The 282,075-nt window shown below is 44.4% G+C and overlaps 4 protein-coding genes and 1 pseudogene across 7 annotated transcripts in view; 1 reads left to right on the top strand and 4 right to left on the bottom strand.

The window, feature by feature from the left end:
* Nup153 (nucleoporin 153) overlaps positions 1 to 13,055 on the top strand; it is a 55,668-nt gene extending 42,613 nt beyond the window's left edge. For both annotated transcript variants that reach the window (XM_021642821.2, XM_060372475.1), the window contains 7 exons: positions 1 to 426; positions 4,490 to 4,681; positions 6,311 to 7,189; positions 9,001 to 9,351; positions 9,998 to 10,270; positions 11,501 to 11,669; positions 11,941 to 13,055. The exon at positions 1 to 426 is cut by the window's left edge and continues 177 nt beyond it. In XM_021642821.2, the coding sequence (XP_021498496.1) occupies positions 1 to 426; positions 4,490 to 4,681; positions 6,311 to 7,189; positions 9,001 to 9,351; positions 9,998 to 10,270; positions 11,501 to 11,669; positions 11,941 to 12,022 (2,372 nt within the window). In that variant the 3' untranslated portion in view covers positions 12,023 to 13,055. The remainder of the gene's footprint in view (positions 427 to 4,489; positions 4,682 to 6,310; positions 7,190 to 9,000; positions 9,352 to 9,997; positions 10,271 to 11,500; positions 11,670 to 11,940) is intronic.
* A 1,271-nt stretch (positions 13,056 to 14,326) lies between these two features.
* Positions 14,327 to 23,166, bottom strand: Fam8a1 (family with sequence similarity 8 member A1). 2 transcript variants are annotated; one of them, XM_021642822.2, is made up of 5 exons: positions 22,425 to 23,154; positions 21,222 to 21,342; positions 18,921 to 19,044; positions 17,803 to 17,942; positions 14,327 to 16,513 (listed from the first exon to the last, which is right to left on the bottom strand). In XM_021642822.2, exons 1-5 carry the CDS (start codon positions 23,035 to 23,037, stop codon positions 16,369 to 16,371), a joined length of 1,143 nt encoding a protein of 380 aa, XP_021498497.1. In that variant the 5' UTR covers positions 23,038 to 23,154; the 3' UTR covers positions 14,327 to 16,368. The 2 variants fall into 2 exon arrangements, with proteins under 2 accessions (XP_021498497.1, XP_060228460.1); XM_060372477.1 differs by lacking the exon at positions 17,803 to 17,942 and having other exon boundaries at positions 16,430 to 16,513; positions 22,425 to 23,166.
* A 20,683-nt stretch (positions 23,167 to 43,849) lies between these two features.
* Cap2 (cyclase associated actin cytoskeleton regulatory protein 2) lies at positions 43,850 to 181,001 on the bottom strand. 2 transcript variants are annotated; one of them, XM_021642820.2, is made up of 13 exons: positions 180,831 to 181,001; positions 162,589 to 162,710; positions 158,588 to 158,688; positions 126,710 to 126,787; positions 85,834 to 85,977; positions 85,440 to 85,525; positions 80,521 to 80,626; positions 58,615 to 58,804; positions 56,407 to 56,579; positions 55,022 to 55,145; positions 54,846 to 54,928; positions 48,638 to 48,778; positions 43,850 to 45,248 (listed from the first exon to the last, which is right to left on the bottom strand). In XM_021642820.2, exons 2-13 carry the CDS (start codon positions 162,707 to 162,709, stop codon positions 45,165 to 45,167), a joined length of 1,431 nt encoding a protein of 476 aa, XP_021498495.1. In that variant the 5' UTR covers position 162,710; positions 180,831 to 181,001; the 3' UTR covers positions 43,850 to 45,164. The 2 variants fall into 2 exon arrangements, with proteins under 2 accessions (XP_021498495.1, XP_060229096.1); XM_060373113.1 differs by lacking the exons at positions 158,588 to 158,688; positions 162,589 to 162,710; positions 180,831 to 181,001 and adding an exon at positions 144,090 to 144,245.
* Positions 181,002 to 231,791: 50,790 nt separating this feature from the next.
* On the bottom strand, positions 231,792 to 232,033 carry LOC110551930 (small ribosomal subunit protein eS28-like; annotated as a pseudogene).
* A 23,054-nt stretch (positions 232,034 to 255,087) lies between these two features.
* Positions 255,088 to 267,154, bottom strand: Rbm24 (RNA binding motif protein 24). The gene is made up of 4 exons (XM_021642829.2): positions 266,164 to 267,154; positions 264,964 to 265,087; positions 263,542 to 263,596; positions 255,088 to 256,821 (listed from the first exon to the last, which is right to left on the bottom strand). The coding sequence occupies exons 1-4, from the start codon at positions 266,329 to 266,331 to the stop codon at positions 256,455 to 256,457; spliced, it is 714 nt and encodes a 237-aa protein (XP_021498504.1). The 5' UTR covers positions 266,332 to 267,154; the 3' UTR covers positions 255,088 to 256,454.
* Positions 267,155 to 282,075: the final 14,921 nt, after the last annotated feature.

Here is a 282,075-nt window from a genome sequence, read left to right as displayed (position 1 = left end):
ATAAGTGTATAGCTTGTCAAGGAGCAAAACTGTCACCGAAAGAAACTGCTAAACAAACTGTAACTGGGTCACCAAGTAAAAGTGACAAACCAGCTTCTACATCAGGGACAGGCTTTGGAGATATATTTAAACCAGCAGTAGGAACTTGGGATTGTGATACCTGTTTAGTGCAAAATAAGCCTGAAGCAGTAAAATGTGTAGCCTGTGAAACACCCAAACCAGGCACTGGCGTGAAGCGGGTCCTTACAGTGCCGGCGACTTCAGGAAGTCCTGCGACTGCTTCCTCTTCCACCATTGTGAACACGGGTACACTAGGATTTGGAGAGAAATTCAAAAGGCCTGTGGGATCTTGGGAGTGTCCAGTATGCTGTGTTTGTAATAAGGCAGAGGACAGCAGATGTGTCTCCTGTACGTCTGAGAAACCAGGTATGTTTTACTGCCTTGTGGACTAGTTTTTCCTATTACTTTAGTAGAATATTTAACTTTGGAAATGGCTAAGACTACTCCTGGTGTTATAAACGGTACCTGATGAGCATTTCTTCTTCCATCTTCATTTTTTACAAACTGCCTTGTGGACTAAGACTACCTGTTCACTTAGAATGCTTTGTGAACTGGTTCATTCTATACCTGCATTTTCTTTGTAATATTATTGGAAATAATTTCTCTTTGTGATAATTAGTGTAGTTACCAAATGACACTGAAAGCTCTCAGAATGAGATAGTCTCAGACCTTCATGTCTTCTTTTGTCTGTGTAGAAATGAGGATGGTCAGTGGTCATTTATAAAGGTTCTTTAAGAGGTAGGCATCCTGATTTATGCTAGTATCCATTTCTGAGTATTATTGGTGTCACCTGTAGCCCTGTGCTATTTACCAGATTGTTAGTGATTGTAATTTGTTGAGAAAAATGGAATGTGGTTTGAGGTTATATTTCTTGAAAATTTAAAGAATTACAGCAGATGTTTAAATTCGTTTTGGAAGTGTGTGGTAATACGGATAGCAAATAACACATTATCTTAAGAGTTAAGAGTTCTTTTTGTTATGTTAGTTTGGTATGTAGATTGTTTCTGTAAGTAGATTGTTTCTTGTATGTAGATTGCTCTGTTACTGGCTGGATCTCTTTCCTGAGACTCTTAAATCATGCCCCCACCCCTATTTCTAATTCATTCTGGCATAAAAAATGGACTATCAGAATCCTTATTCCAAAATATTTGACTCTTCCCATCTGGCATTGTCTCCTTGCCTCAGAAAAAGCATGGAGGAAGCCAGAATTCTGAGTTGACAGATGGGTAATGAAATTTTGAATGAGGAAATTATTCAGGAGCAAAGAAGTCTTTATGAATTGATATGAAAACAATACCAGCTTTGGTTTGGGCACAATGCCCTGTCAACAGAAGGATGATTTGGTTAAATTTTAATTTTTTCTTAATAGTTTTTAGGTAGGGTCTAACTATTTAAGCCTTGCTTGCCTGGAAATAAAATGTATAAAATCAAACGTGTCCTGGAAGCAGAAGTCACCTGCCTTTGCCTCCAGCACTTGTTTAATTTTTGGAAAAAAAAACTTTTTTCCCTCTATGTGTATCTGTCTTTCTGTATGGGTATATGTGTGCTAGCCTGCATAAGCCTGAAGATGGTATTGTATTTCCTGCAATTGGAGTTAGAGGTGATTCCAGGAACTAAATTCCAATCCTCTGCAAGAGCAACAAATGCTCTTAATTGCTGAGCCATGTTTCTGAGCCCAAATTTTATTTTTCAAGTCTATTTATATATTTTATGTATGAGTGTTTTGCCTGTGTGTGTGTGTATATGTATGTGTGTTTGTGTCTGTTTGTCTGTTATATGTGTTTGGTGCCCATGGAGCTCAGATGATGTTAGACAAGGGTCTAACTAGAATGATTGTGAAAAGTCTGAGCAACAGATTTTGGAAGGACAGCCTAGGAGATTTTTGTGAGTGTAATATACATGACAAGGTGGAATTGAATATGGAGATTTAGAACAGTGTGTGGTTAATGACAGATTAATTGCAGATTACTCAAGTTGGCATTCAGATGTTTAGGCCTTTGGATACATTGTAGGGATTACAGCCCCGTAGTACTGGGATACAGATTTAGGGAATTATAGGACATAGTTTTGATATTTGAAGCCATGGGAATAGATGTGAGTTTAGTGAATTGAGTAGCAGAGCTCCAAACTGAACTCTGCTGTCTTAAGGGTCTGGACCAAATCAGATACTGATCTTGGATTAACCAGACAGGAAAAACAACTGTGGCTGAATAACCTCTGCAGGTGACTAGAATAAGATGATGACCAAGGGTTTCTTTCAGTGAGGGTACTGTTTCAGACAAAAGATCATCAGGCTGGGAAGAATACTGCAGAATAGTTTCTTCTGGACGTGACAGGCATGTTGCACTCATGAAACCCTTATTGATATGGCTGCCTGCATAGGACCTGCACAGGACCACACACATCAATCAACATTTCCAGCACAGATGGGCAAAAGGCTTTACAAGGTTCCAGTCCTGCCTACTAATGGCTGCTTAGGGAGGGAGACTTAGTTTTCTTCAGGTATGAACCCCCTGATGGGTTGGTCGCTCCTGTCCAAGTGGTTATTCTACAAATATATACATATGGGTAATACTTATTTTACATACATCTATATAACAATTATGGAAGGCTACATGATTTTTGAGAGGTGGGTGAAGGTCTTGGGGGAGGAGTTGGAGTGGAAGAAGAGGTGGATATGATGAAAACACATCGTACAAAAATTCTCAAAAAGGAAAATGAGAAGTCTCAAGAAAAGCAGAAGGATCAGACAGATTGAATGGACTTAGAAAATACCTAAAGAGACTGCGGGCCTCTAGACTAATGTATAAAGAGCAGGGAAGTGTGGGTTGCAGGTAGAAGTGAGGAAATGGTTACACTGGTGCTTACAACCATCAGCGAAGGTGAAATCTTGTCAAATGAGTAGTGTACCAACAATAGACATTAGACAGCAGTTTTGTTGGCAGAATAGAACAGAACATATGTTAAAATGCAGAGACTTGTTCCCACAGCTATGGGAGGAGTGGAGCCAGTGTTGGCTGTTTAGAAATTTGAGAACCCAAGAATAAATGGCTGTATTTGCTCCCTGCTTCATACATCATACCTTGCTGATTCATCCTTCCTGGCTTTGCCTCTCCACAAACATGCTGGCTTTGCCTAAAGATTGAGCCATTACCTTGATGTCTTCTTGTGCCTTCCTGTTGTTTCTTTCTCCTTTGCACACTTAAGATCTATCTACCACTTGCTGGTGTGCTTGCATCAGCTTATATTTTTCTCTTTTAGACCAGGAACATACACACATTTTAATAATCTTTGTGTACTATAACTTAGTTACTTTAGTAAATGTCTGCTAAAAAGAATCTAGCAGGAATGTGTAAAATAGGTATGGGGCCGAATTATAAAGTAGATTATGTCTACAGAAGAATAATTTTCAAAGCCAGAGGTATATACTTTGAAGTTGACAATGTATATGGGTATTTTCTGTATTACCTGAAATTTACATCTTGTATTTTAGAATTCTGTAATAGTTGAAGAATTAAGGACAATTTGAGACAGAATGTGGCCTTGGCTGGCCTGAAACTTGTTATATAGGCCAGACTGGCCTTAAACTCACAGAAGTCTACTCTGTCTCCTACAGTGCTCAGATTAAAGGCCATGTGCCTCCCAAACCCAGCAACAGTTTATTCTTATAATCCCTAATTTTTCACATTTTAATTTTAATGTGGCTACTGGAAATCAAACTCAGTTTTTTGTTCTTGCAAGGTATTTACTTGACTGAATGAGCCACCACCCCACCCCCAGCCAGAGCCCCTAATTTTTTAGAATGATACCCTACCTTTTTTCTTTTTAATGTGTATATGTGTGTGGGGTGTGTTTATATATCTGGGGTATGAGTGTTTGTGGAAGCTAGATATTAAAAGGACTATTAACTCTACCTTATATTTTGATAAAGGGTCTCAGTAAAATCCAGAGCTTTCCAATGTGGTTATTTTGCTTGCTTAATAGCTTGCTCTAAGGAGCCCTTGCCTCCCTTTACCTTCCAAGGCTCGAATTGCAGGTGGCCTGCGTCCACCCAGTATTTTTTGTCACCCAGAATTTTGTGAGTTCTCAGAGATCTGAAATGTGGTCCCCCTGTTATTACTCAAGCACTTGAACCACTGAGACATCATCCCAACTCCAAATTAAACAAAACAAACAAACACACGCATGCAAGCACACACATACAAACTGGGAATAGTTCAAACTTGGAACTTAAGGTCACTACTGAGCAAGGTTAGAGAAAGATGTTTATTTGCAATGTTAAATAAAATCTGAGTAGTCTAAGGCTCAGTTTCTGGTAGTGTTTGTGTTTTAATAGGAAAGGTTAATGAATTTCAAAATGTTCAGTCAGTGGTGTCAATAAGATGGTAATAGAAATTAAAATTTTCATCAGTTTCCCCATTGCTTTTAGGTTTGATATCTGCTTCAAGCAGCAGTCCTGTCCCTGTCTCTCTGTCTTCTGGAGGCTGTCTAGGATTGGACAAATTCAAAAAACCTGAGGGAAGCTGGGACTGTGAAGTGTGCCTAGTGCAAAATAAAGCAGACTCTACCAAATGCATAGCATGTGAAAGTCCAAAGCCAGGCACAAAGTCTGAGTTTAAAGGTAAGATGAAGAACCCTCTAATGTCTAGTTAAAGTGAAATGTGTGTGGGCAGTTTTCCTCTAAGTATTTATATAAAACGAGACATAGTTGTTGGGGGTTTTTAGCAGTCATTTGTGAATGGCAAAATCAGATTAGGCATCTCAGGATCAAGATGCCACCCATGTATCTGGATAAGGTACTTTGTGTTACTCAGTTTCCTGCTTTGAGTATGAACTTGACTCTTACATAACTGAGAACCTACACCTTAGGATCTTATTTTCTAATTTACTTCAGTCTTTAATGGCTTTCTAACTTTGCAAATCAAAAGTCAAACATGGAGGGGCATAGGAGAAGAAGAAGGAAGGAGAGAGGGATAGGGAGGGGATGGGGGAGTGGGCTACAGCTGGGATACAAAGTGAATAAACTATAATTAATAAAAAAAATAAAAAAAAAGTCAAACATGGTTTTGGCACATCACACCTACTTTATGTCAGTGTACATGACTGACAGGTTTCTATGTTAGTCTAGTCTACATGATTGACATGCTTGATGGTTTATCTGAGGATGAAAGTCTTATTGAAAAACTTGGTTATTGTGTGCTTTTATTTGTGGGGTAGTATTGTGTGTCTGTCCGTCTTGCCATCATCTGATAGTCCTTGTTTTAAGCCAGCCAAATACTTTATACTCAATTTTTTATTAATAGAAAAGCACCAAGGACTTTGGTCTTAATCGCCATAATGATGATGTTTATCTTTATTAATAATTGCTTCATTTCATGCCTGTTTTTGTTTTGTTTTGTTTTTGAGACAGGATTTCTCTGTGTAACATGCCTTGGCTGTCCTGGAACTTGCTCTGTAGACCAGGCTGGCCTCAAACTCAAAAAGAACTGATGCTCTGCCTCCCAGATGCTGGGATTAAAGGCTTGTGCCACTGTGCCTGGACATTTCATATGTTTTTAATGCTAAGTATTTTTAAATGCTTCTGTCAACAGTCAAAATAGTTAAAATAAATTACGGTCAAGGGTCATAAAGAAAAATTATTTCCTGTCTCTGTTAGCTTTTTTTTTTTTTTCCTCAGTTTTTGTCTCCACGAAGGTAAGAGTCATGGTTAATACATGTTATACACCTTCCAAAGGTGCTTTATGCCTGTCCGAAGCAAATACACAGCCAAAGTATTCTGCTTTCCTTTTTTTCTTGTCAGGAATGTTGTGTATCACCTACATTTTCTGTTCTGTTTTTATCATGAGTTATTTTTGGCATTTTTTTTTCTTTCAGATTCTTTGTTTATAGCTGCCTGGATATTATAGTTTTTGTACGTCTAAATTTAAAGACAATTTACAGCTCTAAAATTACAGTCAGAGGATATGTGATTTAGAATTTTGGGGGATATTGATAGACTGTTCCAGCAGCTTTGATGCTGATTCAGATCTCTGTCTACAGGATAGGGAAGTACCTACTGCTTCCTGAGGATACTGGTATCCTCACTGATACATGTTCTGTTGCCTTTTTCAACCTTCCAGTTTGTTGGGTGGAAGTGGCATATAGGCCTTTTCAGAGTTGTCCTATGATGCTGTGCCTTTCAGGGGTTATATTTGTTAAGAGGATAATCACATTAATTTGATGTCTTTTTATATATTTTCTATTTTTGAAGGTTTTGGTACATCTTCATCTTTAAATCCAGCATCCTCAGCCTTCAAATTTGGTATTCCATCATCCTCTTCTGGGCTTTCTCAAACGTTTACAAGCACTGGAAATTTTAAATTTGGAGATCAAGGAGGATTCAAATTAGGCACTTCATCTGACTCTGGGTCTACAAATTCCATGAATACAAACTTTAAATTTTCTAAACCCGCTGGAGATTTTAAATTTGGAATGTTGCCTGATTCTAAACCTGAAGAAATTAAAACTGACAGCAAGAATGATAATTTCCAGTTTGGAGTTTCTTCTGGCTTAAGCAACCCAGCTTCTTCAGCTCCATTTCAGTTTGGGGTATCTACTCTTGGGCAGCAAGAAAAGAAAGAGGAGCTGCCTAAATCTTCATCTGCAGGCTTTAGCTTTGGTGCAGGTGTTAGTAACCCCCCCAGTGCTGCTAGTGACACCACAGTGACCTCAGAGAACAAGAGCGGCTTCAACTTTGGAACCATAGACACTAAAAGTGTCTCAGTGACTCCTTTCACATACAAGACAACAGAAGCAAAGAAAGAAGATGCTTCTGCTACGAAGGGTGGGTTCACATTTGGTAAAGTGGAGTCTGCTTCTTTGCCATCCGCCTCAATGTTTGCTTTGGGAAGGACAGAGGAGAAACAGCAAGAACCTGTTACTTCTACTTCCCTGGTATTTGGGAAAAAAGCTGACAATGAGGAGCCCAAGTGTCAACCAGTATTTTCCTTTGGAAATTCAGAGCAGACCAAAGATGAGAGTTCTTCTAAGCCGACATTCAGTTTCAGTGTGACAAAACCATCTGTGAAGGAGTCTGATCAGCTAGCCAAGGCCACTTTTGCATTTGGAAATCAAACTAATACTACAACTGGTAAATATTAAAAGACTTTTTTTCCAAGTTGTATTTGATGCCTTGATAAATGCACTTAGTGGCTGCCAGAAAATAATGAAGAAAAGGTTTCAGAAATCTTGAGGAAAGAACTCAGGCTTTTCAGTTTTAATTGAAGTAAAATTGCCATGATTCTAATGGGATACCTACAGATCTAATATTGAGAAATATGGCTGTAATAAAAAGTACACAATGGGCAACATATTTCTGTCATTTGGACATTTTATAATTAGAATTGATGCATGTCAGAGAATATTTTTGATAAATTTTTATTTACAAATAGTTATGGATAGTGAGTCATGAAATGTTTAAGGAAAATAGGCAATTTTGAAAATGAAAAAGGAGGTAGCGAAAAACAACCCCATTTAAAAATTAAGTTTGCTGAAATAAAGAAAGCTCTTTGGTCAGTGGTGTAGTAGGAAGAGCATTGTCTAGATAGTCTGATTTTTGTAATGGGGGTTTCCCAGAACAGCTTTAGGATGGACAGTTGTATCTGTAAGTGCCTTTGAAATTGAATTATCTCAGAAATCTGAGAATGGCAAAGGGAAATATTAGAAAAAATGACCAGAAGGTATTTTGTATATGAAGTAAGACACTTGAGACTTGTAGAGACTCGGGAATTATGCATATTGCTCGTGGAAGAGGACACAAGTTTGGGTCCCAACACATTTCAGGTGGTTCACAAGTGCCTATAGCTCCAGCTCTGGGGGTATTTGATGCCTACACACATTCATTTAAAATTGGATGAAAAAGACACTCGTTTAAAAATGGAAATGACTGAGCTGGACATTAATTCATTGATAGAGTATTCTCCAAAGGCTTGTGCAAAGCCCTGGATTAGATCCCTAGCACCAAACAGTGCCCTATCAATGAAATAACCTTGAATCATTGTGTAACTAATCAAATTTGATCAGACATAAGAACAAAATGTAGCTGTTTTCAGAAATGCAAAGATTGTAAATTAGACACTTTTCCATTAACACCTTTGAGTAATAATTTGGAAACCCTCAATAAAAACTCAACCCCAAAATGGGAAATTCACACAAGCAGAAGCAGTTCTCTATATTCAATATTTACTTGGTAAATGTGAAAACAACTTACAAAAAATTAGAATTAAAATTACCTATTATTATAAATGGGAAAAAATGAGATACTGTAACCAGAGTAGATCATGAATCTTACCATCACCTGTAGCAAGGAGTTGCCCTGTCCCATCTAGTGTACAACGTTGAATACTGGGAAAGTAGAAAAGAAAGTTTCGGTCAGATTTTAGATTTATGATAACCATACAAAATCAAAGGCTTTTCTCTGGGTTGACAGAATGCCAGTGACTCTAAATAAATAAGTATAAGAACATAGAAGATATACTTATTCCTGGGGGAAAGTATTTCTTTTGTTCCCTTCATTTCAGTTCTTAGTTTTTCTGGATCTTGTCAAGCTAAGCTGCTTCTGAAGTTTGTTTAGGGGAAAGTGAATGCACAAGGAATTTGGGAAGAAAGGCAGCCTGCAAAAGTTCAGTCAGTGTGGTAGGGAGGTTGATTTGTTGATTTGTTCATGTGGATAAATTGAAGTCACGATGCTGCTGCTGTAATGTGATATAAACTACAGTCAGACACAGAACCGCACCCAGCTTCTACTATCTGAATTTGGAGGTGAGGCAGTGTGTGTTTCACATTAAATTTAAATACATAGTCATAGGACTATTATATTTGTATTATATTTGTATTCTAGGAAAATGTTATTAGAAGATTTGTTCTTAAAGATTTGTTTGTTTCTCAATTACTGTTTTGCAGATCCAGCAAAGCCAGTTTTTAGCTTCTTGAACAGCAGTTCCTCTGGTTCAAGTGCACCAGCTACTTCATCCAGTGGCAGCATATTTGGTAGTTCCACCTCTTCCTCTAACCCGCCTGTGGCAGCTTTTGTGTTTGGACAGGCCAGCAATCCCGTCAGTAGCTCTGCCTTCAGTAACTCTGCCGAGCCCAGTACATCTCAGTCTTTGCTATTTCCTCAAGATAGCAAGCCAGCCACCACACCCAGCACTGCCTCAGCCGCCCCTCCGTTTGTATTCGGACCAGGAGCTAGTAGTAACAGTACTGCATCCTCTGGGTTCACTTTTGGAGCTACAACCACAACCAGCTCTTCAGGTACTTTAGTATTAGGAGGGAAAAATAGGTTTTGTAGTTGGGTTGGTTTTGCTCAAAGTGTGCCAGTTGTAGCACATTCTAGTAGGGTGTACCCTTGTTCAAGTGGCTTGAGTGTCTCTAAGTCATGTAAGTGCACCTTCATATTCAACCTTATGTTCAGGTTGAGTATATTTAACTCTTAAGAATAGTGTTTTCTAATTTAGGAAGAATAGATAATTTTTCCAAGTTGCCTTTTTGAAATGTCAAGTTTTTAAGCAGCCAAATAATGATGGTGGATGTATTGCATGTGAGTTGTCATACAGTGACACATAGAAAATCTTATGAGATGCGCCATTTTAGAAAAAACGGTTGAGCCTAAGCTATTGAGTTTCAGGTCAGCCTGAGCAACAGTGTAAGACCCTGTCTAGGCACACCTCTCTTCCTAGTTAAAGATTATTGGTTGCATAGGTGGAGAGTTGAGCTAATTGAAGTTTTCGTTAAAGTAGTGTGTGTTTTTAGTAAATAGTGTCACTGTTGTAATCTGATCGTGATTGAAGCAAGAGTCTGAAAAGTGGCTTGGAATTTGTGGATTTATAGAAGCTTCTTAAGGGATATCACACTTATATAAGCCTTGATGTTACTGATTTAAGTATTTCTTGTTTTCCAGGATCCTCCTTTGTATTTGGCACTGGACATTCAGCACCATCTGCCAGTCCAGCATTTGGTGCTAGCCAGACCCCAACATTTGGACAAAGTCAAGGTGCCAGCCAGCCTAACCCTCCAAGCTTTGGCTCTATATCGTCTTCAACAGCATTATTTTCTGCTGGTTCTCAGCCTGCACCACCGCCTGCATTTGGGACAGTGTCAAGCAGCAGCCAACCTCCAGTGTTTGGACAGCAGCCTAGTCAGTCTGCATTTGGCTCTGCAACAGCTAATTCTAGTAAGTTTGCATGGCACTTGATAGCTATACTTAAGAGTCTGGTGTCCTAATAGTATTTTTCTTTGAACTTTGAAACCGTGTGTGTGTCCTGTATTTTTGTTCTATACTTAACACAATTAATGAAGTGGTGTTTACATTTACCTATGAACATTGCAGAGTTTCAGTCACATTCTGATGGTGGCATTAGAATATATTTAAAGTGTTTCTTACTCTGACATACGTATCGGTTGTGTTCAATCCCATTTCCCACTAGGCTGCAGTGGAGCTGATTTTTTGATTGAGCTTCCTCAAATTAGGCATTCCTTATGCTGAATTGTCTCACAGCGCTTGGATAATGATACTAGCCTTCTTTCTATACATTATCAAAAGTTCTTGGTGACTTTTTTAGTGCAACTGATTGTACTGTATTTTAAAGCATGAAAGAGTAGAAACCTGCATGTGTATATAGACAGCTGGAGGCGGACATATTGATCACAGTACTCTTTCTTTAATAGTGACTACAGTTCTGTCCATTGGACTCTGATGTTTACTCATACCTCTAGAAATCTATACAAGTAGGCTGTTGCTGTATGCAGTCTTGCTGCTCTGGTTCTTAAATTTTACGTGTAATGCTGTTACATGTGGTTTTGCTGCAGAGTTGAGTCACTGAATGCCTATCCATTTGCTCTTGGCTGTTTGAGTTAGTTTTGGCTGTTAGGAAATGCTGTTTTGCACGTTAGTGAGTTGGGAATATTGATCTTTGGGGGAGTACATGCTTTTTCTCCTGATCATGTGCTCTGGTGTGGAGTCACTGAATGGAAAGGTATAGCTCATATTTTACAAGGTGTTTATTACAATTTTACTCTGTGGTACACCAGTTCACAGGCTGCCACTGTTGGATGACACTACTATGTGTTTCCTTTTTTTTTTTTTTTTTTTTAAGTCTTTGATAAGTATTTTGTCCCTTAGTTTTGAATATTGGTTTGTAAGGTTCATCTTCTGGTGTTTGTACTTAGCTATGTGTGCTTCAAAATTTCTCGTTTTATGGCAACCCTGACTGGCCTGAAGCTGGCTCTGTAGTTGTAGACTGGCCTTGAACTCAGAGATTCTCCTCTCTGCATCCTGAGTGCTGGGACTAGAGGTGTGTGCCACTATGCCTGGCTAAGATGTTAATTTTTCATGTTTAATAAGTCAAAGTCAGTCCTAAACATTTTGTGTTATTAATGGGATATTTCTGCTTAATTTGTATAGGTTCGGGTTTCCAATTTGGCAGCAGCACTACAAATTTCAACTTCACAAACACTAATCCGGCAGGAGTGTTCACATTTGGTGCGAGTCCCAGCACGCCTGCAGCCTCAGCCCAGCCTTCAGGTTCAGGTGGCTTTCCATTCAGCCAGTGTCCAGTGTCCTTTACAGTGGGGTAAGAGATTTCATTTCATTGAATTTACATTGGTAAATGTGTGTCTGTCTCTAAAAGTCAATCAGGATGCAGTAAATAATTTTAGTAATAGTATTATATATATCCGTTTATAGTATTGTAAATGGGGGGTATTATATTTCACTCTGAGACAAGGGCAGCAAGTTACAACAGCATTTTCCTTACCCTCCTCCCCATTTTGTTGCAAGTCATTTAAATTGGTATGAGTCCTCTGTCCTGGGCATAGTGTCACGTAATGTTTTATTTTTCACAGGTCAAATGGGAAAAATATGTTCTCTTCTGGAACTTCAGTTTCTGGTCGCAAGATAAAGACTGCTGTTAGACGCAGGAAATAAAGGTCACAAAGGTGTTACACCCAACAGTTTTATCAACAGCCTGGTGCCCTGCTTTTAGATACTGGATTGTACTATATGCTGGGCTTATCTGAAGTCAGATCTGCCTAAAGACTTCTTTAATTTTGGAATTGTCCTTTTTCTTTATGGAAGCCCCATACCCATATCCCTTTCTTTTGAAAATAGCTAGACTGGTGATTGACTGATTCTTCAGCAGAAACATTTCATGACCCAGCACATTATTCACTGATTGGCACAGTCCGGCTGTACCCAGGAATAGAGCCTGCACGATGAATGGCTTTGTGTAGAACCTGTCTGCACCGCTATGTGCGTTGATAAAGCGGTAATGGAGCTCATTGAAACTGTAATTATATGTGGGGACTCCTGTATAGATTAGAATCCTGTATAGATTAGAGGATGCTGAAATGAATGATTTCCATGCAGAGTTTGTGGTGGTGTATGTGTGAAGTTGGATGTATTGTGCACAGAAAAATTCTGATAGAGAAAGCCTGATTAAAGAATAGTCCATACTAAGGACTTGTTAGATCTAGTTCATTCTCCATTTAATAAGTATATGCTATTTCTATATTTTCATTCTATCAACTGTCTTGCCTTTTTCATTATTTTATTATGAAACTTCTGTAAATACAATTTTGTTTCTGTACTTTTTTGGCATAACATAAATCTGTGAACTTGAAATTTTAATTTTGTGTTAGACATATTTTTGTTTGTTTAGTCTTGTCTCAGATTTTATTATGTAAATCCCATTATTCAAAGTTGCCTAAATCCATTTGGAAATCTTTAAAAAAAATTGGGGATTCTTAAAGTTGAATTTATTGGCTTTTCTGATCCAGTTTTGTTTGGACCAAAAACCAGTATTGTACAAAGTATTAAGCATATATTTTTATATTTACTGAAATGGACTGTGGTGACTTTGGATAATAAGGAAAAGTTTAATATTAAAGCCATGTTTATTACAGTATAATTAACATGTTAAACCATGGGATAAATGCCATCAATAAAACTTTATGAAGCACGTTTTGTTAACAGTTTTCATAGTGAAGGCCCACAGTATTAATGGGAAGGGTGGTTGATTAGAAGTCCCAAAGAGTATATATACCAGGCAAGGCCCCAGAGTTGTGAGAGTTTAGCAGTATATACAGAAGAGTCCCTGCTTTCTGCCTGCTGCTGTCTTTACTTAATTTGCATGTATAGCATCCCTGTAAAAGCTGAAACACAACCCTTTGTACTTCCAGCTTCCCTGCTAGGTTTCTAGACAATATTTATTCTTGGAGATAGGTGGCCCAGGCATTCCAGCAGCTTATAAAACTGTATGGGGCCTCTTACCGTGATACTTGTGTGACTAGACTTTTTGCTCACTTAAGGTCCAGGAAAGTACTCCTGAACCAGCATTTCAGACTTGCCACACTTCGGGTTGATTAAATTTACATTGAGAATTTCTAATGCTTTGTCCTCATGAAAAGGTGTTTTTCTACTAAAGTATCTTAGGCAATCATCATGTAGGTAGTTTTTTGTTTCTAATTCTCTATTTAATATGTGCCTGAAACTTAGCCTGTTGGAGTCTGGTGAATGGTGTAAGAGTATGCTGGAAACCTGACTTGCCCACTACTTTGCTGGCCAGTCCTTGTTCATCAGTCCAAATAATTGGGGCTTATTATTCTCTAAAATGTATAGGAAATAATTTTAATACTTTGTGTGTTTAAAAACAGGTTACTAATAGGCAATCTTTTGGTTGTCCAGTCAGTGTACAAGTACTGAGACTTACTTCAGGGGGCGCATGTGGCTTCCCAGTTGCTGCAGCTTCATCTCTGGGCCTGTCCCTCCTTAGACGGAGCAGAAGAAACTTGGATTGGCGGGGCTTGAGAGTGATTATTGGAAAAAATATATGTACACACACACGTTTTAGGACATATCCCCAGAGGTTGACAAACAGGCTTTGAATAGCACTCAAAAGTAGTGCCTAAAAGTAATTTAATGCTAGAGATGTTATAAGTGCTAGGTTGTTTGTAGTGTCTACACTATCAGGCCTTAAGGAAAAAAGACTTATGTTAGTCTTTTGTTAGAAACTTGAAATTCAATTGAAATCATTGGCCAAGAAGCTACACCGAAAAGTGGTTTGCTTCCTAAAGAGATAGGGTTTTATACTATAGTCTAGGCTGGCATTAAATTGGGTTTTACAGTTAACACTGCCCTTATCTAGTCTTTTGGTAGCGATAGATAGAGCAGTGTTTTGCATATGCTAGGCAAGTGTTACAATCCAGCCCTAAGAAGATAGAACACAGATAACACAGTTCACACAAGTATTTATTATAGAGACAAAATTACAAACTGGTGACATACAAATATTAAAAATAGAATGTTGAGATATTTATAGGTGGATATTGTTTACTCTGTGAACTACAAGAGAATCTACACATACCAGCCGAAATGAGGAACTTCACCAAAGCACTAGTAAAGACTTTGGTTATGCAGATGGAGGATGTCAACTTTTAGGAATACTGAATACTGTTAGCCTAGGCTCCTCAAAGTTTAATGCCCCATCTTCCCAAATAGCAAATGCTTAGAGAAGTTGGGCAATGCTTTAGAATACTGTCAAGTGACATGTGTTAATGTGTGAGTTGTTTGGACTGAATGGTAACGCAGCAACAAGATTCCCATTCCAGTCCTAAGGTTCCAGCTTAGGGCAATGCTCATTAGGGCATGTTTAATTTTGCCCTTTCAGGATACAGCTTCAACATGAGAATTGCACTTTGACTCAGGAAATCAGTATTTCTGTAAATAAATACGAAAGTGGCTCCATTCCACAACCCTATGAGAGAAAATTCCCTTTTTACGTCAAAGTGCTGAACAGATTGATACTTTTATCTTACACCCTGTATGGCACAACTGGATAGCAAATTTGACTTCTTGCTTTATTATACTGTATAAAATAGTCCAGAGCTGCGTGGGTGAAGCACATTTCAACTTGAATCATCAGTGGCAAAAGCAGTGCCCACACCAAATTCACGATTTGTAGTGTAAGTTTGAAGAGCCATAAAATCTTGCCAGAGCCACAAGCAAGTGCTCTATGTACTGCTCTTAACAAGTAACAGGCTTTCTGTGAAGTGGATTTAATTTAAATAAAATTATTTTGAAAAAACATGGTTTATGAACTCATAACTAGTGTCTGCAGACATTAAATGCATTTTCACAGCCCACTTAAAGCTGATACTATTTAAAAGATTTAATGTTAATTTTAGTGTTATATAACACTTTGGTACAGCACACAGACATTAAACTTAGTAAGTACAATGACCATACCTCCCCATCCCCAATTTCATCTCTAACAGGCCCAGAATGAGCCTAAAGATAGATATTCTGTGTCTGGAGATGATACTCTGCCTTGCTTTAGTGAGAATAACTCATCGTTATTCACAAAATACTAAGGACTCTTTAACACCTTGATGCTTTGACAGTTATGGAACTGTATAGAATATAGAAGTGCCTTAGGAGTTTGCTGTACATAAATAGAATCTATGGGTACATTCAGAACACTGGAGAGCACACACTGGGAATGTTTGATGGATAGTTCCCTCACATATTTATAGTTGGTGAATTCTAAGCTGAATTTACACTGAAACCTCACATCCCTACCCCCACCCCCCAAGAAGGTAATCACTAACTTACCTTTTTAAAATATCAATGATATGACTCAATACATTTTCATCATCATCATGAAAGTCTTGCCTCCAAATACATAAGCAGTAAACTGTTAAATTCCACCACTACTGCAGTGAACTTAGAACATCCTGGAAGCACGGGGTGAAGGGTCTGCTAGGCCTTCATCACTACAGCCCTTTTCTCCCAACACCTGCCATGGAGTAAGTGGGTTGTTGAGTTGATGCTCCTTTTCAATGGCCACAATAAACAACTTCCCTAAGAGCTGTAGGAGTTCTGTAGGTGTTTATAAAACACAATTGGACATTTTCCAATTTCCAAGCACTCTAGGATAAGCCAAATTAAAATTTTAAAGTTTTAATTTGAAGAATTTAAAGCTGAAAATGCTTCCAGTAAATTTTGGTTATCTTAAATGTTGAAGTATGTATTTGTCTATTTTGATTATGAAACCGTTTGCTTTGTTATCCCACAAATATTTAACACTTGAATTTAATTTTTCCTTCTGGAAATGTTCCTTGACAGTCAACACTTTCAGAACAGTCCCCTGCATCACACCAGAGTGACTGGTTAAAATTTTAAATCAATTAATGTAACCCAGAGATACTGATGGCCTTGATACATAATTTAGTCTTGTCATTATTCCAAAGAGTGGAATTCAGGGCTCTGGGGCATCATCTGACCCCATTTCTTTTTACCACAATGGTTCCTGCTACAATGTCATAGGCTGTTCGATTATGCTGAAAAAACAGCAGTGTGATGAAGGCAGGGAAAAAAGAAGCAATAGAAAAATTCTTGATCAAAGCTCGTATGGTGGACCTAAAGGAAGCAAGCAGAAGCAGCACATCAGGTTGTATCAGTCATTGCTGGCTAGGTATCTTGTTGACGTCTTTAACATTCAAAATTCTTCCCTGACACGATTTCAAGCAATATCTTCAAATTACCTTCTATAGAAAGCTACATAGAAGACTAGAGCTTTGATGTGCATGGTAGTTAGTAAACATATAAACCTCATTGGCTTTCTAGAATCTTCTGAACTGAGCATGCTTACTGCAGTCCTACTTTTTATCTTATCAGACACATAATCTGTTCTTTGATCCACTTTTCCTGTATGGCTCCAGTAATTAAAAGAAGTCCTAAAAAGCTTTCAACAGTAGTTCAAAATAGAGAATTATCCTAGTGACTAACAACCTTTCTTCTTTTCTAGTTACTGGTTATGCTTACAACTGTGAATGAGATCAAAATTCTGGAGAAATGCTCAATAGACTAACCATTATTGACTCAAAGTTAAAACACAAAGTTGTAAGGCAACCTGTGTGTGTCCAGCCTGCCCGGAGCTTGGCCTCGTTTGTATTTCCCCTGAATTATTTCTGTAACCTTCACAAGCTAAGCTGTTTGAGGTAGTGGATCACTTCCTTCACCACTGCAGCCTCACAGGAGCTGCATGCCAAAGGCGAGTCAGTGCACCACATTAGGATTGTGGGATTTTACACATCGGCTTAGGACCAGGTAGTCCAGAGCCAGAGAATAAAGCTAGGCACAGAGCACTGACAATAAATACCCAAATATCTTCCCATCATTATAACATTTCATAAAATCATTTCCAAAATGTATGCTGAAGAGAAACATGCTCATAAATGTCCATGTAATAGTAAACGCTAACTGATATAATTATAGCGTTTACTATGAAGAAAAAAAATATTTTACAATACTGTATCGAACCTGTAATTTTGGGCATATTGAATACAATCTTGTGCCACTTCATGAAGGACTCATTCCTCAGAATGTATCACAAACTTAACACAGCATGAAGTCAGCACACCATGTCCCAGAATCTTAATCACTCACTGCTGAATATGCCATGAACAGTTGAATGACACCATTATACAGGAGAAGATGACTTAACTACATTTTATTTTTAAATAATTTTATTTAATATGCATTGGTGGCATTACACACAGTTGTGAGCTCCCATGTGGTTGTTGGGACTTGAACCCGGGTCCTCTGGAAGGGCATCCAGGGCACCACCACTGGGCCATCTCTCCAGTCCGACTTAACTATATTCTTTTTGCAAATACGTAGTAGATTAAGCTAAACAAAGTACTTACGTTGTGATGCTAACATTTGAGGAAGGAATCACTAAAACCCGACTTGGAGCAATGAGTACCGATGTATCACATGTCACAACTCGAAGCCCTAGCAAGAACTTTCCTGGGGTAGCTCCCCCAGCTCCCCAAATGCAAATTATCTAAGGAAAGAAGGATAATTTGAAAATAATTTACAATTGTAAAGGGGTTTTGAAAAAGTTTTCCTAACTAATCACTTCATGTTTATAAAAGTGGCCTATTAGAGGGCCAGGTGTCGTGGCACATAAAGGCAGGTGGATCTTGGAGTTCAATGTTAGCCTGGTATGCACAGTGAGGTTCAAGTCAGACAGGACTACCAAAAAGGAAAGTAAATAAAATTACACCAGTTGTGCCAAATGAATAGAACACTAGAAATTAGCTATTTAAGCTGACTGATAGCACATGCCTGCCGACCCAGAACTGCAGAGGCTGGGGAAAGTCGACTGGCAAGTTTGAGACCAAGCCAGACTGCACAATGAGGCCCTCTCAACAAACAAAAAGAAAAAAACATTAAACAAAGGCTGGACCTGGTGGCTCAAGGCCTGTCATCGTAACCACTGGTAAGCTGAGATGCAAGAAATGCAGCTGCCATGATCTGCCCTCAGATCGCACTGAGACTATAAGGAAAGGAGGCACTTACCCAGCAAGTGCGGGGCTCTGGGCTTGGTCTAGTGCCCACTTCTCTTCAGTTAACCACTTACTGCATTTTTACAGCCTCTTAATACATTGAATACCAAAAATTATCTACTGTATATTTTTTTCTGGCCCATTATATTTTTTGGGGGAAGTTTTCTCTGGGAAAAATACTTTATTTCTATAACCAATCTAAGTATAATTTTGGACCAAAATCTGCTTATGTGATTTTATTTCTATAACTGAAACACATAACAAGGCATGTGTTAAAAATGTCTCCTTTCCAAAATTTATTATTTAAGGCTTTTTTTTAACTTAAAAATTTTAATTTTAAAAATTGTGATAAAAACAGATGTGAAGAGATACTTGAAAAATTACATATGTAAATTTTCATTATTTCTTTTTACCTAGTAGATAATCTAAAATTATACCATTAACACAGTTATTTGTTCTAGTTAGCAGCTTACCTCATAGAAACAAACTAACAACCTGTATATAAGTGCCACAATCATCATTTTTTGCAGGTCTTCCATAGATGTATCTTCATCGATTTCTTCTATTATGTAATGCATGGCAAACTTAGAGATGTCCCTGCAAAAAAAGGAGGATTTGGAGTTAACTGTTATGTTCTCACCGTCTAAGAACACAAAATACCCATTACTTTACTCAACAAATAGCAGTAAGTAAACGAAATCAAAAGCATGGTTATGACTGTGGGATGTTTGTAACAGTGGTAGAACATTTTAGAGCAAGTAAGATGCCAGCCCTGATGACATGATGGTGAGTAGTTTTGTCAACTTAAAACAAGCCAGGGTCATCTGGGAAAAGAAAACCTCAATTGAGAAAATGCTTCTTCCATCAGAGTGGCCTGTAGGCAAGTTTGTGTGGTATTTTCTTGATTAGTGATTGATGTGGGAAGAACCCAAGCATGCTGTGTGGGTGGTGCTACCCCTGGGCTGGTAGTACTGTGTACTATAAAGAAAGTAGGCTTAGCAAGCCATGAAGAGCAAGCCGGTAAACAGCACTCCTGCATGGCTTCTTCATTTCCTGCCTCCATGTTCCTGCTCTGACTTCCCTCAGTGATGGACTACAAGCTGTAAAATTAAATAAATCCTTTCCTTATAAAGTTGGTTTTAAGCGTGGATTTATCACTGCAACAGAAGGCAGACTAGGACAGCAAGGGGATGCTAAATGTCTCAAGCTTTTACCGAGATTCTAACCTAGCAAGAAAAACAGAACAATAAACTGGGATGCCAACCAGAGCACCATGGGGAACAGATCAGTTAAACTGACTCTTGTGTAGCATTCTCAGAACTGACATTTTCTACAATACAAAGAATGAAGAGAATCCAGCTAGACTAAGAGGAAAGTAGCTCCTGGTAGGAGGAAAAGGCCTTGGTGCAAGTGATAGGGCTCAATCTCACCATGTAAATGTAAGACGGGTTAAGAATGTGGACGTCTGTGAAACCATGTGACAAAATTCAGACAAAATTTTTATCTTGTCAATAGAAACTACAGCACCCAGCATCGTGTTAGGCTGGAGAGGTCAAGTTCTATTCTCCAAATAAATAAATATAAAAGAAAAAAAGAGGCTGTTGAGGCTGGGACTGGACAAGGTGGGTGAGGGCTCTGAGGTTTAAAACAGTTTGTACCTTGTCTTTACTACCTTTTTTCAATTCTTACCTTCCCCATTAACCCAAAATAGTGTCTAATGGTGGTACTAGGTTAACAAGCTCAAGCTTGTTAGTCAAGCTCATAGAAAACACTTAGCAGTTGATAACAGCCATTATTCTAATACTCTGAGTTTCTCAAATAAATGCCACACTCTACACTGGCTTGGAATTTACTCAACTCTAAGCAACCCCACTGAAATGCCACTAATTGAGTACTAAGTCTACCTACCACATGTTCTTTGTGCTTTAAAAAAAATGTGTGTACAAACATATGCCATGTATGTGCAGAAGAGGAGGCTGAATCCCTGGAGCTACAGGCAATACTGAGCTGCCTGACCTGGGAACAACTGAACTTGGAACTTCTAGACAAGCAGTGAGTGCTCTCACCCATAAACATCTTAGTCATCCCCTCCGTGCTTTCATGGTAGAGACATCATAGGACAATAAGAAGGAAACTAATAAATTCCTGGTCCAAGAGAATGGTTAAAAAAGACAAGTAGGTATGGAGGCTTTTTTTTTTTTTTTTTTTTGAGATACGATCCAACTGGCTCTGGCCGGCATTGAACTCACAGAGAAATCTGCCTCCTGAGTGCTAGAATTGAGGGTATGTGCCACCAAAGCCTCACCCCTTATAGGTTTCATCCTTTGTTTCTTTCCTAAAATCAACAAGGGGCTTGTGGGAGCTCAGTGAATAAAGTGCTTGTACAATATCAGAACCTGAGTGGATCCCCAGAACCCATCTAAAAGCAAGGACATGCATATCTATGTAGCTTTGGGGGTTGGGGGAGAGACAGGTGCATCCTGGGGACTTGATGGCCAGCCAGCCTAGCTGAAATGGCAAGCTCCAGGTTAAGTGAGACCCTACCTCAAAAAAATACAGTAAAGAGTAGAAGACACCCAAGGTGGACCTCCTGGCTTTCACAGGTACCCACATAAACACTCATGAAAAACAAGGAAACAAACTGTTGAAGATTTCCTGGAGAAATCTTGGCCCTGGGCACCCACCACATAGTCACTGGCATGAACAGAATTTACAAAACAATCTCTATGTAGCAGCTCCAGACTTTTCCTTTCCTGTGACCATTCTTAACTTACTTTATCCCACTGAGATGCATGACGCTCAAGACAATGGTTGCTTTTATAAAGAAGAGAATAAAGAAATCCACCATCTCTGCCATAAATCTGTGAGCCAAGGATGGAATGACATACTCTCTGCCTGTGAATTGGGGAGGAAAGTGAAAATGAGTCACTTACAAAGCTTAAGAACACAAGCTAGATTATAAAGGGACAAAGTCAAGGTCCAACTTAATCTTTAAGAAATCATAGCCTTGCAGTCGCCAATGGCAATGATTCCATCAAAAGAACATGTTACTAAAATATCTAATAATGAGCTGGACATGGTGAGCCATGCCAGCAATCTCAGCATTCCGGCCCCGGAGGCAGGAGAGTGGCTGCAAGTTTTGCTATGGAGCAAGATTCTAGTTGCTACACAGGATCAATTATTAGATGATAATTCAGTATCAACAAGCTTGGGCCCAGTCAACACTCTATTTGTATTCACGTCGACTGCCCTTCAGATCCACTGTCCTTACACAGTTTAAGTCCAGGTGATTTCTAGTACTCTAGCCTCGATTCTCCAACAGTGGGCTTGTCACCTAACTTAGTCTCTCCAGAGCATGGAGATCACTGAGAGGACGGTATAGGTCTCTACACATACACAAGAAGGACCAGTGAGTGCCACGAATAACGGAACCTACTGGTAGTGCCAGAGGCCTAAGGGAAGAACAAGCGGCATTTTAAGGGAACCTACCGGTAGCTCCAGGTCTAACAGAAGAACTGGTACTGCCTTACTGTACATTTTTGGAATTTAAGGCCTGGGCAAACCATAGCTGATGTGTGTGCCAACTCTCAATGGCAGCTGCAGTCCCGGTTACATATCTCAAGAGTGAGCATACCTGCCCAGTGACCACTCCTTCAAGAGACCCCTCTGGCTAGGGCAGGCCTGTAAGATCCTGTAGGCTGACACATTAGTCCTATTGCGAGTTCGAAGCTAGCCTGGCTATATACTGAGTTAAGGCTAGCCTGAACCACAGGGTGAGATCCTTCCAAAAGAATTATAAAAGAAAGGACCGTGAGTCACCGGTAACCCTAACCCATGCAACGACGTGACGCGGAGGCGGAGGGATCGGGAGGTTTAGGTCAAGGGCTGTACGAATCTCGGTCTAAACTTCAAAATGAAGTCAACCCTCTTCTTCACTCCGTCTAGATACTACCCACCCACCCCATCCCCGTTCTTACCTGCCTGTCGCCCATTGTCGCTCGTGGTCCGTGCAGGGGCTGCAGAGCCCACCCTGGTCACAGGGGCCGCCCGACCCGACGCCTGCACGTGCGGGGCCCGCGGCGTCAGGCCCGCGACGGTGGTCGGGGTGGCGCCGCCCGTGACGGCCCCCGGCCCGGGCCCCGCGGCGCTCAGGAAGTAGAAGGGGTTGTAGTAAGCCAGCTGCGGCGGTGGCGGCGGCGGAGGCGGGGGCGGCGGCGGGGCCGCGGGCTGCGGGGCGGCTGGCGGCGGGCCGCAGTAAGCCGGGAGGGCGGCCAGGCCGCTGTGCCAGGTGAGGTAGCCGCAGTAGGACTGCCAGAGCCATTCGTGCACCTGCCGCGAGTACTCGCGCGCGCTCAGCCTCCCCGGCCCGTCCGACGCCTCGCAGCCCCCCGGCTCCGGCGGCCCTACGCCCGCCTCCCGGCGCTTCCGGAGCTCGCGCGGCGGCTCCGGCTCGGAGACGGTCGCGAGGGCCGGGGTCCGGGGGGCGGCGGCGGCGGGAGAGCCGGGCCCGGAAGAGATCGGCTCGTGGTCCCCGCCGCCGCCTTCCTGCCTGGGCGGGCGGCTCCGGGCCTCCTCAGGCCCCTCTGCCATCGTCGCCTCCGAGGCACCCTCCGCGCTGCCTGTCACTGCGCCAGCGCCCTCCCTCGGCAACCCCTCCCCAAACGCTCTGTCGCCACCACAGTAGCGGAGGGCGTCAACAATCCGCCGCCGCCGGAAGCGGAAACCCCGCCCCTCCGGCGCGTAGGTTCGGGGAACCCGGCGAGCAGTGGTGCTGACTGCCGTTTGTTGGTTCCCGGATGTGCAACGCCCCTGTCTCTTCTGCTCTGTTTTAATCACAAACTGCGACACATTCGTTAACAACACATCGCAACATAAAATGGCAACATGGGTGACACTGCACAGCGCTCCTGGATACTGTTGGCACATCCAATTAGGCTACATCTGTGAGACATTCAGCATCACTCATTCTTATTGAAAATTCCAATACACTCCATCACCAAGGCCGTTACGGAGGATCCTGCGTAGTTAGGACATGGTTGTTCCTTGTAAAACTGAATCCTTATTACCATTTATTTCCAAGAGGGCCTAGACCTCCAAACACAGTGCCTTATTTCTTGTTTAGCACCGTAGTCCATGTATGGTCTTCTCATCTGTATACAGCCTGTCACACACTTTTATCTTATTTAGTTAGTTATATTACAGTTTACTCACTTTGTATCCCAGCTGTAGCCCCCTCCCTCACGTACTTATATCTTAATAGACTTTGATATGTTACATTTATAAGCCCGTTAGGAGGAGTAGTGTGATTTTGTATCCCCAGGGCCATACAAGGACTCTACAAGACTCAAATATTGTGAGAATACTTAATGATGATTGCGTTGGCTAATTTTATGTTAACTCGATACAGGCTAGCATCATCTGACAGGAGAGAACCCCAACTGAGAATTTCCTCCATAAGACTGGGCAAGCCTGGAGAGCAAGCCTGGAGAGCATTTTCTTAATTTGTGATTGATGCAGGAGGGCACAGTCCATTGTGGGTGGTGCCATCCCCAGACTGGTGTCCTGAGTTCTATAAGAAGGAAGACTAAGCAAGCAAGCCATGGGATGTGCATCAGATCCTGCCTCCAGGTTTTTGCCCTTCTGAGTTTCTGTTCTGACTTTCCTCAGTGATGGACTACAATGTGGAATTAAAAGCCAAAGCAACCCTTTCCTCCCCATCTTGCTTTTGGTCATGGTGTTTCATCACAGCAATAGTGACCCTGGCTAGGATAATGATGCCCAGAGTCAATCCTGTCTTCACTCTGGGAGACAGAAAACACAGAACTCTTGCTCTTAAGAAACTAATAATGTCCTTGAAGGGAAAGTCTCCCATCAAACACTTGAAAACCTATTCAAGACCATCAATAGGAGCAGGAAACACAGCTCAATGTCACCAGCTGTGCAGCCTGAGGCACTCCCTTCAGAGCCTCAGAGACCTTTCCTCTCAGATTCTTTCTCTCTCCCTCTCCCTCTCCTCCCCCCTCCCCTCTCCCTCTCCCCTCCCTCTCTCCCTCTCCCCTCCCTCTCTCCCTCTCCCCTCCCTCTCTCCCTCTTCCCTCCCTCTCTCCCTCTCCCCTCCCTTTCCCTCTCTCTCTCCTTCTCCCCCTCCCTCTCCCTCTCCCCTCCCTCTCTCATTTGTATGTTTGTTTGTTTTTTGAGACAAATGTGGTTTCTCTTTGTAGCCCTGACTGTCCTGGAACTCACTCTGTAGAGCAGACTGGCCTCAAACTCACACACAGAGAGATCTGCCTGTCTCTGTCTGGGATTAAAGGCATGTGCCACCACAACCTGGCTACTATAGTCCAGATTCTTAAACTGTGCTGCAAAAAAAAAAAAAAAAAAAAAAAAAAAAGAGTTAGAGTCAAAGTTAGTGTATTTATAGAAGTGAGGGCAGGCAATGGAACAACGTACCTAAAAGAGTAGTCCGCTCCAGCTGTGTGAATGACTTGGGGAATTTGCCATTACCTTGCTAAAGCATGTGATCTATCAAGTTGAGAGAAGAATGTGTGGCTGTTGAGGGGGCCTCAGAGTTGGCACACAACACACCCAGACAAATTCTCAGCACAAAGGAGATTTTTTGTTACTCCAGACAGGACAAGCAAGGTAGAGAGTAGGGGCTGTCCCTGGATCAGGCAAAGATAGCAGAAGGTGTCTCTGCAGGAGTGGCCTTTTTAATAAGAAAAGTGGAAATCTGTGTCAGAATGAGTTGGTAAATCCTGATTGGACATGTTAGCCTGTGTAGCCAAATAATGAATTTTGATTGCTGGACCTTGGTATTTTGGTAGCTGGATCTTGGTGTTTTAGTCAGGCATAAAGAAGTGGCCAAATAAGAAAATGGACCTTGGTGGCTATTTTTAGGAATATAATTTAACAATTTAATAAGGGAGAGGGAAGGAGAGAGAGCATGACCTGCAGGCGCCATGTTTGCAATACTTGGACCTTTTGGAGAGCCCTTTAGTTACATTCATTTCCTTGTGGAAAGAGGTTTTATATATAAGCTAAAATTTAACATGTTGTATGACAGTACTAGCAGGCTTACATACAAGAAAGAAACACAATTAAGACAAAATCATGGATCATTCCAGGTCTGTACCCTAGCTACTCAAGAGCATGAGGTAGAAAGCCTTACAAACTCAAGGCCAGCCTAGACAACTTGCAGAGACTTAAACACACACACACACACACACACACACACACACACACAAAAGAAAGGAAGGAAGAAAAAAAGAAAAGATAAAAAAAGAGAAAAGTTAGGAACATAGCTCAGAAGTTTTACCTTCAGTATAGTGTGCTAGCTAATAATATTAACTTTATTGAGGGAATATAATTTTCTGTGTACACTTTCTGTACAAGGAAGTCCCCAGCCATTTAGGTCAAAACTCTTCCCTCTGTCACCAGAGTAGTTCATGTAGGGAGGTGCAGGGTCTTCCTTTCATATGGCTTACCTCTGACAACTTGGGCTCAAAATCAATTCAGAGGAAAGATTTTGTTGTTGTTGTTTTGATCCCAGGGATCAAATTCAGTACCTCAGATATACTAGGCAAATTACTTTTTAAAATGTTCTAATTGTGTTTATTTATTGTAATAATAATTATTGTGTATATATGACACACGAGTGCAGAAGCGCACACGCTATGACACATACACAGAGGCCAGAGAACAGCCTCATGAAGTCTGTTTTCTCTTTCTGTCTTTACATGGGTTCCAGGGATCAAACTGAGGTCACCAGACAAGTGCCTTTACCTACTGAGCCATCTCTGCCAGCCTGCTACACAAATTCTTTATGACTGAGCTATATCTTCAGTTCCTAAGGCTTCTTAGTATTTAAATAAGCCATCAGTATGAGTTAGAGTGGGGAAGCACTAATAGCAGGATCGAATAAAAGAAAAAACTGTCTGGAATGAGGGTGAAATATTGTGTTTATTGGGCATGTGGACTTTGTTTTGAATAGCTATGTTCCCATAATATGTGGCACAGTAAAGACATTAAGAAAATAATATAAGGCAACAAAAAAATAAAAAAGTCCCCCGAAATGAAGCCACACAACTGGAGAAAAATTAGAAACAAAGGAAAAAGTTTGTTTCAGAAAAGCAGAAGTTACAAAGCAAATATATAGTCCCTGAAGAGACTGAATTAAAATCAAATACAAAAATACCTTAAGCCGATAGAAATGCAGAAGGGCCGGAGAGATGGCTCTTCCATTAGGAGAGTTTGCTGCTCAGGCTTGAAGTAGGAGTTTGGTTCCAGCACCCATATTATAAGCTGAGTGTTGTCTCATGCACAGCTGTAACCCAGCACTGGGGGGGGGGGGGGATGGATTTGCTGGTTTCCAGGCTAGCCCCCAAAACAGAAGTTCCAAATTCATAGCGAGATCCTGCCTCAAAGGAATAAGGCAGGGAATGATAGAGGAGGACATATGATACCATCCATGTGTGTGCACAAGCAGTCGCACACATGCATGCATGCATACATACATACACACACACACAACATAAATAAAAGAAAAAAGTATAAATACATGAAAGAAATGAAATCAAGGGTAGGTAGACTATCTCTCATGAAGACTGAGGCAATGAGTCAGAAACCAAAATAGAGGATAGAATAAATACAACAAGAGTATAATTTACTGATTACATATTGCATTTATGTAGTATATGGCATTCCTGAGAACACTGAGAATGAATAAATATTATGTGTGCTAATAAAAGGCTTAGAGTTCCACTTAAAAAGATGGCTAGAGGCGAGAGAGAGAGCGAGAGCGAGCAAGTAAATAATTTTGAGAGAAAGAAAACAGTATTACTATGTGACTTAAACATTAACATGTTACATAAGAAATGCAGCTGGCTGGTGGTAGAGCACACCTTTAGTTCCAGCACTTGGAAGACAGAGGCAGACGGATCTCTGTGAATTTGAGGCCAGCCTGGTCTACAAAGGGAGTTTCAGGACAGCCAGGGCTACACAGATACACTTTGTCTCAAAAAAACCAAAACAACAACAAACCAAAACAACAACAAAAACAGAAAGAAAGAAAGAAAGAAAGAAAGAAAGGAAGGAAGGAAGGAAGGAAGGAAGGAAGCTAGGTGCTGGGGGCTGGAGAAATGGCTCGGTAGTTAACAACACAGCAGACAGCTGGGAGTGGTGGTGCACACCTGTAATCCCAGCACTCAGGGAGACAGAGACAGGTGATCTGTGAGTTTCAGGCCAGCCTGGTCTACAAAGCAAGTCAGGACATCCAAAGCACTACAGAGAAACTGTATCCTGAAAAAAGAACAACAAAAAAATCCCCAAACCAAACCAAACCAAACAAACAAAGGAGGGGGAGGAGGAGGAGAAGTCACTGACGGAAGACCCAGGTTCAATTCCTAGCACCACATGGCGACTCACAAGTGTCTGTAACTCCAGTTCCGGTGGATCTGATGCCCTCTACTGTCTTCCTTGTGCACTGCACACACATAAAGTAAAATAATATTTTACCTGCACATATGTCGGTGCACCACATGAGTGCCTGGTGCTGATGGAGGTCAGAATTGGGTATCACATGGCCTGCAACTGAAGTTAGGATGGGTACCTGTAGTGCTCTTTTTAAAAATTTCCCTTTATTTGGGGTGTTGAGGCCTCTACCTCTCTTCCACCAACCCCCAACCTTAAGTACTAGAGAGTAGGTTAGTGAATAGAGGGGTCCAGGCCCCTTTACCTCTCCTGGCTAGTTAGGGTCAAGGGGGTTCTTTTAGGGCTCTATACCAATCTCCGTCAACCCCAGACGCAGCCAGCAGGCGCCTCCACGCTGCTGCACCCCGAAGCCTTTCTCTCCTTCTGTCTGCTCCAAACTGCCACACGGTCTCTGGTCTCTGGTCTCTGGTCTCTGGTCTCTGGTCTCTCCAAACTTCTCCGCACCACACGCCAACACTGAACGCCACACTGAACGTCACACCTTTTCGTTCTCGGCCTCATATTTATACTCTCAGAGTCCTAGACCACGCCCCTCTCCGCGCTGCACTTGGAAGGCCGTTATCAGCTGGGAAAAGGCACGCTCCGCGCTAGTTAACAGGTGTGGACAAACTACAGCCCAACAAAAAGCCCACGCTTGGGATTAGAACAAAAGCACATTTCCATAACATACAAAGAAACCAGAACTTCCATGACAAGTACCATGTGGGCGCTGACAATTGAAGGCCAGTCCTCTGCAAGAGCATCAAGTATTCCAAACTGCAGACCCATTGTCCACTTTTTACTATCACGAGTTCTTTCTGAAGAATTGATTACAGCGTGAGACTCAGTAACCCAGGTGACCGGTGGACAGTGTTAGAAGGGTAACTGGTAAGCATTGGTTAGTTACTTGTAGAACTGAGACTACATGGGTGCCTGTATCAGTCAGGGCCAACCACTAGCCCAGGGCCACATAGTGACATGAACAGCGACTGGTAAGGAATTCTAATAGGGCTGAAGTAAAGGGAAGTTGGCTAGTGAAAGCAAAGAGAAAAGCAGCGATTGCTGTACAGCGATTGCTGTACGGCGAGGAGAAAGCTCAGAGAGGAAGACTCAGAATGAACCAGCTGTCTCAGCCCTGCTGTTCAGATGCTCAAGGCCCCATCGTGGACGGTGATGTTATGAAAGGGGCAAAATGGAGTAACGGCTTGTTTCCTTGGTGTTCAGTCATTTGATTTTTCTTTTCAAGTTTCTTTCAATATTATTTGCAATAGGGTCTTGCTATGTAGCTTAGTCTTCTAATTCCTTGCGAACCCTTGCCTCAGCCTCTAGAATGCTGCCATTACAGGCATGCCGTACCACAACTGGGAAAATAGCTAATTATTTTTCTCCACCTCTAAATCCATGCTTTGATAGGACTTAAAAGAGCCTTCTAGGTGGGTGTTGGTAGAGCACACCTTTAATCCCAGCACTTGGGAGGCAGAGACAGGCAGATCACTGTGAGTTCGAGGCCAGTCTCGGTTACAGAGTGAGTTCCAGAAGAGCCAGGGCTACACAGAGAAACCCTGTTTCAAAAAACAATAACAACAACAAAAACATTCTAGACAGTTGGATAGCCAAACACCTGTTCTTTGATTATGAGACTTCCTAGTTTTAGTGGTACAATCTAATTTTTAATTTCTAATTCTATTTGAGTAATTCTTATCAGTGACATTTAATAAATAAAACACCCAGTGCACTGAAAAATATTTAATTTAAAAATAATTTGATTTCTGTACTAACTTGTGGAAAAATATGTAACGAGGTCTTTTGTCTGTGTATCTAAACTTGGGGATTTTCTTCCCCCGGGGCTTGCTAAGCAGTATTAAAAACTTTTCCATTGCTTTAATATTTTAAATCAAATGATAAATACTAATAATTTTTATTATATATTTCTTGATTATGGGAATTTGGGGTGGTTTATATTTGTGTCCTCATTCATATCAGGCTTTCTGTTAATGCTGAAAAAATGTGTCACACTCAAACTGTCCAGCTGCTTGTGTAAAAGAAACAGACAGGACTTCAGGCAGCCAGCAGAGGGAGGAATTTCCAAACTTAATCTCTGCCTTCAAGCCTGACTTCAAAAGCCAAGAACCTCGAACAGGATTGACTCAATTCTCTGTTTTGTTTTGTTTTTTCTCTCCTTTCTTCTCTCCTCTTCTCTCTTCCCTCACTCTCTTTTGCTTGAGATAGGTTCTCATGTAGCCCAGGCAGGCCTTGAACTTGTATTCAAGGATGACCTTTAACTTCTGTTCCTCCTGCCTTCGTCTCCTGAGCAATGGGATTTGGTAGTGTGCACCACTATGTCCAATTTATGCAGTTCAAACCTAGCCCTTGTCTCTATTTTATTCTGACAGAATCCAAGGCTTGCTTCTTGGTTCCAGGTTGTGTCCATATACATTGCCCATGAAATTTGGCACAAGGGAAGACTATAATAGAAGAAGACTAGATTTTACTTTGAAATGTAAGAGTGGGGTAAAGGAAAATCAAAGTTTTACATACTAAGCATTGCATCATAGTCAGATGTTCAGGAGCAGGATACATGAAGAAAATGATTATTACATAAAGGAGGGAAGAAGAAGAAGAAGAAGAAGAAGAAGAAGAAGAAGAAGAAGAAGAAGAAGAAGGGAAGGGAGGCCTTGGGAGTTCTGCTGACATGGTAGAAAGTATTAGATTATGCAAAAAAGAAAAAAAATCAAGAGGGCTGGGCATGACTTAGACCTAGTCAGCAACAGAAAAACTGAAAGCTTTGATGGGTACCGGGTGTAGTTCAGCCAAAGAGTACTTGCCTCACACGCAAAAGACACTGGGTTCCACCCCCAACTTGATGGGGGTAGGGTGAGGGAGCCATTATGAAGGGAAAAAAAAATGGTTGGTTCAAATGGCAGTGAAGAACACTGGTCTGTACCTGTTCTTTCCGTCATCCACAGGAAAAAGCACAAAGTGCTTGATCTCAGAAGGCAGGCCAGTCTGCGCCTAACTCAAAGCTTTCCTTGGGACTTAACCCTTGGCAGTGGCCCCACCGCGCTTAAATTCCTTTCCAGTCTCCCTCTGAAGTGGAGTGCGCTAGCCGGAAGGCCATGCTCCCCTGCCTGCTTATCAATGTTCTGTTTCTTTATCTATATTTGCTGTGCTGAGGCTGAGACGGGTCCTAGGGCTTCAAGCATGAGAGGCAAATGCTTTGCCACTGAACTACATCTCCCTTCAGAAATTTGTGTTTTCATCTTAACTTACGTGTGTGTGTGTGTGTGTGTGTGTGTGTGTGTGTGTGAACACGGGTGTTGGCGTCTGTGATCAGAAGGGGCATCAGATTCCCGGAAGCTGGACTTAGAGTCAGTGATAAGATGCTGAAGTGAATTCTGAGAGCCAACCACACCCTCAAGAGTAGCAAGCTCCCCTCGGCCTCCCTCCAGGCCTGCAGGTTTTCTCTCTTACAAGAGGTCTGTCCATGGTCACAAACGGAAGCAGCATGGCCTAGAGCAGCGGTTCTCAACCCGCGGGTGGTGACCCCTTTGCAGCCGAATGGCCCTTTCACAGGGGTCGCCTAAAACCATCAGAAAACGCAGATAATTTACATTACAGTCCATCACAGTAGTAACGTTACGGTTTTGAAGCAGTAATGAAAATACGTTTTTGGCTGGGGGGGGTGTCACTACAACATGAAGGACTGTATTAAAGGGTTGCAGCCTTAGGAAGGTTGAGAACTGCTGCTCTAGGGGGTCAGGGGTTGTGCCCATCAAACTGACCCCTCCATGCCACCCACCAGTCCGCGTTCTGTTCTTGGCCTGCCTTGCTCTAAAAGAATGAAAACAAAACAAAATGCAAACAACTCAACCCCACACAATTCTTTTGGTCTCTCTCCAGGCTCTGTTGGCAACTTGTACAGTGTGGTCTAAGCTTAATGCACTGGCTGACTCTACTGTAACTAAATGTAAGAGCCATCTTCCTTTTCCATTCATTAGGTTATCCCCTGGATCAGCTTTTAAGCCATTACGGTTTTGTGTACCAGACTGGAAAGCTAAGGCTGGAAGCACCCAGTGTTGGTGAGATTTGGAGAAAAGGGTTCATTCATTTTGAAGAAGCTACGTTGTACGACTTTTTAAATGGATAACTTGCCAAGACTGAGCAAAATTCAAAACAACCAAACCCCACCCACCAGTCATTCTCCTTTTAGGAATCTGTGTAACAGAAACATTAGCAAACCAAGCATATTCCTACAGGGTTATTTATACAAGCAAAGCAAGGAAACTCCATGAGGTTTTCATCACAAATCCAGAGTAGCAGGCACCCAATAACCGGCTCTCTGAAAGGAACATAGTAGAACACATAAAAGCTATCACTGTCAACTAAGAAGGGGGGGGGAATTTATAAGTGTAGGACATTAAGATTAAGCAAGATTATATATTGTATATATAAAAATATGTTTGTTGTTTTGAGACAGAGTCTCATAGAACTCAAGTTGGCCTTGAACTTGCTATGTAGTAGACTCTGGACCTTGAACTCTGGATCCTTTTGCTTTCACCTTCCATGTGCCAGGATTATAGGTGTGTGCTACCCTGTCCAGGAGATATATTAATTGACAACAGATGTTTGCTTACTTTTAAAATGTGTCTCATAAGATATTGGAGAAATAGCTTATTTACTAGCTGACACTTCTTAGTGAACGTGAAAAAAAAAGCCATACTTTCTCTTTCTTGTTTGGTTACCTCTAATCTGTTTTTATTTTGAAGCTTGATACGTACAGGGAATGGTAGCTAACGACTTTAATCCCAACATTTGGGAAGCACAGCAGGTGGACCAGAGGCCAAACTAGTTTACCCAGGAAGTGACAGGCCAGCGAGAGCTACCCAGTGAGACCATGTCTAAATGCCTGTTTATTGTAACAGACTCGAAGCCCACAGGAAGGATGCTCTTCTCTGTCTCCCACAGGATCAGCCCAAGGAAAATAGGTCCTTTCACACTTTTCAGTAATTTTTCAACCATAAAATAACATTTGGTTTAACTTTTGCTTCACTGAAAGAAAAAAATACTGCCATGCTGGGGACAGAGTCCTGGTCTTCATTCGTGCTAGGCACATACTGATTCACCCCTTCAGGCCTAATTTTTTTTTTCTTTATTCACTTGTCGTATAAGCCTTAATCCAGTTTGGTTCATTTCCCTTTTTTGGGCTTTTGGGCTACTTATTCTATATTCTCCTGTAGAAGGAGTTTTCATTGTTACGTAATTGGGATTGCAGTAGGGTTTTCATCTTTGGAGAATTACTTAAAAGATGAATTAAACTCCTACACTGTGCTCTGGAAATATAGCTCAGTGGTTAAGGGTACGTGTTGCTCTTGCAGAGGATTAGAGTTCAGTTCCGAGCACCCTTGTTAGGTGGCTCATGACCACCTGTAACTCAAGCTACAAAGAGAGTATAGTGCCCTCTCCTGGTTCCCACAGGCACTTACACATATGTGCGCACACACATAACAATTTTTAAAAGGCTACGTTGTTAAGATTATTTTGGCTAGCCTTTTCTTGCCTGCTCTGCTGTCCTGCAGGAAGAGCCCACGGCCTGTGTGCTATTTGCAAACTCTGCATTTTTACTTCACTTCAGGTGTAGAGTTAAGGCTTTATAAGACGCTAAAAAGATCGTGACTGGGCACATCTGTGAGGAATTTTTTTCTTAACTAAATTATCTGAAGTAGGGAGACCGGTTGGGGGTTGGTTTGGTGTGCTGTGGATGCGGATGCTGATTTCTGTGCCCTGAGATCTGGTTACAGTCCAGACACGGGCACTGTCATTTCTGTGAAGAGTCTCCTTTATTAATGTTGTGTAAACATTGCTCCTCAGTTCTCTCCGATTAGTTAATAAGGAACCTGAGAGCCAATACTGGGCAGAAGAAAAAGAAAGGCTGGATTTTCGTTTCAGTGAGGAATCTCAGGTAGGAGGGGAAGAAAGAAGAGAGAGGGAGAGAAAGGATGTGGCCATGAGGAGCTCATGAGGAGGACTGACTGGATGGAACAGAAGCAGTCCTGGCCAGACCAACGCGGCAAGTAACTTGGTGTTATGTGGCTGGGAAATAGCCAGACTAGCACAGAGGGTTGGAATAGTGAACGAACATCTTCCCGGCTCCAGTGCTTTAAAGCTTTCTGAATAAATCTCACACGTCTCTGCGTCATTATTTGGGAGAGAGATTGGGTGACTAGAAAAGACCCCCAAATTGCAGCATAGCTTTACAGAGACCCACGTCTAATCCCGGTCTTGGAGCTGGGAAGATCAACCTTAATCGGGACCCCACCTTCTGCTGGCAGCCTGTATAAAGGATATGGAAGAAGAAAATGTGCTCTCTCTTTGCCTGCCCATTCTGGCTCTCACTAGCAGTCCATTCCTACACTGGCATTAGAGACTACCTCTTTGGGATTCCATTGTATAGCGAAGGCCAGCTTAGCCATCCAGCCCCATGGACTGAACAACTACTGGATTCTTGGACTATCCACTGGTAATCAGTCATTGTTGGACTAGCTGAACCTTCTTGTGCTTCTCTAGAGAACACTACCTAATACATCCGTGCTCTAGACTTTCAGTCCTTCTTTCAAACCAATCTTCTTAATTACGTCAATTAGATTTAATATATAAAGTATATAAAATAGAAAATATATTTAATATTTTTTGCCTATTATCTGACAAAGACACATATAAGAGTACACTACTTTTATATTTTAAAGAATGCCATTTTTTTTTGCATTTTTAAACACTGTTGTTTAATATATTTTCATGGAAAAAAAGAATTCAGCACCATGGTAGTTATAAGTCTAAGATGCTCTCTAACCCTGGAGGCTAGAAACACATGCTGTCTGTGATCCCCTCTTCTTCCTTGAGTTTGAGAGGAATGTGTCCATCGGATGGGCACTTCCATGATCAGGTTATATCATATGGCTAGGTGAAGGGATTTACATGGATTACTAAGGTCTGAAATCAATCTACTTTACATCAATCAAAAGATGAATTATCCAGGGTGACCCTGGCCAGACGAGGGGAAACCTCTAAGAGAGAATTTAATGCATTTGCCATAAATTTTGTTTTGCTGTATGTTTCTGATTTTGTGACTCTTGCCTTCTTATTATTTGCATTCATTACCTTTTTAATCATTTTTTTGATTGTTTGTCTGTTTGTTTAATCTTGAGGCAGGGTCTCTCTATTATATAGGTCTGGCTATCCTGAAACTCACTACATAAGTCAGGCTGGCCTGAAACTCATACAGATCCACCTGCCTCTGACTACTGCGTGGTAGGAATAAAGGCGTTCATCACCACACAGGCGTTTTCTCTTCATGTACTCTTTTAACATTGAGGCACTTTGTTTCAATTTTTGTTTTTTTCTGAGAGAAGCTCTGATATAGCTCAAGTTGGCCTTCAAATCACCCTGTCACTGTGGTAGCTCTGAACTCCTAATCTTCCTGTCTCCATTTCTGGAGTCCTAAGATTATGTTTATGGGCCACTCATGCCCAGTTGATATGTTGTTTTACCCGAGGCACTTCAAAACAATGTATATGTATTTGTTGACTTGAGGTTTTTTTTTGTGGTATAATTTATTTGTACTTACTGTTATATCATGTTTTATTTTTTATTTTGTTCCATGATTTATACATATTTTCTATACTTTGATATATATTTTTTAATTAAAATTTTGCAATAAAACAATACACTTAAATTAATCAGGCCCATAGACTATACAAATCAGTGAACTTTTATATAGTTAAAGGAACCATTAAAAATGGATGGTATGGAGCCTCACATTGTATTTTTTTTTTTTTTTTTTTTTTTTTTTTAGTGATGCCTCAATGCTCCCATATCTTTTTTTGGCTATTTTTGAGATTACAATATAATTCCAACATCTCTCCTTTCCTTATCCACTCCTCAAAACCTCCCATATATATCCCCCCACACTCTGCTTAAACTCTGCGGCCTTTTCCCTCATTGACGGTTATTGCATGCCTATATGTATATACATAGATATTTCTAAACATAAGCGGTTCGGTCTGTATAATGTTGCTTTTAAGTATATTTTGAGGACTGATCATTTGGTACTGGACAACTAATTGGTGTGATCTTCCCTGGGGAAGACCACCTCTCCATTTCCCAGCTTTTCTCAGTTGCCTACAGTTTTGTGTGTGTGCGTGTGCATGTGTGTGATGTGTGAGGTTGAGACCTTGTGGGATTTTCCTCATTCTTGGTCTCAGGAAGCATTAGAGAAGGGATGGAATGATTTTAAGAGCCAGAGGATCAGGGAGTTTGCTGTGAAACTGTGTCTCTTGGTAACATCAGAAGCTTCTCCTATAAACACTCAGTATAGTCTCACCAACATGACTACACACTGGATTTCATACTTTCTCTACTGAATGTAATTTCTATGTACTTATCCACCACCAAACCCAAAGAATCTATGAAAGAGTTAAAGCTGGAGAAACAGGGCTGAAGAGATGGCTCAGAGGTTAAGAGCACTGTCTGCTCTTCCAGAGGTCCTGAGTTCAATTCCCAGCAACCACATGGTGGCTCACAACCATCTATAATGGGATCTGATGCCCTCTTCGTGTGTGCAGGTGTATATGCAGACAGAACACCCATCTACATTAAATAAATAAATAAATAAATAAATTTAAAGAACGCTGGAGAAACAATTGGCTTTACATCCTCTTTCACAAAGATATATATTTTTGCTTTATCTTGTCTGGTGTTTTAGAAAGTATACATTTAAAATATTTTTAGAATTTAGAATTTAAAATGTCTTAAATATTTTTTTGTGTGTAACTGTTATGTGGTGTGTGTATGTGCAAGTGTAAATGTGTGTTCTCATGGATATGGGCACAATGAGTGTCATAAATTCTGGCTGGTCTAAGAAGCCATCTTACCCTAGGGAACGCTTGTCTTTGTCTCCCGAATACTGGGATTCCAGGCATGCCACCTCGGTTTTTGTTGTTGTTGTTTATTTTTTTAATATTTAAAACAATTTTTGTCTTAATATTCTTTAGAAATCCTTTTCAGATATTTCAAGAATTAGAAAAATTTAAAATTCTACCAAAGACCATGGATTTCAGATATGGGCATTACATGTAGTTGTTTTGTTTTTGTTTTTACAATTTATTCATTATATATCCCGATTGAAGCCCTCTCCCTCAACTCCTCCCAATCCCACCCTCTCTCCCTCTTCCCCCCTATCTTCTTCCCCCAATCCACTGAAAGGGGGAGTGCTCCTCTACTGCCATCTGCCCCTAGCTTATCAAGTCTCATCAGGACTACCTGGATCCTCTTACTCTGTGGCCTGGCAAGACCACCCCTCCAGGGGTAATTGATCAAAAAGCAATCAGCTGAGTTCATGACAGAAGCAGACCCTGTTCCCCTTACTTGGGAACCCACGTGGAGACTGAGCTGCCAATTGGCTACCTCTGAGCAGGGGGTCTAGTTTTTCTATGGCTGTTGGGATTTGAACTCTGGGCCTCACATTTGCATGGCAAACCCTTTATCCATTGAGCCATCTCCCTATCTACTAAAAAGTATTTTAAAGAACATGTGTACGGCTGTGACAGCAGGCACAAGACAGGCACAAGTTGGAGCCGGATGAAAATCGCAGCGGGGAGAAGGGGAAGTGTGTACAAGCTCCATCCTTAACCAAGAAGCTAAGCGCAGTTGATAAATCTGCTGGGAAAGGGAGAGTCACTTCTCGCCAATAGAAACCGAGGAGCAGTTGTCCAACAAAAAATGGACTCCATGTTGTTTTGTTTTGTTTTTTGGGCTTGGTATTTTTTGTCCTTTTAAGCTTTGTTTTTTTTTTTTTGCTTGTTTGTTTTGGGTTTTTTTTTTTTTTGAGAGAGAGAACATGAAGTTGGGTGGGTAAAGAGGTGGGAGATCTGGGAGGATTTAGAAAAGAAGAAAAACTATGCTCAAAATATATTGTATAAATTTTTAAAGCCAATTTAAGAGAGACAGACAGAGACAGAGAGACAGATAGATACAGAATATGAGCCAAAATGTATATGTACGAGGCCAAAGAACAGCAGCCTTGTATTTAGTGCACATCAAATAACTCTTTGCTGTAGACACTCAGTACTTTTGGCTCTTACAAGCTTTCTGTCCTTTTTTTTCCCCACAATAATTTCTCAGCCCTGTCGGAGAATGTGTGGGACAATGTCTCTCCAGACAGTATAGGATATCAAATAAAAAGTTCGGTGGCAGGTATGGGTTACTTCCTTTTTGATTTGTTGGTCAGTGGGGTCCCACTTACCCCCAAACGTTACAAGCTGTAGCAATTGTTCTTGGCCATCGTCAGAACTTTATGAGAAGACCATATTTCTGAAGATACCACGTAACTGAGTCGCAGAACATGAAGAGGTCAAGCTTCGTCCTCACTGACTAGCTTTCACCCTGCTAGCAGGCTTTATTTACGTTACCACCGGAGAGCGTTCAGCAATCTCAATCATCTGCAAACCCTTTGAGCTACTACAGTGATTGGCCTGACAAGATACGCTGTAGTAGGAGTTTTGGTGTCTTTAAAAACTCAGTTACCATATGGAAACATGGTCTTGCTTTAATCCCAGGTGTGGGATATGGGGCAGATTCAGATGGTCCACAGCAGCAAACTATTTGCCTCGTGCAGGCTTTGAGAGGGGCTCTTTGCCAGATGCGGCTAGTTTAATTCTGAGGACTCTGGAGAGGGAATTAATGTCCAGAGGGGGTGTGCTCAGAGAAGGAAAAAGGCTGCTGGTGCCCCCCACAGTTGCCCCTGGTTGCTGCTGGTGCAGTTTGATGACCAGAAGAAGTTTCTGCTCCCCCAGGGATTACAGGCCTGTGCTGCCAGATCCAGCCTTCCCTGCACCCTCTTTTTAATGTGAGGTCCTCATACTTGCATAGTAAGCACTCTCTTCATTGGGCCCTTTCCCCAGCACTGATTTACAGGGTTACATCTTTCTTTAAAGGCGCTATAGGCATTGGTTAGATGGTCACAGCTCTGCCAGTTCCCATGTGAAAACGAGATCCTGTGACACCCCCCCCATGGCAACTTCTGTCAGATGAATGCAAGAGTGTGCTTACTTTCTTAAATGATCAGTGAGCTATGGGCCTATTTCTTTGTCGCTGGCAAGCTATTGGAATTATCGCTATCTCATAGGTCACAGACTCCTTTTTGGGGACAACAGACACACACAGTTGTGAACTGTAGAGGTGGTTAATTAGAGAGAGTAGCTATCTAGCCAGTTGGTGGAAGCAGCATGCAGAATGTAGGCTGTGTTGCTGGCGTAATTATTTTAGACGCTAACAAGTGAGAGAGCATTTTTTGATAACTCTGTGAACCAGATTTTTGTTGTTGTTTTTGTTGTTAACAACAGGGCCTCATTGCTTTTTACATTCACTGGATGTACTTTCACCGCCTTCTGTCTTCATCCTTCTCATTCTGGTGCATGGCTGCAACTGAACTCAAAGAAAAACTGACCCTGCCCTGGAGAATCCAGTCAGGTGTTTGGCTCGCTCAGGATTTCACATATGGTTTTCTGTAGGTATCTATGGTAGCTTCCTTCTGATTGAATTTGTCAAGTAAATATTAACTTTTGCCATTAGGAATGGTGCCAGTTCATAACAGCGTAGGGATGCCTGGGGATTCACTCAGAGTTTCGGTGTATCCTAGACCAGGAAGAACACACACTTATACCTCCTTCAAAAACTATAGTGCAGGGAGCTCCCTGCCTCCCTCTCTGTCTCCCTTCTTCCCCACCTCCGATCTATCTATCTATCTATCTATCTATCTATCTATCTATCTATCTATCTATCTGTGTGTTTGTGACTGTACAATAGGCCTATGTGTAAGTCAGAGGACAGCTTTCAGGAATTGACTGATTCTTTCCATGTTCCCCTGTGGGTTCCAGGGATTAAACTCAGGTCCTTAGCTCTGTACAAGTGCTCTCACCCTCTGAATCATCCAGCCTGCCCTTTCTCTGATAAATATCTGATTGTAGCCCAGGCTGGCTCAACCTCATTTTCCTACCTCAACCTCTTAGGGCTGAGGTCTTTTCTCTGAAGTATTCTGACACAGCTCTTATAAATAGTTCTCACCTTGCCTCCTTGTAGTGATGCCATGGAGGGAGGTCTTTAAATGTCCATAAAAGAAGACTGATTTATTGAAACTTGGTTGTAGAAATCAGTCATGTTCCTGGCCCTAATAGCTTGTGTCCACCTGACTCTGGCATTGTGTTAGAACTTTGAAACTTGATCAAAACTCAGGAAGCAGAACAGCTGCAGGCACTGCAGGCCCCTACACAGTGGGGACATGTGTTGTTAGTGTCAGCTCTGCCAGGGGAAGCACTTTGTTCATTGTGTGTGGACCTGACTGGGCCCCATTGGAACAACGAACAAGAAAGGACCATCAGTCTTTGCAAACCAATCTTGAACTTCCTAATCAACTCTACACAATTGTTTTATTCACAAAAAGACTTCCCCGGCAGGTTTCTTGATTTTCCCATAAAACTTGTCTATTCGTAAGGTTACTGTTAAAAATATTTTAACCAGACAGGAAGTTTAGTTGCCAATACGAACTACTGATCTCAGGGAATTGCCATCTGGCTTCGTATATTTATTCATTTACTTGTTTATAGAGAAGGCCTCATGCAACCCAGGCTGGCTGCAAACTTGCTAAGTAGCCAAGGATGTCTTTGAACTTCTGATCTTCCTGCCCTTTTCTCCTAAGCTCAGCCACCATATCTGTTTAATGTAGTTTGAACCCAGGGCTTCATGCGTGGGAGCCAAGCACTCTATCAATACTGAGCTGCTCAGCATCAGCTGATTCTTTAATTAAAGATTTTTTTCCTGTGATGTTGGCAAATGGAATTTAAAAATTGGCACTATGATTTAGTAAGGAGAGTATCTTTCATATGGTTCTTTGTGTCATAATGAGGCATCATTTTTAAAATGATCACTGATGGTCCTAAAATGTTTTTTATTTGTTGTTGTTTTGAGACATGATCTTATGTAGCCCTGGCTGACCTTGAACTCACTTTGGAATTGACCATGACCTTGAAAGCCTGAACCTCCCACCTCAACCTTCCCGGCTCTGGGATTCCAGACATATGTCACCATATCCTCCTTCTAAAATGCAAAGTATTAAAAGAAAGAAAGTGGACTTAGACCCCCAAACATCTAAAGTTGCAGCTTAAGGCAAAAAACCTTATCTTTGACTATGAAACCAGACTTTGTGCTGGAGGGAAACCTGAACGCAGATTCTTCTCGGCAAACATTACCCTTTGTGTGTTGTATATTCTGTGCCAAGTTACTAAAACAAACAGAGGAACAAAAGCCATCTGGGGCAATCTAGGTGAACATCAGTAGGTGATTCAAGCTGCCTTCTCTTCTACATGCAGAGCAGACAGAAATACTGAAATTTGCTCAAGAAGACTAACCTTATAAAACCAGTGTGTCCCCATTGCAGGGACAAAGCCTTCAGAACGGCTGTCAAAACTGCATGTGTAGCTACAGTGGGACAGACAGTACCACCGTTTTTAAAACAAGTGTTTTGTATTGAGCATGCGTAATGAGATTCATTTCTGAAATATTTAGCTCATGAAATAACTCCTAAGGAGTTGTTGTCAGAGACAAGGATTCTAGGCCCGCAGAGCTATTGGCTGACATTTTTAGTTATATGCCACAAAGAAATCCTGAAAACACAAGCCTAAAACTGAAACCTGAGTCAGCCATGATGGCTCACAAGGCTGTGGTGGGAGAATCGCTGTGACTTCAAGGCCAGCATGAGCTACTTGCAAGCTCCCTATCTCAAGCACTGTACTGAAAAAAAAAAAAAAAAAGACTGCAGTGTTTATGCCCCTATCTTCACTTCCTGTCTGTGTGTCCTATCACGGGAAATGGATAATTACAAATCTTATGATGGGAAGTATGTTGTGGCTTAAGTGTGCAATGTCCCCCCCCACAGATTCATATGTTTGAGCAGTTGTGGGCCGGATGTTGCGTTTGTGGGTTTATGGAACTCTTTTAGGATGCGGGTCAGCGGCTTTGAGGTGGGATTGCCAGGCCTCCCTGTGTCCAGCTACCTCATGGTCCCGCTACCATGCCTTCCCCACTGAGACAGACCGTATCCCCTAAAACTCTAAGCCAAAAACAATTCCATCCTTTCTGAAATTGCCTCTTATTAGGTATTTAAATAGAGCAACAGGTGATGTGTACAGGGCCTTAACCTGTACAGGCAGCTGAGGAAAACTGTAGGAAAACTGTGGCTTTGGCCACACCGTTGGGAGGAACAGATAGAAGTGGTTTATGGACATCAAGAATCAGGAACTGGAGAGATGTGGGGAGAGGTGTAGGCTTAAATTTTTCAAAACCTCAACTTCATTTAAGGTTCTTAAACGCCTCTGCCTCCCTTCCAACCTTATGTTTACAGAGATGGCTTCAGGCGCAGGTAGGTCTGGGAGTCATCTATGCAAGCAGTGACCTGAAGGGAGACAAACAGACATGGAGGAACTAAAGAGGTAGGGATGGGAGGAGGCAGAGATACTGCTCACACAAAGGGAGCTCAACCAGGGAAGGGCAGTGTTTTGAACTTTACCAATGGGTGGAAAGAAGCCACTGGGTGTGGTGTCTGTCAACACTTCAGAGAGATTTGTGACCAGGCAAAGCACAGTTAGAGCAAAGTGCTGCAGCCTCCCTTCTCCCTGTGCAAGGGCCTGATACCCCCTGATGCCAGCTTCCGCCCCTTTTAAAGTGACAGCATTCCCGACACCCAGTCATGCTTTCTAAGATGGTGATGTAAACATTTCTAGTGAGCGAAGGGACAGAGGAACTGCATGGTATATATCCCCTATCATTTCCACAGGCATGTGGCTTAGAACCAACTCACCTCAAGATGTCTCGACGTAAAGACGAAGACTTTCAGAAGCAATTTAGCTGGGCTGGGTGCAGTATTATCCAGGAAAGTAGTGACAGCAAAAACTACCTTTGGGATTTCCATTTTCATCCTGAAACACTAAGGTGACATGGAAGGACCTTGGTGCTTGACTTCCTGCCATTTATTTTCTTTCCTTCTTATTTTTTAATTTTTAAAAACTGTGTTATGTAAGGCCATTATAATGCAAATATGTAATATATTCTGATGGCGGCTTTCCTTTTGACCTTTAAACTTTTAACCGTGTGTGTATGTGTGTGACTGGGTGTGCGAGTGCCCTAGCGGCGTGCAGGTGCCCACCAGGATGTCAGATCCCTCCAACCGGAGTTAGAGACGGTTGTGAGCTGCCAGGAGGCCAGTGGGAATTGAACGTGGGCCCTCTACAAGGACAGCCAAGCTCTTAACTGCTGAGCCATAATTCTAGTCCCATTTTGACTTTTTTTTTAAAAGATCAATTAAAAAAAACAAACATTGTACATTTGTGTGTTCAAGTGTGTGTGTGTGCGCGTGCGTGTGCGCGTGCGTGTGTGTGTGTGTGTGTGTGTGCGCGTGTGTGCGTATGTGTGTGTGTGTGTGTGTGTGTGTGTGCGTGTGTGTGCGTGTGTGTGTGTGTGTGTGCGTGTGTGTGTGTGCGCGTGCGTGTGCGTGTGCGTGTGCGTGTGTGTGTGTGTGTGCGCGTGTGTGTGTGTGTGTGTGTGTGTGTGCGTGTGCGTGTGCGTGTGTGTGTGTGTGTGTGTGTGTGCGCGTGTGTTGGCATGCATATTTCTGATGTACACATAGAGTTCAGGGGACAGCTTGTGTAGGTCATTTCTCTCCTTCCACCATGTGGTTCCCTGATGATCAAACTTAAGGCTGTCACACTTGGTTGTGAGCACCTCAAGCGGCTGAGCCATCTCTCACTTCGTATCTCTGCTAACCCCAAACAAACAAACAAACAAACAAAGCAAAAAAACAAACAACCCCCCCAAACCAAACCAGAACTCATTTCAGTACTGAAACAATTACTTTTTTACTTAGTATTACTTTACTTTTCAAAAATTATATTTACTTAAGCCACAACATGATTCATAAGGACGGAACGTTTATAGCAAAATCTTGATATACAAACATCACCGACCTGAATACCGTATGGATATCGAAGCTATTCAGAAACTGAAAATGATACTCAGACAGGCCCTCACACGCACAGCCTAGCTCCCACGGGCTCCAAAAGCATCGCGCTCCATTTCGTTAAGCGTGACCTAAAAAGCTGCAGGGTTCTCAGCCGTGTGCAGAGGGGAGACACAGAGAGCATTTGTTCACCTGAAAAAAAGCGTGTACTATCAAAACCGGAAGACCGGAGCAGAGCCAGACAACGCGTGCTGCGGGCAGCAATGGGGCGGCTCTCGGAGTCCCTCTTTGAGGCTGGTTAGCTGGTTCGCGCCAGCGAGCCAGGCCGACGGAAAAGGAGCTCACCTCTAATGAGCGTTAGCGACCTGAGCAGGGTGGTCGATAGCGTGAGCGACTTCAAAACCAGAAAGCAAAGGTTGAGCTGTTGGAGCAGAACCGTGAACTATTACATAGCAAAAAACCCAAAACCCAAAACCCAAAAAACAAGGACTGAGTCCCCTCCTGCCCTTTGTCTTAGGAATAGGCAGACAAATAAGAGTTTTCAAGTGATTCAGCAGAAAAATATTTAAGATGGATGGTTAGAACACTTTTTGTTTTTCAGTAACTTTGAAGGATATTTTGTTTTCTCCAGGACCTAGAAACTGAGTTTGGTCCTTAGAATTTTCCTCTTGGTGCATATGTGTGTGTTTGTAAAAGCATAATTGAAGTATAAGTTCATGTTGACAAGGTATCCATGCTGATAATGGTGAACATGTAAAAATTAAAAAGAAGAGTCGTATTTTTCAGGGCACAAGACTATTTCATCACATTAAATTTGGCTAAAAGGTGAAAACATACATAGATGTTCTAAGGCTTCGTTTTTCAACCAGCAATTGAACCTAAGTGAAGAAAGGAGCAGGGGCCTTTATTTACCAGTTACAGAGTTCATGATATGATGGGAACAGGATTCTTTTTTTTTTTTTTTTTTAATTCTGATGTGCTCACTAGTTATCATGTGGAACTAAAATCACACACAAATCATGATCAAATGTTAAATATTTCAAAGTGCCCACAAAAGCGTGCCAGAAAAGACACCATTTCCACAGCACAGAACTGCAGGATGCTGACACAGGACGGGTGTGTGCTGAAATCTACTAGCTGCTTGCTTCTCTTTGCTAGAGCAGACTCCGGGAAGGGTATCTCCTGGAGATTAGGCCATAATTTCTGCGGGTACGGTGACCAGCTTGGATCCATCCCATATTGTCTTGAATTGCTCAGGAACGGGGAATTCTCTCTGGAAGAAGTTGAGGACAGAGTTATTGATGTCAAAGTTTCCCTTTGCACACAGGTAGAAGGCTGATGGGCGTGGCGTGATGGGCAAAAGAAACTTCATCACATCCCACTCCGTATCACAGAGAGGATCCAGTCACAGGAGGACCCATGTGGTCTGTGACTAGATACTGGGGTCGTCCTCATGGCTGGTGCTTATGAAGAACCAGGCTGGCAAGACAAGTCTCACGGACTCAGGCTAGCTTTGCACACACTATGTGCTTGACTGAGGCTGACCGATCCTCCTGCCTCAGCCTCCTGAGTTTTGAGATCACAGGTGTGTGGTTAATGTAGAACCCAGGGCCTCATTCATGGTAGGCAAACGCTACACCTGAGCTATACCCCGAGCCTCAGGTTAGAGGCTTATGAGACAAACCAGGCAATCTCCAAAGACCGCACAAGGTCAGTGCTGCCGAGAGGCGGAGAGGCCGAGAGGCCGTCTGCAGGGAGCAGAGGCTGGGGACATTCAGCAGCTGCCTTGGAATGGCAGAACAGCCAGCGTGTAAGCCCAGACAGTCTCTCTTAGCCACAGATCTCCATCAAACCAGATCACGCCCTGACTCAGCCTATATTATCAACACTCGGATTCTGATTCGGCAAGGCGGGGGAAGAGAATGAGAAGCTCTACTCATCTCAGGGGACATCAGTGCGTGAATGGGGCCCAGACTTGTCTACTCTTTGAGACACTGAGAAAATGTTGTTAAGATAGGAGAACATGTGCACATTCATTCATGTGAAAACACACACACACAAATGCATGAACACATGTACACACACACACACACACACACACACACACACACACACAATGGCTTCCGGAGCCTCACTAGACTCCTTGAGAAGTAACTTACTTACTTACTTTGCTGTAATAAGGGAAGAGTTCCAGAACGAAACCTTCAATCCAAAAAACCAAATTATCTTTGACACAGGGGCTTATGCTATGGAGCCCAGGCTAGTCTTGAACTCATGATATTCCTACCCCAGACTCCAAAGTACTAAGACAACAAATATGTGCCATGGTCTCTCGCCTGTGATGGCAATACCTTGAGTAATCTAGTGCACCTGTGTACCTGGTGTCACTTCGGGTGCTCTTCTCCAAGAGTAAACAAAGCTCTGTGTTTGTTCTCAAGCAGAACACTATAGACCTGGAGTTGCGGATGGGACCCCAGCCCTGCCGAATGCTAGGAGCATACATCTCTGAGCTCCATGCCCAGACGTGAAGGAGCCCCTTTGGTAGTGAGGGGTTCCAGCACCCAGGAAACCGATACATCCATGCCTCTTCTCCGGGAGGTTGGCTCCTATCAGGACCACATGCCCACTGCCCACTCTCACACCCTAACAAAGGCAAGGCCTGTACAGCTCCCTCCCGCCTCCTGATGTAATACGAAAAACAGCCCAAGCAGGTGAGACTACTTTTTAATGCAAAAACTCAGGCTTTGATTATATTTCATTCTCTAAGTTCACTTACTGGTCCTCAACCTTCCTAACGCTGTCACCCTTTGATTCAGTCCCTCATGTTGTGATGGCCCTCCTCCCCAAACATAAAACTATTTTTGTTGCTACTTCGTAACTGTGATTTTGCCACTGTTATGAACAGTAATGTAAGTATCTGATGTGCAGGATAACTGATATGGAAACCCCATGAAAGGGCTGTTTGATCCCCCACCCCCATAAAGGGGTCTGGACCCACAGGTTGAGAATCGATGCTTCTATGCCCGTGGGTGTCAATCAGGGCTCCATAGCAGAATCCACCTGAACATCTTTAACAATTCAGATGCCTGGTAGCAGCTCAGAGACATGCCCAGAGGAGTCTGAAGTGCTCATCCAAACCCTGTGGCTTGTCTTACCTGACCAGTTCCCACACAGCTGAACACTCTGCTTAAACAGCTACACAGAGCAGGGATGAACCGACACAGGCCATACTACTCCACTGCCTGTCTGTATCGGCTGAGAACCTGAGAGGGAATACTTGCCTAGTTTAGGGTTAGAGTCTCCACACCCCAAGTGTGGATCAGTGACCCATTGTTTGCAGGGTACTATGCTTTAAACTCAAATGAGGAATTCCATAGGCTGCAGCATGTGATACTGGGGGTAGACAGAGCTGAAGATAGTACTGATGAATATGGATAATCTCTGCTTAAGGAAATCAACCCGTCTGGTGATTGCTGATTGCAACCTCTAGATAGCTGGTAACTGACCCTCCTGGCTGGTGTGGCCCCTCTCCTCTCCTGAAAGCATGCTGGCTGAATCTCTTGTTTGCTGCCTTCTCCTGCCCCACAAAGTTAGTCTTAGAATTCTCCTCCTGTTTTTCTTCCTACTTCCACGTAATAGCAACCGGCAGATCTGCTGGACTTCAGAATCCAAAAAAAAAAAAAAAAAAACAAACCAAGATTTATTCAGTCTTACTCAACTTTCACATGCGAGGACATTTACGTGGTTCTTCTAGAAGCTGCTTCAGTGGGGAGAAGATGTAGAGAAAGAAAATTCTGGCTGAATTGCTTGGGCTGGTGTTTCTAAATAGGGGGATTCAATGGACTGATGGTATGAGAACTGACTTGGGAGCCTGCTAAGAGTCAAGATTCTGGGACGGGGGAGATGATTCAGTAAGTGCTTGTCTGTTTAAGCAGGAGGGCCTGAGTTTGAATCTTGCAATCTCATACATAATCATGCCTGCCGTCTCAGCACTTCTGTTATGAGACGGAAGGAGGAGACAGGATAACCCCCAGAAGCTCAGAATGTGCTTAGACAGTGGTGAACAAGACACCCTGTCTCAAAAAAGGTGGAGGAAGGCAAGGACTGGTACCTGAGGTTCTTCTCTGACCCCCACATGCGTCATGGCAGGTCTGTGCTCCTCCACAGCATACACAGAGAATTCAGATTCCAGGCCCCATTGTGAGGCTTCTGAATCCAACCCTGCTTTTGCCCAGGGTTTGGAGCCTGCCTTTCTGTGAGCTTCCCAGTAGATCCTTATGCTAAGAGGAACATTATAACATTTTTGGCTTCACTGCATGGAAACACGTAGGTCTACTGACTACTCCTGCTCCTTTTCTCTTAACCCCCAAAGCAGCTCTCCTCATTGATTTATCTCCATCAGAGAAAAGGAAAACTTTAAGCCCTACACAACAGGAACTCAGATGCAAAGAGCCGCCTCATCCAAGCAAATATTAGGCAAGAGTTTCCAGACACAACCACAGGGCCTGACGGGAGAGGGACCACGTGGAAGGTGTTCCCCTGTCCCTCACCTGCCTGTGAAGTTGTCTGCAAACGACGCTGGTTAGACGGTAGCGCTCTCTGAGAATGCTGATGTGAACCTGCTCCAGACCTTTTCTGGACAGGCTTTTGGAAGGTACTTACATAATCGTCACCCTGAGGGACCAGGACATTCATCTCAGATGACTTGGCACTCACGATCTCACAGTCCAGCGCATCCTCGCTGAGGTACAGGTGGCATCCTTCTGTCTTATTAATGGAAATTGTTGGCACTCTCCCCATGACCTGAAGTAAGGGGAAAAATGGGGCCGAAGCAATGAAGTAAAAATGATCAAGTACCTAAGCAGTTACTCTCTGGAATTCCTCCCGAGTTTAGCTTTAGGACTCATGGGGCAGTGTGCTGTCTGCCTGCCTGCCTGTCTGCCTTCCTGTCTGTCCGTCTCTGTATCTGTGTGTGTGTGTGTCTATGTGTGTGTCTGCGTGCGGGCTAGGTGTCATTTGGGGTTAGAATGAAAGGGCTATACAAAGGGGAATCTTAAACGCTCAGGGTCTCTTTCTTGCAATGAAATTAAGGGATTAATTTGGAGGCAGCAGCTAAAATGTTCAGAAAAGGCTCACAACTCCATTAGTGAATCTGAACTGCCTATCTGATTTCACGATAAGAGAAACAGGATTCATTTGCTTAAAATTTAAGTTTTAACAGTTATCTCTGAGGCTGGGGCAAAAACAAATATCCATACAGATGCTAGACAGTAAGATTAATTTTGAGCGGGAGCCAAGTAGATTGTTCCCAAACTTTAGAATAAGTAAGAAACTCTCCAATTCTTCTCACGTAAGTCATCTGCTGGGTAAGAATCCGAGGGCTGAAGGTGAAGTTCAAATGAGAGAGGTGTCTAGGTATTTCACAATGAACTGGTTTCGGGAGCTCAGCCTGGCATAATCGGGGCCCTGTGCAGGAGGAGGCCGTGCTTTGTACTGTTTACAAATATCTAAGTCCAGTAAAAATTCAGATCAGTTTTAAATTTCCCCTCTAACAATCAGTTTTCAGACCTTCCCCCAATGTCCACAGGGGTATACCATTCTCCCAAAGACCTTAATACAACTCTAGAACTTTCCTTCTTGTGATGGTAATTAAAGCAATAAAGACATCTCTCCTTTCAACTTGAAGAAAAGGCTAGTTTGCAAACCAAAGGAACAAATTCTGTCAGTGGTACAGGTGCCCTAAAGAATTCCTTGGGGGGCATCTAGCCTGGTCACCGTGCTTCTCTTGCTCCTCCTCTGGCTCCACAGAAACTGGATACTGAGTTGGAATTGAACCCCAGACCAAAAGAAAGGTCAAGCTGGGTAGTTTAAGGTCAGGTAAGTACAGGCAGGGCTCTGCCTGAAATAAAATAGTATAAATTCATGAGAGAGAGAGAGAGACAGAGACAGAGACTCAGAGAGAGAGACAGAGAGACACAGAGAAAGACAGAGAAAGAGAGACAGAGAGAATGAATCTTTTTGTGTGTGTTTTAAAATGTGCCAGTGCTCATGTTTTTATGACTTCTAGATTTGCTTATATTAGAATGATGATAAGCATTTACACACAAGCCTGAATACCCCGGATACCACCAGTCAAGCAAAGGAAAGCTATGAACTGCCAGTGACTCCTGGAGGATTGGCTTATGAATATTATTTCTCCCAGATAATTTAAAAAATTTCCACAGACTACGGTTGCCTGTCTTCCTCAGTTTGTATGTTTTCCTAGAACATTTTGCCAACAATAGGATTACCAGGCCAAATTATACAAACTTTAGCTTTTTTCTTTTTTCTTTTTTTTAAATAACATTATTGTAGTAAAATGCAACTCATCTGTGCTATGTGCACAAATGGATGCTATTTCAAAAACGTACAGAGTTGTGCAATCAGGACTACAAGCCAATTGTAGAGCAGTTCTGCCATTCTAAAAATATCACTAATGGCCACTTACAGTTTGTCCCCATCTCAGCCCCAGGCAGGTAACTGATTTCCGCTTCAGCTGTGTCCAGGCCCTTTCAGACAATTTACTAGGCACTTTAACTAAGTAATGGCACTCTCCAAAAATTCACTAAGGGTTCTGGCAAGTGTTTCTCTTGTCTCTGAATTGTTCCTTCCGCCTCCCTACACAGGCAACCAATGGTTCACTGTTCCAGAGGGGACTGTTCACAGTGCGGGGTCACATCCTTAAAAATGCTACATGATATTTCAGGCATGGAAACATACAAAGAATAAGAGATACATATACTTCCCGCAACAACTTTATCAGTGTTACATTCTGCCTTGTTCCCTTTTGGTGTCTTTCTTTCTTTCTTTCTTTCTTTCTTTCTTTCTTTCTTTCTTTCTTTCTTTCTTTCTTTCTTTCCTTCCTTCCTTCCTTTCTTCTTTCTTTCTGTCTCTCTCTCTCTCTTTCTTTCTCTCCTCCCTCCCTTCTTTCCTTTTGACAGGGTCTTATGTAGCATAGCCTGGTCTTGAACACACCATGGAACCGAGAATGGCTTTGAATTGCTGATCCTTCTTCTGTCTCTACCTCCCAAGTGCTGTGGTCACAGGTGGACCCTGTCAGACCTGGTTTTGCTGTGTTGGTTTGTTTTTGAGGCAGGCTCTCACTCTGTAGCCCTGGCTAGCCTGGAACTCTGTAGCCCTGGCTAGCCTGGAACTTGCTATACAGATTGAGCTGGCCTCTAACTGTAAAGAGTCCCCCCAGGTGCTGGGATTATAGGGGTGCAGCGTACACTCAACTTCTGTCTTTTCTCTCCAAGAACTAAAATCTCACAGAATCACTGAAGTCCCCTGGACACTGTCTTCCACCTCACTTTCCCTCACTTCCTCCTCATTCCTTCCCCCTGTATATAATTACTCTTCTGTTTTTTTTTTAATTGTTTTCGTGTGCTTTTTTTTGTTTTGTTTTTGCTTACAATCTTTCTATTGGGTTAAGTGCCCAGGAAGGGACCTTGATAGGTCATGTATGAATTGGTTTACACACTATATTTTTTAATGAATGGATATATCACATAGCACCAACCGCCCTGTAACTTACTCTTTTTGTTCAAGGCTTTTTTTTTTTTTTTTTTTTTTTTACCTGTTTTTGAAATTCACTTTTTTTTTTTTTATGCCGCTAAGTATATATACTTTGTTCATTTTAGCTGCTGAATAGTGTTCAACTAGACAGAAACATTTGCTGTTTGGTGGACACTTAAATATTTTTGGTTTCTCTTGCTAGTACCATGACCCTACAACACCTGCTTTCCACGTTTCATCAGTCTGTGACTAGAGCCTGACTGTATGGACATGAACACACAATGGCTCAGCCTACGGACCTGTCATTAGAACATGCCGATTCGTCCTGCAGTGAGTGTACCAGGTTCTTGCGGGACCCCAGCGTGCCACTTCCATGACAGCTCATTCGTCAGACATTTTAGCATGCAGCTCCTTTACACGTTAGATGTCATGCATGCAGCACTCCGCAGAGCAAGAGCATTCCAAATGCAAAAGAGGTTGAGTATGAAAACGAATCTGTGACAGTATTCATTCACGCCGCCCCTCCTGTTACACTAGCGCATCTTCATATGTGTGCCAACCGCTTCACTTTTTATGTCGCTGAATTGTCAATAGTCTCCGCTTATTTTTCTATTAGATCACAAGTTTTGAGTCTTACTTTTTGGTCTGTGTTATCATCTTTACATGATCCATATGCAAATTCTCTTTGATTATCTACATTTCAAATATCTTTCCTCAATCTACAGCTAGCCTTTCAGCTTTGCATATCATATCTTCTATTGAATATAGATTAAGAAAATTGTGGGGCTGGAGAGACGGTTCAGCAGTTAAGAGCACTGGCTGCTTTTCCAAAGGTCCTGAGTTCAACTCCCAGCAACCACATGGTGGCTCACAACCATCTATGATGGGATCTGATGCCCTCTTCTGGTGTGCACTGTATATGCAGACAGAACACTCACACATAAACAAATAAAAAAGAAAAGAAAATTGTGGGGGTTGTGTTATTGGTGATTACACCTAGGACCTCACCCATGTTATGTAAACACTTCACCACTGAACTCAATCCCCAGCCCAGAATAAGTGGAGATTCAGTGGTTGTTTTATTTTTAATGATTTCCTTATGTGTATGGGTGTTTTGTCTGCATGCATCTCTGTGTGCCATGTGTGTGCAGTACTTGTGGAGGCCAGAAGAGGGCCACAGATCCTGAGATTGGAGTCACAGATGGTTGTGACTTGCTATGCTGGTGCTGAGAACCACACGTGGGTCCTCTGGAAGAGCAGCCATTGCCCTAAACTCCTGAGCCATCTCTCCAGCTCCTCAGTATTGTTTTCCTGTGTAAATAACCAAGTATTCTAAAAACCATTTTGCTGTACACACCTGTCTACTTCATGGCTTGCTAGTCTGTTTTTCTTTTTTAAATTAAAAAAAAATAATCTCCATCCATGTGACACCTTAGGATGACTCAATTCACCTTGTTCATCTGCTTTCGAATTATTTTATCTAGCCTTTTAAAAATTATTTTATTTTTGAATTATGTGTATCACGTGTGTCTGCATGTGGGCTTGTGCATGTGAGTGCAGTCCCTGTGGAGTTCAGAAGAGTATGTCAAGTGTCCTGGGGCTGGAGTTACAGGCAGTTGTGAGCAGCTTAGTTTGGTGCCTAGGAGGAACCAAATTCAGGTCCTGTACCGGAGCAGCCGTCGATCTTAACCACTAAGCCATTCCTCCAGCCCTACTTTTTTTGTTCAGTTAGCTTCCAAATGAATTTCATGTTTTTCTTTTTCTTTAATTAAAAAGTCCTGTTGAAATATCTGAGCTTTGCTCACTTACCTAATAAACAAAGAGAGAGAGATGATACTGGTGTCTTCTTGGTCAATTAATTTACAACTATTCTGGGTTCTTTATACATTCCTTCCGTTTCTTTTGTTGATTTATTACTTGGCTCCCTTCAGCTGTGTTGCTATTCTGAATCTTATTTTATGTTACATTTCCTAATGCTTATTTGTGGTGTCAAGAGTTCCCCCCCCCCGTTGATAGTATACCTAACTGTCTTGCTGTGTAGTTTATTGAGTCTCTTGGCTTTATATAAAACAATCATTTCATTGCCATATAAAGACATTTTAATCTCCTCCTGTTCACTTTTATCACTCTTGGTTATTTTTCTTATCTTATTGAGGAGCTAGGTCCTTTTAATGCATTGCTGAATAGAAATAAGGATAGGAAGAAAGCTCTTGCTTTTGATGTCAGTAGCAATTCTTCTAAATGAAATATGGCCATTGCTGTACGATTTCAAGAGAGAGCTTTTATTTGATTGCAGCATATTGTGTAACCTCCCCTTTCCCTGGGCTTATCAGACATGCATGCAGAACTGGCATTCCTATCCAGGCTTCAGGATGCCCAATCAGGGCTGTTTCCATACAGCCTGCATAAACAAACCAACTCCTTCAATGACAAGGCAAATACACAAATGTAATATATACAATTAAATGAGGTCTAATTAAACGTGTGAATGGAGAGAAACCCAGGAGAGAGAAAGATTTACATAACTGAAATCTAATTTTGTCAATCATCATAAGGAAACACCAGATTGTAAAGGGTAATTATCAGTATGCAAATAGTACAATCAATGAGAAAAGTTGGATTTGGCCCAAAGTGAGAAAAGTCCTTTAGATTTTTGTGTTGTAAATGCCTATATTTAACAAAATTAAAACTACTAAAGGAGCACAGATTTTCTCTTGTTTCTGAAAATTCATTTCCAATCTTCTGTGGATTGTTTTTCTGAGTCTATACATTCTCCCCCTTCCTTTGGGCCTTTCCCCCGCAAGGGGGAATTCTCTTTAGCATGGTGATATTATCCTAGGATAGTCTCTCAATATTCTTTATTCATATGGTAGCTGATTCATCCAGTCTTGTGCTCAGCAACATTTACTGGTATCTACGGTATTCAGGCACTATATGTGTTTAGAACAGTAAAGACTGCCTAGCTGGCATTGCTTTCTTTTCTTTCTTTCTTTTTTTTTTAGTGCTGGATAAAACCCAGGGTCTTATGTGTGCCTGCATGTGGGCCATTTAGCCACATCCCCAGCTCATTAGCCATTCTCGAGATGGAAAGGGTAAGACAGCGTTTGCAGTACAAAATGGGAGTTAAAAACAAAGACCAACTAAGGGTGGCTGAGAACAAAGACAAGGCTTCTGCAGAGAGGTGATGATGAAGCTGTGTTTAGAGAGAACAGGAATCAGATGTTCTCTGGGTGGACATGAGAAAGGAGTCCCCTCTTTTGACCCTTGCAGGAAGGTGAGTGGTCCATGCAAAGCCATGGCTGTGGAGGCTGCTCACCTGGATCTGAATGTCCTTGGAGTTGATCACTTCCACAATGCCTACCACATTATCAAACACCAGCCCAAACTTCTTGCAATTATCTAAAAGGGGAAAACAAGACTCTAGTCAACACACATGGTGTGTTTCTGTAACACAGCTTATCACAGCAGACACCCGGCCTTAGTTTCGCCTACCAACAGTGATGGAGTTTACTTTTCCCTTTATCTGAAGAGTTGATTTGTCACATTTGAAAATGTAAGCCACTTGTTTCAGCTCGGTCTCTGAGATGACAAGGTCATTCCTATCCTCTTGGTATTCCTAAGGGTAAAACAGACATGGATATTAAACATAAACAGAAAGAGAGGCTGACTCCATGGAGTGCTGACCTTGCTAGAGGCTTCAACAGAACTGTGGCTTTCAGCGGGCTTTCTTACAGGACACTCGCCATATGGAGACACCTCCAGGTCTGAGCTGTCGATTGTAATCATGGGAGTAGTTGAACCACTGCTTCCAAGTGGGCATCAATTCGCTAAGAGTTGGATGCGAGCAACCCTGCTGGGGGGGGGGCAGGGCTGGAGCAGGGGTACAGTTGCTGTGTAGGCTCGGGTGCCGACAGCCCTCTTGATGCTGCATCAGACCCTGCTTTGTCCATCAAGAGATGGAGCTGCTGGGGTCTGAACAGTGGTCCAAGCTCCATTGTCCTTTCAGGCACTGGCAACCTTTCCAGGGACTTTGTTACTTAATGTTTTAGAAAGCTCTCTGAGCCAGCAGGGGACTCCAGCTATCATCCATGTTCAAAGCATCTCTGGCCTGCTCATACAGGTACCCCTGAGAATGGTGGGTGGCAGCTGTGGTTTATTGCTATGAACGAAGCAATCAGCCCATCACCTCAAGGCACAGACTCCCAGGACCACATATCAACGGCTGCACCTCTGCCTGCTTAAAAGTTTGGAAATCAGCAGCCATATTCATAGAAAGACAGCACAGTGACAGTGAGGAGGAATAGGAGTCACTGTCTAACAGGTTGAGGTCTTCAAGATAAACAATATTCTGTGGGACACTGACAACACGACAGTGTCAACACATCCAGCATTACCGGGATGTGCACTTAAAGATGGTTAATGGTAAATGTTATGTGCATTTTTACCATCCTTAAAAAATAGTCTTAAGTGGGAGTGGTGAAAAACACCTTTAATTCCAGCACTGGCAGGCAGAGACAGGCTGATCTCTGAGCTGAGGCTGGCCTGGTCTACAGAGGGAGTTCCAAGACAGTCAGGGCTACACAGAGAAACCCTATCTTAGAAAACCAAACCAAACAAACCAAAACAACCCAAAAATCGTTCTAGAAAGTAGAAGGAAAGAATGCATAGGAGCTACTAAAAAAAAAAAAAAAAAAAAAAAAAAAAAAAAAAAAGAAGTCTGCAAGCCTGGAGAAGTACCTGGTTTCTCTTTCCAGGCAGTGTTTCTGCACGTTGGCATTTCACCCGGGAATCCCCGAGTCTCCGGGAAGTGGCTTTAGGCGTTTAGAAGTTGGTTTTAGCTAAGGGAATCAGAGTAAACGTTAGAGGACCTCACTCACCACTCTCCACTTCTTCCCCTCCAGCTCGAACACTGGAGTGTGTTTCTGAGGAGAATTCGTTTTTGCAGAGGTGGGGCTTGGGGTGTGGCTTTTGGTTGGAGACTGAATTTGTCCTTGAGCCCTCAGGCTGGGATTCTTATATGTCTTCTGGTCGTCTGTGACATGCCGGAGCCCTAGGAAGGTGTCACACATAGTTTGAACTGTCAGTTTGCCCTGAGCTAGAATCACCTAGAAAAAGAATCTCAGTAAGAGAGTTCTCTGGATCACGTTGGCCTGTGGGCACGTCTGTGGGGGACTGTCTTGATCGCCTTGATTGGTGAGAGGACAGTTTGAACATGGGCAGCACTATCTCCTGGTTTTGCATGCATGTTAGACAATATAGTCGATGGAAGAGCAGGGAAGAGCAGCTGGATACTGTGCATGCATGTTCTCTCTCTGCTCTTGACTGTGTGACCAGTTGCTTCAAGTTCCTGCCTTGACTTCCCCACAGTGATGGATTATAACCTGCAATTGTAAGCCAAATAAACCCCCTCTTCCTTAAAGTCACTGCTGTCGGGATATTTTATCCCAACAGCAGAAAAGAACCTAACACAGAGGGTGGCACAGGGTAGGTACATTTCCTCCTACCTAGCGAAAGGGGAGACACCCATTGTCTAAAGCACACAGGAGCTTTCGGTATCGCTGTTTTCACAACACTCCTTTGCTCAAGGTCTATATGTAGAGACTGCATCCTGTGTGAAGTTTAGATTGAAAGAAAAGTTGTACATATATATTTAAAATTGAGCATTGTGGTTTGGATGAAAATGTCCCTAGAGGCCCACGGAAAACTTAATCTTCAGGCTATAATGCTCTTTTTGGGGTGAGGGTGGGGTGGTTGTGGAACCTTTAGATTTGATTGAAAACTTATGAGTGAATCCTTGATGGAAGAAACGGGTCTTGAGATGTCATAGCCTGGCCCCACTTCCTGTCTGCTCTATACTTCCTGTTTTATTAAGAGGAGGTGAAGGGTCAGCTCAGATGGATTTGGAATCACCTGGGAGACACAACTCTAGGCATGTCTGTGAGGTAATTTGCAGAGATGTTTAACAGAGCAGAAAAGACTCGCCCTGAGTATGGGTGGCCCTACGCAATGGGCTGGGGTCCCAGAATGACTTAAAAGGGGAATGCGCACTGAGTACCAGTATTCATGCCCTCTGCATCCTGACCCACTGTGATGGCAGCAAGCGGTCCTGTGTTCCTGCTCATGTGCCTTTCCTTATCGATCCTGACCATATCCTCTCAAACTGTGGGCCCAAGCAGGGCTTGCGTCGCTTTTGTGAGGAATTTTATCACAGTAACGAGAAAATTGATGAACACAGAGGAGAACCCTGTCTTTAAAGAGACAACCTCCCCATCCCAGCAAAAAGCAAACAAAAAGCCTTACAATCCCTCAAGCCATCTAACCCCGAAAGACTCCTAGGTTTACTCACAGCTACATAAATTTCCAGGTATGGTTTAAAACATTATGCTACCCCAGGAAGTATTTTCCAGAATATGGAATCACCTCTAGAGTTAGAAGTCAGTTCCTTTACTTTGCAAGTGAGTTTCAGAGGGATAAATTAGAAAGTTTGAATTCTCAGCTTCCAGCCCCTCATAGAGCGACCTCTGTGCCCTCAATCCTATTAGTTGTGCAAAGCAACAACAACAACAAACCGACAATACACCTTTTGGCAACCTGCCTATATTGCCCAGCATGCATGTCCTGGTGATGCTGACGCATTTTAAGCATTTACATTAAAGCCATCATCTGTCTGCTATATGAAGGCAAAGGTAGTTCCACGACAGACCTTCCGAGAGCCAACACTCTGTGGCAGCTGGGGATGTAGTGTTTATTTTTATTCTGTTTGATGTCGATGACTTCGTTTTGGAGAAGGGTTGGGGAGCACTGGGGCTGAGGGGGTGCCACTCCTTGGTCAGCTGAAACGCAGCGTCTCTCGGTTCCCACTGGCCCATAGTGCAGCCAAGTGGAGGGCAGGTTCCTGGAGCTGAAGAGCACCCAGGCTCCCACGGCCCAGAGGCAGTTCCTCCCCCCCACCCCCACCCCCTCCCCCTCCCTCGTTTTAAGGATGGCGGCAGAGGGATGTGCATCCTTTTCACCAGGGCCCTGGAGAATCCGTGTGCCTGGAACCCCAGGGTCAGGGAGCTGGCTTCAAGGATTTGTTTTCTTACCTTTTGTGATGGCTTCTCCCTGATTAAGCTGGGCGAATAAGGCTGATCGAGAAGGAGAGGACGCCTCAGTTTTACCCTCATTCTCAAAAAGTGGAGGTGGCCCAGGGGGAGGTGGCGGCGGAGGTGGTGGAGGGAGACCAGGCCCAGAGGAGAGGATAGAAAACACAGATGCCGCGGATGCTACAGGACCCTGTGGGAGACAGAAGGTGGGAGCTTTGCTCAGACTGAAGGTCTGGCTGGGATTCTGTCAGGGGTACAAGACTCTCTAGTCGGGTCCCAGAGGCACAGCCACAAATTGGGAATCTATGTGGCGGCCCGGGATTGGGGTGGGATCTTCTTGGGAACATAGTCTGTTGGGTGGGCCTTCCCACTGCAAAGTCATCAGAAAACACCCACAGGACCATATTTATGTCCAAGGCTTGGATAAGAATGAAACTGGGCCCTGACTAATTAGAATCATGAGAAAAAGTGGTTCAATGGATAAGAAAATTTACTTTTTTGTGGGCATTGGAAACTATAACCGCTAAGAGAGACAGAGACTGGGTGGGCTTTTGAAACCCCAAAGCCCACCCCCAGTGACACACCTGCTAATCCTTCCCAAACAGTTTACCCACTGGGAACCAGACATTTAGACATGTGAGCCTATGGGGGCCTTTCTCATTCAAACAACCACATTTGATATATTTTTACTTATTTATGTGATGTCTGTTGGGTGTATGTGATGGGTGCCTGCTGATGTAAGTTTCCTTGAATCCGGAGTTATAGCCAATTGTGACATGAGTGCTAGGAACAGAACACAGGTCCTCTGGAAGAGCAGCCAGTGCTCTTAAGCACTGAGCCATCTCTTCTTCATAGAATATTATAAACACTGACACACACCCATGAAAAGGAATTAGAAGCCAATTAAATTTTAAAGAGGCAGAGCCAGGGATAGTGGGACATGCCAGGAATTCCATCGCTGAGTGTTTGAGGAAGGAGAATAACCAGTTTCAGACAACCCTGGGCTTATCCTATAGAGATAGGTTTTGGGCCACATGTCTCAAACTATGCCGTAATAGAAAACTAAGAAACAGGAGAGACAGAGCAGTTTGTGTGTTTTCAAATAGCAAATACAAAAGCTGAAACGTTATGTAAGTACTAAATGATCATGAATACAGCATAATCTTATTTTCATAAACAACTTGGTATTATGAGATGTCAGAGTCAGGGAGTTTCACTCTTCAGTTGTCTTTTAAAACAGCTCTTTTCGAGCACTTACATAATGTCTATTCAGCACAGAGTCACTGTGAATAGAAACGATTCCTCTCTCATTCGGAAGGTGTGTCTTTGAGCCCCAGCAGGCGGAAGCCTCCTCTCCTGGAGCCATGATTCAAAGCACTTTTTTTTTTTTTTTCCTAAGGAGGGGCAGCCTGGCTCCTGTCAGGGTTCTGGGGTCAAGCAGAAAATGATTTCACAGTTCTTGAGACCAACCAATTTCTCTCCCCAGGTTCCCAAATGGTTTCTGTCATGTTACTGAGGTGAAATTTGAGGGACTTCTCCAACTCATAGAGGACAGAACAGTATAATCTTGGCACATCAAGCCAGACCCCAGGCCTTGGTGAGAGCCATGAGATACTACTCTTTCTCATAACCGTGTCATTATTCACGCAGCCACTAGAGGGGCAGTCCCCTCCTTCAGCATCTGAAACTCTTCGGCTTTGCAGAGCCCCTGTTTTGTGAGAAAGGGAGCCTGCCCTGGCTTCCACATCTTAGAAACATCTTAGAAATACCGCTCCCTTCATTCTCAGAATCCAGGAGCTGGAAGGCGACACAGCGACGGACAAGCCGCATCCCATCTTCTGGGGACTTTGACACGTTCAGATGGTTGGCCTGGCGACAGCAGACAGTGTTTACAGAGATACATGTGGAAAATAAAACCTCCCAAATCCGGGCTGCCTTGATCATGCCCTTCCCAGGTGTGGCCACATTTCTACAGCATTCGCTGGGTACCAGGTTCTGGTTTCCAAGGTTACTTTGTGATTAGCATTCAGCGGCTTTACTGAACAGCGGACTGAAAACCAAACCGATTAGGCCTTCCCTGAATTGAATCTCTTTGGGTTGCACCCAAAGCCTGGGAGGAAAGGAATTTATCTTTGCTTGCCTTCTTTTTCTGCACCCTGTCACAGACCACAGCCTCAGTGCTTTCCACACACTCTTGTGACCTGGCACCTGGTGGGCAGCAGCCAGCAAGAGTGATCCTGCCTGAAAGCCAGTGAGGAAGGCAGGCACTGGGGTGGGGTGGGGTTGAGGAAGGGCTCTCAGGGGCCAAATGTTTTTGTTGATTTAGTACTTACTGACTACTCACTCAGGACTCAGCTCTATGCCTCAGATTTATCAGAACCCTTGAAAATACCCACGGCTCTGTTAAAATTTCCCAAGTCCAGGCCGTATGGCGGAAATACTAACTTGGGAACGGAAGTGGGGTGGGACGCACGCTCCCGTGTGTTTGGGTGAACGGAAGTGGGGTGGGACGCTCGCTCCCGTGTGTCTGTGTGCATTTTGCCCTGACCCTACCTTCCTCGGCGATTGCAGCGCGGGGATGAGCTTGGGAGCGAGCTTCCTGTCCTATGGGCTGAGATGAACCCGTGACTAAGACAATGTCATTTGGGCTGTACTGAAATCCTTCTGACAGAAAAGGAAGCCAGGAACCCAGAAAGGCTGTTCAAATTCCACAAGAAACCAGCAGGCAAGGCCAGAGGCATAGCTCTAGCATGTGTTGTAAATTTAGCCTTCTTTACAGAAATCCTTTGTCTATATTCAGACTTTTATTTTTCAGAGACAGGGTCTCATGTAGCCCATGTTGGCCTGGAACTCTTGATCTGTCTGCCCCCCACCTTTCATGATGTAGGATTATATGTGTTTACCCGGTATCCAGCTACATCAACAACAAAATCTCTCTCTCTCTCTCTCTCTCTCTCTCTCTCTCTCTCTCTCTACCTACCTACCTATTTACTATTTATGCATGTACTTGTCTTGCCATAATGCCTGCGTGGAGGTCAGAGTTTACAGGGATCAAGTCTTCTTTTCTGGGAATGGAACGCAGGTGATGAGGCTTGGCATCAGTTTGAGCCCTCTGACCCTAGGTCCACATGAAAGTGGGATGGGGCGGAGAGGTGCCCCAGTCTTTTGTAGGTCTGAGGTTGGGGCTCTGTGCCCCAGAACCCAAAGAGGTAATCTGTGGCGGGTGAGTACTGCTCTGGTGTCTTGGGGCACACAGTTCTGCCTGTAAGGTGTAGTTGGTACAAAGCAGGCCTCTGGGCTGGTGGAGCGTGTGCCCACCTGCTAGTCTGTGGGAGCTGAGTTTCCAATCACTCTGTTGGGGAGAGGAATTTCGGGGGTGGAAATATGACCAAAGTACATTGTAAGCACATATGAAATTCTCAAAGAATTAATACAAGTGTTATATTAAAAAGGTAAAGTCACTGGTCAAAGGAAAGACTAGAGGCATGGATTGCCTTGTTAAACAGCGTTTTTCCTGGTTCTCCCCTTGTGCTGGGAGGAGCATAAAATCCTTGACTTAGATTTTTTTTTTTTTTTTTTTGAGACAGGGTCTTGCTATGTGGGTCGGGCTGGCCCCACACTCCAGTCCTCCCACGACAAGAATCATTAGTGTCGCGCGCGTGCCTGGCTTGGTTTAGTTTTAATCTCCCCTGCTCCACACTGGCCTCTCACACCTGCACCGGGTTGCTTTCTTATGAACGATCTTCATGTCGTGGGGAGATTAGACCTCTTGGTTTGGGTACTGGCACCTCAGCCATGCTTTAGTAGTCTGTTGTAGAATCTGGCCTCTTGCCCAGTTACTTCTGTAGTCACTGACAGAGGAAGGACACGCTTGTACCCAGACCCTGGTTCCCGATGGAGTGTTTGACTTGTTCTATGATGGGATCTTAAAGTCCTAGGGACCAGAGATTGGAAGGCAGTGGTCTTCAGCATGCTACCTTTGGAAGGCAGACATAACAGGTAGCTGATATACCAGAGTGATCAGGCCAGATGGGAACAATATTACCAGGGCTGGGTGCCTCAGGTGCCTTGGACAACAATGGGAACGGAGGCTGTAGGTAATGTGGGGGAACAAGTTTGGAGGAGAGGGCACAGGAGCGGGGCAGGTTTTATATTCTTCAGAATTTGAGTTGGGTTTGTGCAGAGACATAGGAGAGCTCGCCAAGAGGCGGTCTGCCTGTCTCTAAAGGTGTGAGTCCTGCCTCGGGAACCTGAGGGGATGTCACTGAAGAGGGTCCCCTTCTCTGCTGGGTACCAATGAGGTCTTGGGAGGCTCATTAGCATGTGGACTTCTCCATTCCTTGAGTGGAGGCTTTGAGACCAGACCCGGGTAAAGCGCCTATAGGATGCTTTGAGGTGTGGTCTACTTGTGGATTACCTCAGTAGTTTGGATCTTTCCCACAGGTTCTTCTTCCTGCCCCCCCCCCACCGGGGAGGGGAGGTCATGTGACCGGGATGAGGTCACCTAGCCAAGAAAGTGATGCTGAGAACTGAAGGTAGGATCTCAATTAGGAGCTCTGAGGGAGACAGGCTTAACTTTGCCCCCCCCCCGTCTCTCCCCACCTCCCAGTCTCTTTCTGTGTGCTTGGGTGTGTGCAGGTGTGGCTTTGTTCTTCAGGAATCATCTACCTCATTTAGGCCAAGGAACAATGTTCAGATGTCAGTTCTGATCTTCCCCCAAGAGGGTCAAACTCAGGTCATCCGGGTTGGTGGCAGGTGCCTTTACTCACTGAGCTGCAGTGCCAGCCCTACCCACGCCATGCTTTCAACAAACACAAACCAGGGGCAGGTGGATCTCTGTGAGTTTGAGGCCAGCCTTGTCTACAAAGTGAGTTCAAGACTGCCAAGGTTACATGGAGAAACCCTGTCTCAAAAAACCAAACCAAACCAAACCAAACCAAAAACAGCAACACACACACATACACACCAACCAACCAACCAAACAACCAACCAAAAAATCAAAATCAAACCAAACCACCACTACTAACAACGCCCCCAAAACAAACAAACAAACAAACAAACAAACAAACCCATGGGCCCTCGGGAGTGAGGCTCAGATCTTGAGGCTCGCAAGGCAAGTGTTTTACCAGCTGAACTACTGGCCCAGCTCAAAGAAAGCTTTTCTTAATACTTTTTTTTTTTTAAATACGCTTGACTCAAACGATTACTAACGTTTCATAACCACAGCATAGAGTCAGACATCTTAGTGCTCAGAACCCGGGGAGGGGAGGTCATGTGACCGGGATGAGGTCACCTAGCCAAGAAAGTGATGCTGAGAACTGAAGGTAGGATCTCAATTAGGAGCTCTGAGGGAGACAGGCTTAACCTTGCCAAGGCTGCAGCGACTCCTCACCCCACCGCCGCAAACACTTAAACCTTCTTTCTGAGGCTGCAGAGATGAGCATCTGGAGTGTCTTAGAGTCTTCAGGCTGGGCACGATTAAAGAAGAGCGTCTATAAAAGTCATGTAACAATAGCTTTCCACTTAACAAAAAAAAAAAAAAGAGAAGCAGAACATTTATGATTTCCAATGGCTGTGTTCCCAGTGCAAAAGTTCACTTATGTTGCAAGAACATGACACAGAAATCCCAAATGAGGCTTTTAAGGCCTATTAAGATTAATTCCGAGAGCAGATGTTTGATTATGGACTTTTTTTTTTTTTTTCTGGCACAAAGACTTTTAAAAGAAAGTTAATGTTCTACAAATCGCTCTAAATTAATGTCACTGTCCTGGAAACAGCTGTCTCTCCCATTTTTAAAGCCATGAACTGCAGGCACAAACCCCAGGAAACATTCCAAGGAGCACACGGGCGTTTGTGAGTTTGGGGTTCTCTACAGTTATGTACAGTACATGGTGCTCACCACAGCTGTGCAGTATTGTATCTCAAGGCTTGGTCTCATCGACAGCTAACTCTCAGAGCAGTTTCTGAGACGGAGTCCTGCCTTGAATTTACCATGTAGCCCAGGCTGGTCTCAGTACCCCCAGTGACCCCCTTGCCTCAGCCTCCCGAGGGCTGTGATTGCAGGCACGAGCCATCACGCCAGTCCCCTAGAATTGAGATTTTATTAGAAAGGGAAATTACTTAGAACTTTAAGTAGAATTTTGCTAAGGCTCTCTGGTGGTGGTTCTATATAATTAACATGAATTTTCGTTCCTCCCAAGACTTCTTAATTTAACCACTTCTTTCAGATGTAGTCTAAACTCACATCTAAATACACCATAAAAATTATTCTGCTTATCTATCTTTTTGAGTTTGTAGCAAGAAGGGACAAAAGGGCTAGTTTGTGTGGGGCCAGAAAGCCAGACCTAGGCTTACAGTGGCTTTGAGCTGGACCACTATTGGGGTTTTTTTGCAAGTCCCTTTATTCTGAAAAAAAAAAAAAAAGGAGGGAATTTAAGCAAAGAAGAAATATATAGACAGCAATAACCTCTGGCTTTGAGAATAGGTCAAGCAACCAACATCTTGGTTGGTATTTTTACCGTCATTTAAAAAGCAGGGACTGAGAACATAAAATTATCATATGATCCTTTCTTGGAACAGGTGGATTATGTTGCTTACAGCAGGGCCTTTGCCGAGACATCTCTTCTATAAAACTAGCTCAGTGACAGTAATATTTTGAGCCACCTGTCCTTAAAGTATTTGTGGAGATGCTAGATGAGGCCACAGGAATGGAGCAGCTGACGCGCAGCAGTGTTTATGGGTCTTGTTTCTTCCCTCTTTCACGGACACACATTTGGTTCTCTTGTTTCTGGGCTGAATCTCTCTGGCTGTCCTTGGTTGAACCACCTAGGCCCACCCCTAACTATCTTCAGGGAGCAGTGACAGCCCATGTGTGGGCTTGGTCATACCTTTAGATGTTTAAAAGTTCCCAGGCCATTTCACTCACGTTTGTCACCATAAGAACCCATGGTGTTTTAAAGCTAACATTCTGTATAAAATGCCATTGGTTAGCTTTTCTGAAGACAAAGAATCACAAACGGCCTGGTATAATTAATACAGGAAACATAAGGGCGATAAACCTCTCATTTCCATAACAGGAAAACTGGCTAAAGAAAGAATAAAAGTCTTTAATCTCTCTTTCTCTCACTCTCTCTCTCATTGGGTCCATGTAGATCAGGCTGGACTCCAACTCACTATGTAGCTAAGGAAGATTTGACTTTGGATCCTCCTGTTCCTGCCTCCTAAGACCTAGAATAACAGGCATGTGCCCGTATGCCTAGTTTCTGCAGTGTTGGGAATTGAACACAGGGCTTCAAGTAAAGATCTCCACCATCCCAGCCTTTAAAATGCCTTCCGATCACAAATTCATGATTTAGGGTTTGATTCATTTTATTCGATTGAAACAGGACTCACGTAGTCTAGGTTGCCCTGAAATCCACTCTACACTGAGACACCTCCATCCTCAGCCTTTCTGATGTTGGGTTTACAACAGTTCTTTCACTTTCATCCATCCTAAGACAGGCTCTTGGCTTGTGGCTGGTGGGCCATGAAGCTTGCTATGTGGAACTGGCTGTCAGTGACCCTTCTGCCTCCGTCTCCCAAGCGCTGGGATTACAGGTGTGTGCCACTGTGCTTGGCTATGCGGTTTTTACTTCCTCACTTTGATCAAGGGCAGTGAACTCAACACAGCTTCAGACATAAAGAACTTCCTTCAGGAGGTGCCGATTTCACATTCGTGCTCATGTCACAGTTCCATTACAATCATAACAAAGAAAGAGGACTGTGGGGCTGGGCAGATGGCCCAGTGGGTAAGCCTGCTTGCTCTGCAGGCATGAGGACCCAAGTTTGAATTTCCGGTACCCACACAAAAGGCTGGTTGTCGCTGTGTGTGCCTGTAGCCCCAGCTCTGGGGGAGTGGAGACATGCTAGCCAGCCTAGCTGAGATGGTGAGCCTGGTCCAGTGAGTGACAAAGACCCCTATCTCAAGGCAATGAGGAAGAGGGTAGTCAAAGCAGGACACTGGAAGCCCCATTTTGGCCTCAACAGGTTTGCACGAAGGTACACATTTCCACCCACACTCAGGGGCATATGCCACATACCATGCCGCACCAAAAATCACACACACACAGATAAATAAGGAAATATAAAACTGAAGGGTGCCTGCACAGCCGCAGAGGATGACCATCCTAGTGACACAAATGCGAGCTGGCGTGGACTTAGGACTTCAGGCTGAATTCTTTTTGCCATTTCTTTGGGTTTTGAGACCTCTGCCAAAGAAAATAAAGTTCCCGGGAGCCATTCCAAGAAAGCAGAATTGTTAATAATGCCACCGGGAAGTGCTACATGGTATTTTAAGAGTTTGTTTATTAATAACTTTTGGAAAAGTCAGTTTAGAGACTGTTTTCTAGTTTATTAATGGATATTGAACACAATGGAAATTTCAGATTTCCACAAGTCCTAATGCTCATGTGCAATCCTATAAAAAGGTGGCGCACAGCTATGAGACGACATGGGGCCCGTCTGGATTAGTTCTTTTCGGGGTCAAGGCTCCAAACAGCCTTATGAAAAGATGCAAAAAGGGAGGTCACTAAGAGCCCAAATCTCAGGGCGAGGCTGTGGCTTGGTGGGAAGCATTGCTTGCTCATGGTTTTGATCCCCAGCAGGCACAAACTGGCATTGCCACGTGCCAGTAATTCTAGCATTTGAGAGTTGGAGGCAGGAGGATCAGAAGTTCAAGGTCATCCTTGGCTACAAAGGGAGTATGAATCCAGCCCAGGCTACATGAGACCATGTCTCAAAAACTAAACAGAACAATAAGGACAACGAAAACCCCGAGCCCCGAATATCAATGTTTCACCCTAATTTCTCATGACTTTGTTCTTCCCTGTCTCAGGATGGCTATCTTCCTGTGAATTTTGTGTGTTGCTTGCTCCTTTTGTGACATGGACAAATCAGAGCATTGGTGATTGATGAAAAATAAAACAGAATAAGTGAAACCAGGTCACCTCAGGGATGGAGTGACAGCTTTATGTTGGAAAACAGCCTGATAAGAGAAACATTCAGTCAGTGCCAGGAAAGCTAGATTTGTGCTTGCTGTCTTTATTTGCATATTTAGATGAGACCTTCCAAAAATGTCGGAGGTGATTCCTGTTAAAAGTGGACCGGGCCATCCCAACCGAGACGAGACAATATATAATAATACACGAGGGCACAGTCCAATCCACTTGTGTGATCTAGGATTTTGAGAGAAGACGGCTTGGTGAGGGGCCGTTGCTAAGGGTCTGACCTTGCTTTGCAACTGATACGTAGACCAAATCTGGAATCTCCAAGTTGTCTTTTCTTCTGCACTGCCAGCATCAGCAACATGAAAGCACAATTTCTCATAAAAAAGGAAAAATAAAATTTGCATGGGAAAACTTCCCGGAGTTAAAGATAGCCGAGCATACCCATCAAAGGGAGCATGCTGATGGAGAGCCAGCGGCTACGTAAATGCAAGAGTGAGGCGTGCTTTGACTCAGCTGGACCATGACCAGACTAAAGTTGGCCCGTTGAGCCTAACTCTGTCACTGAATTCAAGATTATTTTTCAATTAGTATCTTAAAGAAATGATCATGCTGCCTTGAAAGATCAGCCCTTTGTAAAAAGCAGACAAATGCAAGTTAAGAGCTGTTAGAGAGATCATTTATATCGTATTTGTATTTTTACCTGAAAAAAAATTTAAATGAAAACGCCTGGAAGTGTCATGTTTTGAGCTTAAGAGTTGAGGTATGGTCACGGAGGGTAACCTGTGCCAATGCAGGGTAACCCTTGCTAACACAGAATCATGGGTGCTTCAAATCTAGCTCCAAATTTCACGGGGAAAAGGTCACCTGATGCTTGGGTTTCCTGTGGTCCCCTTCCTGTCTCCCTCCCCATCTTTCCGTCTCTCTCTTTTTTCCCTCCCTCCCTCCCTCCCTCCCTCCCTCCCTCCCTCCCTCCCTCCCTCCCTTCTTTGCAGTACTGAGGCTGGAACCCAAGGCTTCAAGAATGCCAGGTAGGCGCTCTGCCATGGAGCCTATCCCCAGGGACTGTAATGTGCCTTGTTGGCATGACATTGTGGTAGACTGGGCCTAGGGGCCACCCCTCTGCAGAGTTTTCATATTTACATGATGACCTGTATCGTTCATCTAGTTGTCTTTCTTTAAGAAAATCCATTTTCGCTTAATGTAATACCAGACTCAGTTTCCTGAGTTTATGTTATCTGAAGAGGCTTCAGATGGCGAGGGGAAGGACAGGGGAGCGTTACTGACTGGTGTGAAAATGTGCTGTGCGCTCCTGTCACCACCACAGTGTAGGAATAAAAACACATATTCACACGGCTCATCAGCACTGGACACAGCCTGCCGTCGGTGATGTAAGACCGCGTAGTTTTCGTTGTGAGGAAACCTGATGTCAAAGGAATGCCCCTGACTAGGTCAGAGTTGGGGGCCACCATCTATTTCTCAGGCCCTGGGGCAACCACTGCCGGGGATACTGGGTCACCTCTTCTCAGGGAGCTCAGAGCCTTGGAGCAGAGGAGACACGTCTGTGCTCCCAGCCAGGCCTCTACCTCTCCACCCCAGCTCTCCAGGCCTTAGTTTAGAAGGCTTCTACTAACTGAGCGACTCTTAAAGACCCTGCAAGGTTTAACTCTAATATGTTTATAGGATTTATGGAACGGAGTGTGTGTGTGTGTGTGTGTGTGTGTGTGCTGGAGGAGGTCAGAGGTCAATTTCCAGGCCCTATTCTTTAGGAGTCATCCACTTTAGTGTTTTGAGATGGTGTCTCTCCCTGGGACCTGGGGCTTCCATTATGCTAGGTGGCTCAGTGAGCCTCAGGGATCTGTTCCCATCTCCCGAGAGCTGTCGGAACAAGTACAAGCTGCCACACGCGGCTTCTCACGTGGGTGCAAGCCTTCGTTCCTGGAACACTTTTAGGAAGATGTATGTCATACCACAATCATTTGCTGGTGAACCTGGGTTTGCTCAACTCCAGAACTTTGGAGTTCCTTTCTTAGTCCTCTTAGTGCCGCCAGCCAAGGAAGGTGGCACAGGACCTGAGGTGCGAGTAGGTGCCTCGTCAACATTTTCTGATGTCAATAGATGACTTATAAACTCGAGATTATGGAGGAGGAAGTGCAGATCTTCTGCAGGGAGACAGGGTGCTCTAAGCTGGGGCAGGGCATGGTGGTACGAGGAGGTCTGGTGAGTTTCTAAAGAAAGGATTGTTTTAACTAGACTGTCTTAGTCCCATCTCCTGTTGCTGTGGTAAAACACCTGGAAAAAGTAATTTAAGCGGGGGGTGGGAGGGGAGATTTTGCTCGAAAATACCGGGTTGTAGCCCGTTACAAGCTAGTGGGAAATTGAAGCAACCACTAACATCATAGCCACAGTCAAGATGTACACATTTATGTCCAGTTCCCTTTCTTCTTTCCTGCAAAGTTCAGGATTCCTTACCCAGGGAACCATGGCACCTGCGTGCAGTGTTTCTGCCTCAATTAACATAAGAGGATCTGCTACCAACATGCCCATGGGGCAACTAGGTCTAGATAACCCCTCACTGAGACTCTTCTAGATTTCCTGGACACTGTATCAAGTTGGCAGTGAAAACTGAGAATCTCACGGCTGAAAGATGAGAAGGATCGTGACACAGGGAACCAGGAAAAGGAGATTCTAGGAGTAGGGGACATGAACATTGGCATGATAATAAACAAACGGAACTGTTGTTAATGGTCTCATAAGAACATGTTGAATCACACCAGTACAGTCTTTCCAAAGTTCACTGCCTGACGCTGTATATTTAACAAACGGCTAGTCAGAAAGGTGCCTGTTAGAATGCCCTTCAATGCTGGGGTGCACCTCAGCCATAAAGTATCTGCTTAGCATCTGGCCCTGAGTTGGATCCTCAGAACTCACCCACTAAGTGTCCTCCATATCTATTTGTGAACACACACAGAAAATAACTGTTGATGTTCGTACTCTGCTTCTCAGAGCGGGCAGGGAATTATTTGAAGCAATATTATCTCTTTTGGAGGCTCTGTGCATTTTATCCACTAGAAAGGCTGAAACTTATTTTTATAAAAGGCTGATTTTCTATGCGATAGCATCCTGGAAAGGATGAGTTGAAGGCTTTATCTGCCATGCTCCTGTTTCCTATCCATGTGGTCCTCTTCCTTGCAAGCTCTCCCATTTTGATGTCCTCTCTCCTGCTATGCCCGAGGAGAAGCCTTTATCAGAGCCCAGACAGATAGGGTTTCCCATTCTTGGACTTCCAGTCTTCAAAACTGTGAGCTAAAGAACACTTTTTGCTTATAAAGTACCCAGCTTGGGGTGTTTTGTTATAGCAAAAGAAAATGAACAAATAAGCACATTCATCTCTATTGTGGAGAACACTTTTGCTTGGCTACTTCCTTAAACCATAACCTTCTGATGGCCTGGTGGTTTGTGAAAGAATGACTGTCAAGACATCCTCAATTACACTGAAGTTATCAACAGTATAAATTAGGGAAACTATTTATTTATTTTTGACACATAACAAAACAAATAAATCATTTGTGGGCTGGAAAGACAGCTTGGCAATTAGAAGCATAAACTGCTCTTCCACATGACCCAGCACCTACATGGCAGCTCACAGCTGTCTGTAGCTCCAGTTTTAGGAGATATGACCCCCTCACACAGACATACATGTTGGCAAAACAGCAATACACATAAAGTGAAAATAAATTTGTTTTTGAGACAGGGTCTTGCTATGTTGCTCAGGCTGTCCTCACACTTGTAGCAATCCCCTTGCCTCAGCCTCCTGAGTGCCAGGATTACGGGTATGTGCTACCATGCCCACCTCAACTTATGGAATCCTAACTGAACATGTCTTACTAACATGGTCCCAGGATGATGGCTTAGGTCAGTTAGGAATGAGAGTTATCTTCTGACCCCTCAGACTTAGAGGCTCTGAGTTCTTGGTTGTGAAAATTTTCTAGCAAATAGAATAATCTTGACTATTAAATCAGACAGTTTTAAAAGTTACTACTATTTTGATTTACGGAGGGAGACAAATGCTCTAAAATATTTATACATTCTTATCAACAAACACTAAAACTCAAAAGGTATTTATGAGATAATAGAAAGTTATAAACACAGAACTCAAAGCTCCATAGTTTTGTTAATTCTACATGAACTTGAAGCTATGTGACTGCTATGGACACCACACACACACACACACACACACACACACACACACGCCCACACACCCGGTCTACTGAGACACAACATGGGTTAAAATAAAGTTATGCTAATATACACTGATCTTAAAACTTCCAGGCAGACCCTGAATCTCTCAGCACTAATCTGTCAATTTAGACAACTGGTTTGCAGATAATCAAGAGATCATTATGTGAAAACTTGACTCCTTAGTTCTATAAAGTCCCCCCCTTCCTGAAGCTCCTCCCTGAAGGTCACTAGTAACAAGTGGTGTATTACACTACCAATTCCAGATGTGTTACTTACATTAGCATCCCTATGATAAAGAACCTGGCTGACAGAATTTAAGGGAGGAAAGCTTTATTTGGTCTCTCGGTCTAAAGGGATCACAGTCCATCACAGCAGGAAGGGATGGTAGTGGGATTGGTTTGAAACTCTGGTGCCGAGAACTAGCTCACATGTAGGTGAATCAGGAAGTAGAGGAAGGAAGATAGGTTCTCCTCTCCTCCTTTTTATTCAGTTCTGAGACTCCTGCCCACTGGGTAGAAGTATTTACATCCAGGCAGGGTTAAGGCCCCCTCACTTCATCCTCTCTGTTAGAGATCTGACAGACACACCAAAGGTGTGCCTCACTGATGCCCTAGCCATTTCTTTCTTTAATCTACTTAACAACTGGAAGTCACACTGTATGGATCATACTAGCCGGAACCTTTCAGTCGTATCAGAAATTAACCATCATCCTGGATGCCGGCAGCCTTTTCAAGGTCTCTCCCAGGCCACTACATTCACACCAGTGGCCAGCTCATCCTTCTTATGGCTTTAAGAGCTCACCTTGGTCTTTTCATTGTCTCCTTGATAGATCCTTTAAGTAGTGGGATCCTCAAGGCTTTATCCCTGTCACTCTTTTTCTATTCCTTCTCCCCTTTAATTGATGATTCTAGGCAGGTGATTTATAGCATGTGTGTCAGGCTTTCCCTTCTTTCAGTGATGCCTCCGGGCCCCTCAAGCACAACAGAGCATCAGGTGTTTTCTTCCTTTGCTAGCAGCTGCCCCTAGGATGATGTCCTGTTTCTGTTGCTTTCCCTAGAAATCCAGACTGGAAATTTTGTGTTTAGATTTGGGTCATCTACCTTCCCTCTCAGACCATCATCACCTTTGTGATCCCATTCATCCATCCTCCAATCCATCTCTTCTTTAGATCACACAGAAATCATTAGCCTCCTAACCAGTACTGGGGCCTCGGGCTCCTTCCTTCCTCAAAGCACTTTTCACAGCTTGTAACTTTCTGCTTAGCAACCTACAGTGAAAGTAACAATCCTTGACACTGCCTTTGACCCAACCCTCTTAGCATAGCTACAAAGTTGCCTTCACCAGCTCCGCAAAACTACTAGCGTTTACACCCTGCCTGGAAAAGCTGTGTGCTCATTCTGAATGTGCACAAACTGAACTCTTTGCTCAGAATTGCCCTTTTCTTTTCTTTTTGTTTCTCTCTCTCTCTCTCTCCCCTCCCTCCCTCCCTCCCTCCCTCCCTCCCTCCCTCCCTCCCTCCCTCCCTCCCTTCCTTCCTTCCTTCCTTCCTTCCTTCCTTCCTTTCCTACCTTCCTTCTCTCTCTCTCTCTCTCTCTCTCTCTCTCTCTCTCTCTCTCTCTCTCTCTCTCTAGCCCTGGCTATCCTGGAACTCCATCTGTAGACCAAGCTGGCCTCGAACTCACAGAGATTCACCTGCCTCTGATTCCTGAGTGCTGATTAAAACCGTGCACCAACTCTTATTCTCCATCCTTCAAAACCCGAAGTGCCGGTCCCCCAGTAGCCTTTCCTGCCCACCCACAGTCTAGTTAGCTTACTTTCCAGCACAGCCTTGCACTGTCGCACTGTTTTGTATATCACCATGATCTTGGGGTGGAGACGGAGGTCAGGTGGTAGGGTGCTTGCCCAGCAGTTACAAGCTCAGCTGAAGCCTGGCATACACTGGGTGAAGTGCTACAATCCCAGCACTTGAGAGATGGAGGCGGGAGGACCAGGAGCTCAAGGTGTCTTACTGGATTTGCACCAACCTACAAGTGAAAAATTGTTGTTGGAGGCCAGGGATGCCGCTCAGTGGTGGTGTGCTTGGCTCTCATGTGCTGGGCCTTGAGCTCTATGCCCAGCACAAAAAACAAAACAACCAACCCAATACCAAAACAAAACCCAACCCAAAACTTCAGAAACATTTGAGATAGGCATATCGGCACATGCTTAAAAACCTCAGGACTCAGGAGGCAGGGGCAGGAGGATTGCCCTAATTTCCAGCCCAGCCTGGTCTACACAATGAGTTCAAAGTCAACCACGGATACTTAGCAAGACTGTATCAAAAAACCAAGCCAAAACAATAACAACAACAAATGAGTCAATAAATGGCTAATAACTAAAGGCACCTGCCCACCTGAGTTTAATCTAGAGTCCCGCATGGTGGCAGGAGAGAACCAGCTCCTGATAGATGCCCTCTGACCTCCACATGGAAGCTATCACATGCATGTGCATGCCCACACACATTAAATAAAAACAGCTGAAAACTCAAACGACGGCACCAACAAAATCTTAAGCTGAGGGCCAGGGAACCGCCTGGAGTTGGCTACTCCAGAACCCCAAAGAGAGCCAGAGGAGTAGCAAGAGCAGTTAAATACATTAGATGCAGCTGTGGCAGATGTACTGGCTGGAGCTACTCTTGGGGACGAGCATCTGTCGAGGATGGCAGTGAGCTTGGCATCCCAGACAAATGGCACATGGTCTGGGGCCCAGCCACTCCCTGTGATCAGTAAACCCAGGAGCTCTAAGTGGAACTGGGGTGGAGAAGGTTGGGACCAGTTCTGTAAATAGCAAGAGGGACCAGAAGACCCGAAGCTTACACGACAATATATGTTTAACACCATGCTGTGGAGTTATTTATAGTAAGCTGGGATGCCCTCTGGCAGATTTTAATTGGCTCACAAGTGAAAGGCTAGTCTTTCACTTTGTTAATGGACATTTGGCTTTACAGTAAAAAACAGGCTGAAAGGAAAGTCCCCGCTTGGGTGAAAGAAACAGTGCTAAAGTGGCTTGCCTTGGGGAAGAAAACTTCCATCTTTATTATTTCAACCCACGACTCTCGTTTTCCTGATTGTTCATGGGAGGTTCTGATGGATGACAATTAACATGCAAAGAATATGTTTAAAACTCACACAGCTGACATCACAAACCAGATCATGGGCTAGTGAGATGACTCCACAAGTCACGGGGCTTGGGAACGGTACAAGTTAATGACTTGAGTTTGATAACCCATGTGGAAGTGGAAGGAGAGAACTAACTCCACACAGCTGTCCTCTGGGCTCGACCGAATGTTCCTGGTAAATCCACCCCTAAAACACACACACACACACAGAGAGAGAGAGAGAGAGAGAGAGAGAGAGATGGACTGAATGTCCCTGGTAAATCTACCCCAACACACACACACACACACACACACACACACACACAGAATTGTATCATACCTAAGTGCTGTGGCATGTGCCTGAAATCCCAGAAATCAAGAGTTCAAGGCTAGCCTTGGCCAGTACAGGCTACACGAGACACTGTATCAAACAAAACAACAAACAAACACCCCCCAAAAGCATAAGATTGAGTAAAGCCATCGTGTAAGTCTTTATATAATCCATCCATGCAACCTTACTCCACTTTACAGATAACTGCAGACTGTTTCTAACGTGAGAGAAACTTAGAACTGCACAAAAGAGCAGAGGTGTGTCCATAAGGCTGGCACCAAGGTGTTAATAAGCTCCACCTGTGATTGATCTTGTTCATGGAATTCCTGGGCCGATCTGAACAATGCACAGAACAAGCTCTGCTCTCTGTGTAATTACAGGTGTGAGGGCCGGGCTTCGGCTTCCCAGCTGCAGGCATCTGGTTTGAAGGACCTGCTCAGCATTCTCACAAATCTGCCCAACTGCCGGGCTGGCACACGTGTGCCTCTACCAGGCTTCTGCCAAAAGATCAATTTAGTCAACAAAGTGTCACTGAACCTTATCCTGGAAGAAACAACATAAATCAACATGAAAAATATTCTGGAGGAAGGAAACCAACGAAAAACTCAAGTAGTTTTTGGTTTGGACTGCTGCTAGGTCACGTGTTGCAGAGAAGCCCAGAGAAATAACAAGATTCCATTGACCAAAGTAAGTGTAATGAGAGCCACAGACAGATGACCCCGCAGCTGCTTCCTCTGAAGCCCCAAACGCTTCTGCCCCTCCCCAGCACACTGTGCACACGCTCCCCGACTCCCCGATCGCTGTCCCGAACAATCCCTGCCCTCAGAGTTCCACATTTGTCAGTGACAAGGGGACAGGTGGAGCAGCAGCTGCCTGGCACAGCTGCACCCTGAAGGCCAAGGTTAGGAGGGGCGGCCGGGAAATTCAGTGCCGAGTGCTGTCTTTGAGGCTAAGCACAATGCACCATGGGAGTTGCCTGGCGTCTTTACTAGTGTACTAAAAGACCCAGAATGGAAAAAAAAAACCATCAAAATCCAACTTGAAAATGGAAAAAAAACAATTACCGAGGGCCCTTGAGGTGGGGCCCAGCCACACTTGGTGCAGTCTGCACAGCGTTACAGTGCTGTCTGAGAAGACGAAACGGGCTGGTGAGGCGCCTCCGTGGGCAAAGGCACTTGCTGTGCAAATCTGATGACTCGGGCTGAGTCTCTGGACTCCTGGTGGCAGAGGAGAACTGACCCCCCAGAGCTGTCCTCTGACCTCCGCACACGACCCCCCTCCACAAAATAAAATGGAAACAAAAAGTAAAAGCCTGAGTCCTGTAGGGCTTCACACCAACACCCCTCCTTCTCCCAGTCTTTCCAATCTTTGTCTTCTCATAAACATAGAATTTTTTTTTGCATACTTGTGATCAGTAGATAAATAAGTGAAGGGACCGTGTTTATTTTTTGTTCCCAAGGGTCATTTGATCAGATAATTATAATAGCTCCCCCTCTCCGCAAGAACTGGGATCCTGGCTTTCCCATTAACATTCATTTTGCTAGTATGTCACCAGAACAGCAATTGAGAAATTAGTTTGACTTGTACAATAGGTTGTACTTGAGATCTTAGATAGTTTTTAGTAACTTAAAATAAAAATTGAATTTTCAAGTTCAAAAGTATAACTTTCGAATTGTAATATACTTGTAAAAAGCTCTTTATTTTACGTGCGTGAGAGCTTTGTTCTCATAGATGTCTGAGTCAGAAGAGGGCTCCAGATCTTTCCGAAGCTGCAGTTATGAGTTGTGAGTTGCGAACAGTTGAGAGCCGCCATGTGGGTGCTGGGAACGGAACCTGGTTGTCTACAAGAACAACAAATGCTCCTCTCTAATATGCTTTTGAATGGTTTCCCTCTCAAACTGTAGACAAGGAGGAGAAACATCAAGAAAAACCATGGGTCTATGCATAAGTCTGGATACTTATCAAAAGACCGTACATGTGGGATTCTGAAGAAACATCTTCTTACAGGAACTACTTCACGTTTTCAGTATCTGGTCACAACTATCATTTCATAAACATCCCGCTGAAGAAGTAGCAGAGGGCTGGGTGCTAGAGAGCCTGCAGAGCATGCCTGTACATTTACTGTTTCAAATAGAATTTTCCCATGACTCAACCCATGTGCTCAGTAAACAATAGCTGTTATTAGTATGACAATCTGTGAGGCCCAGTTTGCTCCACGGATCGCTTACATTTTCTGTAAATATCTAACACGTGTTTTATAACGTCGCTTTTTAGAATGTGTGACGTGGTGTATTTGTAGATTGTGAAACTGATTTTGTGAGTTTCAGCAAGAACCTTATCAAAAATGGCAAAGAAAAATCTATCTGAATACATCGTATATTGTAAGAAAAAGATAGCTGTGAAACTTGTTTTGGTTGTATGCTTGTAGTGTGTGTCTATAAAGTATATTTCTTCTTGAGTTGCAATGGAAATTTGGAAAGTTGCTGGCACAAAACACATTCCCTCCACCCCTCGAAATGCAGGAATGAGCCCAGGCCTCATACATGCTAAGGAGGTGCTCTTCCACTGAGCTACATCTCCAGTTTCTAGAAGGGTGTATTTTTAATGAACACTATATAAAGTGAGCATTCACTATAGAACAAAGAAAAATAAACATTTTTGTATGATTAATAATCAGATGTTCTCTTTCATATTCATAGAAATAATCGCTTAGCTTTATATGTGGTATTAAGGGTATTCAAACAATTTAAAAGAGGTTTTCTGTCCATGTTTTTAAGAGGCTCATTTGAGAGTTGGCATCTGTTGACATTGTTTTCTACAAGTGGTCTGCCGTTCCTCTTCTATTTGTCTGCCAGAAAACAATAATGGATCCGAGGTCTCCTAACCGTTGTCTTGCTACTCTCTAACGGTGGCTTATCCCCATGGCCAAGATGAGACAATCCCCCTTTATGACACAGTCTTTCATCCGAAACAGATGAGGAATTCTAATCAGTCCACAAAGCATTCACCCCAGCCACACAGACTCCTCCTCCTTAAAAAGCCTTTGGAAATGCATGAAATCTTTTGTCCATATCGTTATGTTGTATGGTGGGAGAGGCAAAGCAGGAACCCAGGGGAATAGCAGTCTGGAGGGGCTGCTGCTAACCTGACCCTGAGTGTCCCTGTTGGGGGACCCTCAGAGGAGCCCCACACTCCTCTGAAAACTTGAACATCACAGTCACCTCAGTCCTGAACCTGCTGCCCTCAGCACTCACTCAGGGCTTCGTATTGGAGCACAGGTGTCGGTGGGACTTGAACTTTTGGATGGAATTCACAATTGCGTCACTTCATTTTCCCTTGCTTGGATGGCTGACTATTCAAGGGTAGTGCTCGTTTCTAATGGCAGGGACTTTCCATCAAAAGCAAGCACAGAGACGTCAGGAGGTAAGGAAGTCCCAAGAGTCCCGGATGCATCCTCTACACATGTGACAGCGTCTGCTGAGCGCGCTCTCTGTCGGGGGCTGGACTCAGAGAACTTTTTCTGAGCAGGTGAGAACAGAGAAACCACACTGGGCTTACTTAAGAAGCCAGATAAGCACAGAGGAGAGCCACGGCCCTGGAGGCAGAACTGGTGAAGAGAGACATGTTTTTCAAAGGTGGGATGTCTGAGCTGAAGCTTGGGGAAGAGGCAGGCTGCCGACCTCTGGGAAACTAGGATTAGAAGCACAACATCCATTTAGGATGTTGCAGCTGAGGCAAAGCAGAATCAGGACACCAGGTTCAGAAACAGCAGTTTCTTCTGGCTTTTATCTAAGCCAGTGGTTCTCAGCCTTCCTAATGCTGCAACCCCTGAAAACAGTTCCTCAGTCAGGCGTGGTGGCACACACCTTCAATCCCAGCGCTCAGGGAGGATCACTTAAGTTCAAAGCCAGCCTGGTCTACAAAATGAGTCTAGGACAGCCAAGGCTACATAGAGAAACCCTGTCTCAAAAAACCAAAAAATGCAAACTAACCAACCGAACCAAACCAACCAAGCAAAGCAAACCCACAAAAAACAGTTCCTCATGTTGTGGTGACGCCCCAACCATAAAATTATTTTTGTTGCTACTTCATAACTGTAATTTTTGCTACTGTTATGAATTATAATGTAAATATCTGATATGCAGATGGTCTTTGAAAGAGTCCTTTGACCTCCCAAGGGGTCACAATCCACAGGTTGAGAACTGCTGGTTAAGCATTGCTGTGCTCAGGATACTCCAGGCAGCCAGTGATTGCTTTGATGTTCAGTGAGTCGGGGAGGAGGCTAGAGAGGAGGCCGGGGCCACTGTAGTTTCCCATATGGAAGTTAAAGTGGGCACACACATAAGCTTTGGCTACCCCACTGGTAAGGCACATCCAAAGTTTAGGGTTGGGCGTGGGGTGTGGCCTAGCTGGTGCAATGCTTCTCTAGCATGCACGAGACCCTGAGCTTCGTTCCCAGCACCGCGTGAACTGAGTGTGCTGGCGAACACCTGCCATCCAAACACTTAGGAGGTAGAGGCAGGTAAAAGTTCAAGGTCACCCAAGGTCATGCAGGCTAATCCGGAAGATAGGAGGCATTGCCTCAACCCTCCCCTGACCGAAAGCAAACATGCCAAACTTAAACAAGATTCAAACCTAAACAAGTTCAATAAACTTTGCTACATCGAAAGAAATACTCAGAACTTTTCGTCGCTATTTCATTTATAACTATACCCAAAAGCTCACATTTCCTTTAATTCCCACCTCTTAAGGGCATGGTGATGCTTGTAAACCTCTGTGCTTGAGCTGAGCCCTTTGAGGTAAGCCGAGGGCTGCGCTCTCCACGTGATCGCTACCCAGGCTAACCTTCCACTGTGTTGGCTTCCCATTCATTTTCTTATTAGCATACATCAATTGTATAAAATGACAGGTTGCACAAGGCACTTCCCCAAGTATAGATGTTTATCATGTAGTTTGAAAACAGGAGAGATTTGCATTTCTGGATCTAGCTTATTTTCCTTAACACGGTGGTCTACAGTTCCATCTATTTTTCCTTCAAATGACACGATCATGTTCTTTATGGCTGAACACTAAATAACTCCCTTTGCCTCCTGTCACAGTGCTGTTTCCATAAAGTTTTTGTCCTATCTTGAGGTACAGTCTAAAGCTTAAGATTATTAGGGGTCGTGGGATACACGTTTTCACAAGTGTTTGGTCAGAGGGGGCCTGGGACTTACTGTTTTGCTCCAAGCAAGGCCCGTGGTGTGGTGCTCCTTGATGTAGGCTTGAAGCTCGCTCCAGATGTTGAGATAGGACTTCACCCAATCCACGTGAAGCGGGTCACTTCAGTACAAGAGAGAGTGGGCGAGAGCAGGGTTAGGATCGAAAACCCAGTTTTACACGTGTCCATCTGGTAGGCGGAGCTCCAGAGGAGCCCAGAGCGAGTGTCCTCTAGCCAGAGGGAGGCAGGAGGATGGCCAGTGCTCTGAGCTGCGGGTGTGGACAGAGAGACAGAGACGGGGCCCCGGGTGTGCAGAGCTGACACAGGAGGTGGCTGCGGGGAGCAGACCGTTGCTTCTGACCCCCTTCTTGAATAAAAAAAAAAAGAACAACATGTTTCTAGGGGAGAGAACAGCATGAAAAAGAAAAAAAGAAAAAAACATGGAACAAAAGCATTTGGCTTGTTTTCTAGTAATTCAGCGGTTATTTGGTTTTAGAAGTCTGATTGGAGACTTCTACCCACTAGAATTGGCAAATGCTTGGTTGCATTTCTTTCCTAAAAACATATTATTCTTATTAATTCTTTTAGAATTACATATTTTAATCACATTCGCCCCCTTTGTTGCATTTCTTTGGGCAATTTCTGCCCCCATAATCTTCTTTGCACCCATTTTGAAGGAAGAAGTAGTGGTCAGAAAATGAGAAAACACTGAGTTTTGAGTTGGCAGAAATGCAATGATATTCCACTAATGTCAATAACTGAAGAGAACCCCAAAAGGAAACCTCTGTTATTAAGCCTCTTGACAACAGGGACTTTTCTCCACATAGACTGCTGTCCTTGCAGTGTTCTGAGTGCCACCCCCATGCCTAGAGTCCACAGCAGGAAGCCATGCCACCAGGGAGAGTGAGCAGGGAGATGACCATGGTTTGGATGGGAAATGATCCTCACAGAGTCATATGTTTGGGAACTTGTTGTTTTGGAAGGTCGTGTAGCCTTTAAGAGGTGGAGTGTCACAGGAAGTCGGTCACTGTAGAGTGGGCCTTCCAGCCTCATTTCCTGTCCCATCTCTGCTTCTTGCCCCGCCCAGATGTGAGCGCTCTTCACTGCTTCAGCTGCCAAGCCCAGCCTATGGCTGTGCCCTGCCAGCCATGGTGGTTTGTATTTCCTGAATCATGAGATAAAATGGACCTCTCCTGTCTCAGATTGGTTCTGTCAGACATCTACGTTTTCAGTGAGGAAGTGAGTCATGTAGGGATTGAATTCCTGACCACCCTGTTTTCTTCTACAGCTTCAGATTTGCTGGCTCTATGACCGGAATCTATGAGGCTCTGCCTCACTTTCATAATTAAAATCCCCTAAGTGAGTAGCTTCCTAGATCTACCTCATTAATGTCTTGTTCTAGAGGCTCTTAGGAGGTGCCCACAGACACAGGAGACTGTGTACAATGGTATCAGAGGGTGAGGCTCCCTTCAATATGATTCAGCATGTATGTCTACATACATGCTCTACCTATGCAGATATGTCTCATCTGTGTGTGCATTTACGCAACACACAGGCATGACAACACGCCAGAGATAATCCCATCATACATTTGACATATGTACTGCTAAAAATGCTAGCAACTAACAAGGGCCAAATCTGCACAAGGCCAAGGTGGTTTTCCTTTTTAACCATCCAGGTATTATTTTGACTTGGAGAAAGTTCCAAGAAAAACAAACAAACAAACAAACAAACAAAAAAGTAGGAAGAAATAATTGCATGAAAATTCCTAACAACCAACGAAGACCAAATCTATATGCTTAAATGTGTTTCTCTCCTAAGCATTGCAGTATCGTTTTGACTTAAGAAAGTTCTAGAAAAAGATTACAGGCAGGGATAGCTGCATGGTGCCTTTTACCTGAAGCTAGACTCTAGAACATTAGTTGAGCCACATCCAAACACATAGAAGTTGTGACCCTCCCTCTGTTTTCATTGGCGTTGGAAGCTGCAAAGCCACACCCTGGCAAAGCCAAAGCAACCGATCCGCTCTGTTCCTACAGACAAAGGAGCCAACAGCCAGCCAAGCTAGTTACCAGGGAGGCACAGAGGCCCACGGCCCTTCCTACCACAGGGCAGCCCTTCCATCAGCAGTTTCCCCTGCAGGTTTGCCACACGGGCAACACCTAGAAGGCCCTGTGGGGCACTTGGGAGACCCCCCCACAGATGGATGTTGGGGTGTGAGGCTCCTTACACTCACCAGTTCACCAGTGTAAGACATTCAGGGGGACTGGCACCCAGGTGAACCAACATGCACCTCTGGTGACATTTCCCTGGCTTTATTATATCTTTTTCAGGCATGCTGCCGATGAAGTGCTCGATGATGCTGCCTGACCTTTCATATTTAACACTAATAGCTGAGATCAAGGGGCAAAGCCTGAGTGGGCCAGTTGGCATGGTCTTGTAATTACAAACTGCAAAGGAGGTTGAGGCTGGAGGATCACACCATGAAGGCCCACTCAGATGACAGAAAAGTGCAAGGCAAGCCTGGACAACTTGGGGAGACTCTCAAAATGAAAAAAAGTGAAAAGAGGACTGTGGCTGCAGTTCAGTGGGGATGTTTGTCTAGCAGATGGGAAGCCCTGAGTTCAATTCCCAGTTCTGTAACAAACAACGTTGAAGGGGGAAAAGACTGCACTTGTTTTGCACAGAAGCAAGACTGTGGGAAACCCCAAACTCTCTGGTGCTGGTAGTACCTCAGGAGGCTATCCAGGCAGCGAGCAGATACTGAGGGTTGGAGAAGCTTATGAGAAACCAGGAGCAACAACAAGTGAGTACAGGTTTCTTTGGGGGAGGAGATGAAAACATTGTAAAATTAGTTGTTGGAATGAATAAGTGAAATGATTCCTTGTATTACAATTCTCCATACCTCACATATATGGTATAAATATTCATATATGTTGACTAAATATTGGTTTAAAAAAGAGCTTGGTGTGGTAGCATATGCTTGCATTCCCAGCACCCAGTGGGTTGATGCAGGAGGATCCTGAGTTGGAAGCTAGCCACTGGGCTCCACAGTAAGATCTTGTCTCAAAACAACTAACCAACCCCTGCCTCTCTCAAAAAAAAAAGGAAGAAAGAAAGAAAAGAAAAAAGAAAAAAGAAAAAGAAAAGAAAAAAATAAAAAGAAAAAAAAACCTTCAAGAAAACTAGAACACAACTTTCCCTCCCCCCAAAAAAATCCCATGTTAACAAAAAAAAAAAAAAAAAAAAGCAATGCAAATTTTGAACCATCCCATCTTAGGCAATAGGTTAGTCTGTGGTGGGTATTTGCATATGCTATGCATTCTTCCGCATTCTGTGGGAAGGGTCTGCCTTAGCTGAGACAGTCTAGAGAAGCCAGGCCCTCTGATTTCCTTCCACCTGAGCAGTGTGGAATAAGGATGAGATGGCACTAGGAGACCCCACGCTAGCTGACCAGTGGCCGCTTCTGCTGGTCCCACTTAAGAGTTCAGATGGGGAGCTACTGGAGTCCAGAGCCAGGCAGCGAAGGTAGCTGCTCTTATTTCAGTCTTTTCTTCTATTAGCAGGGCTGGCCACATCACGCTTAGCCAGCTATGACCTCACTGGAGGGTGAACACTCTTGTGACAATCTGTGTAAGTAGGTTAAGAGGCATTTTCCTAGCTATCTCCTCAGCCCGGCCTACCTCCATTTGATGGCATTTTCTCTTCTGTCCCCAGATCAGTCTCTCTATGATCCATTATTTGGGCTGGAGGATACCAGATCTTTCTATGCTGGTTCTCCAGACAAAACCCCTTGGCTCACCTGTCCTTTCCACAGCTGTTGACAGTTGTTCAGACAACAGCTGTCTGTCTGCCAGGTCCTATTTCAGCTCAGTTTCTGGTTTTGTGCCCAGTTGGCCTAGTTCACGGTCTCACCAATCTTCGTTTTGGGCTCCTCCATTCCTCCTCTCTAGTCACTCACTATCTCTGCTTGGATCACTGGAAATTTTCGCTGGGTTTGGTGGCACAGGCCTACAATTCCAGCACGTGGGAGGTGGAGACGGGAGAATAGCCACGAGCTTGAGGTCAGACCAAGATACATTAAGAGACTGTCTCCAAATCATGAAAGAAGGAAAAAGGTCAATGATGGAGGCTCAGTCTTTAAGTACAGAAATTCCTAACGTACTGACATGTGGTCACGTGAGGACAGGCAATTCATTGAAAGAAAATGGAGGCAGCTTTCTTTATAAAACACATGCCACCCAGGAATCCGATCCCCCTCTCCGTGTGGCTTTTCCCTACAAAAGTGGGATTTTAAAATTTTACTTAAGAAACGAAAAGCTTCTATTCATGCCTGTGCAATGCATGTGAGGTGTCTGCGGAGGGCAGGTGAGGGTGTTGGCTCCCCCAGAGTTGAAGTTGTGGACCGCATGAAGCAATCGAAGTCTGGCCCTCTGGAAGAGCAGAAACTGCTTCTAATTGCTGCGAAGTCTCTCCAGTTATTCTGTTTTCTCATGACATTTGTTCATGCATTTTGCGTGTGCATATGTGTTGACATGCATTCCAGGGTGTGCATGTGGGAGTCTTTGGACACCCATGGGCGTCGACTCTGTCCTCTACCAGGAGCTGCAGGAGTTGTAATCAGGTCATCGGGGTATGGTGGCAGGAGGCTTGCTGAGCCATCCCAACGGCCTATGTATTGTTTGAAGACATGATCTCATGTGGCTCAGGCAGACCTCACATTTGCCATGTTGCAAAGATGGCCTTGGATTTCTGACTGTTCTCTTTCCCCTGGGTCACAGGTTCGAAGCTCAAATGTGGGATCTTAGTCTCAAGGTTAGTCAGTGTACCAATGAAGAGACCAGGACAGGGATCTGGGGTTAAACCTAAGCTTGAGGAGCAGAGATCTGACAAATGATCAACTGAAAAACACAGCCAGTAAAAGACGGTACATACCTGTGTTTGTAGTCCTTCAGGACCCTGTTAGTGTAAAAGGTGGCAGCATCATTCATCTCCTTGACATAAGGACCAGGTTTGGGGGACTGAGAAAGCAGGACCATCACCCAAGCATAGAAGAAAAAAAACACAGGATAAGAAAGAAAACACCTTGAAGAAGCAGGAGAAAAGCAGCAGAACAACGGGTGAGAGCCGGAGGCAATGTGGGGTCTGTGGAGGCTGGAGAAATGCTTTTCCATCTCAGAGAGCACTGGGCTCACACAGGGTAAGAGAAAGCCGATGTGCCCAGCCTGCAGGAGCCTTCCTACGGTGCCCAGGCTACGGACGAGCCTGAAGGTGAAAGTCCCTGAAAAGGTGTGTGTGCGCGCACGTGTGGCAGTCCGTCCTTACTCACCACAGCTATCCACCCGAGGGCGGGTATGCTCTCACTGACCGCCGAGAGGTGGTTGAACATGTCGCTCCCCCGGTTTCTCTCTCGGAAAGTCTGTATCTCCTGAATCTTCTCCGACATGGGTTTCAGGAGGACAGCCACCTCATTCTGCGGGCAAACGTTGGACTGGTTACTATGGACAGACAGAACACTGTGCACACTAGCCTGAGGGAACCGCCCGGGGCTCGCTGTGACTTGGGGATTCGAAAGGAACATGTGACTATCCTGAAGAGGATGATGTTGATCCAGACAGCCTTCTTTCGGTATCTCTGCGTGCTACTGTTGTGGGCTCAACCAACTCTGGATTGAAAACACCACAATAAGCAGCTTGGCTGGCAGAAAGGCAGGTGTTAAAACAAGAACAGCAGCAGCAACAGCAGCCAAGCTGGACAAGGTGGCTCATCCTTGTCACCCCAGCACTTGGGAGGCTGAGGCAGGGGTTGAAATCACAGTGAAGCCAGACAAGGTGTGGTAGCTCACACTTCTTATCTTAGCATTTAGGAGACCGAGGCAGGAGGATCTGAGACCAGCCTGGGCTAGAGTGTGAAATCCTGTTCCTCCCACCACCCAAAAAGAGACAATTATGATTCATTGATTTATCATCTCTTATGTCCTCAGCCTGATGGCTTTCTATGCGGTCCTTAGTCCATGCATGGTCACATTCTCTCCTCATTAATTCACCACATGACTCCTGTAGTTACATTAAAATGATCTTCACAACTGTGTGAGCAGAGTCACAAGGTACAGGTGGAGAGCACTCCCTGCGGACAGGTGGAGAGCCTCCCTGCGGCTGCTTTGAAGCCCTCACCTGCTGAGCGTTGACACCTGTTGGACCTCCAGGTGTTGAGGAGCCAGGTACAAAGTTGGAGCCTCTGTGTGTGTGTGTGTGTGTGTGTGTGTGTGTGAGAGAGAGAGAGAGTGAGAGAGAGAGAGAGAGAGAGAGAGAGAGAGAGAGGGGAATAGCAAAGGCCCTGCCTGGCAGGAGCAGTTGAAATGCTTTCAGCAGAATTTTACTCAATCTTATTCACAGGAGGGAAAATGGAAAAGCGCCTTACAACTCTTTCAATTTTTTTTTTTTTTAGAGCGATGGTTTTCAATCTTGTCTACATGCCGGAACCCTCTCCCATCTCCCTGAGGCCTCATACTCATTTACTTGGTCTTGGGAAGGCCTGGGCAGGAGGGGGAAGACTGGGAAATCTCCCTAGGTGGTCACTGTTGCAGTGGTGGGTCACACACCAAAGGAGCAACAAAACACTGGGGACAAAATTAGGCTCGGTCACAGCAGCAACTGTGACCCTCTTGACTGTAACCCTCTTGCCATGTCTCCTCCCAAGCCAAGTGCTATAGAGAGAGGCTTTGGAGTTAGAACGACCTTGGTTCAAATCTGCTCTCTGCCTATTAGCATCCATGGGGTTCTGAGAAAAATCACTTCAGCTGATTTTTGGTTTCATGTGGCACAAATGGAAGACAACCCCCTCCAGCCTCTGGATATAGGGGATGCTATATTTTAAACCTCTGGCCCTGGGGGGGGGGTACACAATAATTGCAAGTGATGGTTCTGAGAGCCATGCCACAGCTCACGTCAGAGTTGTATTAGTTATGTTTCTTGCTGCTGTGACTAAATAGTTGACAACTTAAGGGAGAAAGGTTCCCTGGAGCTTCCTCCGTGGAGCAGAATAGCCTCCACCGCGCAGAAATTCTCCTGCCTCTCGCTCCTGATGACTGTCATTGCAGGCGTGTGCCACCACACAAGGTTTGGAATTTTAATCTTTAGAAAGCAAATATTTCTCTCTCCATAGACCTTTTCTCGGTCCAGATTCAATTACCAGATCAAAAGGGCGATGCTGGCTCTCTCCAAGGCCAGCAGTTCCGTTGTGGCAAAGCCACACAGTGGCCCCTGCTTGCCTCTCAGCACTTGGCTAAACCATAACATGTTTGATGAAATGACATCTCTGAGAAAGACCAGACTGTCTCAACTGCTGGTGGAATCTGTTCTCTTGCCCCAAGAAGAGAAAGAACCAGAAACTGTGTATTTACAACACTGGAGAGATTTATTATGACCAACTTCGTTTATCTCTAACATCCCGAGAACAAACTCTGAAGTCTGAGAAGATGCAGAATTCTGGAAGACATTTTATATTGGTTATCTGATGAGACCATCATAAATATCAAGAAAGTTGCCTTTTGCCTTAATTTGGCAACTGTGTGAAGAATTTTCATCAGTTAAAAACGTCAAGAGAAGAAAGAACAACTCTTGCTTCTACCAATGCTAACAAACATTTCGGCCTTCATTCTGTGCCAATAGGTTTGCGTGTGCTGTGAAGTGGCTTATCTCCTCCAGCTCATCCTGAACTTCCGCAGCTGGACTACGGAACACAAGAGAGAACAGTGTGATTTTCGTCAAAGCTCAGTGTGCGGATGTCAGCAGAAAGGCGCTGTGGCACGACCTTAGACATCCTTCTACCTGCTTAGGTATTAGGCATCTGTGAGGCATACTCAGAAAATATGGGCAGAGTTGTGTTATGTCAGCTAAGCTTAGGAAAGTGCTTCCCACTAGAGAAAGGCATGCGTGCGTGTGTGTGTGTGTGTGTGTGTGTGTGTGTGTGTGTATAGAAATTGAACCCAGAGCCTTGGACAAACTAAACAAGTAGCCTACCAACTGAGATGAATTCCCCAGCAAAGAAAAGATAATTTAAGAGGTTTCTGTATTATTATTATACTATTATTATTATTGATTATTATAAATTATTGATTATTTTTATACTATTATTATTTGTGTAGGGGGTATTTATGCATGTATATGTATGTTGGAGTATGTGTCTGTAAATGCGTGTGCAGGTGCATGAGCGTGTGCATGTGTGGAGGCCTGGAGCTGACTGCTTCCTTGATTGCTCCCCACTTGATTTCTTGAGGCAGGATCTCTCACTGAACTCAGAGCTCACCAGTTCTGGGAAGCACAGTGCAGCCTTGTCCTAGAGTCCCTGGTCTTGGCTGGCTTCGTGACTGCTGAGAGCACAAGCAGCCATTAAGCTTGCCCAGACTTTGGGTTCTGGGGACTCAAACTCTGGTCTTCATCCTTGCCCGGTCAGTGCGCGGGCCCTTTACCCACTGAGTGATCTTCTGAGTCCCGCGTCCTGGTTTTCTGTGCACTTGTTTTCTTAGAGTGCAGTGGCGGTGGTCCTGAACACACAGCTGGAGGGATGCCTCAGTCCGTAAAGTGCTGCAGAAGTTGGAGGTGAGTGGGAGTGGATCTGCAGCACCCACATTTTTAAAAAGCTGTGTGCGGCTGTACCCGCCTGCAGTTGCAGTTCTGGGTGGCGGTGGTGGTGACAAGAGGATGGAAATGAGAGGGCATGGGGGGGCGGTGACATTGCCTAGCCATTCTCGGCCATCAGTGAGCGCCACGTCTAATGAGAGATCTTGCCTCAAAAAAACAAATAACCAAAGAAGACAGTTTTCATACTCATGCGCCCACACACCTACACACACACATGCTCACATTCACACACAGCCGCTACTGTATTGTGTAAATTCTCTCCAAAATAAAACAACCCAAACCCGCGTTTCCTTCAGGTTTCTATTTTCTAAGACAATTTCCTGAAAGGAAATAAAAATTTCAAGCTGTGAAGACAAGCCCCCAAATCTCTTCTATTTCAGGTATCCCTGGAGCAGACAGAGACACACATGGTCCTACGGAAAGGGCAGAGGTGAGCGAGCGAGGTCATGTTTTCAGCAAACGTCTCCAAGGCTGTGCTAGCCGCGTGATGCTAGTCGGGCAGTGCTTGGGAGAGTATCTCAGGGCTGTGTCTTCACGGCCCTTGCAAGGACTCTGAACCTGAAGAACCCAGGGCTGCTATCAGCTCCATCTCCACTTAGCGGCAGAAGCAACTAGATTGTTTTGCAGAGAGTAAAATGGAAGAGTTTTATCAGCAAGCTTGGGAGAAACTTTACCCAATAAGGCAAACCAGATTCTCTCTCAGGCAGTTCTGTAAGAGAGGCAACAATCTGGACTTTGACCTTAAAGATGGGCACACAATAGCAATGGAACTGACTGGTTATTTCTAGAATCAAGGGTTCTTTTTCAAAAAGTTAAAATTGGAGTTTTGCTTACTAATTTTGTGTGCACCAGGGAACTTCAAAAGAGCGTTTTGGGAGTCCATTCTCTCCTTCCACCACATGTGTTCTGGAGATCAGACTCAGATCCTCAGTCTTGGTGTAGGGTGTTTTCCTCCTGAGCCATCTCACCCACCTTTGGAACACAGGCTTCTTTCCAAAACATTTATTTATCTTTTTAGTGTATGCATGTGTAGCTGTGTGAGGTTATGGGCCCCACATACATGCAGGACTCTACAGGACGAAGAGGGCATTGAGCCCTCCTCCCCCGGTACTGGAGTTACAGACAGTTATGGGCCACCGTGTGGGTGCTGGAATTGAATCCATGTCCTCTGGAAGAACAGCCAGTGCTCTTAACCCCTAAGCTATCTCTCCAGACCTTGGAATACGGGGTGCTTGTATAGTTTTGTGTCAAGTAGGAAATAGCTAAGTGATTTTGTTAAAAAATTCCTTTTCTGATTATGAAATGAATATTTGCTTATTGGAGTGACTGGAAATACAGACAGGAAACACAAGCAAATACAGAACATTCTAATTCCACCATTAATGTATACAGTTCTCAAGAACAAAGAAATTTTTTTTTTTAAAGATTGTAGGTGCCAGAGGATCAGGGAGTTTGCTGTGAGACTGTGTCTTCTTGCAACATCAGAACCTACACCCGTAAAGTCTCACCGACATGACCAAACATTGCACAAACATAAGCTGAAAAAGGATGACACCAGTGAACATGCCACACAGACAGGGAAAAGTTCATGAGGCCTCAACTCTAGACGAAGAACTACAGGCAACTGAAGGAAGCTGGGAAAGCAAGAGGTGGCCCTCCCTTGAGAAGAGCTCTTCTTCTTCCACACATAGAAGTAACCGTAGATGGACTGGACAGGTTATAGTTAAGAGTAGATGCATATATGCATGCAAATATGCATGCAAGAACACGGAGTGAAAAGAGAGCCTGCGAGTTCGAGGGATCGGGGAGTAGTATACGGGAGGGTTTGGAGGGAAACAGAAAAGGGGGAAATGTAACTACAGTCTCAAAAATATTAAAAAAGGAGTAAGAAGAATGATGTTAAGAGTTGAATTCAAGCCATCCAGTCAAACCCACAAGCACACCAACAAATAAAACCCCATCAAAACACTGTTAGTAATCAGCATTGGGCAACCTTCTGTTGCTATGACAGAATGCCTGAGGGAAAACAGCTTAAAAGGAAGAAAGATTTGTTTGGGTCAGAATTTCAGGGGTTTAAGTCCACAGCGAACTGGCTGCACTGCGACAAGTCAGAACTCCACTGGGGAGGCTGGGTAGGAAGCCAGAACAAAGGAACACCTCAGGGTGACAGGAATCATTAATCCTGAAAATCCAAAGAGAAGGACCCGGTCCACAACTTCGAGCCAAATCTGAAGCAAGCTTTAATTAACTACTGTCCAGGATGATGGGGCTGTGCCCAGGTTCATTTTTGGGTTCTCAGAAAATGGAGACAAGTCACATTTTGCAGAAGTATAAGGCGACCGTTTTCCCAGTCAGGTGCAATCAGGGGCAAATGTGCTTCCTGACATGTTTCCTGCCTGCATACTTCCACCTACACATGATTAAGCACACGCGACACAGCCGGGTCAAACAGGCTTGTTTAGGGGAGTGCAAACATAAACAATATTTCAGCATTTCAGGAGATACCTACCCTTGGGCAAGAGGGACTACAGGTTAACTTGGGTCCTTACAGCAGTATGGTGAGTGGGGAGAGAGGCAGGACCCCGATACTCCCATCATGCCCTCGGTGACCTACTTCCTGCACCTATGCCCCACTTCACACGTTTCCATCACCTCCTTCACCTCCTTCACCTCCCTCACGTGCCCCCAGCCAGGGATCAAGCGATTAACATATGAATCTTTTGGGAGTTATTCTAGGACGGATTGTAACGCAGGTACTGTGCAAACTGCATCATTTTAGAAACGATGGTTTCAGACAAGGGTGGCACCATTATGGCTCAAAAAACCCAACAACTAAAAAAATCGGAACAATAAACTTTGGACTCTTCTCTTCTTGAGAGGAGGTCTCACTCTGAGTTTCAGACTGGCGTAGAAATTACTTTGTAGCCCAGGCTAGCCTCCAATTTGTACTTCTCTTACTCTACTTTCCCAAGCATTGGGATTATAGATGTGAGCTACCACGCCTAGCTCATCATTTGGACTCTGTATATGTGTGCACTGTAATAGAGGTTTTGGTTTCTTTGTATGTTATAAAAAATGCTTTTGTTCTAATCCCAAGTGTGGAATTTTAGTTGGGCTACAGCTTGACCACACCTGTTAACTGTCATGTGTGGGGCATGATCTTTGCCAGCTGCTAATGGCCTTCCACGTGCAGCACGGAGAGGGCTGTGGTCTAGGGCTCCGAGTATGAGAGTGAAAAAGAGAGGGGGTTGGTGTTTGCTGTGGCGTGGAGCAGTTTGGAAAGACCAGAGACCAAAGACGGTGTGGCGGTTTGGAGCAGACAGACAGACGGAGCGAAAGGCTTCGGGGTGCTGCAGCGTGGAGGCGCCTGCTGGCTGCGTCTGGGGTTGACGGAGATTGATGTAGACCTCTGAAAGAACCCCTTGACCCTAACTAGCCAGGAGAGGTAAAGGGGTGTGGGCCCTGTCTCCCCACTAACCTACTCTCTCCTACTTAAGGTTGGGGGGTTGGTGGAAGGGAGGTAGAGGCCTCAACACCCCAAATAAAGTAGGGTTTAAAATGCACCAACGGTGGCTTCCCGCTGCAATGCATGTGTGTGGATGTGGGCACACCTGTGCGTGCTGTGAGACCCGAAGCTATGTGTGGTTTCACTCCCCTGAACAAGTTTGTCCGACCCAGCTGCACCTGCGCCGGATGTGATTGCTAGCGTGTGCGTGGGAGGTACGTGGGCAGGAAATGCGTGAGCATGCGCGCTTGCCCCTGATTAGCGGTAGGTGAATAGTGGTGTTGTGCATAGGCAGAAAATAGTCGGGGTATAAGCTTGCCCCTGAATGGACCTGATGGGAAATACGGAGGCCTCGTGGGGTTGTGTTTTTAAGCCTGGCAAGGCGTGACTGGTCACCATGTTCTGGGAACCCAGAGATGGACCTGGCCAGAGATCTATCCTTCTGGCCTATATTTAATTAAAGCTTGCTTTAAATCTGGCTTAAGATGGTGCTAGTGGTCTCATTCTCAACCGGTGGGATTAACAGGGTGTGTTTGTGTGTGTGTGTGTGTGTGTGTGTGTGTGTGTGTGTGTGCGTGCGCGTGTGCGCGCGCGTGCGTGCGCATGTGCACATGCCTGTGGCTCCAGAGGTAAATCTTGTGTGTCGTTCTTTAAGAGCCATCCACTTTTGTTTTTGAGACAGGATCTCCCATAGGCTGGCGCTTGCTGAGCAGATGAATCTGGTTGGCTGGCCAGTCCCAGCACTGGAATCACAAGCAGGGGCTAACGATGCCCGGCTTTTTCACAAAGGCTCAGGGGATCGATCAAGCTCAGGTCCTCATGCTCATGTGGCAAGCCCTTTATCCACTGAGATACCTCCCCACACCCGCGGACGCTTTAGCGATGGGATCCTACTGCATTTAAGCCTCTAGAAAACTGATACCAAGCACTATTTCTTAGCAATCCACAATACCAGATATCAACCGTCAGTGCTTTGGATTTTACTAATATGTATTTCTTAGTTTTCGAGTACCACAGCTGTATGTGATGTCACAGTTGTTGTCATTATGTCGAACAATAGCACATTTCTTGGAGTTTTAGAAGTAGAGGTTGCATGAACACATGTTGTGGTGTCACCAAACTGTCTTGGGAACCCTGAAGGGGACTGGAAGTGGGGTTCAGGTCGTGGAGCTCAGTTAGCATTGGTAACGCCCTGGGTTTGGTCCCCGGCGCCGCACAAACAGGTGTGGTACACATTTCACAACCCTAGCACCAGGGAGGCAGAGGCAGAACCACAGGTTCAAGGTTATCTTCAGCTACGTGGTTGGAGGCCAAGCCCGGGCTACTTGAGCCCTTACCTCCAAAACAGCAAAACCAAACCAGACCGCTGAAGGATCCCAAAGACTTACATTCTTTAGGAACAAACTTGGAGAGAACTCCCTGCCAGGCCAGCTCCTGCCAGAGGCCTAGAGGCTCTGTAGGGTCTGTCCACCCTTCAGACTCCTCCGCTTTCACTTTTCCTCCTTGCTTTGGATGCTAGCCTGAGCCCGAGCCCGAGCCCGAGCCTGAACGTACTCTGAGGGTCTTCACTCTTTCTGGTCGCTTCCTCCCTCCCACATGGCAGCCCCCCACGCTGATTAACTCAAATGGCATGCCCTTTTCCTGCTCGTTCTCGTCTCTGGTCTCCGTCTGCTGGCAGCTGCTGAACATCAGTCTTACTGCCCTGGGGCTTTTCTTTTCATTTCTATTGAGATTGCCCTTCAGCTTCTCTTTGGAAAACAGAAAGCTAAAGACTTAAATTTGGCGACTTAGTCTACCAGGAGGGTGAGGTGCTATACACAGTTGCATCGTCCTGATGCCTGTTTTTAAGAAGATGTAATAATTAGATTTTTTAATGTGTGTGCCTGCCTACATGGGTTTATGTGCGTGCATCACGTGTGGGCAGCCAGAGGGTGTTGGCATTCTGGAGTTACAGGGAGCTGTGAGCAAACCTGTTATAGCTGTCGAGACCTGAACCAGGGTCCTTGGCAAGAGCAGTGAGCACTCTTCGGATGAGCCACCTCTCCAGCCCCCACAGAGAAGCTCCTGACGCCCACACTCTTGCACCTTATTGCTCCACAGAGAGCTCTGATGGCCCATTATATTCATAAGCCTATTTTATTTCACTAAGAGCTTTTGCTTTCGTTTGTAAATCAGCTTTCTCAGCCACTGAAAATAAAAAAAGCATAGAAAATTATGATGATAGGGTCACATGATGTTGTCCCTTGCTGGCTTTTGATGGAACAGAGAGGACAGGAGCCAGCGACAAAGCGCTATTCAGATGTAAGACCTTGGGGGCTGGGATTGAACTTAGTCAACTTGTTCCATTTTTCTTACACTTTATTGAACTTCCATTTGCAAATTGGGAATGTTCAATGTAAAATATTTTCTGTGAAAATGTTCTGCAGTTTCTCAGCCAGCCTTCTGAAGGTTGGTGGTTCATTCCTGCCATCTCAGAGCTTAGAAGACAGAGGCAGGAAGATCAGAAGTTAAAGACTAGCCTTAACTACACAGTCAATTCAAGGCCAGCCTGAGCTATACAGTGAGTTCAAAGCCAGTCTAGGTACATAAAGACCCTGACTCAAACAAACAAACAAAAACAACCAATGAAACAACAGCAACAAAAAAATCGAAGCACACACCAGAGCCCAGTTCTATTGACGTGATACATAATTTTCTCTCAGCGTTCAATGCCAGGCTCTTACAGATAGGGAGATGGATGACAGACACTGCCAAGTTCAATGGCTATGTAAAGAGTAAGCATGCTAACCCACAGTGGTCTGAGTCCTCACCCTATCTCCTGAGCCAATGAGCAACTGAGGTCAATCACCTCCCCCCCCACCAGAGCCTCTATGCTGACCACTTCTTCAGATTAAGATGAATAGCAAAAGCTATTGCTTGTAGTTCCATCAGTATGCATATCGTCCATATCAGCAGAATCTTAGGCCTGTCCGATCATGGGCCGCTCTAGCAGGAATGGCTACTACAGTGGGTACATAAAGGCAACTGGAGTCCCAGTAGAGAAAACAGATCTTTTTCATTCCTGCACACGATATACATGGAATCTGGTGCCGCTCCTACATCTGGGCTTGACAAAAACGGGCTCATGACAGGAACGTGTGTGTGTGTGTGTGTGTGTGTGTGTGTGTGTGTGTGAACAGAACATCTGGGATCCAAGAAGGAAGCAGGGAGTCTTTACGGAGCAACGGCAAACAGGGATTGAGGTTCAGTGTCCAGAGAACACGGAAGAAGGAAATGAAGTTGAAAAATGAAAACTTAACCTGGTTATGTACCATCAACCTGAAAGAACAGGCGGGAGGCCAAAAGGACTCTCAGCCTCAATTTCATTATTCTTCCCACTTCCTGGATGGGCGGAGCTGAGAGAACGCCAGCTGCCATGCTCTCTGGGACCTGCCCTCTGGCTGTGGACAGGGATGGGTTTTATAATCACCCACACTTGTACTTGAGGTTGCGCACACTGTAGCTGAGAGGCCTGAGGGCTTTCCACAGGACTCTGCCAACCACCTCTGGGCTTGCACACTGAAGAAAAGTGCTAGCATGTTCGGTTCACCAACTTTATACAGCCAAAGGCCGTCATGGTAAATCACAAAAGAGTTCGTCAAATTAGGAGAAATACAAAGACTTCGAGCAGGCACCTAGATTGCTATTTTGTCAACATGGCAGTGAGTGCTGGCTGCATGCCACACGTCACAGCGCTGGCTTGCCCGCCAGCTGCCTCTAATTTCGAATGATACATTTTGGCTTCAACTAACCAAAGTGCCATCTGCAAGATTCTCCTGTGTCTCCTAGGAGCCATTTTTGTCTCCCCTGGATTAAGCAGCTGTGATGAAAGCATGGACAAGTGTCTTCTCAGAGACTCACACAAAATGTAGCCAACATCACATCAAGCTGTAATACCTCAAGCAATGTAGGACATTTCAACAACGGCATTAGGACTTTTAACCCCCGCCCCCCAAAGGCTACATCAGCCATCATCTGACCTAGCTATCAATCTTCAGTGCCAACTATCTTTCACCAGAAATCCACTTCCACTTCGCAGGTTAGCACAGGCAGCACACAGTTGCACGGTTTTTCTGAGGGTGGAACACCAGCTATAACACAAACACAGACAGGGCATCCTGATCCGTTGAGGAAGAAGGCTGCCAGGTGATGAGGCTCTCTCTCTCGAGGCTCACTTCCTCTCAGATGAAGATGCTAAAGCTTACTCCTTTGCTTCGCTTGGTGGTTTCTTAATCATCTTTGCCCATGGAATTGAATTCCTTCCCCTGTTCTGCTCTGGCATTCTAAGGACCGTGTTTCTGTGGTATATATCTACAGGAGGCCTGTGGGTGGCTGGAGGAGCCACAGAGAGCTGCTGGTTGCTCACCCTGATTTTGCTCATCCGCCCCCTCTCTGTGTATTTTCTGTCATTACCATGGTGATGACTTCAAGGGCATTTAATGGTGTTTAAGAAGCCTCCCCCTTTCCTTCTAGAGTGGTTGTAGGGTTATTTTCTTTGAATTGTTATCTTTTCACCACACACAAGCAAAAATAGTTTCAGTAATTTTGACTTAAGAACATTAATTGGAATTTATTTTAAAAATCCATCCATTCCAATACCTGCATATTTTTTCATCTGGCATGTGGGATACATTTTTGTAGTTTCAGATGAAATTATGGCCGTCAAAGTGGTTGCACATATACCTTTTTCAAATGTTTGTTTTGACTGACATCTAGCTCATTCTTTGGAGACTGTTTTTCAAGAGCTGTCACTGTCTGGGAGAGGGTGTAGCCTTTTTCTTGTGTTATGATTCTGTCCTCTTCTCCTATCTCTGCTGTCTTTATTTGGGAAGACCTTGCTAGGCCCACTTCTAACCATCCCCATCAATGGCAGTGTCTTTTGCATTCCTCTGCTGTGTTCTTTGTTCTTGCTTTTTCCCTTTATTGCCTGTCTGTGGTGTGTGTGCGTGTGTGTGTGTGTGTGTGTGTGTGTAAGGATTGATTATGAAGAAGCAAGGGCACAGAACTGCAGCATTCTTTGTACCTATAGAGCAAACTGACAGCCATTGGCTGTAGAATTAGTTTTCAGGTCTGGAGCTGAGATGCTGTAAAGGCCCAATTGTGTTTATCAACTTGATGAGATCTAGACTCACTTGAGAGACAAGCCTCTGGGGACATCTGTGAGGATCATCGTTATTAGGTTAGTCGGGGTACAGAGACCTGCCTGCTATGGGTGGTCCCATTCCCTAGGAAAGGATCGCCAACTGGGAGTGAAAAAGAGAAAGTGAGCCAAGCATGAGCATTCATTGCTCTCTGCTTCATCTCTGTGGATGCAATGGTGAACAGCGGCTTCAAACCCCATTGCTATGACTTCCTTGCCACAACAAACTGTAACCACCAACTGTGAGCCAGAATAAAGTTTTCATCTCCTAGGTTGTTTTTGCCAGGGTATTTTTGTTGTTGTTCATAGAGGCTTTATTCTTTTTTTTTTTTTTTTTGTTTTTACCTTTTCATTAATTCTTTGTGAGTTTCCCATCATGAACCCCAGTCCTGCTCATCTCCCATCTCCTCATATCTGCCTTTGCCAGTGCAACCTCCTCCCCAAAATACACACACACACACACACACACACACACACACACACACACAAGCAAACAAACAGATAAAACAACGAAACAAAATCAAAGCATAGGAAACATGTCATCCCGGAAGCTGTAGTGTGTCACAGCGTGTCTCACAGTGGTTTGAGATCTCCGGCTCCTGTGACACCATCAGTATATCGAGTCCTCACCGGACCTCCTCCCGGTTATCTGCTGTTGCCCTGCATCTTGGAGATCCTGCAGCTTTGGATCAGTGGGACTGGCCCTTTCCCATGTCCCTGTCAGCTGTAGATGATAAAGATTTTGGGGTGGGTCAGCTCAGGGCCTGGGCCTGGGCCTGGGCGGGAGCTGAGCTGTTCAAGCAGCCTCTCTGCCTTATCTGCACCACCAGGGTGAGCTCTGCAGCACTGCTCCAGCTAGGGCACCCAAGGCCACCATCAGCAGCAGGCAGGGTCGGCTCTCATGCTCTAATGCCTTTGGGGCTGGCTCACCCACAGCCATGCCTCCAGAGCTAGTTGTGCTGTATTGCACAGATGAAGGGCCCGCTCTCCCAAGTGCTCCACCCAGTGAGGGGCTGGTCCAGCTCTCCCGCTCACACCCTCGGGGCTGGCTCACTTGTGCCTCGGCCATCAGGGCCAACTCTACTGTGTTGCCTAGGCAAGGTGCAGGGCCTGCTCTCCCGAGTGCTACAGCCAGCAAGGGGGCGGGGCTACATCTCCAGCTTTCATGTCCTCAGGGTGAACTCTCCCAGCTACTGCAGGTTGTGGGGGTGGGCATCACCCAGGCACCCATGCCACCTCACAACAGACAAGTTGTAGGGCCATCTCTCTTGATCTTGCCCTCTGGGCTAGCCCACCCTTGCCACCTCGACCTAGGCTAGCCCTACCATGGTGCCCAGATGAGTGCTGCAGCTGGTGAGGGGCAGGCACAGCCCACCTGCTCTCATGACCCTGGGGTCAGCTCTCCTCACTGCCTCAGGTAGAGAGGGGCAAGGGGGCAGAGGTCATGCCCCTGCTGCCTACTGCCAGGATAGTTTACCACAGCAAAAGAAAAGTAAGAAAGACATGTCTCCTTGGAAATAGCCAAGAAGACCTGGCTAATTAAAATCCTGTGCTTTTCTTGATTTAAGTTTATTTTATTCCATAGCTCACGACTCCAAATCTCTCTCTTCCCTCTCTCTCTCTCTCTCTCTCTCTCATGTGTGTGTGCGCGCGCATGTGTTTGAATATACATAGAGGCCCTATATTGACATTCATTTTCCTGTGTTGGATTCTGCCCTGTGTTTTGACACACAGCCCATCACTGAAACTGGAGCCCACGGATTCAGCTAGACTGGCTGGCCAGTGAGCTCCAGAGAGCCGCCTGCCTCTATCTCCCTGGTGTTGGGATTATAGCCGTTAACCAGCACTCCTAGCATTAGATTGGTGGGAGCCCAGACTCAGGTCCTCATGCTTATACAACAGGCGTTTGATCCCCTGAGCCATCTCCCAGCCCACTGTTTAACGTTTTTATTAGCATATGCTAATTATGCCTGATAGGTTTCACTTGGACATCATATATACATATATATTTATGTATATATGTGTCGTACTTTGATCACCTTCTTCCACCACTACCATTTCTCTTCCTGCTGCTCTGCTTTATCTTACCAAGTAATGGGCTCTGTTTTAATTGGCTTTACCTGTCACCTTGACGTAGTTTAGAGTCACCTGAGAAGGCATGTCAATGAGGGGCTGCCTGGGTCAGGTTGGTCTGTGGGCATGTGTATGAGGGGTCATCTTTATTGTCAGTTGATGTAGTGTCCCCAGCCCACCATAGGGGGCGCCATTCCCTGGAAGGTAGTCTTGGACTGCACAAGAAGTCTAGCTAAGCATGGGCCTGAGAGTAGGCTAGTAAGTGGCGCTTTGTCCTGGCTTCTGTGTCAAGACTCTGCCATGATATCCCTCAGTGATGAATTATAACCTGGAAGTGTGAGCCAAACCATTCCCTCCCCTAAGCTGCTGTTGGTCAGTGTTATCTATCTATCTATCTAGCTATTTTTTTATCACAGCAACAGAATGAAACTAGGATGGAGTCTTGGCTCCTTGGGGCAGATTGCTTGGTTTTGCCCACCCACAGGCCTCTAAAGAGAGTTAGCTTGTCATTCTTTACTGCTTGCCTCTTCGCTTACCCAGGACATACATGAGGCCCAGGCTCAGTCAAACTGATGCACACAATTCGCCATTAGAGCGGGAGACAGACAAAGAGCCATGGTCACAATAACTCAATTATACATGGCATGTTGGGTGCTAAAAGCCATGGAGGGCAGCACAGTGATAAGGTTCAGAAATTTACATGGGATGGGGGTCGAGGGTGAGTGTAGCTCAGTCGGCAGAGTGCTTGCTTCCCTAGCACGCATGAAGCTCCTGGGGTCCACCCTCAGCACTGCAAACACTGGGCGCTGGGCGTAATGGTGCTGAAATTCCAGCACTTGGAGAGTGGAGGCAGGAGGATCAGAAGTTCAACATAATTCTCAGTTATATAATGAATTAGAAGGCAGCTTGACCTTCATGAAAGGAGAGGAGAGGTGAGGAGAGGACAGAAGGGAATGGGGCCAAGGGGAGAAGAAAGAGAGAGGGAAATGGAGAGGGAAGGAAAAAGAGGAAGGGAGGGAGAGAGAGAGAGGAAGAAAGGAGGGAGAAGGAGATCGGGCGGGGGAAGAGTCAGTTATTTAAAATAGGATGGATTTCACATTTCATTGAGAAAGTGACAGCTGAACAACTCAGGTGAAAGCCTGTGGGAAGAGCTTCTGGTCAGAGGAAGGAGCTAAGGCTGGTAATTGTCTCCTCTGCTCCAGGTAGAGAAGGCTACTAGTGTGGCTGGCATGGAACAAGTCGGGAAACCAGGAGCAGGAAAGTGTGAGGTTCCAGATGACAAGGCAGGCAGTCAAAGCAGAGCTGTGGACTGTTGAAAGGAGTCTGACTTTTCATCACTAACAAAAGGGAATCGCCACAGAGTTCTCAGGGGACTGACATGGATGGCTTTCCTTCTCCAGAATCATTTACATGCTGTCTCGAAACTAGATCATGGGGGTGAGGGTAGCGGGGAAGATCATCTCAGAGATGACTGCAATTCTTTCGGCCAGAGTTAGCGAGGTGGAGAAGTGAGAAGCAGGGGCTGGAGAAAACGGGCAGTGGAGAGTGACTCCTTTCTCTGACTGAGCAATGAGAAGGGTGCTGTCACTGTTGACCAGGAAGGGGAATGGCAAGAAGATGAAGCTTTAGCAGAAGGATGAGATCAGATTTAGACACACCGTTCTGCCCATAACCAGAATCATATTTGACAGATATCCGGATACCGTGTGGGCCAGCGAAGTTGAGATGCAAAGTTCATCATGGCAAAAGAGCAATACATAGTAAATAAAGAAATAATTTAACATGTTAGATGTTAAACACGGAAGCCCAGCTCACTAACGTCATTTGCAACGAACATCAATATTCCCAGTGTCCGGTCCATCCCATCTTACTCCACTCAGTTTTCTTCTAATCTTTGCTACTATTATCTTATTATGTTTTTTTTTATGTTTGAAAATACATCATTACCACCTTCCCCTCCCAACCTCACATGCCCATTAAAAAAACAAAACAAAACAAAACAAAACAAAACTGAGTCCACTTAGTGTCGTCTGTATGGGTGTGGGACCATCTACAGGATCCTGGACAGTCTCCCAGGAGCCACAGCCCCTGGGAAAACTGACTCTTTCTCTCCCAGCAACCGTCAGTTGCCAATAGCTCCTTAGCCTGGGGTGGGCCTTCATGAGCGTCAGCCAGTGCTGGCTTTTTGGTGACTTGATGCTGCGCTAGTTCCGTGTGTTCCTCGCGGAGCTTTGAGTCCATGTGTGCAACTGAGCTGGCCCAGTTTCCTTCCTCTGGCTCTCACAGCCCCTGCCGCCCCCTCTTCCGTGGTGATCCCTGCACCCTGTGGGGGAAGGGATGTGGTAGAGACGTCCTATTTAGAGCTGGATACTCACTCTGCAGTCTCTTACGCTCTGCATGCTGACTGCGTGAAGAAGCTTCTCTGCTGAGGGCCTCTGCTTGGGCACATCTTGAGCAATTCAGCACACGCAAGGCATAGACTGTTAGGTGTTGCTTCCTCCATCCAATAGCATCCCAGTGTTTTTCCGTCCAGTGCAGCAACCTATCAGTCATTCTGGTGTGCACTGCAGCTCAGTTCCACTTTAGTCTAAAGTGGCTAAATTGTAAGTGGCTCTGTGTTCCTGTGCTCCGTGTAATTCAGTTCTAATCCAGGATCCTGCAGCGCATAAACTTCCTGTTCCTCACGTGCAAGAATGATAGTCGTGGGCACCATGCATCATGGGTAGGCTCTGTGACACTTCTCTCCAGGGTCTGAATTGTGCTCAGTCACCCCCTCTGGCCAGCAGCAAAAGTTTGTGAGATAGATAGCCTGATTTTATGGGTACAGTGTGTGGCTGGCGGTAAATTTATTTTTATTAAATCCCCAGGTCAGTTATTCATTATCTCCTGAAACTAGCCGGCCGGCACAGAGATTAAATCTTTGAACTTGGCTTTAGCTGCACTGCGTTTTAACTACTTGAGGCCATCGACGGAGGCGCAGTATTTAAGATGGTTGGCTTGTTGAGCTAGCCATGTTACATGAGCAGCAGCGCTCGGGACACAGCTCACGGTCTTATAGTAAACACAGCGTCCTGGAGAAGACAACAGAGTGGACGGATGAATGAACAGAAACCAGTACTGAAGTGATGAATAAAAACGAAGTCCTGGAAAGCCAGATAGGACCTAGGGAGCAGAAATAAACCAAACCCATTGTAGAAAACCCATTTCCCTTTCCCGAGACTGGCAGAGGCAAGAATGCTAGCAGCTCCAGCACAAGACGCTTTTCCAGGCAGTTGGAGACAGAGCTTTCTGAAAACTCTATCTAGCATATGGTCAGCTTCATGGAGTCTGGCATGTCGCCTCTATCCGATCTGCACTGTCGATCGGATAGATTGTCGGGATAGATCACACAAAGCAGGATAAGTCAGACTCGGAAGGATACAGACCATTTCGATGTCCTTTTTTAAATGGCTTTACTCATAATTAGTAAACCCTTTTGTCATCAATGAGCCTTACCCATGGCCAGTGGAAAGCATCTGAGAGCAGGAGGGGGCTCACAGGAGCAAGACGAGTGGGTAAGAGACAGGCACTGCACTTATATCACAACAATGGGTGCTGGGAGGGTGGGGGCCCCAGTCACCGCACTCGCTGTGTCCCTGGCCTGGCCCAGACCTGGTTCTCAGAACAAGCTTTCTTGTGCCAGTATGTCGTCAATCTTAGTGACTTTTGTCATCACTGTGGTCAAATACCCGAGAAGAAATAAGGTAACAGAGGAAGAAGCAATTTTGTATCCATTTTGAGGAAATGCAGCTCATTATGGGAGGGGAAGGCATAGCTGCAAGAGGTCAAGGAAGCTGGTTAACTGGTCCACGGTCAGGCAGCAGAGAGAGGACTGGCCAAGAGGAGTGCAGCCTCAAGGCCTACCCCTCTGTTAACTCGCTTACCCCAGCAAGGCTCTTCAAGTTCCAAAAAATACCAAAACAGCACCACTAACTGTTCAAACACATGTGCCTGTGGCGAACAATTCCATATTCAAAGCACCACTGTCGCCAAGGCTGGCTGGGAAACGCGGGTGGCATCAGTAACCAGTGTTCTAGGTGAGAAGAAGCTCTGTGGATCACTGTCAGGCTCTGGGCACATTCTGTGACTGAACATCTTCAGACTTTGGTCTCTCCATCTGCCTGCGCAGTATGACATTACTCCCTAGCATGACGCCACAGACAAACTTCCAGGCGGTAAGAGAGTCTTGAGATCTCTATGTTTAAAAGCTCCTCATAAACATTTGCATAAGATGCTGTCAGGACCGGGTGTTGTGGGGGGGGGGGGAAGGAAGGCACACAAAAAAACCCTCCCCAGAACTGAGAATCTAGTGCTATTTCTATTTGCTCTTCGGCTCTCTTGATGGGTAGAGAGAAAAACTGGACAATACCATCTGAGTTTTGCATTTTGGATTCACTTCAGGGGCAGCTCATACTCTACTAATAAAGATCAATTTCTAAAGACAGAAGGGGGAAATGACATCTTTGGTTGGGGGACAGTTTGTGGTCAAAGAAACAAGGAACAGGGATCCTAAGATAATGGCGTCATGTAATCAGTGGCTACCGTCTGCAATCAAAATAGCTCCAGGGGTCGCAGGTGGGCACTAGCCACCCTTGAAGCTGTTTTCTCAGTGGGGTTCTGATGCCAGGCAGTGTTTTTTGCTCAGTCTCCAGGTGCTTTACTTGCGTGGACTCAGTCCCACGCCAACACTGCCCCCAGAATCCACACCACAGCACAACACGTGTGCTCGGCCCATCTGTATTCCACTTGGACTTTCAATTTGTAAGCCACCCAGGGAACATGTCAGGTAGGGATGAAACGGGAGGTGTTTACAAACTGGCAGTGAAACATGATACTTATCCTGTCAGTTGAAACGAGCCCAGCAGATGTAGTTTTTTTGTTAAAATTAAAATTGTGAGGTGTATCGAGTTACTCTGGCCAATGCCGCCAGCTGTACAGTACGCATCAACAAAGAGGCAGCCTGTGGTCCTTTGAGCCAGGCTGTGGCTTCTAACAATTCAGTTCAGGAGCACTTGCTTCAAGGCGTTGCCTGAGAAGAAGCCCCACCCAAGTCGAACACAGAACCAGACCCGTCAGGCTTGGGAAACTGAGGCAGAAGTTATTGGTGTCTTTCTTTCCCTGGTCACAAGCATCTTCACTATCAGAGAAGAACTCCAGGGGGAATAAATAAAGTGAGTCAATCAGCCCTGTAGTGAGAATGACCCCGAAACTCATGATCCTCCTGCCTCCCAAGTGCTGGCATGTACCACTTCTCCTGACCTATTATTATTGTTTTAATTTTATTTTAACCTGCAACAGAAGTTCTTATCTCAGACCATTGGACCACGATCCCAATACACAGTCCGGGCACATATCCTCTTTCCCTCAATGTTCTCTACGGTTTCTCTCTGGATCTGCACAGCTCCAAATAGGAGGGATGGAGGTTAGAATCCAGGGGCTTCTTTCCTGAGCGACCACCTCTGTTCTTCTGTTTTTTTGGATGCTCTTGTGTTTGATCATGACTATGAGCCTTTTCCATATTACTGATCAAGGCATTGACAGTTCCTGAAAATACTATTGCTAACATGTCAGATACAGAAATCTCTCAGAGGCTTTTCTGGTGAAACTCCCTGAGGGCTCTGTGGTCCAGGGGCTGGAGCTGGCACTGGAATACACTATGTCAGAGGGTCTTGAGTTCCATGGTGGTATGAACATCCCTTCTTTCATATGTGTTTTTTGTACGTGTTTTTGGCTCTCTTGCACAGGGCCTGAGCCCAGTTCTCTCTGGCCGTGAGCCAAACTCTGTCCACCTGTATCACCTGTCATTACGTTGTCTGCACTCTGTAGAAAACATGTCTCTCCCTGCAATGTGGGAATGTTCATCAGCAACATTCCTTCTGCATTCACTTGTGTGTGATGCATTTTGGGGAATATGTTCCTGAGGCCGTCTGTCAATACAGGAAAGGAAGCAATGATGAGACAAAGAAAGGAACTAAAATTAGCGATGGATGGTACTTGTCCTGGACCGGTAAGAATGATTTTTATTAGTGGTAACACTTTCCTGGGTCATCAGCTACAAGATCCCTGAAAGACAGGAACAGCAATCCACAACTCACACACCATGACAGGCTACATAAACGGTAAACCTGTCCCACAAATAAAATGCTGTCATTTGACAGTGCGAATCCTTAAAGGAAGACATACAAGTGGCCTAGAGTTACCCACCTGAATAAACAGCTCAGGTCAACAGCTTCTAGACAGGAATAAATGACTGTCACTATAAACAGACTGTCGCTATGGAGGGATACATGCTAACATGAGCATGGGGATTCTAGAGCAACTGGCACAAATCAGGGCATCTACAGACAGACAGAATCTTCCCCGAGGAAGCTAGTACTGTGGGTTGAATTACTCCCCTGCCCCCAGGCATCCCAGGACCTTGGAAACAGAGCACTGATGTCATCAGTTGGGAGGTGCACATGCTGGAGGTGAGTGGGCCACAGATCCTAGTAGCTGTGGCAATGGCTTCGATATATGCCTCCTGTAATTCCCACCGAAATGTAATTACATCATAACAGTGTCAAGGGAGGATCCCGTAAAAGATGCTAAGGCATGTGGATCCCGCCCTTATGAATGAATTAATGTTGTCGGTCTAGGATCAGATTCCTCACGGATGGACAAGTTTGGCCCCTGGTGTCTCTCCCTTGTCTAAGTGATGGCTTCTCCTGTGTCATACCTATCCAGAAGGCCTCCACTGACGTCCTAGACATCCCAGTGTTGAGAAATGTATAGATAAAGCTATGCTCACTATATGTATGCATTCTCAGGTATTTTGCTATAGCGGCACAAACGGAGAGAGAAAAATGTTAGGCCTCTGACAGGGGGAGACTTGAAGCCAGGTGGTGATGGCCCACACCTTTAATCCCAGCATTCAGAAGGCAGAGACAGGCGGATCTCTGTGAGTTTGAGACCAGCCTGGGCTACAGAGTGAGTTCCAGGACAGCTAGGGCTACCCAGAGAAACCCTGTCTTGAAAAACCATAAAAAGGTGTGTGTGTGTGTTTTCTTTCAACACAGAAAAATGCACATATCAGGAAACTTCTGTGTAAACTTGAAGGCAGAGACCAGGGACAGATGTGTTCATAAGCCAAGGAGCATCACACTTCCAGCAAACAATCAGAAGCCCAGGAGATGGCCCGAGAGCAGGGTCTTCCTGGCCCCATTTGGGACCTCTAGATCACGGAACTGTGTGAGGAGAGATTTTCCGACATGTGTGGGACCCTCTGCTCATGGTCCCTGCTGTAGCAGTGTTATAGAATCAGTATTTTAGGACATGGAGGGAGAAACCCCAGCCTCTTTCTTTTTCCTTCTGGAACAGGGTCTTTATTTATATCCCAGGCTGCCCTGGAACTCACAATTCTGCCGCAGTTTCCCAACTCCTGGAATCACAGGTGTTTAACATTGTTCCTTGTTCCTACTCCAAGCTTTGAAAGACATGGGCACCACCAGTGCCAGTAAAGAATTGTGATAAGTACAAACTCAGAGCCAGAGAGGCTGGAAAGTGAGCTGTAGTATGAACTGAAGCCGAACCTCGGCTTGGACAGCAGGAGAGTGAGAGGAACGCTTTCAACTGTCCTTTACCTGAAAACAACCACAAGCAGGGCAGCAGCGCCACAAGCCTGCAATCCCAGCACTTGGCAGGCAGAGGCAGGTGGATCTCTGTGAGTCTGAGGCCAGCCTGGTGTACAGGACAGCCATGGCTACACACAGACAAAGCCCATCTCAGAAAACCAAAGCAAACAAAGCAAAGCCATCAACGGGAAAGTTGTGTTTAATGATGTTAGGATAACACTTTAACTAGACTTCTTTCCTAAGATGGTGGAGCAAAAGACTGTTGGGCAAAACTCCCAACTGAGTTGACAGACAGCACATGGTCTTGTGGCTGGCCACTGTGTGTGTCTGAAGACCACGTGAGGCAGAAGATGGTAAGACTGAAGCAGTGGGCCAGCTAAAACGTCCAGACTGGCCGCCACAGCCAGGTGCCCAGTTTGCCATTGTAGTAGATAAGTCTCCTGGGTGTGAGAGGTGGCTCTGTTGGTAAAAGTGCCCTCCTGACAATCTGAGTGTGACCCCTGGCTTCCACAAGTTATATGACCTCCGCAGTGAGCGTGTGCCCATACGCAGACCCACTCACGTGCACACACAGACACACACAGGCACAGACACACTCAAACACATATACATATACTCACACACATACATTCATACACACACCACACACACTCTCACACACACATATATACTCACACACATACGCACTCACACAGGCACACACACACACATATACACACAACACATACACACAGACACACTCACACAATACACAGACACACACATATATACACACACACATATATACACACAGACACACACATATACTCACATTCATACATATATACACACATACATACAGACAAACACACTCACATATAGGCGCACACACAGACACACACATCACATATACACACACTTATACACATAATTTTAAAATTAAAAAAGTAAAGTACCTTTGTGAAACAAATAAATTAGATCAACATGATGTAAAGGGTGAGGCTGATAAATTAAGAGAGCCCCAGAGGATCTTGGGTAATGAGCATGAATAGCAAAAGAGGAATGAGAATCCTTCCTTTTGTTTTCCAGGAGGGACCCAATTTCGTTAGTTAAAATAAATTTAAGCAATTTTTTTTTTTCCTGAAACACATCAATTGTGAACATGTGAACAAGAGGCTACTTGAGTTATCTTTGGCCTAACTGAAAAGGAAATGAGAATTAGCAGCTACTACGGGACCCACGGAACTGAAAAGAGAAAGCAAACAACAGTGAGAATACAGAGAGGCCAATGTGGACTATGGACAAACAAGGCCTCAAAGGGTCAATGTGGGGCGGGTGGGACAGCTCCGTGGGTAAAAGCGCTTGTCTGCGGGGCCTGCGGCCCTGAGTTCGATCCCTGGATTCCCAGGATGGGAGGAGAGAGCCGAGCCCCGAAAGTTGTTCTTGTCTCACACACGCCCGCAAGTAAATAACCTAGAAGTCAGTACGGACGCCCAACTGAATACAAAAAAGAAAGGAAATCCACTGACTAAAGAAAAAAAAAGCCAACAATCTGGTGTTTGAAAGAAATGAATTCGTAGCACATCGTTTTGGTAGATGGGTTGGGAAAGGTCTGTGATTTCACTCACTTCTGTGATAGCAGAGCAAAAATGCTCCAGCTTCTTCAGCCTGCAGCGTGTGCTGGTGAATTCAGCCCGTCTTGCAAGGCCAGGCTTAGGAGGCCCCTGCCCTGTGACCTCTTCTCCAGCTCCCCTGGCTCCTACGCCCCTTGGATCCCGACCAGCTCAGCATTTATGACAGAGCACTCAGCACAATGCATGTGGTTTGCTGGGATCTCCAAGCAAGCATGGGTTTTATATACATACATACATACATACATGTATATGCCTGTGAAAAGAAAACTGTCTCTGACTAGGAGGAGAGAGGTGGGTGTTCCGCCATCATGCTGTCACACAGCAAAGAGTATGCATTCACAGGATTTAGGCTGCCTGGAGAGGCTGGCATGCTAGGCCTGCTGCAAACGGCAAACTGCAAGGCGCTGCCAACGCCCCTGTCTGCAGTCTGGAAGCTTCCCACAGGCTATGGGAATCTGCCGTCGGATTAAGGATTAGTTGTGTTTTCTGCTTGTTTGCTTTGTTTTGTGAGAGCTGCTGAAAGAGCTGGGGACAGATGAGGAGAGAGAGAGTGAGTGAGCTTTGAGGCCCAGAGCAGACAAAGGCCACTCCACAGTGTTTGCCAATGGGAGGGGGAGGGTTTTCTTCTCTTGTGCTTTATTTCAGCATTAAAATAAGCAAGTTTGGGCCTTCATCGCCTTCAAATCAAGTGACAAAAGAAGCAGCGATTTCTCCCTTTTCTTCCCCTGCTCCACAGTCCTTGTTCTGTCCCATCTCCCTTCCCCATACTTTTTTCTTTTCTCTCTGACTTCTTTTTTTCATTCTTTGCTCTCTTCCTACTTTATTTTCTCCTTCCTTTCAGAAGGAGGGTAAATTGGAATAAAGGGAAGGCTTGGGATTCTAAAGGGCTCCAGGCCAGAGTGCCATCAGGACACAGGGTCTTAGTAGAGGAATGGAGGAGAAAGGAGTCAAGGGTTCTGGCGAATGCGAATGAAAGCGGCAGGGAGCTTGCGGTTTCATGACTAGAAAGAATGAGGGAAGGTGAGATCAGAGACTGGCTGAGGGATGGGTGTGGTTCCAGACCAAGAGCATCTGAGGTTTACGTGGGACACCGGAGGTTAAAGTGCAGAAGCCTCTCTGCTGGGACACAGCCAGTGGACACTATCAGAAAGCTAGTGACTAGCCTTGTGGAAATGGATGAGACAGGTCACGGAGAGAGCAGGTTTGTTAGTGCCTTCTCTGAGGGTAGAGAAAGAAATCTTGCAGGACTGCGTACTGTGAGGGTAAGAGGAAGACAAAGAAAGAAATTGGTTTGTGTTATTATATAAGGGAGGGAAAAAATAAAGTTGGTGGCTCGGGAGAGAAATTCTTCAAGGAGGCTGCTTCCTGACGTAGGTGTCATGTGACCAGAGGCCCCAGGCTCCTGTCCCCAAGTCTTCCCGCCAGGGTACACATTACCTCTCAACAGTTAGCCCAGGAAAGTCTTTTCTCCCTTACGTTGCTTTTGTTGAGTATTTTATCAGAGCAACGAGAAAAGCAAATGATACGCTGGGCCCCGCTGCAGGCACTGAACACAGGGCAGGCATCCACTGCTCAGAAACACAGAACCACCACATTCTAGCATCATAGAGAGCCCTCCCTGATGCTTCAGGGATTCTGCCCCTGATTACTCACTGTAGGTAACAATGGTTAAACTGACTGAATGCCAGAAAAAAAAAAATAGGTAACCAAGAGTCAGCGTTGAAAATGCAGCTAAGTTTAGGATAACCTGACCCAAAACAACATTAAAAAATAAATGAAGGCAATGAAAGTGGCTGGCTGACGTGCTACAGGACTGTGGGAAGGCCTTTCAGCACTGCTTTCTTAATAATTAACTCCTACGCTTGGCTTTTCTCTGCCTTGAAGGCAGATGGACAGAGACACACAGGGAGGCAAAGAAGAGCAGAACGGTTCTGAGATGCACAGGACGGTCTCAAGCCTCCCTCCGTCCGTCGAGTCTTCCTATATAACCACAGGAATATAACCAGTGCTGGCAAGCCTACCATTGCTCCGGCTTGGCTCTTCTCCTGTTTAAGCCTTGAGGAAAAAAAAAAAAAAAATCTAGGAAGTCCTGAGCCCAGAGAACCTCCCCCAGAGCCCTCCCAAGAGAGACCTTTCAGTATTGGGATTCTGTGGTGGCTGCTGTTGATCTCTGTTTTTGGCTAGAGACAGAAAATAAGGATAAGCAGCCAGCCACCAAGTTACACATGTATGGTGCTCATTATTGGGAGGCTGAGGCAGGAGGATCGTTTGGGCTCAGGAGTTTGAGATTCTCCTGGACAACATAGCCAGCCCCTCCCTCTCAAAAACAAAACACAGGAGTTCCAACTTTTGCAGAAAAAGAATTTTAAAGGTATTGATTATTATGGAGCATTTGCAGAAAGCCCTTTGGGATTCTGAAGAGCAATATTAAATTATTATTTTAGTGTGTGTGTGTGTAAATCCAGAGTTCAGAGGAAGACTTCGGCTCCCTCAGAACTGAAATTACAGATATTTGTGGGACACTTGGCTTATTACCTGGGTGCTGGGATTTGAGCTCTGATCCCTACAATCATGTAGCAAGCAGCCTCACACCCAGACTCCTCTTTTTCACCCTAAATTGTCACTTGTGTGTTTCAGATGGGAAACTTAACGATACACAGATTTCTTCTTTTCTTGTTTTAATTTGCACCGTCTGGGCTTTGTTCAGTGTGCTCTAAGGGCTGAATCAACGGGGGGATGCACAGCTCCCTCTTGACTCGCTCACAAGCCTGACCAGAAGGAACGGATCAGGAAGGGTCACAGCAGCTACAGAGAGGGGAGCCCTGGAGGTCACTGACACGCGGCATGTCAGAAGAACCCTGGCTGTGGAAGCGCTTCGCCTTGCACACCAGCAGGCACCCCAAAGTGTGTGGAAGGAGGGGCCAAGAAGAGCCTCCCAACATCACATCTTATGCCAGCCTCAAGCGTCTGCCCCGTTTGTGACAGTGTCTCTTTGCTATTCTCTGACTAGCTGGCCCACAGGTTTCCAGGGCTTCTGTCTCCACTTTCCGTCTTTCACGGGAGCACCAGGGTTACAGATGTTTGCTGCCATGTCCGGCTTGAGGTAGGTTCTTAGGGTTCAACCTCAGATCCTCGACCTTGTATGGCAAGCGGTTTACCCCTGAAGCCACCTCCCCAGCCCACGACTCTCCACGAGGCGATATGCAGCTACGGTTTATTAGGACCCCCAATAACCGGCGTGATTGGTCTATTTATCACCGTCTAGGACTTGGGGCCACCTTTCCTATTTTAAGTCATTGTAAAGGGTCTGATCGTATCTCAGCTTTTACGATGTGGAGTTGGGCTGCTCTGTGCTTTATTTCCAGCTGGTAAAATGAAGTTTCAAATTATAGCCCTCTCCCTGTGGGAGAAGATAATCCAATTTATGACTTTCCAAGGAGAATCCTGTCCACATTCAACTCTAGGATACTCAGCCAAAGAAAATGATGGGACCCCCGTCGTTCGACTCGTTTAAATCCAATTTGTGCGATGTGCTGGCCATCATTCCATATAGAGAGCCCATCTGCACAGAGACGGGGTAAATGCTGAAATTCTGGGATGCCCCTTCCGTAGTTCAAACTGCAGCATCACCCGCTCCAGAGGCCAGACACTGGACACTTGCAGCAATTTCACGGCCACAAGAAAGCACCATTTTTCACAATTTACATGAAGACGTCGAACAGGGAAGGAACCCTTTAATTGGCACTTTTTCCCCCCTGTAGCATTTAAATATCGGGCCAGCTGGATCCCCACAGCCCCTGTGGATTTAATCAGCTCTTCCCAGAACCTATATTCCATAGTCACCCAGGGCCTGAGCTTCATCTGTCACCCGAATCTGCTTGGGATCGTTTGTCATCGTTAGCGCTCTGTGTCTAGAAAGGAATCGTCCCTCGGCACCCTCAGAGGCCCCGCTTCACTTTAAAAGGGGAACGGCATTTTAGAGTTTAAGTGCCTTCCGAACAACACAGGCCTCTCATTCTCCCTTGCCTAAATTCCTGTGAGCAGCAGTCTTCTAAGGCTCGGGTTCTATGAGCACTACAACTACAGTTCCCCAGGACCCCAACTTGTACTTCAGTCCTTACCAAATACACCTCCAAACACCAGTTTTACTTTTAGGGTGTGTGTGTGTGTGTGTGCAACAGACAACCAGATGATATTAAATTAAAATGTCACTTTGCTCCGCTCCCCTGCCTGAGCCACTGGGGTTCATTAACCCAGGTTTTATTCTTTTAACCAATCAAATGTGGCCAGGAACCTGAGTCATCTCTGTATTAAACACTGGCATCAAATAAAACATTGCTAAGACGAGACACTGTGTCATAAGAACAAAAAAAGACACATTAGCTTGAAAGGTGCTTGAAGCTCTTAGCGCATCTTGTTGAGGAGATAGAAAATGTGCACAGAAGAGTTGACAGTGAGATAGTCCCCAGATGACACGTGAGCGAGTTGCTAGTGGAAGTTCAAGGTTACCATAAAAGAGCATCAAAAGGTAGGTAAGGAGACGACTTATTCCACACAATGGTTATAGCTCACGAGGACCTGAGTTTAGATTCCCAGCACCTTCACAGAGGCCATGTGTGGTGACACACATCTGTAGCCCTGGAACTGCAGGTGGGGGATACGGCGGGATCCCTGAAGCCCACTGGCCAGCCAGTTTCGCAGAGTCAGGGAGCTCCGGGTGAAGGGAGAAACCCTGTCTCAAAAACTAAGGTGGAGGGCCAGGGAGATGGTTCCATGGATAAAGTGAGAGTCCTATGAGCACGAATACCTGAGTTGAGATTGCCACCACCCACGTGAGGGTTGCGTGGGTGCGGCAGGGTGTCTGCCATCCCAGTCCGCAGAGGGTGGAGAGGGGGAACCCTCAGGGACAGCTGGTTAGCTGGACCAGCTGGATTCGAAGGTTCAGGTTCAGCAAGAGACCGTCTCAGAAAGCAGAGACATGGAAGCGGACATCTGATGTCCAACTCTGGCCTTTGGGGACCTCATGTGTGTTCACACACACATACTCCCTTATACATGTTAACACATACACACAAAGGTGCACTTCACACACACACATAGAAAAAATGATAAGGTGCCGAGCAACTGCAGAAGAGAGCTTACGGTAACCTCTGGCTTTCACACACATGTATGAGTACGCATGCGTGCTACAAGCACACACACACAGAACACTAACCTGTCCCTTAGTGTGTGAGGGGTGTGGTGGTGAGGATGGTGGGAGTTAAGGGATAATGACAGTAACATCAAGATAACTGCAAAGCACAGGGATTTGCTAAAAATAATCTGTTATGCCGTATTCCTTTGGTATGCCTATGTGTGCACACGTATGTGAACACGCATTGTGAGTTTTCAGAGGACAGTTTGCTGTGTCAGTTCTCTCCTTCCACCACTAAGGTTCCCAGGATCAAACTCAGGTCACTAGACTCAGCAGCCCGAAACACAGGAATGCACGAACCATGAAAAATCCCATTACCAACATCCTTTTCTCAATAATCACACCAATGAATTAATAAGTGATATACAAGTGCCAAATGCTCTGGCTACCACAGAGTAGGCATCAAATAGCCCTCCCTTCCTTCCTTCCTTCCTTCCTTCCTTCCTTCCTTCCTTCCTTCCTTCCTTCCTTCCTTCCTTCCTTCTTCCCTCCCTTCCTCTCTCCCTCCCCTCCCCTCCCCTCCCCTCCCTCCCTCCCTCCCTCCCTCCCTCCCTCCCTCCCTCCCTCCCTCCCTCCTTCCTTCCTTCCTTCCTTCCTTCCTTCCTTTGGTTTAGAGAAGAAATTCACTGGGCTGAAAGCTGAAGGGAGCTGGAGCCTGCACAACACCTCACAGAGACAGAGAGGAACTTGGTATAGATGCATCTGCCTCAGAAGTGATTCCAGATATGGAGACTCGACTCCCACAGCCGTTAATCCACAAAACCTGGCATTTTCCTCCCCTCTATTGTTTACAAAAGGGCATAATATCAAAGCTGGGGGCCTTTCTCTAGGCGTTTGCCACCAGAAACTAAATATTAAGCTATGCTGGGGAGGGGGGAAGGAGGGGGCAGAGACATGGAGAATAGAAAGGGAAAGAATTAATTATTAGGCTCTCGCTCTCTCTCTTTTCTCTCACTCTCTCAAAATTCTCTCTCATCTGGCTTGACAAGTTCTCTATCTCTCCCAAACGAGTGGATTCAAGAATCCTCTCGCATCCAAGTCAGGAAATAAGTTAAAAAAACGTGGAAAAGGAATTTTGGTCTGCATCCTCCTGGCACTGCCGGCTCGCTCCTGTTCAGAATGTGTGTATGTGTGTGTGTGTGTGTGTGTGTGTGTGTGTGTGTGTGTGTGTGTGAAACCCCCTGGAAGGCACGGCGCATCTCAATGAGCTGCGTGCGCAGCAGTTTGCCTCATTCTGGAGACAAGTACATGAAGTTTCTTCAGGATTATTTGTAATTTTAGTCCCCAGAGAAGCTGCATTTTCAATTGAGAGCCGAGGATACAATTTAAAATCATGGTATGGCGAAACTCCGGCGGGTTCTTCCCTGGTTGGTGTACATAAACACTGATATCAAATGGTGGCTTGGTCATGTGCTCCTTCCCCCAGACATACAAATATAGAACATGACCATAAAAAGTAACGGACGGTGCCCTGGCTGGCTAATTTATGACAGCAGAGCCAGATCGGAATGCCAGCTGGAATTCCCTTCTCCTCGCTGGCAAGGTTCACGCATACACAGCTTTGTTAGAAGATAGGAGCTCTGTCCAGAAAAGACCACTTCAGTTACAGCTTGCTGAGGCAAGAGCCAAGAAGCAGATCTGAAGAAAAGGCCTCAGCAGGCTCTTCCAGGGCAGTTAAGATGTGGTGAATGAGTCAGCAACTTCTTTTTAAATTTGATTTTTGATTCAGGTCTTAAGAGAGAGATATTGTAACCCTTCCAGCTTTTTATATCAGATTTTCGATGGCCTGCAAGAGGCTATTTGGCTTTTCAGTGAAGAATGATAAATAGCCCATAATTATTTTATAAAGAATTCAAAGTGATCTTGACATGAAACAAGAAAAGGATAATGAAAAGTGCCTTAGTCAAATAAATACAGTCTTATCCTTTATGTAGCATTTATCATCAACACTGTCTGAAATTCTATCACACTTAGGATGAGATAGTTGATAAAACAAAGAACAGCATCTTTCTCTATGAACCTTCACCCCTCAGATAATCTCCCAGATCCCCAGTGTGTGATAATCACCTCCCTTCCTTTCAGGTCTTACACAAAGAGAGATGAGCTAATGTGTCTTATCAGATTAAAAACAACAACAAAAAAGCCACCCTGAGTGACAGTTCAGCAGGACAGGATCTTAACAAATCCTTTTTTTCCCCCCACCACAGCCCCGTGCTTCCAAATAGCCAGAAAGCTACCAGTGTGAGTCAGAGCTCATGGTTAACCACCGCTTTATGTTGCTAAAGCAAACAGTCTCGGCAGAAGACTGTCAGCACTGCTCTCACTCCTTTCAGGATCGGCCTCCTCCCTGCATCCCGATAAGCCAATGATTAGCTTTCCTGTTGGGATTCAGTCCTGCCTGCTTAGCTTCAGGCTGTCAACTCCAGCAGACCCTGATAATATCACACAACTGACGCCTCTCTTTCCTCCCTGGTGTTTTATTCTTCATTAACCACATCTATATCCAAGGCAGGCGGCAGCCTTCAATCGCTAGCCAGGGTTGTTAAGGTCATTTTTGTGCTGTGTGTAACAGCACTCATATGAGAGGCAGAGGCTTCCTGTTGCCTCTCTGCTCTGTCTACAACATGAAATGCTGCCCATGAGGCTGCTGGTTACAAAAACCAACCCAGCTAAGCCAGGCATAGTGGTGCATGTCTATAATCCCAGCACTTGGGAGGCCAAGGCAGACAGCTTGCCATGACTTAGAGGCCAAGCTGGTATATATAGTGAGGACCAGGGCAGCCAAGGATACACAGCAAGATTCTGCTTCAAACTAAACTCAAACCAAATAATAACCAGCCTCTCTGTCAGAAAGGCACAGGCTTTGGCCTGCTGTGTGTCTATTTTATTGAGCTTAAGCTCGCATGTTTCTTGAGAAAGTAAAAGCATGCATTACTGCCCTTGGGTGCCTCTGAGGTGGTCATGATGGGAGCCAAGTCATTCAGCAGTAACAGTGAGAGCAGAAACGGGTACATATTTATGAAATGAGCATCTTATGCCGGTTTGAAAAGGAGCCACTGGTGAGGTATTATTTTATAATATTCTGAGGTGCTGCTCCTCACGGTGGCCCATCCAGATCACCGGGAAAGATGACTATGAGACGAAAATGCAATTGAGCGTGATAGCGCAGATAAAACGCGAATGTGTTTTACTTTTTAAAAAATTTCCCTTCCAGTCCTTTATCTATTTAAAGACACATTAAAATGTGGGCTCACTGGTTAAGTGCCTGCTATGCAAATACGAGCACAAGATTTCAGGTCTCCAGCACTGGTGAAACAGTCATGTGAGGTGTTGTGTCCCTGTAATCCCAGGGTTGAGGAGGCAGAGACAGAGGGATTGCTAAGGGCTCGCTGGTCAGCTTGCCTGGTCACTGAGCTACAGGATCAGTGAGAAACTGTCTCAAAGCAAAACAAAACAACAACAACAACAAAAAAAAACACAACAAGAGATTTAGGAAGACATTGGATGCCAATTTCTGGCCTCCATGCCTCCCTCCACCTCAATCCATTGAAAAAAGAAATCCTACTTTTATTCATTGCATGGTGTCCTCTGTTCCAGGGGCCCTGGCGTTCTCTGCTACAAGGGCCCTGACAGCATAACGTGGAGAAGCTAATTATGGCTAAGTCCTTCGAGGAGACTGAGCAGCTAGGCATGACGTTTTCTGGGCATGGGCTTAAGGAACACTTTGGAGTTTGGCTTTGTTCAGTCAGTTGCTTTCTCCTTACAGTTTTCCAGACCTGCCATGAACACCAAGTAATTTACCCCAGACACGCTCTGAGATCAAAGCCACATGACTTCTTTGGCATTATGAAATATTGGGCAGTAATGTGACTCTGTTACATTACAATGTGGCCGTGGTGAACCACAGGGCAACAGGGATGAACTCGCTACCCGTGAAAGAAGCTGGAAGCTACTTGTACAGACCAAGCTCTGATCATATGAAAATGCAATGAACACACTCCTCCACTGGGTTTTTAAAGTTGTGTTGGTTAATTTCCACCCTCAACTGGATTTGGAGTCACCTAGGAGACACAGTGTTGGGTGTGTATGTGAGGAGGGGAGATCCAGATTGAACATGGGCTGCCCTGTCCCATGGCACGGGGCCCAGGTTGAAGAAGAAGGATCTGAGCACCAGCATTCATCTCCCTGTTTCTTGACTGCAGACTGACTGTGACCTGCTGCCTCACGCTTCCAATGACGTGTCCTTCCATCATGACAGAGCGCACTCCCAGACTGGGAGCCAAAGGAAACCCTTCAATCAGTCTTTAAGTTGCTTTTGTTAGGTGCTTTGTTACAGGCATGAGCAAAGCAACTAAGAGCAATGGCTTTTTTTTTTTTTTTTCTTTCTCTGGATGGCTGGGGAAATGGAGTTTTTGCCTAGAAAACTCATGTGAGTCTGGAAGAAACAATACGCATGTTCTGAGAGAGACTTCTCTGCAGTCATGTCAAGTGACCGACTCTGGTAGTCTTAGATGCTGCAAAGCTGTCAATTCTTTCTTCTGTGCACAGGAATGGGTCACATTCTCGCTTTCTTTGCTCTGCAAATGGCCATGAGACTAAATGAAGGTGATGTAGGCTGCTTCCAGGCCCCGCCCATTAAAATGCTCTTGGAAATAATCCTGATTGTCTTTCCTAACTCAGTGTTGAGGATCTAACAATGGGGAGAAGACGCCTACTCCCTGAATGACCAAAGGATGAACCATGACACATGCCAGAGAAGACCTTCTCTGGAGAAGGAACATCTCCTCTCCTCCAGTGAGCTTTTGAGATTTGGGGACGTATTGGACAATACAGACTAATCATGCTTTTTCTCATCTAATCCTCATCACTGTAGGGGTTATTATTTATATTTCAAAGATGAGGAGAAAAATTACTTAGAAGCTTTAGTTTGCCATACCCGAGGTGGGCTACTTGACAAGTTGGTTTAGTGCCACAGTGGAAACATCTGGTGGATTTAGCCTGGTCAATTCTCCAGTAGCTACTTAGAAAGAGACAGAAGACTCTTAAAGTCTTTTACAGGACAGTTTGTTATTCTTGAGTGGAGCTAATGTGTACGAGACCTCAGATTCAAGTCAGGGTGGGCCATGCCCAAAGGCTCTGCTCTTGAATACTCTTACAGATAACGATTTGGGTACCATTTGGGACACTCAGCCCTAGAATGTGCAGGCAGGAGAATTAAGAGTTCAAAGCAAATTCTGACTACCTAGCTAATTCAGAATTAGTTTGGCCTATATGAAACTGTATCAAGAGAATACACACCCAAGTATAAACACTCATACACACACATTCATTTCCTTCATTGAAAGATAAGAGCATAAAAATTATACCTCATTATGAGATAAAATACATTTCAACACATGTAGACATTGAGATATATTATGATGCTTCAATGAAGGCAAACACATCTACCTCTGCATACATTTCTTGTTTGTGATTAAGATCTTTTTTAAAACCCAGGCATATTTACATTTTTTTGGAAGTCTGTATCGCTCATGAACCCAGATAATTAACTGAAGTCCTGAGGCTACTGCCTGCAAGGCTTTCTTGCTTGGTTTAAAACTGGCGAATATTAACAAATTTGAAGAGTGCTCCAGGCATTGGCAAATCTTTATGAAAGGCGCGCTGAGCAGAGGCGGCGCTGAAGGGTGCACATTGATGAGGTGGAACCAGCAGGACGCTCTGACCCTCCTCTCTGTTCTCATTTTTCAGTCTGTGTATGCAATGGAAGGAAGACTCAACCCTGAACTCCTGCTGTCTGCAGAGGAAGGTGCCATTCCATCTTACAGTGAGAGGCCAGTGAACGAGGATGCAGCTCAGGGCTAGAGTGCTTGCCTAACATGTGAAGCCCTGCTTCAATCCTCAGCTTTGGTGACGAGTTCAAGTTCAGAGAGACAAAAAGAGAAGAGGTAGAAGAAGGACTCTCCTCCGCTTCTTCCCTCTTCCCCAGCCCTCTTTCTTTGACAGAGCCTCACTCTGTAGACCTTGGCTGGCCTGGAACTCCCTATGTACATCAGGCTGGCCTCAAACTCACAGAGATCCACTGGCCTCTGCCTCCTGAGTACTGGGATTAAAGGCATGCCTGCCATTCCTGGCCTGGGGGAACCTTCTTGGTAGAGTAAAATCTAAAAGGTAGAACTACTGTTTGGTCCTCATGAAAAGCTTGGTCCCCAGCATGGCAATATTGGGAAGTGCCATAGATGTTTGGGTGTTGGGGCTTAATGAGAGGGTCTTAGAGGGACTCCCTTTCTCTCAGCTTTCCTGGTTTCAGGATATGGGGGGCTTGCTCAGTACATACTCCCACTCACTATCCTCGTTTCAGGCCTAGACAAATGAGGCCATCCGATCTTGGACAAGAAGCTCCCAAATCATGGTTCAGAGTAAACATCTCTTCATTTTGTGAGTCAAGTGCATGATACAGTATTCCCTACAGAGATGCTGGGCATTCCCTACAGAGATGCTGGGCATTCCCTACAGAGATGCTGGGCATTCCCTACAGAGATGCTGGGCATTCCATGAGCATGGATCAACCTTTGTGAAGCTGGACATTTTAGTTTCCCTCCTGTTTATCCATGCACATCAATATCCACCCCTTCCCCCACACACAGCATTATTAGCAGGCGTTCACAGCCCATGAATACAAGAACTGCTGGGAGAAATGTGGAAAGCATGCAGAACAGTGGGTGTAAGGCACTCTCACACAGCGGCTGTGGGCTCTGCATTCGAGTCCTTTCCATCCACTCCTGCAGATTAATCAAGGCTGGGCGGTGGGGCCTGGGTGGGAGACAGCTTCTCTTCCCTGGCTGCAGGAGTCATTGAACGGTATCATCTTCAGGGGGCGGCAGCCTTCTAGTCCTCTTAGGGCACCAGCGCAATGGTCAACTAAAGGCTGCATTGTTAGTGCGGGCTGAGACTTTGTGGTCGCTCATGCTCCTGGTCATTAAACATCACATTTCTTATCTACTCCAGGTGAAAAGAGATGTTGCAAGGCCCCAAGCAACACATTGCTCCTTCCAGTTTAACTATTTGCTACAGTTTGGTTTTGACACAAAACTATAAATGTTTGTGCAGTGTATCTTATGTCCAGTGTGTGTATAAAGGACTGTGGGTGGTGGTATGGTTTGAGTAAGGTTTGAGTGTGGCTTCAAGAGTTCACCTGCCGGGAGTTTCACACTCAGTGTAAGAGTCATGGGAACCCAGAAGAGGTGAGAGGTAGTGAGAACTAATTGACTCCCCCGGGGAAGCTGCAATCAGAGGGGGAGTAGGCAGTTCTCAGGGGATCCCCCCTTAATTCTTAATGGATTGTCTACAGGGCTGGAAAAGCACTTGCATGGGGATCTGAATTTTATTCCCTTGGAAGAAGAAGCCAGTGGTACTTTTCCTCCCAGCACTGGGGAGTTAGACACAGGCGGACCCTTGGGACTCATTGCCCAGCCAGGCTAGCCTACTTGGTGAGTTCTAGGCCAGTCAGGCCCTGTCTCATAAAACAGACAAATGAAAAACCAAAATGTGGACAGCACCCAAGATTGACCTCTGGCCTCTAAATGTACACATACATGAATGTGCATGTGTGTGCACACACATATGCACACACAGTCACAGTGTGTAAAGGAGAAAGCAGGGCTTCTCTTGGTCTCTGGCACATTGACTAACATTGTTACTTCCCTTTCAAGCATGCTGTCACCATGATGTCATGTGCCATAATGTGCCATTAGCAGTGCTATACTGTTTGTGATTCCAGCTTCCACACCTGTGAGCTAAAGAAACCTTGTCTCTTTAAAAAGCTCCTTTTGCGGGGGTTTCATTATAGTATCAGAAGGCAAAATAACACAGCAGGCAAGCGATCAGAGCTGTGTCTGGGTCCTGCAGCCTGCCCACTCAGGTTTGTGAAAAAAAAAAAAAAAATTACAGAAATAACGTCATTTCCCCAGGCATATCCACCTGCTATAAAAGTGAGTGAAGAGTTCAGTGTTCCAAGGTGGGGGCTTCTTGAAGATTTTTCCTGCAAAAGTCCCTTTCATCAGTTTGAAAGGATACTTTTTCATGAACTTTCCCAAATTTCTAGATTATGACACTGTACAGGCCAGACCATTTTTTTGTTTGTTTGTTTGTTGTTCAAAGATTTGTTTTACAAATTATAACAAGGGAAACTGTTGGCATAATGTTCTTTTGAAATGTATACACCTTACCCTTGCTGATTTCTCCCCCCACCCCACTCTCTGGTTTCAATCCGGATATTGCATTGTGATACTTATTCTAAGCATCACCTGTCTCAACTTTGTGTAAACATCCAAAATAAAACAACCAGCCACAAGGTTGAGCAATAGAGAAGGAGTAGGCGGGAGAGGGGAGGAGCCAGAGGACAGGAAAAGAGTGGGAGGCAAAAGGGGGTGGGTAGAGTTGGGAGAGCAGGGCTGGAGAACAGATCTTGGAATGTGGAGCATGAACCAGACCTAAGATTTCACAAAAGCAAGTATAATGTGTAAAATCTAAATGTTAGAAAACTATGAGGGCTTGGAGGTTTAAGAGGGAGTAATTATTACCCAGCATTGTGTTCTAGGTTAATTAAATAAACCCAGTCTCTGTGTGGTGATTTGGTTATATAGCTGTTTAGGATTAACAGCAAGCTTTGCCAGAAGATATATCAATAGTAAATATTAATCCATACTTACAACAGGAAACAAACAAACACATAAAAGGGTGAGGTGCTTTATAAGTGCCCTGCAGTGAGTTTTATGTCATGGATAGATAAAGACAGGTGCTTTTGAATTTTAAGGGGGGTCATTCACAGTTGATTCAGTGGGTCAGGCTGGATTTTAAAAACAAAACAACAGTAACAAAGATCAGAGTCAACAGGATGAGCTAGAAGATCATCACTGTGTACACAGTAAGAATAACTGTTGTTCTGTGAAGGTAGATAGCTATGTTTTCAGTCTTTGCTTTGTGCAATGGTCGCCTTTTTTAGCAGGATCAAAACACCCTCCTGGAAAGCTTCTCCTGCCCTAAAATACATTCCCTGTTCATGTCCCAAACTCAAGCTGAAAAATTCATTTCTGGCCCCGGGGCGAGGGCACAGTAGGTGAAGAGCTCGCTGTGCAAACAGAAGGACCCATGTTTGAACTCTGGAACCCGTGTTTAAAAATTAATAAAAACAAAATAAAATGAGCTATGTGTGGTGATAGTGGCAGGCAGAGACAGTCGGATCCCCGAGGGTCACTGGCCAGCCAGCCTGACTGAATTGGTGAGCCCTAAAGCTAGTGAGAGACGCTATCTTAAAAAATCAAGATAGATGGCTCACGAGGAATGGCACTTCCTCGTGTGTGCTCATACACACATACACAGCTTGTCACAGTCGTCACCCAGGCTGCGTATGAAACACACCTCTGCTCTTCTAAGTCCGTAAGACTTTGGAGATGTTTGTTACTGCAGCCTGATGCAGCCTACTGCGACAACAGCATGTTAAGAATAAAGACTAAGAGTTGAATATTTCACTCCCAGCCTACTTTTTTTTTGGGGGGGGGGAGCAGGGAAGGGTTAAGTTCTGACAGCAAGGACTTGCTGCTCAAAATATAGAGATAGACCATGAGCTCTGGACCACTGGGGAGCTGTCACAGCCCTACCCACGACCCTAATGAACTGGACAATATAGTCCCCTGTTAGTTCTCAGCCAAGGGCTAACAGAAGTGCCTATTAACTTATTAAAGCAGATCTTGGCTGGCTCTCCCAGCATCCCTCAGTACCGGTGGCTCCTCCCAGCTCTCCTAGCATCCCTCAGTACCTGTGGTTCCTCCCAGCTCTCCCAGCATCCCTCAGGACCTGTGGCTTCTCCCAGTAAATCTCATCCTGTCCCCTACCCTAACTCTGTCCCTCCTAGGATTTGGGCTTCAGTTTCCCTTTCCCCAACCTGATCCATAAATAATCCAGCCATTTTGGCTACACAAGGCTGTTGGCCTCTTGGTCCCAGCGGCCTCTCTTGGTAGGTGGCTTTTCTCTTGCTGCCCCTCCACCACTCTCCTCTCAATGCTGGCTATATTCAGTCTGGGCTCTTCCCTCTGCTTGTATTCTCCTATGCACCTACAATAAAAACCTCCATACTTTAGGGATAGGCCTGTCCTCTTCCTTTTACTTCATTTCCTCATTCACCAACAAGTTCTCTGCGTGATTAGTGGCATCTGGAAGTGACATGCTAAAGGCCCTGAAATGAATTTGAGCTTGAAGGGGTGACTGAGCCCCACATGGCAGTTCAGCCTGGGCCAGCAGGCTCCCTGTTAATTTGGGATGCTTTGGAGCTTGGGGTCAGTCCAGGCTTATTGACCTGAGAACTCTGTAAATGAGGCCCAGTTGTAACCTAACAACCCTCATTTTCACCAAAGCTTTGAGAAGCTCTGCTGGGCATCAGCAAGAGCAGAAATTACAGCAGTATTCTCTCCCTCCTGGAACAAGGAAATCACAGCACAGGGGGACAAAGGGGCCATGGATCCTGTGAGAAGGCGCCGATTTCACGGCGGTAATGCTCTCTGTGGTACCTCTTGCAGAACGCATGCATACTGGGAATGCCTGGCTCCATGTTTTCCCTGCCCTGAGGATGACTTTCTGAGTCTGCTTTTCTGTCAGATGCCGTTCTGGAATAGTGCTTTAGGTTAAGAGGAAAGGAAGTAGAAGAAAGAGGGGTCAGACCGAGAGGTGGGCACCAAAACAAACAAACAAACAAACAAACAAACAACCAGCGTTCTGTTTTCCCTATCACTGCTGTTGGGCCTGGCTGCTCCAGGAGTTTGAGAACGAACACTCATGGGACCTATCTGCGCACACCTCTCTTGGAATCATCTTTCTGCTTACCAACCATCTACCTGTTTACCAAGAATGCAGCAGAGTGAGAAGGGGAGGCTGTTGACACTTCATCCAAAACACCAAGCCAGTATCCTTGATTTTGGATCATCTTGGAAGGGCAAAGTCCCAACACACCAGTTCACATGGACCTATCCTTTGCTTCCTCTTATTCTTGTGTTAGAGATGGAACCCAGGGCTCCACTCATACTAAATAGATGCTCTGAGCTAAACCCAGGCCCCATGCATTTGCTCATTAGTTTTAGCCATCATATGTTTATAGAGTGAGGTGTGTGTGTGTGGGGGGGGGTGTTTTCCACTTTACCAATGGAAAAGATCTTTGTTCCAGGCTTAGCACATCCATGGAATGGAGCATCAGGGAGAAAAGCCAGTTCTTCCTCCACCTCAGACCCAAGGGAAACCACTTTCCCCACTTCAGTCAAAGAAGGCAGACTAAGGTAGGAGTCCAGAGGGCATCGGGCTGTCATTTCCTGGTTCCATTTTTCTCTTTTGCAAAGCTGGGGTTGAGAAAGCCAAGAAGGGAAGACTGGAGCATGGCACAGTTTCCACGCGTTCAGACTTACCCAGGTTTTATAGTTTCTTCTTTTACACAGAAGGAAGAGGCATGCCCATCAAGGGGGACCTTATAGCAGATTTGCAAGTTATAATCACCTGTGGAGTCCTAATATTCAAAGTCAAGGCCATTCCTCAGGCTAATTAAGCAGGAACTCCTTGGGGTGGGACCCAGGCATCGGTACTTGGTTCCTCCTTGGAATCACCTAGGTGACACACCCCTGGGTGTGTCTGTGAGGGTGCCGCTGGAGAGATTTAATTGAGGAGAGAGGACTCTGAATGCAGGAGACACTATCCCATGGGCCGGGATCCCAGACAGAATAAAGGGGGGACAAAAGAGAAGGCTAACCGAGCATCTGTATTTGCTTCTCTTCCTTTCCCACTGGGATACAAGTGGCCATCCGCCCCATGCTCCTTCCACCACGCCTTTCCTGCCACGATGGCCTGTGCCTTCAGCCCCGCGCCCTCACCAAGAAGCTATTTGTAATTGATATCAGTCTGATAACAAAGCAATGCAGCGTCGGAACAAAAAATTAGTGCAAACATTTTTTTCATCATAAAAACAGAAAAAGACAAGATGCAGATGACATATGTAAATTGACCTTAAAAGTGATAGTGTCCATCGTCAGTGTATGTAATTGGCCATAATCACAATATATCAGTAATAAAAAGATATGTTATAGGAGCTTTTGTCATTCAAGCAGGTAACACACACACACACACACACTGTTCACTGTATTACATTTGTTGCCAAGGGTATAAAGATGAAAGAAATGCCATACTGTGATCTAGATTAGAGGCAGCATTTGCCACATGTCTGGATGCTTCTAGAAGGAAAAGATTCTCCCGTCTTCATATTTGCTGTCTCACTGCCCGCTCCTTAGGGAGCCCTGTTTCTTAGGATTCTCTCTTACCTCCTGGGGTTGTTGGTACTGAGAGGCCATGAGGAGGAAAGCACGCTGGGCCTGGAAAGCGCCGTGTACCATCTCTGCCTGTGAACAGAGAAGAAGGCAACAGTTTCAATGTTTGGGCTCTAAACAAGGTATCAAACACATCGCTCTTCCTTCTATTCCCCCTCAGTAATGAGCATAACCATGGAGTATGCGAACATATGTTCACATAAAACTTGTAAACCTGACATTATCCATAATAGCCAAAATGTGGAAACAACCAAATATCTATCACCTGATAAATGGAGTTTTTTTTTTTTTAAACTACTTAGCCACGAGATGGTGCATTGTGCAGCTTTTGAAACAAAGTGCTGTCACAGGCTATGACATAGTCAAGGCTTCAAAACATTATGCTGAGTGACCGGAGCCAGTCACAAAAGAGCATGCCTGTGTGAGCACGCCTGTGTGACCTCATTTATAAGAAATGTCCAGAATAGGCAGATCTATAGAGATAGAAAGTAGAATAAAGGGTGGCAGGGCTGAAAGGAGGGGGGGGATTGCTGACAGTCCACAGAGGGTTTCTTCTGGGGTTGGTGGAAATGTTCTGCAGTTAGGGCTGGGGGATGGCTCAGCGGCTGAAGTATGGCTCAGCGGCTGAAGTGCTTGCTGTGCAAGCAGGAGGACCCGATTCAAGTCCGAAGAACTGGTGTGATAAAAGCTGGGCATGGTGGTGCGCATTTGAAATCCCAGAGTGGGGAGGCACAGACAGGCAGATCTCCGAGGCGCACCAGCCAGCCTTCTCTCCTTGGTGAGCTTCAGGCCAGTGAGAAATCTCCTCTCAAAAAAACAGGGTGGATGGCTCCTGAGAAACCATACTTGAAACTGACTCTGGCTTCCACGGGCACCTGCACCCACATAAATACCCAACCACATGCATTCGAATAATTTTGTGGACCCCCTCCCTACATAGACTGACACGCACACACACACACACACACACACACACACACACACACACACACGGACAATCAGAGTTGGTGTGCTTCACATCTTACTGACGCTATCAAGACCCACAAGCTCCTTCCTGCTCCCTAAAAGTGTGAATATTAGGATATATGAATTGTTATCTCAAGCTGTGTAAAAGGCTTGACTCATGGGTAAGCATGGGAATGCACACTGTTTAATCCCAGCATTTAGAGGGCAGAGACAGGTGGATCTCTGTGAGTTTGAGGGTAGCTTGGTCTACACAGCCCGTAAGTTCCAGGGTGAGATGCTGCCTCAGGAAAAAAAAAAAAAGTTTAACTATTAAAATTTTCAAACACGTCTCTCCTTGGTTTCTTTTCTGAGTGTGCCCCAGATCTGTTTCACACGTGTTAGTGGAAGAGACCCATTCTTAAGCCGTCCACAGAAGCCAGTAGTTGAGAGTGTTCATGAAGATGAACTTGGAAAAGAGTTTTCAGTGCCACTGGGACCTGGAAAGAGGGGGTTCCCACCTGGGCTCACCCCACAACCACCAACAGAAAGGACTTGTACAGGTGGGAATATCCTGGAACACATAGTCTTTTTTCCCTCAGCCTCTATTCATAATTAAATAGTTCTAATTAAGCACATCATGTCTATATCACCCATAATTAACCTTAGTTATCTATTTAGCCTATTATTTCTGTTTTAAGGAGAGCCACATCACTGTTGTAGTAGGTCAAAACAAGTAATGTGTGATGTGTGTGTGTGTGTGTGTGTGTGTGTGTGTGCATGTGTGCATGTATGTGGGTGTGAAGGCTCAAGGTCAGTGGTAGGGGTCTTACACCTTTATTTTTTGAGACAGGATCTCTCACTGAACCTGATGTGCATCAATTCCGGTAGGTGTCTGGCCAATCATCTGCAAGGATTTGTGGTTCAGCATCCACCCTGCGCCCGGCCCTCAACAAGGCCAGGACTGCATGCAGCCTGAACTCCGTGTTGTAGAGATCCAAACCCAGATCCTCATGTTTGCAGGGTAGGCACTTTACCGCTGCACCTTCTCCCTAGCCTTAGACCATTTTTTTCTTAAATGCTGGATGCTTCAAGGACTGAAGTTTTATAAAAACACCAGAAACCTTCTCCACCTGGGCTGTTCCCAGCCCTCAGGCCCATTTTCTGAGAGCATTGCTTTGGGTCTGAGCCGAGCTGGGTGATTTTCTTCCCTGAAGGAAGCGCGCTTACTCTGGACATACTTCACCCTTGGGGGTAACAGCTTAGCTGAGCCATGTTTGCATGTTGAACTTCCTAGACTGTAATTCTTAGGATAGATTTGCTCCTTTTTCTTTTCCAGAAGCTTTCCTATAGCATGCCCCACGTCTTCTCTTCTGTTTGTGAGCGTCTGTATCCTGGGACTCTGACAGCAGTCCTCAGGGGATAAGACTTGAGTGTCTCCGTAGCTTCTGGATCCTCTCTATTATTTCCTGACCTGGGATCCAAGTTCACTGGGATCACATGAGTCGTTTTGGTTTTTTTGTGTTGACAATAGATAGAATTTCAGCACCGCATATACTACTGTTTCTAACACACGCGCTGTTTCTGCATGCATTGCCTTTTATTTCTTGATTTCTTTAACTCCCTCAGCTGTGCCTTTCATTTCCTTCTCACGGTTTCACCATTGAGGTTTTAAAAGTTCTCAACAATGTTTTTGATATCCCGGTCCGTGTCTTAGAGCATGTTTTGATCAGGTCGCCACGGGACATTTGTTTCTGTGAGTTCATGTTCTCCAAGGGTGCTAGAGTTTGGATCTGGACTGTCTCCCTATGGCCAGTGTGTGAAGGACTGACTCCCTAGCTTTTAAGGGGCGGGGCTCAACGGGAGCACGTAGCTTCCTGGTGTCCTTGAAGGGGATTCTGGCCCCTCAGTCTCTTAAAGCTCTGACTCTACCGGGCACTCTTGCCATCACCAGCTATCTTGTCTTGGGACTAAGGGCAAGGAAGTCAAATAAGACTTCTAAAACCATACGCCAGATGAAACCTTTCTCCTGTTTAATTTGACGTGTTAGGTATTTCATGACGGCAACGGAAATCAACACAGAGCATAAGCCTGTGTCCTTCTGCTTTGCATGCTGTCTTTCGTTCTGACACTGTCTACAGCTACCATGCTGGTTCACGTGATCATGCTCATTTTTTAAATTTTTCCTGGTCTACTCTGATCCTTAACTTTTTCTCATAAAACATGGATGATTCCCTTAGTCTCACGCAGCCATATTGGTGATTTGCGAGTTTTCCTTTCTAAGCAGCAGTTCCAAAGCAAAATGCTTTAATCCCTACCTCTTCTTGTAGGACCTACTGTGTTATGGCTTAGAAGTAAACACCTCTCACAGGAGCATGTGTTTGAATAAGTGATGCCCAGCTGGTGGTGCTGTTTTGTGAGGTTGAGATTAGCCAGAAAAAAAGTGGGTCTTTGCAGGGCGGGCCTTGGACCTGCTGCAGCTCAGCTTCCTGGTCTGCAGAGATGTGAGCAAGCAGCCTCTTACTCCTGCTGCCTCAGCCATGACTGGCTCCTGATTGCAGTGGGCTGCATCCAAAAGCCGCTGGCCAAAACGAACCCTTCTTCCTTAAATTGCTTCTTTGCCAGATAGTTGGTCACAGCCATGAGGAAAACAATGCAGACATGATGGCAAGGAGCCACCGGAAAGAGATGTTCAGTTGATGGTGTCCAGTTGTTGGGGGTTTGGGGTGCTGCTCGACCTGGGCTTTGGTCGGCAGACTGAGACTCACCCCATCTACTTGGGACGTACGCCATTCGGATGGAGTAGCTTTAGGTAATGTCTCCAGAGCAGAACCTAGACACGAGCTTACACATCCACAGAACAGAGCAAACTGTGGGGTCCTCCTGTTTCATATGATCTACCCCGATTTCATTTCCTCCAAGCCAAGTCTTTACTGGATGGGAAGAGTTGGGAAACAAACTGTTCATCTCTCAGTGGCTGACACTTTTAGATTATGGACTCTGGTTATTACAGAGGAATGTTTTCATCGAGAGGGTCTCATACTGCAGCAACGTGGTTTGGAACTTACTGTAGCCCAGGCTAGCCTTAAACTTGCAGCAACCTTCTCTTCCCAAGGGCTGGGATGACAGGTGTGTATCTTCATGGCTGACCTTGGATTTTATTTTTTAGGGTAATTTTGTGTTCACAGAGAAATTGAATACAGAGTAGAGTTCCTAGCTACTCCCTACCCCTAAATATGCATTGTCTTTGCTACTTGAGAGTTCTCTCCCATTTGCAAGATTTCCCCCACCCCATTCCTTCTGGTTTTCTGCTCATTTGTGCAATAGAAAATACTTTGCATGAAGGAAACCTCCCTGAAAAGAGTGATTCAGTTTTATGTAGTCTTGAATTAATACCAATATCAATATTCTTTTTGTTTACTAATTTCCTCTCTAACCTGCTCCTCTTAGCTTCCTGTGTGTTCAGGGCAGTTTCTATCTCTGCTGAATCGAATCTGACTTCTTGTTATGAAAGGTGGGAATCAATTCCATACATTTTCAGAACCACATTGCTAGAATAGCAATGGGAAGATTAGGTTAATTTCATTCCAATGTCGATACTAGGCTCTTTTCTAAGCTGGAAGGGTAAAGATGTTAACCAGACTGGTGAGTCTGTCATTCTAGCCACTATTTTGACTTCTGATAATTTTTACAAAACACCTTCAGTTTTTTTCTTTCACCACTACTCTCACCTTAAGGATTTCCTTCCACTAAGAAAACATTTGAATTTAAACCAATATTGGCAGGCCACTTACTTAAAAACCCACAAATTCGACCAATCATTAACATAACAGACCAAGACTTGTGAATGTTCAATGGGAGCATATTTTCTTAAAGCCATTTTGAAGTTCACCACTGTCCCTTCTCTTTGTCCTGGTCATCTCATTGCTGAGACTAAGTAATTTAAAAATCCCATCCGTCAGATCTCTCTCAGCAAAGAGTAGAATATTAAAATTTCACCAGCCTTGGAGCTGTTATGACTCATGAATACGAAGCTTTGAGTTGAACTGCTTTTCCATCAAAACATGTTTCAGTGCTCCAAAAAGGCTTCTGTTGTCTAATGACCATATAACTCAAAAGGACTACCACATGCAACTTTCCATGGCTCGGATAGAAACAAAATACCTGTGCTTCTCTCGGCAACAGTAACACAGAGGTGCCATCCCCATCTATGACAAGCAATATACTGACTTCCAGTTGCCATGGAAACAGTGATTCAGGATGGTCCAACTTCGACAGTTGAAATGGCAGCTCAGAGATGGCTTTAACTACACACACACACACACACACACACACACACACTGTTTTTTTTTAGTCATCCCACAATGAATACCATCATTAGCCTTTTCTACTTTCCCTAGTAACAACGTCGAGCCTGATGCTAATGAAGCACTTTGCTGGCAGCTCTGACTAAGGAAGATGGGCAATTTCATTAATTAGTCCCTTCCTGCAAATGGCCCTTTATTCCACAAAGGGGCTGAGGTGGGGGTGCATCTCTGTTTCAGATCCTTCTTTTGACACATGTAGAAAACACCTTCCTGGGGATCCGAGGTCCTTCTCTCAGCTCCCTGGAACCCTGGGCATAGTTAGCAAGCTCAAATGCACATCCATTTGGAGCTCCACCCATCTACATGTATTTACAAATTTGAGATGTTCTGACCCATTTGCTTCTTCCTTCTGGAAATTTCTGTGAGTTCCCTCCACCAGATAGCAATCGATTTAGGGGTGATTTTTCTGAACCTGCTGAGTCTGGTAACTGGAAGGGAAAGCATTTGGCTCATGCAGGCTTTAGACACATTGTGAAAGAAAAAGCCAGATGTAGGGACTTTGGGGAGGGACAAACGACCAAGAGTTTAAGAGTTTTTGCTGACTCTGCCTGTTATGTTTGTGTAGGGTGTGGGGAGCCCTTGACAGGCCTTTAAAGGAAACAGGCTCTGTGATCTTTGGGCAGGGGAAACAAGTGTATCTATTTGTCTGTGAGTACATGTGTACAGAGAGGGTATGGGCCATTCCGGTGAAGCCAAGCTGGAAACCTTATTTGAACTCTATAATCACGAGCACCTTGGCAGCTGGGTTCTCAAGATAGGCTAGCAGACCCTGGGTTGTAGGGAGGAGTACGGAAAAATGAATTCCTGGTCAGTTGAAAGCAAGCCTTGAGAACAGGCAAGCAAACACCAGCTAAACATGACTTATTTTCATCTAATCCTCTTGGGAGAGAGCTGGCGCCCTGGGGAAGCCCAGCTGATCTCCCAGTACTCATCAGAGCTTTGCAGAATTTCTCTGGAAAAGCCCCAGGCTGCAGAGTCCCATATACATAGCCAAAGAAACAGACACAACTCAGGGAAAGGGTGGGGCATGACTTGGAAGATGGAAAAGTGTTCAGCCAGGCTACTCTGCTGAAGGCATTTCAAGATGCTTGTTTGCCAGGACCAGAAAGTGAAGGGGAAAGGAGTCTCTGACTTCCTTCACAAGGACAAGGTCCAAGGTTTGTGATCCGGTCCTGGGCAGGGCACTGACAGTGCAATCCACATTGGCCTCCCTAACTCATCTGCCCATGTTTTGATTGCATAATTAGAAATACTGCAGCTCACGGCTATTTATTCTTCAGTCCCTGCTATTCTACCCCGAGGAAGTCCCTTGAGTTTTAGCCAGTGATGAGGTAAAGAGGAGTCTGACAGATGGATGACGAATAAGAAGAACGTTGGATGGGAGGCAAGGACCCATTTCACCTGTTTCACGATTTTGTTTAAAGCAAGCCTTGCAGTCATGAGCATGAACTCCAGCCCACAAAGCCCCAGGATGGAAGAAATTCAGGCTGACAAGTTACCAACCTCAGGAAAGACTTAAGAAAGCATCTTTGTCTCTAGTGAGCATGCAAGTCAGTCCAGAGGAGTGTGGGGGGTTGGTTAATCTCACCTTAGTGCTCAGGTTCGCTCACGAGTTCCTGAACCAAACCTGCAAGTTGCCTCAGGAGCCATTCTCTTCCAGTCAGAGTACCACACAGGAAAACTGCTGGCTTAAGTAGTATCTGAACTATTTTTTTCTTGCACATCTATCTTATTCTCATCAGTAGCTGAGTTGGCAAAATAACTCAGAGGGCACCCACTTTGGAACCATGTACTTAGCCCATCTAAGGGGGTTCATTTCACTCAACTCTTGAGGAAGGATGAAGATGCTTGCCCAGAGTCAATAGATGATAAGCAACAAAGTGAGACAAGACTCCTTTCCTCCGTCTCTTCCTTCCTTTTTAAAGACAAGGTCTCACTGTGTAGATCAGGCTGTCCTCAGACTCACAGAGATCCACCTGCCTCTGTCTCCTGAGTACGAGGATTAAAGGTGTGCACTATCTCACCTGGCTAAATATTTTTTTCTTTTTTCCTTTTCAACGTTTTTATTTGTGTGTTTGTTTGTGAGTAGGTGTGTGTGGTGTGTGTGTGTGTGTGTGTGTGACATACTTGCACGGTATGGTGTATATGTACATTGTGTGTATGCATGTATAACCAATCATGTGAGTGTGGGGACCCTTTGTGTGTGTGTGTGTGTGTGTGTGTGTGTGTGTGTGTGTATCCAGGAGGTAGAGAAAGACTCGGGTGTCTTTATTTATCTATGTGTTCTTCATTCACTTGGGTGAGGCCTTTCACTGAATCTAAAATTCATTATCTGACCAGGCTGGCTTGCCAGCAAGCTTCTGGAATCTGCTTGTCTCTGTCTATCAATGCAGGGGTTATAGACAAACACAGCCATGCCTGGTGTTTTACGTGGGTCTTGTGGCTTTGAATGCAGGTCCCCATGAGTGCATGGGAAACACTGTTACCCATGGAGCCATCTTCCCAGCCCTGGTGTGAGAATTTCTAATTTCAGATTCCTTCCTAGTTTCCAAGGGAGGGGCCTGACGTATAGAAAATGGGCAGGTTTGGCAAACATGAATGGGATCAATGCAGGTCCTGGATATAATTTTGTCAGGCCAACATAGGATTTGCAAATAACCAACAAGACCGACTGAAGGTTTTTCAGGACTTTCTGTCATGGAAGAGGATGAGTGGATATAAGCTAAGCCAGTTTGGGGGAAGTCTCACCTCTCATAGTATTTGCAAGAGAACTACATGGCCAATTTGCTTCTGTGCTGAGGGCAAGGCAGCCTCATAATGGGAGAGCATAATTGACCAGTGAAAGCAAAAACAAGAGCCCCAGGTAAAAATGAGCCAATGGTGCTTGGGGGCGTAAGCAAAGAGCCAAGGAGGAAACCCTGCATGCTCTCTCCTAATCACAAATCTTGGAAGTTTTGGTTGTTTTGTGTGGATATGCTTCCGTTATCATCCCAAGTGTGGGATATGGGAACGCTTTGTCCACAGCTGACAGCAGCCTCGTGAGAGGGTGTGTGATGGAAACTGCCTCATGCTGGGGGTGTGGTTCTTGCCAGCTGAAAAACATCCTGGGACAGCCCTGAGAAGGTATAAAAAGGAGCCCACAGACAGTGCAAGGTCCCTTTGTATCGCCATGCTTTGCTTCCCATCACTATGCTGTGCTCTGAGGCGCTTTTAAAGAGAAATTCTCAGAGATCGGTTTGAGTAGGCCACTTTTGCTGGATTGTGCTGCTGCTCCTTGCTGGTTGCTGCTGTTGTCAGTTGTTTGACACCACAACGACAAAGAGCAGAATCTCATCTAAAGAGGCCCACAGTCCCCGTCCCTATTAACCTTTCTCTCCCACCTAAGGTTGGTGGGTTGGAAGGGAGGTAGAGGCGTTTAGGTAGAATCCTAAATAAAGGTTTTTGAAAAATCAAAACCTATAATATACCAAAGACCAAAGGTTCTTGTTTCTTTTAAAGAGTTTGGATAGAGCCCAGAATGTTTTCTGGCCTCCAAAGCCTTGCATTGTCACAAGTTCATCCATACTAGGGCCATAACTCCTGTCAAATACTCTCTGTCATAGTCCAAAGAATCTTTTTACAGAGAGTTTGGGATAAGAAATACGCTCATACGCTCTAAACCTGCCTTTTACAACTTTTTCATTTCTTAGAGAAAAAAACCCCAAGACCTAGGGAGCCTAGGGCAGCTCCTAATGCTGCTGGCAAGTGTCAGATCAGAGTCAAATCTTTGGTACTAGTAGCTTCGTGTGGACACTCCTGCACTGCTTCCTCAGAAGTCCCCAAAGAGCCAAGAATTCATTCTTTCCCCCACCCCTGTCTTCTTCAGTGAGACATGAGGACTGCCATGTGGCAGATGATCCACAGTTACTTTCTGCTTGACAGAAACTCATCCTAATGTGGTTTAGACTAGTTCATAGAAACTTCCACCTGGAAGCAAATTTAACGGTGAAGGCTCAAAGAGCAATAGGGGGAGATCACGCCGATCCTCAAAATCCGGCCAGAAAATCGACTCCACCATTGTCTTTGATACTGATGCTGACAGTATGAATAATGGTAAGTTAAGAAGCATGTCCTGTCTGGCCCTCGAATAGAGACATTCTTCAGGATGCCCAGAGTACTTCACATCCCCCGACGGTGCTGTCCTGGCTGCTTCCCTCAACCTTCAACCAGAGTCTCACTACCCTCTTTTAATTTCCAGCTCTATCCCACTTATCACTAGACACTCAACAGTTACTTAAGAACTACCTGGTGGGCAGATGGACACAGGAATGGGTTGGCGTGGGCAGGATGTGAATTGAGGGTAAACTATTCAGCCAATGGTGCTGACTTACAAGAAGTTGATGGAAAAACTAGCCGGCCTCTCTATCCTTCCAACTACTGTGACTGAGAATTAAAGTGTCTGCCTCTTCCTCCTCCTCCTCCTTAATTTGGGGGGTGGGGCGGTAAAAGGGCCTCACGTAGCCCAGGATGGTTTCTAACTCATCAGTGGAGGATGGTGTTGGCCGCCTGAGCCTCTTGCTTCCACCTCCTAATGGCTGGGATTGTAGACAGGCTGGGATGCATACCAATTTGAGCCACACACCCCTCTTCTTTTTAAAAACTAGACAGACGGAGCTTGCTCGATTTTGTTTTCAGATAACGCTATGAAGTAGTATCCATCCTCGTTTTATCTTCTCAGCAACAGAACATCTCCTCGTGATGTGTGGAAGGGGGACGGTGGCGGGGGGGGGGGTTTACTGTGAGCAAGGTGGGGAATGTGACAAACGTGGCACTGCGCCTATGCGGGTGGGGGGGGGAGGGTGTGCCTGCGACGTGGGAGGTTCATTTAGCCACAGTGATAAGCGCGGTTTCCCACGTGGGTTGTTGAAAACAGCCCCGTCCTCAAGCGATGTGCTTGCCTTTACGACAGAAGGTTTTGATTCTCTTTGCCTGTATTTGTCATGCTTATCTGGAGGCGGTTGGAGGGGCTTGCAGAGAGTGGGAGGAGGTTAAGGCAACTCCCCTAAGAACCCCTCTACAAAAGAAAAAAGAAAGAAAGAAAGAAAGAGAGAAAGAGAGAGAAAGAGAGAAAGAGAGAAAGAAAGAAAGAAAACAGAATGTCTCATCGTTGTGACTTTTAGTTCTCATGGACTCTTGCCTAGTTCGCTTGATAAGTCATCTCTCTTGTCCCACCGCTAGCAGGAGAAGGCTCAAGGAAGCCAGCGTCACCACCCACAGTGGAACCTACATATCTGCCACTGCTGAAAGTTGTGCTTAGGGAAAAGTCAGAAGCTAAGACTTAAGACATCAGATCAGGTTCGGGTGGCTGAAATTTCCGTAGTGAGAGGCCTGATCACTTCTACCAGCATCTTCAACTCATAACCTGATGCTTGGGCCTTGTGCTTGGCATGTGCCATTTGTCCCTGCATGGTCAGAAGAGACGATAGCCTGGTTCTGTCATTTAAAAATGATCTATTTATTGTGTTTTAAATTATGTGTATACGTGTGTGTGTGTGTGTGTGTGTGTGTGTGTGTGTGTGTGCATGTCTGTGTGTGGGTATGTGTGCATGAGTGAAGGTAGCTATGGAGGGCAGAAGCAGGTGTGGGATCTCCTGTAGCTTGAGGCATTGTGAGCCTCCTGGCATGGGTGCAGGGGTACAAGCTCAAATCTCTGCAAGAGCCATATTGGCTTTTACCCTCTTAATTGATTATGCAATGAGCGTTTTGTTTGGTTAGTTTTGAGAGAAGGGCTTACCATGTAATCCTGGCTGGCCTCAGACTCACTATGTAGACCAGGGTGGCCTCAAATTCATAGAGATGTGCCTGTTTGTACCTCAGATGTTGGGATTAAAGGCATACATCACCACGTCCAGAAAAACGAATGTTTTTTGTTTTTTCTTTTTAAGATTTTGAAAAACATCCATATGAAACCAATAACCCATGACATTACTCATGCAAACTATCATTAGGTGCTCGGATTGATTATAAATGGTTTCTTTTCTTCCTGTATTAGTTGTCATGTTTTCCCATATCAGATTGTTGAAAAAGTTACTGGGAAAAGATGTAACTGAATATGATAGACTTATTGTCTAATTCCATAATTAAAAATGTTCTCTGTGGCTAGGCGTTGTGGTGTACACCTTTAATCCCAGCAGACAGGAGTCAGAAGCAGGTGGAACAATGTGAGTTTGAGGCCAGCCTGGTCTGCAATAATGATTTCTGGGACAGTCAGGACCGCATAGAGAGACCCTGTCTCAAAACAAAACAAAACACCCCAAATGAACAAACAAACAACCCCCCCCAACCAAAACAAAAGTTCTTTGAGGGGCTGGAGAGATGGCTCATCAGTCAAGAGCACTGGCTTTCTTTCAGAGGACCGGGATTCAATTTCCAGCACCTACATGATGACTCACAAATGTCTGTACCTCCAGTTCCAGGGAATCTCGTGCCCTCTTCTAGCCTCTGTGGGCACTGCATGCATGTGGTGTACTGATAGTACAGGCATTAAAAGCACTCATACATATAAAAGTGATTATATATATATTTACATATATATTATATGTAATATATATATATATGTATGTATTTTTTCTTTAAATACCTGCTATGTTTCTAAAAACCAGGTCAGGTCTAAACCAGGAGAAATTGAAGAACCAACCTGCCTCCATCTTAGGCTCAAAAGCCATCTCATAGTAAAGACAAATTAGGTTCTTCTCTCTTCATAAACCTCTGTTTTTCAGAGATTGGGCTATGCCCTATCTGTAACGTAAACTACAAATGGTTCTTATTGCCTGTTCCAGGAATGGCAACCAAGTCTTTGTTTCAAAGACTTAATAACCATCTGACAACCCTACCTTAAAAAAAAAAAAAAGGCTGTATGGGTACCTTGTTATGACTACCTGTTGTTATAACCACCTTGCAGTCATGTCTTTGTTTCATGGTTGTTGTGACTAACTTGGTATGTTTATGTTCTGTTCCTGCAACCCTGTCTATTTTGCCTGCAAAATCCCCCATTTGGAAACCTCCTACCCCTTAAATAACCTTGATGATCCTGAAAGGCAAAGAGGTTGAACATCAGAAGAAGAAGAAAACAGGAAACAACCTAGGAACCTGCCACAGAGGGCCTCTGAAAGGCTCTGCCCTGCAGACTATGAAAGCAGACACTGAGACTTATGGCCAACTGTTGGGCAGAGTGCATGGAATCTTATGTAAGAAGTGGGAAATAGTAAGAGCTGGAGAGGATGGGAACCCCACAAGGAGAGCAACAGAACCAGAAAATTTGAACACAGGGAACTTCCCAGAGACTCATACTCCAACCAAGGACTATTCATGGAGATAACCTAGAACCCCTGCACAGATGTAGCACATGGACAGTTCAGTGTCCAAGTGGGTTACATAGTAATGGGAAGAGGGACTGCCTCTGACATAATCTGATTGGCCTGCTCTTTGATCACTTCCCCCTGAGGGGGGAGCAGCCTTACCAGGCCACAGAAGATGACAATGCAGCCACTCCTAATGAGATTTGATAGACTAAGATCAGAAGGAAGGAGAAGAGGACCTCCCCTATCAGTGGACTTGGGGAGGGGCATGCGTGAAGAAGGGAAAGGGAGGAGGGGATTGGGAGGGGAGGAGGGAGGGGCTTGTGGGGGGATACAAAATGAATAAAGTGTAATTAATAGTAAAAAAATAAAAAAATAAAAAAAGAAAGAAATACAACTAAACCAAAGCAAAGCAAAACAAAACAAAACAAAAAACCTTGATGATATAGGTCAGTGGTCTTGCTCCTGCCATCTTTGAGACTAACAAAACGAGATGCAAAAACAAAAACAAAAACAAACAAAAAAACCAACCAACCATGTATGTGAGTAATAAGCAATAAAATGTTTGCTGCATAAGCACACAGCAAGCATCCAGTCTGGACAGGAAAGAGCTGTTGCTATAATCAAAGGTGGGTGAAAGGTAAGCTCTTCTAATGCATTTGCAATGGTTTACCTTCATTGTAACTGACTAGATTTGGAATCACATGGGGTGTGCCTGCAAAGGTGTTTCTAGAGAGTTTTAACTGAGCAAGAAAGGCCCATTTAGAATATGGATGGCACCATTCCTTAGGCTGGGGTCTTGGGTTCATGGAAAGGAGAAAGCATGGGGATGTAGTTCAGTGACAAAGCACTTTCCAGTATGTACAAGTTCTGTATTTAATCCCCAACACCACAAGAAGAATACAGAAACAGACAAAAATAAACCAAGAGAAAGCAAATCAAACACTATCTTTTACCTGTTTCCTTCTCCGCTTTCTGACTGGGAATGCAATGTGGCCACCATGATTGACTGTATCCCCTCAAACTGTGAGTCAAAATAAACCCTTTCTTAAGTTGCTTTTGTCAGGTTTTGTCACATGAGTGAATCAGTTATGAACACAATATTCTTTCTGGGTAAAAGAGTTCCTTCTGCCCACACCCCACTGCTACCAGGAAGCATCGAGTGTGGTACCCAGTCATCGCTAACCATCATCTTTCTAAATAATTCTCTTTTTTCTTTCTTTGTTTCTTCCTTTCAGTTTTTCAAGACAGGGTTCCTCCATTCAAGTCCTGGTTGTCCTGGAACTCATTCTGTAGACCAGGCTGGCCTCGAACTCAGAGATCTGCCTGCCTCTGCCTCCCGAGTGCTGGAATTAAAGGCATGTGCCACAACCGCCTGGGGTCTAAATAATTTTCTAACTCTTCAGAACAACAGAGCTTCCCCAAGGCCTGCATCTCAGCATGGCTGCCTTTCTGAACTATCCCGTGCATGCCTGAGAAAACGGAGCTGAAATTTGCAGCGTGACTGGGGAGTTGAAGTGCTAATGTCACACTCCACTTACTTAAAAAAAAAAATATTTTGGCTAGGAGCCATTAAATCATAAAGCTGAGTTAATTTAAAGTCCCGGCCTGCTCAAATACAACTGAGTCACAGTCACTTGCAGGCTCTGCCTGTGCCAAACCATATATCAAAAAGGCAATTACTTTCTATTAGGTAATTGTTATAAATTAATATCTTTACTGCCTTTACAGGGAGCTGAGTTTCTTTCCTCCTGTTCTGTTCCCGGGGGGGGGGGGGAGGAGGGGAGAAGCTAAGGCACACCTACTGAGCAGGGCTAAGTAGTTTTGCTGTCGAGAAAGGAAAGCTGAGTAGGTAGAGCAAGAGTGTCAGTGTTAGACTACTAGGGACATGTTATTGAGAAAAAAAAGTCCTTCAGGCACTGATAATAAATGAGGGTTATTCTTTATTAATGGGACTGTTGCCTTGGCAACTTCCAGCTCACAGGAGTATTTATATCAGCCCAGCGAATGGTTCTGACACCAAGGAACGGCTCTCGTGTGCTGCCCTTTTCTGTACTCATCTCTGGAATCTTCTCTTACGTATCTCAGCTGGACTTCTGGTCTCAGCTAGGGTGACCTCAACATCCTGGCAACACCACTCCAAATGCATCTTCTCCAACCCCAAAGGGGCAATTTAAACAAACTTCTTGGTACATGGAACAGATCAAAGGTAGCTCTGATAAATGGCTTTTCTTTTGCAAAGAGGAGTGATTTACACTCTTTGTTTTTAATTTTCCTGAATACTCAGGAGAATTTGGCAACATGTTTTTAAACATCCAGCATCATGATATATTAGTTTGCATTCAAATCACGCACTGTTTCCATAAAACTTTTATTTCATTATCACCAAACAGCCTAGTGCATTTAAGTCATGTGAGAGCATGGGTTAAAACGACAAGGAGTGGAGGCAGGGAGACTCCAGCAACCGTGGTCCTTGACATTGGCTTATTATTTCCAGTGACAGGAGTCACCCTGGAGGGGAGAGGGGTACAACTATAAAGTAATCTTTGTGAAAGGGTACCCACTGCAATTTGGTCAAATGTTACAGATGCAGAGGGCCACAGGGAAGCTGGCAAGGGACTGGGGGTGTGTAATTTAAGAGGGCCCCTTTCCCTCAGGTCACATTGTAGGCCTGGTTTATAGGTCTCAACCTGCATTTTTTTTATACACATTCATGTGCCTATTCCCAACTGTGTCTGTTCAAATCACTTGTGGTGTAACCATGCAACAAAATATTATGCAGTCATAACAAATGATAGTATAGGCAGATTTTTATGTGCTGACATAGAAAGAGGTCCGGAACATATGGCCTATGCGAAATAAGCAGAGTATGAAAACATTATATACAGTAAAGTCTGCAACTGCAACAGACACCAGTAAAGAAAGAGTTAAAATCAGTGAGTGTCTCTCAGGACCCGGGGACAGCAAAGGGAAGAAAACACCATTGTGTGTTTCAGCCTGCTTGCTTTTCTGACAGGCAGGAATATTGTTACCAGTCTGTTTTCTAAACAGAACCGTGCTCCCAAATTAACTTCACTTTCAGACCCAATTGTTGGGTAGTTTGGCCCCTCTCCAAATTCTCTCACTTGTTTTCCTAATACTTAAGGAATCAAAATATGTTACCAACATCTTTAGACCAATCCTTTTGACTTGGGAAGCTATCAATGGTTTCATGGTCGATGGCTTTTAGAGCCGTACAAGTGAAGGATGCTTGGTTGCTTAAAAACCGCAAAGAAAAGTCAGAGGCGATTAAACACTCATTCTAGAATGTACTATGGCTCTAAGCATTATCCTTTCACTTGGTGTTATTTAAACCATATTCTCTGTCTCTTTCTGTGTGTGCACACCAGAGGCCATCCTCAGGTGTCATTTCTCAGGCTCTGTCCAGCTTGCCTTTTGAGACAAATCTCTTACCGCAACCCAGGACTCTGATTAGACTATGCTGGCCGGCCAGCAAGCCCCAGGGACCTGCCTGCCTCCACTTCCCCTGCTCTAGGATTACACGAGCCTGTCACTACACTCAAGCTTTTACAAGTGTGGTGGGGATCAGACTCTTGCTGGCAAGACGTGCATTTTACCAACTGAACCATTTCCCTAGCCCTCCTTAAACCATATTCTTACCCAGCATTTCATGCATGTCCCTAAGTAGCAAGTAAGTTGTGAAGGATTAAGGCTGTGGTTGCTTGCAGAGAAGGGGGAAGGTCCTTTATTATGACAGATTGACTTAGGAGAGAGCAGGGTGACGTTGATGGGAAACCACGAACTTCAAATCCACACAGGCCTGAGCTGCACGGCAGAAACCGCGGGTTTCCCAACATCCTGAGCCTCAGTTGTGTTATCACAAAAGCTACCTTCCTTAGGAGACCCTTCCTCCCAAAGATCAAGTTAAATAATGCTTGTTAACAGCAATGCACCGTGTCCAGACGCACAGCAGGCCTCAGCAAGGGCTGGATCCCTTTACAGTCAGTCATCCGACTCTCCAACAGAAGAAGAGCAAATGCAAGACAGAGGGATAAAGTGGATCTCTGGTGCTGAGAGCACTTAGCGAGGCATCCCGTATTGCTCACTCACCAACCAGGTCCACCAGCACCAAACCTCAGCTCTTACCGGAAACACTTGACTGTGAAAAGTTCCTTGTGGGGCTGAAGAGATGGCTCGGTGTTGAGGGGCACCAGCGGCTGCTCTTCCAGAGAACCCGGGGTTCAGTTCCCAGCACCCACATGGCAGCTTACAGCCATCTAGGGGGCCCTACACCATCACACAGACCTATTCAGGCAAAACACCAGTGCACGTGAAACAAAAATAACTAATCAAAAAAAAAGTTGAATAAGAGGAAAAAGTAGAGTTATCTTTTTTAAAAAAGAGAGAAAGAAAAAATGAAAAAGGCAAAGGAAAAAAAAAGTGCCTTGCCATAGAGACAGGCTGCCCAATCCCACAGATAGCCAGGCCCAGGGTGGTGTGCAGCTCAGGCGTATGTGCTGCATGAGGGATGTTCCCACATACAGTTTCTCTTTACTTTGTATTGCTGTTGGTGTTAGTAAACTCCCTCTCAAGCGATACACGGATTCCAGAATCCAGTTTTACAACTAACATTCTTTTCCTCCTCTTCCGGTAGCAGTCCCAAATGTTTGCTCTAAAATGTACAGACATGGATATTATTTAGAAAGCAAAAGTTTTTGTTAATCCTACCTCCAAACGATGCTCGCTGTCAGCAGCCCAGTGACTGTCCTTCGAGACTTTATTTTTAATGAGGCAAATCTCTCTGCGCATGGATCACCTCCTGCCTGAACTTCTTTTAATCCCACTCTGCTATCTGCACAAAATCTCTCTCCTTGTCCTTTTTGTCCCACTTGTAAGTTCCAAGATTTCCCTTACAACGGTTGCCAGGCATCAAAAGCGGTAACTCTCCACTCACAGAGAGAAGGAAGAGTCCAGTCTGGTAGAGAAAGCTCAAAAGAGTCCAGGCTCCCATTCAGCTGAAAGCCTACAGACTTTTCTATCAGCAGTTAAGTCTTTCTTTTTTTTTTTTTTTATTTTTTACAATTTATTCATTGTATATCCTGATTGAGCCGCCTCCCCCAACAGAACTGCCCCCAGAACTCCCTCTCCCAACCCCCATTTCTTCGCCTTTCTCTAATTAAATGAATAACCCCCTGGCTATCAGCATTCATGACAAGTGACCATTTTTCACTCAGTTACTGTCCTTTAACCAAAAGCACCGTGGGAGGGCTTCTTTCCTAGCATTCTGTCATACACAAGTGCTGTTTGGAAAATCAGGCCCTTCCTTTTAATAGCCCATCATAGCTGCATCTGTAAAAATTAAAATCTCTTATCAGAAAGAGACTTAAGAAAACCAGACAAATCAAGTTTCCAGTTACTAAATTTAGGACACTTCGAACCACCCTATTGGGTTTCTGTAAAAATCTTCAGCATCTTCCAATTCCTGTACTTAGCAAACAGGCTTGGGGCAGTGCCATCTGCACAGCACGGACAGGGCAGCCCTGTCCGTGGCCTGGCACACCGTCCATGGCTTCCATTAGGGCTCGGGGCAAGTGACTCCTGAGTTGAATTTTGGTGGAAGGGAAGCATCTGGCTGACAAGCATAGGGCATCTGCATTTGGATGTGTTAGACGATCTGCTGGATTTTCAGCTCTCTGCCGGATGTTTATGCTCATAGAAATACATGCAGCCATGGTCTCATGAAACCAGGGAGATTTGATTATTGGAAACACACAGGGAAATCCCAGCTAAAATGTTAATTTTTTAACGTATGCCTCCAGGCTCCAGGGTTCGTTCTTGCCCCATAGCTGTCCTTTTGAAAACTGACGGTATGCGTGTGTGTACATGTGTGTGTGTGTAAGCCTCTACAGATATACAAAAATCTAACTTTAAAAAAAATGTCATTGCTAATTTATGGCTTAAAAGTCTGGCCTTGATCATTTGTTTTTGACTGCTAGGCTAGACTTGGCTTAATTCAAACCATCAGCTACAGCAAATCAACCCATCCACTGATTCAATTACGTAGCAATAATTGGATTCATTCACCTAAATATTCATTTTTATGCTACTGTTTGGCAAACTCTTATTGATCACGTGTTGCAGTCACAGCTGTAGATACTGAGAGGGAACCTGCTTGCTTCCTGAATCTTTCGATAACCCCCAGCATTCAGCAAGTGGGCATGAATAATCTTATCTAACTAAAGCACCTAAAAGTCAAATATTAGTCAAGTGGCCTAATGGCTCAGGTGTGTATTCCCAGCACTTAGGAGGTTGAGGCAGGAGATCTGTCATGAGTTTGAGGTCAGGCTGTATATATGTATATGTGTGCATGTATGTATGTATGTATGTATAAGGCCCATCCTCAAAGAGTTTTATAAACTCTTTATACTACAAACACGCATGAGAAAGAAATTATTAGTCCATTGAACATCCTGTTCCATAACTAAGGTATTTATTTGATGTTTTAAAACGATTTGACGTATACATGTTAAAACACACTCACACACATTTATATTTATGAATACACATGTGAACTGTCAGATTTTAAAGTGACCCAATTATTGTCAACTTACTAATTACAACTAAGAAAGGGGAAAATATCATCAAGATCAGAGAGCAAAGTTTGCCGTTTCTCTGTGCACAGTAACAGACCTGCAGACATGTTTTCTTAGAATCAGAGAGATGCATGGACCAGGAGCCCACGGATTTGATAGGGACTGTGTTTCTTATGTGTACCGAATAAGGTATTATGAGGAATTTTTTTGCCAGAATGGTGTATGTATTCTATGAGGATGTAACAAGATTATCTCAGTGAATTAGAATATAAAGAAGTCATCACTTTAGGACAAAGCACGAACGCCATAACATCCTCTGGGCAATGACTGTGTCATTCTGAAATCCAGATAGAAGAGAACAGGGGATGTGGTTCCGTTGGTACAGAGCTTGCCTCGCATACACAGAGCCCTAGGTTCAAGCCCCAGCACTCAATAAATCAGGCAAGGTGGTATATTCTGGTAACCCCAGCACTCAGGAGGTGGAGGTAGGAGGCTAAAACATTCACGCGTAAAAAATAAGAAAGGTCAAAGCAATCCTCAGCTATTAACTGAGTTTTAGGCCAACCTAGGATACACAGACGTGGTTTCAAAAACCAAAAATCAAATAAAATAACAACAACAACAAAAAGAACAATAAAAGTAAGAAGTAAATGTTCCAGTTGCTGACATTGTTGTAGAAAGATGAAGAGAGAGAAGAGAGGAATACATAAGGGAACAGGAAAGGACACTTATTTTGTGACGCTTGTTAGTGTGACTTAAGACTTGGGGACAGGAGGCCCACAAAGAGACCAACAAAACTAAAAAAAAAAAAAAAATCTGACCCAGGGTGTCCTGCAGAGACTGATGCACAGATCAAGAACCATGCTTGGGAAGGACCTAGGCCCCCGGCTCAGATGTAGCCAATAAGCAGCTCAGTCTCCATGTGGGTTCCCGAGTAAGGGGAGTAGGGTCTGCCTCTGTCATGAACTCTGTTGCCTGCTCTTTGATCACTTCCCTCTAGTGATGCAGCCTTGCCAGGCCACAGAGGAAGAGGACCCAGGCAGTCCTGATCAGACTTGATAAGCTAGGGGCAGATGGCAGGGGAGGAGAACTCTCCCTTTCAGTGGACTAGGGGAAGAAGATAGGGGGAAGAAGGAGGGAGGAGTTGAGGGGGGGGGCTACAATCAGGACATACAATGAATAAATTGTAAAAAATAAAAAAAAAAAGACAACTGCTGATAGAAAATAATCCAATGAGAGGGTATTTTTGAGGAAAACTGGAGAAAAAAATTTTGGCTGGTAGCTGTTATGGACACTCTCCTTTAGTCCCAGCACTCAGAAGGCAGAGGCAGGCAGATCTCTGTGAGATCAGCCCAGTCTACAAAGCAAGTTCCAGGACAGCCAAGGCTACACAGAGAAACGTTGTTTTGAAACAAACAAACAAACAAACAAAAATTTGCTAGTTACCAACAAGACTTTCTTTTTATAAAAATGTTAAAAATTCATGCGTAGTCTCACTGTACATATAGACACTGTCTTGTAATGTGCATTGTAAGCATGTTGCATATAGTCTCACTATACCTCCCTCCGTCCTCTCCCACTGTCGCCCTTCCCCCTCCTATTAATTCCCTTTATTCCCCTAGACAGTTCTGCTTCTACACGTATGTACACATGCCTTTATGTGTCTCTATTAAATTAGGACCCACAAGTGAGAGAAAATAGACATCCCTTTTAATGAAATTGCCCTGATTTATCAATTATGACGGTTTACAGTTTTCTTTCAAACAACTTCCTTTTTTTTAAGGCTGCAATAAAGTCCCTCTACTCCCGTCTACATCCACCCACTCCTCTGTTGTTGTATACCTAGGTTGCTTCCATAAGTCAGTCATTGCAAATAGTGTTGCAATGAACTTCTGACCCTGGCTCAAGTGTCCATGTTGTAGACTCATTAGTCTACTTTCTTCCAGGTTCAGCTGAAGAAGTATTGCGTGACTGTTCTTTGCCTATCCACGCACACATGCATGCACACGCTGCTCACGTATGTACGCACATACACACACACCCTCCTCCCGGGCCTGCTCTGACTTTGTCCCTGTATATGTTGGCTGCTCATTTTGCTTAAGCCAGTGAAACCTAGAGGAATGGGAGAGTCAGGACTGTAAATACCACATAAGATTCCTATTGGCATCCATTGCTACACGAGGATTCGGAGCTGCAGAGACGTTAGAACCTGCCTAAGCCCCTCCCTCACCTCGATCCCTGTTTCTCTGTGAAAGATGCACATGGCCAGTTTGGACGTGTGTGGTGAGAATTTTGTAATTTTGATTTTTTTAAAGAACACAGAAATGCTATGGGAATATGTTTTTGTTGTAATCCCGGGTATGGGATATGGGGCTGCTTCAGACTGACCACAGTAGCTGACTATGGCTTCCCTTGTGCTCTGGCAGGGGTGTGATTTCACCAGCTGCAAATAGTTCCTGCAAGAGTATGACATTGGAATTCTGGGGACTCTTGAGAGGACGTAGAAATGCTAGAGCTGGAAAGGGGCTGCAGTGGCTGCTGCGGCTTCTCCTCCTCTTCCTGCTGCTGCTGTTGCTGGTTTCTGCTTTTGCAGTTTGTCAAGTGGTCATGCACAAAGAGAAGAAGGAATCGAATATCCTGACCATGAAGCTCAAATTTTCCTCAAGGAAATAGACGTCCCTAATCATTAGAAGTAGTCTAAGGGTAATGTTGCCCCCCTTTCCCTCTACCCTCCTTTCTCTCCTACCTAGTGTTGGGGGTTGGAAGGGTGGAATAAGGGTGGAGAAGGGTAGAAGAGAGTAAGGAACCCATATTGTAAAAAATCTGATTGCAGAAGTGCAGCCTGGATTTCCTCCTCCTGTGTGACCTCCTACTCACTGGATCTCCAGCTCAGCTCTGTAGAGAGCTGGGCTCTCCCTCAGATTCAGCAGTTGTGATGAGGACTCAGCTTTTCATGGTTTACTCAACCAAAGAATTCAATTGCCCCGAAACAATCTGTTACTAAAAGCAGTCCTGCCTGCACGGCTAATTTCATTGTGGAGGTTCTTCCTTTCCCAACAGAACTCATGAGTACAGGCAAAAGGGTTACGAAGGGAGCAGAAGAAACAGGCCTCACTACAGTCCCTGCACATTATTACGACTTTTTAACTTGAAAATCTGAAAACGTAGTTAATGCGTATAATATTAAAAAAAACAATGTAATTTATATTTTAAGGTTAATTTGAACATATCCCCTCAAAAAGTGACACAGTTCATGAGGCAGTGATGGCATACACCTTTAATCCCAGCATTTGGGAGGCAGAAGCAGGTGGATCTCTGAGTTCTGGGCCAGCCTTACCTACAAAGAGAGTTCCCGGATAGCCAGGGCTACACAGAGAACTCTTGTCTCAAAACACAACACAACAAAACAAAACAAAACAACCCCCCAACCCCAAACCACACAAATGAACAAACCAAAAGCAAAGAGAACCACCCAACCAGCAAACAAAAGGCAGTGACACAGTTCAAATCTATAGGCTACACCTTAACTCAAGGATAGGAAATATTGTTTTTATTCGAACGGGAGATTTAACATAAAAATAAATTGTATATGTAAACTTTCCTAAGCATAAAAATGACACTGTTGTTTAATAACGCAGTAATGATAAAGCTTCAAGGTCTACAATCTTCCCAGCCCCTCTCCTGGGTCTTACTATATAGCCCAGTCCAGCCTTGAATTCTTGATCTTCCTGCCTCACCCTCCCAAGTTCTGTGCTTCCTGCTTGGCTCTAATCTTCACGTTGGGTATAATGTGTAAGGCCAGACTGCATATTTCATGAAACAAGGTAGCTCTCCTATGACTCATAAAGCTTCCCATATCCCTTTGTTAGACATATTGAAGATAACACCATAAAATCATAAATAGAAGACTGGCTCGGAACTAGTGGGTATATAACTATCAAAAGAGGAAATCCATGTGCTTGTCTCCATCTATGGATGCCCAAGCCGACCTCTGACCCAGTTTAACACTCTTGTTGCCTAGACAGAGAAGGCAGGGGTTTGGAATTACAAATGATTATACTGGGGCTTGGTGGGGTGGCTCAGTGGGGGAAGGGGTCTCCTGCTGGAGACTTGAACTTCATCCCTGGAGCTCACAGGGGTGGAAGGAAAAACCCCACTCCATAAGTTGTCTTCTGACCTCCTCATGCTTGCAATGGCGTGCACCCACCCCCTCTAGATAAATAAGTGAATGTTAAAAAGGGGCTCGTCCCACTCGTCCGGAGGAAGAGTGCTTACCTAACATGCATGAGATCCTAGACCACCAGCACTAAAGACTGTAAGAACGCACACACAAATGCACGTACACACTCTTTGCACACACACACTTTTTGGAGAATCCATATTGTTAAGAAAAAAAAAAAACAACAAAAAACAGCCCATCAATGGCTGGTGCGGAAGTGGAGGAAGAGGTTCTTATATTGCAGGAAAGAGGCTGGTGGGAATGTGAATCGGTCTATTCCGGCCACAGTAGAAATCAGTATGGAGCTTCCTCAGAAAATTAGAAGTAGGCTTCCCTGTGACTCAGCTATCCTGCTCCTGGATATGCGGCATCTCTAAAGCCACACACCATGGAGATACCTGAAGGCCAGTGTTTACTTCAGGAGGAGTCAAGATGGAATTGGTCTAGGCGCTCATCAGTAGACGAAAGGATAAAGAAAACATGGCCTTATCCACAGAGTGGGACTCATTCAGCCATAATGAATGACAGAATTATGTGGTTTGCAGGAAAACGGATGTAACTGGAGATCATACTAAGCAAAATAGGTCAAAACCTAGGAAGGCAAATATTGTGTGTTTTCTCTTATTTGTGGATCTTAGGTTTTATAGAAGACATAAAATCAAGCATACACATGTCATGAAAGCAGAAGCAAAGTTGGGGAAATGGAGGGGATTAACAGGAGGTGGGAGAAGAGGGAGTATACTCTATGTTGATAAAATATCTTATGAAATGCGTTATTATGTACAATTAACACATGTTATTAAAAGGATAATGCATTACCAATGTCTTATTACTATTGTATTAAAGGTTCTGGGAAAGAAAATGCATTAAAGACATAAAAACTAGGGCTGGAGGGATGACTCAGTGGCTTTACAAACCCAACAACCTGAGCTTGATCCTCTGAGCCCACATGATGGAATGGGAGAGCTGATCCGAAAGCTGTCTTCTCTCTTCTACAGCCACTCTGGTTCTTGGGACCCCTGCCCTCTCCCTGAGACTGGACACTCCTTCCTCATACATGACACCCCAACACTTGCTGCTGCTTCAATTAATCAATTAATTATCCTGCTTCAATTAATCAAGTAATTATCCTGCTTCAATTAATTAATTATTCATTTATTCAGTGTGTGTGCATATGTGTGCATGTGTGTGTGTGTGTGAGAGAGAGAGACTGAGAGAGAGATTGAGAGAGAGAAAGAGGGAGAGAGGGAGAGAGTGAGCATGTCCGAGTTGGACATGTGGAGCTTAGTGGAGCTTCAAAAGTCAGTGCTCTCCTCCTCGTGTGGGTACCAGGGATTGTTTGGCTTGCCTGCAAATGCTTTTGCTCGCTGACTATCTCACTGGCCCACGCATAAGCTTTTCCTGACTGAATAATAAATACATTATTTATTTAAAAAGTTAAATTAAACTTGATTATGAAAAAGGAAAGAAGAAAAGCACTCAAGGGCTAGTTTAGCAAAAATCTCTTACCCAGACTCCTATAAACAATGCTAATTAAATTAATTGCCACCAAAGAGGGAGGAGGGGGAGGGAGTGAGGAAAGGGGGAGACTAGTTGAAAAGAAGGAGAATCAGGCAGAGTGGGGAGAAGAGATGGTATGGGGGTGGATATGGTTAAAAGACACATCCAGGTGTGCTGGTGCAAGCCTTCAGTCTCAGCACTTGGGAGGCAGAGGCAGGTGAATCTCTGTGAGTTCAAGGCCAGCCTGGTCTACATAATAAGTTCCAGGACAGCCAAGACAGAGAGACAAACAAACAAACCAAAAACCAGTATATGTACGAGTATAGAATGTCACACCGTAACCTACTGCGTATACCAGAAAGGTAAAATGACGTGTCTTTTCTCAACCTTGGCTGCACCCAGATCCCAGTTCATTAATCCAGTAGGCTATCTGGTGGCAGCTTGTTTCTGACAGACAAGGCAGTCCTGGTGGTTAGCCGTGCCTGGTGGCCTTTCCAAGATGTTCTCAGTCCAGTTTCTAAGTCCAGTCATCCCCTGGATTCACTTCCTGAAGTGAAAAACTGGCCTACTGTATTTGTTACTTTTGTCCCCATTGTGATGAGACTTTTGACAAGACAATTTCAGGAAGGAGTGGCTGGTTTCATCTCAGTTTGAGGGGATGCCATCCATCAGAGCAGGGAGCCCAGGGGCGGGTGCGTGAGGCTAGCGCTGTGTCTGTCCTCAGAAGGTGGAGGGAGATGGAGCGTGGAGCTCAGCTAACCCTTTTAACATTCAGCCTAGAACGTCAGTTCCTGGGATGCTGCTGCCTACATTCAGGGTGGGTTTTCCCTCCCTAGGCAAACTTTTCTGTAAACTCCCTCAGAGACAAGCCAACCGAGTCTCCGTGATGATTCTACATCTAGCCAAGGTAACAAGGAAAACTAACCATGCCGTACTGCCCAAGGCTAGCAGCAACTCCACAGAGCATGGGCTGCAAGTCAAAGCCTGTGACCAGAAGCCAAGTGTGTCCTCGGTACAGAATCAAAAAGTCTCTCTCCATGTTCTTGGGAAGAAATGACAACAGGCAAGTGTCTGGGTGCTCCTGAATTCTGTACCTCTGGGGCCAGCAGCGTGGTCATGACTGGGCTGGACTGGACTGTGTGACAGAGGGGAAGTGAAGACTCTGGAAGGAATTCGCACTGCCCCGAGGTCTTCACTCCCCACCCAGCTCTTACTACTCTGAGGGGATGCATACAATCATGAGGTAGGAGGTCATCTAGCCCGCCTTGGCCCTGTGTCCGACTTGTACTCTGCCACCTTGTTTCTCATGAGGAGCAAGGTCGTGGGAGCCACAGCTGCCCCAAAAGTCAAAGCAGGCTAAGGTGACAGACGGTGACTCCGGGGATCAGATTCCCAGCTGTGCTGCCAAGCCTCTGCTGTCCTTTAACCCACCCCGTGTTCCTTATTTTCTCTAGGGTATAGGTTCTTCTCTATAGAAAATAGATAGACAGGTGGGAGGAGGGAAGGGAGGGAGGGAAAAAGGCAGGGAGAAGAGAGGGGGCAGGAGAAAAAAAAGAAAGGAGGGAGAGAGAAAAGAAAATCAGAGAACGAGGGAGAAAGGAAGGACAGAAAAGGGAAGAAAAAAGAGAAAAGAGATGGAAGGAGGGAGGGGAAGGGAATAGAGGGAGAAAGAGAGGAAGAGAGAAATAAAACAGGGGAGGGAGGGCTAAAAGAAGATGTACTTGGAATGACACCCAAATGTTTTCTTATTTGAAAGTTGGGGCTGTCATTAAGAACTGTAGGGAAAGCAAAGCTGGATTCACAGCACGTGGGAGCCCCAGAATCAGGATTCCTGACAAGATGTGCAGTAACCTTACTGAAGGCATGCACTTAAAATAATTACAAAAAGAAAAAAAAAACAAAAAACAAACAAGCAGGGAAACAGAAGCTAACTGGAAGACCAGCATGGCTGAAGGAGAGGGTGAGAGAGGCCGCTCCGCCCCTCCTGGAATCTCTCTGCTAGCCAGCATGGCATGACATGAGCTCACCATTCTACAGATGACGTAGGAAGACAGCTAGCATGTTGTGTAGTGGTGAGAGACATGAGTAGTGAGGTCCTGTGGGTGTGTGCCTGTAATTCCAGCATTTGGGAGGTGGAGGAAGCAGGAACAGTTCAAAGTCAGGATCAACCACATAGCAAATTTTAGGCTACCCTGGACTACATGACACCCTGCCTCAAAACACCACCTCCAGCAACGCCGTCTACATCACACATGTGCATAGTGCTTAGTTTAATTTTACTGTATTTTGGTTTAAATTGTGATTCTCTTATTTTATGAAACAACTCATGGGAGTTTTCTCTTAAATCCATTTTAATCAAGGAAAAGAGATAAACATCCCACGAGCCCCAAACTGTTCAGAAAGGACTTGGGATTTTCAGCTGTCTTTGGCAGCTGCTTTGTGGCCACCGAGTCACTCAGCAACTGGCCTGGGATTAGCTCCATAAACTGAGAATAATGATGTCACTGACGTGGGCGTTTGTTCCTTTGTTGAGACAAGGTTTCACGTAGCCCATGCTGGCCCCTCAAGCGCCCACCCCTGCCTCCACCTCCAAAGGGTTGGGGATTGACTGTAGGCATATGTGACCAAGACGCTGGGCACAAATGCGTGTCTTTCTGCTTGCTAGAGAACACCCTACACACTGGGCTTCAGCTCTAGCTGTACAAAAGTTTTAAGAAACACAACACAAGCCAGGTGCGGTGGTACACGCCTGTAGTCCCAGCGCTCAGGGAGGCAGAGGCAGGTAGATTTCTATGAGTTCAAAGCTAGCCTGGTCTACAAAATGAGTCCAGGACAGCCAAGCCTACACAGAGAAACCCTGTCTTGAAAACAACAGCAACAACAACAAAAAAGAGAGAAACACAACCCAGCACACAAGTCACACCAGTCTGCTGTTAATGGGCCGTGTCTTCCAAAACCTTGATGATATATGGGCTCTGTTTCTGGAGGATTTTTTTCTTTCAGGGCAACAGCCGTGTTTACCCTAAAGATCTATTATAAAATTATACATTGTTTATTCTTTGAAAGGAGGCACAGGCTGTGCCCTTGTTCTCCGGTTGGAGAGTAATTTAAATAAGTCCTCTGGTTTATGTCGCATACAAGGAGGCTTAGCCAGATCTAATCTTTTCTAAACCTGTTATGTTCTTGGGTTCAGCAGAACGTCCTAATTGTCACCGTTAATTCCTCCTTTTTGTGGTCTATTCTCTCAATAGACTATTGAGTGTTCGGTAAATTAAAGCCGGCCCAGCAGCCAGCGCACGGAGACAGACGTTAAATCATGGCCTGCCTGCCTTGCTCATTATTAGTATCTGTGAAATAGCTGCTAAGCCGGGGGGCAGGACTGAACATGATACATGTGGGGATCCTTCTCAGGTTTCCATACTGCACAGTCAGGTATGCGGGGTTTTCTTTTTCTAGGCAACAGGTGTGTTCTTGGAACAAAGTGCAGTCCCCACCCCCACCCCACTTTTGGCTTGTGGGAGAGGTGGCAGCTGCAGGCTTCACTGGACGGCACAGGGCTCTCTGAGGATCCAGACCCAAACTGCTTGTTCACGTTATTAAAGTAACAGGCAGATGGGCTCTGGCTGCCTGGGCTGTTCTTTGTGTTTCAGAGCGAGGGCCTGTGTTTTCAGAAGGCAAGCGTTTCTCTCCCTCACTGCTCTCTGCCTCTCTCTTCCCTGTATTTTCCCTTCTGCCTCTCCTTTCTTTTGCTCTCCCTTGCTTTCTCCTTTCCCTCTTTTTCTTTCTTTTCTCCTCAACTCCCCTCTCCTCTCTAGCCCTTCCTCATTCCCTCTTCTTTTTTTCCTTTTTCAGTCTTTCCTTCTATTAAAAATAAACACGACACTTGTAAAGCATTCCATATTCAGCACTGAGAACATGTTTTCTTTAGAGTCACATTGTTTATAAGCTGGTGATCGGGGAGGGGAAAAATCCTTCACTCAATTCCAGTTACACGTACACCTCACTTTACTCTAAAAGGAACTTAAGGGGGGGGGGGACTGTTTACTATGCAATTAGGAGGCTCACTTTGCAAACCCTACATTTTTGAAAAACGTTGAAGCTTGAGTATGTTTGTTTCTGTTTTAAGCTTCTGGCTGGGGTTTCTGTGAGATGTTATGAGCTCTGATGTACTCTCCTACCCCAGAAACACAACGCCGGCATCAACTGAAGGTCACAAGTCTGGAATCTCGGTGACAGCGTCACCCCCAAAACTGCCTCTTTATATTGGGATGCCACTCCTTTATGTATCTAGCTCTCAGATAGACTGTGCTGACGAATATGACACCATTTTGCAGTATATACACTTTCACGGAAGCCAAGACAACCAGAAATAAAAGCGTCGGTCGGTGTAACAACAGCATGACATTCACAGTCGGTAAGGAGCCTGGGAGTGGCTGTCTCAGAATACATTTCCCTGGACCTCAGATGTCTCGAAGCCTCCCCCTTTCCACCGACAAGTATTTGGAGAGACGTATTTAATAACAGCAGAGGACACCTAGGGCGCTGCACACTGTGCTGTGACTGGCTGACCGCTTCATCACATCCCAGCCCACCGGGATGGAGACTCACCCGTCCCCCTGCGAGACCACTGCCAGGTGTTGAAGACACTATCAACAGACAAGGAGCAAAGATGGAAATGCTTTTTCCGTTCCTTTTCCTGACCTCAGACAACTTTATCCAAGCGTCAGATTTTCTGAAACCGATGCTGAAAGTGTCTTTGGCAGGATTGTCCCGATGGAGAGGCATCTACGGGGAGGCAGTTGGCATTCTCTCCTCTTAGACAGAGGAAAAGCAGCCCTGATGCTTCACTTAGCCCGAAGTTTTTAATTGGCCTGACTTGTGTTTGCACTAAGTGGATGTAAATAATGACTAAGTGCTGGGGATAAAAAAGACTTTCTGTAGCCAGCAAATCAGAGTACACACGTCCTTACAGATCTATTCCAATCCAGCCATTTCCAGATTCTTTGATTTTTTTTTTCCTTTCTCCCAGGCTATACTTGGAAAAAAGGTCACAAGAAGATAAGACACAAAAGAATTTGCATCTCTCTCTCTGTATATGTGTGTGTCTGCCTGTCTGAGTGTAGGTCATGAATCTAGTAAGGTGATCATGAAAGAAAGAAGAGATGCTAAGATTGTGAAGAGAGGGCAATGGAATCTTTGTGGCATGAAAACAGAAATTAGGGATGGTCTGAGGAAGGAAACCAGCCAGAGGGGACAGGGGTCATGGAGGAGGACAGCCGGGGAGGGGGACAAATGTGAACACAGTATAATGACACACAGGTCTGGGAGTGCCACAGTGAAACTGTTCCTTTGCACGGTAACTTAAAAAAACAGTCAGAAACAGGGCTGGAGAGATAGCTCAGCCAGTGAAGGGCTGGCCTCACCAAGGGCACCTCTGATCCCTGGCCGCCGTGTAAAGAGCCAGCCACACAGTTGTAATCCAGTGCTAGGGAGGTAGAGAAGATGATTTCTGAAGCTTACTTGCTGGCCACTCAGGGGGTTATCAGTGAGAGACCCTGTCTCAAAAACAAGGTGGATCTCACCTGAGGAAAGACATCTGGGGTTGGCCCCGCATGCATGCACACACACACCTTCATGGGCAGCCACCCACTCATGAAGGTGTGCACACACACACACACACACACACACACACACGATAAGGAACCAGCGGAAGCACGTTATCATCTTAACCATTTTGAAGCATGCATTCAGCGCTGCTAGGCTTGTGCTGCTGCAAGATTTCTGGGTTATCGTAGAATGGAAGGTTCCCGCCTCTGGCAGACTCCGTTCTATTCTCTGCCTCCATGAAGCTTGCCTCACATGTGTGAACGCCCTCCTTTCTGTGTCTAATTTATTTTCTTTATAGCACAGTGTCCTTCATTTGCCTGTCCATAGACAGGCAGTTGTTCTTTCTCTAGGCTGTGGGACTCTGGTTGTTCTGAATTTGGGTATAAAAAAATACCACCTCGAAAATCTTTTTATTTTTTATTTTTATTGCTTTTGGGTATGTGCTCAGATGTGTGATCTTATGCTTACGCTGTTTTCAGAGTATCTGCCAACCATTTTCTCTTATGGGTGTACCATTTTACATCCCTGCCAATAGAACATAGGCATTCGGATTTCGCCGCAGCCATGTCAACGCTTTCGATTTTCTGACGATAGGTACAGCCTCACAGGTGTTAGTTAACAGCCTTAAGCCTGACCCTGAGGAAGAACGGTGGCCGAGTCGACTCTGTTGGAGGATCTTTTTTAAAGTGAAGGGAATTGACCACGATCCCTCTGTTCAATGCCCTCTGTAGCTTCCTGTCACACCAAGCCCACGGGTAAGTCCTTTACTGTGACTAGCAGGTCCTGTCTGGCTCTGGTCCCACGTTCCCTCCCTAACTCACCTCCCAGCAGCCTTTTGCTCTGCTGAGAAGAGCCTGTTACAGCATCCTCCGAGTCTTTGCTATAACCCTGTCTGGACAGCTCTGCTCCATAACCACCCTCTCTCCACTAAGATCGCTGCTCAAAAGTCACCTTCTGAGATACAGGAGATACAGCCCCTATACCAACAGCCCCAATTCCAGAACTTTCCATATCATTGCCTATTTCCTTTTTTTGGTTCTACCTATAATACCTCAGTTGGTTATATAGTTATGTCTGTCATATGTCTTTTATTTCCCAACGATAAAGATAAAAGTGACGTTCTGAGGTGGGGATGGAGCAGGACTCTCTTGTCTCACTCATCTCTGAATTCCTGGTACCTTCTGATGCATGAATCAGTAGACGCTTGTTGGGCAGATAAATAAATGATTGCATAAACGAAAGGAACAATGAGCAAAGCAGACATCATTGTTCATTGGGGTTGTCTGAGGGGGCCAGGGAGTACTCACGTGGATCTCTACATCGCCAGCAAGGACTCTGCTGTTCTTCAAGAACTCGACCACCACACTGTTCAGCAGCTTGTCAAAGGCTTCCACGGATGGTGCCATGCCTGTGAAAAAGAATGGCTCCGTCAGGAATGGAAACCCCAGTGGTTTCTCAGAAAGCCGGGGGCTGGCACACCACAGGTCACGTATTACGTGGAAGTTTGACCATTGTTGCTGCTACCCTCCCTTGTTCAGTCAGTCAGTCATTCCTCCATGCACGCCATCTTCACCATGGCTCAGGAAAACCCCCTTTGCCCCATTTCCATCTTCCCCAAGAAAGACTTTCATCAACAACACCATTCTTCTCATTCCCTCCTCTGACTGTTATCTGGATTATCAGCTCAACTAGATTTAGAACTGCCAAAAGGACACACCTCTATGAATGTCCGTGAGGGCATTGCCAGAGAGGTTTGACGGAGGTGGATTGTGGGTGGCGAGACCATGGATGGGCAGGAGGCCTGACTGAATGGAAAGGAGAAATCAAGCCGAGCCAGCATTCATCTCTCTCTGCTTCCTGACTGTTCTTGCTCCTGCTCCTGCCTCTAAGACTTCCTGGCATGACAGTCTGTGCCTCAAACCATGAGCCCTCCCCTACCCCCCCCACCTGCCCTTCCTTAAGTCGGTTTTTATCAGGCCTTTGGTTACATTGCTTCCCAAGCCCATTAGGTAAGCAGGGACTTCACGGAGGTACAAGATAAGAGAACGGAAGTGCAGACAGAGCAGGCCACACAGACCAAACAAAAGGCAGATGCTCAAACGGAACTGATGCAGGTTCCTCAAAGTCACTGCCCCTTCCTCCCTGGCTTTCTCAGGCACTACACCACCCTACCTAGAGTTAGCCAGAGTCCCCAGGATTTCAGAGGGGCAGCGGGGCATGCCCAGTCATTTTCTCTCTCCTTTCCTTCCCGGGGACAGGACACAGGGGTAGAAAGAGAATGAGAATCCTTAAGGATCAATCTGTGCAGAACAATGTCAGCGATGAGCTGGGTGAGCTGAAGGGCAGCGGTTCAGCCAGCACACTCGGCTTCCTTCTCTGCTTTTTAGTCAACTGAAAAAAAAAAATTTAATGATCCGTTCTTCCCCCTGACTGGATCCTTTGAGCGTCTCTTAATCAAAGCATCCTTGACTCTGAATAGTAATTCAGGCAAAGCAAAGATGCTGGAGGATTAGGCGCTGAGGTCTTCTGCACCCAGGACCATGCTCATCACAAGGCAGGAATGCAAAATCGTTTCCTCCGCTGTGGAGCTGACCACGCCCAATTGTCAAGAAAACCAGACAGAAAAACAAAGCAAGACCAAAAAAAAAAAAAGTATAAGGGAAATACCTTTTTTCTAATATGTATATGATACAGTAATGTAGTATGTGGGGTAGTAGCACAGTGTCTATCTTTAGGGGGAAAACACTTGATTAATTAGTATGTGTTTCACACGGTCCTCCTGCTTTAGTCTCCCAGATGTGGGGATTATAGGTGTGGACCACAGCTGGCCAAGAGGCTGCTTCAGGACTTCGATCATCAAAGCTGACCAAGAAGAGGAAATGACATTACTTCAGATTAAATACAATGTTTTAAGACTGGGTACCATTCAGCTGTCTCCCTTATTATCCTACTTACTAATTACCCCCCATCAGGTAAAATCAATCGCCGGCTAATTTTTCCAGAAGACCTTTGACTTGATAACCAATTGGAGACAACTTGTATTAGAAAACATTTGTTTAAATGTCAAGTAATTTAATTTTGTCGCTTCCAATTTTATTTAGCCCTTTTCCTCCCTCAGGACATTTCTTTCTCTGTTGCGTGTATATGTGCTTGTTTTATGTGTGTGTATGTGCAGACATGTAAATAGGTTTGCACAAGTGTGGGCGTACATGCGTGCGCTTTTGCACTTAGAGGTAAGCACTGTCTTCCTCAGTCACTGTCCACCTCATGTATTGAGGCAGGATCTCTTGCTGAACCCCCAAATCAGAGATTTCCTATTTCGGTGTTCAGGGTTGGGGTTATAGGCTTTTAAATGCATTCTGGGGATTCAAACCCAGTCCTGCTTGTACAGCAAGCACTTTACCCCTATCTCTCTCTCTCTCTCAAAAAAAAATGCAAAGTTTTGTTTGCTACCTTTTTGAATGTGTGAGGTTCAAATTATTGGCATTTCTTCTTTATTTAGATACCCATTACCTCCTGAACTGTCTGCAGCCACTTACTGTCCAGGACATAATGAAACAAAATTTCTGGAGACAATGGAAAAACATTGCCATTGAAATGAGGTTGATGAGGCCCAGAGGCCAGCTGAAAGGGCTTAAGAGAAAAGCACAGGCTTGTCTTATCAGGTGCAGGGAGGACTATGGCCCACCACAGGCTCTCTTCAAGCATTCTCTCCTTCCGGTTCAGTCAGGTGATGTTTGTTTTTTTTTCAGCATTTTCAGGGGAAACACAGCCAGCACATTTTGAGTTCCCACAGTATTTTCTGTCCTGTGGTATGTAATAGAAGACAGAGGACCCAAAACACCAAGTGTACTAGAAGCGGGAACACGCGTCTTTCCTGGGGAAGGAGGTGTCGAAGTCTCTTCTCGCTTGAGGCTTTTCTCAGCTCCCTAAACCCCAGCAGTATTTAAAACAGGTCAGAGGAGCTGAGTGTGTGCACACAGGTCAGGAATAGTACTGCAAATTCAATACAGATCACCCAGTTAAATTTTAATTTCAGATGAGCAATGACTAGATTTTTTTTAAAGACAATTATGTATCATGCAGTATAGCTCATGCAGTATTTGGAAAACACTGATACAAAAAAAGTGTCTCCATTTGGAATTCAAATTTAATAGGCAGCCTCCATTTTTAGCTTTTAGACTGAAATCTTACAAAAAGAAAAAAAAGGAAGTGAAAAAATTATTGTAGATAGTTTAAAGGTTTAAAGTTTGCCATATGGGTTACATGATATATATATAGTTGGCTTTTATTTGTGTTTTTTTTTTCCTGGCAGAGTTTGTGTATGTGTGTGTGTCTGTCACAGAGTCTCATGTAACCCAGGCTGACCTCAGATTAGATATGTAGCTGAAGCGAGCCTTGAACTCCTGATCCTTCTGCATCTACCTTCTGAGTGTTGGGATGAAGGTGTGGGCCAGTACTCCTGGCCTAAAGAAAAATTTTAACATCCTATTTCTGAGCCTACAATTTTTGAAAGGTCTTTAAAAAAATGTATGTGTGCGTAACATGTGTGGAGCAAACCCATGCAGCAGTACACATGTGGCCACTGGAGTGCGATTTTTGTGGGTCCAGTTTTCTCCATCCGTCTTCACGTGGGTTCTGGGGATCAAACTCAGATCCCTAGATTTGTGTGGCACGCCCCTTTAGCCACTCGGTCATCTCTCCAACCTGAAAGCTCTTTTTTAAAAAAAGCACTCTGGGCTCTATCCTCAGCCCTGGTTCCCACCCAGAGAAGCCTATTAATTGGAGATGATCAGAGGTCAGAGGTCAGATGATGATACGCTATGGCTGTGACTTTGTTCCATCATTGGCTTAACCTGGGACAAGCTTCAGTGAAAGCTACAGTGGCCAAACGCACTGAGTGACTCATCCTGTTAGTGAAAGCCCACAGAACCTAATCCCATTCAAGGCGCTCTGACTGAGCATGCTCATTCTAGCTTTGATAATTATTTCAGTAATTAATATAGTTACATATTAAAACAAAATAGTAACCCCCTTTGGTTGTGGATTACATTTTTCAGAGGCACAGATGTTGATCATTTTTATGGATTATGGGTTGGAACTTTTAAAGTTTGCTTTTTAAACTGCTGCATAAAATTTGCATGTACTTATGGGAGAAGAAAAAAGGTATCCCTTTGCAAAACCCCAGGGACTTGCCTGCCTCTGGTTAAGGTTATGCCCAAAGGAAGGAGGAGGGACCTGAAGGAATTGAAGGCGGGGTTAAGTGAACCACACAATGAGCAGTAATGACATCAGGTGGTGGCCCTACCTCCATTGACACCATTAACTTCTCCGAAGTCTCCAGGAGGCCCGTGAGACCCTGCGGACAGGTGCTCCAGGCGGCTGACTGCACATTCCAGTCTCTCCACGAGGCCCAACATGTCCGACATTCTGGAAGAACATGGACACACAAATTGTGTGAGCATCACTGAGGGTCAGCAAACTGACATCAGGACAGTGAGAGAGAATATAAACAGCACCAAAGACTGGCTTTCATCTTCTCCCCATCGTGAAAACATAAAAAACTGAAAAAGAGCTTACATGAAAGAAAATTAATTTGGGCTTTTTTTTTCAACTCAGTTCAATGATCTGTCTATCTATCTATCTATCTATCTATCTATCTATCTATCTATCTATCTGTTTTTCAAGACAGGGTTTCTCTGTATAGCCTTGGCTATCCAGGACTCACTTTGTAGATGAGGCTGGCCTCAAATTCACAGCGATCTGCCTGCCTCTGCCTCTACCTGAGTGTGGGGATTAAAGGCATGCGCTACCACACCGGCTGATTTTCTTTTTTTTTTTTTTGAGTGAGAATTTCTCTAAGTATCCCTGGCTGTTCTGGAACATGACCAGGCTGACCTCAAACTCACAGAGATCCATCTACCTCTGCCTCCTCAGTGCTAGGATTAATGGCATGCCTGGAATGACACACACACACACACATACACACACACACACACACATATACATTATATATAATTATAAGATTTTATACTACATATACATCCATTTATTAGTAAATAACATAAATAACTACTTGTCTACTACTTGTATAAATACTGCTCATTATACTATCTATAGTATATATTTACTATATAAATATATATAAATAATATACAGAGTATAAAGATGGGTATTTTCCTTGTGCTGCTGACTTTTAGTAAGTGTTAGCATTGAATGGGTTGGGTCTTGGAGGCTGGGTCTTAAGTTATCCATTATTCTGGCTGGAATAGAGATGAAGCTGACTGAGGCACTGGGGATGAGGGTGGGTTCACACGCCTGTCCTTTTCTGTTTCCAAATACATACATAGCTGAGTGTAGGTAACATGGCTGGTCCTGGGTTTCACACACACAGTCCTCTGAGCACTGACTCAGTCGCCTTAGTACTGCCTGTGAGCTGTATCTCTAGATACCCACTATGACTGCCTTTGGTAAAAATCAGTCTGCTGTAGCTAGGGCCTATGGTTCCTTCCACCCTTAGGGATGTTCCGAGCATTGTTCTGAGCAAAGGAGGGGCATTTATGCTTCCGAATCACAGGCACAGTGGCCCTGGAGCACAGCTAAGCTGCATCACCCTGGGACTTGTAAATATTTCAGATTTCCCCTGGAAGCCAGGGGAATGTGTGTCCCTGCAGTTTTTTCAGCTTAAGGATGATGACAGTTTACAAAAGCAAGGTTAACTACATCTAACCATGTGCCTCCCTCTGTACCTCAGCATCCAAATATCAGCAGTCAGGGATGGAGGCAGAATTCATGGTCTATTTTGGAAACCCATCGCTCTGGAAGCTGCCAGCAGCAGCTCTCTCAAAATATGGAACAGCGCTCTCTGCACAGCTGAAACCAGCCTCTAATCCCAAGGGGCTGCAAAATTAGAAGTTTCTCCGCTATTCTTTTCCTCTTCACGTCAGAGCTTCTGATTCCATTGCAATTGAAGGGGGGCGGGGAGAGGAAGGAGAGATTTAATTGAATCCTTTACATAATCTCCTTGCAGGGGAACTGGGTATCTCGTAGGTGGGCGAAGGCCATTTGAGGAATGAAGAAAGCCCTTCAAATCTTTTAATAGGTGCCCATCTGTTCACTTATCTCAGTTCCTTGTTAGTCAAACTTGCCAAATGGTACCACCATGGACTTGGTCTGTGATAACAGGGAAATGCATCTGCTTCCTTAGCCAGCTTCCCAAACCACCTCTGGCTCTCCCCCATAGAGGCGAGCTGTTTTGGGAGAGCCTGTTACATTTCACACTTGGGACTGCCTTCCCAGCTTGTGGCTTAATCAGACACCTCAACTGGCTCCAATCTCAAGCTATCAAATGGTGAGTGTTGAACACGGTGAAAGACAACAGGCCTATCAACTGTAGGCCAAGGCAGATTGCTGTGGAATGTGGTCTGAAAGCCACCCAGTTGCCACCTCGAGTAAAATCAGCAAATCTTGTCACAGCCTCTAACGAGATCAAAACCATTCATGTGAGGAGGCTGGAAAGATAGGTCTAGGTTTAAATTTTTGGAGCGGTTGGTAAGAGACATTTAACAACAAGCAAAAGAAAGGACACACCAGGATCCACATCAGCATGGCCAGGATGACTGATGGGTCCTGAGGTAGTCATGCATCCTGCCCACACTTTCTCACTTTTTCTACATTTGACCTCAGCTGCTGTCCAGACCTTCAAGAATAAGCAAAGAACATAGATTCTTCAAATTCCAGCTCATTTGCCCTGGCACTTCAAAAATACTCTTAGCCAACCTTTGACAGGAGCTGGGAATTAAGAAGCTGGCTGAAGAGAGGCATAGAGTTGCCACAGCAAATGGGAACATGAGGAATGTTCTGTTGAGGAATGGGCCTGAGCAAGGGAGACAGACACCCGAGTTTGTACAGGAGGAGGCCAGTAGACTAGGGTGAGGGAGCAAGCTAGCTAGATGGTAACTAATGTAAGAATCAGAGGTGGAGCAGGAGGCTAGATTTACAACTGAAGGGCCAAGAGTAAGGATTAGATGGCGTAGCTCCAACATGGCTCTCCAAAAATCGAGTGTCATCTATATGGACAGGAGTATATGGACAGGATGACTCCTCCTGTCCATACAGAAAGGACTGCACCATACAGATAATTCTCTACTGCCCATTTACCGCCCATCAGACCAGATGGGGGGGGGCAGTGTGTCAGATGAAAACACGGTCAAACATTCTTTCATGCGTTTCAAGTTTGTTTTTATTTTTAATTCCATTAATTAACATGTATGGATGTTTTGCCTTCATGTATGTCTATGCACCATGTGTATGCCTGATACCCACAGAAGGCAGAAGAGGGCATTGGATCCTCTAAGACTGGAGTTACAGACAATTGTGAGTTGCCATGTGGGTGCTGAGAATCAAATCCAAAGCCTCTGGAAGAGCAGTGAACACTCTTAATCATTGAGCTATCTTTACAGGCCCTTGAAGATTTGTTTTAAGAAACTGTATTTGAGGATAACTGTTTTCTTTCTTAAAAAAACAAAGCCAACCAATAGGAAAGCAAGAAAGCAAACAAAACAGTTTCAATATTAGGCCTAGTTAGCCTGGGATTCTTCATGTAGATCAGGCTGGCCTTGAACTAGCTTTATAGCCAAGGCTGGCTTTGATCAGCTGATGTCCTGCCTCCTGAAGCTATTACAGATACACATCACTTTGCCCATACTTGAGATTGAGTTTAATTCCTTAGCATTAATTTTTCAAGTATCTCTTGAGGTTAATTATTATGGGAATCCATCCTTGGGTGTCATTATTCTTTCTGATTTAAACTTTTACTTCACTTTTTATTTCCATCCTATTTTTTCCTTTTAGTTGACATAGTGCCATTACAGGACACAGTATAGGAACTCAATATTGTGTCATGATTGAATCAGGACTGTTAGCATTTTCATCTACTTGCAAAGCAGTCATCTTTTTGTGTGTTTGATTCTTCAAGCTCCCCTCTTAGTTCTCCATGAGCCATACAACAGGCTGTGGTAAGATTCAGTCCCTGTGCTGTAAGATACAATTACTGTGCCAGAAGATAAGGTACTGGGCTGTAAGATACAGCTACTATGCCGTAAGATATAGCTACTATGCTGTAAGATACAGCTACTGTGCTGTAAGATACAGTTTCTGTGCTGTAAGATACAGTTCCTATGCTGTAAGATACAGTTACTATGCTGTAAGATACAGTGCCTGTGCTGTAAGAGACAGCTACTGTGCTGTAAGATACAGCTCCTGTGCTGTAAGATACAGTGCCTGTGCTGTAAGATACAGTTTCTGTGCTGTAAGATACAGTTCCTATGCTGTAAGATACAGTGCCTGTGCTGTAAGATACAGTTAATGTGCTGTAGGAAACAGCTACTGTGCTGTAAGATATGGTTACTGCACTGTGTTACAGAACACTAACCCTATTCCTTGTCTATGTCTGTACCGTTATACAACTACTCTATACCTCCTTCACTCTTTCTAGCTTTTAGTTACCACCACCCTGCTCTTTCCTTCTTTGATATCAATATTTTTAGTTCCTCCTATCCTATCCTGTCCTGTCCTGTCCTGTCTCATCCCGTCCCATGCCAACCCCTCCCCTCCCCTCCCCTTCTCTTCCCTCCCTTCCTCTCCCCTCCCCTCCCCTCCCATCTCATGCCATCCCATCCTATCCATTTTGGCATAGATGATGGGATTTATTCCTTAATAGCTGAATAATATCCATTGAGTACATGCCTTCTCATGCTCCTTATTCATTTACCTGTAAATATATACCTTCATTGATTCCATATCTTGCCTCATTTTCCTTTTGTAAAGTTTAATTTTTTGCCTTTATCAAAGTGATATGTACAGAATCAAAAGGGTATCATGTGATGTAAATATAGTGTACTGCTTTCATCAGGTTAAACTTATCTTCATCTTCAAATAGTTAATTCTTCATGGCAAAAACATTGACTGCCTTTCTTCCACCTTTTTGCAAAATATAGTATGCAAATTCTTAGAAAAACACAATAGCTCCCTGCTCACATCTTTTCATTTTTGAAAGATAATTATTTTCAATTCCTGTGGCCGTTTCTTTTGACAATTATCTCTTCATATCCAAGTAACATGATTCCATCTCTAATCTTGCCCTGGTTTTCTCTCATCTTAAGGCATTATCCACTGAGTACCACCAGTGCGCATCAGTGGTGGTAAATTTATCTGTTCATTTGGGACAGTGTGTCATTATATAGCCCAGGCTTGTCAGACACTAACAACACAGTCCAAGATGGCTTCCAATTCACAATCTTCCTGTCTCTGCTTCCCTAGTCCTGGGCTTCCAGGTATGTGTCAGCCCTATAAGCCTACACAGTGCCTTGTGTCCTACCTTTTTAATGGTGTGCTGCCATAATTTACAGAGACTCACATCTGCCTCACGATGGTCCACTGTGATTATTTGTTGGCTCATCTGGTTCCTTAAAGCTATTGTTAACAGTTTCTTGGTTTTCCTTTTTTTTTTTCTCTCTCTTTCTTTCTCACCCTATCCCTTTTTTTCTTTTTGTCTTTTGAGACAAGAGTCTTGCTATGCAGCCCAGGCTAGCCTCAAACTTGCAGTCCTCCTCCTCAGTTTCCTGAGAACTGAAATTACAGGTGTGTGCCACTACACCTGGCCCAGCTCTTGGTTTTGCATGCACTTAAATGACCCATCTTTCTGCTTTTCTTCCAGCTGCGTGAGTCCCCATTCAAGAGTCCAGCATAACTGCAAGTCTCTGGAGGCATGCTGTTCATCTGTGACCTGGCATCTCTGCCTTCTTCTTTTATGATGCCCCCCCTCCTCTCCTCTTATGCCAGATGGCATCTTTGTCTCTGAGTTTATAAATAAAAAAGCTGTGTTTCAAATATTTCCCGTAACCCATGTGTGCCCTTCCTTGACTGTATTGCAACAATAAAGAGGCCTGGAATAAAGAACTATTTCCTGCAACCACTGTGTACTCTCCCATTAGCTGTATTGTAACAACAAAGAGACCTGGAATAAAGAACTATTTCCTGTAACCACTGTGTGCTCTCCCATAGACTGTATTACAACAACAGAGACCCAGAATAAAGAAATACTTTCCTAGGAGAAAAAGATCAGTGCTGCTGTTTTCGCTCACTAATCCTTTTGCAGAGCCCGTTCTCAAAGTACTGATACTTTGTCCCTAACATGGCTGGATTCTATGTTCATGGTGTGTGCTCTGTAAAACACCCAAAGGGAATGCACTTCTGTGCCTTTTCCATATCAAATGCCTGTAAATGGAGATACTTTGGAGCATTTCATAACATCTCCGTGTTTGCACTCATGGTCAGTTGAGAAAGCGCAGAGGGACCTTGATGTTGGAGGCATGCACCCCAGAGGTCCTCTGGCTCTTGTTAGCTGGGGGATTATAATTGTTAACTCCTGCTGTGAGTCTGATGGATTCGGAATCACCTAGAAGATACAATTCTTGACTTGTCTGCGAGGGAATTTCCAGAGAGGCTTAATTGTGCATGGAAGACTCACTCTGACGTGGGTGGCACCATGCAATGGGCTGAATAAAAAGGAAAACACGCGCTGAGCACCAGAGGTCCTCTCCTCCTGCTTCCTGACCCATTCACACGTGAACAAGTAGCCTCGCACTCCTGGTGCCAAGCCTCCCTGACTCCCTCGAACTGTACTCTCTCCAACTGTGAGCCAAAATAAACCCTTCCTCTCATAAGCAGGTTCTGTCAGTTATTTCAAAACAGAAATGAAGTAAGCAAAACTAAAAAGAAAAGGAGCTTTGGGTAAAGCGCTTAACTTCGCTTTACTACGTTACTACCTATTTGCGGGCGTGCCAGAATAGAGCCCGGAACACAGGCAGTGAAAAGCAGGCTAGCCAAGATCAGCAGGGTGGTCTTAGCAGCAAGAGTTACAGTATGTGGAACGTTAAGCGGTCACTGAGGAAATCTGAACAGTGGAAGGTATTTTTTAATATTTCATTTCTACGCTTCTAATATTTCTCTAATATTTCTTCTAATATTCCTTCTAATATCTCCCATCCAAGTGCCAACAAGGCCTGATCCTGGTTAACTCTGAGAGCAGATGAGGTCAGGCATCTTCAGAGTACTATGGCTGTAGACTTTTTCCAATATTAAAAAAAAAGTTTCAGACGTATTTATTTTGTGTGCTAGAGCCTGTGTTGTATGTGTGCGCTCTACATGTCTCTCCAACGTCCACATAAGTCAGACAAGAGTGTCAGATCTCCTGGAGCTGTGAGCCATTATGTGGGTGCTGGGAATTGAACTCAGGTCCTCTGGAAAAGCAGCCAGTGTTCTGAACTGCCAAGCCATCTCTCCAGTCCCTTTGTCCAACATTTTTAACCAAAATTTTCTCTGTTCATGTGTGTTGATTGCCACAAAATAAAAGGCTTGGTATGGAATTAGATTTCTTAATCGCATATTTTCTTCCTAAATATTTTTACAGAGAGTCTTTACTATTTAAACAGTCCTGCATAGGGACTGGCAAGATGGCTCAGTAGGTAAAATACATGCCTTGCAAACACGAGGAGCTGAGTTAAGTCCTCAGAAACTACAAAAATAAATACAGGTGTGGGGGGTGACATACAGTTGTAACTGCAGCTCTGGAGAGCGAGAGCCAGGCCGATACCTGGGACTCAATGGCTAGACAGCCCTTTCTGGGAAGTTCCAGGCCAGTGAGAGACTTTGTCTCAAAAAACTACTGGGTGACATCTGAGGAATGCCAGAGTTTGTCCCCTGACCTTGAAATGCACCTGTACACGTGTATCTGCACACAGGAATACACACACAGGAACTCACACACACAGACATGCACATACAGACCTGCAGACACAGACACACACAGACACACACAGACACACACACACACACACACACACACACACGCATGCACAAAACAAAGAATTCAAGCAGTCTCTTAGGATAAATTGGAAAAGACCCCTCCACCTTCCCTCACAGTTCCCCCAAACCTTCTCACGCTCAGTGAAGAAGGGCCTGTGGAGCCTTCCCCTCCCTCCTTCCTATCAGTGCTAAGGATAGCTTTCATGGTTGCTCTGCACACTGGCACCCCACAGCAACATAAAATGGTGCCAGCCCAGAATAACAGAATTACCAGCCTCTGTGTCCAGAGCACATCCTTAGCAGCTGTAAAGCACACGGTGCAATGAAAGCACCCCCTTGTGCTGTCTTTTCCCTTGGCACATGTCCACCCTTCCTCTCAAGGGGCCGGGCAGCATGCTTTGCCTGAGCTGAGGCTGATCTTACTTTCCCTCCGTCCTCCCACCAAGTCCAGCACGGTGCCATACACCTAGAGAAGTCTATAAATATTTTTGATTGACTAATGAATTGGCTTCCACTCGCTGCCTTTTCCTTGCTGCCTACTCTCTGGCAAGGTCCCAGATCAGGCTGGAAGCCAGGTTTTTCACAGGAGAAATTTCCATTTAAAAGTTGGTGCTAGATTAAGTCTTTCCTGTTTGGAACCACGGTGGCTTCCATGATTAAAAGTATGTATTTGCTCTCGCCAAAGGCAAGCCCTGCATCCTCTGTGGTTCTTTTCTTTTCTGTATTTTCTTTAGAATTTCATAATAATATATATGCTTATTTCATGCTGTTCAAAGTGGTTTGTAAAATCTTCACAAGTTCAGAACATGAGTAAAGAAGAACATTACTTTGATAATGTTTTCCTGTTCATAAAAGAGAGTGAGGTCTTTAGGGTTTCCTGATAGCCAGCTCAATGTTCCTATTCCTAGGTCAAGGATGGAGAAGAAACCATGATGAGACATTCTCTAGTGAGTGTGTGTCTGTGTGTATGACCAGGTGTGCATGTATGTGTGTGTGGGTATGTGAAAATGTGGGGGCCAGGGGCACCCTCAGGTGTCATTTTTCTTGAGATGCACACTTTTGTGCATGTTGGGGTGGGTGGTTCTGTGCCCGTGTCATTTAGGAAGACAGAGGAAGTGGCTGGGTGTCCTGCTCTATCAATGAGACAGGTGTTCTCACTAAACCTGGAGCTAGGTGGGCAGCCAGCAAGTCCCTGTTCCCCTGAAACACACACACACACACACACACACACACACACACACACACACACACTCACAGTGTCGAGGTTATGGGTGTGAATGGTCACGCTCATCTTTTAACATGCTTGCTGGGGATTTGAAGGAAGTCCTCAGGGCTGGCAGAGTAAGCACCCTGGCTCACTGAGCGGTCCACATAGCCTCCATGTTGCCTTTTTAATGCAGGATCCCTAACGTGGCCTAGCGCTTGTGGACTGGGCTAGGCTGGCTGGCCACCTGTGTCCACTTCGCCAGCGCTGGGGTGGGTCACAAACACATCCCACCCAGCCTCCCTTTTCTTCACCGGTTCTGAGCAGTAAATTTGGGTCTTACACTTGCCCAGCAGGCACTTTCCAGGCTAAGTCACTTGCCTGACCCGGTAGTGATTCCCGGAGGCACATTCAAATCCGTAGGTTCCTGGGCTCACAAACCTAAGACTAAACCTGGAATAGACATGAAGTGGTAGGAAGCTGGAGACTTTCTCTGCGAAAATAAAGCCACCATTGACTAACACCTCTACAAGTATATCAAAAGTTAAAAACAGCTGGTCAGCCATCAAGCCGCTCTGTCTGGGTTTAATTCTCCTAGGTACAGGTGTGCCAACAACATTCTTACCTACCAGTCACTGGGGAAATCCATCTTGTGATGCACTCTTAACTGATCCCACACCATCATCACATTTGCTCACTCATGCTTGATGGTCCCACTAAACTTATCAGTCTTGTATGGTTTGTTTCCAGTCCCCAGCTCTCTGCTAGGCACAGTGGTCACTTCTAGAAAGTTAAGTCGGAAGTATTTTCCATAGTGAGCAGTATTAGGAGGGGACCGAAGTCACTCGTGCTCAGTCAGGCAGTGTCATCAAAAGATGATGTTCATGTGAGCAAGGAGCTCACTTTCTTATTTTTCACGTCCTCGATGGAGTATTTCTGGAACCTGCTTTTCACCAGACCATTTGCTACAAAACACTTTCCTTACATAAGCAGCGCACGGAGTTGATCAGTGCATGGGTTTGGTCACAGTGAGAGATGTTCTCATAGTGACCCACCTGAGGAAACCATTACTAAAGAACAACACACCGACAGACCCCTCCTCAGCAGTCACAGACTTGCTCGTGTTACTCTCCCGGAAGTTACGTTTCAATTCTGTTTGTCCGACAAGAGAACATTTTAATTTCATATATGCTCTGCTTTAATGTCTTCTACCAGGTACCCCGCCATACTTTTCTGTATCAAAAATAGTGGCACAAAGGAAGGGGAGATGGCTCAGTGGTTCAGAGCACTGGATGCTCTTGCAGAGGACTTGGGTTCGAGTCTCAGCGCCCACGTGGCACCTCACAAATATCTGTAATGCCAGTCTCAGAGGATCGGGTGCTCTTCTGGCCTCTTTGGACACTGCCTGAAGGCAGAAACACCCATACACATAAAATGAAATTACAAAAAACAAAAAAACAAAAACCAAAAACCAAAAAAACAAAACCTATGCAAGTTTAAATTGTTATTAAATGGTCAAAATATTTTTAAAAGCTCTTCTGACATCGTTGCTGCTACTATGTCACATTATTGTCACTATTATGTGACATCATTGTCCTTATTATAGGATGCCATTGTCACTATTATGTGACATCATTATTGCTATTATGTGACATCATTGTTGCTATTATGTCACATTATTGTCACTATTTTATTGCGTGGCATCATTGTCCTTATATAATATCGCTGTCGCTTTTATGTGACATCATTCTCTCTATTACTATTCCTACAACCCAACTTCTCAGAAGAAAAAAAAAAACTGCAAAAAAGCAAACACTGCAAATTTTGACACGTAATTACAAAACAGGAGTCAAATGTATTTTATTGGGAACCCACCTCTTTGGGTCAGTTTTATTGTTTATTGGCTGAATGTGGACAAGCACACCTATTATTAAAGGGAGAGAGCTCGAGCAGACATTTCGTTTGCTTGTTTGTTTTGACATCAATGCAACGCTTAAATAAAGAGATGGGAATGGATGAAAAACACTGTTCCAGAAATGTCACTCAGAACCTCTCCCAGGAGACACGAGAAGCGTGGTAAGGCGGTAAAACATCACAACTATTTGAATCACCAGTGTCAGGATAAATAGAGATATATAAATCCAGCAAGTGCCGTAACCATTCTCCCTTCTGGGTTATTCCAGCCACTCGCTGCTTTTTATTAGGCTATCTCTAAATCTTCACGGATACACAACTTGACTTGTAAAATAAAAGATAGTAGAACATGGAAGTACCGATTACAGACACGAGGCCCCTTATTCTCAAAGGATTTGGGGCGTGCTGATGATGGATGGTACTTTGATGAGAGTTTGTTTTAAGTCTTGGGGGACGAAGTCTTGAGGGACAAGGCTAGTCCCCACAGGAGCCGGGCTGCCTCACATGCTGAGACACGCCCTGTCCACTTCTGTGTTATCTACTCACCTAGCATGAAGCCCTTGCCAGGTGCGACCACCTGGTCCCAGAGTTCCCTGAAACTAGACCTATGAGCCAAAATAATCTCTTTTCTGTGTCACTTACTGAGCCTCAGGTATTTTATAATAGTGACATAAAACGCACTAAAAAAATAACATTCCCAATCCTGCACTATCTGAGACTCTTTTGCTTTAGCAAGCCTCTCCTAAACATTTTCAGTTACTAGAGAAGTTTAGCTACAAAATGGCTCACTCACCCTTCAGAAAGGCATTGGAGGAATCGGAGTCCTATTGATGAGGCCATTCTGAAGGTGGACAGTATGCAGGAAGTGAAGGGCTGTCCACAGCAGGAACTCTGGGTAGCCCTCAGGGATCCATCGCCTCCCAAAGGCTCCACTCCAAATACAAGTAGCTACAGGGTAAGTAGCTCAGCATTTGGATTTTCATGGACAAATACAGTGATTTCCAAATCGAGATTCCACGCTATGGTCAGGCCCAGGTGCAGAGATGAGTCAGACTAAGCGGAGTGGATACCCGCCCATCAGAACCTCTGTTTAACTTGATTCTGGAAAATTGGGTTGTCCTGTGCAATGGTGCCTACTGAGTGCCAATCTGACAGGGTCTGTTATCACCTAGGAGACAAATCTCTGGCTATGTCTCTGAGGAAGTTCCCAGGACAGGTTAACTGAGGAAGAAAGATTCACCCTAAATGTGATTGGTCCCGCCGAAGAGGCTGGGGTCTTAGAGTGAAAGAAAGCCAGCTGAGCACGGCCATCATCTCTCCCTGCTTCCCAGCTGTGCGTGCAATGGGACCATTGGCCTCCTGCTCCTCCTGATGTGCCCTCCCCACCACGATAGACTGTACCCTCAAACTGTGAGCCAAATAAACTTTTTATTAAGTTATATTATTCGTGTATTCTGTTATTCTGAAACAGGGAAACCATGCAGGCAGTTTTCTTGGTGTGGCCCAGTTTGACTGATTCTTGTTGCTAGAAAGTGAAGAATTTATCATGTAAGAACCAGAGAGTTTACTGTGAAGAGAAATCAGACAGAAAACAAGACGGGAAATGGAGATGCTATCTGGGTATAGATCCTTTGAAATGTGCACTCACAGCTTAGATGGCAGCTTCTATTCAGTGGTATTTATTCTCGGCCCCAGTGACAGCTACTACTCAAAGCAGAGCAAAAAAGCCTCCAGCGAATCCAGGAATTTCTCTGGATTTCCACACGTTACGACACAAAGTAACAGGGGTTATTTTCTTTCCAAATTAAGAGAGGTTTTGACAATACCACTGCTTGATTACAGCATGGACTTAGAATTCCGAGCAGCTGGAGGCTGACAGGAGCCTTGGTGCTTCCCTGATTTATCCAGCCATCAGGCAGGTGTGAAATACAACAAAGAAAAACTGCAGCCACACTCTCCTTCTCCGCTTGCATTGGGAGGTCAACAAGAAGCCAGTTCTGTTAGCTGGAGGTCTGGTTGGTAGCCCGTTATTAAGAACACCTGTTCATAATAATCAAAGGCTCTCTTTCTGGGTTCCACAATGCCAAGTCTCTTCCTAGGCAGGGTTGGATATTGAAAAAAGGGGGGGGGAACCTCTCAAATAATTTCTTAGTGAAAGGAGCCATGCTTTTTTTCCCCAAGTGAGAAGACGATTCATAAAGACAAACACAAAGCAAGACTACCCTAGACGTGAAACCCACAGAACCAAAGGCCAGTCTCACGGGATTGCACTCACTGGATGCACTTTATGCACTGAGCTGTCTCCTCCACCATGGATTGTGAGTGTTAGTGTTCGGTGTTCCCAAGCTTCGGAAAACAGTTGTTACAGTTAGGCTCCAAATAGATTGAAAGCCAGGGTCTCGTCGTGTTAGCTTGGGCTGGAGGAATGGATGAGCTGGGCATGTGAGCCCGTGGATGTGTCAGGAAAATTTGTAGCACAGGGGCTAGGAGGTCACTCAGGTGATACTGTTGACAAAGCTCTCATGGTGCAAGCGTGAGAACCTGGGCCCAGGCATGTCCAGAACCTATGTCAAAAAGCCCAAACCTGGTACCAGACTCTTGTAATCTCAGAGCAGAGCTGGCAAGGCAGAGGCAGGGGGCCTGAATCCCAGAACAGCCTGCCCAGCCTAGCCTAGTGTGAAAGTTCCAGTCCAGGCCAGTGAGAGACCTTGTCTCAAACAAAGGATGAATGGTGCTTAAAGAACACTATATGAGGTTGTTTGCCTTCCATATTTGCACACATATGCCAACATGTACCCCTTAAACACACGCACTGGACACACACACACACACACACACACACACACACAGAGAGAGACACAGTGTACACACTCACTCTTAAGACATATAAAAAAGGTCTCCAAAGCAGCATTCTTGGAAAAGGGAAACCTTGGGAAACAGCCTATTTGCCTGTAGGCTGGAGAAAGACCCTGGTGATGAGGGAACATTTGTCAAAGGTTATGGCATAGCTTCCTGTGACAATACAGGTTATTCTTAAAGATGTAATGGTGAAAATGAGATCTAGCAGGGCACAGTAGCACACACCCTCAACCCAGTACTTGGGAGAAATAATCAGGAGGATCACAAGTTCAAGGCCAATTTCAGCTTTATAAGGGAGTGCAAGGCCACCCTAGGCTCCCTGAGATTCTATGTCAAGAACAAACAAATAAACAACAACAACCAACCAACCAAATGAACAAACAAAAAGTGACAGAAAAAAATATGAGATTATATATACCTTTTAAAGTATACGAAAAACTGATAAGATCTAAATGATACTAGTTTAGGATCTCCTACACAGGCTGAAAATTGTTTTACAGCAAAATTCAAGGTTGGGGAGAACCAGGAAGCAGCACAGGATAGGGAAGGCAAAGAGCTGAACAAGCCAGTTCTCTCTCCTAAGCCCTCTACTTTAGCATTCCGCTTGAGATATGACACATACAGCACTCAACTCACACTTAAGAGTGCCCAATTCAATCATTTTTACAAAAACTCACAGATTTGTGCAACTACCACCATTTCAGAACCCTTTTATCAGCTTAGAATGAGCTCAGGGGCCATGGAGGGGGGAGAAAGACTGGAAAACAAACATTGGGGTGGGGGTTGGGGGGGCTCTGTGAAACAGAGCCTTCTGGATATGACAGGACGGCTGTGCTCCGGAACTCAGAGCAGCCTCGGATGTTGAACAAGACCTGTACTCGATCAAGACAGTCTCTGTTCCAGCCTGCTGGGGGCTGGGCACCCCTGAGCCCCTATTCCTAACTGAGGAGCTTTGACAGCGGATGGCCTCTAAGGGAGGGAGGGTCAGTTTCTTTTAAGGATAATGGGCTGTGGTCAGTTGACAGTACTCCAGGGGATGGCCCTACGCCTGAGATTATGTGGGCAGTACAAACTGGAATGAATGCGCTGTAAATAAAAGAGACACAAAGTTGGCGAAGGGGAGAGGGTGGGGTTGGACAAGGAAGGAGTTAGGGGCAGGGGTGGGAGCGGAATGTGGTAAAATATATTGTATACATATATAAAATTCTGAAAACGCCATCAAACATTATATTTAAAAATAAACAATGAAGCCAGGTGGTGATGGCTCTCGACTTCTATCCCTGCATGGGTGGCAGAGGCAGGTGGAGCTGAAGGCTAGCCTGGTCTACAAAGCAAGTCTGAGGACAATCAGGGCTACAAAGAGAAATCTTGCCTCAAAAAACGAACATAAAATAAAATAGAAGAAAGCAATCTTGTACACCCTTCACCTCCCCCATCGTAAAGAATAACTGATCTTTTGATAAAATTTCTCAAAAGCATTTTCCCAGGAGTGGATTCATGCACTGTGTGGTCTTTTGTGCCTGGCTTTGTTCATTTAGCGGGAGGCTACAAAGGCTTACACAGGTAGCATTGTGACAGTCCCGCACCCCTTTCTTCACGCACACACATGTAGGAATGTGTGTGGAGGCCAGAGGTCAACATTAGACGTCTTCCCCTTATTTTTTGAGAGAGGTTCTCTCACTGAATCTGCGTTCCCGGTGCTGGGATTGCAGACATGAGCCACTGCACCCAGCTTTTATGTGGATGCTGAGGCTCAGACTCAGGTCTCCAAGATAGAGCAGCAAACACTGAACCATTTCCCTGTTAATAATATCCCATTGCATGGATAGGTCATATTTCCCTACATCAGTAGATGGACATTTTTTTGTTGTTTCCACCTCTTAGCTATTATCATTGATGCATAGCTATTATCATCGATGCATCTATGGACCTCTGTGTATAGTTTTTGTTGTTCCTTTTTAAATTTTAGTTTTGTACGTGGCACTGAGATTTGAACCAAAGGCCTTGCTCACGATGCACAAATGTTCCTCCACTGAGCTACACCGCCAGTGAGCTACACCGCCAGCCCTTTATATACGTTTCTTTTTCCATGGCTGTGTTTGCATTCCTCTTGACCGTAGACTTACAGTGGAATTGCTAGGTCAGACAGCAACTCTGTGTTTAACTCAAGGGACCACAAAATTTCAAGTTAAACACATCATTTTATATTCCTGTCAGTAGTTTTTGAGGGCTGCAATTCCTCCACATTCTCACCAGCACTTGGGATTATCTGATTTTTTCTAAATTACAGTCACACTAGTGAATATGGCATGAGATCTCATTGTGGTTTTGATTTGCAATTACCTGATGCATAAGAACGTTGGGCATCTTTCTATGGGCTTTACTGGCCATTTATCTATCTTCTTTGGCATATTTTGATACTAGACCATATTTTTATTAGTAAATTAGAAAGGCTGTTTATATATTGTGGGTCTGAATCCCTTATCACAGATATGATCTTATAAAAAATTTTCACACTTTAAGAGTTACCTTTTCATAACTCTCTTGTTCTCAAAGTCCCACTTCTAAACTTGGTAAGAAGTTCACAGTTGCTCCTTTAAATATAATGGCCATAACTTACTTAGGCTCAGCATATTCTGGCGTATAATCCATAACTGATGAATTAAGACTAAAACTAAACATCATGATAAAGATATATTAAGAGATATTCAAAACAAAATAAGTTAATGTTCTTCTTGTGAGTATTTAATTTCTGGGCATAATTCAAGCAGTTGGAGAATCTAGCCCAAGATGGTCAGGAGCCCTCTACTGTCAGAAGGACAAACAAACAAACAAACAAACAAACGTCATCCTTCTCCCTCTAAGCTAAGTGTGTGTGAGCATGTGTGTGTATGTGTGTGTGTGTGTGTGTGTGTGTCTGTGTGTCTGTGTGTCTGTGTTAGAAGGGAAAATTATTTCTGGTGGAAATCAATTAAACTGTTAATACAACAAAGCTTGGCAGTACCTTTCCTCCATATTCTCCTCAGCCACTTCTGACAGCCAAGCTGAGTGGTTACCTCTTATTTACCATCCCTCTCTTTAGCCAGGCAGAACCCACCCTGTATCACACCAACAAGCCAAACAACGTCTTATCCCAATGACCAGTACAAAAACTGACTTCCTGTTTGCAAGATCGGTTGATCACTGTTGTCATTTCTCACAATCAGCTTCTTTTCCTCTTGATCCTGATCCTAACTTTATTAAGGATTTTCACATTTGAGGATTCGAGGAGAAATGTCTTTTCTTGAAAAAGAAAACGTGCAGTCTTCTCAAGAAAGCGCGTTCTAGATGCAAAGCTGATGAGCTAATTATTTCCACCAGCTTTCGCTACCTTTTTCTAATGTGCCCTCAGTCCATAACGGTGCAGAGCTACGGAGTACCCGAACCCCTCCCTGCCCTCAGCAGGCTTGTGGTCTAATTAAAACGCCAGCAAACAGAAACCACTCCAAAGATACCAAGGCAACCTCCCCCAAAGTGGTCCCAGCTATGTCAGCAGGGCATGGAAGACAAATCCCTGAGATTAAAGGAGCAGCCAGGTGCGGAGGTGCATACCTGAGATCCAGCACGCAGGAGGCTGAAGTGGGGCGACTGTGAGTATGAGGTTAGGCTGGAGTGCCATAGGGAGGCTCTGTCACCAGCCAACCAAGCAATCAAGCAAGCAACCAACCAACCAACCAAGCAATCAAGCAAGCAAGCAACCAACCAACCAACCAAGCAATCAATCAATCAACCAACCAACCAACTAACCAACCAGCCACACAAACAAATGAAATCGACACAGGCAGTAAATGTACAGTGCTCTTTCTCTGTAAGCAATTCTGATAAACTAAGTTTTATCCTAAATAAGTTGTTTTTTTTTTTTTTTTTTGGTTTCTGCATTCTCCTGAGTACGTAGGTAAAGGCTTTGTGTTTTGGTCTGCTCAATGGACCTAATTCTAAATACACGTCTTTAACGTCCTAAAAACACAGACCCACTTAAAGAACGCATGGATTCTGCTATCACTCTTCGGGGTGCAGATGAGAACAAATATTCTCGCGTGCTTGGCAGACCAGCAGCCTAAAGGTGATGACAAGATTGCTGATGTCACAAACACGCCCCTAAAGGGCAGTCAGAGAGCAGCTGCAGGGCACCATTTTCAGAGCGGTCCCTTCAAAGCCTCTGTTGCGTTTGCATTTTTTTAGAAGTGACTCATGGCCTCAGATTTTGCAGAGAAGCCAGGTCCCTTTCCTTCCAGCACCTTCGGACAGAGGTGGCAAGATCTAGTTCAATGACACCCACCCGGGAACCCTTGGGAGGCTCAGAGCAGAGCAGTGGAAACCCCTCGAAGTTAGACCGGCCCACGGTGAGGTAGCTGTCGGCGGGGCAGGCCAAGGGTGGCCCTCCAGCCAGGAACTCGCGGTCCTCCGCTCCAGGCAAGCAGCTGGAGCGCCAGGCTGCGCTGACCCAGATGAGGACCGTCCCGGCGCCTGGATCCCCACATCCCAGGTCCTCACTTGCCTTGTCCTCACATCTGGGTGGCCTCAAATCCCTGAGTCCACGTCTCCTTTCTTCCCCGCGTCCCGGCCATCTCCCACCCCACCCGGAGCGCGCAACTTGCGAGCGCCAGCCTCGGGGCTCCCGAAGCCCCCCACCCCACTCTCCCTGGTCCCCCGCGCTCCAGCCTGACCTGCTGAGGAGCCCAGGTCCTGGCTTGGGTGATGCAAAGCAGGCTCCGGCCACTCGCGCCCTCCTCCCGCAGGCCCGGCGCTGCCTCCGCCTCCCCCCCTGCACGGGAGCCCGAGTCGGTCACGCTGCTCGCGGGGAGAGTCGCCCGCGGCTTCCGGCAGCTCCAAATACAGAAGCGCACGGGAGGGGCCGGAGCACCCAGCCGAGGGCGGGGGTGGCAATAAAGGGAGCAGAGAGGAGGCGCAGATGGGCCGTGGGAGAAGGGAGATGGGAGGGCAAAGGCGATTGCAGGAGCAAGCAGGAAATGCCTTTGCCTCCTCCTGCAGGTTTGCGAAGAGGTCTGGATAGGTCTGGAGGCTCCTGAGCCGCGAGATGCACAGTGATCCAAGCAGAGAGAGGGATAATGGGGCAGACTCGAATGTCCTCCAACTCGAAAAAAGAGGATAAAGGGGTGCAGATGCATCTCTCTCTTCAGAAAGACTGTAGATCTGGGGCAACTGACACTCCCTGACAATGCAGTTCAAAAGTAACCTACACAGAAACTTTCAAAAGTCATCTCATTCTCTAGAAACAAGGAGAACCCTGGCCAGCCTAGTTCTGCAACGGTTTACTTGTGAACACTGCACCTTCTGCATGCGTGTCTATGTGTACAAACCTGGAAGCTCTTCTCTCCGGTCAGCGTAATTACACAGAGAGGATTGATTTTCGATTTTCGTTGGAGGTTATTTCAGTCTGCAATACTGGACACGGTGTTCCTCATTGAGCGAATGCCGGGGGAGGGCAGGGGTCTGCAGATAAAGGGGGTGGGAGATGAGATAGCTTATGTTCTTTTTTGTTTAACTTTTGAAATAGCGTCTCTGTGGCCTGGGACTTGCTAGGTAGACCAGGCTGTGCTTGAACCCACAGACATCCTCCTGCCTCTGCCTCCTAAGGGATGGATTAAAGGCGTACACCCCCATGCCCTATAGAGGCTTTTAAAGCAGACTCTTCAAGCAGGTTGGTAGAGGGGAATCTGGGAAAGTGTGTGTTCTCTGGGGTCTCCGTTCCGGTATCATTGCTGTGAAGAGACACCGTGACCAAGGCAACTCTTACGAAAGAAAACATTTCATTGGGGCTGGCTTTGAGTTTCAGAGCTTTTGTTGGTTATCGCCGTGGTGGGAAAGCATGCCAGCATGACGAGGCGTTAGAGAAGATGTTGAGAGTTCTCCATCTTGATCTGCAGGCAGCAGAAGGGGACTATATACCTCACTGGTGTGGCTTGAGCATAGGAGACCTCAAAATCCACCTCCAGTGACACACTTCCTCCAGAAAGGCCACTCCTACTCCAACCAGGACACACCTTCCACGGGTCTTCTATGGGCCAATTACATTCACACGACCACATCTATCAATGTTAAAAATCACATCTAATTCAGCTCTGTGCATTCTTGAAAGCCCACAACTGGGTAGCCATTCCTAGCGCACTTTATTCTTGGCCAACAGTGGCATTCTGGGGCCTTCACCTCTTCATTCTCTCTTGTCTGGAATAAAAAGAAACAAAATGAGAAAGACACTGACCCAAGAATGGGTGCCACTGCCTGTAGCAGAGCTACAGCTGTTCCTATGCTGTATGGGGTCGCAGCCAATAAATCTGAATTGAATAACGAATGAGTGAGTGAGTGAATGTAGAGCTGGATAGGCCATGGATGTATTTAGAGCATTTGTGTTTCATGAATGCAGAAAATATAACAATTCCAATATGGGTACTTACTAGTCATTCAGACACACGTATGAATGAACACGGGCACAAACATGCTGAGTTTTTGAGGTAAGGTCTTGTTCCATGGGCCAGGCTGGCATAAAACTCTCAGCCCCTAAACTCATGGCACTGCTCCTGCTTCTACCTCCTAAACGCTGACGTCACAGGCATCATCGTATCTGCGACTACTCTTTCAAAGCACCGACTTCCAGTTATCAATAGAATGCTTCTTTTCACTTCGTCCAGCTGTCCTTTGCTGTCTGGGGAACTGACCTGCTGCCAACATCAACTTCTGCAGATGTGTAAGACTGCTGTGTAAAATACTGCAACCTTCATGCACACTGATAATGCTCAGATGACTTCAGTACCCAATGCAATAGAAATGTCATGTAAATAGTGCATTACAATGTATTGGGTTTTTTGGGGGTAGGGGCAAAGACAAGAAGCATGTTCGGCATGTTCAGCTCCACCCCCGATATTTTTCCATATACAGTTGATTGAATCCACAGATGTAAACCTGATCAACGCAGAGGCCTGATAGCAGATTTTATGTTAGAATACGATAGAGTATAAGGTAGAATTAGATACACACTATCATTGCGTTTATAATATAACAGAAAGCTGGGAGGATGTGAGAATAACCACAGTGTGAGGGAGGTGATGAGAAAGGCCCTAAACACACACACACACAACTACTGGAAGCATGGATAAGAGGAGGCTGCTGGTCCAGGGGACCAGGGATGTTTTCTAGTAGAAGTGACAGCTGGGTTTTAGACAGAACTGAATGCTGAAGAGAGAATGGTCTCAGAGTTTATGAGGTTGAGGCAGGAAGATGGCAACAAGTTCAAACCAGCCTGGCCTACATATTGAATTAAAGGCCAGCCTAGGCTGACGGGGCAAGATTCTGTGTCAGAGCATGAGAGGGGTTGGGGAGGGAGGGAGTAGATGAGGCCGTAAAGGAAGCTGGGTTAGAGGACTGTAGATTTAGCAGGAGCAGGGGCTTGGTTGATGGTGGCCTCCAACCTTTATCCTAAGGTGTTAAACCCTTACAAGTAGACACTGGGAGCTTACTAATAATTTTTTTAAATTGTTGAGATAGTTGATGATCAGTCTGTGGTGCTGCATGGGACTAGAAAGAAACAACAGACAGGGGAGTCTTTGATCTGATTCCCACTTAGTCCCACCTACCATAAGACACATGTGTGGGGTGACATTTCCTCAAAAGGCCAGACCTCTGAGGAGCCCTTCCTTTTCATAACCATTTAAAATGATGGGACACATTTTTTCAATGAGACTGAAGAGTCCAAGGAATCAGAGATGACATTTTTCTGGGCTCAAGGTTGCATTCAAAGAAGCACCACTGAGCCCTCTGTGTTGATAATGTTTTGGACAGAATCAGTTCTGAAAGTGGTGGGGATGGAGGGAAGAGGAAAGGGCTGAGCTAGAGTCTCCTAAATTTTGTTTGGCTCACCTTGAGACTCCAATCCAGCCTGCCTTTGACCTGAGCTGATGACCTCCTTACGAGGAAGTTGGTGCTAATTATGACAGCTTCAACTCTCTTCTATCTTTGTTCTTTTTTCTTTTCACTGTGTCTCCCTCCTCACCAAAGCTAAGAATGTCCTTATCTTGCTCTGTTCTGTACCCTGATCAACTGCCTCATCTCTTCACTGTCTCCTTCAATCACATTCTGTTTCATCCACTCAGCACTGACCCAAGAGTCAAAAGAAAGAACATCCAATGTGGAATGAAATCCTTTCCCCCCTTTTTTATAGAGGACAAAAGTTTGAATGAACTATTCTGTGATTCTCCACCTAGAAGATGGATGACTCCAGCCCCTTGAAATGCAGCCTAGAGAAGGGGCGATGTCTCAGCTGGTAACTTTTGCCTTGCAAGCTTGAGGACCTGAGCATGAACTTGAGACCCCACATAAAATGTGGGGTGTCATGTGCACACTTGTTGGGGATGCAGAGTCATGCGGATCTCTGGGGTTTGCTGGCCAGCCAGACTAGTCTACTTGTAGAACTTTAGACCAGCGAGAGACCCCCACCTCCATCTCAAAATAGTGGATATCTTCCGAGGAACAAAACCACGTCTGTCCTCTGACCTCCACAACAACCACACACACACACACACACACACACACACACACACACACACGCATGCAGACATGAGCCAGTCTTTCGTGGCTTCTAGGATCTCCTGAGGTCTCGACTTGGTCTATCGGGATGCTCTAACAGAGCTCCCAAGACTGGGTGACTCGACTGTGTACCCTTCTAGATAGCGTATAGACAATACCAATTTATCTTTCATGGTTGTGGGGGGGAAGAGTAAGACCCAGTAGACTGGTGTCTGACAGCTCATGTTCTGCTTCCAAGCTGGCACCACAATTGCTCACATGGTAGAAGGCAGAGGGGTAAAAGGGGGACAAGTGGTGTGCCAGCTTGTGGGTGGGGGGCCAAGGGGGTGGGTGCTCTTTTGTTTTTTAAAATGTTATTACACTTATTTACTTTGTGTGTGTTTGCACGCATGCGCTAGAGGTCAGAAGACAACTTGAAGGAGTTGGTTTTCTTTTTCCAACACGTGGGGGCCCAGGGATGGCAGCCAGCACCTTTATCTGTTGAGCTACCTCTGCCCACCCCCCCACCCCCTGCCAACCCCAATCTCTTAGTAAGATCACTGATCCCAGCCCAGATGGCCAGGGCACTCAGCTCTCCCCCACTTCTCCATTGCTCATATTTCAATACTCTGATATCCAGCATTAGGTCTATGTGTGCATTTCGGAAGGTGTGTGCATTCGATTCTGGCAGGTTCCAAAGTGCCTCTGCGTCTGACTGATTTGTAGGATGCTAACCACCGTTGAAGTTGCCTGGTGAGAAATTCTCCCCTTGTGGGGCTATATTAGATGAGTCTTTTTAAATACTCTCAGCTAAGCAGCACTTGTGATGATCTGTGGAGAAAGAGAGGGCCCTGGATTCCAGAGTGTTTCCCTAAACAAATCTATGCTAGGTGGTCAGATCCCTCTGTGAATCCTGTCCTACCTTCGTAGCTATTAAGGTCACTGAGAGTGGGTCACTGGCCCTGGGTGTTTGCCCACAATCTCTCTTGCGCCACTGGTAGGGTCTCTCCCTGGCAAATAAAAACATGCAACGAACACAGTGTTCTTCCCCAAGGCTGTTCCTGGTCCCTAAGGAGGCCAAGAAGATGACGTCATCTCTCCACTAACATGCCTTTTCTAGAGTCAAAAGATGGAAAGAGCATGTTGCCAGCACACTGTGGGACTTCGTGCTTTATTTTAACAAATTCCCAGTGGAAAATTACCAGTAGGCATTTATACCAGCAGATGACTTGAGAACATTTGTTCTACAAATAGTTGATGTTATACTGTGCTCTTCACATCTCGGGTACCCAGAATGCAACACTGCAAGCAAGTTGAATACCAATGCCATTGGCTTTCCATCTGTAAAGCTTTCACATCCCAGAACCCAACAAACCTCAGATTTACAATATCTGGGGAGAAAAAGTATGCAGAGGACACACACAGTTTTTATTCTTGCTATTAGTCTCTAAGCAATAAAGTATGGTAACTGTTTCTGTGATATTTTCATTGAGTAGGTACTAGGCGCAATCAAAGCATACCAGAGGACATTCTAAGTTATAAGCAAATGCTGCACCGTTTTATAGTAAGGAATTGAACACCAAGGGTGAGGATTGCACAAGGGCCCTGGGATACTAAGAGAGCAGTGTAATTGATAAAATGTTTTAAGCCATTACTGTGTGCTTAGACCATCACTGTTCTAAGCGTTTTACGTTCATCAACGTAATACCTAAGCCTCCTGACTTGCGTATTATCCTCAATTTGTAAGTGAAGAACTCATCACAGAATGGTTTGGCTACTTGTCTAAGATCATGGAACAACATTGCCTGATATTTGGACCCAGGAGCCTGGATGCAATTTCTTCTCATCATTCCATTTTACAGAAATCAGAAAGAAAGCTACAGTTTCTCATATCATATTACAAATGGTAACTACAAAATAAGACACCTCAACAGCTATGACTAGTTTTGTGTCTGTGTTATGAAGAGTTAACACTGGAGGAGACAGTTGAGTTGATAAAATGCTGGGCTTGCAACCTTGAGGATCTGAGCTGAAGCCTCCAAATCCATGTAAAAGAGCTAGGTGTGGTGACATCTGCTTGCAATCCCAGGCTGCAGAGGTAGAGACAGGCAGATCGTTGGGGCTTGCTGGCCAGCCAGCTTAGTCTACTTGTGCAGATCCAGGCCCATGACTTTGTCTCAATAACAACAAAAAGGAGAGAGAGAGAGAATAAACACCCCCCCACACACACACACAAACACAATCAATCTAGAAATAAAATACATTTTAGAAACCAGGTATGGCGAAGATCCTTTCCCAGCTATAAGCTGTCGTTTTGTTCTGATGACAGTGTCTTTTGCTTTACAGAAGCTTTTCAGTCTCATGAGGTCCCATTTATTGATTGTTGCTCTTAGAGCCTGTGCTGTTGGTGTTCTGTTCAGGAAGTTGTCTCCTGTATCAATGAGCTCAAGGCTCTTCCCCACTTTTTCTTTTAACAGATTAAGTGTGTCTGGTTTTATCTTAAGGTCGCTGATCCACTTGGGCTTTAGTTTAGTACAGGGTGATAAATATGGATGTATTTGCATTTTTCTACATGTAGACATCCAGTTAGATCAGCACCATTTGTTGCAGATGCTATCTTTTTTTTTCTTTGTATGGTTTTGGCTTCTTTGTAAAAAATCAAGTATCCGTAGGTGTGTGAGTTTATTTCTGGGTCTTCTATTTGATTCCAATGATCCACCAGCCTGTTTCTATGCCAGTACCATGCAGTTTTTATTACTATTGCTCTGTAGTATAGCTTGAAATCAGGGATGGAGATATCTCCGTATGATCTGTTGTGTACAGGATTGTTTTTAGCAATTCTGGGTTTTGTGTTTTTCCATATGAAAATGAGAATTATTCTTTCCAGTTCTATAAAGAATTGCATTGGTATTTTGTTGGGAATTGCATTGAATCTGTAGATTGCTTTTGGCAGGATGGCCATTTTCACTTTTTAAATCTTACCGATCCATGAGCATGGGAGATCTTTCCATCTTCTGATATCTTCTTCAATTTCTTTCTTCAGAGACATGAAGTTTTCTTCAAACAGGTCTTTCACTTGCTTGGTTAGAGTCACACGAAGGTACTTAATGTTAATTGTGGCTATTGTTAAGGGTGTAGTTTCTCTACTTTCTTTCTCGGCCCTTTTGTCTTTCGTATACAGGAGAGCTATTAATTTTTATTTTAGTTAATTTTGTATCCAGCCACTTTGCTGAAGGTATATATCAGCCGAAGGAGTTCTCTGGTTGAATTTTTGGAGTCACTCACGTATACTATCATATATATCATCTGTGAATAGTGATACTTTGACTTCTTCCTTTCAAACTTGTATCCCCTTGATCTCCTTTAGTTGTCTTATTGCTCTAACTTCAAGTATATGTTGAAGAGATATAGAGAGAGTGGGCAGCCTTGCCTTGTCCCTGATTTCAGTGGGATTGATTTAAGTTTCTCTCTGTTTAGTTTGATATTTGCTTTAGGCTGTCTGTATATTGCCTTTATTATGTTTAGGTATGTGCCTTGTATCCCTTATCTCTTCAAGACTTTAAACATGAATGGGTGTGAAAGGATCTTCACCAACCCTATAATCTGACAGAGAGCTAATATCGCGAATATATAAAGAACTCAAGAAGGTAAAAAGCAACAAATCAAGTAATCCAATTAGAAATGGGGTACAGAGAATTCTCAATAGAGGAATGTCGAATGGCAGAGAAACACTTAAAGAAATGCTCAATGTCCTTAGCCTTAAGGGAAAGGGAAATCAAAATGACCCTGAGATCAGAATAGCTAAGAACAAAAACTCAAGTGACAACATATGCTGGAGGTGATGTGAAGAAAGCAGAACCCTCCTCCATTGCTCGTGGGAATGTAAACTTGTATAACCACTTTGGAAATCAATCTGGAGCTTTCTCAGAATATTAGGAATAGTGTTACCTCAAGATCCAGCTATAGCACTCCTAGGCATATATCCAAAATATGCTCAAGTACACAACAAGGACATTTGCTCAACCATGTTCATAGCAGCTTTATTCATAATAGTCAGAATCTGGAAACAACCCAGATGTCCCTCAACTGAGGAATGGATACAGAAATTGTGGTACATTTACACAATGGAATACTACTCAGCAATTAAAAACAAGGAAATCATGAAATTTGCAGGCAAATGGAGGGAACTAGAAAAGATCAACATGAGTGAGATGTCCCAAAGCAGAAAGACACACAGGGCGTACATTCACTTATAAGTGGATATTAGATATATAATATAGGAAAAACATAGTAAAATCTGTACACCTAAAGAAGCTAAGCAAGAAGGAAGACCCTGGGTGAGATGCTCAATCCTCACTCAGAAACCCTTACATTGGTTTTTGTCAGGTATTTGGTCACAATCACAAGAACGGTAACGAATACAATATTTTTTATGTCTTTTACGTGAGTATTTTTATATGTATTGTTTTCATATGCATTAAAAATGAAACCATAATGTATAGCTTAAATAGGGAATTATGTTTCCATTTTTTAAAATTGTGAAAGGGGAGACCACTCCGTAATTAAGACCATGTGCTGCTTTTCCGGACGACCCTGGCTGGGTTTCCGGCACCATTGTGGTGGCTTACAACCATTTGTTAACTCTGGCTGTGACTCACCGCTTTTGAAGTGACATGAATGCCACGGAATCCACCTATGTGGCACGCTGAAGGCTTGCCATCGATGCTAATTAACTGCAATACTGCGACACACACAGCCAGAGAACAATCCGAAAAATATACATTGTTTAACAGGTATGTCGAGGCTTCTATCATCACAGTGCAATGCTGTCACCTCCAAAACTCATGCTTGAGGACTGCACAATGAAATTACAAAAAAAAAAAAAAAAAAAAAAAAATGCAAAATTGCTTATTCTTAAGCAACTTTAATTCTTAAGAAATTCTTAAGTTCTAGGATTTTGTGTTCCAATCATGGCACGTGGCCCCATGGGCTGAGGTTGGATCAGCCTGGTAGAAGAAATCACAGTTGTCTCACAACTATTCTAAACAAATACATCATTGGTCAGCTATGAAACAAATATTATATTGATGTATTTTTCTTAGCATGTACTAAATACGGGATAGATAAACATATGCACATACATATATGTATATACACTTTTATATACATAGTTATAAAACAACCTACAACTTTATGGAGGTTCTACGAGGGCAATCTTTAGAATGGAAAAGTCCCGGGTTATCCTTCCCTCCAGCCAGGTATTTTTCTGGTTGGAACACTTGCAGACATTGTTACAAAGAACACTCCAGCTATCCAAGTTTCTGTCTGACTTAGTTCAACAGTCATGAACAAGAGGGATTAACTTCAAACTGTCCTCCCCGCCAGACCTCAGATCTGGAAAACAACACTCTACTTTTTATGGATTTCCCAGCTTCTAGAAACAATGCAACTCCAAGTAAGTATTTTGTAATGATCCCTAAACCAACAATACAGTGGCTTTAAAACCCAGTCCTTTCAAACACCTCAGGGGCCGGTGACTGGAGCCAGCTGTTTCTCACCAACCATGAGGGACAGGACCCTTGCTTGCTATGTAGGCTTTTCATTTACAGAAAAGGAAGAGTTCAGAGACAGCCACCTTGCCCATTTCTGGTCAGAGCAGAAAGCATTTGTCCCTCCCCCTCTCCCCCACATTTCCCGTCCGGATTAACTCCATCATCCTGTGACTAAAGGAGAAAATAACTTGCCAGCTGTCTTTGGCTTCCTTAGCTGCCAGCACAAGAACCTGATCCCACAGGGGGACATTCCCGAGTGAAGGACAATCAGTATATGTGATCTGGGATGCAGCGTGCAGGCTATTGTGATGGTGTTCAGGGGGTACCTTGGTCTGCCTGTCTAGGCTCCCCCAAATACTTCCCAAGTCACACTTGATTCTGCTTGTGGACTCTAAAGTCGCTGAACCCATACAGATTCAGAAAGTAAAATGTCAGATGCAGGGAGCAGAGAGAGGGTGAGCACATGGAGGGAGTGACAGAGGAAGGAGCAGAGTTGTTACTTGGAGCTGGTCATGGCGGCATATGCCTGTGATTTCAGCAATCTGGAGTTCTGAGGCAGGAGGCTTTGCAAGCTCAGAGCCAGCATGGGGTACATAGTGAGACCCTGTCTGAATCAAGCAAATTAAAAGGCTTCAGTTTAGGAACTAGGAAGAGATAGTTTAGGGGCTGTACTGAGCAGAGTCAATAATAAGCTATATGGGTGAAAAATCACTGGAGCAGCATTTCTGCATAGTCTCACCTCAGATTATTGTAAGAATTTGAGGTGATAGGTGTATTAATGAGCTCCATTTAACCATGTCACAATGGGAGTATTATCTATGTGTCTATGTTTCTATCTATCTATATCTATCACCTATTATCTTATAGATAAGATAAAATTATAAATAAACTTTATATTTACAAATAAATTTTATTTATTTGTAGATAGATATGATCTATCCATAAGTATCATTTTAACACTCTAATTATATAAAATTTTTGTAAACTGTATCTTAGTGAAGATGAGAGGAAAAAGGTTTTGTTGCTTTTACACCTGCACTTTTACTCCTGTGCTTTTGACTGACATTACAGTGGCGCTAGGCCATCATCACTGGGGGTTTTATGCTGGAGAGCTTGTGTGGTGTCTCATGTGGCACTTTGGAAGTCCCATGAATCTTTTTGGTATGGCAATGGTAGAGTGAATATAGGAAAAATTGTACTTCCAGGGGGAATCTGGGGTCTTGCTTTGCATTAAATTTCTTCCAGTGCTTATAATATTTTTCAGGGGTTGAGCAGGGTTTTCTGTAGCTCAGGCTGGCCTTGAACTTGCTGTATAGGTAAGGATTGGCTTGGACTTCTGATTCTTCTGCTTCCATCTCTCAAAAGATAGGATTACAAGTGTGTGGCATGATGCCTAGGCTATGTGGTACTTCTTGAATGCTGGGCAGGCTCAGGGTCAATTGAGCAAGGAGTCCCTGTTCTAACTTTTGAGAAATCATACAAGCAGGAGAAACTGGAGCCTCGGTAACTCAGGCCAGAAAGGTGAAGACACCTTGGCTCCGACCGACTGTGTGGGTTGGTGGTGTACCAAGGATGCACCAGAGAGAGTACCACAGTATGCGCTTGAATGGCCTGCGTGACAAAGGTCCCCAAATGGTAATGCCGGTCTAATTATCATTTGAGGGGGGAGCCTAGTGGGAAGAAGTGACAGCTCTTGAAGCGTGCCCTTGAAGGGGTTAGTGAATTTGACATTAACCCATGGACACAAGAGAGAAAGTCTGTCTATCTGTCTGTCTATCTATTCATCCATCCATCCATCCATCCATCCATCCATCCATCCATTTAAATAAATGAATTATTTAGAGAGGTTTTGTTTCTATTTCATATATTAAAAAACAACAAATATATAAATAATGCAATTTATTTTTGGAACTTTAGTGAGCACTTATCTATAATGTAGAAGATTTTTCCCACTCTAGGTTGACTACCGCTCACCCCAAATGTTTGGAGCCCAGTGTTTCAGACTCCCTCCCCTCATTTTGGGAACATTTGCATACACATAATGAGGCACCTGGAGAATACAGTTCAAGTTTCAGCACAATGTTCATTTATCTTTTACACAAATGATACACACAACTCAAAGGCTGTTTTACAGGGCTCTAAAAACAGGTTTTTAATTAATTCATTAATTTGTACGTGTGTATGTATGTGTGTGTGTGTGTATTCACAAACATGCAAGTACCAAAATAGGACCATGAGCTGGAGCTATCAGGGGTGTGAGTTGCCTAATTGTGTCTGCTGGGAACTGAACTCTGGTCTGGTCTGGTCTGGAAGAGCAACAAGCACTCTTTAACAGTCAAGCCATCTTTCCAGCCCGTCATCCATCTTCACAGTGTGCTTGGATTTTGACCCATTGTGTGTTCTTGAGTGAAGAGTTTCTCACTTAGGGCATTGACTTTCAGAACATCTGGGTTCTTGATTTCCAGGTTTACAACGATGTAAAAGGAGGTGACCTAAAATCACTAGAACCCGTGAGAAATGCCTGGAGAGACTGGTGAACAGGACAGGGCAGCATCTGGGGCCCAGAAGGGAGTAAGATGTTTAACTTTTGACCTGATGAGGAAGAAGTATCCTGGAGTGAAAAGCCAAGCTGAACCTGAATTTCTTACAGATGTAGCAGTGAAACCGATACTTTAGGCAACACAAGACAAGTTCCAGAAAGTTGTGAATGCCTTACTGCTGTCTCATCAAAAATGCCGAGGAGCTCTCTCAGGAAAGACCAGGCTGCTCTACTTTTCTCAGAAGGGGAATAGATGACTGAAAAGCTGCAGCTCCATTACGTCATGCCTAACGCTTGACAAGCTTCCTAGAAACTCGGGCATATTTCTGAGCATTTTAATACTGTGCACACTGGTCTGGAAGATTGTTCTTGGGTTGGGAGTTGCTCAGTGGTAAAATGATTGCCGAATAAGCACAAGGATCTGAATTTTGAGCCCCAGCACGGTAGCATGCACCTGCAACCCCAACGCTGAAGGGAGGAGGGGAGACAGGACAATTCATTGGCCAACCCTCAATTTCTAGGGTTAGAGAGAAACCCTGTGTCAGAAAATAAGGTGGCGAGCAGCCCAGGAAGCCTGAAGACATCTGCTGGCTTCTGCAGGAACAGGCACACACACACACACACACACACACACACACACACACACGAGTGTACACACAGCACACACACTGTACACAAATAGTAACAATAAAAGATAGTTCTTGAAAACCCATATTAGGGTCTAGTAATTCATGTTTTTCATTCATACTTCTTTAGTTGAGGAGGGATTCCAGCATCCCATGTCTTCTCTGTTTGGGTATTTTGCTTGAATTATAATAGAGAGCTAACAAAGATGTAATGGCAAATAACCGGAATTCTAGAAGCAGCCAGTGTCAGGAAGTAGCTGTCATGCAGAATGCTACATTGTATCCTTGATCTCTTCACCCGGTGCCCTGAGAATAGCATCGTCCAGACCTTTCATTTATTTTGATCCTATTCCAAATCTCCATTGAGAGATTTTCATCCCCTCTCACCCACCCACCCACTTCCCCGAGACAGAAAACTGCCCTCAGATAAGAACAAATCCTGACACAGATTAGAATTTCCAGTGCTTTTCACAACACAAGCAAGAGCTTTACGGACTCCCACAGAGTGGCCCCAAAATAGACAATTTTCCACGGTCCACCGGAAAACTTGCATTTATCAGTGAGAAGAGTTTATCTGTTATATAAGGGTACACTCTGGAGACAGTTTTTAACTGTCTGCCCAAATCTAGAGCCTTAGCGCTCCAGATCCAAGCTCTTTCCTTTTTACTAGAGTGAGGACCATCAGCCTGTGTCCTGGAACCCGCTTGATGGTGGGTGAGTCACGGCAGTGTTCGCTTAGTGTGTCTGAAGACTTGTAGCAGGTGTAGCTCACTCACTCCTCCAGTTCTTGGCTTCAGAAGTAAACAGAGGGCAAGTTTCATTTCGTGTGTCAGGGTAAGCTAATCATGGTTAAGCACCTTTAGCCACTCCCTGTCTCTCTGTCACTGTGATTAAACGGCCCGGCCAGGAGCAGTTAGGAAATGAAAGGGTTTATTTCAGTTTCTATTTCCAGGTCATAGTCTATTACTGAGGGAAGTCAAGGCAGGAGCTCAAGAGAAACCTGAAAGCAAGAACCACTGAGGCATGCTGCTAGCTGGCTCCCTCTCTTGCCTGCCCACTCACAGGCTCATGCTCCACTAGCTTTCTTACACTAGCCCAGAATCACCTGCCTAGATGCAGCCCACAGTTCTCCTGCATCAATTGATTATCAAGATAACCTCCTATTGATGTGTTGGTAATAGGCATTTACTAGGCATTTATACACACACACACACACACACACACACACACATACTCAAGATACTTTATAACAAAAACTATTGGAATTTCTTTTAAAATAAGCTTTTTTTCCATTAGTTTTTTTTTTTTTGTCCTGACACATATGGCATTAACTTTCCATTTTAATCATCATATGTGTGCAGATGAGTACTCTTGACGTGGGACCATTACTCCTGTGTTTGTGGAATATTTTTCGTCTTCCTCACTTAGCATCCATCCAACACTTACCTCCTTCCTCCAGCTGTCACCAACAGTGTTCTACTTCCTGTTTCTATGTACTTGCTTGCTCTGGCGCCTCATATAAATGGCTGTACACAGTACGTACTCTTTTGGGACTAGCTTCTTTCACTTAGCATCATGTCTCGTTTAATTCACGCTGGAGCATGAGTCAGATCTCTTTCCATCCTTCGGTGTCTGGCATTATTTTCCACTTACCGTGATGTTCGCAAGCTCCATCCATTTTCCTGAAAATGACCCAGTTTTTTTTTTTTTTTAATGCTTTAATAGTACTCAAGTGTGTATACACACTGCATTTTCTTTATCAGTACATAGATTGCTTGGCATGCAGGCTGATTCCATCTTGTGGTGATTGTTCACAGTGCTTTAATAAAAATAGCTCTCTCTCTATATATACCCTTTGTAGCTGACTCCATTTCCTCCAGATATAATATCCAGGGGTGGCATATCTTAAACACAACAGACATCTATTTTTAGTTTTATTTGTGTGTGTATGTGTATGTGTGTGCTTGAGAATGTGTGCATATGCCTACATACTTGTTCATGCACGTGGAAGTCAGAAGACAACTTTAGGTGTCTTCTTCAATTGTTCCCCATCTTATTCTTTTGAGACAGCGTCTCTCACTGCATCTAACACTCACTTGACTTGGCTGAGTCCCAGGGATCTGCCTGTCTCTGCTTCTCCAGCGCTGGGATGACAAGTGTTGCTTCAACACCCAGATTTCATGTGGATGCTAGTGACCAGAACTCAGTGCCTCATGTTTTTAGGACTGTCCCAAACGAGTCCTCTCTCCAGACTCCTTATTTTTAGTTTTCCTGTTCTTAGTTTGCTTCCAAGAATGGCTGTAATAATTTATATTCCAAGCAAGATTTTATAAGGGTCCTTTCTCTACAGCTTCTGTCTACCTCTCTCTCTCTCTCTCTCTCTCTCTCTCTCTCTCTCTCCTTATTTATTCATTCATTCATTTACTTGATAATTCGCACTGAGCCTAGAGTGAGATAGAATCTCAGAGTAATGCTGCTTTGCATTTCCCTGACCATAAAAATTTCAAGCATTTCCATATATTTATTTTTACTTCTTTTAGACGTTTGTGCTCAGATCATTTGACAGTATTTAGTTGGACTGTTTTTTTTATTTATTTAATATTTTGAGTTTTCTTTTCATATCCTAGACATTAATTCCTTGCCAGATGAGCAGCAGAACTTGGGTCCACTCCCCGGGCTGCCTGTTTCCTTACTGCCTGCTCACCTGATCTTACGAAGAAGACTTCCTAACTGGGCAGAATTCTATTCGTTAACCCTTGCTCCTGCTTCTGTGGCTGCTAGCATCCTCTCGAAGAGAGCATCTCCTGCCAGGGTCTTGAACTGGTCCTTCTGTGATTTTTGTTTTTCCTAACAGCTCTTACAGCTTGGATCTCACATAGGTCTCTGATCCATTGCGGATTGTTTTGTGTGCAGGCTGAGAGAGACAGGGCAAGCTTCACCCTGTGAATGTGTTTTCCCCAGCACCGCTGGTCAAAGAGGATGCCTTTTCTCCAGCGGGTTTTGTACCTTTGTAAGAAAATACCAGACGTCTGTGGCCGCCGCTTTTATTCCACTCCACTGCTCTGCACACCTGCGTCTGCGCCCACACGCTGGCTTTGTCGTTTTAAAAGCAGGCATGCCAACCCTCCCAGCATTGCTTTTCTGATCACTATCACTTTCCCCACTTGAGGTTTTTGTGTTTTCCTGTGAATTTTAGGTCTGCTTGTCTAGCTCTGCCAAGAATGGTATTGGCATTTTCATGGGGATTCTTGTAAGTCCCTTGTGGTAGTATGTCTCTTTTAACAGCCATGTCCTCCATCCCCGTGAGGATGAGACGTCGTCTCTCCTTCTGACGCCCCTTTCAATTGCATTGGTCACCATTTTGAGAGTTTCACTGTACAGGCCTCTTGCCTCCTTGGTTGTTTGCTCTCGTGTATTTTATTGTATCTGGGGCTACTGTGGTTGGGATTTACCTCCTAATTCCTTTCTTAGCAAGTTCACCAGTGCTACTGCATACTGGATCCTGCTATGTCACTGAATTTATCAGTTCAAAGATTTTTTTTTTGGTGGAGTCTTAGGGTTTTCTAGATATGAAATCATATAGTCTGTAAACAAGGACAAATTAACTCATTTTCTATCCCCCAGTGCTCTGGCTTCAGTTTCCAGAGCTCTTTTGAATGAGAGGTAGGAAGCAGCATCCGTGACTTGTTCTTGACTTTCTAGCAAACGTCTTTGGTCTCCTCCCTTGTTTTGATGCTGGGCATGGGTCTGTCATATATAGTTTTCATTATGGTGACACAGGATCTTTCCATATCTGAATGCTTCTAGATCATGGGGCATGTTGAGAATTGTATAAAAAGCTTTTTTACCCCTTGATATGTTAAAATGATCTTACGATTTTTGTCTTTGGTTTATTTCTATGTTGCATTAACATTTATTGATTTGCATTTGTTTTGAACCATTCTTGCATCCTTGGGTCCTTCCTTTCCTTTGATCCTTGGAATGAAAACAATCTGATCAAAGTGTAAGGTCATTTCAATGCGTTGTTGACTTCAGCTTTCGAGAATTTTATTGAAGATCTTGCATCTGTGCTTACCAAGGATGCTAGACTATAATTGCCTGTTATTCTTATCTGTCAAATTTGTTTTTCTTTAGAGTGATGCTAGCTTCATAAAATGGCCTTGGAAGGTCCCCTCACTTCCTATTTTATAGATGAGATTGAGAAGCATCATAATTGTTAATAGTTTTTCAGATGCTTGTGGAAATCTAGCAATGGATCTCTCCCATCCTGCACAATTTTTCTTCCTTTTCCTCTTTCTTCTTTAAGAAGATGTTTTATTATTGGGTCAATTTTATTGCTTGTTATATGTCTACTTAGGGCTTAAAAATTCCTGTCAGTTCATTGCAGGTCATATAAGCCCAGAAATCTGTCCACTTTCCTCTAGGTTTTCCAGTTAGATAACATACAGTTTTCAAAATTATTTCCTAATATTTTTGATTTCCTAATATCATAGATTTCAATAGCCCACATTTTCTTGCCTGATTTTATTTTGGAAGGGTCTTTTTTTTTCTCTTGTGTAGTTTAGTTAAGGTGTGTCAATTTGATCTTTTCCATGAACGAAGTGGGTCCCCGTCACTGCATTTCAATTCTAACTGCCCCATGGAAGTGTTTGAATTGTAGACTTACTGATACTGAGAGATGAACCAGCACAACATTTACTTTAATAAATAAATTTGAACACGTTGAAAAAATTATTTGACTTAAAAAATGTCTTTTTCTTGCTTTTTCGTTTCCTCCTAAGATTACTTAAAATGTTGTGGAAATCTATTATTCTAATTTTACAGGATTTAAAATATTCTAGAGAGGTATAAAGTGAGAAACTATTTGGAGAAAGTACTCATTACTTTAGAGAGATTCTTGAGTTGATTTCAAACTCCTGGAACAATGTAATTATATAATATTTTAATAGAGTGATTCAGTGTAGTGATGAATGTATAATTGTCTCATTCTGGGAGACTTTTCAGCTCTTAGTATTTTGAAATTTAACTCTCTCTTGGAAAAATGATCAAGCTGATGCAAATAAGCCAGAGCGATGTTCTCAGTAGTTTTATGAACTAGGCAAAGGAAGTGTGCTGTGAGAAAGCATGCTCAGTCAGTACTGCAGTATGAACCTCGGGCACACTTTTAGCTTTTATGGTTGTCACATTTTAAATAGAAAGAAAGAGGTGAAATTCATTTTAGGTGCTTTATTTTACCCAATGTAATGTCAATATTTCAACATGTATTCTAAATGCTTTTTTATGTTTTTAATATGCTTTATTTAATTCAGTATATTCAAATTACTTTTTCTAAATTATATTTCTGCGATACTGATGCTTGATTTTTTTGTTTTGTTTTGTTTTTCAATACAGGGTTTCTCTGTGTAGGTCTGGCGATCCTGGCTCTCACTCTGCAGACCAGGCTTGGCCTCCTCTGAGATCTGCCTGCCTCTGCCTCCCCAGTGCTGGGAGTCAAGATGTATACCCCCACTGCCTTTACTTGAGATATTTTTTATACTATCTTTAACATATGGTATATATTTTTCACTTCTAGCACATCTCAATTTGCATAAGCTGTATCTCTTTAAATATTTTAAAATATATTTAAATTCTATTCAATTTGGGTGAGTGACGGTAGGCAGGGCACATGTGTGCCATAGCATACTCATAGAGGGGTCAGTAATTTCCTTTCGACATATGGGTCCTGGGAAGTAAACTCAGGTTTTCAGCCTTGGTTGCGCGTTGTTTACCTGCTAAGCCATGTCATAAGCTCATAAGCCAGCTGTATCTTAAACGCTCAGCCGATGTGCGGCCAAGGGTATAAAGCAACTTCAGAATTCTGTACTTCTTGCATTTATGATAGCAGAATACTGGTATCCATGAAATTGCATTATGTGATGCTTAGGTATGTCTCATAATAGCTGTGAGGGTTCCCCAGGTGGGGACAACAAAGTGGTCATCTACCTCATTGCTTATTGTTTGAAGTCCGATAGCCCTAGAGTTGTTGGATATGTTGTGTTTTTTTTTTAATTCATTTTAGTCATTTTTATCCATTTCACCAGTATCCTTTAGCTGATGAGGAGATCCCTTTAGCGCGAGGGTATTCCACTTGCCTAGGTCCCTTAATGTGCTCTGGTTGGCATACAAGAGAATGTGGCTGGAAGGATAAATTTCTGCAAAATTCACAAAAGTTTCCCCACTGCCTTTTCTCAATCCCAGCTTGACCTCAGTAGTATAACTTGGTCCGAGAAGTGATGTAAGGTGGGTGCATCCAATTTTCAGATGAAGTTTATTTAGCGACACATTGGATTTATGTTTAGAAGAATACAGTTGTGTCATTATGATCTTTGATGTATAGGTGAATTATTGGTGGGTGTTCTGACATAGAAGAAATTCCAGGAATAGTCCCTGTGTCCACTGTGAAGAATCACCTTCCTCATGAGACAGGTGTAGGGCCTTCAATTGTGTTTCTACAGTGATATGACACATTTACATGACACTAGGAAAATATACATAACCAAGGAAAAATTAAGGTTTAAGTACATTAAGCCAAATATAGTATGAAAAACCATTTTAAATCCCCAAAATCTAAATTTGTAAATGGAAAACTGAGTCTTACTGACTTCTGATTAAAGTAAAGTTTTTTTTTTCTAATACAGATATATTGAACAGCATAGTACACAGAACTATACTATGTTTCATGGTAGAAACTGTATACAATAATACTAAGAATTTCTGTCTTACGAAACATAAACCAGCAACAATGACATTATCAGTGATGTACCCTGCACAACATCCAATAATTTAAACTGTTTAATCATATTCACAGTTTGCCTTGACAGTGTCATAAGTACTTTGATTTCAGAGAAATTTTCTTGTGTGAACCAATTAGCCAAAAACATTTCCATCCTTTCACTTCAGTAAACTTTTCCTGTTTCACAGCTCCTTGTCTGGAGTTTCTATTGTCTGTCTTCTTTCTTGGTTTTCACTCATTTGGTTGTTTTGCTAGGGAGACTTCAAACTCTTCCTCTAAACCCCAGGAACTGTATATAAAGTTATAGAGGTGCTGGAGATGATGTCTTTTCCCAGAAAAGACAAATCTCTAATTTTCATGGCAGATACCATCTCTGACCAAGATTACCACAGTCACAGTAAAGATCCATAAAGTAAATAGCTCAGAACTGTCACATCAAGAGGATGTAAAGCATATATGTATATACCACATAAACACAGGTTTTCATGCATTTTAACTAGCGATTTTGCTCAAAACTCAACTGGCATTCTAAACAGAGAAGCACTTCCAAACTATGCATATAGTTTATGTTTCTAAAGGCAAGTAAAACTGTTTATTTCCATCTTATAATAAAGTAGAATGTAAAAAATATATACAAGATACAGATTAAGAGAAGTGAAAATATTTTAGTTCATAGACAGATCAATGTGTAGAAAACAGTGTGTATTTACAAACATCCAATACAAATTTCAAAATTAAGAAGACAATGATTTATAATATGAATAATAATTTACTTAAGAGAACACTTATTTTAAAACCAAAATCTTATCATTGAATAGGGAAAAAGAATTGAAGAAGAACCAAAGTTTTGAGTAAATGGAGAGATGTCATTGCCTCAGGCAGTAAAAGCTGCCATTTCCAGGGTGATTATTCTCTACAAATGGGTCTATAGATTTAACCAACTCCTGTCCTATCCTAGGATAGTACTTTGCAGAAGTTAATGAGTTGTTCCTAAAATTTACATGGAAGTACCAAGTTCTCAGTTTTATGAGGAAAGATGGAGATGGAGGATTTGCCTCAGCTGACTTCATGGCTAATACACATAGTTAGTAATCAGGACAGTATGGTGTTGACTTAGGATAGGCACATGGATTAGGGCCACTGAAACATTTACTCCTCACTGTCAGTTTGGTGGGACTTCGACTCCCTCAGGAGACACATGTCTTGGCGTGCCTGTGATGACGTTTGCAGAGATGTTTAACTGGGGAAAGACCATCCTAGATTTGTGTGACACCATTCCATGGGCAGGGGGCCCAGGCTTAACAAAATGGAAAGGAGACTCTGATAGGAATCCTCAGCCCACTCCGTAGGCTTCCTTGACCCACTCACACGTACGCCGACCACCTCTTGCTTCTGCTGCTGTAGCTCAAGCTGCTCCTGCCATTGTGTCTTCCTCAGCTCGATGGTCTGTGCCCTCACACCATGAGCTGAGGTAAATCCTTCCTCCGTGAACTTGCTTCTTGCCAAGTACACTGATGGGCAAAGCTACACCCAATTAGTGAGTATTTAAGAGGTTGAGGCTGCAATATCCAGCTCTACAACCACAGGAAAATGCAGCCTAGACAACATGCGAACACATGGCTGTGTTTAATAAAACTTCATTTGCAGGAAAGTATAGTAGGCTGGATTTAGCTGGTAGAGCATAAATGGTCACTGCTTTAGATCAAAGAAATAGAATTGAAACTCCATAGATCCTCACATTTATGGTTTATCCATTTTCAACAAAACTATCAAGGTATGGAAAGGGTACTTTTTCAAATAAGAATGATGAAGCCATTGAATATTTATATGTATAAAAATGACTAAGGAAACAAACTTGGAATTTTATCTTTATACTGGGAAGGAGAGTGCAAAAGGAGCCATGAATTAAAAAAAAAAAAAAGCAGCAAAACTCTTTGAAAAATGTGGGAGTAAATTTAACATTTTCACATCATTGTTTTAGTAAAGGATTTTGTGGGACAAGATACCAGAAGCACAAGCCATAAAATGAAAACAATTTGATGAGTTGAACTCATTCAAAACTTATAACTTGTGTAAAAATTAACATTCAGAAAATGAAAAGATAAGCTGGAAATGAAGAGCAATATTGTCAAATTATTTTCCTAATTAGTGACATGTGTATGGAATCTATAATGATTCTTAGTAAAAAAAAAAAAAAGTTAATTTAAATCGGATGAGACTCAAACAGATATTTTACTAAACGAAACATGAATGACTATAATTGTATGTGAAAGGACGCAGTATTAGTCATCAAGGACATGCAAATTAGAGCCTTAAGAAGAGGCTACTGCACACTTCTGAAATGGTTATAAGAACAAAGATTTTTAAAAATTGGTGGCAAGGAAGTGGAAAAGATGACACTCATGTCCTGCTGGTGGGACTGTAAAATGGTACGCGCCTTTGGAAAATGGTTTGTCAGTTTCTGTAAAAGCTAGAGAAAATCCAACCGAGTGATCCTCCTAGCTGTCTAGGCAAGAGGAATCAAAGGCAGCCCGCGTCAGGATAGACACATGAATGGTTGCCTCAGCATTCCTTGCAAAAGCTTCAGCCTTTGTGGCATTGTTGGCAAATAATACCATCGGGCTTTAAGAGAGAGTACAGTACCCTTCTGTGTAACAGCATAGATAAACCCCCAAAACTGGATGCAAAAGAGTTTACCTTGCATGGCTAGTGACTGTCAGTTGGACTGAGTTTGAAAATGCTCAGCAAACTGGTAAAGCACACTCTCCGGGTGTGTCTGCGAGGGGGCTTTTGGAGATGGCTGGCATGTAGGGTAGGAATTGTAAGGGGCAGCTCCATCCTGTAGGTGGACAGCAGCAGCACAGGGCAACAGCCTAGATAGAACAGGGGCGTGAGGTGGACAGAGCTTACGAGGATGTGCTAGCATGTGCTGTGGCTGTTGCTGCCATCACCTGCGGCTGTCAGCACACGGCTTCTCCAGCTTCTCACTGTGAACTTACATCACCCTTCTCTAGGGAGCTTCCAGGCCTCAGACTATGGGTCCCCCTTGCTCCAAGGCTTCCATTTTCTTGGACTGAGCAGTTACTTGGCTTTTGGCCTCTCCAGCATGCAGAGCAGCACTGTGGACCAGTCCTGTCTTTGATCATGTGAGCCAGTCTATTAAGCTTCCTCCTGTAATTATCCTGGTGGTTGTCTCTCTTTAGCAGCCCTGGCTGACATAGGTGGAACATCCAGAAAGGGAATGTTTAGAGAAAGGATGCTGACAGACAGCTGCTCAGGGTCGGGCACAGGAATAAGGTGGGGGTAGAAAATGAAACTGAAGGAAATAGAAAAGGAAATTGAAGAAAAAAGCGAGCAGTGGGGTTCTGCTGCTCGCTAAATGTACTAAAAGTCAGGGAGCTGTCTACTCAACAGTGGGTAGATTTTACAATATATATGTTTCATCCCTCCTACTTGTGTGACTTATTACATGATCTAGACCATCAACTCACAGAAAATGGTAGAATTAGAAAGAAAGAAAACCTTCCTAAGTCCTAAATTAAGCTACAACTTATGTCTGATGGAACAGACTTTTCCAGGCCATCTGAGAGAGTGGTCATTAGTTTCCAGGAAGAGAAGAAAGGATGCTGTGAGTGGGTGTTGGGATAGTCAACAAGAGACTCTTCCAGTCTTTTCCTCTGAAGGATATCCTTCGCTGAAAAGGCATCAGCTTAGATGCATAAATAGTTTATGGAGGGAAAGGTGTTTGATGTTTGAATGATTCTGATGTCTGGATGGTTCTAAAGATTCAAACTTACTTCTTTTTTTTACAGTCACATAGGTTTGTAATTCAAGTTTCTTCATAATAGGAAAAAAACCCCACAGAGTAAGCTTCATAATGATGGGACCACATCTGTATATCTGGCACTTAGGCAGAGGCAGGAGACTCACAAGTTTGAAGGCAGCCCAGGTTGCACACTGAAACCCTGTGTCCATAAGCCAAATAAATACTCATCCCAAAGAAGTCGGGGTCAGGGATTAACAACATATCCAGCTGTTAAGAATTCACAACCTCACAAAAGGTACAATCTTTGTGCAAGAAGGTTGTCACTGGTAACAAAAATGTAGCAGTCACAAAACAAAGTATGGTCCTCCACAGGAGGACAGGTCTGAGGCAGAGACAAGTCTCCACAGCTCTGCTGTCTATTCGAAGTGGGTGTCAAGATGGTCCAGTGGTCCAACATGCCAGACTCAGTAGGTGCACCTATTGCTTAGTGGTGAGGATTATGTTTCCTGAATATTACTAAAGCATACATTGTAGAGAAAATACCACACCTGAAATGGTAGCCCCCCATCCCCAATGCTAGGGACCCTGTAATGAATGGCAAGCGTAGGAGAATGAAGAAGAACAGAGGAATTCTCTTACCGCCACTAGGATGAGAGTCCCTGGAAGAGTCCATCTCCTGCAGACGTGTAATTCAGTTTCATCTTCAACCAGCATGCTCTAAGTACCATGCTTCACGTGACAGGAAAAATAACATCTATTGTATCCTTTTTCTTCTAATAAAAAAGATACTGTTGTTCTCTGTAAGATTAATCAGATGAATGAAATTATTTGTTTAAGAAAAATATTATCTTACTTTAATGCTTTTCAAACATTAAAAAAAAAATCACAAGTAAATGTATATGTTTTAGAATCCCAGCGTTGGTCTCTAAAACCTTGTGCCTACTTCATCTAGCAAGAGGTAGATTTTTTCCCCTCTGCTTACACATATCCAGTAGTGAAGAATTCACAACCTCACAAAAGGTACAAAATTAACCTGACAGGCAAAATGTGCCCACTGGCACAACACTGGTATGATTGTTATTGGGGCAACCAACCACTTTCTGGTTGGGTTTGAGGCCCATTCCACAGGAGATAATTCATGCCTGGTCCTAGAAAGATCGTAGAACCCAGAAGGGAACTTACCATTGCTCTTTTGCTGATATGCAGACAAAACAACTTGTCCATTGCTAGGCCTAGATGGGCTTAGCCTCTTCCCTGCGATTTGCTCCCATGTAGCTCTGGTTCTCCTGCTTTGTATCTTGGAGGATCTGCTCTGAAGTGATGTCCTGCCTTTCTCTTCTGCTTTCCCCCCTGTGACTCAATAATTAAAACAATCTTTTGCAACGACTTGTAAATGACACCGTTTTAAATATTTCTTTCACCTGTTGGTTACAGTTCTGCGCATGGTTGAGATTGGTAAAATTACCTTATTCAGTATAGGACACAATCAAACACATTGGGTGTGATCTGACTAGAAACCGATCTTATTATTGGCATGGGATCTAAGCAAGTGTCAGTGGCAATCAAATTATATTCTTAGCTTACTCACAGTGCCAATCAGCTAAAGTCTCTGTCTCATCAATGAGATTTTTATTAAATCACATTTTCCAATTGTGTGGCTGGAGTTTTAAACTTAGAGCCTAAAAAAAAAACCTGATACTTATTCTAAGCGAGTTTTCATTGTTATGGCTATGGTTCAGTGTTCTCAGTAGTTAAAATTTTGTTTTTGTTTTTTTTTTTTTTTTGAATGCACCATTTTGTCATCCAAATAATCAGCTATTTTTCCATTTTCATAGTATTTTAAAATTTAATACATTGTCTTTTTTTTCCCCTTAGGAAACATAAATTAAAAAGAGACACTAAAATAAAGCCCTTCAGTGCTCCACAAAACATCTGCTTTTTTTTTTTTTTTTTAATGGGATCTGATTAGGCTGTTTCTAACAATTACAAACGTACCTCATTGTCTTTGAAATCCAAGCCCCTTATAACACTATGAGTGAACACGCTCTAACTAACCCACAGAAAACTTGTACAGGTCGCCATTTTCTTTTCTGTATGAAACAATGACAAATGTAGGACATGAATCCTCATAATGAAAGTACATAAAACACCTCAGGACTACCAGCGACCCCTTCCCTCCCCTTCCCTTCCCTTCCACCCTCATGAGGGAAGACAAAAAAAAATTAATGTTTATCCTTTTGGATATTTTCAAGTATATGAAAGAATCTATCCCTTACTCCTTCCAAATGTGTATGGATAATGTGACATATTTCCTCACTGTGATAGTTACGGTCAATCATTACCAACTGGGGTGGATTTGAAATCACCTAAGAATCCATTTGTGAGGATTTTCCTGAAGAGGGGCAGCTGTGGTGGGGCGCTGCAGGTGAGTGGTGGCATTCTCTGCACTGGGATGCCAGACTGAATAAAAAGGGGGGGGGAGGGGGAGAAAGTGAGCCAACGGCCAGCACTCATTTTCCCTGACTTCAGCTGCAGTGTGCTCAGCCAGCCTTCGTCCATTCTGCCATGCCTTCCCCATCGTGATGGTCTGTTTCCTTTCTCATCATGAGCCAAACAGGCCTTAATCCATCCACCGAGTAAACTACCCAGGGTTCTCTCAAGTTTGGCCATATTCTCTTTAAATTAAAGAACTCAAAATAGTCTTCAGTTTACCAAATTTACCCTATTCCTCTGCTGTGGATAGACATTTACATTAATTGCCGATGTTTTGATTTTTGGAAATAGTGCAAAGCATAATTTTACATACATCTTCAAGCAAACGAGAAAAAACCTCAGGTGGTGCAGCTGGAAATTGCCTTGCTGCGTTAAGAGGCACATGCTTTCAAAATCCCAAGGGCGTTTTCTCTAGTTTGTATTGAAAGCATATGTGATAGTACTCCAGAGCCTAGCTCTTCAAAGCCTGGTCTTGACAAACAGAATTGGCATTATCTGGGAATTTGCAAGGGCTGAACAACCCCAGGCTCCAGCCAGACTCACTGATTGGGACCTTGCTGTTGGGCCACCGTCTCCATGACACACAATTCAAAAATTTTGACAAGCAACTTTCTCTATATTTCTTTGCTTGCTCAAACAGGGCAATATTAATTCTTAAAAATTATGTTCACTTTTCTTTACTTTCCAAGTGTTGGTAAACTATTACTCTAATACTGTTCCCCAGAATATTTTCTGGTATTTCATCTAAATGCACAGGATGATAATTTACAGCATTTACCCTTAAAATTTTGAAGACAATATTTTCTCATTTTACTAACGTTTGTTTTATCTTTCATTCTTCGAGATTCCTTCAAGGCATCTTAAAAGTATCTTGGGAAGTTTCTATGCTAGTCATTCTGTTTCCTGGAACATAAGTTATCTGGGTTGGATGATCTACATTTGCAGAACAGACCTATAGGAAATCCTGTAGACCAGTGGTTCTTTCTCAACCTGTGGGTCATGACCTCCTTGGGAGACTGAACAACCCTTTCACAGGGATCCCTTAAGACCGTAGGAAGACACAGATCTTTACACTGTGATTCATAACAGCAGCATAATTACAGTTATGAAGGAGCAATGAAATAATTTTATGGTTGGGGGGGTCACCAAACGTGAGGAACTGTGTTAGAGGGTCACAGCATTAGGGAAGTTGAGAACCACTGCTGTAGACCAACAGGAAGATAGCTGAGATGTCCGTGTTGTGCCTTTGTGCCCAGTGACTTGCAGGGAGCCTCTACCAGGTGACTAGACACCACACTTTAATTTTGTTGGTTTTGTTCTTCCAACACAGATTCTGCTTCCTGTAGGCCAGTTTTCTTAGCCCCGAAAGCATCTCTCTCACGTGGATATGTGGCCATTTTCCAGAATGGAAATTTGAGAATCGCACGAATGATGGTAAATGATGAAAAATGCCTCGATTCTCCTTTTTTGTTATTGAAGTTGAAATGATGAGGGAAATTCGCTTGAGAGACTGAGAAGTTGAGCAGGGCTCTGGGGAATAACCACACTTCCATAAGCTGTTCCTTCCAAGAGAACCTACGGGTTTTTTTGTGAGCACAAAAGCAGGTGATGGCTTGAGTAGTTTTATAAATTACTTAAATCTGAAATGTTTAATAGCACTTGGATACATTGTTAAAGACAGTGTTATAAAATCTTGGTTTTTGTACACATGCAAAATGAGTAACTGTTAGGGCATTTAACTCATTAGCTAGTAGGGGAAGCAGAATAATTTTATAACCGAGTCCACGGAGGATTTCCAAAGAGGAAGCATATGTAGGCCATAACAGAATTAATGAGAAGATACAAAACTGGCCATTTCTCAAGAATGAAGAGAGGAGTTAATTGTCTCTCCAGCAGACAGAATTTGTTTGCGGATCTATTGCTAAAATTGTCATGGAACCTGTAATTCTGCAATCTAGAGAGCTGAGGAAGTGCCTAAAGGCAATGAGTGGCTTTCGAGCCATGAGCCACGCATCAGTCTTATTGAAGTTACCACAGTGCTTTCGGTCTGGTTCAATGTCTTCCACGGTGTTTTCCCTGTGTAGATGACACAAAGGTTCGATGAAGGCACGGGTGTCTCTGGAATCATTACTACCATTGTCTCCATTTCTTAGATCTTTTATCTGATGCGGAGGTCACCTTGTGAGATAAAGTTTCATTCCACATGAAATAAATGGCACAAACACACATCTGTTTTGGATGAGAGGGACATAGGTGTGCACTGGCCACTGAGCTTAAATATCTCTTGGAAGGCGTGTCTTCTGTAGGAGGTTTGGCGACACATATCAGATGGGCGGGTGACAATCCGTGAGGGATTGTCATGAGATGGAAGCAAAGGCAATGCTTAATCTTGCATGCCAAGTCAACGGGCTTTAGAAGATCTTAAATATGGCTGCCTGAGCATGTCTGCCTATGAAGGCATTTCCAGAGAGATTTAATGGACAAGGGTGGACCTTCCTACACATGGGTAGCGCTATCCCCCTGTCCTCAAGTCTCTGATGATCAACAAGAATCACCCAGGGCAACCTGCAAGAGCATACGTTTTTAAAATATAATTTTTATATTAATTAAAGTTTATTTACTTTGTATCCCAGCTGTACCCCCCTCGTTCACTCCCAGTCCTGTCTCCCCTCCCTTCCTCATCTCCTCCCATGCTCCTTCCCCAGTCCAATGATAGTGGAGGACATCCTCCCCTTCTATCTGACCCTAGCCTATCAGGTCTCATCAGGACTGTCTTTCATAGTCTTCTTCTGTGGCCTGCTCAGGCTGCTCCCCCCTCAGAGGGAGGTGATCAAAGAGCCAGCCACCGAGTTCATGTCAGAGACAGCCCCTGCTCCCCTTATTAGGGAATCCATTTGGAGACTGAGCTGCCACTCGCTACCTCTGTGCAGGGGGTCCAGGTTATTTCCACGAATGGTCCTTGGTTGGAGAATCAGTCTCAGAAAAGACCCCTAAGCCCAGATTTTTTGCTTCTATTGCTCTCCTTGTGGAGCTTCTGTCCTCTCCAGGTTTTTCTATCTCCCCCTTCTTTCATAAGATTCCCTGCACTCTGCCCAAAGATTTGTTATGAGTATCAGCATACACTTTAATACCCTGTTGGGTAGAGTCTTTCAGAGGCCCTCTGTGGTAGGCTCCTGTCTTGTTCCTTGTTTTCACCTTCTTCTGATGTCCATCCCATTTGCCTTTCTGGATGAAAATTGATCATCTTACCAAAGATCCTCCTTCTTGCTTAGCATCTTTAGGTGTACAGATTTTAGTATGATTATCCTAGATTATGTCTAATATCCACTTATAAGTGAGTATTTACCATGTGTGTCTTTCTGCTTTTGGGACAGCTCACTCAGGATGATCTTTTCTAGATCCCACCATTTGCCTGCAAATTTCATGATTTCCTTGTTTTTAATTGCTGAGTAGTATGCCATTGTGTAAATGTACCACAATTTCTGTATCCATTCCTCAACTGAGGGAAATCTGGGTTGTTTCCAGATTCTGGCTATTACAAATAAAGCTGCTATGAACATGATTGAGCATATGTCCTTGTTGTATACTTGAGCATCTTTTGGATAAAGATCTTCTGGAGGGATCTCCATCCCTGATATCAAGCTGTACTATAGAGCAACAGTAATAAAAACTGCATGGTACTGGCATACAAACATGCTGGTGGATGAATGGAATCTAATAGAAGACCCAGAAATAAACCCACACACATATGGATACCTGATCTTTGACAAAGAAGCCAAAACCGTACAATGGAAAAAAGATAGTATCTTCAACAAATGGTGCTGGTCTAACTGGTTATGTACATGTAGAAAAATGCAAATAAATCCATATATATCACCCTGCACAAAACTAAAGTCCAAGTGGATCAAAGACCTCAACATAAAACCAGACACACTAAACCTGTTCGAAGAAAAAATGGGGAAGAGCCTTGAGCTTATTGATATAGGACACAACTTCCTGAACAGAACACCAACAGCACAGGCTCTAAGACCAACAATCAATAAACGGGACTTCATGAAATGGAAAAACTTCTGTAAAACAAAGCACACTGTCATCAGAACAAAATGACAATCTACAGACTGGGAAATGATCTTCACCAATTCTATATCTGACAGAGAGCTAATATCCAGAATATATAAAGAACTCAAGAAGTTAAACACCAACAAATCAAGTAATCCAATTAAAAAATTTCCCCAAGCTAAAGGAGAGGCCAATTAGAATACATGAGGCCTACAGAACACCCAACAAATTTGACCAGAAAAGAAAATCCTCCCGCCACATAATAACCAAAACAGTAAGTATACGAAACAAAGAAAGAATACTAAAAGCTGCAAGGGAAAAAGGCCAAGTAACATATAATGGCAAACCCATTAGAATCACACCTGACTTTTCAACAGAGACTATGAAAGCCAGAAGGGCCTGGACGGATATCATGCAGACCCTAAGAGAACACAGATGGCAGCCCAGGCTACTATACCCAGCAAAACTCTCAGTCCTCATAGATGGAGAAAACAAGATATTCAATGACAAAAACAAATTTCAACAATACCTACAAACAAATCCAGCATTACAGAAGACACTGGAAGGGAAAATACAACCCAAGAAAGCTAGCTACATTCAAGAAAACACAGGAAATAAATAACCTCACTTCAGTAAAACAAAAAGCAACCAAGCACACAACCTGATGACCACAGCCAACATCAAAATCAAGAGATCTAACAGCCACTGGTCATTAATCTCTCTCAACATCAATGGACTCAACTCTCCAATAAAAAGACACAGATTAACAGAATGGATACATAAACAAAACCCAGCAATCTGTTGCATACAAGAAACACACCTAAGACACAAAGATAGACATTACCTGAGGGTAAAGGGTTGGAAGACGACTTTCCAAGCAAACGGACCCAAGAAGCAAGCAGGAGTAGCCATTCTAATATCTGATAAAATAGACTTTCAACCAAAATTAATCAAAAGAGATGGGGAAGGACACTTCATACTCATCAAGGGAAAATTCCACCAGGAAGACATCACAATCCTGAACATCTATGCCCCAAATACAAGGGCACCCACATTTGTGAAAGAAACATTGATAAAATTTAAAGCACATATAGATCCACACACATTAATAGTGGGAGACTTCAACACCCCACTCTCAACAAAGGACAGGTCAACCAAACAGAAATTAAACAAAGAAACAATGTCTCTGACAGAGGTCATGAATCAAATGGACCTAACAGACATTTACAGAACTTTACACCCAAACACAAAAGAATTTACCTTCTTCTCAGCACCTCATGGAAGCTTCTCCAAAATAGACCACATAGTGGGTCACAAAGCGAGCCTCAACAGATACAAGAAGATTGAAATAATCCCATGTATCTTGTCTGATCACCATGGAATAAAGCTGGACCTCAACAATAACAGAAATAACAAAAAGCCTACACACACATGGAAACTGAACAACTTGTTACTAAATGACAGCTGGGTCAGGGAAGAAATAAAGAAAGAAATTAAAGTCTTTCTAGAAATCAATGAAAATGAAGACACAACATACCCGAACTTGTGGGACACAATGAAAGCAGTGCTAAGAGGAAAGTTCATAGCACTAAGTGCCTTCAAGAAGAAATTCGAGACAGCTCATTCAAGCACCCTAATGGCTCACTTAAAAACCCTAGAAAAAGAAGAAGCAGACACACCAAGAAGGAGTAGACGGCTGGAAATAATCAAACTCAGGGCTGAAATCAATCAATTGGAAACAAATAAAACAATTCAAAGAATCAATGAAACCAAGAGCTGGTTCTTTGAGAAAATCAACAAGATCGACAAACCCTTAGCCAGGCTAACTAAAAGGCAGAGAGACACCACCCAAATCAACAAAATCAGAAATGAAAAGGGGGATATAACTACAGACACTGAGGAAATCCAAACAATCATTAGGACTTACTTCAAAAGTCTATACGCCACAAAATTTGAAAATCTAAATGAAATGGACAATTTTCTTGATCGATTTGACTTACCAAAGCTGAACCAGGACCAGGTAAATCAATTAAATAAACCTATATCCCCCAAAGAAATAGAAGCGGTCATCAAAAGTCTCCCATCCAAAAAAAGCCCAGGACCAGATGGCTTCAGCGCAGAATTCTACCAGACCTTCAAAGAAGAGCTAACACCAATTCTCTTCAAACTATTCCACAAAATAGAAACAGAAGGAATATTACCAAATTCATTCTATGAAGCCACAGTCACCTTGGTACCTAAACCTCACAAAGACTCAACAAAGAAAGAGAATTTTCGGCCAATCTCCCTTATGAACATTGATGCAAAAATACTTAATAAAATACTTGCAAACCGAATCCAAGAACACATCAAAGATATTATCCACTATGACCAAGTAGGCTTCATCCCAGGTATGCAGGGGTGGTTCAATATACGGAAATCCATCAATGTGATCCACCATTTTAACAAACTGAAAGAAAAAAACCACATGATAATCTCCCTAGATGCTGAAAAAGCCTTTGACAAAATCCAACATCCATTCATGATCAAAGTATTGGAGAGATCAGGAATACAAGGCACATATCTAAACATAGTAAAGGCGATATACAGCAAGCCTATAGCCAACATCAAACTGAATGGAGAGAAACTTAAAGCAATCCCACTGAAATCAGGGACAAGACAAGGCTGCCCACTCTCTCCATATCTCTTCAACATAGTGTTGGAAGTCCTTGCTAGAGCAATAAGACAGTTGAAGGAGATCAAGGGGATACAAATTGGAAAGGAAGAAGTCAAATTATCACTATTTGCAGATGATATGATAGTATACGTGAGTGACCCCAAAAACTCTACCAGGGAACTCCTACAGCTGATAAACACCTTCAGCAAAGTGGCAGGATACAAAATTAACTCAAAAAAATCAGTAGCCCTCCTGTATACAAAAGACAAAAGGGCTGAGAAAGAAATTAAGGAAACAACACCCTTCACAATAGCCACAAATGACATAAGGTACCTCGGAGTAACCCTAACCAAGGAAGTCAGAGATTTGTATGAAAAAAATTTCAAATCTCTGAAGAAAGAATTAGAAGAAGATATGAGAAGATGGAAAGATCTCCCATGCTCATGGCTTGGTAGGATTAACATAGTAAAAATGGCCATCTTACCAAAAGCAATCTACAGATTCAATGCAATGCCCATCAAATTACCAACACAATTCTTTACAGACCTGGAAAGGAAAATTCTCAACTTCATATGGAATAACAAGAAACCCAGAATTGCTAAAACAATCCTCTACAATAAAAGATCTTCTGGAGGTATCTCCATCCCTGATCTTAAGTTGTACTATAGAGCAACAGTTTTAAAAACTGCATGGTACTGGCATAGAAACAGAATGGTGGATCAATGGAACTGAACAGAGGACCCAGAAATAAACCCACACACTTATGGACACCTGATCTTTGACAAAGACGCCAAAACCATACAATGGAAAAAAGATAGCATCTTCAACAAATGGTGCTGGTCTAACTGGATGTCTACATGTAGAAAAATGAAAATAGATCCATACTTGTCACCCTGCACAAAACTGAAGTCCAAGTGGATCAAAGACCTCAACATAAAACCAGACACATTAAATCGGCTTGAAAAAAAAGTGGGAAATACCCTAGAACTCATTGGTACAGGGGGAAACTTCCTGAACAGAACACCAACAGCACAGGCTCTAAGAGCAACAACCAATAAATGGGACCTCATGAAACTGAAAAGCTTCTGTAAAGCAAAGGACACCGTCATCAAAACAAAGCGACCACCTACAGATTGGGAAAGAATCTTCACCAACCCTTTATCTGACAGAGGACTCATATCCAGTATATATAAAGAACTAAAGAAGCTGAAAAGCAGCAAACCAAGTAATCCACTTAAAAAATGGGGAACAGACCTAAACAGAGAATTCTCTGTAGAGGAATACCGAATGGCAGAAAAGCACTTAAAGAAATGCTCAACCTCACTAGCCATTAGGGAAATGCAAATCAAAACAACCCTGAGATTTCACTTTACACCCATGAGAATGGCCAAGATCAAAAACTCAAGTGACAACACATGCTGGAGAGGTTGTGGAGAAAGGGGAACCCTTCTCCACTGCTGGTGGGAATGTAAACTTGTACAACCACTCTGGAAATCAATCTGGCGCTTTCTCAGACAACTAGGAATAGCGCTTCCTCAAGATCCAGCCATACCACTACTGGGCATATATCCAAAAGAGGCTCAAGTACACAAAAAGGACATTTGCTCAACCATGTTTGTAGCAGCTTTATTTGTAATAGCCAGAAGCTGGAAACAACCCAGATGCCCCTCAACTGAAGAATGGATGCAGAAATTGTGGTACATCTACACAATGGAATATTACTCAGCAATGAAAAATAAGGAAATCATGAAATTTGCAGGTAAATGGTGGGATCTGGAAAGGATCATCCTGAGTGAGTTGTCCCAGAAGCAAAAAGACACACATGGTATATACTCACTCATATAGACATACAACATAGGACAAACCCACTAAAACCTGTGCATCTAAAGAAACTAAGCAAGAGAGAGGACCCTAACTAAAACATCCAATCCCCATCCAGAAAGGCAAAGAGGATGGACATCAGAAGAAGAAGAAAACAGGAAACAACCTAGGAACCTACCACAGAGGGCCTCTGAAAGCCTCTGCCCTTCAGACTATCAAAGCAGATGCTGAGCCGGATGGGCAACTGTTGGGCAGGAGAACGGAATTTTAGGTAAGAACTGGGAAATAGTAAGAGCTGGAGAGGACAGGGTCTCCACAAGGAGAGCAACGGAACAAGAAAATTTGAACATAGGGAACTTCCCAGAGACTCATACTCCAACCAAGGACTATTCATGGAGATAACCTAGAACCCCTGCACAGATGTAGCCCAGGGCAGTTCAGAGTCCAATTGGGTTACATAGTAATGTGAAGAGGGACTGCCTCTGACATAATCTGATTGGCCTGCTCTTTGATCACCTCCCTCTGGGGGGGGGGGAGCAGCCTTACCAGGCCACAGTAGAAGACAATACAGCCATTTTTGATGTGAACTGACAGACTAAGATCAGAAAGGAGAGGAGAACCTCCCCTATTAGTGGACTTGGGGAGTGGCATGCAAGCAGAGGGAGGAGGGAGGGTGGGATTGGGAGGAGAGGAGGGAGGGGCTTATGGGGGGATGCAGAATGAATAAAGTATAATTGATGAAAAATTTAAGAAAAAAGGGAAAAAAATAATTTAAGAACCTTAAATGACTTTCAAAATTGGAGGAAAACATGGAGTTAGTCAATTGGCATGGAGCACGTCTTGCCCCTGGGGGCAATGGTCTCCTGAACCTACTCAGACCTCGGACACCACCACTGCTAGTTCTAGAACTGACGCAGGATGTTCCAACGAGGGGTTAAGGCTTCTCATAATATTTCATATAAGCCCACACCTGTTTGTCTATATCCCCCATTTTTATTCATTATTAGCCAGATAGAGCCAAGTAATTGTGGTAATGATACTTGCTTTTTTGCCCAATGCTGGAATGCTAGTAAATTTAGGTATGCCCTGGTTACTCGCATGCCTCACTGGGTACCTGTGCCCATTGATGCCCCTCACGCTATGACTCTCTTCAGACAGAAAAGGGATCTTGGAACTACAGCCACCATTGTTACTATCATCTCATTGACGGCTGTTGGAGCTACCACCAGGGCATTAGCCATGAGTCATACTGGGCAGACTGCTCAGACCCTGAATAATCATTTAGCCAATGTAGCTCATGCCTTAGTTGTACATAAAGGAATTAACTAAAAGGAAGCTTGATGGTGTTCAATCAGAGGATTGACCTCTTGCAGGAGCAAATTGATACCCTATGGCAAATCGCTCAACCTGGCTGTCAATGAAAGTATGCGGGACTTTGTGTCACTAGCATACAACATGAGAATTTTTCCTGTGCTGCAAATCTGTCTAAACAATTGTCGAGCTATATTTTAGGTAATTGGACTGGAGAATTCGATACTACGATGGAGCAGCTGAGAGTGGCCATTGTCACAGTAAATTCTATCAGAGTGGACGCAGGACTAGCCACAGGATTATCATCATGGATTGCTGCAGCCATGAATCATCTGAAGGAATGGGCGGGCATGGGAGCGTTAGCAGGCCTTCTGGTGTTGGTCTCCTTGGTTTGCCTGTGGTATATATGCAAGATTAGAGTCTCACAACAATGTGATGCAGCCATGATCATTCAGGCCTTTACAGCCATTGAAGCAGGACATTCTCCCCAAGCATGGTTGGCTACCATAAAAAGCTAAAATGTTATGCTCAGGATGCGAGGCTAAGCACTGCACTCAGGGTCAGCCGCTTTGGACCCAGAGAAGAGCATGTCTGATTGCATGCGGGTTGATACCCCAGGTCCCGCCTCTGAGAAAAAGGTATCGGACGGGTCTAATGCTTTTTGGGTGGATGACACCTAAATGAACATCTGTACAAAGTCCCAATTTATTTCTAATATCAGAGATCAGACCTCTACTCTTGCCTGATGCGTCTAAAACAAAAAGGGGAAACTGTAGAGAGCTGCGGAATGCTATGCCTTAAAGATGGAGCTGGTTTCCGCCTTCCACCTTCCCGATGGTGAGTGCTCTCTGTCACGAACAACTCCACATTTGGCTGGGCCGAGGATCTGGCTTGCTTCCATGTCTGTGGACCTATCTGCATTGCCCCCGTGGCACGCCTGGGTTGGCTACCCAGAGGCTATTTAAGCTGTGGGCTGGCTTTCCCCGGGGGCCGAGGATTGTTCAATGTTCCTGAATAAACTGCATTGAAAAAAAAAAAAACTTTAAAAAAAAATTAAAAAAAAAATGGGGAACAGAGCTAAACAGAGAATTCTAAATAGAGGAATACCAAATGGCAAAGAAACACTTAAAGAAATGCTCAACATCCTTACTCATCAGGGAAACGCAAAGCAAAATGACCCTGAGATTTCACCTTATACCCACCAAAATAGCACAGATCAAGAACTCAAGTGACAACACATGCTGGAAAGGATGTGGAGAAAGCAGAACTCTCCTCCACTGCTGGTGGGAATGTAAACATGTACAGCCACTTTGAAAATCAATCTGGTGGTTTCTCAGACAATTAGGAATAGTGTTACCTCAAGATCCAGCTGAACCACTCCTAGGCATATATCCAAAAGAGCATCCTTAAGAAATACGAAAATGTCATCACAGAAATAATGGATCCAGGGAAAAAGAATTGAATGTACTTTGGCTTTTAAGCTGTTCTGAGGTATAAAAATGCTTGTCTTCTGTCTGGGGAGCTGGAGTTTTAGCTCTCGTCTTTGTTTTTTCTTTTTAAAGCAAGACTTCTTGAGACCAACTCTTCCTTCATAAGTCTGCTTAAATTATGTTTACCACCAATTTAAAACCATGTGCAGCATGAAGCTTTGTTCAAGACTGTGGGGAGCCCGAGCTGTCACTCTGCAGGATTTAAAGCTGCAGCTTTTTTAGTTGTCACCCCCATTCCCTCTGTGAGTCTGGTTAAAGTGACTTCGCATTTGCAGGGAGCTGATCACGCTTGCAGGAGGACGCAGTTGTCTCGCTCACAGAAAGCTGTGTGCAGCTTGTCAAGACGGGCACAGTGGCGTTTCGCCATCTTTTCCTATTCTTTCTCAGCTTGTTCCACATAAAATGCCAGGAAAAGCGTTTGCGTGTGCAGGCTAGTGTACCTATGTAAGGAGGGAGAGTGTGTGCTTTTTCTTAGAAGCCTTTGTGCTTGAGACACGTTTTAGGAGACAACTGAAACTCTACCAGATGTGCTAGCTTAGCTGGCACATCTGCCTATCTGTCTTCCATCTTGACTTCACTGGGATTATAAGTGGGCACTACACCCAGCTTTTTTTTAATGTGGCTTCTGGGGATCTGAACTCGGGTACTCATGTTTGTAAAGCAAGTGTTTTACCAACATTTCCCTGATCTTGGGTCCTTTTCTCTGTTTCCTCCTTTTCCTCTTCTCCTTTCTCTTCCTTCCTTCCTTCCTTCCTTCCTTCCTTCCTTCCTTCCTTCCTTCTTTCCTTCCTTCCTAACGTCCGTTCTTCCTTTCCTTCACCCATTCCTCCATTCCTTCCTTCTTTTGGGCACAGCCTCTTAGCCTAGACTGACCTTGACCTTCAGCTCTTCCTGCTTCTGAAAATGCTAGGGTGGAAGGCCTGTGCCGCCATGTCCTGCCCTCAATGCGTTTTACTCTCAGCAGCTGGTCAGCTCCAGGCACAGACAGGTGTGCTGCCATAATGAAGGACACCCAGGGCCCAGCACAGGTCAGCGTGGAGTACTGAGTCAAACCACGTGGGCTCAGATGGCAGCTATGCTTTATTAGCCATGTGACCTGGGACAAGCTGTTCCATTGCTCTATTCTCAGTCCCCTCACGTGGAAAGCAGAGGTGCCATTAGCACCTGCCCCAGGGAGTAATCACAAAGGTTCAGTATGCTCGCTGCCACATGACGCTTGGAACACGGCTTAGCCCTCAACACAGATTCGATAAGTACATTTTGAGTTAAATAACTTAAGAGCATTCTTTTCCATGTGAAAACTAGACACGAGCAATGCCCACAGGTAAAAGCTGGGATGGTACAATGCAGACCCTCATACGGGAGGAATGCAAGCATTAGCAAGAATGGGGGCAGACAGAGAGATGGCTCTGTGGTTAGGAGTGCATACTGCTCTTAGAGAGGACCGGAGTTTTGTCTCCAGCACCTTTTTTTGATGGCTCACAACCCTCTGTAACACCAGCTCCAGGGGATCCAATACCCGTTCTGGATTCGGTAGACACCTGCACTCATGTGTATGTACTCACACACCAACACACACACAATTTTAATGGGAGAATTTCTTCTATCTGATATGAAAGGACCTTTAGGAAAATGCATGCATACATTATTTTGCTCGAGGGTTCGTAGAAAACAAAGCCCAGAAGAATGCGTAGGTTACTGTCCAAAGCTGTCCCCATGAAGAACCGGGAGCTCAGGTTCTTTGTAGTGAGCACACCATGATGCAACTGAAAATTTTAATCTGCTTCATGTTTTTTTTTTTTCAATGAACTATCCAGTTAATGGTGAGTTTGTTAGGGTCAGAGAAGGATAGTCGAGAAAGAGGAAAGGCATGCCTCCAGTCTTATACTTTAAGAAGAGACTCTACAGTACCTTTCTCAGTGGATACCACTTCTGTGTTTTCTTTGGGAAATGAAAGGTAGAACAGAGGCTCCTCAGCCTGTATCTTCTCTCAGGCATGATTCAGGACTGGGACACACGCCATAAAACTATCACAGATGTGAAATCAGATATGCTTCACCGTTTATCCCCGCTCTGGAGCTTCTGTGCACCAGCGTAAGAAGCTGCAGAGGGAGAAGGACACCAGGCATCACGTTGCATCAAGCAAACGCAGACGACTAAGGATTCTTGACAACCTCACGGACCAATCGCCTTGGGTGTGATGCCTGTTGGCTCCCTGTGAGTCACACAGTCACGGTGATCAGCCACTCTGTGGACTCGAAGGCTGTGACCACGACAGAAAGGAGACTGTTGCGCACAGAAAGCAAAGGGGTGAAAGGTTAGGTAGCAGTAATGGTAGAGGCGGCTTCAGAGATGACAGCACAAGGGGGAAAGATGTGGACTTGGTTGAGATCAGAGTTGATTCTGGCCCTGACACCATTAAACGTTTGGCACGGGGGTTGGTTTCCATCTCTGACCCTCGTTTCCCTGCTCTGCAAAAGAGAGGCTAGTATTTGCCCACACGCAGCTGTTAGCTTTAAATATCAACCTGGCAACCCTGACATCACCTGGGAAGAAAGTTTCAATTGGGGGATTATCTAGATCTGTTGTGTTCCATGTTTGTGTCTGTGGTGGGGGGAGGGCTGTCTTGATTGTGAGTTGATGGAGGGCCAAGCCCACTCTGAGTGACACAGTAGCCTGAATCGGCTCAGGACTGTATAGGAGTAGAGAGGGTTCAGCATGCACGCATGCATTTCTCTCTGCTCTTGACTCTGGGTATGATTTGTTTCACCTGTCTTGCTTTCTCTATCATCATGGACTAGAACATAGAATTATGAGCCAAATAAACTATTTCTTCCTCAAAGTTTCTTTCGGTTGGTATATTTTATTGCAACAACAGAAATGAAATGGGCACAGGAGCGCTCCATAAACAATCTGTTTTGCTGCATACATACATATATTATATACACATATATATGAATTGCTGTATATGTATATATTTAAGTATGGAGCAAGACAGGTATATGTATATATATGTATTACCTACATACATGAAATATATTTACCATATATGTAGTAAATATATGTTCTCGTTCAAACCTAGACTGGAATCAGACATATAAAAGCTCCTCAGTAGTTTCTGCTAAAGAATTCATTTAAGTGAGGTAACATGGAGGTTGCCACTATATCCTAATTGTCTCCTCTGCTTCTCACAGGGCACTTGATAAATTTCGTCATGGTGTGTTCCTCAGGACAGTAGAGGATGATGGGATATCCCAGGATTAACAACTGCTTTGTGACCATAGGCAAGTTACTAACCAATGGTTCTCTGTCAGCCTGCCCATGGGGTCCAAGATTCTACCGTTGGACTATGTCCTTTTCACCAATTAAATCATTTTATCCTTTGTTTGGGTAAGAGGATAAACAGTATGCGGCTGCAGGGGTGGCTCAGGGGGAAGAACATTTGCTGCCCTTGGAGAGGACTCACGCTTGGTTTCTCGTTCTCACATGGCTGTTCACAACCATGTGCAACCTCAGCTCTGAGGAATGTATGATGTCTTCTTCCGGCCTCCACAGGCACATGACCATAACACGGTGCACATACCCATGCTCACACACGCACATACACACACACACACACACGCACAGACAGAAAGAGAGAGAGAGAGGATAAATAAACATATACAGACAACATGGTTTTGTTAGATGTTTACCTAACATCAAGCCGAAAGGAAACAGATGCTGCAGAACCAGGAGAGTCTGATTGCTTCACAGGAGAGACAGGATGAGATTTATTTAGCAGAATAAACTTAAGTTCTTGCATTTGAATCACAGCAATCCTAAAACAAACAACCGGAGTGGAGGCTTTCATCACCAAAGTTCTCTCCTCAGTGAACACAATACATGGAAACTTCTGGGAGTCTTTGACTCCATCAGCGCTCCCAGTGTTGGGGGTGTTAATAGAGGCCTGGTACTCACTCAGATCCTCCCTATTTGCTCTGTCATTCTGCTCTCCCTCCCGGCTAGGAAAACAACATGCACAGCTTCATTGGAGTTCAAAGCTGATTGATGAGGATCACAGAGGGACTTGACCCTCCCTCCCTGTGAAACATGATTGAAGAAAACGGTCACTCTTGCTAGAAGGATAACCCGGTGACAGGGGGCTGCCAGACAGTCATGCACAAAGAGATTAGACTTGATCCATGAGGCATCAACAGGTCAACTCTGAGTGACAGGAACAACGAAGAGGGAGATTTTTGGGTCATTATGAGAAAGAAGGCTATGAATAAAACCATGGGTAAACTTTGCTAGTTTCTTCTTTTTTTAATCAGAAAAATAAAGCATGCCCTTTCAAAAAAGCATTAAAAATGATTAAACATTGTTGATATTTTCAAGCCATGAGCTCCTTAAAATTCAAGTAATCCAGTACATTGTGGGGAAAAGGTGTGAACTTTGTAGCCCACTGACTTTGGCTCAGGTACAGCTGGATGTGTATCGCCAGTGAAGCTATAGACGAGATGGCACCAGGATTAAAGCAACCTCTTAGGCTCAGTTTGCATCTTAGAGCTATTACTTTATAAACACAAGGAGCATAGCTTCTATTGTCACGGTAGCTCAGCTACTGACCTTGGTTCCAAGCCTCCTGTGAAGAGGAGAATGTTCAAGGGAGCTGTGACTCTGTCAGGTGCCATCCACAGCCAGTTAACTAGAATGGAAAGCTGATGAGGTTGCTAAGCAACTCAGATTTGGATAAATATACCTTCCTCTCCCAGTGTACCAGATAAGTAGGTAACATGCATTCCTTTGACTGACTTAATCTTACCCTGTGGGTCCACTTACAGAAAAGAACAAAAGAAATCAAGGCAGATATTTGGGTAATTTAGATGAAATTTTCTGAGGATAATCTGATAATTTACAAGGCCACATGTTTAACTTCTGAGTCATTTCCCCAGTTCTCTTTTTTTTTTTTTTAGTATGTGAGCAGGATGAAGCCTCAGTTACATGCCATTAATCCTTACGAAGGTGGTGTGCAATGTAGAGAGAGAGAGAGAGAGAGAGAGAGAGAGAGAGAGAGAGAGAGGAAAGGGAGAGAGAGGGAGGGAGAGGGAGAAAGAAAGAGGGGGAGGAATGGAGGGAGGGAAAGGGGAGAGAGAGAGAGAAAGGGAGCGAGGGAGAGGAGCCAGTAGGACTGGTGATAAGTGTGCAGCCATATTCCCCCCATAATTTAATCACTCCTGTCATAGAGCTGATTTGTGTGTTGGGTTGTCTTTTTTTTTAGAGTCTTGGACATATCAGTAGTTGCTAGTAGGACAACGAGGACAGTTTCTGGCAGCAGTGGCATGGTTCTTTCCCTCACTAGGCTTTGAGCTCTTCAGGGCATTTGTAGTTGTTTGTTGTTGTTTTTGCTTTTTTGTGTGTTGTCTAGAAGGCATGTAAAACTAGATACTGCTGTATCATGCATATGTATCATGATGCATGTCAAACACGTCCCATCAAGATTCTTGACATGATAAACATGGAGTCTTTTAAAGCATTTATTATTACTGTGACGCTTTTTATTTCCTTTTATTTTTTTTGTGTAGTTATTTATGTATGTTGTTTGTGTTTGTTTTGCATGCACATCCATGTATGTATGTGGGTGCAATACATGCAGGTGCCATGATGAGCGTGCAGGAAGAGTAGTCGGTTCTCTCCTTTCACCCTGGACGGTTTGGGGATCAAACTCAGATTCTCAGGCTTGGTGGCAGGTGCCTTTACCCACTGAGCCATCTTGCTTATTCTTGTGACACTTTAAATCTTAAGCCAGGAAAAGCTCTTTCTATGAAATAAGGCTAGAACTTTGATATTCACTAACCTAATTTTAATGAACCATATTCATCAAAAAACAAAAAAATTCTGGCAGTTCAAGGGCATGCCTGTGATTTAAAAGGAGGCAAAGCTTCCAAGCATAGCTCACACGCTAACATTTTTCACTTTTCAGCAGGGTGTGACACCTCCTCAAGACAAATGTCTCCACCTGACTCCACCCAGCCGCCACCAAACCACATTCGTTTCTTCGGTCTGATGGACATAAAGCTATTTCCTGCCCTGTGAAAACAATGAACTTTGGGGCCGGTGAGACGGCTCAGTGGGTAAAGACAGTTGCCACGCAAGCCTGGAAATCTCAGATCCAACCCCAGAGCCCTTACAAAGCAGGGAGGAAAGACCCGGATCCACACAGCAAGTTGCCCTCTGTCCTTTACATGTGCAGTGTGACAAGTGCGCCCCTGCACATACCTCACACAGATGCATGCACACAGGCACACACACTTGCAAATGCAAAAATGCACAAACATACTCCGGCACACACACAAGCATGCACTGAATTTTTAAATATTACATTTATTCTGGTGCTCAGCATTGAACCCAGGGCCTTGCACATGCTAAGCGCATCCTATTCCCCATCCATATCCTCAGCCCATCCATTCACTTTGTCATCCCTCCCTCTTTCTCTCTCTTGAAGAAGCAGAGAGGACATTTCCACAAATCAAGCTCTTTCCGCTTCTCTTTTCCCTCAGGTACATTCCTAATATTGTCGGTTCTTTAAGAGTGGGACCCACCTTAGTCTCTCTAGCACCTAGCATAGCACCAGACACTCAGCAGAGGCACATCGTGAAGCGCCAGGAATAAGCCTGTCGGCCTAATCATCAGGAGCCACGCAGAAGAGCTGGGAGTTAGCTTCCCCTGTGTGCTGGCTTTAGGAGAGTGAGTTTGCTCCTCTGAGACTGGCTTCTTGGTAGGGAACATCAAACAGGTGAAGCCGTGTGCTCTCTTGCTATCTTCTCCATGGGATCAGTTCTGTTCTACTAGGGGACGTATTTCACAGCACCTGCGGCACGTGGAAGTGCTTCATGGCTCAGAGTTTGAGAGACATCCTTTAAACATCTTCCATTTGAGCCACTTTCCCGCCTGAGAACTCTTTATACCTATTTGACCATAGACGCCTGTAAGGCACGTGTAGAAATAAATCATGATAACAAATCATAAAGAGGTCGAATTCCAAACAATTCTATAATGTACATGTATTTATACAATTTGTGAAAAAACAAAAGCAAATTTGCATTCTAATGAGATATCCAGCTGTGTTTTTCTATTTTTACATAAAGAATTAAATCTTGATGGGTTATTTGACAGGATCTGTAGGATGTAGGTGGTATTTGTCCTTTTTCAGTGTTCACTGTCCATTCACTTTTTCAGTGTGATGGACAATGCTGAGACTGCTCTTCAGAGGTCATATTAAAGGCTGTTTCAGACCATGTCGGAAATTATATCCTCACACCAAGCCAAAATCCATCCACATCTTTATTTATTTATTTGATGGAACGTAAGTCAGTGATTAAGATAACAATTTAAGATCAAACGTTCTAATGCCATTCAATTCAAAGTTGAACCAACTGGATACTTACATGCTAAGGGTCCACAGTGGAAAAATATTAAAAGCCTCCGCCCCCACCACCCCACCCACCACCCCCAAATTAAGCCATTTTGTTTCTGTAATAGCAGAAAGCTACCTGTACAGGAAAAACTCTGCGATTCCACTGTTGACAAAAAGCCCTGGCTTCAGCCAGCCCTTCACACCCGCTGTGTTTGTAGCCAACCCATTCGACCAGTCAGGGACCCAAACCTAGGGGAAATTCTTTCCCTCCTTGAATTTTCTAAGTGGTTCCTCAGACAATGATATGGGCTTTGCATCTGATTACTATCGATAAAACCTAGAGACAATTTAAAACATACAGGAAGATGTGTGCTGGCTTTATGTTGATACTCATTCTTTTATTGAAGGGACTTAAGCGTGCTGGGGGTAGTCCCTGACAGGTATCGGCTGATAGCTGTATTTACTAAGATTTGGTGAGGGCCAGCCTGAGTATGCCTCTGTAATATGTAATAGAAAGGAGGCTCTTTATGATTGCTAAAGGAGTCTGCCTAGCTATAGAGGAAAGAAAGTGTTAACTTCTAGATTTAAAGAACATACAGGTTCCCTATGGGAGAGAGCCAACCCCTGACACTATTAATGATGCTCGGTTATGCTTGCAGACAGGAGCCTAGCATAGCTGTCTTCTCAGAGGCTTCATCCTGCAGCTGATGGATGCAGACCACAGCCAAACAATAGGCCGAGCTCGGGAGTCTTGTGGCAGAGTGGGAGGAAGATTGAAAGAGCTGGAGGGGTCAGGGACACCACAAGAAGACCAACAGAGTACACTAACCTGGGCCTATCAGAGCTCATGGAGACTGAACCACCAACCAATGAGCTTCCATGGGCTGGACCTAGACCCCTACACAGATGTAACAGATGTGCGGCATGGTCATCGTGTGGGTTCCCCAACAAGGGGAGTAGGGCTGTCTCTGACTTCTTTAGATCCTGCCTTTAGATCCCTTTCCCCTACCTGGGCTGCCTTGTGTGGCCTCAGTGGGAGAGGATGTGCTTAGTCCTGCTGTAGCTTGAGGTGCCAGGGTGGGTTGGTCCCCACTGGGGGCCTCCCTTTCTCTGAGAAGACAGAGGGGGTGCGGTGGGGGAGGAGCTCCTGAGGTTGGGACTGGGAGGAGAGGAGGGAGGGGACTGGGATCAGGCTGTAAAGTGATTAAATAAATAAATAAAAATAACGTACAGGTTTCTCCTAGGAAGACATGATGCCAAGCCAAATTGTGAGGCGTTACACTAGGAATGTTGTTAGTATGTAAACTGGAAGAGGTTTTTTTTTTTTTTTTTCCCTCCTCACTTAATACGTTGTCTTAGTAACTACTGTACCAAGATGCTCAATGCTTGGAACATAATTCCTAGCTTTATCAAGGCAGGAGAAAAAATAGAAAAAAGACGGAACCTTAAAATACCTTTGCCAATTAAATCTGGATTATTTCTGACTCTGGGAGTAGTCAGTCACTTTACTGAAGCCTCGGAAGACGATAAAGAATGCACAGAATCTTCCTGTTTCCATCTGCGTTTTCACGGCTTCAGAGTCTGGAGTGTGTTCGGCGGTTTCATCTGCTTTTCTTTATCTCTAGACCTGAGGTGTTAAAAATAGATAGAAATAAGGGTCAACTGAATGGTGGATGTTACCTTGAGGCTAATGCCAAAATAATGGAGTTCATGACTCCAGCCACAAATCCCCACAGTCTAAGGGCAATCTCAGAAAATCTGCAAGATACGAAGTAAAGGGGGAGACGGAGCCCGGCCAACCCGATCCTGTCTCCTCTCCAGAAGAAGTTCACTGTTACACCATGCAGAGATTAAGGTCCCCGGACGATCGCACAGCAGACTTCAAAGGCTTGAGTACACTCCCAAGCCGCCTCTTCTTATGTGGCATGTTCTCATGGCAGGCCTTGTTTGCTAACACAACTATCCCAGCCTGGCATTTGCATATGTGTGCGTAAACACATGTGAGTGAGCATGCCTGTGTGTGTGTGTGTGTGTGTGTGTGTGTGTGCTGTGCATGTGTGTGTACTCAAGCTCGTGTGCTGGTTTCAGGTGCTGGCCACTTCTTTTTCTGTCTTTATTTTTTTGAGACAAGGTCATTTCCTGGGACCTGGGGTTTCTTATTTGTCTAGACTGACTGGCTGGCTAGAAAGCTCCCGGACCCTCCTGTAACTGCCTCCCCACATCACTGGGATTGCAAGAGTGCCAGCACACTCAGGTCTTTGTGTGGGTGCTAGATCTGAACCCAGGGCCTCTCATTTGCACGGCATGCCATCTCCGGAATCCACACTCCTCCCTCCAATTATGAAAGTTTGAAAGACCAAACATTTTACTTTAAATAGCTTTTCTCCTCTACTGAGTGGTAATAGAATGTGACTGGGGCCTTTGAGAAATCAGAATTCTGCGGGGAAACTTCTCATGTAATTTGCTGTCCACAGAACAACAGATGGATGTGTTTATCAGGGTCTTTCTCTTGCCCCTAATCCTGCCCTGACTGTGGGCCTGTCACCCAGAGTGTTAACAACCATTTGGTCACCAAAGGCTACAGACGTAAAAGAAAGCCTAAGAAACCTTCAGTGCTACATATGACCAATGTCAGTCTGCCCATCACCACATTTATTATTATTATTAATAATCATTTATGTAGCATATATGTACGTGTGTGTGGATACGTGTGCATGGGCACACAGCCATTACTCTCTTGATGCAGAATCTCTCACCGAAGCTGGAGCTAGGCTGGCAGCTAGCAGCCCCTAATGATCCTCCTGTCTCTGCCTTCCACAGTGCTGGGGTTACAGGATAGACACCTCTGCTCAGCTTTTGACCCAAGTGCTGGGGGTTCAAATTCAGGTCCCCATGCTCCTGTAGCAAGCCCTCTTACCCACATGGCCACCTTCCCAGCTCTCTCCACAGTTTTCATAAGAAAAATAAACCCTATTTTGTGCCAGAAACTATCTGTTGGGTTTTATGTTATTTATAAATGAAAGTATCCCTAACTAAAGGGATGTTTGATGTATTATTTTTAATTTTGGCAACATCCTACAAGGTGGCCATTATTCTACCTGTCCTATCAGTGGGGGAAACTGAGGCACAAGTGTTAATGACTTGCTCAAAGCTATACATTGACTTATTACTTAACTAACATTCCTTGGTTTAAAAAGACTTATTTGTATGTGTGTTGTGTATGAGAAAAAACACATACAGGACGCGCATGTACGTATACGCAGGTGTGCCCATGTGAAGACCGAAAGAGGATGTCTTTGTCTGCAACTCTCCATCTATTCCTTTGAGGCAGGATCTCTCCCTGAGCCTGGGGCTCATGCCTCCTTGGCTGAACCGGAAGCCGGCCATCTCCAACAATCCTCTTGTGTCCACCCCACTCAATGCTAGGGGTACAGGAGTGTGTGGAATGTCTGGGTGGTTATGTGGCCACTGGGAGCCAAACTCTGGTCCTCGTGATTACAGCAAACATTCTTAACCACTGAGCCACACGTCCAGCCAGATTGCTTGAGTTTTTAAGTAGGGCTTGGTTCACTGTCTACCAGGAATACCCAACATGAAGCTTTACAGCTGCACATATCCAAGAACACACATGAGACATTATATACCTTTGCATTCTGCTGTACTTAGTATTTTCTTTGTATGGTGTATGTGTCTGTGTTTAATCCTACCAAGAAATTTAGGCTGTAGCCTTGTACTGACTGATATGAAGGAGTCCTCTCTCCTCGGTCTGTGGGAAACACTGGCTTGGATCAATGTTCAAATGTCTCCCCCTATTCTAACACCCTATGATGCTATCTTTGTCTCCCAAGACTGTGAGCATCACCACGCCACGTACTGTGTTTGTTTTTGTTTTCTGAGCCCAGATCGCACTGCCTGTGGCAGAGAGGCAGCCATTCTATTGAGTGCGATTTAATTAAATCCTTCTCTACAGGCCTATAAAAGAAGCATGATGAGTGTGGCCTAAAGAACCGTGGGAAAACATGATGGGGAAAAAACTCCTCAATTCAAGCTCATAAACCCGACAGTGGAAATGACACTTCTTAGAAGAAAAAATGACAGGCGAGGGTGGAATCATGGAGCCACTGTAGGGGAAGCTGTTAGGGATGGCTGCATGCCTGGTTCTGGGCCCATCAGAGACCCCCCTCCCCCAAAAGCTCAACGGTTTCAGCGATGCAATGGCTATGTCGGAGAAGAGAATGACTCAAGCAATACGGGCTAAGATGAAGGAAAAGCTGTATTTTGAAGGATGACTAGGGATTTCCCAAGAGTGGGTCAATATATTAGGGTGAGGAAGCAAGATGGTCACATCCTTTTGTGGGGGCATAGAATCACGTCCTAGGAACTGCAGCTTTGGTGTGTATGGTCATGAGGGCAGGGCTGGGGATGAGGCTGAAGAACTAAGGTAGTGTCAGGTGGGGGCGTCACCTCGTTGCGGTGAGGGACGGGTACAGCATGGCCACAGATGTGATCTGATTGAGTTCTAGAGTGATAACTCTGGAACATGCATTTTGTAGCATAAACATTGCCACGTGGGTCAGCTTCTTTTCTTGTCATTATGACCAAATTTACTTAACAAGAAGCAACTTAAGGAAGGGAGAGATTTAATTTTGGCTCACTGTGTGGTAGGTAAGGTGCAGAAATGGTTTTAGGCAGGGGGAGCCTGGGGGAGCCGATGAGGCGGCTCATAACGGTCTACAGCCGTTCTGTCCCTTGACATTCATAACATGGGTGCAGCCCATAGAATGTATGGATCCAAGTCACAGAAGCATGGCAGGAGACATCAAAGGACAGGGCTTCTGTGGCTTCAGGGGTAAAGCGATGGTCATGAAAACTAAAGTGTACTCAGGGGCAGAAAGGACCAGATCATTGCACGGATGTCAAGACGTGGAAAGACAATTTGGTGATCATTTGGATGGTGGTGTGTAGGGCGTGACAGAAGAGCATGCTGCTTGGTAGGCCCAGGAGGTTGGTGGGACACAGTGAGAACTCTTTTATGTGATAAACTTGGGGATTCTGTCTGAGGAACAGAAAATGAGAGAGCTAGCCCACTGAAGGAACAATTACCCCCAGGCACAGAAGAGCCATGTGTTTCTAAAAGCCAGAAAGAACAATAAAATAAAGTAGAGAGTGTAATGTTTTAAAGTGAAATGTCAAAAATTAGCACAAATCAAACATAGTCAAATGGGAAGTTGAGGCTGTATTGAATATTCAATATGAATTCTAAGCACCATGTGCATTTTTAAGAAAAGATTTATTTTATTTGTGTGTGTGCATGTCTTTCTGTGTGTATGTGTCTGTGTGGGTTTGTGCATGTGTGAGTAAGGATGCCTCTGGAATCCAGAAGAGGGTGCCAGGTTCCCTGGAGCTGGAGTTACAGGCAGTAGCTAGCAACCCGACGTGGGTGTTGGAGACTGGACTTGAGTCCTCTGCAAGATCAGCAAGTGCTGTAGCCACCAATCGATCTTTCCAGCCCCTGCCATGTGGAATTTTAAGCAGAGGAGTGATGTAGTCAGACTTACAATTGTAAATGTGTATTCTAGAAACTTCCAAGGACAAAATGGTAGACAAGTGTTATTATTCACTCTCCTGTTGTGACAACTAACAATTCTCGATGATCTTGAAGTCTGAACATTTTAAGGATCTATCTATCTATCTATCTATCTATCTATCTATCTATCTATCTATCTATCTATGATATATATTTATATATGTATCATATATGCCAAAAATATATTTGTATCTGGCTTTACCTAAGGGAGTTTTCTCAACTGATACTCAGGGAAAAGAATGGAACCTAAATGATTGAATTAGAACGGAAACTACCACACACAGAGGAAAAGCCAGAGTTCACACAGTGTTGGGAGATATTAAAATAATACAACTGTTTTCGAAGATTGTTCTGGAGCATACTTATAAAACTAATCATAATTCCCATTATGACTCAGCAGTTGTACTCTCCAGGCCCAAGAGTAACAAACACAGGTCCAAAAGTGACCTTGTAGAAGGCTTGTTTATAATAACCTAAAACTGGAAGCAGCCAAAACGTTCATTAACACACAACGCATAAACAAATTGTGCTGTATGTATGCAGAAGAACACAAGCCAGCTACAAAGAGGAATGTAATATCCTCTTTGTGTAAAAACGTAATGTTTAAAGAACACAGATAAATCTGACAAGCAACCAAACAACAGAAAAAGATATGAAGAGTGAAAGAAGCCTCACACTAAAGAGCGAAAATGGTATACTTGTGTCCAATATGACATTTTGCAAGGGAAAACCTAAAGATGAGGGGAAAGAAACAGCTTATAGGCATAGTGTTGGAGATGGAGCTGGGCCTGACTCTGAGTAAGGGCTTGAGAGCAGTTTGTGAGCTACATTAATGTTCAGTTTCCCAGCAGAATTAAAACACTTCAGGTTTGTGCAGTTCACTGCATTTACATGCTATGTTCCCCAAGGAAGGAGCAAGCAGTAAGCAAATAACTCAATGAGTAAGCATGATGAAAATTTTAGATGCCGTCTACCTTTTCTTTCCTTCTTTTTTTAAAAATCATCCAAATGCCTTATTTAACAGTTGCAGGCCATCCCGTGGGTTAAGTGGTGGATATCCAGGACCCTGCGGCAAGGTCAGCCAACCTCCAAGCCTCTCTTTCTGACTCCAGTAAGGTGAGCACATCATTCTCTGAATGGGCCCTTTGACGTTTCAGATGACAGAGTGTCTGGGGTCATCCATAAATTCCACAGGCACCTGTGTGCACTGTTTCTGAGAATCAGTCCAGTCTAGCACTTCGGTTAGCCCAGCCAGCTTGATGGGCTGCTCATGGCTTGTATCCATGATGGCGGTGATCTGGTGCAGAGTGCCATGCATATTTTCAGAAGCATTAGAAAACACAATGGAGTATAGGGAAGGACAGAGAATGTATTGAGTGAGTGAGAGAGTGGGTTTAGTAAGGGGAATTCCATGATACAATAATGGAAGGAGAAATGAAAGTCCAAAACGTATTTTGACTTTGATGGTTGGTAGAAGGTAAAAAATAGTTTACATTCTCTTAAAGGAAGAATTTAATTGAAGTAAAGTGGTCCTAGGTTGTTAGTGCTCATAAGCTACCTGGAAGACACAAAGCCAAGAAGAATGTTGATTCAAGACAGGGCTCAGGGATTTTATCAGATCTAGGATTCTCAAAGAACAACAGAGAGCAAAGAGAAGAAACGAGGGCCCCAGAATGGACGCAATGGAAGGAGAAGACTGTGGAAGCAAACACAAGAGGCTGTGGGTGTTTGGATGGTCAGGTGGGGAGTGTTTGCTGTGTGTCGGAAACAGGAGAGGCTCACAGTTAAGAGCAAGGAACAGGAATGTATAAAAGCTGCTCCCACAGACTAGATAAAAGACACCCAGAAATTAAAAGTAAAATAGAAATTTAAACTCCACAAGTGCAATGATCAGAAGAAACGGAAGTATTAGTTAGACGAAAGATATTCGTGTTTGTCAGTGTGGTGACTACCTTGTGAGAATGTCCCTCTTAGGCTTTGATGTTTGGACACTTGGTTCCTAGTTGAGGGGTATAGTTGTGGCTGTAACGAAAGAGATATGTCACTAGGGGCGGAGAACATAAGAACTCTTGTGTAGAGACAGGAGCCAGAGAGATGAGGCCAGTCCAGTTCATTTACAACTACCTCTCAACAAAGGACCAGAGTCCCATGAAAGTCATTTCACTTCCTGCAATGGCATCATCATTTTCCACTAGGCTCCACCCCTTAAAGGTCCCTCCTTCCTGTTAACAGCATTACATTGAAAGCCGAAGTCCCAGCACACGACCTAGTGAGAGACAAACTCAACCTGTGGCATAAATAGAAAGTGGGTCACTTCACTGCTGGGTCTGCTGTGGCACCAGCCATCTCGTCTGACTAGGTTTTCCTTTGGTCATCAATAAAGCCTCATTATGGAATGGACAGATTTCTGCATCTCAAGTCCCACCCAGAGTCTTCTTGGCCTACGCTACATTCTAGAAGAGCCACTTATATACTTGTTCTCCAAGCACAGGGATTCAGCCAATCTGATTCACTTCTGTCCAACCTACCTAACCCAACTCGTTTAACCTTAATCAGTCTACCTGGTCTTCTTTAATTCAAGAGTAAGCTGACTATATTCCAGGCATTATGTAAGGGACAAGACTAAAAGACGGTGCTAATTATCACAAATTCCCTGGATTATTTGGTGGGGGGGAGTGAGCTTTGTTCTAATAAACATGTAGACGTTCTCAACTGGTCACAGAGGAAGGTGGGAAGGTGAGATGATTTCTTCTGGGAAGGGCGGGGCAGGCATCTTTGCTAGCTTGTGTTACATCCTGTCATCTACGGGTGAAGATTTGGCTTTCCCCACTGAGTAGCGTCAGCTTTGGAATGAAAGTAGCCTTTGTCTATGGAATTACATGAAGCGATGGCTGTGACATCCATGGGAACGCTCAAGAGAGGAATGGGTGTAGCCATACTTCCCTTGTCATGGACTGGCCTCATGGCAGTGGCTCCCAGTGCGAATTTGAAAGTCCTGCTGACAGTCCATTGTGGTTGACTACTACTCTGTCCCCAAGGGTTGTTGTCACCTTAAGGACCCAGAAGAAGTCTAGAAGAAACCAACTAACATAAAGGATGAGCAGTGATATTGGGCTGATTGTGTCTTACACATAGAAAAATAAGGTAAGGATTCAATAAGGATTAGGCCGTCAGAGGCAGAAAGAAAAAAAAGCCCCATTATCTGTGGACAAGGACACTCAGATTGGGAGGGAGTGATGTCACGCGGTGACACTGAGGCAGGTCACTTGTTCCAGAGAAAAGCATATTCTCTCACTGTGCAGGGGGCCAGTTTCTGGCTCATTGCCACTCAGCTCAGCTAACACTACTACAGAACTGTACCTGTGTTTATCTGAGATGTCTTCTTTTTTCAGAGCTTTAAATTGTTTTTTTTTTTTTTGAGAGATTTATTTATTTATTGTTATTATTTCTTTTACTATTAGTTACATTTTGTTAACTCTGTATCCCAGCTGTATCCCGTTCCCTCATTCCCTCCCAATCCCACCATTTTCCCCTCATCTCCTCCCTGCCCCTTTCCAAGTCCACTGATGGGGAAGACCTCCTCCCCTTTCATCTGATCCTGTTTTATCAGGTATCTTCAGGACTGGCTGCAAAGTCCTCCTCTGTGGTCTAGCCTCCCCTCCCTTGGGGGGTGGGGAGGTCAAAGAGCCTGCCATTGAGTTCCTGTCAGAGATAGTCCCTGTTCCCCTTATTATGGGAAACCAATTGGTTACTGAGCTACCACGGGCTTCATCCGAGCAGAGGTTCTAGGTTATATCCATACATGGTCCTTGGTGGAATGTCAGTCTCAGGAAAGACCCCTGTGCCCAGATATATTTGGTCTTTGTGGAGCTCCTAACCTTTCCACGTCATACAAACTCCCACTTCTTTCATATGATTTCCTGCACTCTGCTGAAGGTTTGGTTATGAGTGTTAGTATCTGCTTTGATACACTGCTAGGTAGAGTCTTTCAGGGGCCCTCTGTGGTAGGCTCCTGGCCTGTTACTTGTTTTCTCCTATGTCCAATGCACTTCCCATTTGTCTTTCCAAGTGAGGATTGATCATCTTACCGCGGGTTCTCTTTCTTGTTTATCTTCCTTAGGTGTATAGATTTCATTGTGTTTATCATATCTTATAGGACTATATGAGTGAGTATATACCAATGTGTGTCTTTCTCCTTCTGGGATACCTTACTCAGAACTAAAGTCCAAGTGGATCAAAGACCTCAACATAAAACCAGATACTCTAAATCCGTTAGAAGAAAAAGTGGGGAAGAGCCTAGAACTCATTGGCACAGGAGACAACTTCCTGAACAGAACACCAACAGCACAGGCTCTAAGAGCAACAATCAATAGATGGGACCTCATGAAACTGAAAAGCTTCTGTAAAGCAAAAGACACTGTCGTCAGAACAAAACAACAGCCTACAGACTGGGAAAGGATCTTCTCCAACCCTATAGCTGACAGAGGGCTGATATCCAGCATATATAAAGAAGTAAAGAAATTAAAAAGCAATAAATCAAGTAATCCAATTAAAAAATGGGGTACGGAGCTAAACAGAGAATTCTTTGTAGAGGAATATAGAATGGTAGAGAAACACTTAAAGAGATGTTCAACATCTTTAGCCATCAGGGAGATGCAAATCAAAATGACCCGGAGATTTCACCTTACACCCATCAGAATGGCTAAGATGAATAACTCATGTGAGATGTCTTATAAACAAACACTGTCCCTGATATCCATGTGGCTCCATCCCGAAGAAGTTTAAATCAGACATCTAATAGAGTAGCTATGTAGTGAGGCTTTATCTTAAACACAACACACACACACACACACACACACACAGACACACACACACACACACACACACACAAAAGCAAAAAAAATCCCAACTTGCTTATGGTGGAACATCCTTCTAAAGCAGAAACAAGGGAAGTTCAAGGCTAATCTGGGTTACATGGCATTGTCTAACTTGGGTTCCATGGCAGTGTCTCAGTGAAACAAAACATGGCCAGTATTTGTCTCTTTGAGACAGTCTTATGTAGACTAGGCTTGCCTGGAACTCTTGAGTCTTTGGAGTGGCAAGAGATGGTTATAGAGACGCACAAGCATGCCTGGCTTGTCAGGGCTTTGTTTGTTCTTGAGACAGCGTCTCATTGTGTAGTCCAGGGTGGGATGGATTCCCTGTGTAGCTCAGCCTGGCCTTGAATCCTGATCCTCCTGCTCTAGCCTCCTGAACACATGGATGTGTACTATTCTGTCTGCCTGGCAGAAGGTGTTATTAGTATTATTCTTTTTTGGTTGTTAGATGACATCATGTGTCCTGCTCCTTTGAACTTCCTAAATGGAAAATCCCAGTGCCTTATAGAAGGCAAATGAAACTGGGGTGAGAAGCCATCTTGTGAACGAGGCTGTTGGCAGATGTATTGGAGTTGGGACTCAGGGCTCGTATCCTGTAATTCTGTCATGCCACCACCCAAATCATTGCATCAGAGCTTCTGTGGGTTTTCTCCATTTCTTCTTCTACCTGTCTAAGAGGAGAGCAAAAACAATTCTAAGCACTGGCATTGTTTTTAAAGACACAGTGCTTTACCTCAAGGGCCATTAGTTTCAGCAAGGTTTAAAGAGCTCCTAGATAGGCTCACCGCATTCCTTGTAACTCCCACCCCCACACAGGGCTTTACTCCAAGCCTATCTTCCTTAAAACATAAAACTCTAGGGGCCAGGAAAGACTTCCATAAGCAGATAAATGTATTTTCAAGTAGGTGGTAAAGGCAATGGAAAAAAGAGTAAAGCAGGGCAAGGGACAGAGTGGGGGTGGGGGGAAGAAGGGGCAGGAGGGAATGGCTATTCTGGGAAGTCCCTCTGATAGATAACATTTGAATGGGAGCAAGTGCATGCCCTATTCTGGACATGCAGTCATTTGGGGGCCGGGAGACCATTTTAGGTGTAGGGAACTCTGTGTGCAAAGGACCTGAGGCAGGAATGTGCTTTCTGTGTTCAGGGAAGAAAGTGAAAAGAGAGGAGGAGTAGCAACAGGGAGGTGGCAGGGAACATCCAGCACACACACAGAGCTTAGCAGCTCACCCTTACCGTTGTCACTCTCAGCTAACAGCAAATGCGGGTCCTTCGTGCCCAGCACACCTGCCACACTATCGGAAGCTGCATCCTTGCAGTTTGAGTCTCACCTCCTCCCACCTCCCAGCCTCTCCAGCTGGACTCTCCACCCTCCCTGCTGTCCATAAGTGGCCGTGCCCTGCAGTCACCTGCCCTGCAGTGCCATCCACGTGTTCTCTGTTTTCCCCCGAGCCAGACTGTATCCAGCTTTACTAACGATGCCGTCCATCAACAACCACGGTAACCTGGGGCAGCGCATGGGCAGACAATCATTCCTAGGACACAAGAACATCCAGCCTCCCTTCCTGGATGGACAACCCAATTTGGAAAGCCACTCTGCGCTCCAGTGACATTCTCATGGGCGGCTCTGCACAGCGGCACAGCGGAAGTTCAGAGGGAGGGTTGGCATTTTATGTGGGCATGTTACTTAACAAACCATTCACTAACTGACTCTGACTTTCAGGAAACAAAATGAAAATGGCAGAATTATGAAACTGAAGGCTTAAACAATCTCCTAGAAAAGAAACCATGCTGCCCGGAGAATCGCCATCCTAATGATGTCACTGCAAAGCCCAGGTGCTTGAGACACCGAGGAAAAACTTTTAGGGGTTCAGGTGCCAGCGGGTCTCTAGTATCAAGGACGTTAAGTCTATGCTGATGTTGGCTCGGGGGATCCAACAATGAATTTTGAGTGTGCCCATAGCACAAGGGATTTTGTGCCAAGAGTCCAGGTGTATCAATATCAGGTAATCCTCCTGGGATCCAAGAAGAAGAAGGAGTCTTTGAAAACTACCAGGGAAAAGCACTTCCCTATATCGTTCCAGCTTGGGAGACATTTGGTTAGTGACAAATCCCATCCCGCCCTCCTAGTGTGCTAGGGTCATCTGGGAAAACAAACAAACTTAATTCAGAGAATGCCTCCATCAAATGGGACTGTCTGCAAACCCAGGGCATTTCTTGATTAGTGACTGATGTCGGAGGGCCCAGCTTACTGTGGGTGGTATCACCCTGGGGCAGGTGGTCTTGGCCTATGTATGAAAGCAGGCTGAGCAAGCCACGGGGAACAAAGCACTAAGCAGCCTCCCTCCATGGCGTTGCTTTGGTTGATGCCTTGATTGAGTATATCCGCAGGCTTCTCTCAACAATGGACTGTGATTAGGACATTTAAATCAAGTCAACCCTTTGCTCCCCACGTAGTTTTGGGACACGGTCTTTATAATAGCAATTGAGAGCAAACGAAGACACCCTCCAAACAATGAAGTGTTCTGTGTGCTAGCAATGTATTTAAAAAACAAAACAAAACAAAACAAAACAAAACAAAGCCCTGCATTTTTATAAAATGTGATCAAGCACAGCATTTCAGACTGTGCAGTCATCAGAAGCACATAGTTATCAAACATTCACAGCCTTTCCTCGGCACCACTAGTGCCCTCGGCTTCCTGTGTCTGGTTCATCTGGCATCTTCTGAGGGCTGGTCCCTCCTTGCTAGCATCAGCTTTTCCCCTTTTCCCTCTGGGTCCTTTCTCTCCTTTCTCGGTGGGGACTTTTGCAGGTTTGGCCCCTGACGGTGGGCTAGCAGGGCTGGCAGACATCCTCAGAGTATCTCTGCGGCCCATCCTTTACCTCGGCTTTATCTCCTTCAGGCTTTAGTTTGGACATGGCAGTGGGAAGTCATAGGCACTGGAGCAGGCATGTACTAGGGTATGGCTTTGGTTGGTCTAAGGCTGTTCTTTCCTCCCTCTCTTCCTCTTCCTCTTCCACACTGCTCCTATTCTCTTTTTACTACAAAAAAAATGGTAATAGTTTATCTTTTAAAATGAATCAATCAATTAATTAATTTGAAATAATGCCTCATGTGCCCCAGAATGGCCTTGAACTTGCTATGTGGCTGAGGATGGCTTTGAACTCCTGATCCTCTTGCCTTTACCTCTGGAATGCTCGAATTACAGTCCTATGCTAGTAATACCTAGTTTACGTAATGCTGGACCAGAACCCAAAACTTTGTGCTCGCTGAACAAGTACTCTATCAACTGAGCTACCCTTCCAGCTTAATAACCTTTTATCTTAAGATGCCCTTCTTTGACCTCCTCCTCTCTGTTCACCTGAGCAGGAAATTCTCCTTTATCTGTGTCGTCTGTATTTGCCACCTGTCTCTCTTACCATTTTCATTTCTGACCCCAAGAAAGGCAGACACTCACAGCTGCTGCTGGGCTGCACATTGCTGCACAGCTCTGCCGCTCGCCTGCCGGCTGTGTTGACACCGCTGGCGCGCCTGCGTGGTAGTTTCTCCACTTGAGCTCTTATCTCTCCTTAGCAGCTTCGGCTGAGCCTGTTCGAACTGTTATAACAAAACGCCGGCAGCCGGGCTCTTAAAAAAAAACAACACAAATAGGTCCCTCGTGGTTCTAGAGCTTGGAAAGACCAAGATCAAGATACAAGCATGGTCAGTGTCCAGCAAGAGCCAGATATGAAGGGTGGTTACTTCATGAGGGCAGGTTCCTTCCCTGGAGTTTGCTCTATTTCCATCCGAGCTGGTTGTGACTGAAGGACTCAGCACTCAGCACCTTATGGTCACTCAGGGGCCCAGGGCATCCACACCACCGACCCTCAGTGGAAAAATGGGACATAGTGACTTTCGTGACACTTAGCCGATACAAGTTCCGTGGCTATGCCCATCTTCAAGGAAGCAGGAAGTGTGCCTCGTGTCAAGGAAGCGAGCCAGTGCCATTCCTGGTGAACAGCTCAGTCAGTCAGTGGCAAAAGATTTCAGCTCTGTCCCAGGGTAAACAGCCTCGTACCATGATCCTCCTGGGCTCTTGGTCTGCTGTATCTTTCCATCTCGATGCCAGTCACGATAGTTTTGTTGCCATTGCTGTGATAAAAGGGTAATTGGACAGAAAGCAACGTATTCGAGAAAGGGGTTTACTTGAGATTCCAAATTCCACGATACAGTACATCAGGTGGGGAAGTCAAGGGAGCAACTTCAGACAGCTGCTCACACACATCTATGGTGAAAAGCGAAGAGAAACTGAGTCACACGTGCTTGGTTGCTTGCTAGTGCTCAGCTCAGCTTCTTCACTCTTACATAGTTCATGTCCCCTTGCCTAGGAATGGTTGTGTTTTCTGACATAGATGAATGAGACTCTGTTCCCAGGAAATTTCCAAGCTATGCCACGCAGGCAAAGCTGACAATTACAACGGTAAATCCAGAGTGCCATCATAGGCTGTCAGAGTCTACAGCTTCTCACCCACCCCGGCCCTGTTTCCTTCCCCATCCCCTTTCTTCCTTGCTCATCCTCTGACACAGCAGCCACACTCCTGCTTCAGGGTCCTCATACAAGTCCTTCCCTGTCCCTGGAGAAATTGTTGCTCAACAGTTCATAAACCTGACTTTCTTATCTTTTCTTCGCTATTTGAATGTCATTAGAGAGACAGAGATGATACCAGCCCCCTTTCGGCTTTGGTCAGTGTCCCTTTTCCTGTCGTATTCTGTCTCTTCAATCACCATGAAAACATATTTATCTTTTGGAGGGACATCTCCTCTACTCCTAGAACGTTAGATCCAAGAGTACCAGAATTGTATGATTTTCTAGTCCTATGTCCTCTACAATTAGAATATATTACACACTCAGTAAATACTTGCTGGATCAAGAGTTAGGAAAAACAGTGATCAAGGACACCTAACATGGGTTAAGGGAGATGGTTCGGAAAGCAGAGTGCTTGCTATGCAACCATGAGGACCTGAGTTTGGAAATCCAGCACCCATGTAAAAAGCTGGGTATGATAGCCTGTACCTGTAACCCTGCTCTAGATGGATGGAGACAGATAGTTCCCAGGAGCCTATTGGCCAGACAATACATCTATCCAAAAGGATGAGCTCCAGAAGCATTGAAAAGCTGTCTCTAAAAAAGAAAGAAAGGAAGAAAGGAAAAGAAAAAGCCTAGTAAATGAGGAAGACATCTGACCTGACACTGGGCTTTGAATTCCACACATGACTGAGCACACACACACACATACACACACACATGCACACACCACATAACCCATCAAGTGTCTAATGCTTCATACTCACCTTGCTTTGAGCTTTGTGTGTCTCCACTCTTTGTGAGATGCTGTGATGGCGATGTGATTCCCTGGGGGGTCCCACACACGGTGAAGCACAGATTCAGTTCCAATCCTCTGCCTCTAGGTCCACTTCCGTAGTTGGCAGACTCTAATGACTTTGTCCTGCCATGGTTTTGGCAAACTCTCTAGTGAGCCATCTATTAATGGAGCCCTAAATTAGACCCTACAGGTCAAGAGGGATTAATAATTAAATACTACCATAAAGAAAACTAGAGAGACCTGAAAGATGGTAAGCTCTAAATGGGGTAGAAAATATATTTGGGAATTGTGTTGGGTTTTAGTCTTCCATATTGGATGTAAAACCGTCCAGATAAACATGGCTACACTTAAATAGGGAGCCAAAAAAAAAAAAAAAAAAAAAAAGAGCTTAGTGTGCTAACGTAATTCAGTGCCCTTGACCAGTCCTAAGGGGAAAAAAAATCTCTGGGTAAGTGTGCCTCTGACCAGACTGACTCCGAGGAACTTGGCTGCCTGAGGGTGCTACTATGTTGAGTGCATCTGACCTAAGCTGTCTGGTGATGGAACTGGAAAGTTCAGAGAGTGCTGTGTCATTCTGAGTGTATCTTGTTTCTTTGGAACAAGAGCACTGCTGGCTCCATCTTCTCCAAACAGCAGCATCTCTTATTCATGGGGTTCTTTCTTTGTGGGGCCATTGATTATTGATGCATCTCACTGTTAGGTAAGGGCTCCTGTTGCCCTAGACAGTACCCAATGGTTCAGCTTCACTTCGGTGGGCACAGATGGCCCTGTGGCAGCCCCTGAGCTTGCTCATTCAAGGCAACCTGAGGATGGTTGTGTTCAAGCGACTCCTCAAAAGCAGAGGGCCTTTTCTCTGGCTGGCTGAATAGCAAAGGTATCATGTGATCTAGGGAAAGGAAGAAAGGGACATTGGCAGTGACTGTCATTGTCCTGGACATATGTCATTACCAGATGTCCCTCAGGTTGACCAGTCAGCTCTCTCTGAACAAGTCTTCTGTAATCTGATTGTACCCAAATGTCTTCTCGTCAAACTCTCATGTCCTTATTCTGTTAATGTAGACATTTTTACATGTATGTGGAAGTGTATTGAGATGCTCAAAGATCTAGAAGATTGGTCATAAAATGAAGGGATGCTTGTCCAATTAGCTTTTCCATTTTCTCTTCACAGCTACTGTAGGAGCTGCTCACAGTGCTCGGGCTACTGAGGCTGCCGGGCCCTGATTCTATAGATGAAAGGAAGCAAGAAGAGGCAAACAAGCATGTCTCCAAGCACAGGATGGTGACAGCAGCGGAGCATGCACTGAGCTTGCAGCTTCTGCCTTTCCCAGGGCAGAACACTGCCATTCCAGCATTCCCCGGAGTTAGACAGGGAGTTACAGCAGGTTTAATGGTTTAACGGAACATCCTGACATGTGATTTCTGTTTTCCTATTGAAACTCATCGGTACTGGGTCAGAAGCAGCCTCTTGCATAGGCATATCTGGGGGTGCTAATATTTGTAATTCAATGCATTGATTCCCACCTTCAGAAATGAGAAGGCAGGGCTTGAAGAAGTAGCTCGGGTGGCAGAGTGCTTGCTTAGCATGCAGGAAGTTCTGGGTTCCATCTTCAGCGCTGCATAAGCCACGTGTGGTTGTGTAATCCTAGTGCTCTAGAGGTGAAAAGATCAGGAGTTCCAGGCCATCTTTTAATCCAAAGCCTGCCTGGGCTTCACTAAGAAGAATGCTGAAGGAGGAAGAGGGAAAAGAAAACATGGTCAAATAAAGAGAATGATAACTGCTTTTTTAAAAAAAACAAATTAAACGATACAATGAAAAAGGTATTAAGTTTGATCTTGTGAATTTAAATTGTTAACGCATGTTAAAAGACAGTACTATTTTGAGTGGCTCCCGTTGAGAGGCATGGCCTGAATGTCTCATTCAGTCCAGGATGGCCTTAGTGAGCCTGTGACAGAAGTGACTCTCCAAGCCTGGGAAGAATGCAGCTTCCAGCTTGTCCTCAGAAAATACCAACTGTTAGAGTTCTGAGATGTTGGTGTGGAAGGATGACAGCTTTGAGAACGCCGTACTAGGATGCTGGAAAATCACTTTCAAGATGGTGTCCTGAGCCAATCCTCCCTTCTGACTGGAGAGCCGACGCTGAAGCAAGAGAGGTACTGGCCTACTGAGTCCTCTCTGAGCTGTGACTCACAGGCAGCAAGCTCATGACATTGCTGTACCCCTTTTTATATAAAGGGTCCTTTGGTCCTCTATAGTTCAGGAATGCATGCACACAAATGCGAGCGTGTGTGTGTGTGTGTGTGTGTGTGTGTGTGTGTGTGTGTGTGTCAGCCCAAGTATTTTTTTCTGGCAGACCGCAATTATGCAGATTTCTACAGAACACATCACGTGGGGATGATTGGCTTGGATTTGAAAGAGGTTTTAGTGGAAGAGGAAGACTCCTCAGGGCATCTCCCAGGGGTCATATGACGGATAAACAATTGCTGGCTGGAGGGCTCTTTGGTGACACAGACGCTGTAAGTTGTGCAGGAGACTTTGTGTGGATGTCACCCATGGGTCTGTGAGTCACATTCAACCTGTTTAACAAACAGAGGAGAAAGAGAACAACCATAACCAACAGCAGCAAGACTGTCAACGTGAGTCAGTCAGCTTGGGTAGGCTTTGCTGTGTTGATATTCCCACTACAGGCTTAGGATTAATTAAACATAAGAAATTTCTCCATTTACTTCTCATTATATTGTGGGGAACTACCTCTTTGCATCTGAAGTCATTCTTTGAGATAATAATTATCTTAATAGCCTGCTGTTAATGCAAAGGTATTTTAATAAATTTGTTTACACTTCTGTTAATATAGGAGAAAGCTGTATTGGCCAACCAATCTTGTCCTTATTTCCCAAGACACCTGTTGCCTTTAAGGCTGCTTCATATTTCCTTGTCATTTCCTTTAAGTTTCTGAGACAGAGTCTGGCCACGTAACTCAGGCTGACTTTGAACTCATGGTTATCCTGCCTGAGCTTCCCAGTGTCTGAAGATGCAGGTATCCACTGCTTTACTTAGTCTTTGGGCATTTTCTTAAGTGGGAATTAAGGGACCACCATTGCTAAGCCAAAGCCTAGCTGTGCCTCACAGTATGCAAACCTGAGACTTGTCCCTCTCTGCTCAGAAGGGCCCTTAAGTCTTTTTAATTTTATTTTTACAAGCTTATAACCCCCCTCAGCACTAACTTTATATCTTAAAAAAAAAAACTCAGAACTCAGAACTCAGCACATTAAGAATGATAGTCACACGACTGAAGAAGGTTCACGCTCACGAGAAGTAGCTGGTAATGAATTTTCTTGTCAGAACATAGACTCTGATATGACATTTCTCTCCAGACCCCAGCCTTTTCATTTCGGGACCCAGTGGAGTTTTCTGCTGAGAGAGTGGAGCAGAAACTCAGCCTGGCTCAGCTACAATCTCTCTTCCCAAGGACAGCCGTGTCTTATTCTAGATAGTCAATGCCCCGTGTCGCACCCACACTTCTTTGAGCCTCTGGTGGGGATCTCAACCGTGTAGGAGTGAATGGGTTGATTGATGGAGCATAGGTTGGCCCTAAATTAACTTTTTTGTGTGTTTTTGTTTCAAGGCTCATTTTGAAAATGCGTCGCTGTAGTGGCTCCGCCCCTTTCCCACTTTTCCCAGCTGAAACGCTCCCTTCTGAGAGACCCCAGACACAGCCACTGTGCCCAAAAGCGGCAGCTGGGAGAGATTAGGGAAAGAACCCTGCAGATAAAGGAAGTCAGAGCTAAGCAGTAAGGGAGACAGTTGGGAGATTTAAAGGACACGGCCCCTCGGCAGCTGAGAGGATAGCAGTCTCCAGGGAGATACTGCTCCTGAGATAGGCAGCTGCGTGCTGGCCGCAGAAACGTGCCAGAAGGGATAAGAAAAGCAGCTGCTCTAAAAGCGTGGAAGCCCAGCACTCTGATGCGCCCGGAATTCCACATGGGTGCCGGGAAGACAGCACGTGTCTGCTCCACACTCTCTTCACGTCGGGGCCCTGTGTGCTCTCAGCTCTTCAGATCGGTTTTCTTCCTATGGTACCCCTATTTTAACGGCCACAGACGTGCTCTGATGGCCCGTGCCTTGAACCACACACCTTGGTTACTCTGTTCTGCATTGGTTACTCTGTTACAGCCTGTGGTATTCAGTTCGCGACAGGGTCTCTCATTGGCCTAGGGCTCGCCTCTTAGGGTCAGCAGGCTGCCACCCACCAAGCCCTGGAGATGTCCCTGTCTTCCCATTGCTGGGATTACAAGCACAGGAGACCCTTCCTGGCTCTTTTTCTGTGGGCTCTGCACGGAGCTAAGGCTCTCATGGAGCAAGCTCTTCGCCGGCTAAGCCATCTCCCCAGCCTGACTTGTATTTATTTTCATTTTACTCTCACTAGAATCAACTGCTTTATAGACACTTACCATCATTGATCACAGCGGAGGCATGTTTTCCCAAATTCACAATGGGTTGAGGTCATCCTGACTGAGCAGCTATTGCAATAAATGGTACTGTCAGGAAACAGACGTTGCCAAAGAAACTAAAGAAAAGGATAATGCGCTCCGATTTTTATTAAGTGTTTTAATCATGTATAGAACTTGCCTTGGGCTCTCCAAATTCAGTTTTGAACCCAGGACTGAAGGCTCGTTTATCAAGCTCTCCATAGAATTTCTGACACAGATCCTACGGACACAAGAAAAGCTGGCTGGAACAATCCAGCAGCAGCCATTTTGGTGTCACCCACATCTGGGCTGTCACTCTTGATGGTTCTGCCGTCTTCAGTTCACATTAATCTTTCTCTAAAATGAAGGTGACTTGGGGAGCCTGCTCTGTAGCTTAATGCCCTTAGCATATTTGGTGTCTGTCACAAATGAACACTCAGCGAATCCAGGTACTTCAAGTAAAAGGGAGGAATGGTGGTAAAACAGGACTCAAGTTGACATCTTTTGCAGCCAGCATGTCTTCTGTGATACAGCCATGTGACATCGAATGGCTGTAGAAAGGAGCAGAGAAACCCTCAAGCCAGTGTCTCGGAGAGCGGTGTCATTCTCTTAGTTACCTACAGCCACAGTTACCCTGAGTCCTCCTGGGACTTGAGACTCCTCCTCTTCCCACCCACCCTTTCAGGCTTTTCCAGCGAATGACATCGTCCTGCCAGCCACTGGTTCAACATCGTCAGCTGTGATAGATGATGGCCAAATGGAGCGTTTTAAATCATTACTGATGAAGACGTGATGTGTAGAATTTACATTAGAAGGCTTTTTTATTTTTAGAATGTGGTCCCGATACTTTGGCTCACAGTTCAGGGTATCTCAGTCCATGGTTAATTGGCCCCATGGCTTTGGGGTCCACACAGGGCAGAAGATGATGGTGTTGGGGACATGTGGAGGAGGAGAATGCTAAAGAGGGTCGAAAGGGCATGATCCGCTATGGCCCACACCTTTTGACTAGGCACTATCCTGCATACTTTAACTACCTCCCAATTGTTCATTAACTGTGAAACAATCAGTGTATTAGTCCATCGATTGATTCAGTCAGAGTCCTCATGATGAAATCACTTCCTCTAAGCCCATCAGCTGGCCACCAAGCCTATAGGACATTGCAGATCTAAGGCACAGTGCACGCTATATTGAAATCTGGGCCCTGAGACATCCTGGCACTATAATTTTAGGAGGGCTGCCCACTGCTGCTTCTGTACCCTTGTTTGACTGAGTAATGGGACAGGTTTGCCTTCCAATGGTTTTTATGAGGATCAATCTCAAAAGTCCCAGATGGGCAGCAGGTGTATTCTCATTCCTTACAGCTTTTCTGTGATTTCTGCATGGGACTGTCAACAATAGGTCACTGCTGAGACAGACACAGAGTGTACAAATACAGACATTAAGAGCCCGAGTTTCTCAGTTACAAATGACTTTTTTTGGTATGTGGGTTTTAATGTGTTTGGGCGTGTGTGTGTGTGTGTGTGTGTGTGTGTGTGTATGTGCAGGTACACATTTGTATACCATAACTGTCTGTTTCTAAACCTTTAGGTTAAAAGAAACGTATTCAATTTTTTAAAATCTCTAAGCCTTTGCAAACAGTTCAAGAGCTCAGTTAACTAAGTATAGGATTTTCATATGATCCAGAAATCCTATTTCTGGGTATATAGCCAGAGGAAATGAAGCCAGTATGTTGAAGAGACATTTGCATTTTATGTTCACTGGAGTACAGCTCATACTAGCAAAGATCTGTAATCAGTCTAGCTGTCCATCAGCAAATGAACAGATAAAATGTTGCAAACACACAGAAAGGAATATGCCTCAGCCTTTAAAAAGGAATTTTGTTCTTCTTGATAATATGGTGACCGTAGAAGACATACTCATACTCAAAAGCCAGACAGAGACAGGCACACACTTCCTGATCTCACATCTAAAATGGCCCAATATGTATGAGTGGAGAAGTACAATGGTGTCACTCAGAGGGTATGTGTGTGGGCGTGCAAGCACTCAGTCAAAGAAAGGGAAAGTATAGGCCTAAGAGTGCAGAGTCTTAGACAGGAGGAAGGAAGTCCTGGAAATCTATTGTAGAACTTCGTAGCTTTTTTCCTTTTTTTTTTTTTTTCTGCTAAAACTTTACATGACCTTACGTAAATAGGTGTATGAATTTGGTACACAGTTTACACGTTTACTGACAGGAAATCATGAAGAGGTTTATTCTGAAACTCTTCCTTGGTGTACATATCAGCTTACCATTCGTGGACAATAAAAGCACAGCTTGCCCATTAATGAATGAGTGCTTGCCTCTTTCTATGTAACAATTAAAGCTTGGCGAATACCTATGCTGCTGGACACAGAGCATCTTCAGCGCTTCCTGGAGTTGACTGATGTTCTGATTTCAGGATAGTCGATGCTGAGAACTTTACTTGTGATATATGCATAACACAAACTGGCAGAAGTGTACTTAAGGTTATCCCAGAAACTGTTGGAGATCCTGTCCTGATCCCAGGCCAAAATTCACTTAATTTGAATAAAATTCAAGCCATCAATTCAAGAATTCAAGTAGTGTGTGTGTGTGTGTGTGTGTGTGTGTGTGTACAAGTTTGTGTGACCTCCACCATGCATGTGTGGAGGTCAGAAGAAAACCTCTGGTGTTGGTCATGACTAGTTTGAAGACAGAGACTCTTTTTGTTGTTGATTTCCTTCCTTCCTTCCTTCCTTCCTTCCTTCCTTCCTTCCTTCCTTCCTTCCTTCCTTCCTTCCTTCCTTCCTTCCTGAGACAATCTTTCTAACCCTGACTGGCCTGGAGCTCACTCTGTCACCCAGCCTGCCTCAAACTGACAGAGTTTCCTGCCTCTGCCCCCTGAGTGTAGAGATGAAAGGCGTGCCTTACCACGACCTGCTTCCAAATGGAACATTTTAAGGTCAAACATCCACTCCCAATGCAATCCAAAGACATACTCGTTGGACACTTACATGTAAGGAAGTGAAACAGGAAAACATTGAAAGGTTTTGTTTCCCACAATTAAACCATTATTTTCCTGTAAGAGCAGAAAGCTTTGCGTGTATACTGGTATCCATGACACAAGAGCTTGTGCAGCTGAGGTGTTTCGGCAGTGTTTGTTGGTGGTGTGTGCTTAGCATGAGGAGTGCGGAATTATGAACCAAGACCAGAGTGATGCGATATTACACAACACGAGGGAGCTCTGACAGAGATACCTCAGGTTCGTTACACATTTGAGTGTGAATTAAGGTTCCAGAGTTGGGGGTTTAGAAGCCTTTTACGTTGACAGGTTTTGTTTTGTTTTTTTTTTTTTTCAAACCTTCCATAAAATAAGCTAGATACAGTGGCTCAGTTGTGTGGTGCTGAGGAAGTAGAGACAGGAGAAGTGCTGGTGTTTGCTGGCCAGCCACCCTGGCCTACTTGATGAGCTCCAGGCCATGGAGAGATTCTGTCTCAAAAGAGGAAAGTAGCTCAGTGACACCCCTCAACCCCCATTGTCCAACCCACCCAATACACACTCCATTTCAGCCTCCTTTGCCTACTTTTAGGAGACGTGTCTAAGCATGGTTACCTTCTTTTTCATTACTTTATTTTCTCTTTAGAGACTGGGTCTCATGTATCCCAGGCTGGCCTAGAACTTGCTATGTAATCAAGGGTGACCTTGCATTTCAGACCCTACTACCTCTCTGCTGGCTTGATGTCATTGTTGGTTTGGTTGGTGCTGGGGATTAAGCCCAGGGCCTCCTGCATGCTAGGGCATTTCTTTACCCACTGAGCTGCATCCTCAGTCCCCATTACTTTCTTTGCATTCTTTCCTCTAATTTCAAAGTGCACAGAATTTAGGGCTGGGGCAACGGCTGAGCACCTTAGAGCAACGGTCGTTCTTGCAGAGACCTGGGTTCGATTTCCAGCACCTAAACGGTGTCTTACTACCATCAGTAACCCTGGAGTCAGGGGCATACACCCTCTTCTGACTTCTTTGGGCACCAGGCATGCACTCTGTGCATATACATACATGCAGGCAAACATCCGTACACATAAAATAAATACGTCTGAAAAATGTTGAAACCAAAAATTCCCATAAACAAATACAAAAGCAAGATGTGTACATACCCCTAGGTTCTCCAGGCAGTATCCTGAAGACAGATGGAAGAACCAGGACATTTAAAAAGTGAACAGTCAGAGCTAAGCTGTGTGTTTCCATTTGGCAGGTCATACTTCGCGTTTAAAAGTGTTTTGAGGTCAGTTTCTGATACGTCCCTTTCTGTGGACACACTACTCGGGTGATTAAATGAAATGGAATCAGGGTTTGTATCCAGCCTGTGCTATAATATAAATGGAATTACCACTTCCATTGGTGGAAAAGTAAATGATATGTGGACTCTGCAATCCACCTAAAGCACATTAATAGCTTAGTGGGACATGTTGGTTATAAAAAGGCAATGGCATTTGTCTTCCAGGAGGCGAGTGACAGGAGAGAGGAGAGCTCTGTAGGTGTCATCTCAGGGGATACTGTTTGGTAAGAATTGTCAAAGTCTGCGTAAGAGGACAGAGTGACTTTGTATCAAATCCTATCATTTTTCTTATCTAAAAATACCAAAGGCTGTACACGCATGGTCTCGTTTCTTTCTTCTAATGATTTACAACTGAGACTTCGAAGAAACCCTGAAATTTGGGAGCTGGTGAGATGGTACAGCTGGTAAAGGGGGTTGCCAGGCTTTGACCTAAGGTCAGTCCCTAAAACCCATGTAAGGCGGAAGGAGAGAACTGATTCCACAGAGCTGTTCTCTGGTGTCCATATAGGAACGATGGCACAGGAGCCTACACACACACACACACATACACACACACACAATAATAATAATAATAATAATAATAATAATAATAGTTGTAACTAATATTAAAAATAAATAAATAGATAGATAGATTAAAAAGAAGTGACAACCCCCCCAAATAATAGTAATAATAACTATTATTGTAATTTTTCAACTTCAAATTTTCAACAGACCTATGGAAAAAGCTCAGCATCAGCAATTATGAGGAAAATGCAAATCAGAACCACAGTGACATGTCACCTCTACTCAGTTAAGAATGGCTGTCACCAAAAGGGAAAAAAAAAAAAGGATGAGGAATTATTCCTAGTCAGGAATGTATTTGAGTGGTAGAGTGCTTTCCCATCATGCCTAAGACCGTAAGTTCAATCCCCAGCATTGCAAATGAGTAAGTAAATAAAATGTTGGGTACAGAGAAGAGAGAGCACTTATATACTGTGGTTGGTGGGCTGTGAAATTGTCCTGGTCACTATGGTCACTGGGGTGGAGGTTCCTCACAGAGTTAATGTGAGGACTACCAAGTGATCTAGAGAAGCCAGTATTTCATTTGCCAAGGGAAACTCTCAGTCTTACAGGAGAGAGATACACATTTCTGATTATAACAGCACTGTGCAAAAACAGCCAGCATGTGACGTCAAGTCAACTTCAATCATGACATACATACATGTATATGAACGTGATGGCTGTATGCGTTTATCTCAACACTATCAGCCTCACCAGTAAAGGAAGCCCTGTCACAACAGCCAGGAGGATTCCAGGTGAAGTAAGTCAGACATAAAAGGACAAACAAAATGTGGTCTCATCCACACATGGGATTTAAATTGATGTCACATTAATAGAGGAGAGGATGGTGGTTATGAAAGGCTCTACTGCTTAGCCATAGGCTAGGCTGGGGAGAGGTTGGACAATAGATACAAAATTATATTTACATAGGGGGAATGAATTCTGGTGTTCAATTGCACAGTGGGGTGATTAAAGTTAATAATGTATATTTTCAAAATAGCCTTTGCCATTCAAGTGGTGTACATTCAAAATAGCCTGAGAGAACTTCAACTATTTTCACCACAACAACTGGCAATTTTGCTGAGATTATAGATACGTTCATTACCTTGATTCAATTATAACACTATATACACATGAACAGAACATCCCATTCACCCCATAAATATGAACAATTACAAATATGCCAATTAAAAATAGCAGAACTTTTAAAGCGCTTGTCAGGCAAGTGACTTCACTAATATCACTATTGAACTAAAAATCCCACTCAGAACCGACAACCAAAATGAATCTCTTTTATACAAAGTGCTCAAGCAGAAACAAAGTTAGAATCTCCATGGAAACAACCTGGAACTCTTGAAGGAGAAGCGAGGACAAAAGTAAGCATGAAAACGCACTTATTTATTTATTTATTTTTTGTTCCTCTTCACCTCTGCCCCTTTCAAGCCTCGGGCTGTCATCTTAATGAATGCTTTTAAGACTCCGAAGGAATTAAGAAGAACAACATTTGACAGGAGCGAGGAAGGGACTAAATATAGAGCTTCTGTGAGAGAAATGTATTCTGTAATCTCTGCTGCTCCCGTTCCTTCCCCTAGCTGGTAAGCGCTCTCTCTTTCTCGGTTCCTTTTGTGTGGCTGTTACTGTACAGTTTGGGCGTTGGATTATTTAGCTGTTGTTAGGTTGGGAGGAAATGAAGGTAACAGCATGAAGCACAATTTTGTTTTCCTCAGAAGGGTCGTTTAGGGAGATGTTGAATGCAGTTACCAAACGTTGGGGCAGAAGATGCCTCTTGGCGGGTTGAAGGCTGGCCCAGCATGCACAAAGCCCTGGTTCCATCGCCGGTATTTACAAAACCAGACATGGTGGTGCACACCTGCAACCTCAGCACCCAGGAGGGGGAGGCAGGAGGATCAACAATTTGTGGTTATTGTGGCTATAAAGTGAGCTCATGACCAGTCTGAGCTATCCAACAGAAAACACAAAATAGCAACAAAGCCTAACTTTGTTATTGTCTCAGTCTGACTTTCATTTGCCCAATACTTTCAGACTTCTAAAAGGCTTTCTTATCAGCTAGTCCATCCTATTAGCCCATTTTTTTCTTGTCACTTAACACAACACCACAACTGAGTGTGTTGTAAAGAAATGAGTTTAGCTTTGGTCCATGGTTCTGGTTTAACACAAAGACAGCTCGTATCATGGTGGCTTTCTTGCTGGCAGCCTTTAGGCACTGCAGGGCATCACGCGGTCAGAAAAAGGGAGTTCACAAAAGACTTTAGCAAAGTTGTTTTTACAGCAGGGACACTCTGAAATACGTCATTAACCCCCCAACCCACATGAGTGGGTCACTATTGGTGAACGCAGAGAGAGCATTCTTCTCTTGACGATCACACCTGGACTCAACTCTGAGCATCTCCCAAGGAGAGTTAAATCTCCCTGGGAGTTGAAGAAGAGAGCAGCCATGGCTTTCATCATTGAATCTGCAGAACGCAAGAGTGGGTACCAGTAACTCGCTGCAGCCGAGCATCACCCTGCTGCTAAGCAGTGAAACCAGGACTCATTCCACACCCCAGATCTCAGGCAGGCTGTCCTTTTAAATACCGGTGGCCTTCCGGGCCAATGTAGACATTACATCATTGTATCACTGTCCTTTTTATTAGATATTAATTTTTTTCAGTTCTTTTTAGAAATTTATGCATTAGCATTACAAAGTACCAATCTTCCCCTCATTATTATACATCAGAAAGTAGTCTAAGAAAAATGTACAGCCTCGTTAGAATAGGTAGCGTTCTGGGTTTCCTGAGTCTGGCTACTTTCGATAAGCTTTCCCCGGAACTGTCTGACCTGTTTTTAATCAATAAATCAAATATTACTTCAGGCTCAGCAATAGATGGTTTTGTTGAGGGACAGAAGTGACCTTTCATAAATCTGAAAAATGAAAATTTTTCACTAGTACATCAGCAGCTCAGAAGCAATTCTGCTGGCGGCCGATAGTACCAGCAGCTCCGGGTACCACCTTCCACTGCTGTCTCCATTTTCAATGGAAGTTTGAACTGGAGGCTGGTTATAAAGCGTGGCACTCTTTGTGTATGCTTTTCTGTTGCTTCCAAATAGTGAAAACTCACAGTGTTCAAGATCTGCCGTGGATATAGGAGACATTAGGACCATGAGTTCAACAAACTAGCCACAGTAAAAGGAAAATAACATACACTCTTTAAGATAATCAGTAGACCATCACTCCCTTGGCATTTTAACTCATTGCTTATTTGACAGCGCATTGCAGTGATTGCCCCCATGAATGTCCTCCCTCCGTCTTTGGCTTTGCACTGAGGGAGTGCTCTCTGACACTTACGACTATCACAGGCTGGTGTTTCTGTTCCAGGACTTTATATGAGAAGTCTGAAAATATCACTGAAAAGGGGGGTTAGTAAAAGCAATTTGGAACCTGCGGGGAGGCTAAAGGGGGAAGATCTCAAAAAAGCTACCTCCAGAAAGTGAGCGAAAGGCTAGCTGGGTCCTCCTAGACGGACCTTGTCTGGAAAGTTAGAAGTTGGGACTGGGGATGGACCTCAGTTGGAGTCAAACCCCTGGGCCACATACATCAACTGTGGTGGTGCACGCCCATAACCCCAACACTCAGGAGCTGAAGACAGGAGACCAGAAGTTCAAAGTCATTTTCTATTACATAGCAGCTTTGAGCTGGGACACATGAGAGCCTATCAAAAGTCAAAAAAGGGGTTGCGAATGTAGTTCAATGTCAGCGTGAGGACCCAGGTCCAATTCTAGCACCACAAACAAATAAGCAAGAACAGTTGATCTATCGGCATTTCTAGAAATGCTCCAGCGCCATGTTTACCTGATGCCAGCAGTACTGTCCTGACCCAGGCGAGGACTGCTCACAACCCTCTCCTTCCCAGTCATCACCCGTTCTCAAGGAGATGAATGGTCCCTTCAGATTCAGTTTAAGGGGATGGTGTACTTGCTACACATAGGGCACATATTTAGTGAGATTTACTTTAAAGGTTGGAGAATACAGCCTCCGAGAAAGTTTTATGTTCACAGAAAATGTTTTCCATGGGGCAGGGTTAATCAAACTAGTTTAAGAGAAACAGGGCTGGGGCTGGGAATGTAGATCAGTTGGTAGAGTGCTCGCCCGCCTTCAGGAAGTCCTGGGCTTGGTGGTGTGTGTCCTATTACCAGCACTCGGGAGGTAAAGGTCAAAAGTTCAAGGTCACCCTTGGCTACACGGCAAGTTCACAGTCAGCCTCTTTCAAACCGAGGAAGCGAATTAAAAAGAGAACCATTCTGTTTTCCTCCAGAATTGGAAATAATCAATGCAACAGCAGTTTTTAAAAATTATATTTAATACAAGTGAATAGATTAGAAGATCTGAAACGTTATAAAGCGATGTACACAACAAATAAATAATTTGCACAGGAGAGCCACGTCTCCGTTGCAGACCACTGTCTGGGACGGGAATACTTAAATCCAGTGACAATGGAGAAAGTCCATAAAAATGCTAACCTGTTGTCCCTTGTATGAAGGTCTTCAAGTATAAAAGTCCAATACAGTGTAAAATAGTATTCAATTTAGTTTAAGAGTAAAAATTGCAAGTACCGCACTTTCAGAAGAAAAATATAAAGCAGTATTTTAAAACTACATACACTACAGAAGGAAAGTGAGGAAGTCATGAGTTCCCGATGGATGAGAGCTACCGGGGCAAAACAATCAAAAGAAAGAAGCACAGAGCCAGCAACGTAGCTTGTTAAAAAAAAAAAAAAATCTCAAGACTAAAATAAACTCAGATGTGTTCAGGTAAGAACACCCTCTCGAACAGTGCACATATGAATTTAAATAAATCCAAGCCAACATCTTTAGTTGAATAGGTTAATATTTAATATGCTACATCTGGACCTACTGAATAACTTATGCCATGAGATGAATACATAATTTTACAGTGTCACGTCTAAAGTTCCTTCCTTTAGAGTGCAGCATAGGAAAACTTAAAAATAAATATCTTAAATAGGATTATTATTAAGGCACATTATAAAGTACAAGATCATCAACTGTTGAAGAACTGTAATGTCAAGAACCTTGCTGTCTTAGGTACTGTAGTCACTAATAAATACCTTTAAATAGGACTCTGAAATAGATACGAAAAAAGTGTAAAATTATTTAAAAAGGGGGGAAGAAAATAAAGGTCCTCCAGACGGTCCTGAAGGGTTGAGCATCTGCAAACTCTGCCTGCCTTTACCCATAATCCCCTAGTCCGGACAATAAATAGAAAGAGTAGTGGTGGTGTCGAAAACCTGACCAGCAGATGAAAGTTCCCCCAAGTGAAGCAGCACGGGGAGAGGGGTTAGAATGTGACCAGCGCCTCCCACGAGCACAGGCGACGGACGCTTTGCGGAACTGTGTGCGCTATTGATTGTCTGAGCGGCTGGCGCAGCGTCAATTGCTCCACAAGCCCGCGCGTCCACAGAACAGATGAGAAAATCGCTTTGGTACCTGTCCACCACTGTCCCTGCTGCCACTCTCCTGAAGTGATTGTTCGATGCCCATTTTGGAGATAGCGCGAACACTACCTTCTGCCCTAAGGAAGTCCTGCAGGCCTCGGTGGCCGCCACGGAGGTCGGCCAGCACTTGTGCCGTCTCGGTTGTTTTTAAAAAAGTGTGCCTTTACACATGGTTCAAGCTACAGATCGCTCACTCCGTATTCCCTGGTTCAGCTAGATTCACATAGCGTTTTCTAACTTGGAAAAGGCAGTTTGCTTCCCTGATACTATAAAAAAGAGCAAAAAAATAAAATAAAAACCCCCGATACAAAAGTGAAGTCCCGCTGATAGCTACCCCCTGCCATCGTGTTCTAGCGGCTGTTCTGTGTAACTCAGGCTCTTTGGGATTGACTTCAAACACTGCTCCTCGCCCTCCCATTCTCCCTCTCCACCTGCAGCACTACCCAGAGTACGAAAAAAGGAACACCACTGCTTCACAACAGCTTTGCTCTCTCCCTTTAAAAGCTGTCAGGTCAACGTTAACTTTCTCATTAGCTACGAAGAACTGGGAGAGTGGGGGGGGGGGCGGGGGGGAGAGCAACCCCTTTCCCCCTTCCGACTCTGCTCAGCCTCTGCTGGCCTACTGCATCCGGTCGGTCTGCAGCTGTTGAGGCTGGTACTGGCCAAAGGCTGCTGCGGCTGCAGCTGCCGCGGCCGCGGCCGCAGCCGTCCCAGGCGCAGCAGCGGCCGTGATGGGCTGCTGGACAGCGTAGCTGTAGCCCCCAGCGGTCACATAGCCGGTGGCGGCTGGGGACGCCGCGTAGGGGTACTGCTCGTAGGCCGCAGCCGCCGCAGCCGCCGCGGCCGCGGCCGAGTACTGTGCGTAGGCCGCTCCAGTGTAATCGATGTACGGCGTGGTCGAGGCCGCGGCTGCCGTGGGCTGGACGTGCGGGATGACCACTCCGGGCTGCACAAAAGCCTGCGGGTAGACGTAGTGGGCGGGGATCCTGTCGAGAAACGAGAAACAAAGTCAGGCAGCGGCCCTCTCAGGAGGAGCTCTTCGCCCAGAGATGGAGTCAAACTCAAATTTAGTGGTTGCTATCAACATAGGGTTGCCACGATATCTACGCTTCAGCGGTCCATTTGGTGCTCCCCTGGGAGAGTTCACCAGCAAGGAACCAGAGCGAACGGCATTCTCCCCGTTAGAATTTGCGCCCGTGACTTCGAACCAGGCAGGATCATGCCCGCCAAGTTTGGTTAAGTGAATCATGATTCGCCAGGGCTGTGCGTGGAGGAGTGATCGAGCAGGGACTGGAAAACTGGTACAGAGATATGTCTATCAAATAGAAGGCTTCATGCCAGGAACCCAGGCCTCAGAGCTTGTCTGAGATTCCATGGCTCTGCGGGGGTGGGGTGGGGTGGGGGGTGACAGCCGGGCTGTTAAGGAGAGGAGGGACTCGCGGTGCTGTTTATCGTGGCAACCCTATTTGAAATCGCTAGGCAGACTCAGCACACATTAATCTCTCGGCAACCTCAGTCACCCTGATTAAAAATCATGATTACGAAAGAAGCAGGCGACAAAATAAGATAAATTAAAAAAAAACAAAACAAAAATAAAAACAAAAAACAACAACAACAAAAAATCAACCCAAACCAGGAGTTTCAAAGTTCACAAGTGTGGTAAACACAGCAGTCACACTCCTCAAATGACAGTAGTGCAGTTCACAACAGGCCGTTGTGGGAAGCCACCAAAATGCTAGCAACCGCCCGGCAGTGATTCTCAGAGGTGTGTGGCACACTTGCACTCTCGTTTACTTGTATATCTATATACACATATTTTTCCATAAGGACAGAACAGTCGATCAAACCTGTTTGGCTATCAGGCAGCTGAGGCGCAGCCAGCTTGCTTGTTTCTATGCAAGACAGACAGAAACGGGCCGGGGTGACGAGGCTGATGGGGAAGTTAGGGGCAGGAAAATACAACCAAATGTCTCGGAACCTGATAGAGACTTAAAAGATACACATCGTCAGGCAACGCTCACTCTGCACGTCCGCTGACTCCTACGCTAGCCTCCGTAGCGGAAGAGCTTGGCTTATTAAACCCATTTGCCTTCAGTCTGCCCATTGGTTAACGTGTTGCACGGTTCAGCCGGATGGTGATGGGTTATCCAGGAAAGAGCTAAGAACCCGAAAGAAAACCAAGCACCATTTTGATTTGCTGCGTTCCCACCCCGAGTACAGGACGGGCCAGTGGCCCTCCCTTAAAAGTTGGTTAAAAAAAGAATCACAAGAGGTTTGTTTACAGAACCCCGGGTTGCAGCTGTCACTCTTGCGACTCATTACCGCCCACTTACAGAGTGCTACCTCAAGTATCTGACTCTTGGCTTTGTCTTTCTTTATACGGATCTCCTTCACAACCCCCTATCTTTCTAAAAATAGAACACAGGCATGCTATCTGGCTGTCGACAAGACCAACTTGTTAGTGGCACAAACACAAATAGTTATCTCCAAATTTTAAGGAACTTGACACAAAACATCACATTCAGGCTTTTCAAAAACACAAGATTTTCTTTCTTTCTTTCTTTCTTTCTTTCTTTCTTTCTTTCTTTCTTTCCTTCTTTCTTTCTCTCTTCCCTCTTCAGAATTCTACTGGAAGCACTTGTGAAGAATATCCATGGAAAAGATAATGTATCCGAGAGGGCGGTGAACTCTGTCCCCGTGTGATAAAAATACATTTAATTTTTACTAGAATCGTAGCTCTTTCCCAGTGCCAGTGGCTACCGTGTCGTCAAGTGTTTCTGAGGACACTTAGAGATGTTCTTAACTGCGTGTCGGAAGCCAGGCGCAGCGGCGTGGCCGTGCACACTCCCAGAACTCCGTGTCAGGTCAGGTGACGGGCTCAGGTCAGGTCTGGTGACAGGTGGGACTGTATTAACGCGCTGTCCCCAGAGCTGATCGGCCCGCAATGTGCAGACGCAGCTAAGAGAGTTTCCTCTCCTGCCAGTCTACATGCGGTGATGGACAGTGGAGGCTGCAGCTGGGCTATTTTTGATCCTGTCATGCGACAAGGGTTTCCAGCGGATAAAATGTCTTTATAAGGCCAACGTGAAGCTTCTATCAGCTGCAGAGGCCAGCCAGTCTGAACCTCACTGATACGGAGACATTAACCCTTGGTGTCCTCCCAGTGCTCTGATGACAGCACAGTGTCTGAAGGGTTTGTGTTTTCAAATAATGAAGTAGCTCAAAGGAGGTTTACTCTTAACCTCCACCCTAACGCGCCCCCCCCCACAAAGAAGACAGGTTAAAGCGTGTGTGTGTGTGTGAAGAATGTGCTAAGACAGAGAAAGGATTGCTTCAAGAGTGACTGTCTCTGTACTCATGTTAATGGCTACTTCTGATTTGGACGGAGCCACCCGATGAGAATGATCTTTCTGTAAGGTCAGATTCCTACAGGAAGGCTGGCAAGGGCAAGGAAGACGTCTGAATGGCAAATGAAGACCTGTGGCCTTTAAAAGATGATGGAAAAGGGGAGGCCAGAGGAGCCCAGAGAGCCATGTCTCAGAGGACCCTGGAGAGAACCCCATGTCTCAGTTCAGGGAGAAAGCAGCAGAGGGCTGAAGGGTGTGCTGGGAGTTCTTTTCAGCAGTCTAATGAACTCAGTAAGACAATTTGGGAAGGCCCCTCCCACCAGAATTCTACCGAGCTCCGGCCCCCTTAGTTCACACTGAGCAGCAACAAAGCTCGAGAGCCAAGGGAACACCCCTGGTGATTAAACAAAGTTGACTGCATTTTCCTTCTCTCTCCGTTTCTTTAGGTCCCCCTGACACTGATCTGTGATTCCTCTCCCTTCCCTTCCCTTCCCTTTCTTTTTTCTTTTCTAAGACATGGTCTCTCTGCGTAGCCTTCCCCAGGAGGACTTCAAATTCATGATCATCCTGCCTCAGCCCCCAGAGTTCTGGGGTCCAGGAGTGCACCACCGCTCCAGGCTAGTCTCTGTGGCTTTCCAAGCAGTAAGCTGGCTGTTCTCACGTATGTGCAGACCAGCGACCCAAGTCGTCATTTCATCCATTTGCTCCTAGGAGTCACTGAGCCCTAAAACCCCACCAAATCATTTCCTAAATCTCATCGTTTGGGGTCTTTTGTACATCTGTCTCCAAAACACCTTTTTAGAATCTTTTTAAACTTCTCTTTGGACCCAGGTCTGTAGAATATCTTACTATTTCCTGGCCATGCCACCGATCGCTGGGTCCCACTTCCGCATGTGTAATCCATTCCTCACCCAGGAGGCCAATCTTCCCCCCGCCTCACCTCCCCCATCCACCCTAGCTCTAGTCCTCTGTGCCCAAGAACCTTTGGAAGTCTACTTTCCCTTTTTCTCTTGCATTGTTCCTTTGTGAAAGAGTTCGAAGTTTCCCAGCCCAGAGCTGCACTACACTAAATAAACTTCTCTATGAGAGGAGCCTCCAGTGGTTAGTACAGCAGGTGCTTAATAAAACAGTCCCTCATCTTCACCTTCCTTAGAAGATCTAGCTCATCTTCTTTGGAAAGCCTTCCTTGAGGCCCACTGATCCGCTGTCTCTCTCCTTCTGGCTGAGGCCCTTCCCGCACTGATTATTTTATTACTAGGTGATGAGAAAGCTACATTATGCTTCTTTTTTTTCTGGCTGCATCTTGACATCAGGGAATGGACACAGCTTCCAAGGTGAAGCAGACCACAACTCCGAACTCGGAATCACACTCTTAACCCACCCACTGGTTCTGTGACCAGGGGAGGTTAATTAACCTGTCTGTACTTGTTCTGTTTGCTCCCAAGGAAGACCCTTAACAGTGTCCTTTTTTACAAATGCTTATAAGAAGAACTAAATGGTAAAATGTCTGTGGGCCTCTGTCAGTTCTATGCACACAGTACGCCGGATGACCACTTCCATGGTACAGCGAGGCGCTAACAACCGGGCTCATTGAACGCTTCATTGTGCAGTTAGCCTGGTGTAGGCTACTCCTTAAATTTCTTCTCACAGACCTGCAGCAAAGATGTGATGAGGAAACACTTCCTTCAGAGACCACTAAGACTCTCATCAAGCCCACAAGTCCTTCTGCATCTGCCCTCTGCCAAGTCAGAAGTTCTTTTGGCCAATGTGTTTGTCTTTAAAGACCTTAGGTAACCCAGGGGCCATTTAAGGACCTCAGAAAACTAATAGTCTCCTCACTAACCTTCCAAAACAAGTGAAAACTTAAAGATTCTCAAGCTCACTTCCAGGCAGGCCTAAAACAAGAACATATGACATTCAAACAGAGTTTAGGGTGACCAGTGTGATTTGTTGGCTACGGACTTGGGATCAGGGCAGTGCTGAGAACCACTTTAAAAAAAGAAAGAAAAGAAAAGAAAGAGAAACCTTACTTGGCCTACCTGGAATGCTATCTGTTTCTAACCTCAAGTTCAATTTGAATCTCAAGTTCAAACAATTTATGCACACAGCAACAATCACCATTCATCACAAAGACAGTCCTTATCAGTAGAGATGAAGAACAAAAGGTTACTATAAAAACATGTGTGATTTAAAATGTCTGCGCAATAGCATCATCTCATCTTCTTTGCATTGCTTTCTTCCTCAAGGACCGAGGACTATCACAGCCAGGCCAGATTACTCCACTGGCTTTCCAGTGCACTGTAGTTTCTCTACATGCTGAGCCTCTGCGTGTAGCCTCCCTGCTTGTTTACCCCACCACACACCTTGTAGACAGGCCCGGCGCCCCCATCCAGTTCAGGTCTACTCCCCTCCTCACAGCTTGTCCAGTTCTCCCAATCCATGGGTTTTCTTGTGATTCTGAATTCCTCTCAAACTTGAAACAGTGCCGAGCCATTTATCAATGAGCAATTCTGAGCTGCTCTGCCATCTTCTTTCTTCCTTGCAATGAACATGCAACTTTGTTTTCTACAAAGTGGTTGAACTAGGAACAGTTGTTGATTGATTTGGTTTTACACTCTTTCAAGATGATCCCTGGGAGGTTACGACTAAGCCCACGATTCCACCTTCAGATGTATGTTTTCTTCCATAGTCCCACCTTCACTTATAATCTACACTAGTGAAATATCAGCAGAGGGAGAAGAGAGGGGAAGGGAGGGAAGAGAAGGAGGGAAGGAGGGAGCGGGACTGGGAGAGAATGCTTGGTCCAATCAACTCATCCCTCCCTCGTTGTCCAAATCCAAGTTGGCTTGGAAGGGCTTTAGTACATAGCTATACTTAATTGTAGCTTTTTCAAAAGCTGTAGATGGCTCTAAGAGTGACTATCTAATAGATTAAAATAACAAGAGGGTAATAAAAAGTGTCTATCAAAATATAGCTTCCTTCTTCCAAGTCAACTTACTACTTACTTTTGGGCTAGCCTATATTAGGAGATGCTTATGGTAGGCTTCTACCTGTGAAGACAGATTCTAGCCTTCAAGGTGACAGATGGGAATCTTTGGGTACTAAGCCGGATAACAATAAAATTCTTCAAACAGCTTGGATGTTAAAAAAGAATGAGAATTACAAGACTATCAGTCAGGCAGAAGATGGAGGAAACAGACTCTAGTATTCAGGATAAACTGATGGGGGCCTCCCTCCCGGGTCGTGTTTAATATAAAGGAGCTGGGGGACCTCAGGAGCTGGTAATAACAGGACCCAGAGAAAGCACAAATGTGAGCAGACTGTTCCCCTGTTAAATCTGGAAGGACGGAGTTAGTACTGTGCTACTCAAAACAAAAACCAAACGAAATTAAGGAGGGAAAAGGAAGGCCAGACTGGTGACTGTTAATGAGATCTGAATAGAGCTGCCGAACCTTTACCAGAAGGCCAGGAAGTGAACATACATTGCAAAAGAAAGCCCGTTCCCAGAAAACAGAGACTTACAACATGCAAGCAGTGAATCTGTATTCTTACTGAGAGAAATCACACGATTTAGCACTCACTACAAAAATGTTAAGTGGAAGTCACAGGCTTAATAGCTTAAAAGCAGGAAGGGGGAAAAAAGGCCCTTTGCTTCCCATGGCAAAGTCAGAAGTCAACACTGCTCACCACCACCACCAAAATCAAACAGCAAAGAGCCCCTTCCCCAAGGAAAAGAAAACACTCACTACAGCTCTGTTCAATTAAGTCAAAGCACACAGTTTAGCTATCAACACCACTTCATTACTGTAACAAAATAAAATAAAGCACACGGAGGGCTATGGACTATAGTGAAAAAAATAAAAACAACACCACCAACATCCATGCATGGTTAATCACCATCTGAGCTTGTGTCTGAGTCTACTGGTTACAGAGTTTAATTCCAAACAGAACTAGTCCACCTCTTATCATCGCATCCTTCTCATCAGTTAGCTTAACTGTATAGGAGCCCTGTCAGGTTAGAAAGAGATAAATAACATTGAGTCAAGCTGAGCAGCAGCAATGGCGATGGGACACATGTCTTGTGCACAAGTCATACCTGGTATTTTGGGGGTTTTGTTTTGTTTTGTTTTGTTTAATCATAAGCCCAACATTTGGCTGGTTTGGAGACTGCATACTTGGTCAGATAACTTGACTCATCTAAAAATATTTATAGTATCAGCATTAAAAAATACATAAGCATATATAAATATGCAAAACCCGGAACGTTCTGTGACATATCGACCTTGTCTGCTCACAAAGAGTCAGGGAAACAAATGGTGGCCATGTGGAAACTTTGGAGGATTTGGTGGATTGACTTACCCGAAGGGTCTTTGTATAAGGGCCGGGTGAAGCTGTTGAACGCCAAAGGCAAAACCTAGCAATAAAACACACCACATTTTCCATTTGTGCACCGTTAGGGACTTACTATTTCTGGACAGAAGATGCAATAATAATTTCTGATTAAAAAGAACCACTCCTGTGATACTCTAAGGTATACACAGACATGGTCTTTATATATGAAAAGTCTATCTGTTTCATAATTGTTATCATTCATCCTAAATAAAAGTTTGAATAGACTAAGATTAGAAAACTTAAAAAAAATCCTATATAGTTAACAGACATTAAAAAAAAAAAGATTTAAAAAAATTTAGGCCAGAGAAAACTGCTAATGAGGGAAACTCTCGAGCAACAATGAGGTTAAATTCACAAATATTCCTATAGTTCCAACCCATGAGCAAAACAGAAAAAGCAAAGAAAAAAAAAAGTCTTTGCAATTTGTAACGTTCTCGACTGCCTTGGAAGAATTTTACAGCTTACAGTACTAAAATTTCACAAAAACAAATTCCCCCATCATTCTCTTGAGAACAGATGTTTTAGAGAGACACCGTTTTCAATGTCTGTGGGTATTTCTCTGTGTATTCCCTTGCTGTTAGCCAGCCGGGTTCCTGAACTGAAATGTCAACCTCTTTTTAACCTCAGGAAAGGCTGAGCAAAGAGCACATGACTTAGTCAGCCTAGTTGCTTGTCCAGGGAATTGAAGACATTCCCTCAATGGTCAGGTGAGTTATTTTCAACAAATATAAAAAACGGTACCAAGTAATACAACAGGCCAATATTTTCACATAGGCAGAGAGAGGTACGTCCCATTGTCAACCAGCAGCTATGAGGATTTCAGTAAATTTTTTCTTATCCCCAAGGAAATATCATTTAAAGAAGAACACGTAACCCACGAATGTGAAGTCTTCCTATGTGTAAGTATTTGATTGCTAGTGTCTGTGACTTTATGGGAAAAGACATGTAACGCCCCTCTTGGGTCAGGGTTCGAGTCATGGAGTCGCTGGCCTAGACCACTCTAAAAAGGAAGGCCCGCTGGCTGGAGATGACAAGGGCCAAACAGTTTACCTTTTTAGCTACAAGTGGCTAGTAAAAATTGGACAACTGAAAGCAGCCAGAAATACTCATCATCATATGGGAAACGCATGAATTAACTTTTGAGCGCATGCCACCTGGACCCTAAGGTCTATTTTTGCACACGGATACATTTCAAGTACCCAGTGGCACACTTACAGCGCTCATGTATCTTTAATGCCTTGGTGAAATAATCAGCAGGCACTCAAGTTTTACTGAACACTACGACAGAATTGACAGAATTTTCAGGAAGCTTGCTGGGCTGGGGATGGCGGTGGGACCCTCCTACTGCTGGGTGGAGAACGGGGAGGGGGAGAGGAGGGCATAGCTCACCTGGCTGCATGATTCTTGGTTTTGCTCCCAAGTATGCCAGGTTCACATTGGCCTTCCTACCATCAATGATGGGGTTGGGATCCTTGCAGGCCCTTTCAGCAGCAGCCCGGTCAGCCATGGTGACCTTAGCAACATACACAGACATACACACAAAGCCCTCAGTTAACCCCTGAAGGAAAAATACTGAAGTCACTGAGCTGCCTTTCTTTCCTTTCCTTTCTGATGGGGGGCTGGGGGGGCTTGAGAGATTGGGATATTAACCCTTCATTCTCTGCTTAAAAAAAATAAGCAGGAAGAAGAAAGGCATGAAGAACTCCTCTGCTCCGGACCAAAGTCCTGAGGGTGCTAGTGTGGGGCTTAACAGAGATCTGGAAACCACAATTCTGAAATCGCCTGTAGATTTACCTCGTTGCAAATGTCCCCTCTAGGTCCCCAGCCAGGGCCCCAGAGGCGCTGTGGGCTTTAAACAAAGTCCAGCCCCAAACCAGCCAGTTGCTCCAACAGGCAAGGACTCCCCAGCAACAACAGCGATTGTCCTGCTCGGAGCTCCTGGCTCTCTGGACAGCTGAATTTGCCCCTTTAAATCTCCAGGAAGCTTAATGTGCTGTTTCAGTTAGGCAAACAGCCAGAGGGGCAGCTTTTCCTTTTCTCTTTAGAATCTACCTTTGCAATTTAAAAAGTGGGAGTCACACACACACACACACACACACACACACACACACGCACACACGCGCGCGCGCGCGCGCACACACACACACACACACACACGCACGCACACACGCACACACTCACACAGAGACAGTCTTTCGTCTTTCGGTTTTCTAAACAAAGCACCAGCGCACTTAACAACCAGCCTCCTCTTTTCCCACCCTCCCAGCTCTCTGCATCCCAGATCTGGTCCTCCTTTCCCAAGCTTTGGGACCACCGAAAGAGCATCCCCTCAGGTCCTCTCGGAACCCCGCGAGGCAGGCCCGGACCCCTGCTCCCCGAAGCTTAAAGTTTCAGCTCAGCTCCGAGCGGAGGGGGCGTCCCGCGAGGTCCCACAGAGCCACCCCCGCCCCCAGCTCTGACTCCCGAGGGCCTGGGGCCACGCGCTCCCCCCTGGCCTGCCTTCGAGCGGAGCCGGGACCTCTCTGAGTTGCCATCCCCCACCCCCACCCCCCCACCCCCGACCCTGAGCCCTCCCTCCGCGTAACTTACAAATCCGTAGCCCCGGGACTTGCCGGTCTGCCGGTCGGTGATGACCACCGCCTCCTCGATGTCTCCGAAGACCTCAAAGTACTTGCGCAGGCTGGCGTCGGTGGTGTGGTAGGGCAGCCCTCCCACGAAGATCTTGGTGTACGTCGTGTCCTTCTGGGTCGTGTGCATCTTCGCGCCCGCCCCGCGGCTCGGGCTCCGGCTCCGGCTGCGGCTGCGGCTGCGCCCGGTCCTCGGGCTCCGCGTCTCCCGCAGCGCGCGGCGGCCGCCGGGGGCCGAGGGCGCACGCGGGGGCGAGGGCGCGGCGTGGGCGCTCGGCGCGCGGCTTCCCGAGTGGCCCGCGGCCCCCGACACTCGCCCGGGCGCTCGGCTCCGGTCCCCACGTCCGCTCACTGTCCAGACCCTCCCTATCGCCCCGGTAACCAGCTCTGCAGCCGTGGACTGCGCGAGCCTTTTGCACTCACCCCGCGTGGAAGTAAAAAAAAAAAAAAAAATTCTTTTTTTTTTCTAATGCAAAGAGGAGGGTGGTGGTCTCTTGAGTCCAGAAGAGGTAGATGTTTCTTTCTCAGGAAAAAAAAAAAAAAAAAAAAAAAAGATCGGCGGCTGGAGTAGGAGGGGGGTTGGCTCGGAGGCCACCGCGTCCCGGGGTCGCGGAGGTGGCAGCTGGGGGCGCGGTGCTGGGCCCGGCTGGAGCTGGGGACCGTCCCTCCTGCCTGGGAGCTGCCGGACCAGTGCGGACAGAGGACCGCTCTCCACCCCTCTGCTCCCCTCCCTCGCGGCCCGGGGGTCGACGCCCGGCTGGGGAGGGGGCGGGCCGGACGCTCGCGATTGGCCGGGACAGCACCTGGGGCGCCCGGCGCCGCCGCCCCCCAGCTGTTGGGAACAGCTGCTTCTCTGGGCGCGCGCGCGGCGTGGCGCGGCGCTGGGTCGCCTGGCTGGGGCTCCGGCGCTGTTGCCGGGGCAGAGTTGGAAATGGCTGGAGGCGGCTTGGCTCTGCCGTTGCCTGCTCCTGCCGGTCAAAGTCGCGGAGACCCCGGGCGACTCCGACAGGGACCCGGGGCGCTCTGAGTACACGCCCGGAAGGGGAGCTGCTCGGCTCTCCGAATCGGACTGAGGGAGCTCTGTGCGGCTAGGCCTAGGTGGCACTGCCAGTTGACTTGAGAGTCCCCCGGGCCCTGGGGCGGTTTGTGGAGAGGCCAGTCCCCTCCCAAACACCTGGGGCCAAGAAGATCTGCCTCCCCTAGGGGTCTGGACCGTGAGAAGAGCCCTCAAGTTTTCATGGCCTCCAAACCAAGAGGTGCGCGCTGTGGTGTGGTGTAGAACAATAACAATAATAATACCCCACCCCAACATTTGGGTGTGCTTGAGGAAAAATATTAGCTCTAATGGCTTACAGCCAGCAAAGGGTGCCTGTGTCCATCAGGCTCTGCCTTCTACTTCCGAGGACCATGAATTAGGACTGTACCTCCCACAACCATCAAATCCGTGCTTCCTGCCTAACTTATTCAGAAAGCTGGTTACAGGCGTCTCGTCATAAGTCACTCCCACCTCTGCCTCTTTTTCTAAGTAAAGAATTTATTTCCTTCTACTTGAATTACAAAACGTTTAGTGGATTGACCTCATTTATTTATCCGGATATAATTGTAAAGAGTTTGATTTCTTTAAAAAAAAAAAAAAAGGAAAAGAAAAGAAGAGAGAAGAACCCAAGCTGTTACATAACGACTGGTTTCTACCAGCAAATCTGAAGGCAGAATACATTAAATGTAGCATATATTTATTAATTTAAGCCAGCTAGTTGCCACTTCTTTTGCTCAATAGGGCTTTTAATTAACGAAGCTTTGAAATCAGTCATATTTGAGGGTTAGAATAAAATAATACTTTTTTTCTTTTTCCTTTTGAGACAGGGTCTCATGTATCCCTGGCTGATCTTAAACTTCCTGTGTATCAATCACTAGGATAACTTTGAACTCCTGCCTCCCAGTCCTGAACGCTGGTCGCTTCTCTGGGCTCATGCGATGCTTCAGGAAGGAATGCAGGGCTTCCTGCCTGCCAGGCAAGCACTCTGCCAATTGAGCTACAATCCCTAGGCCCCTGATGGAAGTATTTAATGTGAAGGGAACATTCCAGCCTCTGCTCTCACTACACGCTTTCTGCTTAAGCGGTTTTTGCTTGGAGAGGGCACCGCAGTCCCAACGCTGCCGTGTTGAAATAAAATGGGCCCCTTTTATTTCCTTTTAAACAGGTCTGTGCGTTATCTGATAGAGTCCCGCAGACATACAGCAGTTACTTTCCAGGGCACCCTAGCTGTCAACCAGAGACGATGAGGAATGTGGTGTTTGCCAAGGTGAATGGGAATTACTAGCAAATATTCTGGCAGGAAATCTTCAGTTCATCTTGCTGATTTCCACAGGAGGTTGACTGAGGTGATCAGGTTCGGTTTGAACCCCCAGTGAGAGATAAGAAAGACTGTGAAACCGATCTATTGTTAATCCAGGCAGAAAAAAAAAAATTAAGTAATTTATGTGTAAGTAACTTATATGAAATGTTGACGCTTTTATACAGTCTCTCATGTTGTGGTGATCCCCCAACCATAGAATTGTTTTTGTTGCTGCTCCGTACCTGTAATTTTGCCACTGTTATGAATTATAATGTAAACAACCTGGTTTCCAATGGGGTTTCGACCCGAAGGTTGAGAACCGTTGTTTTAACTGGCCGCCCGAATGTGGACAACAATTAAGTAAAGTACTAGTTCAGAAGGAACTCTGTGCTAGGCTGACGAAAGACACCTTTTTTAAAATTGAAAAAGCAGGCCCTGAAACAGAGGAGGCGTGCTTTTAGGTAGTTATCACTCATCCTGCCGTGTCGCTTTCGAATCACAGTGCTCCACTGAGGCTCGGGCAGAAACCTCTGAGCGGGGAGGTATCCATCCTGAAGTCCCACACACCGTGTGACGTTGGCTGTCTTGTGTCTTCCTTCACGGGTAAGTAGCCAGGCCACCCTCGGAGGAGGAGAGTGTCCGGGAGTGCCGCCGGCAGCTTGGATGGTGGTCTCTGAGCAAAGCGGAGAAATGGCTGCACCCTAGAGCTCAGCCTTGGGGAGGAATTACAGTGTTTACTATGAGGGCTGGGAGATAGCTTAGTGGACAAAACGCTTGCTATGCAAGTGCTAGGACCTGAGTTCAAACCCCGGCATCACCACGAAAAGGTAATGTGCTGGCATGTCTTGATCAACTTCTGACCTCTGTACACACACACACACACACACACACACACACACGGGGGCAGGGGGCAGGCGGGGAGCCGTTTGTATGCCATTATTCTAAAGAAAAGAAAACAGGTACCAGCAGACCCTTCAACGCCATGAGGGCCCCACTGAAGTGCCTTCAGAAAATATTTGACACTTCTGTCTGAAATTATTTCACTTTGAGCAAGATGATACTTGGGCATTCACACATTTTGAAATTCCAGAAATGTCAAAGCATTCCTAATCAACCAACCTGTGTGAGCTGCTGAGAATGAGTGTGAAGAGGAGTGGTGTTTTTTTTTTTTTCCTCCCCTAAATCTGCATCAAGTAGAGGCTGTCGTTTAGTCTGCGCATTGCCCACGCTGGGTTTGGCTTCACAGCCACGCAAAGGTAGACACAGTTACAAAGACCAGGTCCACTGCGGTAGCCTCACGAACCTGTGCCACCAACGGGTGTGACTCCCTCAGGCTGTCAGGTGGATCTGAATCCAAACCTCGAGATTCTTGAGTACCAGATATTTCTGTACAATAGCTCGGCACAAATTCAGGCTTGAAATAACAGCGCGTGAGGAGTCTTCTCTGTCCCGGGAGAGGAGACACGGAAGCCCGCATGCCTTGTGCAATGGGATGCACACTTCTTTGGAAAGAAAGTAGGAAAATAGTGTAAACCCTATAAACGGGTTCTGAGCTTGCTCTATCCAAAGTTGTGCACGCAGATGGCTTGACTCTTTGGTCACCACTCCTCGGCAGGACTGATACCATTTTATTACTTACAGTAAATCATCGTCCATGTTGTCCAAAATCTCGATCTGTTAGAGGCCAGAACCAAGCTCAAAGGTTGGACGTTCATTTTATCTATTCTTTCCCCTTCTTCCCCTTCTACCTTTCCCTCTGATTAATCATGGATGGCAACTCCAGGCTTACATGCATCTAGAAGAATTTCAAAGAGGAAAAAAATAGATGTGCCATTTCATGAAGGTTGAGAAGCATCATTTCCTCCTGGACAACAATGTACCGGAGCGCAGAGACAGTCTCCTGGAGGCCACTTCAGTTTATGAAAACCACACGCTGCTGGACTTTACAGTACTGAAGACAGATGCTACTGAAAGCCAGGCTCTGGGGGATTAGTCTGTGTAAGGCTCACCCTACAAGCAAGAGGACCTGTGTTCTGCCCCCAGGATCATGTGCAAAAGTGAGGTGTAGTAGAGAGAATTCACAATCATCCAGTATTTGCGAGGCAGAGAATACTGGGGCCCAGCCTAGCCTCAGTTGTGAGTTTCAGGCCAGAGAAAGAAAACAAAAGCAAGAAAAGCAAAACCCAACCCCAACGTGAGCTAAAGTCTGGGGGGAGGGGGGTCAAATTCCATGTGCCCATGCTCATTCACACTGAGGTGTGAGGGCATCCAATTTAAATTTACAGAAAATACTATCTTAAAGATAAATATCCCCAGGGTTGGGGATTTAGCTCAGTGGTAGAGTCCTTGCCTGGCAAGCTCAAGGCCCTGGGTTTGGTACTCAAGTCCAGAGGGGATGAGGGAGGTCCTAAGAATATGAGTCAGTGTATTCTGGAGAGAAATGACGGCTTGCAGAACACTTAAGCCAGGTACTTAACATTTTTCCTTGAAAATAAAGTGTAGCTTCAGGTAAGCCTTTGTTTCAGCTATTTGGAAATGTCCTGTCCTCTCTGAGTCCCTGGGAGCATTCTGAAGCAGATGCCGGCTCACAGGCTTTCTGGCCTTTGAAACAGCCCTAAGCAGCTGCCCCTGTTTCTCTGCGCTGCCTGGTAATTCTTGGTCACAGAGAGCACAGGCTCGTACCAGGCTGGACTGATGTTTCCCTGCGTAGCCCAGACAGTTGGAAGCCCAGGCCGCACAGCTCAGTCCCATCTTGGAGAACTCTATTCATATTGCCTTCCACGCCAGCTAGGCTGTAAAGTGGCTTGACATGAACAGGCATAACTGTGGAAGTCACAGCACCGATTTTTAGGTCAAGCATCCCCACGTCTGGGAGCCCGGTGTGGTTACTAGAGTGCTCAGACAAGAGTTAAAATGAAAGTGAGGGGTTACAGGAAAGTTCATTCTCAGCTTCACCTTGCAAACAATCTCCCTGTGCTGTGACCCGTGAGCACGCTTGAATTTCTGTTTAAATTTGGAAGGCCGGGAAGAGAATCCAAGCATTCAACCCACCATGTGGCTTCCCTTTTCAACTCAGGGCACACTTGGGTTTCAAGCTGGTACACAGTGAGCCTCCAGGCTGCCGAGTTATTTTTAGGGCAGTGATGGAACTCTCCAAATGTATTGGATGACCGCTCTCGATGACAGTGTTATCCTGGCAATGCTGCTGTGGCCTAGGCAAAGGGCACAGTGGTGGAAATAGCCTTGAATCCTGGGACAGGAGGCATGGGGCCTGGTCCAGACAGTCATTAACCAGCTCCCACTACATGTTTTTGGTTTTCTTGATTAGAAAAGCACAAACATAGGGCTTGGGGTGCAGCTTGCATCACGAGCAAGGCACAGCTTTCCTCTCTGGAGAAAGGAAAGGTTCCTTAAAGGCCTAAGGATGAGCAGACTGTACTCATCCTAGACTGTACCCTTTATTTGAACACTTAGGAGACAACCCAAATGCTAGTACCTGCTTGTTATTTATTTTCTTTCTAATGTAAACTATTCAAAATCATTCTGCCAAAGCTATGTTTTCTCGGGTAATAAATTAAAGGCATTTTTGTGGTAGAAGATTACAGATTGGTGGCAAAATACACACAGGAGAAAATCAAATGCAGCCACAATTCTTGCTATTAGACTAACTATTGACATTTCAGAGCAATCGATTCTGGGCTTTTCTTGCATACAAATAACACACAGGACAGCGCACAAACCCCAGTTCATTCCATTTACACTCCTCTTTGTTACCATCCGCTTTAAAAAAAAATCCTTATATGGTGAAATATTTTTCCTTATCATGAAACAGTTTCTGTAACTCATTTTAAGTACCATTTTATCACGACAGGGCTCCAAGATTTACACATTTTTGTTTTATTGGGTATTTGTTATTTCATTGATTATTACAAAGGCCTATAAAATCAATGCCCTTATAAAAAAGCTTTTATATTCATCTTTGGTTGCTACTTAAGTCCGGCTCCATAAGGGACTTTGCCTTGCTCACTCTTAAACTCCAGTGCTCAAATATCTCTCTGGTGACTGCAGTCTTACACGTTTCTGTATGACATTGAGGGTTACATCCATATGTAGAGCTTTCAGCACACAATGTCAAGTTGTCTTTAATATGGTAGCACTGGGTTTAATTTTTCTTCATTCTTCCCTTCCTCCCTTCCCTCCTCCTTCCCTGTACCCACCCTTCTTTCTTCCTTCCTTCCTTTCTTCCTCGACCGGGCCTTACACACCCCAGGCTGCCCTCAAATGCATGATGCAGCAAATGAACTGGGACTTCTGATCCCAGGATTGGAAAGTGCAGAAGCATCTCAGGCTTCAAGCATGACATGAGGTCATCTTGTCCACAAAACCTGTCTCCTCCCAGCCTTCTCTTGCCTGATTTTGCTATTCTTGGATTGGCTTGTTCTTAAGTTGATCCCCGGCAGGGTGGGATGAGACTTTTGGAGAGCCAGGGCACAAGCTATTTGTTCAGATGCAGGGATGAGTGAAGGCTAAGACAGGCAGGTCACACCCAGATTTCCTAAGTCTGACCTTCCTTTGGTCTGTATTGTCTGATGTTTCAAACTCAGTCTTGAGCTGCTCTTGGAGACCAACGTCATGTGACAGTTGATAGACGAGAGACTGACCTCCACTGAGGTTTCCCACATGACACAAGATCTTGAACTTCCACAAGTGCAGTGACCTCTGATGGCTCCTTCCTGGAACTGAAAGTGCCACAGCCCCGCTAGCCACATGGTTGTGAAATTCTGAGTTCTTGGATGCACAGCAAGAATGCTTTGGAAACAACAAAATAATGCATTGGAGATGTGCATTGAATTTTAACAGTTTACTTCTTTTCTTGGGTAAAAAAAAATGTACTCTTAACCACTTAATTTTTTACCCTCATATATTTCTGGACCATTTGTTTTTCTTTTGAAAACTACCTATTTTTTTTTTAATGTGACAAAAATTTGGAGCTGGGCAAGGATTTGTAGGAATCTGTGAATGCGTAGTCACCTGGGGGTAGAGTCCAGTCCACTTCGGGTGCCCAGTTGAGGTTGGAGACTAAGGTGGTGTGAACTTGCTGGTGTTGACAGACCTGGCTTACAGTTGTGAGTTGTGGCTGCACAGTCATTTAGTGTCATCCGGTCAGGTACTCTGCCTCTGTGGGGACAAAATCTTATGCCAAGAGCTATGTTTCAAAAGCTGTGTCATTACCCATTTCACGCTGCAACCAGCACTCCATTATCCTGCGTCCCCAGGAATCTATGCTGTGATTCATTCAGGAGGGTGCTCCAAAATATGCCAGATAACATCTTTTCCCATCACTGCTGCCTCTAACAACACAGGATCTCTCAGGGGGTCTGGCCCACGTGACAGCGCTCAGCATCACAGGCTGGATTTGATGTGGTCCTCTTTCCCGCTTTTGGTCTCACCGAAATCTTGTAACCTTTCATTTGACTGTTGCATGGACAGAGGAAATATTTCTGGACGTAGAATATTTGTCTCTATAACCCACGAAGACCCGGCCAGGCATTGTCTTTCTTTCTTTTTTTTTTTTCCTTACTTACTAGTAGGAGATAACAGATGAAAATATTTTTTCCCTTTATTTTAGAAGGAACATCTAAAATTTTTACTGACATTGCCAATTCCTTTACAGTTCTGGGGTTTGTGTCTTTTTATCTTTATTCCCTCTGTAGCTACACATTCTCACCAGTGCTCCTGTTTTGTTTGTTTGTTTGTTTCGGTCTGACACTATGTTAGACTTATACTCTGTGTCCATGAGACACAGATGAGGCCTTTTCCAGAAGGTCCCAAACCTGTGTGAAATCTCAGAAGCACAACCGACACTCCTCATGGTCATAGCCATATTCTATTTTCCTGGCTTTTCTTCCAGCACACTAAAACCTTCTCTAGCCCACGGCTGCAAACCTTCTCAGATCCCTCCCACAAATCCATTCCAAGGTTTTTGAACTACATGGGCGAGCCATCACAGAAACATCCCCATTTCTGTTACCAATTTTATGTGTCAATCAGAATGTTTATCATTGTGACAGATACCTGAGAGAAATCGTTTAAGAGACTTTGGGGAGGGTTTCCTGTTTGCTGGCCGAGCCATGGCTTGGAGCCTGAGTGCAGGCAGAAAGAACAAATGATGGAACAAGCGGGAAAAGTGCCTCATCTGGGGCCGCCATGCAGCAGAGTAAGGGAGCAGAAGACGAGGTCTGTCCTTCCAGTGACCTACTTCCTCCTTGTTGGTCCCGCCTCCTACAACCAACTGCTCTATCTAATTGTATCATGGGTCAATCAGAGGAATTAATTTGTTGATAAGGTCACGCCCCCTAAGAGGCAAGGCCCATCAGGGAACAGTCTGACCAACCTGTGAGCTTGCGGCTGACTCTTCGCATTGAGACCGCAGCAAATGTTTAACCATGTCATCATGTGTACTTGGCTGTTATTGTGTCTAACGGTTTCTTGTCCCAGTCTCATTTCCTTCCCGTTGCAAAAAACAAAACAAAACAAAAAATCCAATCCTATCCGTACTATTTAAGTAGTTTCCTGAGCATACCTGGGGCGAAGTCCTTTTTTATTTGAATGTTCTTGTCCCTAATTTTCAGATGAACAGTTTTTAATGACCTATCTTCAGGTTAACCAGTTCTTCCTTTTGACACCTGTAAACTGCCACTAAACCAAAGAAGTGATTTCAAAACTTCTGTCATATTTTCTGCAATAGACTCTTCATATGTTAAATGTTCATTTCTTTGCTTAGACTGCCTCTGTTTTCTCATCGAGACCATATTTTAAAATATGTTGACTATATATATGAATGCATATATATATATATATATATATATATATATACATATGTCTGCAAGTCTGCATAGTCATTGTCTGCTAAATAAATATCTAGATCGTCTCAGAAATTGGTTCTTATCAACTGCTTTAGCTTACCAGGGAGTACTGTTCTCAATTTCTTAGCATTTTTTGTGGGTTGTTTTTTTTTTTTTTTTTTTTTTTTAAATTATTGAAGAAGGCCTTTGGCAGTTAGTATCGCAACTTTTTTAAATTGCTGCTCTGCTTTCATATTGGCTTTGGGTTAAACAGTATGTAGGCCACTTCCTTAGATATATGGGGGTTGTTTTACACTGTTAAGGTTGTGCTTCTGAAGTGTCCCCCAAGTTCTGGTAACTTGGCCGGAATCAACATACAACCACTCTGCCCCCTTAAGATTTTTATCTTAGCTTTTGGGAGGACAAATGCAGAGCAGACTTTAGACTAGAATGCAGCTCTTAGTACTAAAATGTAATTTTGGCATTTCCCTGCTGTTTCCTGGGATGCTAATGAGGCATTAATGAGCTTATAGACAAGACTGAGATTTCAATGACCCTCAATATTTGTTTTACCTCTTGCAAATGGTTTTTTTTTCCAAGACAATGACTACCATCCGGTAAGCTTTAGAATGAATGGTCCTGTATAGACACAGCCTGCAACTCATAATACTCTATAGGGGAATTCATACATATGTGGCACGCCTTTTCTGCCTTTCTGGGCTCCCTTTCCTTGTCTTGATAGGAATACGCCATCAATTGGTTTTTGTTATTGTTGTTTTTTTTTTAATAATAAAACCAAATAGGTTTATAGATGTAACTCAGTTGGCAGAATACTTTCCTGATGTGAACAAAGCCCTGGGTTCAAGCCCTAGCACCCCAAACACTGGATGTGGTGGTTCACACCTGTGATCTCTGCACCCCGAAGGTGGAGACATTCAAGGTCAGCAGCAGATCATAGCAAGTCTAAGGCCAGCCTGGGCTACGTGAGAGCCTGACTCACAATGTTACCACCACCACCAAAACTACACCCTTGGCCTGTGGAGTTTAGGGGTTGCAATGTCTATTCACAAATGTGCTTAAACATAGCCCCTCAGTGTTCTGTCTAGTATTAGGGGGAGTTAGGAAGAAATAGCTACAATGACATTGATTGATCGTCCATTGGAAAAGTTCAAGTTCAAAGGTTTATGAAGAAATTTTGCAGCTCTATTTTGATATGATAGAATTTTACGATCTGTGCTGGTAAGTTTTGGGGGAACTTGGCAGAAGCTAGAGCCATCTGGGAAGAGGGAACCTCAATTGAGAAAATGCCTCTATCAGACTGGCCTGTAGGCAAGTCTGTGAGGCTTTTCTTGATTAATGATTCAGGATGTATCAGGAGAGGCCAGGCCACTGTTGGGGTACCACTCCTGGGCAGGGTGAAGGGTTAGTGACCTACGAGCCTCAAGTGAGCTGAGAAGCTCCCAACTCAGTACAAGGTTGAATGCCAACACAGGGATGAAAACATCTGCAGGCAGGGAAGAGCTGGGAAACTCCTGACATGAAAGTCAATGCGTCTAAGGCCTCTGAGAAGAGATCTGAAGGTTGGAGTTCTCACCCCCAACATTGCCTTTCCTGCCCTATAAAACTCTCAAGCCTGCTGCGCCCAGCCCAGACTTCACTCCCACAGAGAGACTACTACCCTCTATTGGTCTAATAAAGCACAACCCGCTTTTGTTGGAGCCAGGTCTTGCCTTCCATTTTCACACCACCTCCATCGACCCTGATCTAGCACTGGGTTGGGTAAGAAAGCAGGCTGAGCAAGCCAGGAGGAGCAAGGCAGTAAGCAGCATTCCTCCATGATCTCTGCATCAGCTCCTGCCTCCAGGTTTCTGCCTTGAGTTCCCGCCTTGACTTACATGGAGGGACTGCAAATGCTAAGATACAACAAACAATCCCTGATCCTCCCCAAGTTGCTTTTGGTCCTGATGTTTATCCCAGCAGGGGAAAGCAAATCAAGACAAGATCTGCCAAAACTATGCATCTCTGTAGTGAGCTGGGAAACCCAAATGCAGCTGAGTGATTGCACACAGGTGCGTGCACACAGAGCTACAGCTCAGTCAGCACCACAGGCAATGCCAAGATTTTCAGTGCCAGCCTGTTCCTCTTTATAACCCTGCCCTCTGCTCAACCTGATTTGCCTGCTGTAGCTATGGGTTCGTTTGATTTCTAGCTTTAATATAAGGGTCACATCTCTCTTTTTTATTACTATTATTACCTGACTCTTTTCCATACAGTATTGTTGGGGTTTATTTATTTTGCAGTAGCAGTTTGTAACGTTTTGATTTTTGAGATCTAGTTTCCTGTGTTGGTCATAGTACAATTTGTTTCCCCATTACCACCTACAAACCTTTGATTTCTGCTTTTCCAACCTTCTCATTAATAAATAAATCTGAAGCCAGACAGTAGGGCTCATGCCTACAATGTCAGTGCTTGCGAGACTGAGGCAGGAGGATTGGCATTAGTCTGAGGTCAGCCTGGGTTACAGAGTGAATTCCAGACCAGCTGGACTACTGAATGAGATGCAGCCTCAAGAAAACAAAACAAAACAAAACAAAACAAAACAAAACAACCAAAAAAAAAAAAAAACAAAAACAAGAAACAACCCCACCCCCCAGATCTGCTTTTGTTTTTTGCAGGAAAGCATCTGCATGGGCTTTTGTTAGTTTTTGGTAAATGTACCAAGTGACTATGTTACTAGATAGGAGATTGTACAATTGGTGTTTTACGAAACAGTTGAACTTGTGTATAAGTTTTGATGAGTTATGTTTATTTTTATCTCCATTCACCTTCAAATCTTTTCAAATTTTTATTTTGTCTTATGAAACCAGTATATTCATCAATTTGCTAGCACTTGAAAATTTTCTAATGAGCTTTCTGTTTTCAGGCTTTTTTGTTGTTTTGTTTTTTGTTTTTCCTTTTTCTTAAGTTCAACATTAGGAAAAATGTTACAGCTTCTAACTCCATTATTTCAAAATTGTAGGCTTTTTTTTTCACCTTTGCCCAGAAATCTTCTATTTCACTAAAAAGTCCATGTGGGTGTGAAAATTATATTCTCCTTACACTTAACAAATAACACTCTAGGTCTGCTGATCCAGGCTTGTTCGTCTCAAACTTCTACACCTTAATAATACAGGTGCTCTCTATCTGTAAGTCACTAAAAACAAGTTCTTAAAATCTCCACTGGGAATGTGGGTGTCTGTTTCTTTTTAGTTCTGTCAGCGTTTGCTTTGCTAGTTTGTTTAATGATTTAATTAAACAAACCCAAAAGCTGTGGGTTTGTTTGCTTTGATGCAGGGTCTCACTATGCAGCCTTGGCTGGCCTAGAACTCACGGTGTAGTCCAGGCTGGCCTCATACTCACAGACATCCTCCTGCCTTCTGCTTATGGAATGCTCTGATTAAAGGTGTGTGGCACCAAGCCTAAAACTCTGTTATTAAGGGGATTAGACACATGATTCTTTCTGCCTGGTTTGATCCTTTTACTGTTTACTGTTTATGTATATCTCTTATAAAATTATCTTGATTTTAAGATCCATATTATATAATATTGACAGGGCCAGCTTTAAGTTAGCAGCGACTGCAATTTTTTTCTACTCTTATTTCACACTGAGTTGTCTTCATGTTTACTGTGACATCTTACAAATCTGTTTATGTCTTACGTTGAATTCGAATTTTTTTGTTGTATGCTTTAGAGTGTCTAATTTGTCTAAATTCATTATAGGTGCAGATGGATTGAAGTCCACCAGCTTGCTTTCTGTTTGTTACACCTGACTCTTGTTTTATTCCCACTTTCCTGCCCTGCCCTCTCCTCTATAAGGTTTTTCCCTTACAATTATAGCTGTTCTACTTGCTATTAAAGCAGTTACAGCTTGCATTCTGCATTTGTTCCAATCTACTTTAAACTGGCAGGAAACTTGGTTTTTGTCACTTTATTAAATAATTGTCATATTTTGAAATATATATCATACCACTGGAACTTCATTATTGTTGCTTTAAAGTTTTCCCTTCTTCTTATGTCTTATGTCTACCAAAATTCGGTATTATGTCATCCCTCCCTAAAGTCTGTTGAATTTGTGTTGGTAGGCATTTAAATGATTAACAGATCACTTCAATTGCATTTAAGACTTGGATTGAAGATTTCTCTTTTTTAGGGTACATGGTTTTCATGTTTTCCTTACTCTGAGAAAGTAGCTTTCATCCTTTTGTTTATCTATACATTTACCCTTCAGGGCTTTCCTTGCCCCTTGCTCTTCTTTGCAGTATATTAAAATATATATTTTTTTAAACTATATCTTGAACAGTGTCCTTAAACATTTTCTTTAAGATTAGCTAGCTTTCCTTTGGTTCCTGTGCTTAGACTATTTTACTGAAAGCCTTTATATTTCTTTTATTCAAATACTTTCCCTGGTACAACCCTGGAATTTTAGGTTAGCAGCTCCCAGCCACTTCCTCCCTTTGTCTTCCTTTCCCTCCACTCTCCTTTCTTTCCTGTGTTGGCTATCAAACCCAGGGCCCTGCCCAGGTTGGATGAGTGTTCCACCACTGAGCTACACCCCGGCCCCATTTCTTTTCTCTTAGCACTATGGAAATGACATGGCTGCCTTCAACAGTGTGTGCAGCAATTCTTTGAGGTTAAGGTGTGTAGTTTTAAAACTGCTTTTAAGGCCCATTCTTTGGACCCCTTTTTCAGTGGCTTAACCCTGCAAGACCTAGTTTGGATTTAGTTACCTTCCTCTTGTGTGAGTTTGGTTAAAACTTGGAAACTCTTTTGCCACATTAACAAAAGCATCTCTTTTCTGAGTCTCATATCTTTAAATATTTTCAATATTTTTCTCTTTTTTTCCAGTTGAGAAGAAACATTACACTTCTGATCAAGTGGCATTTGCAGCTATCGATACCATCCTTACGTGGTGTGGCTCTTGCCAGTTCTCTGTTAGTGTCAGTTCTTTTCTTCTCCTGCGCTGTCATTTGGTCGTTTCTGTCATCCCATCTCTGCTCTCCCTAAGCCTGTCTTCTGCTCTGCTCTGGTAGACCCACCCAGTGACTTAATTTAGACTCAGTGTCTTCTAGGTTTAGAATGTTCATTCACTACTCCTAAAGATTATTTTTCTCTCCTGAAGTGATCCTTATTTTCTTGACATTGGCTACATTTTCATGGATTCTCTTTATCATTATATTTACAATTATTCTGAATTGTAAATTCCTCAGATCTGAATTGTAAAGATCCTCAGATCTTGTATGTTAATCCCTATAAGTAGCTCATTTCTGTGTGCTTTTATTATTGTTCACCAGTCTCCATTTCTTTCCTTAGTTCTTCTTATGTCTATCTAGAAAGCTACCAAAATTCTGTATTATGTTACTTCATCCTAAAGTCTGTTGAATTTGTATTGGTAGGCATTTAAATGATTGGCAGATTACCTCAATTGCATTTAAGACTTGGATTGAAGATTCTCTTTTTTTTAAGGGTACATGGTTTCCATGTTTTTCTTAGTCTGAGAAAGTAGCTTTCACCTTTAGCCCATATGAAGGACTTTTAGGAATCCGAACTGGATGGGTGGAATGTTTGTCTTTAGTTTAACTGGGTTGTTGTTGTTTTTAGAATTTCTCAGCATTTTGCAAATGCTCTGAAATCTTTACTTATCAATAGGTCTTTCAGAAGGTATGTGTGTTGGTGCTAATTTTTCGAACGCTACTTTTATAGGATTCCTTAAAGCCTACTCCTCCCTTCCAACCCCCCGACCCCAGGAAGGGGGAAAAGAAGGTTGGAAGGGAAAGGGGACATAGACTTATTTACTTCTTCTGGCTGGGTGGGGTCGTAGGATTCGTTTTTAGGGTAATACCAGTCTCAGTCATCAGGATACCCAGAAGTCCAGGTAATTAGCAAACCAGCCAATGCAGCAAACAGTCCTCTTTCTGCCCGCTCAAAGCCCTGTGCCTTCTTCTTCTGGGCTATCCTATTTACACCGATCAGAGTCCTCAGAATTCAACTAACTGCAGCTGGCAAAGACCACGCCCCTGCACGAGACAATTATCAGCTGTGGACAAAGCAAAACCCCCACACAGGATTATAACAAAAATATGTTTACATAACATAACTGAGTTTTTAAAGAAACCAAAATGTCCACGACATGGGTTGACCAAGCTGTAAGTAGCCTCATTTACCTTTAAGTTTAAGGACTGGCTTGTAGATTTTTCTGGGCTGGGTATCTTAGTTCTGTACCTGGGCTCTAGCTGCTAAGTCCTAGCCTTCCTCACAGCATATTGATCACTGCATAAAACTGGCTTTCTTTGTCTGGACTGATTTTCCCTGTGCTAAGCTTGAAAAATAATTTCAGAAACAAATTAAGCCAAGGCAAGACTCAGCTAACCTATCTCTACGTTAAGAGTTGTTTTCATGAATTGCTTGTTGGCCAGGGCCTTCCAGCAATTGCTTCCTATGTTTCGTCCTGGTGTTAAGGTAAGTATGATGCCTGGTACTTTATCATGGCTCAAAACAGATTTTAAAAATCAATCAATGAAGAATGGATATTTTTGCTAAAAATAATGTATTCGTTTTTTAAATTTTCTAAAAATGTTATGTGTATGTTTGTACACCTGAGTGTGTGTGCCTGCATCATGTATGTGAAGGTACCTGAAGAGGCAGAAGAGGACATCA

The sequence above is a fragment of the Meriones unguiculatus genome, chromosome 19 (genome assembly GCF_030254825.1).
Source record: "Meriones unguiculatus strain TT.TT164.6M chromosome 19, Bangor_MerUng_6.1, whole genome shotgun sequence".
NCBI lineage: Eukaryota > Metazoa > Chordata > Mammalia > Rodentia > Muridae > Meriones > Meriones unguiculatus.
This window is presented reverse-complemented; position numbering and strand designations above follow the sequence as displayed.

Excerpts from the sequence above, each read along its gene's own strand:
- Fam8a1 (XM_021642822.2), bottom strand. The coding sequence starts at position 23,037 with ATGGCAGAGGGGCCTGAGGAGGCCCGGAGCCGCCCGCCCAGGCAGGAA. Across the intron at positions 19,045-21,221 it reads ATGCATCTCAGTGGGATAAA|GGACATCTCTAAGTTTGCCA; the intron begins GTAAGTTAAGAA and ends CTTTTTTTGCAG. Across the intron at positions 16,514-17,802 it reads TCAAATGTTAGCATCACAAC|GTCCACCATACGAGCTTTGA; the intron begins GTAAGTACTTTG and ends TGCTTCCTTTAG.
- Rbm24 (XM_021642829.2), bottom strand. The coding sequence starts at position 266,331 with ATGCACACGACCCAGAAGGACACGACGTACACCAAGATCTTCGTGGGA. Across the intron at positions 265,088-266,163 it reads AGTCCCGGGGCTACGGATTT|GTCACCATGGCTGACCGGGC; the intron begins GTAAGTTACGCG and ends TATGTTGCTAAG. Across the intron at positions 256,822-263,541 it reads CTTATACAAAGACCCTTCGG|GATCCCCGCCCACTACGTCT; the intron begins GTAAGTCAATCC and ends GTTTCTCGACAG.
- Cap2 (XM_021642820.2), bottom strand. The coding sequence starts at position 162,709 with ATGTCGGACATGTTGGGCCTCGTGGAGAGACTGGAATGTGCAGTCAGC. Across the intron at positions 85,978-126,709 it reads AGTACCAACAACCCCAGGAG|AATGAGGTGGCTGTCCTCCT; the intron begins GTAAGAGAGAAT and ends GTTTGCCCGCAG. Across the intron at positions 58,805-80,520 it reads GCCTTGCTTGGAGCAAAACA|GGTCCTGTAGCATCCGCGGC; the intron begins GTAAGTCCCAGG and ends TGTCTCCCACAG.